Below are 242,749 nucleotides of genomic sequence, written 5' to 3'. Positions count from 1 at the left end.
ACCAAAGATCTGAAAAAGTCACATAGGACCAGACTGGAGTAAACCTCTCATCCGTTAAGACACAGTCTTATAGGTATCTTGGAATATATTTTATTTCCGGACAGATTCTAATAAAAAAAAATCCACTTATAATTCAATGGAAAACATGGTAAGTACTTCATCTGAGCCAGGTAACTAGTAGGCCAGTCATTTAGGTATGTGAAAATTAATCTAGGTAAAAGCAGATTTAAAATATCAAGCACTATGAAAATGCCTATCATTCATTAGAATCAGTCAGTTGCAGGAAAATGGACAGAGAATGGTGTTTGTAGTCCACTATTTCCTGGAATTGAGATTAAAGGAACGATGGATTCTAAACCAAATCCAATAATTGTTTTGCAATTGTTGACGATTTTGAAATGCCCCTAATTGAGCCCACATCCGAGCAGAGCTGGGATGGGGAGGACGCCTCATTTTCATAATAGAATGATGCTACAATCTGTTCATCTGAATAAATAGAGTATGGTGGACTAGTCTGTGTTGAATCTCTGTTCCACTACAAATTACTCATGTAAACTTGGAAAGTTAATTGAACCTTTCACCTCAGTTTTCCCATTTGCAAACTGGGGAGAATAATTGTGCCTATTTTGTGGGATTTTGCTAATATTGTATGAATATATATAAAGTGTTTAGGATAGCTCCCAGCATATAGTCACAGTAATAAATATTAGCTGTAATGATCTGGTTTCAAAGCCTTAAATTTTGTTTTTAATCAGAAGACAGTGACACTGCAAACCCTATATAAAGGCTACATGTGTGTACCTATGTTTCATATGTGAGAGAACACTACCCACGCTTTACGAATGAAGCTCAGAAGTTAAGCTGCTGCTTAAATTGGGTAAAATGTTTATCCTTAAGGGAATAAATGATCTCTACTTCACATCACTTACATAGCATGTGTAAAATATAGTTCTTAGCAGTCTGATTTAACCCTTGGGTAGAACTAAGTGCATCTTGAAGAATGTTTAAGAAAATGTCTTTAAGTGGAATATCTCAGGTTTTTTATATGGGCAAATAAACTCCAATTTAATGTTTAAATGTACAAGCAAAACTAAAACTTTTCGTAGAAAATACAACTGGACTTCCATGACATAGTAATTGGTATTGGGCTTACCCTGCTATCCTAAACAACTATAAAGTATAAAATATATGGGCTGTTTTAATGAATTGGATTAAAGGCAAAGGAGACTGATACTTTCCTTGCAAAGGAAACATGTAAGGTGAACCTCAGGTTTACCATGTCTGTCTGTCTGTCTGGGAGAACTTTCATGATCATGGTACGGGAAAATGGAGCTCAAACAGAGGTGACACTGGTGAGCTGAGGAGGCAGACAATAGAGTTAGGTGCTGCTGAGACAGCTGGAATTTACAGGGGTTACCAGAGGGAAGTGCACTTGAACACCAGGAGACTGGTACAGGAATTTTTATAACACTGCCATTTACAATAGCAAAAACCCCAAGAACAACTTAAATACTCATAATCATTACACTGCAATGAGCATGAAGTACTTATAAACAAGTCAGTCAGGATAATGTTAACAAACAAGTCAGGATAATGTTAAGTGAAGAAAGCAATTCCCAAGATGTCATTAGCAAATATTTTTTGTAAAATCAAAGGCAACTAAAACATACAGGAAGTCACATATATATATGTAATAGATTAAATACCTTGTCCAAGTTCAAATTTAGTGTTAAGAGTCAAGGACATAAAGTTAAGGACATAAACAACTCTATCAGTACCTCCGGAACCATGTGGGAAGAATTTCTATTTGTGTTTTACATGCAGTGTAGTTTTCCTTTCTACCTTGACTGTCAAAAATCTCAGAACTGGGTTCCTCAAAAAATTAAAAATAGAACTACCCTACAATCTAGTAATCAACTACTGGGTATTTACCCAAAAAATACAAAACACTAATTTAGAGGGAAACATGCACCCCTATTTTTATTGCAGCTATTTACAGCTGCAATTTATTGCAGCTATTTATTGCGTTATTTACAATAGCCAAGATATGGAAGCAGCACAAGTGTCCACTGATAGATGAATAAAGATGTGTGTGCACATGCGTGTGTATATAAAATGGAATATTACTCAGCCATAAAAAAGAAAATCTTGCCATTTGCAACAACATGGACGGAGCTAGAGAGTATAATGCTAAGCAAAGTAAGTCAGGGAAAGACAAATACCATATGACCTCACTTGTATGTGTAATTTAAGAACCAAACCAGTGAGCAAAGGAAAAAAGAGAGACAAACCAAGAAACAGACTTAAAAAACTAATGGTTGCCGAGGGGAGGTGCATAGGGGGATGGGTGAAACAGGAGATGATGATTAAACAGTACACTTATCATGATGAAAAAATAAAATGATTTTAAAAATCTCAAGTGAAAAAAAAAATCTCAACTGAATCAGATACTCCTACCACAGCAACTATCTTAACCCATACGTATTGGTATGTATACTTTTAGCTAATATTTATTATTAATTACCTCTTGCCACTCAGGTGTCTTATATTACTGTATTTAATCCTCAAAATTTCTAACTTTATAGATGAGGAAATTGAAAGGTTATAGGACTTGTCTGATGTTACCAAACCAGTAAGAAACAGAGACCTATTCAAACTAATCTGAGTCCCAAGTATAAACTCTTCATCTCATCTCATTCTTAATCTCCTCTATAACCTTGTTTTCCTCTTTGTCTGTTTGTACTTTAAGTAATCTCTATGCCCAATGTGGGGCTCAAATTCATGACCCCAGAATCAAGTGTTGCATGATCTACCAACCGAGTCAGCCAGGTGCCCCCTGTCTGTATTTTAATTTATCCTTTGTATAAGCCATCTCATTTTTATTGGAAAAATGTGAAGAATCAAAGAATAACAAAAGTAAATGAATTAGTGTTTTATTATCTTACCTGATGTCCTAGTTGACTGCCACATCTTCCTGAAGGAAGGACACTTGATCAGTTGACATAAAAGATCAATTCCAGTTCTGAAGTTTGATGCTCCATGTTGCTTAAATGTTTCTTTTCTTCTAATATAACGCTCTGTGTTCCTGAGCCTACTATTCCATAGATATGGTAACTCCTAGAAGAAGCTCACTAAGGGAAAAGTCTGCACTATAAATCCTGAAGAGAGGTTCAGGAGCACAATGAAATTCCATTACGATCTCAGAAACAATGTCTATACATACATTTACTACAGGATAAAAAATTAGAGGAGTTTCCAGTTAGGGTGAAAAAAAGTTTCTTATACAACTATCAAAACAATGCTGCTTAGCTGGAAAGCACACATAAACTTAGCAACAGTCCTAACGGGTAAATATTAATCATCTTACATTTACCTATTTAATTTATATAAGTGGCAAACTGGCATTCCTTGGGTAGAATCTTACCTATAGACGTTTTCTTTGAACCTGACATTTGAATTCATTGCTAATATTTGATTCAGATTTCACTTTAAAAAACAAAAATCTAGATTTTTGGTTCCATTTGAAAATTTGGGGTACTTGGAAATCCTAGACCTACATTTCCATCCAACAAGACTGAATTAAATAGTAGCTGTCCTCTTCATCACAGTATTTTTGTTTATAAGTATTTATAGAGTACCTATGTTTCTGGCACAGGGTATAGAGCATTATACAAAAATAAAAATTCATGGCCCTCATAGATCTTATTTTTGTGTATGCTCATCACTTTACCACTCCCAGTCCTTTTCCCTGTCTACACTCTATGGATCTTTGCGTTTCCTACACTTTTCTCTGAAAATGCCATAGTGTCCAACAAGAATACCATGAGGAGTCTAAAAATGGGTTATTTCTCGTGAAATGTTTTAAAGGGATTGGATCTTATGCAGTGGCCTAACAGCTCCTTTATCTTTCTTCTTGCTATTCTTCAAGAAATAAGATCATTACTGCTTTATAAAACATTTTTAGTGGCGTATTTGTAATAGTCGGGTTTAAGATAATGCTATATTTGTACTAGTCTAAGACAAGCTTATAATCTACTACTTACAATAAATAATGCTGTTAAAAAGCAAAATACTTAAAAAAAAGGCATACTGTCATCTAATGAGCAAGTTTCCACTTGACTGCTTCAATATATAAGAAACCTTAGGATCTTCTAGCCCAGCTTTACCAATAAAAAAACCAAAAGTAGTAGCTGCCATCTGGAAAGAAATTTGAGCCCCTACCTGAGTCCTTGACCAAAATAAATTCCGGAAAGATCAAAGATTTAATTAAATAACATTTTTAAAAGAAAGTGGATAATTTTTATCATCTTTGGGTGGGAAAGGCCTCCCAAAACCACTAAAGAATTAATAAAATTGCCTACATAAAAATAAATTCTCGCATAAAGAAAATATCATAAAGTCAAAAGGCAAATGACAAGGAGAAAAGTATTTACAATGCCTGTCACAGTCACTTCCCTTACTTCTCCACAGATTACTATTACAAAAACCTGAGACAGACCACAGGAAATAAATGGCCCTTAAAAATATGCTCAACTCTTTAATAGGAGGAACCAGTTTTTGTAAATTAAAATAGCAAGATTAAAAAAAGTTTGATAACTATTATGTTGCTGAGATAAGGAAATCGATACTCTAAAACATTCACTGCTGTCGAGTATGTATCAGTACAACTTCTATTGAGAGTAATTTTGGCAGGCTTTAGTTAACAAACCATAAGAGGTTTCCAGCATATACCAAATACGTTTGACCTGTGCACTGTCCATTTAAATGTGGATTTTTTTACGGTACAGTATCTTCTTAGTAACATTTTCTCTTCTCTAACTTACTTTAAAAATACAATATAAAATGTAACGGGCAGCCCAGGTGGCTCAGCAGTTTAGTGCCGCGGCCTTCGGCCCAGGGCCTGATCCTGGAGACCCGGGATCGAGTCCCACGTTGGGCTCCCTGCGTGGAGCCAGCTTCTCCCTCTGCCTATGTATGTCTCTGCCTCTCTGTGTGTCTCTCAGGAGTACATAAATAAAAATCTTTAAAAAATTTAAATAAAAAGGAAAGACTTCCTTTAAAAAAGAATAAAACAGGGATCCCTGGGTGGCGCAGCGGTTTGGCGCCTGCCTTTGGCCCAGGGCGCGATCCTGGAGATCCGGGATCGAATCCCACGTCAGGCTCCCGGTGCATGGAGCCTGCTTCTCCCTCTGCCTGTGTCTCTGCCTCTCTCTCTCACTGTGTTCCTATCATAAATAAATAAAAATTTTAAAAAAATAAAAATAAAAAAGAATAAAACACATATAACATGCAAAGTATGTGTTATAATCAACTATATTACGATACATGTTCTAGTCAACAGGCTATTAATAAAGTTTTGGAGGAGTAGAAATTATATAGACTTTCGACTGTAAGGGCAGGATTTGGTGTCCATTAACGCCCATGTTGTTCCAAGGGTCAACTGTACAGGTTCTAGCAGTTACAATCATCAAATCTTAAAATGTACAAAAAAATTTTGAAGACTTTTTGGAAATCACAAACAAGGATATTCATGGCAATATTATTCATAAAAAAATGACTTTTAGAGCTAATTACGATCCAATGGGATACTATGCAGCTATTGAAATGTATCAGTTTTTTTGTACAGTACTGATCGAACATTCTCTAAAATAGGAATAAGGGGAAGAGCAATCAATACATATAAAATGTATGATCGCGTGTGTATATGTGTATATATATATATATATATATATAATTCTTTAAGCTTAAGTCTCTCTTGAAGGCTAAATTATTGTGGTTGCCTCCTAGGAGAATCAGGCAGTTGGGAATCAAGTATATAGACCATCTACTACATAGCTCTTTTACATTTTGTATTACTAAGATGTGTTATTTCTTAAAATAAGAGTTCTTATAACACCTCCATGTACTAGCTGGTCTGGGGTGGAAACTAATTTTTTTTTTTAAATTTTTATTTATTTATGATAGTCAGAGAGAGAGAGAGAGAGAGAGAGAGGCGGAGAGAGAGAAGCAGGCTCCATGCACCAGGAGCCCGACGTGGGATTCGATCCTGGGTCTCCAGGATCGCACCCTGGGCCAAAGGCAGGCGCCAAACCGCTGCGCCACCCAGGGATCCCTGGAAACTAATTCTTATTCCCATTTCAGTGCTTTCCAACAGAACCCAATCCTTGGAAAGATACCTAGTCTTAAAATTTTACTGATACAATTTTTCAGAAGGATTTGAATTTTGATCCACACTTAGAAAATATTAAATGGGATGATTCACCCTAAATCCTCAACTTATTCTAGAGCAGTTCTTAATTAAAAGAAATGAGTCAAAAAAAAAAAAAAAAAAAAGAAATGAGTCATTCTCACAGCTTAGATGTGTCATGCTTTATATAAAGAACAATTAAAGCAATCACAAAAACTCCCCAAAAGATGACAAGAAATCTGATAGGTCTGCCTCATGGGGTCTAACTTACGAGACTTAGAAATCCTTAAGGAAACAACCCTTTTGCCCTCTTTCAATTTTACTAACTCTTAGTTAACATCCCTTTATGCACCAATTTTGGATAGTTGTAATTCTCCTTTAACACTGAAAAGCTGTGAAGCAGGTACTGACCCTGTATTACAAATGGGAAGCTGTAAGGTCAAAGTTCATAAAGCTAGTATTTATACAGAGCTGGGAAACTGTTATTCAGACCAAGGTTGTTTCTAAAAATATATTACCCTAATTTTTTTGCGCTATTAAGCCACTCAACACTAGAAATTATTTTTTAAAATAAAATTTTCATTTTGATCAGCAACACTCCATATTTAAATGTGCAACTACTGGGATAAGATTAGGAGGGCAATCAGAGGTCTGCAGATTTTGATTCTTTATTCTGGTAATTATGCTAATACCTGACTCACTCCCAGTTAACCATACTTAAGACAGACATAAGACATAAGGCATAAGACAGACAACAAACATAAGACATAAGGCATAAGACAGACAACAAACTGCCATGGTTGTTTAAGACTTTTGACTATTTTAAAATTTGATAGGTAATCAGGATTATCAGATCAAGTATAAAACAATCAACAAATAGGTTTGTTCTGTCATCACTTGGCCAACAGAGGTCGATTTTCACTAGAAGCCTCTGATAACTTCAAAATAGTAATCTTAATTCAAAGAGGAGCAAAATTGCTCCTTCAATGGAGCATTTCTCAAATAATGATTTACCCAGTAAATATAAACCCTAGTGAAATTTAGTCATGGCAGACCATAACTACCTCAAATGCTTTAAGGTTATCCAAAATTCTAAAGTTTAATAGCACACTACATTTTTAAAGATTTAACTCAAAATGCATTCTAGTATTCATCCTGAACTAATTCACAATCAACAGAAAATTAAACCTGTTACTAATGATGTCTTTAAGTTTTTTTAGGTTATGTACTTGTTTTAGCTCCTCTGCCTTTTATTAAAGACAGTTTCCCAAAAAATAGTGTCAGTTTAAAAAAAAACAAAAAACCCAACAGACAAGTTAGTAATAAATCAATAGCAATGTCAAGAAAAAAAGTCACTCACTTTGTAAAACTGCACCAATTGTAGAGGTTCATTAAATTCCAGGTCTATTTTTTAAAGAACACTTTATAAATTAGAATAAGGACATGTTTTACTTTTAACCAAACATTTTACTCAATCAACTCTAAGAACTATTAGGCAGAAATTAACAAGAAAATCTTGACATGGCTCCAGACTCTAAGAATTTTTAGGGTGAAAACTAACCTAGCATATCAAGACAAAGACAAAAGAAATAATATACATAATTTTATTACAAAATTTTTTTAAAAAAACAAAATGCAACATTCTAAAAAACCCAAAATTTACTATTGATACTAATTCCTACAAGTCTGCTGTGCTACAATACACAAGTCAAGAAATTAAGAAAACCATTAAATATTTAGAAACATTCAACATCAGAAGCTTTAAAATCTAACTGTATGTAGTAGCCCCTCAAAAAGCTACAACCTGCATTTTTAAAAAAGTATTTTCTCTACAAAGAATCTTATCAGCTATACAAAAATCTGTACAGTTTTTATACTGAAGCTAATATTGAGCTGCACTTGAATTCACATTCTTAGCAAAACAATTGCCTGAGCACACACGCACACTCCACACATATCATTACAAGATAGCCATTTATTCCTCATCTTCCTCCTCTTCCTCATCATCTTCATCTTCTTCCTCCTCTTCCTCTTCCTCCTCATCCTCTGGTTCATTCTTCTTCTTTGAACCCGTTGGCCTGCCAGGGCCCTTCTTTCCCGCTTCACTTTTGCCCTTGGCGCGATATGCAGCAATATCCTGAAATATTGTCGAAAAATAAAATCAGCATCCGGTGTCATTACTCAACTGTGAAAACCACTAAGTTGTAAACAATCTAAGATCATTGACCAATAACCCTGATGACTGTCTAAAAAGGTATGCAGAATCTAAACTCAGTTTTGAGAGCATTTATTCCCTCCAGCTTTAAAAAGTCAGTGGTATAAAATGATGGGGCTGTAGTAGATGTCAGAACTTTCACTATCAATGTCCAATTATCTCACATTATCTACTCCCCTCCACTTCTTAAATATAGTTACATAAAACAAAATATTTGGCCTTCCCTTTCTGAAAAGTAACAGACCCAGAACTTTAAGAGTCTATGTAGGAATCTACCAATGCTACACACACTGCTTTCAGTCAAAACAAAGGTAAGTTTCAATTAGCTTATAACGTACAATTTTCACTAGACTCTCCAAATACAGCTGACAACCATAAGGACAAGATTAAACTTAACTCCATAGCTGATACCTATTTCTAACAGTCTTTTTCAGAAAATATGTCTCATTTTAACCTTGGCTTTAAAAAGGGAAGACAACGTACCTTTTCATATTTCTCCTTTAGCTTAGCTGCTTTCTGTTCATATGGTTGTTTATCTTTGGCTGACTGTTCAGACCACATTTCACCCAGCTTTTTTGCAGTATCCCCGATGGATAAACCAGGGTGTTCACTTTTGATCTTTGGGCGATGTTCAGAGCAAAACAGGAAGAAAGCAGACCTGAAAAGAAGCGACAGTGTTAACAAACTGAATGGAAAATTAAGGGGCAATCTGACCCATCTGAAGACGAACTTACGGAGGCCTTTTAGGAGCATTGGGATCTTTCTTCTTTCCTTTCTTGTCACCTTTGGGAGGAACATAATTTTTCATCTCCCTGTCATAGCGAGCTTTGTCACTTTTTGCCATATCTTCAAATTTCGACTTTTCCTTTGCAGACATGGTCTGTGGACATGAAAGGCGGTATAAAAGTACATAAGCAATGTGAGCCACAAGCACCCAAACGGGATCAAGGTCTTCCTTTCGGGCCGCATTTTACTTTTTGCAGTCTTGGAAGTAAACGAAAACCTCAGGTAGTCTGCCCCAAACTCAAAATATCTGGGCGAATCACCACCGCAGTAGGTTACAAGTCACCTCCGTGTTTAAGGTCCTGGCCCCAGAAAAACGCATCCGAAAAGCCCTCAGCGCTGCCCGAATTCCGCTCTCACCTTCCATCTCTCCGAACATTTCTTGGAGAATTCAGCGAAATTGACGGAAGAGTCCGGGTGCTTCTTCTTGTGCTCTTCCCGGCAGGTCTGCACGAAGAAGGCGTACGAGGACATCTTGCCCCGCGGCTTGTTGGGGTCTCCTTTACCCATGGTGCCGGGCGGCGTCGGCCTGGTGGGGAGAGGAGCGGTGGGCGGACGCCCGCGGGGCCCCGCTTCCCGCCCAAATACGCGCCCGCCCCCTCTCGCGAGGACGGCGACCGGCGCCGCGGCTCCACCAGCCCGCCCGGCGGCCGCCTGCGCGCACACGCCCTCCTCTCGGCGCCCGCCCGCCCGCCTCACGCGCGGCCACCACGTCTCTCCGGAGGCCCCGGAGCGCCGCCGCCCGCCCAGACCCGGGCTGAGGCAGGGAACGCCGGGGGCGCCGTCGAAGCCCGTTTCCTGACAGAAATGCCTTCCCGGCTTCCACCTCGCCAGCCCAACTCAAAGAGTTGTCGCCTCGCGACCGACATTCAAAAAAACGACTGAAGCCGGGCCCGGACGCCGCTTCCCGCCCTCCACAGCCCCCGGCCCTCCCCGGCCCTCCCCTCAGACTCCGCTCCCCGGCTCGAAGCCCGAGAGCCGCAGTGCCCGGCCCGGCTAAAAGGCCATGGGGAAAGGGAAAGCGGCAGGCCCACGAACACGAAGGGGCTAAACGGGGTTCTTGCCTGGTGGCGGCTTTTCCTCAGAGTCCCGCGGAGAGGCCGGAGCCAGCAGAGACGCTTCCTTCCCAGGGCTCCGGCGTGAACTGGTTTATCGCTAACGCAATCCTCTGCCTCTTGTTTTGCAGAGTTCTCCGCGCCACGGCAACTTGACGAGCCGGGCCACAGGCCACACCCCCGCCCCTCTGATTGGTTCTGGTGATTATTCAAACTCCCGTAGGCCCCACCCTGTCGCCAGGGAGGCCTCCGATTGGTCGGTGTCTCACCAGGCCCGCCCCTCCAGCCCCAGCCTAGCAGGTTCGGTGGGTCGCCCAGGTCGTTAACTCCCAGACCCGTTAGAACCGGTCAGGAGAGGAATGTACTGCTCGATCCTGATTGGCGGCGGGAAAAGGGTTTGAAAAATGGCGGGCCTGACGGTGACTGGCTGGGGCGGTAAACGGGGGGAGTGGCTGGCCTGAAAGGGAAAGCCCCGCCAGATTTAAAAATACCGAGTCGGGGAAACAGGGTGGTTCTCGAGGGGTCGGCGGCGGCACGGTTTCCCGGGACTGAGGTAACGAGCAGCCCGCCGTACCCGTTTCCCGACCACTGTCCAGGTTCTGGCTCTCCTCGGCCCCACAGCGTTGTCTCCTCCTGGGGCCGCAGTCCCTCTGCCGTGCGACCCCACAGAGTCGCCTTGGTCCCGTCCAGAGTCACGAATGGAGAGGGGCTGAGGAGCTTGCCTGGATGGCCGACTGCCCAGCTCCGCCCGTTGTCGCCGAGGCTAGGATAGAACCCCAGTAAGGCCAGAGGTGCGGGGACCTGCGAAGGGGCGCGGGGGGCGCGGGACGGCGGCCGTTCCCGCCTCTCGTGGGGGTTACAAAACGATCTTCCAGTCAGGCGTTTCCCGCCGTGGAGTTTCCCCCAGAAGGCCCCTCCCTCCCTTCCCCCTTTGTCTCGGGTGTCCGATACCCGGAGGTAAACAGGGGCGCCCTGGGGTTCCCGGAGGGGCGGGGCAGGGGGCACGGTCTCCCTGGCCCCGCCCCCTGTGCGGGGCGGGAGGCAGGCCTGGGCCCGCCCGCTGGGCCCCGGCTCGCGCGCACTAGCGCAGCGGAGGATTCGGGGTCCTGGCCACCGTCCACCTCTGGCTCTCGTCTCCCGTCCCTCATTTATGATAATGTAAGAACTTTTAAATTCAAAGATCCTTTTGAGACCCTCATAAAAGCAGTGAATGCTCTCCGCCCCCCCCCGCCCCGCCCACTGCTTGTATTAGCCGGTGCGTGTTGCGGCACTTTACCGGCTCCTCCAGGCCCAGGTTAAGAATCTTGTAAGACAGCACTAGAGCTACCTTAACTGCTTACCAACATCACAGAGCTGCTTTTCCCAAAGTAGCGGGGCTTTCACTGACATCTTAGGATGCTATTTCTGTGTTGTATTTAGTTTTGAGGTCTATTTTTTCCTATTAGCCCACGTGTAGCACTGACAGTTTCAACAGATTTTAAATATTGTTATTTTCTCAGTAAATTCACTGGCATTTGTTAGACTGTGCGTTACCTATTTGGTTTGTATTCAGTAATCATAGTCAATAATAACTCAAAATCTATCTAGATTTACTAATAAAAACTAGGTTTTAAAAATGTATTTTCCTTGGAAATAGATGGTGGTTGCACAACATTGCGCATGTATTAATACCCCTGAATTTAAAAATAAATTTTGTAAGTATAATGTGTATTGCCATTTGAATAATGTAATATGATTTGTCGATCTGGAGTTTTATGTGCTTTTTCTAGCGTAGCTGTAACTGGCCTTATTTGAAAATAGGGTCACTGCAGATGTAATCAGTTAAGATGAAGTCATAGGGGGTTGGGTAGGCCCCTCATACAATGACTGGGCCTTATAAAATTTATAGGGGAATTTGGACAGAGAGAAAGGCAGAGGTTAGACAACGTGAACAGATACAGGGAGAAGTTAGCCATCTACAAGGTAAGGACAAAGTCCTGGAATCTTCCCTCACAGCCCTCAGAAGGAACCAACCCTTTCCACACCAATTTCCATTCTTTATTCCATCAGTGTGGAAAACAGGAAAACATTTCTGTATTTAATCTGCTTTTACCTTGGATGCTAAGACTTCAGTTTAGGCTGTACCTCCTGGCCTAGAAGTAACATCAAAAAACACAGTGAAGTGATAAATAAATTTTAAGTGAGATCTAGACTATTCTGGTTACAGAATCCCCCTTTTTATTTTTTTTTAAATAAAGATTTTTTTATTTATTCATTCATGAGAGAGAAAGAGAGGCAGAGACACAGGCAGAGGGAGAAGCAGGCTCCATGCAGGGAGCCTGACATGGGACTCGATCCAGGCTCTCCAGGATCATGCCCTGGGCTGAAGGCAGCACCAAACCGCTGAGCCACCCAGGCTGCCCGAATCTCCCTTTAAAAAAAAAAAAAATTTTTTTTTAATAAAAAAATTATATACAGAATCAGGTAACAGACAAAAAAGTCTAGTCCCAAATGTGGTTCTGTAAAAATGGGTTAAATACACAAGAGGTTTGGTTCACTATTATGAATTACCTGGCATACTGTTAGGACTTTATCAGAAAACTAAAATGTCCTATAATGATATAATACTAAAGATCTTTTTTTTTTTAAGATTTATTTATTTACTGAGAGAGAGAGAGAGCACAAGCAGGGAGTAGGAGCAGAGGGTAAAGGAGAGAGGAAGAGAGAATCCTCAAGCAGACTCCCTAATGAGCAATGTACCTAACATGGGCTCTATCCCAGGGCAGTGAGATCATGACCTGAGCCAAAATCAAGAGTTGGATGCTCAAGAGTCAGATGCTCAACTGATTGAGCCACCCAAGCACCCCTAAAGGTCTTTCCCTTGTTTCTATTATTATGACTGTAAATGGAAAAATAACACTGTTTCCTAAAATTCAACTTTAAAGCCATTTCTTTTCAGGAACATACTAATTTCATATATCCTAAAAATAATTTTCCAAATTTATTAGTATGATGCATCTTCCTAAAAGATGATGAAAAGGAAAGTATTTATGTTCTTCATAAAGAATGTATAAATTAAGAGGCATCTGCATGGTGCAGATGGTTGAACATCGATTCTTGGTTTTGGCTCAGGTTATTATTTCAGGGTCCTGGGATTGGGCCCTGTGTCTGGCTCTGCCCCGGGGGGGCGGGGGGGTTGTCCACTTGAGAATTCTCTCCCCCTGCCCTTCTTCCTACTCACTTGTGCTTTCTCTCTAAAATAAACAAATCTTTAAAAATAAAATCCAGCAAGGGCCTGTGATTTTGAACAGTACACTTAACATTTCTAAGCTTTTGATTGACAAACTATAAAATGAGGTGTGGGGGATAATTGCTAAGTTACCATTCAGCTTGTAAACTGTATGATTCTATAATTCTGTGGATGTGTTCATAATGTGGGAAATATTTCAACTTTGCTATTGTTAGGTAACAATTTTGTTGAAAAGAACTCAAGTTCTAGGAAGTCCTTTGGTTATAAAAATGCCAATTAATTGTGAGCCTAGTTATTTCAAAACAGTATTTGTTAAAGAGTTTATAGCTGTTCAAATATAATAAATCATATAGACTAAACTAGATTACAAAATATTACTCGGTCATCTTAGTCTTCTAATAAAATGATTTAACCAAAGGATCCTCCTAGGTGATACCATTATAGAATTTTATTTGCCAAACTTTGCCTCAGTTCAGCTTCTCACAAATTGTAGCAATGTAAACATTTAGTAATAAGGTAGTTCTGAGTAAGATTGAAGTTGCTTCCAAAGTAGGTTCCAAATCCTATATGTATAAATAGCTATTCTGTAGATAAACTGGAATTTATCTATGATGTCAATCTAACAGGATTGTGTAAAAATGATCTGGGTTGTGCTAACTATTGAAATTCCAATCATTTTTCTCATTCAGTTATCCTTAAAAGTTTGGATTTTTTTTGTAATGTGATCATCAAACCAGATTGGAAAACCTTAATAAAAGAGAGTATTATTTTTCCTTTTTTCCTTTTTTTTTTTTGTAAATTCCCTCCCCCCACATACAAAGCAATAAATAATAAACTCAATTTTTTCCTACCATTTTGTTATTAATATAGTTAGCCACAATATAAGTATTCTCTAAGGTTAGTCTTGTTCTTTCAAGTTGCCTAGTTAATGTAAAAAACTGAAAACCACTATCCTGCACACATATTAGTTTCTCAAAGATTAGTCTTATATTGAAATTTAATATTTTTAGGTTGTTTTTAAAGGAGTGAGAGGGGAAGGATAAGCATACTAAGAGTATTATCAAACAGGCACATCCACTTCTGGGGACACCAGTGGATCTGAGGCCTAACTGTACATAGACTTCAGAGATTCAATTTAATGATGTAGTTCAACAATATATTTCTGAAGAGATGAAAATGCAGGTTAAGAAAAGACAAAAACCTTTAATTCTACTGCTAGGATTTTCAATGAAAAATGGTAAGACAAAGGTAGTCTGTTTTCTTCAGAATAACCATTTACTATTTTTATGAATCAATTTGAACTAAATGTCTACCAAAAAGTTACTTACTTTCTAAAAGCCTTCACTGCCACAATCAGAAAAAAAAAAAAAAAGTACAAGCTGCAAAAATCATGTTTTAAAAGGATAAACTGCAAAAATCATGTTTTTAAATACATTGTAGATCTATGGAAGCAATCGGAAGACAATCCAAACTAAAATTCCAGACAGGTATGCTGTCTGTCCTAGGTGTGCTGATGATTTTTGAGAAGAATTTATATATTTTAGATGTGGAAGTGAGGCTCAATCAGACCTTGTCCCAGGTAGAAGGACTTTTTACTAAGGGAAAGAGATCAATCCAGCAAGCTTTTGGCAATTGTGTGGGGTTAGCAAAATCAGTTGGAAACTAAAGGACCCATAAATATACATAATAATTTATTTTTCCACCTACATGAGCTGAATTCTGAAATGGTATAGAAGGCTAGAAGATTGTACCAGAAGGTTCTTAAAACAAAGCAAAATGTCCCAAGGTTTCATAGTGCTTAGGGGACAAGAGTCTGTCTGGAGGGAGAAGGTCTATCACAAACATAAGACCGGTCTCTTCCCAGAGATATTTACCACTTTTTTTGAAGCTATGTAGGTGGGAATGTAAAGAGACAAGCTCAAAACCATCAAAAAGCAGAAATGAATTTTCTAGTGTTTTTGGTCTAAGGAGACAGAGACAGACCACCAAGCCCTCAATCAAAAGCCCATGAAACAATGTCTACAGAACAGGAATGAGCCAGAGGTAAACTGGGTCTTACTAAAACTTTACAGCCCAGCCTGAATACATACAACTCATTCCTCCATTGGATTAAGATAATTCCATATCCTTCTACTTATTACAGGGGTTGATTCTGCCTAATAGAGGAAATGCCACATCCTCTCTATTGTAACATATCATCTGGAGCACATCAGAATAAAAAATTTGAAAACTAAAGACTGAGAAAATCTTAAAAGGACCAGAGAAAAAAGACATAGCAAAATTTAAAAAGCAGAAAGTGGGTGCTGACCCTTCAACAGAACTATGAAATCCAAAAGACTAGAGAATGACATCTTTAAATTGCTAAAGAAAAACAAAAACAAAAATGCTAACCTTAGGTTTTATATCCAGGGGAAAAGCTTTCAAGATTAAGGCAAAATAAAGATGTTTTTGGACAAACAAAACTGAAAGAGGTCGTTGCCAGCAGTCCTGATTAAGGAAAATGATCCTAAATCCTCAGGAGGAAAAAAAACCCAAGCAAGAGTAATTATGTAAATTTAAAATGACTATTACCATTACTTGTTTAAAACTGCAATAATAATAATGTCTTATGGTTTTTTGTTTTTTTTTAAGATTTTACTTATTTATTCATGAGAGAGACAGAGAGAGGCAGAGACACAAGCAGAGGGAGATGCAGGCTCCATGCAGGGAGCCCAATGTGGGACTCAATCTTGGGACTCCAGGATCACGCCCTGGGCTGAAGGCAGGCGCTAAACCGCTGAGCCACCCAGACATCCCTATCTTACGGGTTTTTACAACATGTATAAGTAGAATATATAACAACATAAATAGTAAGAAGAATAAGGGTCTTCCGTCATTCAGAAAGTGATAAAAGTTAGTAATTAAATCATATGCCTAGCATGCTGTATTTGGGGGTACTAGTTACATAGATATGTTTATATACATATAACTATATATGAGATATATATATGTGTGTATGTGCAAAAACTCATCCTTTAGGACACAGGTCCTAAATTAGTCTATGCTAAAAAAGACAATGATGAATGGCTACTAAGCATATGAAATATGTTTAACATTATTAATCATTAGGGAAATACAAATTAAAATCACGGTAAGATTACCACTTCATACCCACTAGGATGGCTTTAGTTAGACAAAAAACAGCAAGTGTTAGTGGAGACATAGAGAAATGGAACATTCATTCATTACTGGTGGGAATGTAAAATAAGTACAGTTACTATATAAAATAGTTTGGCAGTTTATAAAAAACTAGAAACAATCCAAATGTCCACTGGCTGATAATTAAGTAAACAAAAATGTGGTATATCCATACACTTGAATACTATCTATTAATAAAAAGGAGTGGAGGAGGAAAAAATAAACACTGATAAAAGCTATAAAATGTATGAACCTTAAAAACATGCTAAGTGAAAGAAGCCAAACACAAAAGACAATATATTACATGATTCCATCTCCATGACATTTCTAGAAAAGGCAAATATATAAACTCAAGGGTAAAGAGTGTTGGCCTAGGGCTTAAGGTGGAAGCAAGCCTTAAGCAGGGCCTTGAGGTAGAAGCAGTGATGGAACTTCTTTAGGAAATGAAAATGTTCTAATGTGGATTGTGGTTGCACAACTATATAAATTAGCCAAAAAATCATTAAACTGCACACTCATAATAGATGAAATAACTGTACATTTTATCTTAATAAGGTTGTATTTTTAAGGCCAGCGATTTATTATTCCATTTACAGAGCTCTGTATCAAAATGTTCAACAATTTAGACTTTAACAATGAGAGCTGCAGAATACAATATGAAAGTATAAGGATCACTTGAAAGGAAATGAATACTCCTTTTCTATTTTAAGAAATGGTAGTTAAGAGTGTCAGCAGCTCTTGAATTGTAATAGCATTGCTAGTTTGGCCCATATTTGGCTAAATATCTATTGCTTTCATACAACAGGAAAATAATTCATTTGTAGATTCTTTTCAAATTATCTACTTTGTATTCAGTTAAAGTAAATTTGTAGTACATTAATACTATATTGATCTTATATATAGCCAACGATAGTTTTGAGTTTGGTAATGACTAAAAATTTCAAATTCTGATGTAAATATTAACATGAATATAAAGATGGCATAACTTTGTCCTCTAATTTTGTTACTATGCTTAGTAGTTTGATTGTATTTAAAAATATGTTCCAGGGGCACCTGGGCAGCTCAGTCAGCTAAGTGTCCATATCCTGATTTCAGCTCAGGTTTTGATCTCAGGGTCGTGAGTTCAAGCCCCCCAGTAGGCCCCAGTCTGGTCATGGAGCCTACTTTAAGATACATAGATAGATAGATAGATAATAGATAGATAGATAGATAGATAGATAGATAGATATCCAAAAGCAATAGGAGATTTTCAGATGTGCTCTTACAAATATCCATCTAAATTTAAAGCCTAGAATTCTAAGTTGACTAAAAAATGCACTTACACATAGTTGACTATTGAACTAATTAATAAAGAAAAAGAAGTACAGGTTTCCCGTATTATCCAAAAGTAAAATATTTCTATGAAACCTTTCATAAGTTGAAAAGGCACACAGGAAAAAATATCCCTACTTTCCAAAAATTCAAGTTATACCACTATACTTTTATGAAAGGCTTATGGTGTAGTAATGGCTTTTTTTGTAAAGCAAAACTCCTCTTTGGGTTTCTTTTGGTCAGTGAAAACAGATACTAACGCCTTTCCTAAAAGTGAAGTGGTGTAACAAACTTAGGGTAAGTGAGAATACCTATATATAATATGTGCCTAGTAGGAGAAGCTGAAAGTTTCTAGGACAGTAAAAATTGAAGTGACCTCAGTTTGTGGAGAACTTCAACGATCATTCCAGGAGTTTCTATAACCAGTTCTCTGGACAATGATCCAACATTTGTATAGACACAGCAATATTCTGTCTATACAGTAGCCTCTAGGTCTATCTGATTCCCACATTTATTTTGTTTTGCTTTCTGGGGGTTTGGTCTCAACGATCTTGGAAATGGAGTAAATGTAATCTTAAAATCTGAGTCTGCTTTTCTTGTTGAGTATGAAATAAAAAACAAGGTTATTCTCAAATCCCTAAATAGTAGCCAATGAAATAACTTCATACACATTTTTTTTATTATTATTATTTATTCATGATAGAGAGAGAGAGATTGAGAGAGAGACAGGCAGAGAGACAGGCAGAGGGAGAAGCAGGCTCCATGCTGGGAGCCCGACATAGGACTAGATCCCTGGACTCCAGGATCACGCCCTGGGCCAAAGGCAGGCGCTAAACCGCTGAGCCACCCAGGGATCCCCCATACACATGTAAAATAGTTTTAATGTGGACAAGATTCAAGCAAAACAATCTGTTTTCTCAAGCATTTCTGGTACAAGGCCTCGGACATCCCACTCAAGATTCAGGATATATCTTCATGTTCTAGTACTAGTCTTCCACTGCCAGTGCTGCTTCCCACCTTGCATACCTCTCTCACCACTTCACTTTCTACAATACAATGACTTCATAAGAACATTTAAACCTATGAGCCTCCAATGTCTCTATTATGTCTAAAGCAAATGAGAAAAAGATACACTGAAAAACATGATTGGTTTAAACTAGCAGTATCAATACCCTATTTGTAATCAAGATACAAGTTAATGTAGCATAGCCACTTATGTATGATCTCCATACCGATTTAATGACAGGAAAGATGAGCAAAGAAGACAGAGCACAGAGATCACAGGTAGGGAAGTGATAATGATAAGCAGTAATGACAAGGGAAGATCATGGGGCTGGTGGCTCAAAGTGATATATGGAGAGGGATTAGATTTCATAAACTCAATGTCTAATACCATATATATTTAACAATAGAATACAATACACAATACCATTTCTTTAGCAAACATAGTGTCTGCTTTGTGCCAGTCACTTTCTAAGTACTCTAAAAACATTAATTCATTTAATCCTAATAATGTCAATAAGATAGATATTCTGTTATTATCTATCTTCATCTCATAGAGGAAGTAACCGAGGCAAAAAGTTACTTGCCCAAGGCCACATTATCAGTCAGTATCCAGTAAGGAAAAATACTTTAGGTATTTCAGAGGTAATAATACCTTTATTGTTGAGGGAATCCTTATAGAATGGCTGGAGGAGCAAAAATGAGGAAGGCATAATCCAAAGGCAACTGCAAACAGAGCCAGTATCCTAACACTAAAGGAACAAAAGAGAAAGTAGTATTACCCCAAACCCACAAGTACTGTGGTTTGGAGGCTTTTGGAACTTAATATTGCATTATTAGAACTATTACTGCTACCTCCTTTGCAAGAAGCCAGCAGCCTTCAAATGGTCCCCGTGCTTCCCACTCCTGGAGCCAGAGTAGAAGAGCTCAGTGTTCCTGAAGCTGCTGGATCCCAAAGAAAGGAAAAATGCCTTCCATCCTCCTCTTGCCTTTTAATCCATTAGCAGAATGGAACTGGAGACCACCTGGCAAGTGAGTCTGGGAAATGATTTTTACCACTCCAGTACCCATATGATACGGAGGAGATGGTAGAGGAGCTGGGAGACAGTGGATATAACCAGCATAGCCCAAAAATTGGCAACTGGCAGAACTTAAATCTCAGGTAGTCCAGCTCCCAAGTCCGTGCTCTCAATTGCTATACCATGCTGTAACATTATGATCTACTACAATAAGGGTATTTCATTTGTCTTAAAAGTAACATCTGATCATAAGTACAGTTGGCAGCAAAGAAATTACAGGAATTGTATGTATTAAATATCCAACAAGTATTTAGCAAGACTCTACTTTATGCCAGGCATAATTCTGAAATTACAATGATGGGGAGGAGAAAAAAAAAAAAAAAGAGGGAAGAGAGCTCCTTTCTCCCTGTTTCAGACTGAACAAAATTGCCTGGGAAGGATTCCAACTGGCTTGGCTTGAATCATGTGCCCACTCATTGAACTAAGCATTTTAGCTAAGGCGTGGGTATTGGGGAAATAACCTGGGGGAAATGCCCACTATAATCCTGAGACAAGGATTTGAGTGCAGGTGGTTTATCTGGAGGATTCAGGAAACACCAGTAGGAGGTGGGAAAATAAGACAAAGAAGGGAAGGCAATAAATAAAGGGTACCTTATCAAGCCAGCAACCACATTGGTAATGACTGGAGCATAATCCCATGGGAAAACTGTGGGAAATGGTATGAAACACACACCTCAAAGTATCCACCTCAGGGGCAAGAGGGCTGGGATACCTATATAATAAATCCCATCAGTCATTTGGTAAGGGCTGCTGAGATGGGAAGTTAATAATTCTCAGGCATTTGTAAATTGCCCTGACCACAAAGGGACAGGGCTGCCTCCCTTGCTTGGGAGAAAAGAGATGCAAGTCCTGGCAGCTAGAAATCTGCCTGAGAAGTGGTAAAAGCCAGGGAGGTATAGGCAGGAGTCTATAAGGCCTACTACTCTTAATTTTTTCATCAAATAAAAACTTTCTTTGCACATTGTTATAATTTCAAAAGAAATAATGCCTGTGAAAGAGCTTTATAATGTAGAAAGTATCATAAAAAGAATTGTTTAGAAGTTTCTTGAAGATGGGGAACAAGTATCAATGTTTTATATCTCTCATAGGACCTAGCACACTGCTATATATATATGGCATAGGTTCAAATATTTACTGAGTGAATTTTTTAATTTAATTAATACCTGAACATATTATTTTGTAGGTTTACAAAGATAGAATTATTTTTAAACTGCCATTATGATCAGTAAGTCAAATCTCCATCCTGTTTCAAGAATTTTAGGTAGCATGATCTTATTCTATTCCTTCTTCTGTCATTTTTCTTAAATCTAGACCATTGTAGATAACCCTGTTAAGTGCCTACCCAATAACCAGTTTCTTCCTCCTTTAAAAAAATCTTGATTACAAATAGGGTATTGATACTGCTAGTTTAAACCAATCATGAGAATGCTACTCTGATTAGCATGAGGAAAAGGTAAGAAAATCATAGATGCCACCCCTGACATTGTTGAACTACTGAAGTGATACCAATAGCAATCTTCCCTCAGCCTTCTTATTACATCAGAAAAATAAATTCCTACTAATACCGTTAAACAGGTATTTTGTTACGCAAAGCCAGTGATTCATAACTTTTTGAATAGTATTGTTTCCATTTTGCATAGCAACCCCAAGACCAGTCATTTTATTTCTGGAGTAAATTATTTAAGATAGTAACTCATCATAAAACCCAGAGGACCAGTAATTGTTTGGCCACACTGGTTTTAATCCTTCTGGATTCCCTTCTAAGGAATGATCATAGTATTCCTCACAGCTCCCTATCTGTGCTCTCCCCTTCACTTTGATATTCACTTTGATATTTTAAAACTTACATCTAAAGAAGCTCAGGAGGGCTATATCACGGAGAAAGTTGTAGTACAATGATGGCCTTTCAGATACAAGTTAATGTAGCATAGCCACTTATGTATGATCTCCTCCTACACAGCCCCTTTGCTTGCTCAGCTATATTAAAACACACACACACAATTCTCTGTTCTCCCTCCAGAATATATTCTGAATCTCTCTACTTATTTCCATCTCTACTATTATCACACAAGTTCACAAATTCAAATTCAAACCATAGTAATTTCTTACCTAGATATACAGCAATACAGCAACCCTCCCAGAACCCCTCCCTCTTCAAATGCTTTGTATTTTCACTTTACTATTGCTCAATAAACCTTGCTTAAAAAAAAAAAAAAAGAATACAGTAATAGACTCTGAACTGATCTCCCCAGTTTCAGGAACCCTTGACCTTAACAATCCCTCCTCCACAGAATAGTAAGAATGATCTTCTCAAAACATAAATCAGATTAGTCACTTCTCAGCATAAAACATTTCAAAGGCCTAAATTTACATAAAACAAAATCTAACACCTTATCATTGAACAGTGTCCTGCATGATTTACTCTCTTCCCATTCCTTTAACTTCGTCCCCTACCACTCTCCCTCTCACTCACTATGCTATATAGCTGTATAGACAATCTTTCAGTTCCCCAAATACATCATAATATTTTTTGCCTCAAGGCCCTGGTACAAGCTATTCCTTCTGTCAAGAATGTCCTTACCTGGGATCCCTGGGTGGCGCAGCGGTTTGGCGCCTGCCTTTGGCCCAGGGCACGATCCTGGAGACCCGGAATCGAATCCCACGTCGGGCTCCCGGTGCATGGAGCCTGCTTCTCCCTCTGTCTGTGTCTCTGCCTCTCTCTCTCTCTCTCTGTGACTATCATAAAAAAAAAAAAAAAAAAAAAAAAAAAAAAAGATTGCTTTGGCTATTCAGGGTCTTTGTAGTTCTATAAAAATTTAAAAAAAAAAAAAAAAAGAATGTCCTTACCTTCTTTAAAAAAAAAAGAAAAAAAAAAAAGAAAAAGAATGTCCTTATCTTCTTGCTCATCATGGCTGGTTTAAGTTTAAATATAAAGTCACTGCCCAACTTTCTCTCATAACACTGATAACATTAATCACTACCTGTAATAATATATATGTATTTGCTTATTAGTTTAGTATATATGCTATCAAGTCGATCTCAAAGGGCAGAGACGTTTTCTCCTCTTTTAAGAAAGCATTTTGGGGGAATCCCTGGGTGGCTCAGCGGTTTAGTGCCTGCGGTTTTGGCCCAGGGTGTGATCCTGGAGTCCTGGGATCAAGTCCCACATCAGGCTCCCTGCATGAGGGAGCCTGCTTCTCCCTCTGCCTGTGCCTCTCTGTGTGTCTCTCATGAATAAATAAATAAAATCTTAAAAAAAAAAAAGAAAGCATTTTATAATTAATGAATCAAGTAATTATTAGCAGTGATTTTATATGAAAGCAATCTCCACATCCCAAACTGGATTATTTACATCTTCCATATAAAAGACGGACATGTGATTGCAGCTTTCAGCATTATGATAAACTAGATATTTGGGTATCTTTACAATCCTTCAAAAATTAGTTCTTAAGTAAATTATTCTTTTTAATCCATTAGGATAGCAAAACTGAGGGAAATATCTAAGATATTCCCTCCTGCCAGCAAAATAAGAGCCAAGGAGAGACACCAACCATGAACTAAACTAAGAATTGCTGGTTTTAAGTGGTATATAAACCTGAGGGCCGGTTTGCCACGAGAACAAATGCCCTTGTTTACAAAACAAGTAAGGGAAAGTGAACTGGGGACAACATTAAATTGGGCCCTTTAAAGACACTGTAATGGTAGATGTTAGTAGCCCACTTCATCCCTTGGCAGAAACATATGGAATTCCTTACTTTGGAAAAATATCCCAAATTAATCTTAACAGAAAAATCACAGACTGATTGATCAAATAAACATAACTACAAAATCAAAGATAATCAAGCAGATGAAGAAGAAAGCCACCACTGAACACCCAAGGAATTCAGATATTAATCTTTAAATTCAAGAATATAAAACTCTTGGGACGCCTGGGTGGCTCAGCGGTTAAGCGGCTGCCTTCCGGCTCAGGGCTGATGCTGGAGTCCTGGGGATCGAGTCCCAGATCGGGCTCCCCGCGTGGAGCCTGCTTCTCCCTCTGCCTATGTCTCTGTTTCTCTCTGTGTGTGTGTCTCTCATGAATAAATAAATAAATAAATAATCTTAAAAAAATATAAAACTCTTTAGGAAGAAAAAAGGTAAAATTATAAAGATGAGGAAGCAACAGCTATCATTGGAATGATAAGAAAGATCTGAAGAATGGAAGGAGGAATGATAAGAAAGATCTGAAAAATAACCAAACTGATTTTCCAGATATAAAGAACACAACTGTTGAAACCTTAATGATGGACTAAACAGATTAGAGCTGAAAACAAAACTGGAAGATATTATTGAAACTACCTAGAATGAAGTACATAAGAATGAGATGAAAAACATAAATTATGAAATTGAGAAAGTTTGAAAATAGAACAGTATTCATCAATATTCCAATATGGGGACTCTAGTAGGGGGGGAGAGAATAGAGAAAAACAAAAAATTGTATTATTTTAATTTAGTGGCTGAATTCTTAATAAATAACATGAGCTGAAAATTAGAAGCATAAGGTAACTCAAGTAGTTTAATAAAAAGATACTGCATGATATCAAAGATAAATGATTTTTTGAAAGAAGCAAGAGAGAAAAGACAGCTAACCTACAAAGCAAAACAGACTTACAGCAGACTTCTCAATAATAACAATGGAAGCCAGAAGACAGTGAAATAATACCTGTCAAGTGCTGAGAGAATGACTGTCATCCTAGAACTGTGTGCAACAAGCAAAACTATTTTTCAAGATAAGGGCAGATAAAAAATATTTTAAGATTAAGGAAAATTGTGAGATCAGCAGACTTGCTCTAAAGGGACTTCTAAAGAATGTACTATAAGGAAGAAGGAAAATAATCCTAAAGATACAAGATTCACAAGAAAGAATAATGAGCATTGCAAAAAGAAAAAAAAGGTAAACAGAGTTGCCAGTATGAGAAAAAGAAGATAAGAAAATAGAAGCACAGAGAGAAAAAAAAGAAAAATGTAAGATACAGAAAACAGCATGAGAGATAAATGTGACACAGTGAAAAAGTCTAACATTCATTTAACTCTAGTCTCAAGAAAATTCCATCAAAATCCTAGAGGAGAACACAGGCAACACCCTTTTTGAACTTGGCCACAGCAACTTCTTGCAAGATACATCCATGAAGGCAAAAGAAACAAAAGCAAAAATGAATTATTAGGACTTCATCAAGATAAGAAGCTTCTGCACAGCAAAAGAAACAGTCAACAAAACTAAAAGACAACCTACAGAATGGGAGAAGATATTTGCAAATGACATATCAGATAAAGGGCTAGTATCCAAGATCCATAAAGAACTTATTAAACTCAACACCAAAGAAACAAACAATCCAATCATGAAATGGGCAAAAGACATGAACAGAAATTTCACAGAGGAAGACATAGATATGGCCAACAAGCACATGAGAAAATGCTCCACGTCACTTGCCATCAGGGAAATACAAATCAAAACCACAATAAGATACCCCCTCACACCAGTGAGAATGGGGAAAATTAACAAGGCAGGAAACAACAAATGTTGGAGAGGATGTGGAGAAAGGGGAACCCTCTTGCACTGTTGGTGGGAATGTGAACTGGTGCAGCCACTCTGGAAAACTGTGTGGAAGTTCCTCAAAGAGTTAGAAATAGATCTGCCCTACAACCCAGCAATTGCACTGCTGAGGATTTACCCAAAGTTACAGATGCAGGGAAACGCCGGAACATTTGCACTCCAATGTTTATAGCAGCAGTGTCACAACAGCCAAACTGTAGAAGGAGCCTCGGTGTCCATCGAAAGATGAATGGATAAAGAAGATGTGGTCTATGTATACAATGGAATATTACTCAGCCATTAGAAATGACAAATACCCACCCACCATTTGCTTCGATGTGGATGGAATTGGAGGGTATTATGCTGAGTGAAATAAGTCAATCAGAGAAGGACAAACATTATATGGTCTCATTCATTTGGGGAATATAAATATTAGTGAAAAGGAATAAAGGGAAAGGAGAGAAAATGAGTGAAAATATCAGTGAGGATGACAGAACATGAGAGACACCTAACTCTGGGAAACGAACAAGGGGTAGTGGAAAGGGAGGTGGGCGGGGGGTTGCAATGACTGGGTGATGGGCACCGAGGGAGGCACTTGGCAGGATGAGCACTGAGTGTTATGCTATATGTTGGCAAATTGAACTCCAATAAAAAAATTTTAAAAAATAACTCTAGTCTCAAAACTAAAAAAATTGCTCAGTGGAGAACATTAAGATAGGATGAAAGGGAAATTACACATTGGGAGAAAATATCTGCAAACCACGTATCGGACAAAGGACTAATACCTATATTACATAAAGAACTCTAAAACCCCAACAATTGAAAAGAATCCAGTTAGAAAATGAACAAAAAAGATGAATAGGAACTTAAGGCAGGTATACAGATGATGAATAAGCACATGAAGAGATGTTCAACATGACAGCCTTTAGGGAACTTCAAATTAAAACAGTAATGACAAATTAAAACAGTAATTAAAAACTACATATCTATCAGAATGGCTAATATAAAAATTGTGACAACACTTAATGCTGATAAGAATGCAGAGAAGCTGGATCACTTATACATTGCTGGTGACAGTGTAAAATGGTACAGCCACTCTGAAATCCATCCAGTTGTAGTTCTTAAAAACCTAAATATGAATCTACATACAGCCTAGTGATTACACACCTGGGAATTTAGCCCAGAAAAATGACCTGTATTCACAAAAAATCTGTACATGAACGTTTTTAGCAGTTTTATTCATAAGAGCCCCAAACATGTATAGCCTGCTTCTCCCTCTGCCTCGTCTCTGCCTCCTTCTCTGTGTCTCTCATGAATGAATGAATGAATGAATGAATGAATAAATAAATAAATAAATAAAATTTTTTAAAAAAGAAAAAAAGAATTTCAAATGTCACATATTGTATACTTCCATGTATTTTTGTATATTTTGTTTTGAAATGTCAAAATTATAGAAATGGAGAACAGCTTAGTGTTGTCAGGGGTCAAGGAGGGACGGCTATAAAGGAGAAGATGGGAGATCTCTGTGGTGATGGAAACATTCTGAATCTGACTATCAATGTCAATTCCCAGGGGCAAGGTTGTACTACAGTTTTGCAAGAGGAAACTGGATAAAGGATAGGTATACAGAACCTCTCTGTGATTTATCTTACAGTTGTATCGCAATCTAAAGTGATCTCAAAATAAAACAAGTTCATTTTAAAAACTATGATAAGCTAATGGAGGGAGAAATGGAATAATAAAAAATATTTAATTGGTTAAAAACAGCAAGAAAGAATGGTAGCATAGAACAGATGGAACAAATGCAAAACAAAGTAAGATGGTAGTTTTAGTAATACATTTAGTAAATATACTAAATGGTTCAGGTAAAACACAAAGATTATCAGACTGATTACAAAAGCAAAACCCAATCACTGCTTAAACAAGATACATCATAAGTATGGCACAGAAAAAGTAAAAGGATGCAAAAAGGTACACCAGAAAAACATTAACCAAAGAAATCTAGTATAGCTATTCAAATGTCAAAAGTCAAATTTGTGTCAGTATTAGTAGAAATAAAAAGAACATTTCATAAGAACATATCAAGAGGACATAAAGATCTTATACATTAAAAGATTAAAAGTATGGGAAATCAACTTGAAATTTATATGAATTGGACAAATTCTTTGAAAACACATCTTAGCAAAACTGACAGTTGAAGAAATAGGTATCTGAATGTTTATCATCTATTAATAACCTTAGTTCATATTTAACCTTCCCCTGAAGAAAACTCTAGATACATATTGTTTCACCACTAAAGTCCATCAAGCATTTAGGAAGTTCACAAATTCTTTCAAAGAATATAAAAAGAGTTTGTGTGTTGTGAAGTAAACAAAACCCTGATAGCTGGGGGTGCCCAGTTAATCTGAAGTTCAGGTAAACAATGAATGGTGTTTAGTGTAAAATATTGCACAGGATATACACATATTAAAAAATTGTTTATTTGAAATTCAAATTTAACTGAGTATCCCATTTTTTTTTAAAAGACTTTATTTATGAGAGATCCAGAGAGAGAGGTAAAGACATAAGCAGAGAGAGAAGCAGGCTCCATGAAGCAAGCCCAATGCGGGACCGGATCCTGGGACTCTAGGATCACACTCTGAGCCAAAGGCAGACGCTCAACTGCTGAGCCACCCAGGCATCCCGAGTGTCCCATATTGTATTTGCTAAATCTGGCAACTGCATTGGTAACAATATCTGATAAGGGTTTTCCAAGAAAAGTAAATTACAGGTCAGTATCTCATGAATATACAGGCAGCAATCCTAAACAAAATATTGATAAATCCAGCAACATGGATAAAGGACATAATCATGATCAATTTCTCATTCTTCACAAATGCAAGATCAGTTTAACATTTAAAAAATAGTAAAAGAACTAGAAACAAGTGTAACATGTATAGTATAATTTTAAATATTGTTTAAAAATCCAAATTGATTTGTAGATTCAATGCAATTGCAATATAATTCCCAGCAGGGTTTCATGGTAAGGAGTCCTACTACTGTTTATTTTGTTCCCTCAAATTTCTAAGAGAATGGTTTCAGAGATAAGATGACGCCAGAGTACAGTTTAAAGGATGGATAGAGTAGAAGTATAAGAGAGGGCTGGCAATTGTCAAAGAAGGAAATAGCAGGTGAACAGCACAGATACTTCAAACAGTATGGTTTGTTCTGGGTGGCTCACTAATACAGAAATGTGGAGTGTAAAGTGAGAAGTGATATTGCAGAGGCTACAGAAACAGGGAAGGGCCACTTTACAATGAGTTCAGAATTCTGTAGGTCATGGGAAATAATGGGGGTGGGGAAAGAAAGGAAGAAGAGTTTTATGCATGGGAAGTAATGGAAGGCAAGGAAGTGGATATAAGTGTACATATGCTACGCTTTTAAGGAGCTTGACTATTAAGGAAATCAGAGCTTAGATAAATATCTAGAGGGTCTCCTAGAGTTAAGGGAGAGTGCTGGTTTATATGAGGTGTTGGTTTTAACATGGGAAAAGTTGCAGCTTGTAGAAAGAGACTGAAGATATAGGAGGGAGGGAAAGATAAATAATGGCACAAAAAACTTTGGGAGACAAGAGGTAATAAAACAAACAAAACAAAATAAAACAAAGAAGTCTTCGTGAGATTTGTGAGAATGCAGATTGTTTTGTTGGTAGACACAGACAACTAGGGAATTTATGACAGCATCAATGTTCTTTGTTAAATAGCAGATTAGTCTTTGGGTTACAACAAGAGGGTAGATGGTGGGATGGGAAGTCAGAGAAAGTACCAACAATTCAATCTTAGCTAGGGATGGGTTGAAGAGGGACCTGCAGTGAAGCACTTTGGAGAAAGGGGCTGTCAAATAAGATTAGACTGAAATAGGGTTGATTTTTGCCAAGCAGGTGAGAATAAGGGAATTGAAAATAATGAAAGTGGGTAAAGTGACAGAACATAAGAACAGGAAAAAAAAACCTGAGGATTCTCATTATGTCCATATCCCGAAGTCACTGTTGCTAGCTATAAGAGGGATACTTTCTCTAGTTGGACTCAATTGTGTATCTTACATACTAATGGAAAAAAACAGACCTAGTTATTTTGTCTTTTTCCTTATCAGAAGACTATCAATTTGCCCCCATTTTTAAAACAGGAAAAGAGGCCTTTTTATGAACCAAACATATTGTGTAAATTAAAGATAACATAAGATTAAAATAAATGTAGCAAGAACTATCAGTATTAAAAGAAGAAATTCACAGAAGCACATGAATAGTCCACTTCATGTGATGAGTCCACATACACTCATCACAGGTCCTTCTGTATAAAAACAAAATATATATATAAAAAAAAAACAACAAAAAAAATATACCTTATAGACTAGGCACGACTTACAAATCCAATTATATGCTTTGTCGCAAAACTTCAAAAATTTCCTACAAAGTTAAGGAAGCAGTCCATATGACACCATCCTCACTCTGACACCAACTTCATAACTCATAGTTTCCCAGGATCACTCTTAGATTTGATAATTTACTCAAAGCGCTCTGAAAACTCACTGAAAGCTTATGGCTATAGCAAGAAGATACAGATAAAATCAGCCAAGGGAATTGGTACAAGGGGCAGAGCCCAGGAAAGTTCCATTCATGGAGCTTCCAGCTGTCCTGTCCTTGTTGAGTTGTAGACAGTGTTACCTTCCCAGAAATTATGCAACAATACATAGGAAATATTGTCAACAAGAAAGCTTCTCTGAAACTTGGATTCCAGAGTTTTTATTGGGGCTCAACTATGTAGGTGTGGTTGACTGCCCTCCTGGCAGATTTTTAGTATCCAGCCCCTCCACTGGTACAGATGATTCTATGTAGCCCAAAGCCCCTATCATAAATCACATCGTTAGACTGTCCAGTGTGGCCCAAAGCATCCAAGTAAATAAAGCCACTCTTCTTGGAGATCACCTCCTAGAACATGAGAACAAAGACCAAACCTCTCTTTGGGTAAGGTTAATTCTTTACTGTGCATTCCTAAAATGTCAAAATAATCAATTCTTTGAGTTCTCATAAAAAGCAGACATTAATAACCTGTTTTCTGGCTCCCTTCTACCTGAATCTTACATTTATTACTTTTTTTTGTGATTTTTACTTCACAGGATGATTGCTTCAGTAAGTTTTTCAAATTCATGTTGTAATGTAGTTATAAATTTCATTTGTGATAATGATTTTCTGGTAAATTTTCATCTACCATAGGAAAATTGTCTACTCTATTTCACAGTTTTCACTGTATTTTTTAGTGGGTGTTGTGCATATGACTCTCATAATCCTCATATTTGAATGAGTTGAATTTTCCTGGACTATACCCAGGAGTGGAAAGAAAGGCCAGGGTAGCTTTACAGAATTCATCTCTCATGGGTTCTCTCCTGTTGCTATAGCAAAAGACTATTTCTTTAAAATAAGGCAACTCTAGGAAGCCACACTCACTCTGCTTCTCATTACCTAACCTAGTTCTGAAAAGATTCTATACACAGTCTTGGACTTCCTGATTTATTCACAGGCCACAGGGAGCCACACTTTGCCTTCAAAGATATTATTGCTTTTAGAAAGTTACTTTACTTGTGTTTCTAAGATCTGCTATCTCTGATTACACACTTTCTATCTTCGCTCTCTTCCTCTTCAGTGTTTGGATTCTATTCAATATCAGTTTTCTCATAATGCTCTCTTGACTTCCTATATGGGCTTCCTGCCCAGTGCTTCTGGTCTCATTCGCCTATTGTACATTCACATGTGATTTTTGTAGTTTAGGGGTTTTCTGAGTCAGCTGTTTGCTGAAAATTCAGTTTCTTTGAATTTATTTCCATTCTCCTTTTTGCTCTGGATTGGTCAAAGGAAAATGAATGAAGAAGTTTAGGAGTAAGCAGATGCCATGTTCTTACAGATGCTAATATACTTAATTTTTCTCCCCTGTTTTCAAAAGATATGAAGAAATCCTCTGAAAGTACTATGATTATTGGGTTCAGATAATAAGCAAAAATGTTATAGTTGCCAGTTCCCAAATCAGAGCCAATTATTTAGATGTTCACATCTGCTATGACATTAAATTATATACAAAAATAATGTAACAGGGATCCCTGGGTGGCGTAGCGGTTTGGCGCCTGCCTTTGGCCCAGGGCGCGATCCTGGAGACCCGGGATCGAATCCCACGTCGGGCTTCCGGTGCATGGAGCCTGCTTCTCCCTCTGCCTATGTCTCTGCCTCTCTTTCTTTCTCTCTCTGTGACTATCATAAATAAATAAAAATTAAAAAAAAATAATGTAACAAAGTAGTTTTAATGAAAAAACATTTGAGGCATACAGTGTAGAAAAAAAATTTAATGGAAGAAGCTTAGAGAGAAGCAGCACTTTATTCTGATATGCTAAAAAAAAAGAGAATTTTTAGTAAACTATTCCTCCTGAACTTACACAACTAAAACATTGTACAGGAATGTTTGAGAGGATTTTACTGGATTATTCTTGAGGGGATGTCCAAGAATTCTTTTTTGATCCTGGAGATTTAAAGCTATGTTCAGTTTCTTTTTGATGATTAATACCATTCCGTCTTGGTAGTCAGCCACAAATAGTAGTCAGATAAAGCTCCAGGGAGCTGGAGAACTACACTGGGAACCTGGGAACTACATTGCTTTTTGTATGCTTCACACTCTGATGAGAAGAAAATTACAGTGGAAGAAGCAGAGATATGCCGACCAAAACGTTACACTCTGGACAATATCAGAACGTGAATGTTATTTTAACACAAACAGTACTAGTTATAACCAGGCAAAGAAGGTGAGAACATTTGGCAGTCACTCGGATCTAGGGTTGGAGTCCAATATGTATTAACCCTAGTGAAACACTCCCACTCTGTGACAGACCCCAAGAAACAGCCCAAAAGTGGGGATATGGACTGGAATCATTTGGTTGGCTCAGAAATCCTCAAGTATTGATTCAGGACTGTTGGTGTCCTTATTAGGGACTTGAGAGAAGGAAATGCAATTCTTCTCTGGAGGAACCTAACGTTATCCAATGCTTCAAATTATTTCTATCATTAATTTTTAAAATGATATCAACAGCAAACAATCAAAGTAAATGGATGCAAGAAGAATCCAGCCGAGCCAACATCAGTAGAAAAAACAGACAAAAGAAACGGACTTAATAATGAACATAATCTAAAAACCACTCTACTTGCTATGGTCATGGAAGAAAAAGTCAAGCTTTTAAATTTTGTCAAGGAACTAGAAATGACAGAAAGTGGCACATCTTAACCAAATATAAATTATAAAATAAAGAGAATAACTAAAAGCATAAATATTATTGATGAATTTTAGAGCAGATTAGGCATACCTAAAGAGAATGAATAACTGAAGGGTAGGCTAAAAGAAATAATCTCCAATGAGGGACAGAAAAATAAACATAAAAAATATTGAAGATGGGACACCTGGGTGGCTCAGCAGTTGAATGTCTGCTTTCAGCTTAGGACGTGATCCCAGAGTCCCATGATAGAATCCTGTACTGGGCTCCTTGTGTGGAGCCTGCTTCTCCTGTCTCTGCCTTTCTCTCTGCCTCTTTCTGTATCTCTCATGAATAAGTAAATAAAATCTTAAAAAAAAATATTGAAGATGGAGACAGAGGATACAGTGGGATGGCTTAATGTATATTGGAGTTCCAGAAATGGAATGAGAGCAGAAATTATATGTGAAGAGATAATAGCTGAGAATCTCTGAGAATTGATTAAAAATATTAATCTATCATTTAAGAAGCCCAAAGAAGTACAACAGGAGTTTTAACAATAAAAAGCATATTATTGAAGTAAAACTGAAGAAAATCAAGGAGAAAGACTTAAAAGAAGATGGGGAAGTTTGGGGTAGGACATGACCCTCAAAAGAACCTTGCACTTTCTGGAAAGAAGATGAAATAAAAATTAATATTGAACTTTAAAAAGAATTTATGCTGTACATTTTAAGATCAGAAGAATAGAAAAAAGACTTTATAACTTCCAAACTAATAGCAAAGAAACTGAACTGTTTTAAAATACTCCAAAAAAAAAATGCAGAAAAGTAAAACGAACATAGACAACAAATAGAAAGCACGAAGGATGATGGATAGTAGGTCTAAACCCAAGTATATTAATAATTCATACCTATAAATAGACTAAATGTCCTAGTTAAGGCACAAAGATTATTAGATGGGATTTTAAAAAAAATGCAAAGCCACATTCTCTAGAAACTCATTTAAGTTAATCAGGATACAGAAAGGCTGAGAGTAAAAAGATGGAAAAATATAGGTGATCCTTGAATAACATGGGTTTGAATGTCACAGGTACAATTATACGAGGATTTTTTACAGTACATTGTTGTAAATGTATTTTTCTTTCTTATAATTTTCTTAATGACATTTTTTCTTTAGCTTATTCTATTGTAAGAATACTGTATATTGTACATATACAAAATATGCATTAATCGGCTGTTTATGTGATTGATAAGGCTTCTCATCAACAGTAGGTTATTGGTAGTTAAGTTTTTGGAGAGTCACAAGTTATATATGGCTTTTTAACTGCAGGAGGAGTTGATGTCCCTAAACCCCACATTGTTTAAGGGTCAGCTGTGTATCATGCAAACAATAAGTAAAAGCCAGGTGGTATAACTATATTAATACCAACCAGACAAAACAGAATTTAAGGCTAAAACTATTGCAGAGATAAATAAAGTCACTTCAGAATGCTGAAATATTCAGTTCCAAGTTCATATAACAATTCTAAATTTGTGTCAACCAAGTAACATGGTCTTAAATATGTAAAGCAAAAACTGACAGAATGAAAAGGAGAAATAAACAAATTTATAGACCAGATATTTTAACTAATTTAGAGAACAAGTAGACAAAAAGGATACATAAAAGTGAATAGCACCATTAATAGGACTCAGTAGACATAGATAAAATACTAACCTAACAGAGAATATGAATTATTTTTAAACACAGAATATTTTCAAAAATCAATCATGTTAGGGGCACCTGCGTGGCTCATTTGGTTAAGTGCCAGATTCTTGATCTCAGCTTAAGTCAGGGTCTCAGGGTTGGGAGGTAAAGCCCCACATTGGGTTCCCTGCTCAGCAGGGAGTCTGCTTGAGGTTCTCTCTCCCTCTGTTCCTTCCCCAGCTTGGGAATGCATTCTCTTTCTCTCAAATAAATAAACCTTTAAAAAACAAACAAACAAACAAACAAACAAACCATGTTATGGTTAAAAAGCCAAACTCAATAAATTTTAAAGGATTTAAATAAAAAAAAAAAGGATTTAAATCATATAAATTTTTATAATGACAATGCAAATGTGTTAGAAATCCATAAGGGTAGGGCAGCCCTGATGGCTCAGCGGTTTAGCGCTGCCTTCAGCCCAGGGCCTGATCCTGGAGCCTGCTTCTCCCTCTGCCTGTGTCTCTGCCTCTCTCTCTCTCTGTGTGTCTCTTATGAATAAATAAATAAAATCTTAAAAAAAAAAACGAAATCCATAAGGGTAGCAAATCATCTGCATGTTTAGAAATTAAGAAATTTGTACATCTAAATAATTATGCATCAAAAATAATCATGAGGGAATATAGAGATTTCCAACTCAATGATAAGAACAATACATATTAAGATTTGTGGAGGACAGGAAAAACAGCATTCATAGGGAAATAGATAGCTTCTAAATTCACATATTTATAAAAAAAAGTTAGTAAAAGAACAGTCTGGAGTCCTAGCCAGGTAGTAGAGTAAGAAAGAAAAGTAAATAAATTAGGAATGAAGGAACAAAACTCAATATTTGCAAATGATGTGACTGGGTGCACGGACAATCCAAATGAATATAGAGATAAATTATTGTGAGTAGAAAACTTGATTAATAGGAAAGTTTACTGAATTTAAGCATTATTTTGGGGGAAAAATTAGCTTGATTTCTACATATTGGCAAAAAATGGAATATTAAAATGATTCCATTTACAATGGTATCAGAAATATCAAGTACACGTGAAATATCAAGTCTCATAAAAGATATGCGAAACTCTTGCAAAATGACAAAATTCTGTTATGAGACATTAAAGATCTGAATGAATTGAAAAATATATCATGTTCATGGATTAGAAAAACATGAATATATCATGTTCATTACGTAAAGATATCTATTCTCTCCTAGGTAATGTGTGGATTCAATACAATGTCAACCAAAAATCCCAAAAGGTTCTAATGTGGTTGTATTGTTTGTTTTGTTTTCTTTTTCCTGGACTTGGGTAGTAGTAATACAGATGTTTGTTTTTCCATAACTACTGACACTGGACATTTATGTTTTATGCACTTTTTGTATATTTGCTTTATTTTAAACTAGGTAAAATTAAGTATGGTATAAACTATAATAAGGGGATCCCTGGGTAGCTCAGTGGTTTAGCCCCTGCCTTTGGCCCAGGGTGTGATCCTGGAGTCCCTGGAGTCCCGGAATCGAGTCCCACATCAGACTCCCTGCATGGAGCCTGCTTCTCCCTCTGCCTGTGTCTCTGCCTCTCTCTCTCTCTCTCTCTCATGAATAAATATTTTTTAAAATAAAACTATAATATAATAGAATTACATAGAGAGATGTATATACTGAAATATGTAATTTTTTTTCTAGCAAGAAACACAAGAAATTGGTAACACTGGTTGCTTTTAGGGACAGGGATTTGAAGAGATAAAAGGAAACAGACTTTTTTCATATTGAACCTTTTGCATTATTCGAATTTCCTAATCATGTTCATGTTAGGATTATGGGCCAATTTGTACATTTTTACAAATTAAATTATTTAATGATTTATTTTAAAGTAAAACCAGGAAAATTCAATCATGTTAAAAGCTCCAGAGGGAAAGAAAGCAGGGAAAACTATTTTTTAAAGAATCAAATACCAAAAAATAAATAAATAAATAATAAAGAATCAATACCTATAAATGACAGGGCAGTCAAAAATGGACATGGTTAAAGACCTGATGAGAGTTCCTTATAATGCAGTCGGTAAGAAACTTTGATTATTTTTTGTAACACACAGCATTTTAACAATTCGAATGTTGAGTGATGGCACTGTACCAGGACATGTTACAACTTTAGGAATTTCATTTCATTTTTGGAGCAGCGACAGCATTCATGCATCCAATATAATCTAAAAAGGCTTATCATTGTTGCTTGACAATGCTTCTCATGTGACTTTACACAGCAGGTAAACTACATTAATTAGTCAAGAGACTCTATTTAGGGTTTGATTTTCTGGGAATCTGTTGAAAATCAATGAACAAATGAACAAACAAGAGAACAGCCAGCCAGCCAGCCAGCCAAACCAACCAACCAACCAGCCAACCAACATACCAACATCTCAGAAGGTTTCAAGGCATATGCCTACAAAGGATCACGGATCATTAAAAAACTGAAAACTTCAGTATCTGTTTCTCCAAGGTGGCCCTGGGAGATTCTACAGGAGGTTATAGAGTCACCAAAATGTAGCTCCTTTAATATTGAGAAGTTTTCACTCTCTTACTTAGGTAAAGACCGGATAAAAATGAATATAAAAACCTTGTTGTAATGGGCAGGTAAAGGGAGAAAAAAAGATAAAGAATCATGTTACAACCATTTCAGAAAGCAAATATTTTAATGATATTAACAACCTCTCTATAACTTAAGTTTCATAAATCTGTATTTCCATATCGTCTACTCTGAGGTAGGATTACCATGAATCGAATGGATTTAAGCTTCAGAGTCCCTCACTTGGACAGGCCCTTTCATTTTTATTTATTTTTTTTTTTTTCAGACAGGCCCTTTTAAATGCTTGTGCCTAATTTTGTATTTAAATTTTAAATACTTTTTCTTAAGGGAGACTCCACAAATTATATGTTTAAAGCTCCCCAAAGTCTGATTCCTACATAGGCTATGAATTACACTTAAAGGAAGGAATTTCTACCTGCCTTGAATATGAAGATGTGTAGAAACAAACGAACTATGGTTGCTAGGAAAATTTCTGTCTGAACAATAGATTCACTGAAGATATACTTTACATCAGGCATTGAAAATTTTCAGTTCACCTGCAACAGAAATGCCTTCTATTTGCCAGAGGTGAATCATTGCCTCTTGTGCACTAAATCTGTACTTTTTCTATAATGTTATTGAGGCATGCATTTTAGTCTGTTTGCTATAATAGAACACCATAGGAATGCCTGGATGGCTCAGCAGTTGAGCATCTGCCTTTGGCTCAGGGCATGATCCTGGGGTCCTGGGATGGAGTTCCCCATTGGGCTCCCTGCAGGTAGCCTGCTTCTCCCTCTGCCTATGTCTCTGCTGCTCTCTGTGTGTCTCTCATGAATGAATAAAATCTTAAAACAAAACACCATAGACTAGGTAGTTTAAAAACAACAGAAATTTATTTCTCACAGTTCTAGATGCTGGGAAGTTCAAGACCAAGGCATTGGCAGGTTTATATCTGGTGAGTCATCCTGCTAGTTCATAAACTGCTGTCTTCTCACTTGGTCCTCACATGGCAAAAGGAGTGAGGGCTCTCAGGAGCCTCTTTTATGAAGGCAGTAATCCTATTCAGGACCTCTCTACCTCATGACCTAATCACCCTCCAAAGACGCTACCTCAGAATACCATCACATTCAACATTTGAATTTTGGGAGGGAGGACATAAACATTCAGTCTTTGGCAGCCTGTATTGTGTGCTTGTGAAGCTACTCTACCAGACAGTGAGCCCCAAAATGGCTAGGACTCTGTTTCAATTATTTTTATATCCCAAGGCCTAGAAAAAATCCTAGTAAGCAATACATGTTTAATTGGATTTTTTAAAATACTGTATTTTGTGTACAGGAAGCCTAGCCACAATTTGTCACTTTAGTAAAATTCATATGAAATGGATACCTTGCTAAACCATTAACATATACATGAAGTAATTTGTTCACATTTTGTAAAAGGTACATTATAAACTTTTAAGAGCAAGGACCAAACAGTATTATGAGTTATTTTAAAAACAAACAAAAGCACAAAAAATATGAAAGTCCAACATCCTAATACATTTGTTTCAGATTTTTCTAATAAATAAAAACTTACAAATACAATGGACTCCACCTTTAAACCATTCCCAGATACAATTCCTTGGCCTCTGTCCTGAGAACGCCCTGAAGTTGGACTGTATCCGTCCTGTCCATATGTTCTCCTTTTTAACCACTTAAGAAAATACATGCACAAACAACAGATACTAGTATTCTATGTTTAATAGATTAAGCCAGCATTATCTAACAAAAATATGTGAACCACATATGTAAACATTTAAACGTTCTTGTAGCCACATTTAAAACAACAGAAACAGGTAAACTTTAATGTTATATTTCATTTAAACCAGTACATTCAAAATATTATCATTTCAACATATAATCAATATAAAAAGTATCAATGAGCCATTCAGTATAGTTTTTAAAAAAACTTCTAGTACTAAGTTTTTGAAATCCTGTCAGCAGTTCTTACTTGCAGCACATCTCAACTTGGGTTCTAAGTTTAGATTTCACAAAATTTAGATAGAAAAAAATGTATTCATGTATCTAAGCTGTTCCAAACACACTTGAAGTCTTTCCAATAACTGAAATCTTTTTTTTTAAATTTAAAGTTAAATTAATAGTTTTTCAGTAGAAATAACCACATTTCAAGCTTTCAATAGGCACATTGGGCTATCAGACACCCTACTGGAGAGTGCAGCTTAAAAAACAAAACACAAGGCGCACCTGGGTGGCTCAGTGGTTAAGCATCTACCTTCTGCTCAGGTCATGATCTCTGCGTCCTAGGATGGAGTCCCGCATGGGGCTCCCTGCAGGGAACCTGCTTCTCCCTCTGCCTGTGTCTTTGCCTCTCTCTCTTTGTTTCTCACGAAGAAATAAAATCTTAAAAAATAAAAAGGGTAACACAACATACTTACCATGCAGCATCTTCCTTTTGCTCATTCAATTTATGTAATAATATCTTAATGTTTCGTTTTGTTTTGTTTTTCCCTTTGCCATAGCCTAGAACTGAAAAGCACAGACGGAATGGGTGGCTTTGAATTTCAGGGCAGATGACATTTACGTTTTTTTTTTTTTAAATCATCTATCACTAAAATCACTCAGCAAGTCTGAAAGAACTTGCAAAAGAACCTGGTTCGTATTTTTATTTAAGCCAAAGGACGGCTAAACAGGACACATCCCACACAGTAACAGTGACGCGCAGCAACCAGCAAAGGCGCACGCGCCCCATCAGCCGCTCCATTCCCCGGCCCCGCCCCCTACAAGCACGCGCCCACGGGCACGCACGCGCACACACGCACTCTACACGCACAGGCGCGGGCGGATACACACACACACAGACACACGCACTCTACACGCACAGGCGCGGGCGGATACACACACACACAGACACGCACTCTACACGCACAGGCGCGGGCGGATACACACACACGGACAGGCGCGGGCGGTTACACACACACACACAGACACACGCACTCTACACGCACAGGCGCGGGCGGATACACACACACACACACACGCACTCTACACGCACAGGCGCGGGCGGATACACACACACGCACAGGCGCGGGCGGATACACACACACAGACACACGCACTCTACACGCACAGGCGCATACCCCAGGAAATGCGGGTTCTTTCTGGCCTTTCACTCCGCAGAGAGAACGCCGGGAAGTTTCTGAGGAGCACTCACGCTAACTATATCGGGGCTCCACATCCCCCTTTACAGGGTCCTGGATCCCACTTTTCTTCAGGTCCTTTGGAAGAGAAATGGTGAAGGTTGGGTGGGGGTGGAGGCGGAAAGAAGCCGCTCCGCCGCAGGAAGCGGCCAACTTTGATCGCCCCAAAATGAAACCTGATCTTCGCAGGAACGTGCAAGGATTTAAAAACGGCCTTCAGCTGAGGCACTTGGGAAGCGGCCCTGTCACGGTCGAGGTCGGAAGGGCGTTTCTGCCTCAGCAGAGGCCCCTAGACAAGCTGGTGTGTCAATGAATGGAACTGTGATCCGGGACCTGCGGCACCTCCCGGACCCGAAGAGCGCCAGCTTCCCCGAGTTCTCCTTGGTTTGGGTTTCCCACAAAAGCATGGCCACACCAAGAATTCTTTTTCCACAGTAAGAAAACGGCCCCGAAACTTTTTCACGCCGCACCTTCCCTCCTAGCTTCCCGCCCAGAACATTTTGCGCCTCGCCTCAGGAGCGGGGTGACCGCTTTGTCTAGAATGCCAACTCTGCAAAATCCCGGTAGCGAAAGACGGACCAACTTCCTGGGAGAGACTAGAAGCGAGAAAACATCACCACCCTTAACCGCACGCCCCTGTTTTCCCACTGACTTAAAATAAATAAATAAATAAATTAGCAGCCGAAGCCCTGCCCGTCGCCGCGCGATGCATGCTAGCATAAGTAGTTCCAAGGCGCCCAGTTCGGGGTGGAACTCGGATTGATTCCCCCTCAAAGAACTACAATTCCCATGGTGCCCTGCCACACACTGGAAGGGGCGGGGCAGGAGAGGGCTCGTCGCGCGTGCGCAGGTCGGGGGGCCGGAGGGAGGCGGAGGCGCTAGGGTCCAACTGCTGAAGCGTCTCCATGTGACAGTGACCGGAGTCCTAACTCCTGGCGCCGCCCGATTCGGGCTTCTGACCCCAAACACTGTCCCCCGTCCCCGCGCCAGCAGACAACAGCAGACCAGGACGCTTGGTGTGTGGCGGTGCCGCTGGAGGAATCGCCCCGGCGGGGTCAGGTGTCTGAGGGACCCCGCGGAGACCCCGGAGTCTCCGGAGAGAGGGGGAGCGGCGAGCCGAGCGGGGATTTCTGTCGGCGCGCGGAGACATGAATGGCTTCACGCCTGAGGAGATGAGCCGCGGCGGGGACGCGGCCGCCGCCGTGGCCGCCGTGGTCGCCGCCGCCGCCGCGGCCGCCTCGGCCGGGAACGGGGCAGGGGCCGGCGCCGGGGCTGAGGTGCCGGGGGCCGGGGCGGTGTCGGCTGCTGGGCCCCCGGGGGCGGCCGGGCCGGGCCCCGGACAGCTGTGCTGCCTGCGGGAGGACGGTGAGCGGTGCGGCCGGGCGGCGGGCAACGCCAGCTTCAGCAAGAGGATCCAGAAGAGCATCTCCCAGAAGAAGGTGAAAATCGAGCTGGAGAAGAGCGTGAGTGACGGCGGGACGGCCATGCCCTGCCCTGCTCTGGGGCTCCCGGAGCGGTGCCGACCGGGGTTTGGGGGTCCCCTAGACCTGGCTGTGGCGCGAGCCCGTCGTGTGGTCTCGGGTAGGACGCGAACCACAAAGTCGCCGCAACTCGGACCGCCTCCCCCGCAGACCCACGCCAGCTGGCCGCGGGTCCGCTGCTCCCCCCCACCCCGCCCCCTCTCCCTCGCTTGCCCACCCCCACCCTTCCTACCCAACCCCCGCGCACCCCCACCCCGTTCCGGGTGTCCGCCCTGCTCGCCGTCCAACCCCTTCCTCCTTCCCTGAGGTCGGGACACGAAACAAAGAGCACCGCGGCTCGGAGGGCCCGGAGTAGTTTTCTTGCAGCCGGTCCGCTCCTCCTTTGTTTTGCTGCCCAAGCTGGCGCGTGGCCCCGGGGAGTAACCCCCGGCTGTAGGCAAAAGTGTAGTCCTGCAAGCGAGGCGCTGGTGCCGCGGTGGAGACCGACTCCTCTGCTCGTCCGCCGGGTTGCGGAGGGAAGAGAGCCGAGCTCACCCCGCGCGGTGCAGACAGCAGGGCTGCTGGACGCCGCCAGCTTCCAGCGCAGCTGCCGGGAATGTGGGGAGCGCTGCCTCTGCGGCGCTGCCACCCCTGCGGCAGCATCCGGATTTCCTTTACCGTCCTTGTCCACGTCCGTTTCTTGTGTTTCTTTGACCATCTGTGAGGTTTTCAGAAACAACCATTGCCACTTTGCGGAGTTTTGGCTGGCGGTGAATGGATAACAAGATGCCAGAACCTAGCATACGCCCTGCATAATTTTAACTTGGACTTCGTTTACAAATTAATTTCAAAGCCTTAGTCTTTAATCGCTTGTTGTTGTTGTTTTTTTTTTTTTAAGGAGTTTAAACTGTTAATAATGCAGCCCAGTATTTCAGATGTTACCATACAGCGCTCAAGACTACATTTAATTGAAGCTTTTGCAAAGTTTGTGATCTATTATGCCTGTTAGAGTTCTTCAGTCATGCTTGGGAGACGCTTCTCAAGTAAACTTGAATAGTTTCACATTGCCTTTGGTTGAAAAAAACGTAATACAGACAAATACATTCATTAAATACTCAGAAGTTTGTAATTCAGATGTAAATATAAGTAGTATATGAGATCGGTAGCTCATTTGTAAAAATGGATAGTTTTGTGTCTGGATTATAATTTGAGTACTGAGAAAGGGTATGAAGCATACATCATGCTACTAAAATGTGCTCTTTAGAGAAAATACTGTCAATAGCAGAATTGTGGGCAACATCATCTTTCCCCTTATTAAAAAACAGCGTGACCTAACAAATCTAATTCACCCTCACTACAGTTTAATTAAAAAATCCAGACAGTTGCAATTTCTCATTCTGCTTGTCTGCTTCCCTTCCTTCCTTTCACTCCTCCCCACCCCACTCTCCAATCCTCTTAACCCTATTGTCAGACACGGTATGTTCTAACTGAATACAGGACTTAAGCATAGAAATATGCTGTTGTCTTAACAATGGCCTATTTTGACTTTTTATTTTTAATAATTCACTGTGCCCTATGTATTTTACTAATACGTAGACACGTTACATAATAATAAGTGGTCTGTGAAACTTTTTTGTTTTAGGCAAGGCATCTTTACATTTGTGATTATCATAAAAACTTAATTCAGAGTGTTCGAAACAGAAGAAAGAGAAAAGGGAGTGATGATGATGGAGGAGATTCACCTGTTCAAGATATCGATACGCCAGAGGTAAAGTTTCTGTATGTTAAATGTAAATCCTAAGTATTCCATTCTGAAACTTCTATTAAAAGATAGGAACAAATTTTAAAAATACTTAATGCGAAAAATCTGAAAATGAAAGCAAAATTAAATATAGCCAATTAACAGGCAGTTGTAGTTTGACTTATGTTTTCAATTCACAATGCTTATACCTCTATTGCCTTCTTTTTTTGCTCCCAGTTCTCAATATTTACCTTCAAAAGATTGAAGTGCTCTATATATTTGTAGTTTTGATTATGTAAAAGAAGTAATGGAATGGAATTAATTAAATAATGTAATTTTTGTTACTTAATAACAGAATTACATTTTTGTTGTACCAAAATTGAAATGCTATTATGCATATCAAAGATAACAATTTAAAAAAGTTGCATGAACTAATTCTTACATGTTTATTTTTTCTAGGTTGATTTATACCAATTACAAGTAAATACACTTCGGAGATACAAAAGACACTTCAAACTATCAACCAGACCAGGACTTAATAAAGCACAACTTGTTGAGGTATTTATGAAGTTTTAAATGAGCCTGTTTATATAAAAAAGAATTATTAAAGGCTAATGAAATTGTTAATGTAGTATGTGTAACAATACAGCTCAGTTAGAAAGATCAGTTAATAAAAAATCTATTGTGGAAGAATCTAGTTTCCTAGAAATGTTTGTCTCTTAAATTGCTTTATGTAACAACCACTCAGTGGATTGTATGTAGCTTTCTAAATATCTTTTAATACTGGCTTTCGGAAATATCAGGTAATAATTTTTAAATTCTCATTCTAGAAATCTGTTGGTTTTAAAATTCCACTCAGGAAGCATTTTTTGAATACCTTATTGAGGCATAATAAAAGAAATTGATAAGCTTTGTTGTCTTTATTATAAATTTTTTGAGTTTTGGATGGATTAGGTCTACAGATTAGCCCATAAATAGTATTCCTATAACTTGTTGATTTAACTATTTCAGAATTTGTCTTTGTTGATGTTAGCTTGTTTTATTAGAGGCATCTATGCCTTCACATCTGGAAGATGCAAAGATTTTTTTTTTTTTTAAGAGTTTATTTATTTACTTGAGAGAGATCTGAAAGAGAGAGCATGAGCAGGGAGAAGAGCAAAGGGAGAAGGAGACACAGACTTCCTGCTGAGCCGGGAGCCTGATGGCAGCTCAAGTGAGAGGGACTCTTATCATGACCTGAGCTGAAGGCATACATTTCATCAGCTGCACCACACAGGCACCCCAGATGCAAAGACTTTTATCCAAGGTTTTATTTAGTTTGCTTTGAAATAAAACTTTTAGTCTTTTTGTAAATTTTGAAATATGTGTGTTTTCAGGAGTTAATAAAGAACCAAGAAATCTGTGAATCAAGGCATTTACAGATTTATGTATTTATACTTTAATCATTTTAAGTAGAAATACTTAATCTACTCAACAGAATAGAAATGTAAATATATAAATCAGTTTTCTCATATTTTTCAGCTTGTTTTTAGTAATGCAGTGTTTTTTAAAATGCGCCTATTGAATAAGGTAAAAGATGAAGGTACAATTCTTTGGCAGAATGCTTTTTTAACATCCTTAAGATATAATATACTGACTTTTTAGCCAGAATTTCCTCTTTCCTTCTTGCCCAAGCAACAAATATTCAGTTTTTCTTTAAATTTGATTTAAAAAATATAGCCCTTTTTAGATTGTATAGTATATTAATAAAAGATAAACATGGGTATTTACTGTGATGAAACTGTATCTATATATACAGATACTAATCAAGTGGAAGATACCTTTGTTTTGGGACAAGTGTGAACTAAAAAACTGATTATTTTAAATGTTACATATGAAGTACAATTGACCCTTGAACAATGCAGGGGTTAGGGGCATAGTCAAAAATATGCATATAACTTTTGACTCCCCAAAAACTTAACTACTTACTCATAGCCTATTATTGATTGGAAGCTTTCTTAAGAACATAGTCTGTTAGCATATTTTATATGTCATATGTGTTATAGTTATTCTTACTGTAATCTCAATAAAGTAGGCTAAAGAAAAGAAAATGTTAAGAAAATCATATGAAAGAGAAAATACATCTACAATACTGTATTTATTGAAAAAAAAGTTTGTAAGTGGACCCTCACAGTTCAAACCTGTGTTGTACAGGGTCAGTAATGTGTATTTTTTAAGTATACTAGTCCACCTGAAATATTTGATAATCTGATATTTAAAAAGTCATATTATTTCTAGAGTTACTTTCTTCTTTAGAAATGAGAAAAAAATCCAAATGGCCATGAATGTTAATAGTTCACTTAGGAATGATTCCAGAGTTAGGTAACTGGCTTCCTTAAAACTCTTAATTATCGTATGAATAACATTTTCATTAAGACTTTTTTTGTCTTTACATTCTAGATATGCATATCAATACCCCTGTTTAGTCCATTGTACTTCTCTTGGTTTTGTAGTGTTAGATTAGCATAAAGAAAAAGCCAGAAAGCAGATAAACATTCTTCAGCAAATGTCTCTCTTTCCTCGCATTTTCTATCCATAATATTTATTCAGACAAACTTTCAAGGAACCTTAACAGAGAGTACTGCCAATGAATGAATGAATATAAATTATAGCAAATATATTTGTAGGATATTCTATGGTTTGTTTCTACAGTACCTACAGTTTTTCAACTTAAATATTTATTTATCCTTTTTCTGTGAGTAGGGTCTAGATTTTGTTTTATTTCATTCATATTTAAAGTTTTAAAATATTTACTTTCTAATATAGATTCTAGTTATAAAATTTAAATAAATAAAAGGAAATTACACATTCTAATGACTTTTTAATTGAGTGGGCTGGAGGGTCCTGTGAAATCACCCTCTCTCTTGTTCATAACATCTTAATTACATGCTTTTCATCTTGTTGGTATTTTGTAAATAGTTTATTATTTAAAGGAAATAGCTCTTATAGCACTTTTTCTTTTGATAAAAGTGTTTTTTACGTAGTATAATAAATGTTAATATCTATAATTTAATTTCAATTTCAATTTTTTGTTTGTTTGTTTTTTTGTTTTTTTAGATAGTTGGTTGCCACTTTAGGTCTATTCCAGTGAATGAAAAAGACACCTTAACATATTTCATCTACTCAGTGAAGAATGACAAGAACAAATCAGATCTCAAGGTTGATAGTGGTGTTCACTAGGAGAGGTGGAATTGAGACTAAGACTTGGATGTTCAGATGTTAAGACTGTTTACTGTTTTTTCACATGTAGAAATGTTCCTTGTGTATTTTTTTACAGAGGATTTTCTCTGGTTTTATTTTCTTTGTTTCTGACTCTAATAATTAGTTGGAAACTCGTGTAAAATGAGCTTTCCTAGATTAAAAAAATATTTTAAATAAAGGTGATTACTATTATAGTTGTTTCAGTGTATTTATTTTGTGAAATTTGATTTTTTTAAAACTAGTTTTAATTAAGAGTTTAATGTAAAGATCACTTTGTTCCAACATTTTATTTTTAATTTTAAATTCCAAGAAATGAAGGTTAAGAGAAGTAGCAAATGCAGCACATTTGCTTTCTCTGGGACAATCTGATTTGGAATTAAAAATTAGCATTATTTTTTAAAGTGCTTTTGGGTTATAATAGGTTTGAAAAATAGACTTCCACTGGAGTGCAGTTTCTTTTTTATTTCCTTTTTTTTTAAAATCATTACTTGATAAAGTTAGGAAGATCAAAGGATTTAATTTATATGCCTACCTTCTTCCAACAAAGACTAATGTGCCAGCAAAGACAAACACGGTGCTGAAAGTTGAAATAATGTAGAATTAGTTTTACTTGTTTCTTTAAATTTTATCTTAGAGAAAAAGTGTTTATACGGCATGAACATAGAAGTTCTGCAGTACCCTTTAATTTTCAGTCATGTCCTGTACTGTTTACATTGCAAATTAAAACTAGTATGTTGAGAGATATAGAAATTTAATAAGATCTTTAAATTTTGGTTCATATATAGCTCTGACTTGGTTTATATTCTACTTTTGTTTACATTTCATCCTCTATCAGTTTTCTATTAAAGTTCTCATAATTGCAAATCAAATTTATAGCTTATGACATCAAAACAACAACAGCTTTAGTTAATATGCTTGATCATGGTGCAGATTTTAGGCTGAAATGGATCAGAACATTAATGTAGCTCAAGATTTCTCTCAAAGGTTGATATTTGGGCCTGATAATTCTTTACCATGGGAGGCTGTCCTGTGTGTTGTAGTTTTAGCAGCATCATTGCAGTCCACAGTAGAGCACTCTGAAGGTGTGACAAACAAAACTATCACTAAATGCTGCCAGACATGCCCTGGGAAGCAAAATCATTCATGGTGAAGAACCACTGACATAGTTACATCTAAAGTAGTGGTTCATTAGAAGGTTAGTCTGTATTTTTAAGGGTTCTGGGTGTATTGACAACTAGAAGATAAGGTGAAAAATAAAACACTAGTCTTTGTTCTTGCTGTAACCATTTGAAGATTTACAGTTGGCCCTTGAATGATGCAGGTGTTGGAATACCAACAACCACATAATTGGAAATCCATATATAGCTTTTGACTCTCCCAAAACTTAACTACAAGTAACCTACACTTGGCAGTAAGCCTCTCCAATAACAAACAATTAATAAACATTTTGTATATTATATGTGTTATATACTGTATTCTTAAAAGTAAGCTAGAGAAAAAATGTTTTTGACATAATAAGGAAAATATATTTGCAGTATTGCATTGCAAAGATTCTGCATGTATGTGGGCCCGCATAGTTCAAACCCATGTTCTTGAAGGGTCAACTGCACTTAATTGATGAACAGAGACTATAATAATTGGTATTATAGAATTCTCTCGTTTTTGGCATTCTAGAAATCTCTGTGAGAAGTTTTTTGTTAGCTGTCTGAAAGGGAACCACATAGCTACAAGATAAAGTTTATTTAAAGAAAGTATTACTTCTACATATTTTTATCTAAATCTATAATCTGTAAAAAGTTAATTTTTTAAATAAAACCATATAGGCTTACTTTTTCCTACAAAAACACTCCATTCTTGTGAAAGAAGCTTGAAACCATTTGCTTACATTAAATTAGCTGATTATGAATATAATCTTTGACTAACAATGTTAATTTCATACAGTTAATTATTTGCATAAAATGTAGTTGGATAGGGCAGCCCCCGTGGCTCAGCGGTTTAGCGCTGCCTTCAGCCCGGGGTGTGATCCTGGAGACCCAGGATGGAGTCCCGTGTCGGGCTCCCTGCATGGAGCCTGCTTCTCCCTCTGCCTGTGTCTTTTTTTTTTTTTTTTAAGACTTTATTTATTTATTCATGAGAGACATGGAGACAGAGAGAGAGAGGCAGAGACACAGACAGAGGGAGAAGCAGGCTCCATGCTGGGAGCCTGACGTTGGACTCTATCCCGGGTGCCCAGGACCACACCCCAGGCTGAAAGCGGTGCTAAACTGCTGAGCCACTGGGGCTGCCCTCTGCCTGTGTCTCTGCCTCTTTCTCTCTGTGTCTCTCATGAATGAATAAAAAAAACTTAAAAAAAAAAAACTATCTAAAATGTAGTTGGATAAAAAGTGAAAATGAGTTCTGGGTGTTATTTATCCATTGAAATTAAATCCTTGTTAGAGCAATTTAAAACATGAAAAGCAAAGAACTTCACCATAGCTCAGGAACTCAAAATGCTGCAATGTAAAAGTCAGGTTTATATAAAAATTTTAATTATTTGCTTTTGGGTATAAAAAATTCACTAAAAATCTTTTTCACACTTATGTCTGAACCAAAAAAAGTAAATGGAAACTCGTATCTCTATAAGGGTACAGGTTACTTTTAACATTAGAGTATTAGAAGAATCCAAAATTAACTGAGGTAGAAGAAAGAAAACAGAATGAGTAGCAGGTACTTAAGAAATAAGTCAATTATTTGGTAGAACTACTTTTTATTGAACATTGAAGAAAAGGCTAAAAATACCTGAAATCTATTTCTTACAAAAACAAGCTCTATATTATTTCTACATAAAGTTTTATTATTAATAATGCTGCTATGAACATTTGTATGCAAATTTCCCTTTTTTAAAAACAATTTTATTTATTTATTCATGAGAAACACAGAGAGAAGAGAGAGGCAGAGAAACAGGCAGAGGGAGAAGCAGGCTCCATGCAGGGAGCTGGACTCGGGACTTGATCCTGGGTCTCCAGGATCAGACCCTGGGTTGAAGGTGGCACTAAACCGCTGAGCCACCTGGGCTGCCCTGTGTGCAAATTTCTATGTGGACATGTTTTCATTTCTTTTGGTATATAACTAGGAGTAGAATTGTCAAATCACATAGTATTCTATATTTAACTTTTTGAGAAACCTCCAGATTTCCATGTGGCTGTGCCATTTCCATTCCCACCAGCAATGTATGAGAGTTTCTATTTCTCCAAATTGCCAATACTTGTATTTCCTTTTCTTTTTTCTTTTTCTCTTCTTTTTTTTTTTTTTAATTAAAGTCTTCCTACTGGGTGTGAAGTGATAGGTCATTATAGTTTTGGTTTTCATTTCCTTAATGACCAGTGATATTGTATATCTTTTCATGTGCTTATTGCCCACTTGTATGTCTTCCTTAGAGAATATTTTTTTTGAGAATATTTTTTAAAATCCTTTATTTTTTAATTGGGTTGCTTGTCTTCTTATTGCAGGAGATTTTTATTCTTGATGTGGATTTTAAAGATTTTATTTATCCATTCATGAGAGACAGAGACAGAGAGAGAGAGAGAGGCAGAGATAGAGGCAGAGGGAGAAGCAGGCTCCATGCAGGGAGCCCGATGCGGGACTCGATCCCGGGACCCCAGGATCATGCCCTGGGCTGAAGGGAGGTGCCCAACCGCTGAGCCACCCAAGCGTCCTTGGATATGGATATTAAGTCCATATTCAATATATGATTTCCAAATATTTTCTCCCATTCTGTGAATTGCCGTTTCATATTCTTCATAATCTTCTTTGGTGCACAAAAGTTTTTAGTTTTTATATAGTCCAATTTATTTTTCTTTTGTTACTCATAGTTTGGTGTTAGATCTAAGAATTCATTGTCAGATCTTCGGTTATGAAGAGTTAATCACCCTTATTTTTTCTAGGTTTTTTTGTTTGTTTTTGTTTTTTTTAAACATAGCTCTTAAATTCAGGTCATTTACTCATTTTGAGTCAATTTTTGTATGTAGAGTGAGGTAGAGGTTCAACTTCATTGTTTTGAATGTGGTTATCCAGTTGTCTCAGCCCTGTTTATTGAATACTGTTCTTTTTTCACTGAGTAGTTTTGGCACCCTTGTCAAATATCAATTTGTCATAGATGTTTGGGTTTATTTCTGTATTCTCAATTCTATTCCATTGGCTTATATTCCTTTCTTATGCCAGTACTATACTCTTTTGAGTCCTATAGCCTTGCAGTAAAGTTTTGAAATCAGGAAGTGTGAGTCCTCCTACCTGTTTCCCTTTTTCAACATCATTTAGGTTATCTGAGGTCCTTTGTAGTTCCATATGAATCTGAGAATTGTTTTTTTCCATGTTTGCCAAAATGGCCATTAGAATTTTGATGAAGGTTGCATTGAATCTGTAGATCACTTTGAGATTGCCATATTAGCAATATTAAGTACTCCAATCCATGAACATGGAATGTCTTTCCATTTATTTTGGTTTTTAAAAATTTCTTTCAGCAATGTTATATAGTTTCCAGTGTGTCTTTTACACCTTGATTAAATTTATTTCTGATACTTTATTCTTTTTGATGCTACTATAAATAGAATTGTTTTCTTAATTTCTTTTTTGAATCGTTCATTACTGATGTATAGAAACACAATTGGCTTTTGTGTGTTGGCCTCTAAACTGTGCTGAATTTTTTTATTCTAGTGGTATTTTTAAATATTCTATGAGATTTTCTTTATATAGAATCATGTTAACTGTAAATAGAGATAATTTTTCTTCTTCCTCCTAATTTGGATATTCTTTCTTTTTCTTGCCAAATTGCTCTATCTAGGATTTCCAGTACAATATTGAATAGCAGTAGTAAAAGCAGGCATCCTTGTCATGTTCTTTTTCTTAGGAGGAGAGATTTCAGTCTTTCACCTTTGGGTATGATGTTAGCTCCGGATTTTTCGTAAATGCTTTTTATCATCTTAAGGACATTCCCTTCTATTCCTAGTTTTCTGGATGTTTTTATTATGAAATGGTGTTGAATCTTGTCAAATACTTTTTCTGTAACTATTGAGATGATCATGTGTTTTTCCAGCCCCTCTACTCTATTAATGTGGTACTTTACATCCAATGGTTTTCTTATGTTGAACCACCCTTGCATTCCTAGGATAAATCTCACTTGGTCATGGTGTACAATTCTCTTAATGTGTTGTTGGGTTTGGTTTGCTGATATTTTGTTGAAGATTTTTGCATGTATATTTGTAAGTATATTGGTGTGGAGTTTTCTCATACTGTCCATGCCTGACTTTGGTATCAGAATAATCCTGATATAAGCTTTTATTTGTAAAATTCTTAAAGTATAGGGGGCACATACATATATGCCACATATTTCTCCAAATAATACCACTCTGCAAAGATGAACCCATTATGGTGATACCATTCTTTTTTTTTTTTTTTTTATTCATAAGAGGCAGAGAGGCAGAGAGGCAGAGACATAGGCAGAGGGAGAAGCAGGCTTCCTGCAGGGAGCCCAATACGGGACAGATCCTGGATCCCAGGATCATGCCCTGAGCCGAAGGCAGATGCTCAACCACTGAGCCACCCAGGTGTCCGATACCATTCTACAGAAGTAAGTTGGAGAAGTTAAATCAGTGCCAATTTACTATAATTTTTAAAAAATATTTTATTTATTTGTTTTAGAGAAAGAGTGGGAATAGGGGGAGGAACAGAGGAGAGGGAGAGGAGCATAGGAGAAGGGAGACGTAAGAAGAAAATAATTTCAAGCAGACTCCATGCTAAGTGTGGAGCCCTATGCAGGGCTTAATCTCATGGCCCTGAGGTCATGACTTGAGCTAAAACCAAGAGTCAGATGCTTAACTGATTGAGCCACCCAGGCACCCCAATTTACTGTGGTTTTCTAATATTAATTTCTCTTCAAATCTTTAAGAGGAAAGTTAGGCTTAGGCTGTTAATGCAAAATGATTTAAAAATACATGAATTTAAGGGGATCCCTGGGTGGCTCAGTGGTTTAGCGCCTGCTGTCAGCCCAGGGCGTGATCCTGGAGTCTGGGGACCGAGTCTTTTAAAAATAAAATAAAATCTTTTAAAAAAATATATGAATTTGATTATTTTTTTCTTTTTGGGAAAATCATTTTAAAGCCTATAATACTTTACTGATGGGATTATTTACATTTTTAAAAGCACCTGTCATAATATTTTGCAAAAATTCTTTCTTTTGGAAAGAACTCATGTGTTATCCATTAACAACTATAAGGACGTTAAAGTTTCAAGACGATCTGTGAATGTTCTTTTAAAAAAAAAAAAAGATTGGATTTATTCATGAGAGACAGAGAGAGAGAGGCAGAGACACCGGCAGAGGTAGGAGCAGGGTCCATGCAGAGACCCCAGTGTGGGACTCCATCCCAGGACTCCAGGATCATGCTCTGGGCCGAAGGCAGGCTCCAAACTGCTGAGCCACCCAGGGATCTCTGATCTGTGAATGTTCTTATCTGTCCTTCCCTTTCTCTAGTAGTTGTTGCTCATTGTTTGGGTTCTCCATATAGCTTCCCATTCTCTAATAATCCTTTATGATTAGTACTTAATCCCAGCAAACAAAAATGTTCAAGGCATCCCTATGGATTATGATGAGAAAAAGAGAAATTTTATCAAGAAGAGATGAGCTATTAGTATTACTGTCAACTTTGTCCTCAGATTCATAAGAAGAAAAAGGTTATAAAGTGCCAATATAAAAATACAGAAATTGTTAAATCAGTAAGCATTTAGCTTATATGAACTAGCTGAAGTGTACAATCATGTGTCCCATATGAGTAAAGGTTTATTTTCTGAAAAGGAGATATATTAGATGGTGCTCATATTTAAGAATAACGTAGTGATTAAGATTCTAGATGCTAGAGTAAGACTGGCCCTATTCAAAACCTGGCACTACTGCTCTGATAATGTAACCTTAAGCTCCTTGATCCCTCTAAACGCTGGTGCTTTGGCTATAGAATTGGGATCATGACAGTACCCAGTTCATTCAGTTGTAAGACAGTGTTAAGAAAAATAATAAATTTTTAGTAAAAGGCTTGTCTTTTCTTGTAGCTAAAAGCTGTTGAAAAAATAAAGATCTCTTTATTAATATGATTCAATGAAATGTTTGTTTTTGAAAATATACTGACCTAGTCAGAAAAAGTTGCATAAAGTATGTGAACATTCATGTTTTTATACTTATTTGGTAATATAAAGAAGAATGTGTGCTTCTGTTATGCATTCATTTCTAAAAGAATGTAACTTAATTTCATGTTATAAAAGTTATTTCCAGAAGAGGGAATATACAATAATATTATCTATTAAATTCCATTAAATATTTAGCTTTTTTTCAACTACTATTTTTTCTTTTTTCTTTTTTTTAAGATTTTATTTATTTAAAAAAAATGATTTTATTTATTTATTTATTTATTTATTTATTTATTTATTTATTTATTTATTTATTTATGAGGGACAGAGAGAGAGAGAGACAGAGACATAGGCAGAGAGAGAAGCAGGCTCTATGCAGGGAGCCCGATGTGGGACTCGATCCCGGGACTCCAGGGTCATGTCCTGGGCTGAAGGCAGGCACTCAACCACTGAGCCACCCAGGTGTCCCCAAATACTATTTTTTCTCATCAGGTTTTGTTTGCAGTAATAAGGGAACACTTCAAAAGCCATTGTTTCTTCACAGATGCTCTCATGCGGATGTGTCATTTATAAATAGAGATACTGAATCCTTAATGCTTTTTTCCTCCCTCAAAGAGAGTCTGTACCAAGTAGAAAATGAAATAGGTTTACTGATTATTTTCTTATTGACCTATGCACTGTTCCAGAAAGGATATAAGGCTTGTATTATTTAGTCTGATTTTAATACCAATTAATTCAGTGAGGAAATAAAGCCCAATCAAATCGCATTAGGTTGACGAAATAATGAATTAGTGTTTTTTTTTAAACAATTCTTCATGTATTTTTGTAGGAGGTCATACTATTTGGAAAACGTATTCTAACTTATTATTGTGTAGATCTTAAGAGGGACTAAATACTGACTACTATAAAATTGTTTAGACCAACCCAGTAACATTTATTATATACTAAATATATAAAATACAAATAGATAGCAGGGACCTCCAAGTATGTATTTCAGTTAAATAATATTACTTTACTAAGAGAGAGTGTGCAACTGGGGAGGGGCAGAAAGAGAGAGAGAATCCCAAGCAGGCTCCATACCCAGCTTGGGCCCACTGCAAGGCTCAATCTCATGACCCTGAGATCATGACCTGAGCCAAAACTGAGAGTGGGAATCTTAACTAACTGAGCCACCCAGGCGTCCCTTAAATAATGTCACTTTTATTGACATCAAATGGTATCTCTTAGGCTCACACAAGGTATGATACTTCTCAACCATTTCCTCATAATAATACATTGTATAGCCCTTCATACTTTTCCTCTTTAGAAGGGTTCATTTCATAAATAAGTATTTGATTGTAACTATTACACTTTTGTTAGAATAGAAGTTCCAAGAGGACAAATCCAACTTATTTATTACTGCATCTACAAATCTAAATAATAGCTGGCACTTAGCAAAAATTTAATTTTTGTAGCATAAAGGACTTTCTGAAATTACTTCTGATGGTCACTAGCCAATGTATACCCCTTAAGACATGGGGCATAGTCCAAAGCTGTCTCTAAATAAAACATCTGTTTTATTTACCTTTAACATTCATGTGATTTTATTTATTTTTTAAAAGATTTTATTTATTCATGAAAGAGAGAGAGAAAAGGAGAGAGAGAGAGACAGAGAGAGAGAGAGGCAGAGACACAGACACAGGGAGAAGCAGGCTCCATGCAAGCAGCCCAGTGTGGGACTTGATCCCGGGTCTCCAGGATCAGGCCCTGAACTGAAGGCGGCGCTAAACCGCTGAGCCACCCGGGCTGCCCCATTGATGTGATTTTAATTCTAATCCATTACCTATATATTTTTAAGATTTTATTTATTTATTCATGAGAGACAGAGAGAGAGAGAGAGAGAGAGAGAGAGAGAGAGAGAAAGGCAGAGACACAGGCAGAGGGAGAAGCAGGCTCCATGCAGGGAGCCTGACGTGGGACTCGATCCCGGAACTCCAGGATCAGGCCCTGGGCAGAAGGCCGGTGCTAAACCACTGAGCAACCCAGGGATCCTCACATATTTCTTTTTAATATATATTTATTTTAAAGAAAAATTGATACATCAAGGATAAACATAATTTTAAGGATACAGGATTACAGCTGTGTTTGAGTGTGTGCAGTATATGGGCTGCGTTTGATTTTTAGCAAATAAGTTAGCATCTAAAAAAATGGTTTTAATACTTACAGTGAAGATTTTTATTGTATTTGAAAGAGTAAAGTGAAATGTACTTAATACTTTATATACATAATATGTACTTAAACATTGACTCCCTTTTATCATCTTTTTTTCTCTGTCTCTTTTTTTTTTGTTGTTGTTGTTGTTGTTGTTGTTACGTAAACTCTATGCCCAACATGGGGCTGGAACTCAGGACCTAAGATTAAGTGTACCAACTGAGCAGGCCAAGTGTCCCATCCTTTTACCCCATTACTAGAAAATTTCTAGATTCTCTTCTAAGAACCTCAATTTGTAACTGGTTCTTTCCGTTAAGTATATATATGGTCAATAACTGTCAAGTAAGAACAAAAGTTCTCAACCTTCGAGGAAAGATTATGGCTAATCATCAATCAAAAATCCTTTTACTGAGCCTACTGAATACAGCATAGATGAAAATTTTCCAGCCAAACTTTTTAGCCAGTGCCAACAATGTCCACAGAGAAAATTTAAATTGAATTAATTTTTATTACTACTTATTTAACACAAGTTTAATGTCTTAGGAAAGAATTTATAGAATCTGTGCTTTATTGCACTGGATACAAAATTGAAATTTAGTTATGTTGATATAGTGCAATTCGTGGGAAATGAGAGACGATGTTCTCTGGAATACATGAAGATTCTCAGTGATTGTTGCAAGGAATCACAAAAGAGATCTTTGGTCCAAAGAAGATATCTCTGAAAGAAAATAGGACATCAGTTAAATTCAGCTGAAAACTAAGGTATCTATCTATTAGTCTTTACTGGATTAAAAATGGGCAATGATTTCCAGGATTTCAGATTACTATTCTTTTTAAGTAATAAAGTACAAGAGAATGAGTGGCAGAACTTGCCACAGGAACAACAAAGACCAAGAAGGTAATCAAGTCTCCTACTTTCCTCCCATTTGCCATTGATATTATACTATCATTTATCCGTAAAGAAAAGGAAAAATTAAATGATTTCAAAACCTTATTATCATACCAAAAATATTATTTCTCTGATATGGGTGGGGGTGGGCCATGGAGTTTAAATCTGCAGATAAGAAACAAAAGGTTAAAAAATTGTTAGAAAGTCAATAAATTTCTAAATTTTATAGGGAAAGGACAAATGTTACGCTATTTAACTCTACTGTTGTTGAAAAGATCACATAAAGTAAAGTATAAAAATGCATGAAAATAATATAAAATTGTATCATGATTATGGCTCATTAGAAATATACTTAGTATGTAAAGTACAACCTATGTGTAGTTTACACTACTATAGCATATATTTGAAAGTTGCTAAGAGAGTAAATACTAAAAGTTCTCATCACAAGGAGAAAAAATTTTTGATAACTATATGAAGTGATGAATGTTAACTAAATTTATTATGGTAATCATTTTGTAATATATGTCTATCAAGTTATGCAGTACACCTTAAACTTATACAGTGCTATATGTCAATTATATTTCAATAAAAATGAAAAGAATATAAGGTGGCAAATTAGAATTTGTGTTTAAAGAGGCAAAAACAGGAAAAATACTTAACAAGGTAAATCTGTTGGTACTAGGGGAAAGGTAACCAAAATCAGATAGAAATTCCTTTTGTGTATCCAGACTTCTATTCTTATCCATTATACAAATGGTAACAAAATTGTATCATAAATACAAATACTTTTCAATAAATTGGTTTCTAGTCTTAGAATTACAAAAAAGCAACATGGTATTTTAATATTAAATAGCATTTCATTTATGTAGTCTGAGAAATATTGTCATTTTAATGAAATCAGTTAACTCAGGGGTTTTGTTTTATTTTGTTTTTTGGGTTTTGTTTTTTAAGATTTTATCCATTTGTCAGAGAGAGCATATGCAAGGGGAGCTGCAGGCAGAGGCAGAGGGAAAGGGAGAAGCAGGCTTCCCACTGAGTGGGGAGCTGATGTGGGGCTCCATCCGAGAACCTGGAATCATGACCCGAGCCAAAGGCAGATGCTTAACCAACTAAGCCACCCAGGTGCCCCACTTAACTCAAGTTCTTAATACCATTTAGTACAAATTATTCTCAAACTTTATCATGAATCAGAATCACCTATAGGACTTGTAAAGCCATAATTGCTATGCCTCACCTCCAGCCTCCTTGATTCAGTAGGTCTTGTAGAGGGCTCAAGGATGGATATGCATTTTTAACAAGAACTAGGTGATATTGAAGCTGCTACTCTGGGAACCATACGTTAAAAACCAACTGCCTTGGTAGAAAAAAATGTCTGGTCCAAACTAGAAGACCTGGATTTTAGTTTCAGTGCTGATATTAACTAGTTGTCTGGAATGGTGCTAGTCATTTTACCTCTCTGCATCTTTCCTTGATAAGATGATTATATCTATCCTTTCTCACAGGTTTCTTAGGAAAATGAAAATATGATGACATATGTTGAAAATAATTTGAAAGAGCAAATTTCAGGATGAAATAGCCAAGATCATAGTATTTGAGGCTTTTCAGTTACCAGAGGAAGATGATTTTAAAAGCAAGAGTCAAAAATTTACTGATTTATCTGCCATTGTATTATACTTAAGATGCATCTATTTTCCAAGACAGTAGATAATTTTTATTTAGTTCATTTCTGGTTAACTCATATGTAGAGCTAGAAAGTTTTTCTTTGACCATTACCAGTTTTCTGTCCAATTAATTAGTTGGTCCCGTTCACTAGTTTCTTTTATCTAAAGCCTCTTATTAGTTTTCAAATTGATTTAAAAACTTTGACGTTAACCTCTCCTATTGGCAGATTTTTTGTGGTAAAACTCAGGGAATTTAGAATTTAATATATTGGAGTGCTATTAATTTTCTGGATTTTTAAAAAGAGATTTTATTTGTTTATTCATGAGAGACACACAGAGAGAGAGAGGCAGAGGCATAGACACAGGGAGAAGCGGACTCCCTGCAGGGAACCTGATGTGGGACTCGATCCCAGGAACCCAGGATCATGTCTGGAGCTGAAGGCAGATGTTCAACCACTGAGCCACCCAGGCATCCCTAATTTTCTGGATTACATTTAGTTTTATTAAAATCTGCCAAACTCTGTTTCTTAAATGAAAACATTCATTTTCATACATAATAGATGAATCTAGAAAATAGCTGGAATTTAAGTAGGATTTTACTTAAAAAGGGTGATTAATTTCAGCAAACACATTATAAAGTTGTCTTTTAAAAGAGTTGTTATGAAAAAAAAGAGTTGTTATGCATACATTTCATAGCCATATACTTCATGATTATATTTCCTTACTTTGGGCAGCAGAGCAATTCACGGAAGTTGCAGTAACAGATCATCTCACATCCCTTCCCATCCCAGAAGTGATCCTGGATGTTTACATCCATCTTCGTCAGATCAGCTACTCCCTCTGGAAGGTTGTGACAGTTGCGATCTTTTAGTGTCTTTCTGTAGCAAGAGAGGCGACTGGCAGGCATGGCTTGGACTCCTAGCAGCAAAGTTAGCCCAATGGTGAAGGCAAATACTATAAATTTCATTTTGGTTTTTGCCCTGAAATAGAAGAAAAAGTAAAATGTATCAGTGTGTTTTTGTTTTAAAGATGGAATTCATTTGAACATAAAGTTCTGTAGCATTCTTATAAATACTTGGATAGAAAGATTGGGAGTTGATCTTTTTCTATTCTCTTCTTTGTATTTCTCAAAGTGTAATTTTATGACTATTGACAATAAAAATCATTAGAATAATGATTTAGAATAATTGTTAAAAACAAAATGTCTGGGTTCCACAATGAAATATTAAATAAGAAATGCTGGAGGTCAGGGGGAGGTTAGAGCCAGAATCTGCATTTTTAAGTACCCAGAGTAATTTTTAATTTTTGGTACATTCAGTAGAGGAGAACTGTGGTTTTTTTTTTTTTTTTAAGATTTTATTTATTTTTTCATGAGAGACAAAAGAGAGGCAGAAACATAAGCAAAGGGAGAAGCAGGCTCCATGCATGGAACCCAACGTGGGAATCTATCCTGGGATCCCAGGATCACACCCTGAGCTGAAGACAGATGTTCAACCACTGAGCCACCCAAGCATCCCAAGAACTGTTTTTTAAGGTGGTAAAACTCAAGTGAACTTCTAGAATCATCATCAAGTTCAGGGGTTCTTGACTTGCATAGCCTAGGAATAATATTGTCAAAGAACTTGAATTCTACCCTGACAGGAACAAAAACCTATCCTGATACTGAGAAATAATATGCATATGTTTATAGTTCAATTAAGTTTTAAAAACCTACCAGAATTACCTGGAGGCTCATTTTTGTTGCAAATTTTTATCCCATGTAGATTACTTCATCTTAGCCTCATTGAAAAGAGAGGCTTGAATTTCCCCTAATAAGCATTTAGCCTGTTCTTAAACACCTACCATGCTGGGGAGCTCATTATTGACTAAGTCAATATATTCCACTGATGCAATTCTAATGTTTCCCTTACTGTAAAATATTTTTCTATAGCTTCTATCAACCAGTCTCAGTTTGAGCTCTTAGGGTCATACCAAGCAAGTGTTTTTCTCTGCCAGGAGAGAATTCTTCAAATATAGTATTTGCATAAAACTGTGGTATATTCATCATCTGTTTTTTTTTTTCTTTTTTTCTTCATCTATTTAATCAGGCTTCTTTGGCTTTCATGTTAGGCATGAAAAGAATGGAGGCTATTGTAGTAAAGGAAAACTAGCAGAATGGTGGAGAAATCAGAATCAGAATCCACAGCCATTCAGATTTCATCTTGTTGACAGATAAGAGGAGCTTTCCTACCAAGGAGTATTAAAGAGAGGGGAAAACATATAAGTATATTGTACTTTGAAAAAAACAATGTTGAAAGGAAATTTTTTTAGTTTTCAGTGACTAGATGCATCTCAAAGGTGAATTAATATAGGTGAGATTATGGATTTATTAAAAGGACAATTATTTTAGAGTAGCTTTTAGTTTACAATAAAATTGGAAGGAAGGTATGGATTTCCCATATACTCTTTGCCCTCACAAATGCATAGTCTCCCAGATATCAACATTGCTCACCAGAACCATACTTTTTTTTTTTTTTTTTACTAAGGATAAACCTACATGGCACATCATAATTTCCCAAAGGCCATAATTTAACTTAGAGTTCATGCTTGGTGTTGTCCATTCTTTAGGTTGGACAAATGTATAATGGTATTTATCTATCATTATAATATCATATAAAGTATGATATTTTCACTTCCCTAAAAATTCTCTGTTATCTACCTATACATCTCTCCCTCCTTAACTTCTGGCAATGTTTTTTATTGTCTACAGTTTTACCTTTTTATTTATTTATTTATTCATTCATTCATTCATTCATTCATTCATTCATGAAAGACACACAGAGAGAGGCAGAGATACAGGCAGAGGGAGAAGCAGGCCCCATGCAGGGAGCCCGACGTGGGTCTCAGGGAACTCCAGGATCACGCCCTGGGCCAAAGGCAGGTGCTAAACCGCTGAGCTACCCAGGGATCCCCCTATGTAGCCTTTTCAGATTGGCTTCTTTCACTTAGTAAAATGCATGTAACTTTCCTCCATGTCTTTTCATGTCTTGACAGCTCATTTCTTTTAGCACTAAATAATAATGTCTGGATGTACCACAGCTTATCCATTTATCTACTCTAGGACATCTTGGTTGCTTCCAATTTTTGGCAATTATGAATAAAGCTGCTGTAAATATCCATGGACCAGTTTTTGTATTGTATGGTCGTAAGTTTTCAACTTCTATGAATAAACACCAGTGAGCACAATTGCTGAATTATATGGTAAGAGTGTGTTTAGTTTTATAAGAAACTGTTAATTGTACTCCAAAGTGACTGTATCATTTCGCATATCCACCAGCAACGTATGAGAGTTCCTATTGTTCCATAACCTCAGCAGTATTTGGTGTTGTCACTGTTTTGAATTTTGGCCATTCTAATAGGTGTGTAGTGATATCTCATTGTTGTTTTAATTTGCATTTCCTTGATGATATATGACGACATGATGGAGTATCTTTTCATATATATATTTGCCATCTGTATATCTTCTTTGGCGAAGTGTCTGTTAAAGTCTTTTGCCTATTTTTAAAATCAGGTTGGTTGTTTTCTTATTGTTAAGTTTTAAGTTTTTTTGTATATTTTGGTTAACAGTCCTGTATCAGATGTGTCTTTGCAAATATTTTCTCCCACTTGTGGCTTATCTTCTAATTGCCTTGACATTTTCTTTCACAGAGAAATTTTAACTATAAATAAAGCTAGAGTTTAGCTTATCAATTATTTCTTTCAGAGATCATATCTTTGGTGTTGTATCTAAAAAAGGCATCATATCCAAGGTCATCTAGGGTTTTTTCCTATGTTATCTTCTAGGAGTTTTATGGGTGCACGATTTACTTTTAGGTCTATGATCCATTTTAAAAAATATATTTTATTTATTTATTCATGAGAGACACAGAGAGAGGGAGAGAAGCAGACTCCATGCAAGGAGCCCGACTTGATCCCAGGACTCCAGGATCATGCCCCGGGCCGAAGGCAGTTACTAAACCGCTGAGCCACCCAGGGATCCCTATGATCCATTTTTAATTAAGTTTTGTGAAGGGTGTAGTGTCTGTGTTTAGATTCATTTTGTTGCACGTGGATGTGCAGTTGTCCCAGCACCATTAGTTGAAGACACTAGTTTTGCCCATTGTATTGCTTTTGTTCCTTTGTCAAAGATCTGTTGATTATATTTTTGGGATTCTTTTTCTGAGCTCTGTTCTGTTCCATTAACCTATTTGCCTATTCTTTTATAGGTATCACACTGTCTTGATTACTGTAGTTTTATGGTAAATCTTGAAATCAAGTAGCATCAGTCTTCTAATTTTATTCTCCTTCATTATTGTGTTGGTTATTCTGGGTCTTTTTCCTTTCCATATAAACTTTAGAATCACTTTGTCAATATCCACAAAATAACTTGCTGTGATTTTGATTAGGATTTCATTCAGTCCGTAGGTCGAGATGGGAAAAATTAACATGTTGACAATGTTGAGTCTCCCTATCCATGAACATGGAATATCTCTTCATTTATTTAGTTCCTTGATTTTATCCAATAGAGTTTTATAGTTTTTCTCATATACATCTTGTATGTATTTTGCCAGATTTATACCTAAATATTTTATTTTGGGGGGTTGCTATTGTGTTTTAAGTTTCAAATTCCACTTATTCATTGTTAGTATGTTGGAAAGCAATTGATGCTTGTGTATTTACCTTGTTTCCTACAACTTTGCTATAATCACTTATTAGTTCCATAAGATTTTTTTGTCGATTTTTTGGAATTTTTCTGCATAGGCAATCATGTTGTCTGCAAAGATAGTATTATATCTTCTTTCTTCCTTTATATACTTTTTATTTCCTTTTCTTGTCTTACTGTATTAGCAACGACTTTCAGAATGATATTGAAAAAGTGTGGGGAAAGGGTACATTCTTGCCTTGTTCCTGATCTCAGTAGGAAAGATTTGAATTTCTCACCATTAAGGATGTTAACCGTAGGTTTTTTGTAAATGGTCTTTATCAAGTTGAGAAAGTTCCCCTCGATTTCTAGTTTATTGAGAGCTTTTATCATGTATGCATGTTAGGTTTTCTCAAATGGTTTTTCTGCATCTGTTGATCTGATCATGTGATTTTTCTTTTTTAGTCTATTGATATGATAGATTACATTAATTAATTTTCTTTTTTTTTTTAAGATTTATTTATTCATGAGAGACATAGAGAGAGAGAGAGAGAGAGAGAGAAGCAGAGACACAGGCAGAGGGAGAAGCAGGCTCCATGCAGGGAGCCTGACGTGGGACTCGATCCCAGGTCTCCAGGGTCCCACCCTGGGCTGAAGGCAGGGCTAAACTGCTGAGCCACCGGGGCTGCCCACATTAATTAATTTTCAAACACTGAACCAGCATTGCATGTCTAAGTCACACTTGACTGTGGTATATCATTCTTTTCATACTTGTTTTGATTCAGTTTGCTAATATTTTATTAAGGATCTTTGTAGCTATGTTCATGAGATATATTGGTTTATAGCTTTCCTTTCCTGTAATGTCATTGTCTGGTTTTGATATTACAGTAATTCTGGCCTCATAGAATGAGTTAGAAAGTATTCTCTTTGCTTCTATCCTCTGAAAGAGATCGACGAGAATTGGTTTAATTTCTTCTTCAAATATTTTACTGGGGAGCCCATTTGAGCCTGGTGCTTTCTTTTTGGGGAGATTATTATTAACTCAATTTCTTTAATAGATATAGATCTATTTAGATTGTGTGAATTTTGGCAAATTGTGTCTTGCAAGGAACTGATTCACTAATGAAGTTTAAAAGATTTATTGGCATAGAGTTGTTCATAGTATTGCTTTACTATCCTTTCTATTTCCATGGGATCTGTAGTGATGTTCCTCTTTCATTTCTGATATAATAATTTGTGTCCTCTTTCTTTTCTTAGTTTACTTGGCTAGAAGTTTATTGATTTTTTAAATCTTTTTAAAGAACTGGCTCTTGGTTTCATTGATTTTTCTCTATCGATTTCCTGATTTTAATTTCATTCATTTCTGCTCTAATTGTTTTTTTTATTAGACATTGATTTTTATTTTCTTTTTGTTGTGAAAAACTTCAAATATATACAAAAATAGAGATAATGGTTTAATGAACCTCAATATACTCATCTGCAAGCTTCAATTATTATCACCCCATGGCCTCCCTTGTTTCACTTATACCTGCACTTTTTTTTCTTCCTCAGTTTTGATTACTCTGAAGCAAATTCTAGTCATCTCAACTTATCCACAAATATTTCAGTATATTTCATTAAAGGTAATGACTTTTAAAAATCATACACACACACACACAAATAAAATAAAAATAAAAATAAATAAAAATCATAACACATGGGACGCCTGGGTGGCTCAGCGGTTGAGCATCTGCCTTCAGCCCAGGGAGTGATCCTAGAGACCTGGGATTGAGTCCCACATTGGGCTCCCTGCATGGAGCCTGTTCCTTCCTCTGCCTATGTCTCTGCCTCTCTCTCTTTGTCTCTCATGAATAAATAAATAAAATATTTTTTAAAAAATTAAAAATAATAAATACAAAAATAAAAATCATAACACAATACTCTTTAGCATAACAAAAAATTTAATAATTTCTTCATATAACTAAAAAGCCCTTCATTGTTTAAGTGTTCCACTTGAATTCCTAATTTTCTCCTTTTATTTTTTGATTGAAGTATAGTTGACATATTATATTAGTTTCAATATAGTGATCAACATAGTGATTCAGCCATTATGTATATTATGAAATGCTAGCCATGATAAATGTAGTTACCATCTGTCATTATACAAAATTACTACAATATTGTTGACTATACTTTCTATGCTGTATTTTTCATCCTAATAACTTATTTACTTTATAACCAGAAACATGTACCTCCAAATCCCTTCCACCTATTTTGCCTATTCCCTAAATAGGCAACCCTTCCCTCTGGCAACCACTAATTCTCTATGTTTATGAATATTGTTCCTCTTTTTTGTTTTTGTTTTGTTTGTGTTTTAGGTTCCAAATAAAAATGAAATTATGTGACATTTATCTTTCTCTGACTTTTTTTCACTTATCTGTTCTAATTTTTTTTAAAGATTTTATTTATTTACTTGAAAGAGAGCACAGAGGGAGAGGGAGAGGCAGGCTCCCCGCTGAGCAGAAAGCCCGATGAGATGTGGGGCTCAATCCCAGGACCCAGGATCACAACCTGAGCCCAAGGGAGATGCTTAATAGACTGAGCCAGCAGGCACTTCTAATTCTTATTATTTTGTTTTTCTGCTTACTTTGAAGCAAATTGAATTTGCTCTAATCCCAAGGTGGAAACTAAGGTGATTGATTTTAGATCTCTCTTCTTTTCTAATATTTACATTTAATGCATTCATAAATTTCCCTCTAAGCACTGCTTTTGCTACATCCCACACATTTTGATAAGTTTTCCTTTTTATTTAGTTCAAAGTATTCTAAAAGTTCTCTTGAAATTTCTTTTTAGCTCCTATGCATTATTTAGAGTTGTGTTAATCTCCACCTATTTGGGGATTTCCCAGTTATCTTTATGTTATTGATTCTTAGCTTAATTTCGTTATGGTCTGAGAGGAGAAATTATATGATTTTTATTCTTTTGAATTTGTTAATTGTGTTTTATGGCCCAGAATATGATCTGTCTTGGTGAATGTTCTGTGTGAATTTGAGAAGAATGTGTATTCTGCTATTATTGGGTTAAGTAGTCCATAGATGTCAATTATATCTAATTCATTGGTGGTGTTTTGAGTTCTACTATGTCCTTACTAATTTTCTGCCTGTAGGATTTGTTCCATTTCAATAGAGAATTCGTCTATTTTCCCTCACAATCCTATTTGTTTTACCTAATGCAGTTTGATGCTCTTTTGTTAGGTACATACCTGTTAAAAATTGTTATGTCTTATTGGAAAATTAACTCCTTTATCATTATGTAATATCCTACTCTATTCTTGATAACTTTCTTTTGATATTGGCTCCAAAATTAGCATAAGAAAAGAAAAATAAGAAATCTATTTCACTTTATATTTTTTCAGATTTGGTGGAGCAAGACAGTGTTGTATTACATCACAATCTAATATATAGACATATGAAAATGTCTTCCAATAAATTTTTACAGATCATAGTTTAAATTTTACATTAAAAAATATAGTTCTCTGAGGTGCTCTCGTTCTCAATTGCTTCAGATTAGGATCTTCTTTATACCCATTAGATAGGTGGTATTTTTTTTTTAAAGTCACATTTCTTGACTTTTTTTTTTCAGATTAATCTTCAAAGAACGTTCATTAGAGCTTCTGTTCACTGAACATTTACTATGTGGCAGAAATCTCCACAACCGTTAAGTTTTAAACAATATATTGACCATTACCACAATCAAGATAATGAACCTATCTGTTATCCCTAAGTTTCCTAATGCCCTTAAGTAATTCATCACTCTTACTCCTCCCTTCCCTTCACTCTTATACAGACAACAAATTATCTACTATCACCGGAGATAAATTTGCATTTTCTACAGTTTTGTATAAGCAGAATCATAAAATATGTGCTCTTTTTATCTGACTTCTTTCACTCAGCATACTTCTTTTGAGATTTATACATGTCATTGCAGGTATCAATAGCTGACTTCTTTTTATTGCTGAGAAGTATTACATTATATAAATGATAGATCATTTATCCATTTGCCTGTTGATGGACATTTGAGTTGTTCTAAGTTTTGGGCTATTATAAAAAGAGCTGTTTTGAATATTTGTGTATGAGTCTTTGTAAGGTTATAGTTTTAGTTACTCTTGAACAAATACCTAGAAGTAGAATAGCTGGGTTGTATGATAGGAGTATGTTTTACTTTACAAGAAATTGCCAAATTGTTTTTCAAAAGTGATTGTATCATTTTACATTCCCACTGACAGTGTATAAAAATGTTCTAGTTTCTCTACATTCTCTCCAACACTTGGTATGGTCAGTCTTTAACTTTTGGCCATTCTAGTGTCTTATTGTGGTTTTGTATTGCATTTCCTTAATAATTAATGGTGTTGAGTCCCTTTTCATGTACTTATTTGTCATCTGTATGTCTTGTTTGGTGAACAACCTGTTCAAATCTTTTGCTCTGTTTTAAAAATTAGGTGGTTTTCCTGAGTTTTGAGAGTCCTTTACATATTCTGGATACAAGTGCTTTATCAGATATATACTTCCTAAATATTTACTCTTTACCTATGGCTTTCCTTATCACCTTCTTAACAATGGTCTTCAAAGGGCAAAAATTCTTAAAATTGATGAAGTCTGATTTATCAATTTTTTTCTTGAATAAAATATGCTTCCATTGTCATATTTAAGAAATCATTGCCTTACCCAAGGTCACAAAGATTTTCTCTTATGTTTTCTTATACTAGTTTATAATTTTAGGTTTCCCATTTAGTTCTGTGATCTATATTAGTTTATTTTTTATTTTAATGAGTGGTGTGGTTGAAATTCTTTCTGTATTTTTATGGTTGTTCAGTAGTTTCAGTACCATATTTGAAAAGATTGTTGTTTCTCCACTGAGTTGCCTTTGCATCTTTGTGAAATATCAGTTTTCAGGGTGCCTGGGTGGCTGAGTTAGTTAAGTGTGTGCCTTTGGCTCAGGTCATGATCCCAGAGTCCTAGGACTGAGCCTTGCATCAGACTCCCTGTTCAACGAGGAGTCTGTTTCTCCCTCTCCTTCTGCTCCTCTGACCTGCTAGTGCTCTCTCTCTCTTTTGTCTCTCAAATTAATAAATAAAATCTTTTAAAAAATATCAGTTTTCAATATAGCTGTGACTGTTTCTTTTGCTGTGCAAAAGCTTCTTATCTCGATGAAGTCTCAATAGTTCGTTTTTGCTTTTGTTTCTCTTGCCTTCATGGATATATCTTGCAAGAAGTTACTGTGGCCAAGTTCAAAAAGGGTGTTGCCTGTGTTCTCCTCTAGGATTTTGATGGAATCTTGTCTCACATTTAGATCTTTCATCCATTTTGAGTTTATCTTTGTGTATGGTGGAAGAGAGTGGTCTAGTTTCATTCTTCTGCATGTGGGTGTCCAATTTTCCCAGCACCATATATTGAAGAGACTGTCTTTTTTCCAGTGGATAGTCTTTCCTCCTTTGTCGAATATTAGTTGACCATAAAGTTGAGGGTCCACTTCTGGATTCACTATTCTGTTCCATTGATCTATGTGTCTGTTTTTGTGCCAGTACCACACTGTCTTGATGACCACAGCTTTGTAGTACAACCTGAAATCTGGCATTCCTTTTTATTGTTTAATTTTAATTTTTATGGATGAATGGAAGATGTGGTTTGTGTATGCAATGGAATATTTCTCAGCCATTGGAAATGACAGATACCCACTATTTGCTTCCACGTGGAGGGACCTGGAGGGTATTGTGCTGAGTGAGATGGGTCAATTGGAGGAGGACGGACATTGTATGGTCTCATTCATTTGGGAAATATGGAGATTAGTGAATGGGAATAAAGGGAAAGGAGAAAAAATGAGTGAAAATATCAGTGAGGGTGACAGAACATGAGACACCTAACTCTGGCAAACAAACAAGGGGTAGTGGAAGGGGAGGTGGGTGTGAGTGTGGGGTTGGGGTGACTGGGTGATGGGCAATGAGGCAGGCACTTGGTGGGATGAGCACTGGGTGTTATGCTATGTGTTGGCAAATTGAACTCCAATAAAAAAAATTTTTAAAAAATTAATAAACAATAAAAAGGATTGAGGAAAATAAATGAAAAGACAATAAAGAAATAAAGAACAAAGTAAAAAAATATATATAGCTGTGAGCCTGTTCTGGACTCTATTCTTTTCCATTGATCTTTTAATTTATCTTTACACCAATACTATAGTTTTGATTACTGTCACTTTATAATAATTCTTAGAATCAGGTAGAATTAGCCCTGAAACTTTCTTCTTTCACAAAATTGTTTTGACAATTATAGGTCTTTTGCATTCCTGTATTAGTTGTATTATCAGCTTCTCAATTTCTACAGAAAAAGCCTTCTGAAATTTTAATTGAGATTGCATTGAACCTATAGATAAATTTGGAGGATACTGGCATTTTAATAATATTGGATCTTCTGACCCTGAATAAATTTTTCCATACTTTTATTTTTATTCATTTGTGGTTTTAGATTTCAAATGTGTTCCTTTAAGTAGTCTATTGTTTGGTCTTGCTTTTTTATCCAAACTGACAATCTCTTCCTTTTAAGTGGAATATTTAGACCATTTACATTTCATGTGATTATTGCCATCATTAAGTTTAAATCTATCAACTTGCATTTTGTGTTCTGTTTGATCTATTCTCTGTTCCTTTTTTCCTCTTTTATATGTGCTCTTTTGGATTAATTGAACATCTTTTTGTGATTTCATTTTAGTTCCTTTGTTGGCGCATAGCTATAATCCTTCATTTTGTTATTTTAGTGGTTGCCTTAAGATTAATAGTGTATATACTTTAACTTATCATTTCCCTTCAAATGACATGTGTCACTTTACCTATAGTATAAAAACTTTAAGGGACGCCTGGTGGCTCAGTGGTTGAATGTCTGCCTTCAGCTTAGGGCATGATCCTGGAGTCCCAGGATCGAGTCCCACATCACGATCCCTGCAGGAAGCCTGCTTCTCTCTCTCCCCTCTGCCTTTCTCTCTCTCTGTCTCTCATGAATAAATAAATAAAATCTTTAAAAAACCTTTAAAATAGTATACTTCCATTTCTCTCCTCCCATGCTTTATACTATCGTTGTTATATACCTAATGTATATGCTAAAAACCCAGAATATGTTATTATTGTTGCATAAACAATTGTATTTTAGAGAATTAAGTAATAAGGAAAAAAATCTTATACTTTATCTATGTAGTTTTCATTTCTAGTGCTGTGTTCATTTTAATGAACGCCACCAGGCGTTTCCATCTGATACCATTTTCCTTATGCCTGAAGGATGTCCTTTAATATTCTTATAGTGTAGGTTTTCTAGTGGTTAATTCTTTAAATTTTTATATGTCTGTAACAGTTTTTACTTTATTTTTTTGAATATTTGTTTTATTTATTTATGATAGACACACACACACACAGAGGCAGAGACACAGGCAGAGGGAGAAGCAGGCTCCATGCAGGGAGCCCGACGTGGGACTCGATCCCGGGTCTCCAGGATCGTGCCCTGGGCCAAAGGCAGGCGCCAAACCACTGAGCCACCCAGGGATCCCCCCAGTTTTTACTTTACATTTGTTTTTGAAAGATATTTCTTCAGGTTATAAAATGGTAGTTTGACAGTTTAGGGTTTTTTTCAGCACCTTAATGACGTATCTGCTTTAATGTCCTTTGCTGCTCTTACTGACATCTGTATCAATTCTGGGTTGGTTTTAATTGATTGATTTTTATAGTTATATGTTATGTTTTCCTGCTTTTTTTGTATACCTGGTAATCCCTGATTAGATTTCAGATAGTTTAAATTTTGCCTTGTTGGGTGCTGGATATTTTTGTATTCTTATAAATATTCTTGTGCTTTGTTCTGGGATGTAATTAAGTTTCTTGGAAACAGTTTGATTCTTTCAGAACTTGCTTTTATGATTTGCTAGATGGTTCTAACTCATTCTAGGACTAATTATTCCTCACTAGTGAGGCCATGCCTTCCTTCCAGTGGCCAATGAATTACAAGTTTTTTCAACTTATCTTTGTAAGTATTTCTGACTTTTTGTGAGTGCCAGATACTGTTTTCTAATCCTTTCCCCCTGACCATAGACAGTTTCCTCATTTGCATGTACAAGTTAGTTTTCTGAATACTTCAGTGGGGCCCTCTGTAGACATCCAGCATTCTCTATGTATCTTTCTTCTGTTTAGTAGTCTTTTCTGCTTTAGTCTCTCTGACTCTCAGCTCCATTTTCTCAATTCAAGGAATCTGCTGGACTCTGTGTGTTCCCTCTCCTTTTATTTTATTTTTTTCAGCCTGGAAATTCCCTCAAGGCAATAGACCAGGGAAATTATACTTCATATGTTTCCCATCTTTCATAGGAAGATGTCCTTCCTTGCTTGAAATCCAGTGTTTTGACAGAGGTTGTTTCATGTTTTGTTTAGGTGGGTTTTTTTGTTGTTTCAGAGGAGTGAGTAAACCTAGTTCTTTTTACTCCATCTTAGGTGAAGCAAAGCATTCTATACTACTATTACTATTTGCATCTATTTTTGGAGGAATATGAAGGCAGATATACAAATTTTAGAGATTCTAAAAGTGAGCTCTGTGGTACTTTGATAATTTTAATACTAAAGCCAACTTCTCAGAACTATGTTTTTCCCTTCCACATCCTTTCCCAAATTGAATTAGGGTTGCTTTGACTACCACCTCTTGGATAGGGTAAGAGCTATTGGGTCCCAAAGTACAACAAATAAGACCTATTATGGTTTGCTCAAGGAGCCATTTAGTCTGCCATTCCTACTTCTGGAATGAGGCTTTAGTATTTTGATCTAGTTAGGCTGCTGAAAAATAACCTGAAATCATTCTTTAATCCTCAGGCCCAAATTTTCAAATGCTACTTCTGGTGACTTAGAATTCCTCTGCCCATACCACGACCAAGCTGGCAAGAGTAGGCAAGAGTATTCGGGAGAAGAGTGGTCAGTATTGGGGAAGTGACGGAGTCAAAGAATAGTACTGATGTAGGACTCGCTGATTAAGTAAGTAATTAGAGAGAGAGAAACAGGAGCAAGCTGATTTAATTTGGTTCAATGTAAGAGACATTTTTAAGTATTTCCTTTATGCGAGGCACTGTCCTAATTACCCGTAGTACAAAGGAATTAAGAAAAATACTAATAACTAAACTTATCCTCTTCCAATCACTCCAATTACTTCAATTAAAGCTAAAGTCATTGCAATGGCCTTCATATGCAACCTGGCTTCCTGTTATCTCTCTGAAAATATCTACCTTTCCGCTTTTTCATTCTGTTCTAGCTAATCCTCAAAAATATTAGACACATTTTTACCTTAGGGCCTTTGCCATAGTTAATTCCCCTGCTTGGAAAGCTCTTCCAACAGATTAACTATGTGTCTACCTCCTTTACCTTCTTCAAGTTTTTGTTCACCTTGCTCCTCACTAAGATCTATTCTATTTAAAACTGTATCCCAGGGTGGCTCAGTCAGTTAAGCATCTGCCTTCAGCTCAGGTCATGATCTCCAGGTCCTGAAATCCATCCCTGCATCAAGGTCCCTGCTCACCAGCAGGGAATCTGCCTCTTCCTCTGCCCTTCATCCTTGCTTGTTGCTTGTGCTCTCACTCTCTCTCTCTCTCCCCTCTCTTTCATAAATAAATAAATAAATAAATAAATAAATAAATAAATAAATAAAATCTTTAAGAAAAACTATTTCCCCTCACATATTCTCAATCTGCCTTAGTTGCTCTACTTTTCCATGGCATTTATGAACCTCTAAACTGTTAAAAAATATTTTTATTATGTCTCCCAGGACTTGAATGTAAGTTCAAGGAAGGCAGGGTTTTGTCTGATGTGCATCCCAAGCTCCTGAAACAATGCCCAGCATGTAATTGAAAGAATAAATAGTATACCCTAATCTAGATGCTTATATATAGGCAAGAAAGGAGGAATTTCTCAGCTTGTTAAACTCAATATTTAATGGCACAGAACTATTATGGATAGTGAACTGTCAAATTTTAAAATTTGGGTGTCATCAAGTACTATTGTTTTGATTAAATTGATTTTTTCTGGATAGTCTGACTTTAAAATGTACTTCCTAATTTGTTTTATTTTCCTTTTTTATCAAGACTATCATATCCAGTCAGCTCATACCTGACTTAAAAATATATATATTTATAGAGATTCCTAGGTGGCTCAGTCAGTTAAGCATCTGACTTGATTTCAGCTCAGGTCATGATCTCAGGGTCCTGAAATCAAGCCCTGGGTTAGGCTCTGCACTCAGTAAAGCATCTGCTTGAGATTCTCTCTCTTGCTCTCTCTCACTCTCTAAAATGAATAAATAAATTTTACATTTAATATAATAAATATATATATTTATATGTGTATACCTTTATCAGAAGATTCAACAACAACAAAAAACCCTCCCCTTTTCTCTAAGCTCCCTTACCAGATTACTCTCCATCAAAAAACTGGGTGGAAGGAGAGGGGTGAGAGAGGGTTGTAAATTCTTTGTAAGCTTTTTACCAATTGTGTTTGAAGAATTTTTCTATATTAGTCATTAGCATTTTTCATATATGTTAAGTTTTGGTCTCCCTAGTTTTTTTGTTTTTTACTATGCTATCATGTTGTTCTTATTTTTAGTAATCTAGCTTAATTTTGTCTAATTCTTGTGGCTTTTGAAAAAAGTCATCCATTTACTAAACTTGGGATCTTACTGCCCTTTACATATTTCCTGCATATAAGCATAATTTGTTCCTGAGTTCATTTCATGACTGTTAACCGCTTAAGCTTTCTTTCCATTAGATTATTCTAATTATAGCAAGAAAACTGATTGGATTTTTTTAAATAGTTAAAAAAAAAAAAAGGAATAATAGTGTAAAACATAGAAAATGCAGAGAAGAATAGATAGAATAAAATACAATTAGTTTCCATGTAGAGATAAGGGTTGTTAGCATTTTGGTGTGTTTCTTTCGGTATGCATAGGGGAGAGCATTAAGGAGAAATTGAGATGGCAAGGGACAGAACACTGGGAAACTAACATTTGTGGACTGCGCAGAAGAAAAGTCAGAGAAATATACCAGTGAAGGGAATTGAGAAGGAAGTAGAGGGTCATAAGATAATGAGAATAGGGGAAAAGGGTAAGTGAGTGGAGAGCTGAGGACAAACTCATGACAAAGATTGGTATTTACTAAGGTATAGTCCTCAGAGTGTCTCTACACCCTGCTATATAAAAGCAGATAAATTCAAAATCCATATACCATCATTTCCTGATCTCTTTTATAGTCCTGTGTCTCTACGTACATGATATTGATACTCAGATGATATTTAACATTGTTAAAATATAAAATTGTCAGATAAAATACAGGATACTGAGCTGAATTTGTATTTCAGATAAATAATAGATAATTTATAATATAAACATGTCCTAAATATAACATAATTTCTATCTCTTGGCTTTAATTTTGATAATTTATATTTTGTTAAAAATAGCTCATCTGACTCATTTAAAAATATATTACAATAAAGATATATAGAGTATTTTCTTATAATTAAATAGAAATCTTCCTTCCCTCATTAGGATTTTTATAGGTACTGCCTCTTTGGAAGGAATGCTCTTTACTTGCCTAGCTTATTCTTGACTTTCAGTTATCAATTTAAATTCATTTTTTTAAAGCCTTTCTCTGACCATCCAATCTAATATCTCTTCAACTAGATTCTTTCATAGTGACCTTTTTTTCCCCTAATGCTATTTATCACATTTTAAATTATATGAGTTTACTCATTTTATGTCTATCATTCCCTTAAGACAGAAAGCTCCATGGAGGCAGTCTATTTTGTTCACTACCACATACCCACTGGCTAATACAATGCATGGCCCACATACATAGTATAGTATAGTATAGTATAGTATAGTATAGTATAGTATAGTAATCATAGTATGAATGATTCTCTGAAAACCCTTTTTTTTAATCCTGAGGAAGAGCCTACAGTGGTTTCATGGTATCTAAAAGATGGCAAACTTCCAAGGGCTAATCCTAAGGCCTTCTTCCTTCCACTTCCCCTCCACATCTATCACTCGTTATTCTTAGCTAGTAAAAAGACCAGTCGGGCAGCCCAGGTGGCTTAGCGGTTTAGCGCTGCCTTCAGCCCCGGGTGTGATCCTGGAGACCCAGGATGGAGTCCCATGTCAGGCTCCCTGCATGGAGCCTGCTTCTCCCTCTGCCTGTGTCTCTGCCTCCCTCTCTCTCTCTGTGTCTCTCATGAATAAATAAATAAAATCTTAAATAATAAAAAGGCCAGTCATCTCTTCAATCCTATGTGTATCTTTTGCTTGTTGTCACCTTTATGTTAATTTCTGACCAAACCATGTACTGAGGACAAACCTCAAACTCATCTCTTCTAAGAAGCCTTCCCAGATCCACCCATACCACTCTAATACCTCATTTGTTCTATGTACCTATAGCACTCATGTACAATCCATTCATTAAGAACTGTGAATTTCCTATCTTTTTAATTTTAGCCATTCTAACTGATGTAAAATTGTATCTCATTAGGGCTTTGATTTGTATTTCCCTGATGACAAGTGATGTTGAGCATGTTTATTCATGTGTCTGTTGGCCATTTGTATGTCTTCTTTGGGGAAATGTCTCTTCATGTCTTCTACCCATTTCTTGACCAGATTATTCATTTATTGGGTTTGACGTAGATATAGATTTTGATACTAGTCATTTATCTCATATGTCATTTGGCGAGGATGTAGAGAAAGGGAAACCCTCTTACAATGTTGGTGGGAATGCAAGCTGGTACAGCTACTCTGGAAAACAGTGTGGAGGTTCCTCAAGAAGTTAAAAATAGGTGATCCCTGGGTGGCTCAGTAGTTTAGCACCTGCCTTCAGCCCAGGGCGTGATTCTGGAATCCTGGGATCGAGTCCCACATCAGGCTTCCTGCATGGAGACTGCTTCTCCCTCTGCCTGTGTCTCTGCCTCTCTCTCTCTCTCTGCATCTCTCATGAATAAATAAATAAAATCTTTTTTTAAAATAAAAAAGAAGTTAAAAATAGAGCTATCCTATGACCCAGCAATGGCACTACTGGATATTTACTGCAAAGATACAAATATAGTCATCCAAATGGGCTCCTGAACCCCAATGTTCATAGCAGAAATGTCCACAATAGCCAAACTGTGGAAGGAGCCACAATATCCTTCTACAGATAAATGGATAAAGAAGATGTGGGGTGTGTGTGTGTGTGTGTGTGTGTGTGTGTGTATAATGGAATATTATTCAACCATCAGAAAAGATGAATACCTACCATTTACATCAACATGGATGGAACTGGAGGGTATTATGCTAAGTTAAATAAGTCAATTGGAGAAAGACAATTATCATATGGTTTCACTCATATGCAGAATGTAAGAGATAGTACAGAGGACCATAAGGGAAGGGAGGGAAAACTGAATGGGAAAAAATCAGAGAGGGGGACAAACCATGAGAGAATCTTACCTCTGGGAAACAAACTGAGGGTTGCTGAAGGGGAGATGGGTGGGAGGATGGGTAACTGGGTGGTGGACATTAAAGAGGGCATGTGATGTGATGAGCACTGGGTGTTATACACAACTGATGAATTATTGAAAATTACACCTGGATAACTAATGATTTGACTAAATAATACCTTGTCATTGTCAGCTTTTTTCATAAGCCAGTTAGTGAGAGAGAATATGGCTATAGTTGGGAGCGGGAGATTCATTGAAAGGCATTTGACCATTGAGTAAATTGGTTGTTCTGTGTATTTACCTAGAACCAGGAAGGAATATATGGAATCATCATAAAGGGCCTTCCAGAACTTGATTAAAAGCTTTGATTTTATTGAATATGTTAGAAAACCATTTGCATATTTTGATAGAACACTCACGTGTTTGATTTATGTCTTAAAAATAATCCCTGATTGCTTTACAAAGATGTGTTGTGGTGGGACAAAATTGGAAGAAAAAGACTTTTGGTGAAAGTTGATGGAAGATATGAGGCAAAAGGGAAAGAATCAAGGATGACCCTTAGGCTTTTGATCTAAGTGATGCCAACGTTTGTTGAGCTGAGGAATAATTAGATGGAATCAATGTGGGGAAATTTTAAGAGTAAATTTTCAGACAAGTTAAGTTTGAAATGCCTATTGGATGTCTAAGTGAAGATATTGAGTAGGCAGTGTGTCTGAAGGTTAGGGCTAGAAATAAAAAATTGAGAGTCATCAGGATGTTTATGGATCATATTTATAGCTATGAGACTGGCAGGGTAGTGAGTATAGAGTAAGAAAAGAGGTAAAAGACTGAGACCTGGGGCAAGTCAATATTCAGAGGACTGGAAGAGGAGATGCCAGCATCATGAAGGCAAGGACTACAACTTCTACTTCTTTTGCGTCTCTCAGAGTACCTACTTCAATACTGGGCTCACAGTAAATGTTCCAAAAATATTCACTGAAAGAATGAACAAATAAATTGCTGGAAAAGAAAGTGGGTATGTTGCCATACCATGTACCTCTTCTGAATATGTCCACACCAGAGCACAAAATAGTGCTTCTGTCACAGTCTCAGTCACATACTAGGATGGAAAGTTCCACACCTGGCAAGCATTTACTGGCAGTTTTTTTTTTTTTTTAACACTTTATAAATTACATGTTTGAAGTTTTCTCTTCTTTTACTTGAGTGCAGATAAATAGCTCTAATTTTTATTTAGCAAGTGGAAAAATGTCTCAAGCAGTATGTTCCTATGTTACATGATTATTTTTTTTCACTAGAGGACACCAACCTTAATCCTTGGCAATCCATTAAGACTGTATATTTTCAAGTGCCAACAAGAGTGAAATGACTTTGGCAAATATGAAACAAACTGCTCTATTTTTTTTCTATTTCAGTTGAAGTACATGCACTTAAAATTCCTCCTGGAGTACATCCAAATTACAAAAGAAAACAAAACTAAAAACTGAATATAAAAAAAAATAAAAACTGAATATCTAAAGAAATAAGCAAGAGATCCTTATAGATAGTTATGTATTGGTTTTTAAATTCAAATTTATGTAATTAATTTTGTTCCTAGCACTATATGGTACCATTCATATCCCAGTAGGGGAATAATTTTTAAAAGATCAATGCAGAGGATATAGAGTCATGAGCAAAATATTCCAATTAAGCAGCAAATCACTTCCACCGTCATAAAATAGGGAATTGCAAATTTTGATTGTATGAGAATATTTGCCATGAGAAAGCTTTTGAATGGGTGAGTTAAATGAAGACTTAAAAAGAAAAATCATCCCGCTTAATGGCCAAAACTAACAGGGCTATGCAGTTTCAGTGTTCAGAGATTTATGGTGCAATGCTCATACAGGCAACTGATGTCAATTCTGGGAACTGATATTAAAAGCAGTGGAATGAAATAGAGTTGATGAATTAGAAAGGGCAGTCCATTTTCAGATTTTTTTCAAAACACAGCAAAAGAGAAGCAAAGGCTTCAAAAACAAATGAAAATTCCAACCCAGAACTTGACATTTAAAATATCAAAAATTATAGTTGAAAGAGATTAACATTGCTGTCTAGCTTGTGATGTTTCCCATTTATCTTTCTTGGATGATAAAAAAGAAAAAAACCTGTTATTTAAAAAAATCTCTCTTATCAATTGTGTTAGAAGAGGTTCGTGGTAGAATGAGCCCTGAAGTGGAATTCTTAAAGTGCATGTTAAAGAAGAGATGGTATGAGAAAATGGGTACGTCTTTCAAACATCATTAAACGAGACATGATCAGTCCAGGTACCCAAGAGACTTTCATCAATGGAAAAATGAAGTTTACATCCTTCCTGAAAGTAATCTTTCTTCAGATAATGCATTCAGAAAATGCTATAAGATGATATTATTCAGTCTTGGATTTTTCTACTTGTTTTCCTGGCTACAATAGATCATCATCACTGGAGAAAAGGACCAGCATTTGGGAGAGCTTTTCCCAGCCTGCATAACCAAGTTAAGGAATCTTAAAGAGGAATTTTTGTAAGCCTGAAAGGGAAAAAGTGTTCCCTTTATCTTAGCAGTACAGACACCATAGTGTGTTCTATGGTGGGGACACCAAAGACGAATTCTGTACAATTCCTTCTTTGTATCACACATTTATACCAATTTTTTTTTTAGGAGTCAGGATTTTAAAAGCAAAAAAACAAAACAAAACAAACAAACAAACAAAAAACCCACAAAAAAATGTCCTGCTTAGACATTGCAGTTAACTTCACATAGAGTAGGTAATATAGAGATATAGCTACTGCATTAAAAGACTAAACTTATATACTGCATTATTCTTACATGGTTCCGAGAGGTGGAATAATAAGGTCCTGTTATGTGGGATCAGATTCAGAGTGGACATGGGCATTAATTAGGAGTAACAGTGAGAGAGCTGTCTCTTTTTAAACCTATGATTAAATTACTCTCCCAGTTAAGGAATATACATTTTCTAGTCCCTTTTAATCTGATTATTTTCTTTTATCTTTGGAAGCATCATCTTTTTTCAAAGTATATCCATCTCCTTAGAGAAGCTCTCTCTCTGACTTTCTCTTCTGACTCAACACATAAATACATTTTTGCTCTAATCTGTAGCAATAATTTGGAGTAGAATAAGTGACACAAAATGATATTTAAGAAAAAAAAATACATACCCTTTCTTCTCCGTTCCTTTTGGTCTTCTTGGCAGAGGAATTTTCTTAAATGCTCCAATTCACTGGGTGAGTTTGGGCAAAAGGAGAAAAAAGGAGGTGCTAAAAGGAGGTTCCTTACAAATAAACCTTTGTCTGCCTTGTCTCTTGCCTGGAATTGACAGACTCACTGCTCCAGCCAGAACTGGGGGAGGAGGAGAGTAAAAGAGAGACAGGGCTGCAAGAACTGACTCCCTTTGAGTCTTCCAAACCAGGCAAGGATGAACTGAACAGCTTCTTTACAGAGGGAAATAACTAGTCTATACAAGAACCTCAGGGAGGCAGACTCTGAGAGCAATAAAATGTAAAACCCGAGGAATTTAAAAAGAACACAGAGTAATTTTAACCTTAGAAGTGTGTGTGTGTGTGTGTGTGTGTGTGTGTGTGTGTGTGTGACAGACACAGAGCAGGGAAAGAGGGAGAGAGGAAGGAGAGAAGGAGGAAGAGAAATGGCTAATGTGATTTAAGCAAACAGCTGAGCACCTTTTCCTTTTTTCAGTTTCTTTGTGTTTTTTTTTTTTTCACTAAGTTTCCTCACCATCTAGATCTCTCATTATAACATTTTGGTTGAATATATGTTCAAACTCTCCAAATCCTCACCTAAAGAGTCATTACCAGTCAATGGAAAGTAAAAAAATAAAATAACTAAAAAAGAAATTTATGCCTCAAATAAAGGCACAAATGGAATTTCAACTCTGTTTTGAGCAAACTGCACTGGAATTCTAGGATCTGTTAACTATACTTTAACTGTTGGCTAATTTTTAAAATTCAATTTGGAGTAATGTTGCAGGAGTTGGAAAATTAGACTAGGTATTATCTAGACAAAGAATGGAAGGAAAAGCATTCTAGGTTGTATAAAGAAAGGCATGAAAGTGAATGAGAGGGTAACAACTTTGAAGATTACAGGTAGTTAGTTTAGTGTATCTGGATTTAGGGTTCCAGAGGATAAAATTAGAGGACTAGAAAGAAGCAAGTTGATGAAGTACCTCCTATGCTACACTGAAAATTTTGGATTTTATCCTGAAAGTGAATGGAAAGATGATGAAAAATATTAAAAAGGATGAAGCATTTGACTTCAGTGTGAAAGAAGGAGGATGTGGGAGGAAGGAAGCTAGAGACAGAAGAGGAGCTCTTGTAGTAACTCAGAAGAGAAGATAGGAAAAAAAGCTGAAATGATTTGGTGACCAAATAAGTTTTTATATTTAGGGTAGAGGCAGTTGAAAGAAGGGGAAGAGACTTTATTAACTTTCAGAGACTTGGAGCATTGAATGGATAATGCATTATTCTTCTAGAGAAAAGAATACAAAAGGAAGAATAGTTTTGGCAGAACAGGAGAGGGAGAGAGAAATGAGTTAGTTTTTTTCCCCATTGAGTTAGAAGTGTTTTTATTTTTTGTTTTAACTCCACTATAGTTAGCATGCAGTGTTATATTTGTTTCAGGTATACAATATAGTAATTCAACACTTCTATACACCTCCCAGTATTCATCATGACAAATGCACTCCTAAATCCCCATCCCCTATTTCCCCCATCTCCTTACCCACCACCCCTCTGGAAACCATCACTTTGTTTTCTATAGTTGACAGTCTGTTTCTTGGTTTGTCTCTCCCTCTCTCTCTTTTTTTCCTTTGGTCATTTGTTTTGTTTTTTAAATTCTACAAATGAGTGAAATAATATGGTAGTTGTCTTTTTCTGACCAACTTATTTCACTTAGCATTATATTCTCTAGCTCCATCCATGTCTTTGCAAATGGCAAGATATCATTCTTTTTATGGCTGAATAATATTCCATTGCGTGTGTGTATATCACGTCTAATTTATCCATTTAAACACTTGGGCTGCTTCCATATCTTGGCTATTGTAAATAATGCTGCTGTAAAGTTAGGGTTGCATATATCCCTTTGAATTAGCGTTTTTGCATTTTGGGGGTAAATACCTAATAATGCAATTACTGGATCATAGGGTAGTTCTATTTTTAACTTTTTGAGGAAACTCCCTACTGTTTTCCACAATGACTGTACCAATTTGCATTCCCACCAACAGTGTAAGAGGTTCCTTTTTCTTTGCATCCTTATTAGCACTCGTTTCTTCTTTTTTGATTTTGACCATTCTGTCAGGTGTAAGATGATGTCTCACTGTAGTTTTGATTTGCATTTCCCTGATAATGAGTGATGTTGAGCATCTTTTCATGTGTCTGTTGGCCATCTAGATGTCTTCTTCAAGAAACTTGTGTTCATGTCTTCCGCCCATTTTTAAATTGGATTATTTGGCTTTTGGGTGCTGAGTTGTAAGTGTTCTTTATATATTTTGAATACTGACCCTTTATTGGATATGTCATTTACAAATATCTTCTCCCACTCAGTAGGTTGCCATTTAGTTTTGTTGATTATTTCCTTCACTGTGCAGAGGCTTTTTATTTTGTTGTAGTCCCAATAGTTTATTTTTGCATTTATTTCCCTTGCCTCGATAGACATACCTAGAAAAATGTTGCAATGGCCAATGTCAGAGTAATTACTGTCTGTGCTCTCTTCTAGGATTTTTTTTTTTTCTTCTAGGATTTTTATGGTTTCAAGTCTCACATTTAGGTCTTTAATCCATTTTGAATTTGTTTTCGTGTATTGTTTTTGTGAATGGTTTTGTGAATGAATTTATTTTCTGTATTATGTTTGGTATAGTTGTAAATGGTATTGTTTTCTTAATCTCTCTTTCTGATACTTCAAGAAATGAGTTTGTTTATGAATGTTGAATTTAAGGAACCATAGATGCAGTCAGAAATGGTTAGTACACAGTTCGTTAAATGGACTTCGAGTGAAGAAAAAAAAGTATGCTCTAGAGAATTAGTGTTTTTCAATTAATCAGCTAAATATCAACTAAATAACTTATCAAGTTATGCAACTAAATGATAGTTGAAGCCATGACTTTACCACTTAAAAGTTACCAAGTGTGCCAAGCACTTTGCATGTCTGAACTCATTTACTCTTCTTTATGAGCCTATAAAGTAGATGCTATTATTAGTCCCATCTTATAAATGAGACATCAGAGATGTTAAGTAACCTATCACAAAACTCACACACATCTAGAAAGTGGCAAGACTCTTGTGGTGTGCTTCTAGTGTCCATGCTCCTTACCATTGTTCTTCTCAAAATGGATTATAGAGTAAGTAGAGAATAGGACTCTTTAGAATCAGAATCTTAGGGACCACTGGCATTTAAGGGATGACTAGAGAACACGAAGTAGTGGAAATATCATGGAGGACAAAGAAAGAGCATTTCAAGAAGAACGGAGGTGAGAGGAAGGTCCTTGGTGACAGCTGTCTTAGGGAAGCCATACATGCACACCCTGATATGGAAGTATGTAGAGCAAAGGGAAGACCAGCGAGACCAGAAGCAAGAGAGATCAGATCTCTAGTGTCCATTTTATTGAAGCTGGAGCAAATGGCATGGAATTCAAGAAAAGAGATGAGAGGCATATGGGCAATTGACTGCACATTTTCTTTGCATATTTATAAGTTACTTTCCTTTGATACTTACTAAAAAAGGCCTATGCCACAGATAGGGTTAATTTATGTGTATGACTTAACAGTGTAGAAATATGTGAATTTGAAGAGGAAAATGGAAACTATTAAGCCTTCACTCCATCTTAAGAGCTATCCATTTTGTTTACCCCCATGTCAATCATTCTAGACCAGAAGTATGGTGCCAACACAAATTGATTTTCCTGTAGATAGATTCTCTTTTCCTCTTTCATTTACTGTTATTTCCCTGTGTTTCTAATTTTTTTTTACTTCATTTATTGTGCTGCTCATTTTATTTCCTTTCATTTATTCCATAGCTGGTCAGAATTGTTGATTCATTTTTATATTCAACATTATTAATATCCTAATATGCCTGCCACCATATTTCTTGCATGCCTGCTTCAAGTAGTGCACAGGAGCTCCAGATAGCAAAGTAACTATCTAATGCCTCTGGATCATGTTCCTAGCCACTATGAAAGATTTCTTTTAAAAGGCACATTTTGACCTTGGCTTCCCACTCCCTTTGTTGTGTCTCAAACATTTACTTATTACTATCTAGACTTCCCACCATTTATAGGGAGAATTACTGAGTGTTGTTAAATTTAAAAAACTTCTGCTGTTATTTATCCTGACATCCTTTCCATAGATTTGCCCATTTAAAAACCAGTAGAATTGCAAACCATGGCCTGCAATTGGAAAGGCTACCCTTGTGATTTTCAATTTGGGGCTCAAATGTGAAACCACTATTTGTTTCCTTATATATGGAGACTTAAGGCATCTTGTTTGTTTTTGTTTTCTCTCCTGATGGCCAGTTAGTTACTCAAATCTCGTCAAACCCTGGTTTATGTTGTGCTGGAGACCATCTCTCTGGGACAGTCTCTGGGGCCTCCTGTGGTCTCTGTAAACCTCTTTTGTGTGGTAGGTAAGAACATTTAAATATATTTTCTGGATTTCTAGAAAACATATTCTGCTATATTTTCATGTGATTCTATATGTGTGTATGTGTGTGTGATTTATATAGGTATCACCCTTATGTCCAATCCAGTTTGTTACAAATTGAAAATTCCCACAAATTGGTGACAGTCAATTCATGAGCAGAGAAATATTTGATATAGAACTTAAGCAATGTGTTAAAAGTGTTGCTATTAAATTTGAAAAGTGAGCTGATTAGTATTTTATAAACAAACAATAGCAACAACAAAATCCTTCTAATCAGTTGAAGTCTCAGGAGATGTCTTAGATAAAAATAATTTTAGGTATTAGATAGCTAAAGCATATGAAGAAAATGAACACACATAAGCTCTTCCTCTGATTTCTACCTGGGAGATCATGCATGAGCCGTGATTTAGAATCTGCTACTCTTCTGTTCTATAATTGACCTCGTTCTCTCATCTCCCTCAGGCTTAAATCCTTCTGGAGTCACTAAGGTTGTCAGTGTGGGGAGAAGCAGCAGCTGGTTTCAAGCTTCACACGTTCCTCCTATGAGAGAAGTAGGACCTGTTTTATGTGACTATCCATGACAAAACTAATTCTTAGTTTGTTGCAGTAATAATGAGTCACAGATAAAATTATCTTTTAAAATTCCTTTGAAATCAGTTAAAAAGAAAACAATTAACCTGTTTTGTTAAATTAATTATTTTTGAACTCTATGAAAGAGTATTGTTTTTGATTAAAACTATTTAAAGTTTTCCTTAAAATCTCCTCTGAGGTTGGAACATTTGTGCTTGGCATGGTTTTTGCAACTGGGCTGAACAAGATAACCTCTATTACTCAAACTTAGCTTTCTGCCACTGAAGTAAAACTTATGAAAACAGACTCCACTGAGTAGTCTCAAGTGAGGCCCTTGAGGAGGCAGAAGAAGTACCAAGGAGCTGTTGTGTAAGCTGTTGAGCTGGTGCCACTACAACTACAGGAAGAGTGCTGCTTCTAAGAGGCATTCATAAGGGCATGCAATATCAAAAGGCTGATGTCCCTGGGAACGGCTGAGATTCCCACACAGGCAGCTGTGGCTATAATGGGGATTGGAGAGGGAGACTTCTTGCTCAGAAACTTTTAGTCAGAAAGCAAACTCAATACCCCTTTTCCCTGGGCATGGAGAGGGAGGCACCCTCTGGGAGTGCTGAACTTTTTCTCAGCATTTATACAGTAGAGCTTGTGAGTACCCTGAGTGATGTGATCTTTAAATATGATTGAAATAATGTTCAAAAGATGAACATCAGGAGAGAAGTGTATCAAGAACAACCATACACTTTTAGGAAGCCCAGGGAATATTTAGAATGAATGATAATGTTAACATGAAAACAAACTTGGGCAAGAAAAGAGGCCAAGAAGGAAAGGAACTTGAAAATAACCCCTTTCGTTTCCTAGCAGTCTAAAAGAGGCACTGAACTGACAGTAAATAGAATCATAGCCCAGATCCCAACAATAATTCTGTGGTTTGTTGGAAACAACCACCTTATTAAACCTAGAAAAATCAAAAGATTGAGTGTGCCAACGTGTGTTCTTTTGTAGAGTTATTGCCCTACACTTCCAACAGTTATCTCAGAGGTACAAGCATTTGGTTGGCTGGTAATGCTAACAATAATAGTAATGCTACTAGTAGTACTAATGTCATTGCCAAGTGTGCTAAACACTTTTTTATTTAATCTAAGCAACATTCTTTTATGAGGTAATTTTCCAGATGGGGAAAGTGAACCTCAAAAAGGATTAGGTAACTTGGCCAAGATCACACTGCTGAAAGTGAAAAGCAAGACAAAACTGTGCTCTTACTTTATTGCCCCAATAAGCAGCAAAAGGAGTAGAATGAGAGATTAGAGATTCTAATACTATTCTAAAAGATTTGATGTAATTTGATTGTGAATGAACCACACATAATCTCTGTGACTCCTAAGAGCCAGCATTCTCTTAACGTGTCTTCTCAATCTATTTTCTGTTAATACTTGCCTTAAAACAATTCTTCTTTGGACATTTATAGTCTTGAGTCAGCTAAATAGAGTTTCCTACAAAGTCAGATATGGAAAATTGCCAAAATGTCATTTCTTTGGATAGAATTTCTAAGTAATTATAGTAGTAGAAGTAAAATTATAATACCAGACATTCAGTAAATATTTGTTGAATGAATGAGTTAATAAATAAATTGAATGTACAAAATACTTGGGTAGAAGATAGATTTTTAAAAAAAATATTTTATTTATTTATTATGAGAGACACAAAGAGAGAGAGAGAGGCAGAGACACAGGCAGAGGGAGAAGCAATGCTCCATGCAGGGAGCCCCATGTGGGACTTGATCCAGGGACTCCAAGATCACGCCCTGGGCCAGAAGGCAGACGCTTAACCACTGAGCCACCCAGGGATCCCAGAAGGTAGATTTTTATACATTATTCACCATTCAGTAATTATTTGAGTGTCTATTATGTACTATGATTAATATTAGTGTCACTGAGGGCAAAGTTCAGCAGCTAGCCACCACTATTTATTCAAAGTCTTCTCCAAAGTGCAGGCTATTAAGTTCTACTATGCATCCTCTTTTCTCCCTATAAAACAGAGGGTTTAACTGGTGATTTTATTGTCCCTTCCATTTTTTTTTATGAATCTCAGTATCATTTTAATAAACTTTTAAATTTTATAATAGTTCTAGATATAGAGAATGCTAACAGTACAGAAATTTCCCATATACCCTACACCCTGTATTTTCTATTATTTAATAGTGTGGTGCATTTGTTACACTTAGTCAATATTGAAACATTATTATTAACTAAAATCCATACTTTCTTCATTTTCTCTTAGTTTTTACCTGATAATCCTGTTCTAGGATCCCCTCCAGGACACCACATTACATTTACTTGTCTTGTCTCCTTAGGCTTCTCTTGGTGTGACTTTCCTTGTTTTTGATGATCTTGACAAGGTGTGTGTGTGTATGTTTTCCCAAATAATCTCTACACCCAACTTGGGCTCAAATTCACAACCCAGATATTAAAAGTTGCATGCTCTACCAACAGCCAGCCAGGTCCCCCTGATCTTGACAAGTTTGAGGAGTACTGATTATGTACGTTATAGAATGTGCCTCAATTGAGATTTGTCTAGTATTATTGTATGATTAAACTTGGGTTATATGTTTTTGTAAAGAAGACCACACAGTTAAAGTATCATTATCATTACACCACATGAAGGGTGCATACTGTGAATGTAACTTATCACTCAATAGTAACTTTGGTCACCTGGCTGAGGTAGTGTTTGCCAGGTTTCCCCACTGTAAAGTTATTCTTTTTCTCTCCCTCTCCATACTGTATTCTTTAGAAGGAAGTCCCTGTGCAGTCTACACTTGAGGAGTGGAGAGTTATGTTCTACCTCCTTGAGGAAAGAGTATCTAAATAATTTTTTTGGAATTCTTCTGTACATGAGATATTTATTTATTTTATTATTTATTTATTTATTTATATCAGCATGAACTCATGGATATTTATTTTATATTTTGGATTATAACCCAATATTACTTTTTAAAAGTTTTTTGTTGCTATAATTGTTCCAGCTTTGGCCATTGGTACCTCTGTCAGTTATATCCTGTGTCCTTTTGATATATATCCTCAACAGGTGTTTGGGTTTTGTTATTTTTCTTTTTTTCCTCCCAACACTTACATTCTGCTACTACAGGATGCTTCAGGCTCATATTGTATACTTCCTCTCCTAGTCCTATATCAACCATTTCTCCAAAGAGCCCCGGTTACTTTTATTGGAGAATGTATTAGAAACCAAGGTCTAGTTCCAGATGGGCTCAGTGGTACCCATGCGTCAGCTCACAGAGCAAGGAAATATATATGTGTAGGGGGATCCCTGGGTGGCTCGGTGGTTTGGCGCCTGCCTTTGGCCCAGGGTGCGATCCTGGAGTCCCGGGATCGAGTCCCACGTCAGGCTCCCGGCATGGAGCCTGCTTCTCCCTCCTCCTGTGTCTCTGCCTCTCTCTCTCTGTGTGTGTCTATCATACCTAATAAATAAATAAATCTTTTAAAAAAAGAAATACATATGTATATAGTTATCTATCTATCCACACATATATATGTATTTTTCTATGTAACCATTTGAATCTGTATCAGGCTAAACATGAGTTTATACTGATGTCTCCAACTTGAATCCATTACTACATGAAATGTTCTAGCCTTCCCTTGCTTATCTATAAGCTCCCACTCAAACAGTGAGAAGCCTGTCCTTCACCATCTGCCATTTGTTCAGTTGTTAAGTTCCAGTGTACATGTATAGCAGTTTCAGAATTGTTAACCTGTATCCTGTGATAAATAATTATCACCTAGAGTACAGTGCTTATGTGTAGTATCTCATCTCCAGTTTCACTCTACTTCCAAAGTGACTTAGGTCAGCACATTTCCCTCCACCATACCCTTCAATGAGGATGTTTTTTACGATTTAAATGTAGTTAGATTGTTTTGTCACATTCTGCATTCCATCATGGAATATCCTGACCTCTTAATTTTTTTTTAAATTTGCATGCATTTAGATTCAGTCTTTGTGCAAATAGGTCTATGAGGCTATACGCATAGCATCATATATCCGTCATTACTACATTATAGTACAGAATAGTCTCACTGCCCCAAAAAATCTCCTGTGCCTCATCTACTCAGCTTTCTCCCTGCCAGGAACTCCTGCTGGCATTTTTTTTTTTTTTACCATTTCTATAGTTTTACCTTTTCCAGACTGTTATATCATTGGAACCATATAGTAGATAGACTTCATAGACTGGTTTATTTCACTTAGCAATATGTAGTTAAGAGTCTGTTGGCAAATTGAATTTAAATTTAAAAAAAAAGAATGGAATCAGGCAATTAAAAATAATAAAAATTTAAAAATTAAAAATATTTTTCTACCACAAAAAAAATGTCATTCTCATATTTTTATAGTTTGATAGGTTATCTCTTTTTATCACTGAATAATATTCCATTATATAGATATGCCACAGTTTATCCTTTTTAACTATTAAAGGACATCTTAGCTACTTACAGTTTTTGCAATTATGAATAACAATGCTATATATATTTATGTTCAGGTTTTGTTTGGACATAAATTTTGAAATAAGTTTATCAATACCTTTTTAATATTTATTTTTCAGTTTGTAATTGTTGGTTTGTAATCATCTACCTTTATATGGTTTCTTCTCAAATATAGTTATTTAAAAAATAATCAACAGTTTCACATAAAAAGTCTGTTCAGGTTCAGGTACCATCTTTTATAAAAATATAAACAATAAGCCCATAAATATTTTATGGAATAAGAGCACTTTAAATATTGGGCAATTTAGAAAGGTTTACAATTAATGTTTTTTGAAATATGAGCAGACCTGTGGTCTGCCGATGCCATTTCTTTCATATCACAAACAGGGAAATTTATAGGTGTTGAAATAGCTGCAAAATTGTTCCCTTTATTGCTCCCTCACTAATAAATTATGTCAAAAATTATGTGTTTGGAAATCCAAATACAAGCATTTGCAACTTGAAGTAATAAATACAGCACCATATTAGATAAATAAACCCAGCTTCCTTTATGTGTATGCATGTCAGATAGGACACATGCAGTGGCAAGAAATAACAAGCAATGGAAATATCTTCCCTGGACATTTAATCTCTAAACACGTGATATGTTTTACATACAGTATAATCCTATTAAAATATGACTTGTTATTCCATAGGACATGGGTGTACATTAGAGTGGAGACAAGTATGTTCACTAAAAGTCCAAAACATGGTAGCAATTCTATCAGAAAAAAAGGAAAAGAGTCTTTCTATAACACTGTCTTCAACCAAATTATGAGGTTAGTCTTTGCCTTTAATACTAATATTCAAAGAGGGTTCCTTCTTTGGGGATGACTGAACAAAAATCCCCAAAGAAGAAACATTGTGGCCACCTTACGGAATTTTCACTGTATTTTCCCACAGTATCCAAGTGACTTAATGCTGATTAGTTCAACAAAACTCAAATATAAGATATCCAGGCATCAAGAAAGCTTTCACATTGAATGTTATGTTTTATTTTGTGTCTTAAGTTACCTGATGTAAAATATTTGAAAAACTGGAGAAGGCCAAGTGCCAGTGAGAATGAGGGGCTTAAGAATATACTGACTGGTTCACTATATGACTTTTTTTAGTATCAGAAAATTAATGAGTCAAAAGACATGTTGGCAAATGCTGGCATTCCCTGACCTAAAAGGTTCTGAGATTTCTCTCTTAGGAACTTGACTCACTGAGAGATGAGGACTGGTTTACCAAGGAGCCTGGAGGATTTTAGGGCTTTAGTTCAGTGGAAGGAATTTAGGAGAGAATTGCTGGGAGTCTGATTCTCTTTGAAGCAGAACGTATTTTATTATTCATTACATGGGGTCTTCTGTAGATAGAATTTGCCCCTTTTAATGTACAAAAAAATAAAATGAGGGGACACCTGGATGGCTCAGTGGTTGAGTGTCTGCCTTCAGCTCAGGTTGTGATCCCTGGGGTCCTAGGATTGAGTCCTGCATCAGGCTCTCTGCAGGGAGCCTGCTTTTCCCTTTGCCTATGTCTCTGTGTCTCTCATGAATAAATGGATAAAATCTTCAAAAAATTAACATAACTTAAAAATAAGTAAATAAATAGGAGGAAATCTTTTTCTTTTGTTTTCTCTTTCCCATGTAACAGGGGGCCCTTCAGATGCTTAGTTGACTCCAATGTCCTAGAATCTCTTTCTATCCTTTGTTCCCATCAAAATTTATAAGTGATATGCTCCACATACTCCCATGTTTTAGCTACCTTTCAAATAGGGCTAAACTCTTTACAACCAATAATGTGAAGTGTTCCAACTCCCAGAAACATTCACAGTGATTTGAAACTTTGTTTTTTTGTTCCTTTGTTTGTTTAGCTGGAGAAACAGCAAGACAGAATAAGACGTTTATTCCCTGGATCTTCTTTAATAGTTCCCTGAATACTCTTAATTATGCCAATATGAGGTAAGTCGATACATGTCTTTGAGGAAAGGAAATTTACAAAGATCATTCTTCCTGGTAGCCCCCAATATGCCAAACTAAACTTATCGAGGCCAAAGATCCTCCAGGAAGAAAGAGATTAAGAAAACCCTATTCCCTTTCCTTTGGAAATTAGAGATTTCTAAAGGGCTGAGAAAACCCCGACAGAGATCCCTGGTAGCAAAACTCAGGAAGAAAGAGGGAGTCTGGCATAGTGACTTATGCTCAATACCAGAGCCTAGAGGTTTGTGGGGATAGTGTGTTCTAGATACAATGTGTAGCTGTGGTTGGAAACCCAATTATACCTGGCTACTTTGGCAAAGCTGTCACTTTTGGGGAATAGTGCCTGATTCTGTGAGTGTAAATCCAGTAAGCCATCACCTGGGGAATCCACATCTTCAGTGCCACCCTGCTGCCTGCACAGGGTTCTACAGCTGAAAGGACAGCTTTTTTTTTTTTTTTTTTTTGAAGATTTTATTTATTTATTCATGAGAGATACACACAGAGAGAGACAGAGACACAGGCAGAGGGAGAAGCAGACTCCAAGCAGTGAGCCCGATCTAGGACTCAATCCCCGTCTCCAGGATCACACCCCAGGCTGATGGTGGTGCTAAACCACTAAGCCACCAGGGCTGCTCGAAAGGCCAGCCTTATAGAAGTCAAGGACAAGTTGGAGGCTTCAGAACCAGTTTTAAACAATGACTCCATGTATAAGTTATTAAAATCAGAACTTAAATGGACTGATTAGTTCTTCCCACGTGGAACTTTGAAACGGTACTGCTCCCTTTGGACTGAGTAACTTCTCAGGGATCCTGGACAGTTTGAGGAACAGTGAATCCCTGAGAGAGGGAGATACTGAATTACTTACAATATGGAGGAATGGAAGCTTAAACAAGTAATTAGAAAAATAAAAAAGATGCCCAAATTTGGAATCCAAACTGATGGAGGTCATACAGATTATATTCAATGTTAATTTATTATGAATTTCCAAGAGATGAAGTGTTTGTCAAATTTATTTAACCACCAAACATTTTTTTTCCCCCTAAACTAAGCATCGTAAGGGACTAGATTCCAAGGAACACTTGGAAAATGCTTCTCAAATGGTAGAATTTTAGATACTAAATCATGACAAAGGAGCAGCAAACTTGGGACATTTTCCTGGCATTTACTCATATAATTGCTTAACTGTGACCACAAACTCCACATCACTCCGTGGTGTTAATGACAATACTCTAGTAACTCTACAGGGCAGAGTGCACAGGGAGAGAGTGCTAAAATGATAACACAGCTCTCCCCTTGACTCCTTCTATCCTTTGCCTTTGTATAATGACCAAAACCCTCAATCTTTTTTTGGCTCAAGTAAGGATTTTTGTTTTAATATGTTAAATATCCTCAGTACCTAGAAATCTGCTTGGCACTGTGAAGGTGTTTAATAGCTATTTGTTGAGCAAATAAACTTCTGGCCTTTACTGTCCTCACAAAGTTACTAAAAACGTAGCATACCCCCCCTTTTTTTTTTGCATAATTTATACCTTGCAGCTGTAGAGCGGATCCTTCTAAAAATTCAAGAAGTATGAGAATAGTAATGACTGGGAAATCTTGACTAGGTTTGGTAGGCCCAATTCTCTGAAACAAATGGAAAATGACGTTTCATTTATAAATCAAATGAAACCCATATTTCCCCAAGTCAAACAATCCTGGTACTGGGGGCAGGGTATGATGAAGCCATTTCAAACCCCACCAGCTGAATCACTATCCCCAGGTCCACATTGTGCCCCATCTAAGGACGATATGTCACATATTTAACAATTGTCAGTTTTATAAATAAAGTTAGTAAAGTATATAGGTAAAAATTAAAAATATTTCCTTTCTATTCTCTGAACTATCACAAAACTACTTACCATGTGGTATAAGGCAAAATGGTCATCAAATCATTCTAATGATTTGTAAGTCATTATTGATTTTTCGGAGTTACTTATGTGGTCTAATGTTTGATAAGCTCTCACAAAACTAAATGTTACCTGTCTCTAAGCTACAATTTTACAGAAGAAACCGCACCAAACTCTTTCAATGACTTCCTCATGAAACTGATGGTTGTTAGATATGGCTCCAAGTACTTGCTATAATGTGAGAGTGACTGGGTGGGCTGTCCCTCATGTTCTAGATACTAGTACTTCTCACAAAGCCTATAACAAGGGAGACTTTGCTTATGCTCCCACCCAAAAACACTGCTCCTAGCAGGCCTGTCCCACACTCCTGCCAAACCTGGGCCCCTCCTGAGCAAAAGGTAGGGATTAATTCCTCTCAGCTACCACCTTGTTCTGTTCAACTCATGCCCCAATTAGTCTAGATGCACTAATCCCACTACCACTTACTTAGTGGCCATTGGATGATGTCATTCAGTGACATGTGGTATAATTTAAGCTATAACCAACCATTAGGGCAGTATTTCTATATATATTTTAACTTCTAATAACTCTATGCCAGTGTGTATTAGCAGAATATCAACCATGACCCAGTTTCTTTTGAGTAGTTCAGAAAATCTCAGTCGTCTCCCATATATGTTAGAACAAGACTGTGAATTACTTTTCTTCTATCTCAAGATATCTGCCATTTCTTATTCTGTCTCTCACTTCCATAAAATGACTCCCGTATTTATGTATTGATTCCTGGAAGCAGCTATTGATTTTGCTTCATCTCTTAAAGTCACTCAAGTAGTGTTGCTCATTCTAATGCTCTATCTTTGAGTTAATGCTGGAGAAAATCTCCTTCATTTTACTGAATTGCCCAAGATTACCAAACTAAGGCTGCCTGATTCTTTTTGTGACATACTTCTTATTACAACCCTGAGTCTCTGGATAACTATATCAGAAAATAACCTGAGCATCATACCACCCTCAGTTTGCTGTTGCCTCCCATAGCTCACCATCTTCTGGATTAACCTTATACATTTCTTTTCCAGTTTTGTTGTGATATAATTGACATATATCACCGTATAAGTTTAAGATGTACAGTATAATGACTTGACGTATATTTATGGTAAACTGTTTACTACAATAAGGTTAGTTAACATACATTATCTCATAGATTAAAAAAAAAGAAAAAATGTTTTATGGTGATGAGAACTCTTAGGATCTACTCTCTTAATGACCTTCAAATATATCATGTAGCAGTGTTAGCTATAGTCATCACGTATATTACATTCACAGTACTTATTTATCTTATAACTGAGAGTTTGTACCTTTTGACCACCTTTATCCAGTTCTTTCACCCCAGAGCTCCCACCTCTGGTAACCACAAGTCTGATTTATTTTTCCTATGAGTCTGGTGTTTTATTTCTTTTTAAGATTCAAGATGTAAGTGAAATCATATGGTATTCACCTCTTTCTGTCCAACTCATTTCATTTAGTATCATGCCTTCAAGTTCCATCTATATAGTCAGATGGCAGGATTTCCTCCTTTTTTTATGGATGAATATATATATACATACATACACACACAACACAGCTTCTTTAGACCTTCATCTGCCTATAGACATGTTGTTTCTATGTCTCGGCTATTGTAAATATTGTTGCTATGAATATGGAGGTGCAGATATCTCTTTGCCAAACTGTTTTCATTTCCTTCCCATATATTCTTAGAAGTGGAATTGTGGGATCATATGGTAGTCCTATTTTTATGGAATTAAGAATAGAACTTTGCCCATTTTTAAATTAGATTGTTTTTGTTTTTTGCTATTGAGTTGTAGGAGTTCTTTATATATTTTAGATATTAACCCTATGAACCCCTTATCAAATATATGATTTAAAAATATTTTCCCATTCTGTAGGTTATTAGTCATTTCTTTTATTGTGGAGTCCATAGGTTTTGACATTCTTTTCGCCTTAGATAATTTTTTCCTCAATAGCTTGAGAGCTTAGGAAGAAATATTTGATCCCCAGTGGTTTAGGAGAATTGTTCTCAACATGGCTGGGCTTCAGAATCAGCCAGTTAGTTGTGGAGGGACCAAGGCATGAAGACTGAAAACTCCATAGTCCAGTTAGATCTGCATCCAGTGGTGGGAACCCTTAGCTCAGGGGGTCTGTTTTGGCTCCAAAGCAAGTACTCACTTTCCCCCTCCATTTATTAGGTCCACTGCCAGATGTACCCTCATGTCTCAACAGGATTAATTCTTAGGAAATTCATAAACAGTTTGGTTGTTACTTTGGGATTCCTGCCACTCTGTGAACCACTCCTATGAACAGTGATGCACAATTTCCTTTAGGTTAATTCCATAAGTTGCATTTAGAAAAAAAAAAAAGAGCCCTGACATCACAAGGAAACCACTTTTAGTTGCTCCATTTCCTGGAGCCTACAGCTGGCAAAATGCCTGGGACAAGATGTATTCAATTCAAGTCAAAGCAGAGCTGTGTTAGGAGAAACAGATGGCCCACCTAAGGTGAAAAAATTACTTTCTTGGGGGAAAAGGCAGGGTGGTTTATTCATCTCTTCCTCTAGGAAGGCAGGAATGTGTGGAGGCAAAATAAACAAAACACATTACAAACGCATTCCACAGATGAACAGAATAAATGGTGCTGAACAAGCCTATGGGAGGCATCTTCCTGCCTCCAGGCAGGCTGTAGGAGCTTGTCACATGTATATTAAAGTGCCCCCAATACTTGAAAATCATTCTGTCAAAGGAAGTAATAAGAACCAACATATAATTGAAGAGACAAATGGTCAATAACCCTCACTGAGAGCTGCTAATGAGGGACTGAGGAGACTGGGGATAGTCAAGATGAGCCAGGTACAGGTTCAGGAAAATGACTGGATATAAAACAAAGCAGTGAGAATTGGACTGCTCCACTTGAGGTTAATGTGGCCAGAGAGGTGGTAGATAGGTCATCTGCATTTATTTAGAAAAGGGGATACTAGGCAGTGAAAATTTGTTGCTGATCATCTCCAATTTTCCAAAGGATATACTTTTCCTGGTGGTTATCGGTGTTCAGGTCACCTGGAAAGCACATTCCCCTCAGAAGACTTTTCTAATACCCAGATGAAACACTCCTTCAGTTTATCCAACTCTTATGTTCTAAATGTTCATTCAAAAGTAACATTCTGATTATGGTCTCTCAGCTAGCTACCTTAATAATGGGCAGGATTGAGGCAACAAGTTTGGAGGTCATTGGAGAGATTTATTAATACCTGTTACAAATAAATAAATTTGTGTTTTATTTGATATGTCGATCTTTTGAGGGTTTTGGTTAGCATAAGTTAGTTCTGCAACCTAATTTCCTAGCAATACAAGCAAAATCCACCACTCTTTGGACCTACACAACTGAATGTCAGACCCCACAACACTGTGACCACTGCCCCATACTGCCATCCTGTGGGCTCCACCCAAGCAGTCCTGGGCCTTCTTCTGTAATATCTGTGCCTCTCTTTAAATTCAACACAAACCATCCCCAAAAGTCATCTCCTTACTTGCTTCTGTAAAATCAGCAAAAGATCATTCTAAATTATGTTCTCTATAACACATTCTAGTGTCTCATAGTTCTGAACCTTAGGAAACAAGTCACATTATCTGTGACCACATAGTTTCACTGAGTACACTGTAACCATATAGTTTTACCAAGTAGCAAACTTACAGCTTCTTGTGGTGCTTGCTGTTCTCTTAATCTTGAGAGGGTGGGTCATGGTGAGGCCACATGATGATGTACTGAACGTCCTTCAACTAAGGGTTGGGAAAGGAAGGATTATACTACCAAACACAGTTCCTACCCAGACCCCCTCATATGATTGAATAAAAGGGACAAGCAATTTGAAAGGGAAAGTAATTGGGTTCTCATCCAAAAAAGCAAAACTTGAAGCGTACTTCTTTCTGTGAGCAGTGCTCACAGTAGATGTTGGACAGTGTGGAGCTTTGCCCATGTCTTTCCATCAGAGAGAATGTATGCTTGTATGACTTGTCTGGCATTCTCATCCCTGACTCCTGTAAAGGTAGAACACCATCACTTCAAGTACTCTTGCTTAGTTGTCTCTCTCTGAGAGAGTAAATGGTTGACACTGTGCACCCCCTTGGTGGATACTGCACACTTGTTTGCTCTAGGGCATTTGTCCTTTGGTCTTTTGGTGATAAACAATTTTTGCCCATCTCTAAAGTGAGATGGAAGCAGCAACAATCCAACTCTGGAAATTATCTATTAATCTTACATCCCAGAAATTTTCCTGTATTCCTTGAAAAGAGCAAACTATCTTCCCTTTAAATGCAAAATAAAAATATGAATTTTGCACATTGATTTCTTCTTCTTCCATATTGGAAAGTTGGCTGAAGGACTAATGATGATAACTATTGTAAAAATTCTCTAAAAATATTCATTTCATAAATAATATAAGAGACACATTCACTGCAACTGAGATTTATAAGGGTTCTGTGAAGTGACCAAATGGAGTTTGCAATTCAGGATGTTTTGTTGCTCTCAGGGGCTATGGCTAATCTCTTATGAAGCAAAGTTTCAGTTGGATAGAGATTGAGTAATTGGAACACAGATGCATTGTGTAACTCTTTCTTCCTCTTTATTTACTGTGAACCAGTGAATATCTTAAGTCTCAAGCTATAGGTCAGCTTAGTAGATTAATTTTCGAGTAACTTGTATGACGAGAACTTAGCATTTCTTATAAAAAGAGGCTACAGGTAATCAAAGCTAGGATATGTCTCTGTGCTCATATTGAATTTGTCTGACAGAAGTCACATAAGAACATCCTAATAGTTTTTTTCTTTAAAGGAAAAACGAATTGGCATTTATTGCTTGCTTACTCTCTAGCCACACTACCTTTATTGACAAATCTCTGAGATTGATACTATTTCTTCTATGTTATGAATGGGTTTGAGATTCAGAGAGATTAAGCAATTTATTGAAGATAAGACAGTACCTTAATTGCCTAAATGAACGTGTTCTCTTTTGGTCAATTTTATACAGAAGTGAAGTGATAATACTAGAGAGCTGGACTTTAGGATTTAAACCCAGTCTCTCTGACCCCCAAGCCACCATTCTTTTCACTGTTACAATGTTGCCGCATTAACATACAAGAAGCTGGAGAATTGCCACAGAGTTCATTTGTTCTTTCTTTCTTGCATTTTACTGCTCTTTTTTTCCAAAAAAATTTTTTGTGTTAAAATACACATAACATACAATTTACCACCTTAACCATTTTTAAGGGTACAGTTCAATGATATTAAGTACATTCATAATGTGTGATCATCACCACCATCCATCTTCATAACTTTTTTCTTCTTGTAAAACTGAAACTTTATTTCCTTTGTACAATAACAGCCTATTCCCTCCCCCCCTCCCCCTGCCACCACTCCTTGGCAACCATGCTTGTACTTTCTGTTTCTATGAATTTGACTAATCTAAGAACTTCATATAAGTAGAATTATACAATATTTGTCTTTTTGTGACTGCCTTATTTTAACATAATGTCTTCAAAGCTCATACATGTTGTAATATATTGTAGAATTTCCTTCATTTTTAAAGCTGAATAATATTCCATATATATGTACCATATTTTGCTTATCCATTCATTTGTTGATGGACTCTTGGATTTTATATATTGTGAATACTGCTGCTATGAAATGGGTATACAAATATTTCTTTGAGACCCTGCTTTCAATTCTCTTAGGTAGGTACCTGGAAGTAGAATCATTGGATCGTATGATAATTCTATTTTTAATTTTGAGGAACCTCCATACTGTTTTCCACAATAGAGCACATCTCCTCCTCTTCCCACCAACAGAGCACAAAGGTTCCAATTTTTCTACATCCTTGCTAATAGCAGTAGCCTCCTTAATGGATATAAGGTGGTATCTCATTGTAGTTTTGATTTGCATTTCCCTAATGATTAATGATGTTGAGCATCTTTTATGTACTTATTGGCCATTTATACATCTTAGAAGAAATGCCTATTCAAGTTATTTGCCAATTCAGTTTTTGATTGGATTGTTTTTTCTGTTATTGAGTTTTAGGAGTTAAGTTCGGGATATTAATCCAATTACTAATCAGATATATGATTTACAAATATTTTCTTTCATTCTGTGGATTTTTACTCTGTTGATGTGTCTTTTGATGCACAAAGTTGTTTAGTTTTCTTGAGTTTCAATATGGTATCACATTTAAGAAAGCATTACCAAATCCAATGTTGTGAAGCTTTTGACTGTTTTCTTCACAGCATTTTATTGTTTTAGGTGTTTCGTTTATTTTTTTTATATTTTTAAGATTTTATTTATTTATTCATGAGAGACACACAGAGAGAGAGAGAAGCAGAGACACAGGCAGAGGGAGAAGCAGGCTCCATGCAGGGAGACTGACATGGAACTTGATCCTGGGCCAAAGGCAGGTGCTAAACAGCTGAGCCACCCAGGGATCCGTAGGTGTTTCATTTAAATCTTTAATCCATTTTGAGTTTATTTTTATATATAATTTGAGTAAGGATTCAATTCCCTTCTTTTGCTTGTGGATAATCAGTTTTTTCAGCACCATTTGAAATGTCTGTCCTTTCTCCACTGAATAGTCTTGGCACCCTTGTCAAAAATGAGTTGACCATATATGCAAGGGTTTATTTATGGGCTCTTTATTCTATCCCATTGGCATGTATGTTTGTCTTTCTGATAGTACCACACTGTTTTGGTTACTATGGTTTTGTAGTAAGTTTTGAAATCAGGAAATGTGAGTCCTCCAGTTTTGTTCTTTTTTAAGGTTGTTTTGGCTATTCATGGTCTCTTGAGAGTGTGTGAATTTAATTTTATTTTATTTTTTAATTTTTATTTATTTATGATAGTCACACACACAGAGAGAGAGAGGCAGAGACACAGGCAGAGGGAGAAGCAGGCTCCATGCACCGGGAGCCCAACGTGGGGTTCGATCCTGGGTCCCCAGGATTGCGCCCCGGGCCAAAGGCAGGCGCTAAACCACTGCGCCACCCAGGGATCCCAAGTGTGTGAATTTTAGAATGGGTTTTTCTATTTCTGAAAAAAAAAAAAAAAAGTCATTGGGATTTTGACAGGAATCACATTTAATCTGTAGATTGCTTTGGATGGTAATGACATTTTAACAGTATTAGGTCTTCCAATCCATGAACATGGGATGTGTTTTCACTTATTTGTCTTCTTTCATTTCCTTCAACTATGTTTTATGTTTTTCATTGTATGAGTCTTTTCCTTCCTTGGTTAAGTTAATTATGAGTATTTTATTCCTTTTCATGCTATTATAAATGTAATTGTTTTGTAATTTTCTGTTCAGGTTGTTGGTTGTTACTGTATAGAAATGTAACTAATTTTTATGTGTTGACTTTATATCCTGCTGTTTTGCTGAGTTAATTTATTCTAATATCTTTTTTTTCTCTATGTGTATGTAATCTTTAGGGTTTCTATATATAAGATCATGTCATCTACAGATACAATTTTCCTTCTTATTTTCCAATTTAGATGCCTTTTACTTGTTTTTTTCTTGCCTACTTGCTCTGGCTAGAACTTTCAGTACTATGTAGAGTAGAGGTAGTGAAAGCTGGTATCCTTGCCTTTTTCCTGATCTTAGAGGAAAAGCTTTTAGTCTTTCACCATTGAGCATGATGTTAGTAGTGTGTTTTTCATATATGGTTTTTATTGTGTTGAGGTAGTTTCTCTCTATTTCTAGGTTTTTGGGGGGTTTGTTTTTGTTTTTTACCATAAAAGGGTGTTGAATTTTTCTTAGGTACTTTTATTTTTGCATCAATCAAGATGATCCTATTCACACACACACACACACACACACACACACACCCTTTATTCTGTTAACATGATATATTACACTGACTGTTTTTTGTATAGTGAACCATTCTTGCATTCCAGGAATAAATCCCTCTTGGTCATGGTGCATGATCCTATTAATATGGTGTCAAATTTGATTTGCTAGTATTGGTTGAGGATTTTTGCATCAATGTTTACAGGGATATTAGTCTATAGTTTTCTTTTAGTGTCTTTGTCTGATTTGAGTATGTCCATAATTCTACTTCATAGAATGAATTTAAAAGTTTTTGGAAAAGTTGAAGAAGGGTTGGTATTAGTTCTTTAAATGTTTGGTAGAATTCAGGGGCACCTGGGTAACTCAGGCAGGTCTTGATCTCAGGGTCCTGGGACCAAGCTCTGTATTGGGTTCTCTGCTCCATAGGAAGTCTGCTTTTCTCTCTGGCCACTTTCTCTCTCTCTCTCTCTCTCTCTCTCTCTCTCTCTCTCTCTCCCAGATAAATAAATAAGATCTTTTTATAAAATGCCTGGTAGAATTCACCAGTAAAGCAACTGAGTACAGGGCTTCTTTGGTCAAGTGGTTTTTTATTGTTATTTCAATCTTTTTACTAGTTATAGGTTTATTCAGATTTTTATTTCTTTGCAATTTAGTCTTGGTTGGTTTTACATTGAGAGGAATTTGCCCATTTCATCTAGGTTATCCAATATGTTGACATACAGTTGGTCATAGTACTGTCTCATATCCTTTTTATTTCTGTGGAATCAGTAGTAATGTGTCCATTTCCACTTCTAATTTCAGTCATTTGATTCTTCTCTCTCTCTTTTTTTTTAGTCCATGTAACTAAAAGTTCATCAATTTTGTTGATCTTTTTGAAGAGCCAACTTCTGGATTTTTTTAATTTCCTCTATCATTTTACTATCATTTATCTAGTTTATCCCTGTCTAATCTTTATTATTTCTTGCTTCTATTAGCTTTTGATTTAATTTATTCTTTTTTTCTAGTTCCTTAAGTTATAAAGTTAGATTGTTGATCTGAGGTCTTTTTTTTTTTTTTTTAACGTAAGTCTTTATAGCTACAATTTTCCCTTTCAGCACCACTTTCTCTGCATCCCATGAGTTTTGGCATGTTGTGTTTTTGTTTTCATTAGTCTCTAAGGATTTTCAAATTTTCCTTGTAATTTTTCTGACCCATTGCTTGTTTAAAAGTGTATTTAGGGGGGATCCCTGGGTGGCGCAGCGGTTTGACGCCTTCCTTTGGCCCAGGGCGCGATCCTGGAGACCCGGGATCGAATCCCATGTCGGGCTCCCGGTGCATGGAGCCTGCTTCTCCTCCCTCTGCCTGTGTCTCTGCCTCTCTCTCTCTCTCTGTGACTATCATAAATAAAATAAAATTCTTTAAAAAAAAAAGTGTATTTAGGGACGCCTGGGTGGGTCAGTGGTTGACATCTGCCTTTGGCACAGGGTGCGATCCTGGAGTCCCGGGATCGAGTCTCACATCGGGCTCTCCCCCTGGAGCCTGCTTATCCTCCCTCTGCCTATGTCTCTGCCTCTCTCACATCGTGTCTCTTGTGAATAAATAAATAAAATCTTTTAAAAAAATAGGTGCATTTAATTTTCACAATTTTACGAGTTTTCCAGTTTTCCTTCTGTTACAGATTTCTAACTTTTACCTTTTGTGGTTAGAGAGGATACTTTGTATGATATCTATTTTTAAAAATCTATTGAGACTTAATGTGTGGCCTAACATGTGGTCAATCCTGTAAAATATCCCATGCACACTTGAGAACAATGTGGTATGCTATTGTTGGGTCAAAGTATACTGTATGGGGGATCCCGGGATGGCTCGGTGGTTTGGCGCCTGGCTTTGGCCCAGGGCGTGATCCTGGGGACCTGAGATCCCACATCGGGCTCCTGGTGTGGAGCCTGCTTCTCCCTCTGCCTGTGTCTCTGCCTGTGTTTCTGCCTGTGCCTCTGCCTGTCTCTCTCTCTCTCTGTCTTTCATAAATGAATAATAATAATAAAAAAGTGTACTGTATGTCTGTTAGAATGAATTTGTCTACTGTGTGAAGTGTTATTTCCTTACTTATCTTCTGTCTAGTTGCTCTGTTTGTTATTATTACAACAGATATTAAAATCTCCAACTATTTCTGGAGAACTGTTATATTTTTCCCTGCAATTCTATTAGTTTTTACTTTATATATTTTGATGGTCTGTCATTAGGTACACAAATGTTTATAATTGCTATATTTTCTTGCTAATATTGTAGCTTTTATTAATATATAATGTGCTTCTATGACTTCTTGTGAACTTCAATTTAAATTCTATTTTGTCTAATAGTTTATGACCCGTGCTGCTATTTGCATGGCATAGATTTTTCCATCCTTTCCCTTTAATCTGTTTGCATCTTTAGATCTAAAGTGAGTCGTGTAGATAACATATAGTGGATTGTTGGACTGGATTCTGCCAATGTCTATCTTTTGTTTGGAGAGTTTAATCCATTTATATTTAAAGGAATTAAAGGATTAGGAGGTTTTTTTTTTTTATCATTTTTGCTATTTGTTTTCTTAATACCTTATAGATTTTTTATCCCTCATTTCTAATATTACTGTCTTCTTTTGTGTTTAGTTGAACTTTTGTAGTAAAATGTTTAAATTATTTTCTTATTTCCTTTTTAAAATATACTTTAGCTATTTTCTTTATGGTAACAAAGGATGTTGTTAATGTCCTAAAGTTATAACAGTATAATTTGAATTTATATCAGTCTAACTTTTTAAAAAGATTTTATTTAGTTAGTTTAGAGAGAGAAAGAGAGAGAGAGAGATTGAGCATGAGTGGGGGGAGGAAGAGAGGGAAGGAGAGAGAGAATCTTAAGCAGTCTTCATGCCCAGTGTAGAGCCCTTTGTGGGGCTTGATCCCAGAACTATGAGAGCATGACCTAAGCTGAACCCCAAAATTGGACACAATGAACTGAGCCATCCAGGTGCTCCTATGGCAGTCTAACTTTAATAATATACAAAAACTCTGCTCCTCTACAGCTTCATCCCACCCCTTTCAGCTATTGAAGTCTTAAAAACTACATTTTTGTACATTGTATGCCCCAAAACATAAACTAATAATGTTTTAAATACATTAATCTCTTTAAAAATGTAAAAAACAAGATTTGGAGTTACAAACCAAAGTTACAGTAATACTAGCATTTAGTCTTAGAATTTTTCTGTTTTAACTTAGTTTCTTAAATCACGTAGAAAACAAAAAACACAATTAAAAACCATTGTTACAACAATACTAGCTTTTCTAATTATTCATGCAGTTACCTCTATTTCTCTGTGAAGCTTTGAGTTTTTGTTATGGCGTCAAGCATCCTTCCATTTTACTTTGCAGGACTCCCTTAAGCATTTCTTCCAGGGCAGATTCAGTGGTAACAAATTACTTCAGTTTTTGTTTATTTTGGAATATCTTAATTTCTCCCTTACTTTTGAAGGATATAGAATTTTCTGGATATAGGATTTTTGGTTGACAGTTTTTTTCTCATAGTATTTTGATTATATCAGCCCATTGCCTTCTGGCTTCCAAAGTTTCTGATAAGAAATCTGCCCTTAATCTTCTTGAAGATCCTTTTTTATGTGATTATTTGCTTCTCTCTTGCTATTTTCTAGATTGTCCTTTTGTTTTTGGCTTTTGAAAGTTTGAATATAATGTGTTTTTGTGTGAGTCTTTGAGTTCATCTTACTTGGAGTTCATTGAGACTCTTTGATATTTATATTCATGTCTTTTATAAAGTTTAGGAAGTTTCAGCTGTTATTTTCTTCAAATATTCTTTCTACCCCTCTCTCTCTTCTCCTTCTGGGACTCCCACAATGCGTATGTTGGTCTACTTAATAGTGTACCAAAGGCCCCTTAAGTTCTGTTCATTTTTCTTCAACCTTCTTTCTTTCTGTTCCTCAGACTCAATAATTTCCATGTTCTTTCTCCAAATTTATTGATTTTCTTCTGCCTGTTCAAATCTGCCTTTGAATTCCTCTAGGGAATTTTTAAATTTCATTTGTTGAACTTTTCAGTTCCAGAATTACTTTTTGTTTTGTTTTGTTTTAGATTTCCAATTCCTTTATTGATATTTCCAATGTGTTCATATATTGTTTTCTCAACTTTCTCATATCTTCCTTTAGTTCTTTGAGCATCTTTAAGATAACTGTTTTAAATTTTTGTCTAATATTTCTGCTATCAGATCTTTTTCAGGGTCAGTTTCTACAGATCTATTTTTTTTTCTGTGAATAGCCAAACGTGTCTGTTTCTTTGTATGCCTTGTGATTTTTTATTGTTGTTGTTGAAACCTGAACATCTGGCTCTAATAGTGTGGTAATTCTGGAAATCAGATTCTCCTCCTTTCCCTGGGTTTACTGTTTTTGTTCCTGTTGTTGTTATTGTATTTGTTATATTTTTGTTTTTGATTGTGTAGGCAGTCTCTGTGTCAAGGTGTAAACTTAAAGTCTTCTTAGATCTTTTCTAAGCCTTTCCCTGGGTGCCTGATTACTTTCTGATTTTCCCTATATATACAGTTGCTTTTGAATGTTCTGGTCTTTAATGTTTGACTACTAAGAAGAGGAAAGAAAAGAAAAGGAGTATAGAAAGAGTGCTAACCTTTTAAATCTCCTGGATGTCATTTTACCCAGATGGGGAGAGGTTTGCTTAATGGAGGGGAGGTGCAACAACAATGGATGCCTGCCTCTTTGTCTGCACCTCTGTGATCAGAAGCAGCAATCATTGATTAGAGCACAGATCCCTGATACTTGGAGGATAGGGTCCTTTTTGCCTACCCTAGCTCCTGCAAGCTGTACGCAAGCTGCTTCAGGAGCATGTGCACAGCTGCCTGCCTCATGGCTGGGGGTGGGGAATGGGTAGCTGCTACTGTGCTAAGACCCACAACTGAGACCAAAATGAACTGTCCAAGTCTCCCCCTAGACATTAAAAGCCTTCAGTAAACTGTCCAGAGTTCCTAAATAGTTAGATAAGACTAATTCCATAAGTGCAATCATTCTCTAGCAGAGGAGACAGATTCTTAGTGCTTCATACTCCACCATCTTTCTAGAATCCTTTAGGATTTTTAAAAATAGATTTCATTTTTTAGAGCAGTTGTAAGTTCACAGCAAAATTGAGTGAAAGGCACAGAAATTTTTCATATACCCTCTGGCTTAAGTGCATAGCCTTCCCCATTATCAATAGAGAAATGCCTCAAGATTTTAAATAACCACCAATAAAATGTATAAAACATTTTTTTTGGAGAAAAGGTCAATTGATATACTGGAGCATTTCAGTACTCTCTACAGCAGGCAAGTGTGGCCCTTTTAATACTAGTGTTTATGCACCAAGGGGTGGCCTCAGTATCTAAGAGGGCAGAAACACTCATGGTTTCTTCTCTGTTTATGAGAAGTACAGGAATAACAGCAATACTGGCCACTCAAAGCCATCCTATCACTTTCTGTCAGTGACCCAAACATTTACCTAGTTTTCTAATAGTCATCTTTTAAAATGACTTATCCTACTTGAAGCTTTTTTATTTAAATAATTGCCAAGTTCGAAAGTTTCTGTCATCGCAGCACTTTACCATGTCTATACTCACTTCTACTACTCTATTTCAGATCCTTGCACGTGGGTTCTGGTCTGTTGTAAAAGTTTCCTAAACAGTTCTCCCCCTTGACAGATACTCCTTGCTCCCATGACATGACTACTAGATGTATCATCCTAAATCACAGCTCTTAGTAACTCACCCTTCTACTAAAAAGGGAAGAAGTTACCAAATTTCAAGTTGAACCCTAGAAATTGCCTGGGGCAGTCACTAGATTCCTCAGGTCCTCTCCCAAAGTACAAGGCCCTACAATGGGAGTGTTCATTTTGTTTTTGGATATCATTTCCTCAAAACGATGCTTTCTGAGGAACTATCAGATACAAGAGTTCTGTTTTATAACAATCTATTAGAAAAAAATAATAGTAGTCTGAAACTCCAGCCTTCACCACACACACACACACACACACACACACACACACAAGCCTTTGTCTTCTTTCATTAAGTTGTTGTCTAGCGCCACCTTGTGTTAAAACTAAACAGTGGCTCTAGAGGAAAACCACCTGCTGTACATGTTTTATACTGCAGATCTTTAGCACTGGAAAGGAAACGTAGAGATCATTTAGATAGCTGCCTAACTTTATAGATGATAATTCATTCAGGATTTAGAGGAAGAACTGAACCCAGATTTCTTGAATACCATGCTCCTCAATTTTTTAACACATCCTCATAGCCACTTCAGCCTCCATAGTAATTGGGCCACAGTGATGATGCCACCTTTGGAAGAAGACAAAAAAATGACAACCGATCCCTTATTGTAATCCAGTTCTTATGATAAATATACTTACAAATATCTCATTTATTCTTAATACGTAGTCTGTTCTTATTTCTGTTTCATGGATGGACAAGGTATGATTCAGAGATGTTGAGGGACTCATTAAAGTTACATTGTATTATTCATTCACAATTATTCATTCCCTTTTTGCGCTTGCCATACTTCTTTCTATGTACAGGCCAGATATATACTCATTGCCTGCATTGACTTTGGGCTTGGCCAGTTCGAATTTCTTTGGTCAATGGAATGTGAATGGACTTGATATGTGCCACATGTGAGCAGAAACTTAAAATTTTGTAGTTTGATTAGGTGTACGTCACCCTGATTTCCTCCATGAGAACAATATGCATTAGAGGGTGTCTGTTTCTTCAGCTGTGGTTCCTGGAATGAGATGACACATGTAGCTGAACTGAAGCCAGATGAACTGACTCATCAGAGTCAAAGCTGACCCACAGTTAACCTACAGCCTCATAAAATGTGAGCAAAAAATAAATATTTGTTTTGTAAGCCACTGAGAATTTGGTTGCTGCAGCAAAAGCTGACCAATACAGGGTTTGAACACAAGTGTGACTGACTTCAAAAATCTCTCTGGAAACTCTGTGAAAAAGAGCCCTGCTAATGGAATGATATTTAATTTAACTAATTTGAGAACCCATGGGTTAGCTCTTAAGTTGCTGAGGTTCTTACTTCCTTCAAGTCTGTTTAATTCTACTTTCTAGCTGACTCTTATTCTGAACATCTGATTTAAATCTACAACCTGCTTCTTTGGCTCTGCCTTCTCAGTACTTTTGATTCCTTTTATCCGGACTTATTTTTTTCTTTTTAAAAGCACTCATAAAAGTGCTTTTATTTATCTTCCGAAATACTCTACAATTAATTTATTTGTAACAAGGAAAGTTTAAATGTCTCCCCAGCTGAATTTTAAGGGAGAAGGCTTTTTAAAAATCTGTTTCGTTTATTGTCATTCCTTAAAGAGTGCCTGGCACATAATAGGTGCTAAAACGTATTTGTTAAATGAGTGCATGAAACTGCTCAAGTGCTTCTGAAGAGTGGTAGATGTATTTTAATAAGATGACCAGAAGAGGTCAGAGATGAGTTCTTTAAATATCTGGTTGGACCTGAAACCACCTTTAAATCTGTTTGCTCTGGATGTCTCAAGAATTGATGTGGATTGCTACATAATATAGTGGTGGCAAACGGCATATATCATGAAAACCACTGAAAGGTAAAAATTAATGATGCCTCAGATTGGTTTCTCCTCCATATATGACCTAGTCTTGGAAGCCAAGTATGGGGATGGGGGTAGGGGTGGGAGCAAATAGAAATAGAAAATAGGATGCAAGGGGCACCTGGGTGACTCACTTGGTTGAATGTTGGATTCTTGTTTTGGGCTTAGGTCATGATCTCGTAGGTCTGTGGGATCAAAGCCCCGTGATGGGCTCCCCAGTTGGCAGCAGGGAGTCCACTTGAATATTCCTTTGCTCTGCACCCCCCCACACACACGTGCACTTGCTCCCTCATTCTCTCTCTCTCTCTCTCTCTCAACAAATCTTTAAAAAAGAGAGAGAGAAAAAAATAGGATGCAAGATGGGGCAGAAAGTGTTGTCTTCAAGGTTATGTTTATGTATATAAATTGCTTGTAAATAATATTACATTCAGTCAAACAACCAAAGAAAATAGTAAATGCTTATTTTTAATTACAAAGCTATTGCCTAGACTAAGAACACAGCCTCTTAAGAGTGTTTATGTGTGTGTGTTTATAGATATTAATACCAGAACACTTGATTGACTTTCCCTCTCCTTTTTTACAACACAAAATGGCAAGGCAAGAATCACAAGCTATGATTCTGCCTGAGTGTGTTTTAGTCTCCCTGACTTAAAAGCTCATGCCTAAGGGCGGCTCAGTGGCTGAGCATCTACCTTTGGCTCAAGTTGTGACCTGAGGTCCTGGGATCAAGTCCTGGGGGAGCCTGCTTCTCCCTCTGCCTATGTCTCTGCCTTTCTCTCTGTATCTCTCATGAATAAATAAATAAAATCTTTTTTTTTTAAAAAGCTCATGCCTAAATATCATAATATATAACTACAAAGAGAGTTTAAAGAAATGACACTGAATTGGAAGCAAATCATTTTCTATAGACTGCATATTGGTTTTGATTGATTGATTAGTTCAAGGAGAAAAATTTGAGAATAAAGGAAATTTAATGTTACTGGTTACCTCCTACACATCAGGCCTTGTGATAAGTGCTTTTACATGTTATCTTACTCTCTGAAGTAAACAATGTCAAAGATAACACCTAGAATTTAATAGAAACTCAATACTGAATATATGAATGAGTAAGTGACTTTTAAGAAAAAGGATCTGTTTCTTTGTTTTGTTTTGGTTTGTTTGAGAGGGTTGATTTGTTTTGTTACCTTGATAAAACTAAATCCAACTTAAACCTGGGATGTGGGTACATTTATATTCAGTGTTACCAATGTGTCCATTTACTAGGCACTGAAAAATATGCATACAATGTGGTTCACTGAGATACTGAAAGGGAGGCATGGATAGAAAGCTAAATTAAGTGGATGTTAATTCTGATCTTTTTGTGAAATATTTCCTTTCGTTTAGATTCTGCATAATGAAAATAATAAATATGTAATTCTCTCCTTTCCTACTTAAAAAAAAGATTTTATTTATTTATTTGACAGAGAGAGAGAGAGAGAGAGCATGAGCAGTGAAGAGGACCAAGGAGAGAGGGAGAAGTAGGCTCTGAGCTTAACGGGGAGCCCAATACATAGGACTCCATCCCAGGACTTGGGATCATGACCTGAGCCAAAGTTAGACACTTAACCAACTGAGCCACCCAAGAGCCCCTCACCTTCCCTACTCTATAACATGTTATGAGATAAATATGAGATGCCATATTTGAAAGGCTTTGAGGTGATTCAAATTTGGGGAATGTAAATAGATAGGAGTTTAATGAAAAATTTTCTGTGATGTCCTTTGGGAAGGGAATATGATGTTGCTCTGGCTATCTTTGTTTAAATGAGTAGACAAACAAACAGAACAATAATCCCAAGATTATATACCACCTACACCTATTCTGCTTCTGTGGGTAGTGTGGGTTTCCAGACTGAAAGAGTCCAATGTGTTGGAATATTAGAGAGGACAATTTTATTGAGCTTTGTGTTAGTTAATAGCCAGATAACATGGTTTTATTCTAAGGCTTGTGGCCAGATACATGCAAAGGTAGATTCTCTTATATGATGCTATGAAAGAGAATACACAGACTACTCAAAAATATTTTTAGTGTGGGGCAGGTCGGCTTGGAGAATGGACAAGAGTGGCCATTGGAAGAGCTTTCTCTAAGCTTTTATGGACATTCATTCTCACTCCAACAGAAGTGAAATAGGACTTCTTCCTCTTCTCTCTCCTCATCTACTGCACTTAGAGCTTTAGCTGACTATTAGACATGCAGTATATTCATTGCAAGCATAATCACCACAAAGAATGTAAAGATGCCAAGTACACATGAACAAATTAAAGGTTCTTATTCAAATCCAAACAAATATATACCTGATAATGGCTTTGGCTGAGATATATTTTTATATTTTATAGCATGTTCACATTTGCCAGTGGTTAGCAAAGATTAAGCTTGCCAAACTTTAATGTGGTACAAATGCCATGTTCAAGGCAAAATAAGTGGACTGTTACAGGATCTGGCAAATCAAAAGCATTATCAACAGCTGTGGTTTTCATATGCTTTGTGAAACTAGAATAATAAAGCACATGTGCATTTAGAGTGGGTATTAATTCTCACATTAATTTTTTTAAATATGATTTATGCTCACTGGTAGTTTCATATGGTATTAGAGTTACGATCAACTTCTGGTTAGATGTGATAATAGCCAGAAGGCAAAATTGATTACGTCTCAATTAGTTAATAGTTAATAGTTCATTAAGGATTTATTGAGAGGCTACTATGTTCAGGATCAATCCAAGAACTTTATATGTAGAGCAAAAATACTTCCTTAGGTCTAGCTATCAACACTCCTGCTACTACTTCTATGCCATCACTTCCATACCATTGGGGGCTGGGCCCCAAGCTAATAGTCCTCCCCAGGTAGCATTGCTAGAGTTATCAAATAAAAATACAGAAGGCCTTGTTAAATTTGAATTTCAGATAAACAATGGGGAAAAATTAGTAGAAGAATGTCCCAAATATTACTGAAGTGGGAGATACTTACATTAAGATTACTCATCGTTTATTTGACATTCAAATTTAATTGGACTTTCTATGGTTTATCTGGCAACCCCATTTGGGAGCCTTCCTGTGCTGCATCTGTGGAAGTGAGCCACAAACCCTCATGTCCTCCAGCTTCTCCTCACCCATCCAGGTGTTTGAGGTTCTGCCCAAAGAAATGAGGGCAGAGAACAAAAACAGTGGCTTCTGACTCCTCTTCTCCTCCCTTTTTTCCTTTGGACTTTCAGCTTCCTCCATCTCATATCCTCCTTCTCATTTCTCCAGGTATACTTAAAACTCCATAATCTGTCAGTCAGTCTTCCTGATTTGTTTTGCTCAAAAAAAACCTGGGTGTTACAGACTATTCTGCTGTGGATTTAGAGATCCTACTTGGATGTCAGCAACTAAATACTCTTTAAATAATTTTGCATTCCTCCTACATTACTCTATCCCCTGCCCCACTCCTTGGTAGATAAATGATTCTGCCTGATAGGATACCAAGAAATGCAAAGGAGAAATGTTTATTAATTTATTTGTGAGGAGAGGGCTTTTGTCTATTAAATTATATGTATATTTTAGCTTCTTATCCTTTTCCTTTCCCCCACCCCAATCTACAATTTAATCTCCATGAGAATGTGGACCTTGCCCTGGGAATATGAAAACAATACCAGGCACATAGTAGCCACCTAGAAAGTATACGTTGGATAAATGAACAAACTCGCATTTTCCAGTGAAGAAAATTATATATAATTTTATTTATTCATGAGAGACACAGAGAGAGAGAGGCAGAGACACAGGCAGAGGAAGAAGCAGGCCTCATGTAGGAACCCCGAAATGCGTCTCAATCCCGGATCTCCAGGATCACAACCTGGACCAAAGGTGGTGCTAAACCGCTGAGCTACCCGGGCTGCCCTAGACATCGGAAGTTAATTGGCCCAATTTGTGCAGCAGAACTGGGCTTCATATGATCTATCTAACCAACGTGTGAGCCCTAGCATCTCACTCCTATATATTTCTACTATTTGCTCTCTAGCAACTCACACAGCCCTCCTGGTGTGTTTTTTTCTTCAAACTTTGGTCCCAATTTGAAAAAAGCGTAAATGGGAATCCCTGGATGGCTCGGTGGTTTGGCACCTGCCTTCGGCCGGGGGGCATGATCCTAGGGTCCTGGGGTCAGGACCCTGCATGGAGCTTGCTTCTCCCTCTGCCTGTGTCTCTGCTTCTCTCTCTCTCTCTGTATCTCTCATGAATAAATAGATAAAATCTTTAAAAAAGAAAAAAAAAAGCATAAGTAATAGTTGCATGTCTTTACTTCTTTAGCTGAAAAAAAGAGAACTTTCCAACAATAACAACAACAAAAACTGTAAGGGAGGGGCGTCTGGGTGGCTCAATGGTTGAGCGTCTGCCTTTGGCTCAGGCATGATCCTGGAGTCCTGGGATTGAGTCCCGCTTGGGGCCTCCGGTAGGGAACCTGCCTGCCTATGTCCCTCTCTGCCTATGTCTCTGACTCTCTATGTCTCTCATGAATAAATAAAAGCTAAATAAATAAATAAATAAATAAATAAATAAATAAAATTTTAACTTTAAGGGAAATAAAGAAATTCTCAAATGTATAAAACTATTACATTTATGAAGTACTACTTTTTGGTTCTACAATAACCAACAAGCTCTGTTCTATTCCCCAGAGCAGAAGAATGATCAGAGGGTCTGATGCAAATGCCCAGATCTTGAGGTAATGGTTTCTGGGACCACAGATAACCTTTGCAATGCCTTTATGTGAATTAGAAAAAGATGCTCCTTTTGCTGAAGAGGCACAGCAGAACTCTATGCCACACAGCCTCATAGGGGGAATGCAGGCTGAATTTCAGACCCCATTTGCCACATTGGCCAGACACCTTCATAGAGTGAACAGTGCACTCCTCTGTAGATAATAGCTCCTTTCTTGGCATAGCTGGCCATGGGTCCAGAGTTTGGCTGAAGGAGCTGTTAAAAGTTGGGAAATTCTTCTTTCCTCTCAGATCTTTGTTTTTTGACCACCTGCTCTCTGGGTATCTTACTGCCTGTCTCCCAACTTGAACTGGGATTGTCTCCCAGGAAAATTAATCAGATTTGCTTCCATTTCCCATATCCAACTTCAATCAGTCAGGAAAGGACAAAGTCTCTCACTATCCTAATGCCTTCCCACTCATGTCTTTTCAATTGCCCATTGATGTCCAGTACAATGTAACTGATACCCATGGCACCAGTGAATATCCTTGCCTTTCCCAGACCAGGTCAATGATTCTACTACCTCTTGAGCTTTCTGTGGTAACTTCCAAAACATGGAGAAGTGGTCTTCAACAAGTTCTCCTCAGAATAAACAATATAGAAATACATTGACTATATAATTTTAGATATAGCCTGTAAGCCCATGTACAATGTGTGTATTTGTGTGTGCTTTCTTAGATATATAGATGGAAAAAATAGCTAATAACTTAAGTTTGGAGATGTAGTGAGGTAGTAGAAAGCACCTAGACTTTCGAGCAAAGTAGATCTGTGCTAAATGACAGCCCAGCACCTACCACCAGTGTGACCCTGGGGAAGGTCTTTAATCTTCCTATTCCTCAGTCTTCTTGTTTACAAAAAGAGACTAAGACTTAGGGATGCCTGGGTGGCTCAGTGGTTGGGTATCTGCCTTTGGCTCAGATTGTGATCCCAGTCCAGGGATCGGATCCTGCATTGGGCTCCCTGCATGGAGCCTGCTTTTTCCTCTGCCTATGTCTCTGCCTCTCTCTCTGTGTCTCTCATGAATAAATAAATAAAATCTTTAAAAAAGAGAGAAAGACTAAGACTTAAATTGTAGGGTTGTGCTTTAGTTTTCTAGAGCTTTGTAACAAAGTACTGCAAACTAGGCAGCTTAAACAGCTGAATTTATTCTCTCATAGTTCTAGAGATTGGCAGTTTGAAATTAAGGTGTTGGCAATGTTGGTACCTTCTGAGGGCTCTGAAGGAAGGATCTGCCCCAGGCCTTGCTCCTTAGATTGTAGATGGCTATCTTTATATTCATGTGGTATTCTCCCCATACATGTGTCTCTGTGTCCAAATTTCCCCCTTTTATGAGAATACTAGTCATAATGGATTAGGACCCATCCCCATGACCTCACTTTAACCCAGTTACCCCTATAAAGACCCTATGTTCAAATCAGGTCACACTTTGAGGTCCTAGGAGTTAGGATTCCAAAATATCTTTTTGGAAGGGACACAGTTTGACTCATAATAGGTTGTTAAAGGAATGAAATATGGCAACTAATATAAAGCACTTAACAGAAATCTGGGGTTATAGAAGTACTTAAATAGCAATTGTATAGTTACTATTAATGGCTTTGCCTTCTGTTCTTTGTAATGATCTTGTAAATACATGGTTACTCTATAGGATTAATAGACCTATAGAGAGAGGGTCTATATGGAGAAAATGTATAAATATATAGAAAATGTCAGACATAAAAATCAGTTATTGAGAATAAAAGGCTTTGTGTTTATGTATGTATTTGGGGTAGAGGTGGGAAAGAGCAGGGATATAGGATAGACGGTGAATGAAGGGCATAGAATTTAATTATCCAGACTAACTGACTTTGAATTCATTAACACTGGGTTCTACTTCACTTTGAAAATGAAGTTAGAGAGATACAGAATCAAAGTTTACCCTTGAACAATATAATTTGTGCCAGAAACAGTCATTAGAGCATCAGCCACTTGATTCTGATGACAGAAAAACTCAGACTGTAGTTATTCTACAAACAGCATTATTTGGAAAATGTTTACTAGAGTAACATTTTCAAGCCTCTATGGGATTTAAAAGTGATATATTTTCTGTGGCACATTTGGTTTCAGAGCATTATTTGAAGAGAATTTCTCACTGTTAATAAAACTAAAAAGGAGAAAATTGTATTTGCTATTTCATGAAGAGAGACATCTCGTTTGATCTTGAACTTTTCCCTTCAGGATATCCTCCATGGCGGCTGAGTAACTAAGACAATGCAGTGGAATGCATGGCTGAGAGGGTGAGTCTTCAAGAAGATGAAGGGTTATTATGTAAGAATCTGGTCTCCATTAAGAATAGAACCAGAGGAAATATGTTTGATTTGCAGAAGGAAGAATTTAGGCTAGATCCAAATACTCTCTGTATTGGTAATCAGTAAAATAGATGCCCAAGAAAGGCTAAGTAATACCATTCCAAGAAGATCTGTAACATTATGAGAGAACTTGCTTGCTAATAGTTTTCAAAAATCATGAAGACTTGTGACTATTCTATCTAGCATATGAGATTTGCATTACCCTAGGCAAGTTTTCAAAATAACTCTTTTCTAAGTAATCTTTCTGATTGCTATTACTTAGTGTATATATATATATATATATATATATATATATATATATTTTTTTTTTTTTTGCGTATATATATATATATTAATGGATGGTTGAATTTGAGTAAATTGATCAAATTGAAAGTTAATTTTAGTGTTATAAAAGCATGGTCTTATAATTTTCCCCCTCAAAGATTTCCATTTAAATCAAACCAAAGAAAAATTGAAAATGGGGAGAGTTTTAAATATTAGATTTAAGGTCTAAATCCTGATTTTCCTGAGAAGAGCCTAGATTTCTTTGAGGATAGGAACCAACCTTTCTTCCTTCTTTTCTCAAAGCTGATTCTAAAGAACCTTTCTCATAAGGAAGCATTCATTCTATCTTTTTGTTTTGGGGAGTAGTAGAAAACTTTTGAACAATGTTTATGAGAGGTATACTGAAAGGGGTGCTGCACTCTCCATATTAATTGTTTCTGTTGATGGAGGCCAGCAGATGATTGCACAATTTTTTTCACTTTGCCTGAAGAAGATATTTTCAGTGTAAGTCTATAAGGGATCAAAAGTGGTTACCAAGCAAGTCTGTTTTCAGAAGTGACTTTTTTTTTTTTACTGCTCTGGATTTATTTATTTATTTATTTATTTATTTATTTATTTATTTATTTATTTATTTTTGCCAGACTAGTTAATAATGGGTTGGGTTTGAGTGGCTATGAAAGTACAGGAGACACATTTTTGGGTTTATGAAGGGCAGTAATTTGGATGGAAGAGGCCTAAAGTAAAGAACCCTTGAATGACTATACATCTGTGAAAGAGAACTGAAAACATTTAGCCCCTCTTAGAGAGAGGTTTAAAGGAAACTTTTGTTTAGCCTGCTCTATTGGGGAAGGGGGAAGGGAAGGAAAATCCTGAGAGTCTGAAAAACACCTGAAAACCTCAGGCTCCCTTCACTCAAATTTGAGATTTAAATTTACACTCTCCAAAAGGTCTACATTCTCCAAGAAAATAGTATAAAAAGCAATCTCAGGCTGATAGCAATATTAATGCCCTCAATAAAAGTAATTAAAAGTCTTTTCTAGAAAGACATATTTTCAACCCTGCACAGAAGATTTCTCTAGATAAAATGCCACCAAATATGAACTCACAGTTCTAAATTTCAAGAAACATGAAAAAACAATCCAGAATCATTAGCAATAACAAACTTCTTAGACCCTAGAACTTCAGAAATAGCTTATAAAATATTTAAAACTGTTAAAGAGAAGAAACAAACACTACTTAATTATTTACTAAGAGTAATTTTTCTGGCCTATATAGGGGTTAATTTTTCATAGGTTGTTTTACTTATGAAATAACCCAGGACCAGAGTTCTGGTTATGGGCAAGAGGATACTCCATGTTATTTTCAGAACATTCCTTCTTGCATATGCTGGGGCTCTCTATGAGCAAACCTAAATGAGAATAAGCACAGCTGTTAGCCTTCAACTGCAGGCCATTGAGCAAAGGGAAGTTTAAATCTGTATTTCAGCTAAAGTCAAGTTTGGAAAGTAGACTAATTCCAAAAGGGTGGAAAGAGTAAGAACCAAGTAAAAAAGAGACCAGACAAAGCCAGTGATTTTAGGAAGAGGAGGAAGTGGTACTTCTTAAGGCAAGAGAATGCAAGTGGAAGCAACTCTATGTAGGTCACCTTCAAAGGGAGCTGTGGTTTGGGGCAATATTCCGAAGTGCTGTTTTAACTATGAAGTGAAGTCAGGTCCAGTGAACAAAACCTAACTTCAAACGGAAACTGTGTCTGCTAGGATGTGAATAGGAGATTTTATTTTATTTATTCTATTTTTTTAAAAAAGAGTTTATTTTTAAGTAATCTCTACATCCAACATGGGGCTTAAATTTACAACCCTGAGGTCAAGAGAGTCACCTGTTGATTTGGCTGAGCCAGCCAGTTACCCCTCCTAGATTTTAATCCCTAGAACTATACATATTTAACTAGGCTTGGTTTCTCCTGCCTCTGGCTCAGGAAGTTCTGTCCTTTGTCATGTTGCTCTTGGAGACAAAACTATTAGAGACTTCTGTTTCAACTAATCAGCTTCCAAATGAATGGTACAGAAAAGTTTCTTAGAACTAGAACTGAGGGATCCCTGGGTGGCTCAGCGGTTTGGTGCCTGCCTTCGGCCCAGGGCATGATCCAGAAGTCCCGGGATCGAGTTCGAGTCCCACGTTGGGCTCCCTGAATGGAGCCTGCTTCTCCCTCTGCCTGTCTCTCTCTCTCATAAAAAAAAAAAAAAAAAAGACCTAGAACTGGGTCTTAACATCTTATCTTAATATGATTTAATATCATGTATCATGTCAGGTCCGTAGGTAGCATATCATGATGGAAGGACGTGTGCTCAAGTCATGTGATGGCTACTTACATCCACAATCAGTTGTTTGGAACTTTTTGGGACCTGCTTTTAGAATAAAGAATGGAATAGATATAATTAATTCAAACTGCTTTTGCTTAAGGAATTGCAGACTTCCAGACAGGAATCAGCCGTCTTCATGAACAAAATCCAACTCAAAGGTAAAAGCCAAATTAGCATAACTTGATAGACACTCATATTAGTTGGACATTGTGGTGTTATAAAATGAAACATTCTAGTTAAATGGGGATAATTTAGAGCCAATCCCCAAGGAATCTGGAAAATCATCAGGCAGTTATTTTTAATTCCTTCCTTCCTTTCTCCTGCCCTCTCTCCCTCCCCCCACAGCCTTCCTTTCTTCTTCCTTTCCCCTCCTCCTCATCTCCCTCCTCCCTCTCTTCTCCTCCTCCCTTCCCTCTCTCTTTTTCTCTTCTCCTCCCTCTCTCTCCATCCTGGTTATTCCTTTTCTCTCAGCATCTCCCTTTGCAGACAGATTTTTCTCCCCACTCATCTGCATCTGCCACTTGGTGGCCTCAGACCCACTCCCAAAGTTTACTGTGCTGAATTGTGTGTTTCAGGCTCACTCTGTGTCAGGGGTTATGGTCAGATGCCTCTTCCAGCCAGAGGCAGGCATGGGAGGGATAGAAATAACCATAATCCTGAAAGTAATAAAGCTTCTTTTTATCTCCTTGAATATAGTCATTCCATCTCCATGGAATAATTTTCAAGCTACCCTGTATATTTAAGGGCAGTACCAGTATCCCAGGGCTCTTGAGATGATTCAGCTTCATGCAACACTTCCCCTGTTTCTTTCAGATTTTGTTGAAGATGGTGGTTTGTGTTACAGTTAACGATTCTTCTGGAGGTTGAATGAGGATTTCTTTTCCTAACAGTATGCTTAAGGGCAGAGGAGGATGTTCCTTTTACAGATATCAGGAAACATGAAGGAGAAGTAGATCTAATTCTTTACAGATAGAATTCTATTTTTCTTCCCATTTCACTTGGATGTATTCTTTTTTCTCAAACTTGGAAACAGATTAAAAAACAGTTTAGACTTAAGTACTTAAGTAGCCTTTTTTTTTAGAGTAGCATTTGCAATACAGTTTGAATGTTCTGAGGAATATTATATCTGAAAAATAAGGGATTCACACTAAATACACTTTAGAAATAGTAATTAAACAAAATAAAGCAGATTTCTTTACTGCAGGACTTCTCAGTTCTTTTTTTCCTTCCCTCCCCCACCTCTTTCTTTTTCCCCCAGTTCTTTTAATATGCTAGTGGACATCATGACACTTCAAGAGTGATTTATGCTTTTCTGAAAATTATCTAACCATCAAAAAGGCATAGTTCTTAAAACAAAACCTTTTAAGTATGTTCCTGCCAATGCAAGTTTCACTGCTCTCTTGACTCAAAGTATTATCTAATGCTGTACTTGATTAAGATACTATCCTCCAGCTCCAAAACTTCCCTAACTCTACTCTACTTTCTGATGCAAGGGCCAAGACTCTGGAAACCACATTTCTCTTTAGTCATCTGGGTTCCTTTTGGGATGCCCTTGAGAGAAACTGGACAGCAGGAGGAAGAGAGAGGGCTTTCCTTCTTCCTTTCTGTTTACTGTTTCTGGATATCACCCTATCAGTGGCCTTTCACTTGGCAGCAATAATTAGTTGCTGCCGTCAGCTTCTCTCCACACTTCCAGAGCCTCCCTGCAGTCTGAGGGTATATGCAGTGGCCCCCTTGGGAGTCAGAGCTCTCCTCAAAGCACCTGAATACCAACAGTGGCTTGGCAGTGCCCTACCCTGAGACCTAGGTCCTACCTCTATGCGGTCTTCCCCTAACTTCCAATTCTGGCAATTCTAACCTCTTCCCTAAGAGTAGAATCTGCTTGCTACCTAACTCTGTTATCTTAGTGTTCCTTTTTGCTATTTTTGAGCCCTCCAACATCTGCAAAAAGTTTCCCATATCAAATTTTGTCTGTTAAAATACCTAGTATAGTATCTGTTTTTCTACTAGACCTCACTGGAAAAAGAATGCACGTGAGTTCTCTTCCACATCTCTTTGGAGATGGAGGAAGGCTAGGAGAATGGGTAGAAGAGGGCTTGGAGGAAAAGCCTTGAATTCTTGCCTTGAATCTGAAGCAATGTTTTTCAGACTTTAGAAATTCAAGTGAAGGTAAAGAAGTTTCATTTTGAAAATTTTACACCCCCCCCCCGAAATAATAGGATACTTGCTGGGGTGTTATTAAAATAGAATTATGAATTCCTTTTTCATCTGTTAAGTTGCTCAATGATTTTAGTAAAAATGTAATGAAATGTAACCTTTCTGCAGGGCTATATTTGCCATAATTATAAACAAAGATTAACCATTCCAAGACCGTGGAAAGAGATAGTGTGAGTTGGTAGGATATTGGAATTGGAATAATGAAAATGCAAGCATATATTCTCATGGAATCTCTAGGGATACATTTAAAAATGTAATTCAATCTCTGGGTCTCCAGTCTGGCTAATCATTAGAATTATCTGGGAGATCATTACAATTATAGATTACTAAATTTGACCTCAGGACCAGGGGTTCAGACTCTACTGGGCTGGGCCCCTGGAACTGTTATTTTTGGAAAACCCCATGTGATCAAGGGATTCTGATAATCGGCAGGTTTAGGATCCACTATTATATGAATAAAAACTTTTACATTTTTTTTAGAACTTGGATTCAAAATTCAGTATTTGGGTTCCTCTTCTTCTTCTTCTTCTTTTTTTTTTTTTCCTCCATTAAAAGACTGAGTGAGGAGCCCTGGTGCTGACAGTCTCTATCCTAGCAGGGGGCAGTGGGGAAACACTGGATTGGAAGAGATAAAAGGAGATGGAGCTTCCCTCCAAAGCTGATTTTTTGAAGGGCTTTTGATCATCTCCACCCACTATCAAAGCCAATCATGGAACCTCAGAGCCAAGGCAGTTCTGGCAGGTTGTTGCCACACCACGACACCATTTCTGTCTGCTTACTGGGGTTCTAGGGGGGTACTTGCTGTCAGGATGCTGAGATTCTAAGTTATAAGTGGGCCTTTTGTAATCAGTGCAGAGTTTTTTTCCAAGTTGTTACCTTCATGGGTTTCTAAGATATAGTGGCCAGGCATCTGACTTCTTAAATAACCAGCCATATATGTCCACAGATACTGCCAGGAACTTATCAAACAAATGGAAAATGAAATAAATAAAAGAACACAGCCAAGGCCAGTAGCAAGAAAAGGTCTCATTTAACTTGAGCTAGGGTCAGTTTTCTTGCTTGGAAAGCCTCAGTGTTTTGTAAAACCTTTTATGAAAAAGGTGAAAAGGGGGTATCTATCTGGCAGTGTAGATCCTTTTTCTCTTCCTGTGTCTCCTAGTCACAACTGGCAAAATTGAGGAAATCAAGAACTTCCTTCTCAAAGCCAAGTGGGGGAAAGGATGCAAAAACTGTTAAGATCAAGAAAAATAAGGATAATGTGAAGTTTGCAGTTTAGTAGAGCAGATATCTTTATACCTTGGACAAAGGGAAGGCAGAGAAACCACAGCAGTCCCTGACCCTGGGTTTCACAGTGAAGGAGATGAAATGAACCAGACATGCTGATTTAACTGTATTAATTTTTTAAAAAATTCAAACAAATAAATACTTTTTTTAAGGGGTGGAAAAGATACTTGTTGTCCAATTGCTCCAGTTGGCCAATTTCAGTGGCATCAAGTTTGGATAATATTGTTGGGTTACTTGGAATAGTGGGTCCTGGATTTGATCAGGGAACTCACCAGGTTTGTGGTTTTTCAATAGTGGAATCTGTTGACATAAAAAAATCCTTGGCACACTGGGTGATTCAAATGCACTTTCATAATTTGCTCTCATTTTACCCTCTTTTTATTTCCACATTCCACAAGAATCCATCACTCCCCTCTGAATTATATGCTGCTTAGGACTGATGCTCATACCACCCACTCAGGGAGGGCAACCTCAGCTTCTTGAACTCACAGAACCTATTGTTCTGTCCCTTTCTTACCCAGCGCTGTCACTGCAGCCCTATACTCCAGCTGGGAGGGCATGGAAATGACTCCCCTGAGAGCCATTCATCACAGTAATAAATGTTCTGTGTTTTACTAAGTTCCATCAAAGTTCACCTCCACACTGAAACAAAACAATTGTTCTCTATGCATTCTTTTTTTGTGTGTCAATACATACTGTTCACAAAAACCCATAAGCTCGTTGTATATGTGTGAAAGGTAAACTTAAAGCTGCATAAGCATCTGTGCACAGAGCATGTATGGATGTGTTTGTTTTTCAGTATTTGTGAGCACTGGTGAGATATTAGGGCTTACAAGACACCTTGATGCCTGGCTGAACCACCACCTTCACAGGCTTCATGCAGATACTACAACTTCTTACTTGTGTGCATTTCATTAATTATTATTCTACAAATTTCTTTCAAGCCTCCCAGGTGTGTTGATTTTAATTGTTTCACTCATTTAAACATCTCTAAAGACCGTAATAGGTTAGTTAGCAGGGCAAGCCTGTTGCTGGCTTTCTCTTCTCCCCCTTTTTTGTCCACATACCCAAATTAACCAGAAACATTCATCGCTCAGTTAATGAGTTGGGATTCTTCTCTGTAGAGTGCAGGAAGACATAAAAGGCAACCTGTCTTTATGTTAACATCAACTACTTTCATGGTCTTCTTCCTACTATATGCTCTCTGCTGACTTACTTTAGAAAAGAAGTAAGCATTTCCCTAGCTTCTCAGAGTATACAGTCCTGTTATTGAGCAATCTTAGAACAATTTACTATGTAAGCCACCCAAAACAAAATAAAACAACACACATACACCATGTCAAAACAAAACAGTTTAGGCATCCTTTCCTTCTTTTTAAACCCCATTTGCTCAATAGCATATTTAATAAAATATATACCAACTTATTTTGTCCAGCACTACTTAATGCAATATAACTTATATCAACAAAAAAAGCCTAAACAGTTAGCCACACGTGTCATCAAATGAGAACATTTTGTAATGATGTTCTATAATTTAACATTTAGATTTAAGATATGCCTTGTTAAGAAAAACAAAAGGGCTTATTAACTCATTTGCTTTTCTTATTAACTCTATTTTTTAATTGACTGAGCAAACATCTAATTAAAGGAGTAATTTGTTAGAATCATCATCATACATTAACTGAAAAGAAAAGAGAAAAAAAACAACTAGAGCAGAAGCTAGGAATTTCCAAAGGCTTATTTGTTTGAGTTAGGATATGATATCTTTATTATTTTTATTTTTTTATTTATTTGTAACTGTTTCTTTGAGAGAGAGAGAGAGAGAGCACAAGCAGGGAGGGGGCAGAGAAAGAAGGAGAAGACTCCCTGCTTAGCAGTAAATCTGACTCAGGTCTCAATGGACAACTGCCCTCTTTGGGATCATGACCTGAACCCTAAATTGAAGGCAAATACTTAACCAGCTGAGCCACTCGGACACCCCAAGGATATATCTTTTAAATAGGCTGATGACAATATGTCCCTTTACATATTAAAGATAAACAATTTAGACATAATCCCTTTAGACATAATCCCTTTCTGGCTACCTGAATCTTATTTGCAGGAAAAGGCAAAGTGAAACACAGATTAAACAAACAAACAAACAAACAAACAAACAAACAAAAAACAGACTGCTGACAAGCATAAGAAAATAATAGTTCCAAATTTGAGCTGAACTTAACTTTCCTTCAGTTGATCCATATGGACTGCTTACCATATGATTCCAAGAAACACTAAAACTTGGGTTTTGGTATGAATGCTATCAGAAGTTCAATTGGTTTGATCAAAATTATGGTTGTGCAGACCCACCCATTCTTAGAGCACAAATAGGTAACCAGGTTACAGATTGTAAGCTGATAATTAAGCTTTTTGTAAGGGAATCTGTGGTTTATAACCAAATTCCACAATAAAATGCCATGTGTTATATTTGCATTACTTTAAATTCTAATTTTTTTTACTAGTTTTATTGAGAAATAATTGACATATAGTACATCATTGTGTAAGTTTAAGACATACAATATGATGGTTTGATTATCTATTATCTATCTATCTATCTATCTATCTATCTATCTATCTATCTACTATGAAGTGATTATCACAATAGATCTATCTTTTACATAGCTACAGTAAAAAGAAAAGGAAAAAGGAAAAAATTTTCTCCTTGTGTTGAAACTCATAGGAGTCATTCTTTTAACAACTCTCAACTATATATTATACGGCAGTGTTAGCTCTGGTCATCATGTAATACATTATCCCTAGTACTCATTTGTTTTACAACTGAGTACAACTCAGTTGTTTTGACCACCTTCCTCCAAATCCACCTCCCCCACCTTCTACCTCTGGTAACTACAAATCTGGCCTCTTTCTCTGTGAGACTGGTGTTTTGAGTTTTTTTTTTTTTCTTTTTTTAGATTCCACATATAAGTGAGGTCATATAGTATTTGTCTCTTTCTGTCTGACTTATTTCACTTAGCATAATGCCCTTAAGGTCCAGTCACACTATTTTAAATAGGATTTCCATCTTTTTTTAAATGGCTGAATAATTTGCCAATGATGCCAATGTGTGTGTGTGTGTGTGTGTGTGTGTGTGATATATATAAATATGGGGGTGCAGATGTACTTTTGAGTTAGTAATTTCATTTTCTCTGGGTCTATTCCCAGCAGTGAAATTACTAGATCATATAGTATTTCCATTTTTATTTTTTGAGGATCCTCCATACTGTTTTCCATATGGTTGCACTAATCTGTGATCCCATAAACAGTGCACCAGGGTTCCCTTTTCTCAACGTCTTCACCAGAATTTGTTCTCTCTTGTCTCTTTCACAATGGCCATTCTAACAGGCATGAGGTGATATCTCATTGTGGTTTTAATTGGCATTTCCCTAATGACTAGTGGACTAGTGATATTGAACACCTTTTAATGTACCTGTTGGTCTTTCATATATATTCTTTGGAGAAATATCTATTCAGATTCTTTGTCTATTTTTTAATTGGTTTTTTTTTTTTGGTTTTTTTTTTCTCTATAGTATGAGCTCTTTACATATTTTGGATATTATCCCCTTATTAGATGTTTGCAGATATTTTTTCCCATTCCATAGGTTATATTTTTACTTTGTTCATTCGTGATTTCCTTTTCTGTGCAGAGCTTTTTTTAGTTTGATGTGGTCCTACTTGTTTTTGGTTTTGCTGTTTGTGCTATAAGTGTCATTCAAAAAATCATTACCATAACCTGTGTCAAGGAGCTTTCTTCCTATGTTTTTTTGTAGAAGATTTGTGATTTCACATTTAACATTTAAGTCTATAATCCATTTGGAGTTAATATTTTGTGAGTGGTATAAGATATAGGTCCAGTTTTATTCTTTTACATGTGAATATCCAATTATCTCAGCACCATTTATTGTAGAGACTGTCTTTTCTCCATTGAGTATTCTTGACTCCATTGTCAAATATTGGTTGACCACATATGATTGAGTTAATTTTGGGGGCTCTCAATTCTGTTGCATTGGTCTATTTGTCTGTTTTTATGCCAGTGCCATACTGTTTCTATGACTATAGCTTTATAATGTAGCTTTAAGCCAGGAAAGGTGATGACCCTACTGTGTTATTTCTCAGGATTTCTTGGGCTCTTCAGGTTTTTTTGTGGTTCCATATAAAATTTAGGAGGTTTTTCTATGTCTGTAAAAAATACCATTGGAATCTTGATAGGGTTTGAATTGAATCTGTGGATGGCTTTTAGTAGTATTTGCATTTTAACAATATTAATTCTTCCAATCTAGGAACATGGGATATATTTCCATTATTTTATATCTTCTTTCATCAATATCTTTGCCTTCCTTAATTAAATTTATCCCTAAGTATTTTATTTTCTTTTATATAATTGTGAATAGGATCAATGTTTTTCTTTCTTTTTTGGAAAATTTATTGTTAGTGTAATAGAAATGCTACTGATTTTTGTATGCTAATTTCATATCCTGCCATTTTACTGAATTTATTGATTATATCTAACAGTTTTTTGGTTGAGTCTTTAGGATTTTCTAAATATAAAATGATGTCATCTGCAAATAGTGACAGTTTTACATCTTCTTTTCCAATGCTGACACATTTTATTTCTTTTTTGTTTGTTTGTTTGATAAGCCTGACTAGAACTTCTAGTATCATGTTGAATATGAATGATAAGAGTGAGTACCCTTGTCTTTGTTCCTGATTTTAGAGGAAAAGCTTTCAGTCTTTCACCATTGAGTATGATGTTAGTATGGGCTGCTTGAATTTTGTCAAATGCTTTTTCTGTGTTTTGCATCCCAGGGAAAAATCCCATTTGATTATGGTGTATGATCCTTTTAATGTACTGCTGAATTCAATTTGCTAGAATTTTATAGAGAATTTTTAAATCTTTTTATATTTATCAGAGATGTTGACCTATAGTTTTCTATTCTAGTAGTGTCCTTTTCTGATTTTGGTTTCAGGATAATGCTGGCTCATAAAATGTGTTTGGAGTGTCCCCTCTTTGATTTTTGGAAGAGTCTGTGGAGGATTGGTGTTGATTCTTCTTTAAATGTTTGGTAAATTTTATCACTGAAGCCATGTGTCTGGGCTTTTCTTTGATGAGAAAATTTTGATTACTGATGCAATCTCCACTAGTATATAGGTCTAGTCAGATTTTCAGATTTTTCTTTTTTTTTTCTTTTTAAAAAAGATTTATTTATTTATTTATTTATGATGGACATAGAGAGAGAGAGAGGCAGAGACACAGAAGGAGGCAGAAGCAGGCTCCATGGAGGGAGCCCAACATGGGACTTGATCCCGGGACTCCAGGATCACGCCCTGGGCCAAAGGCAGGTGCTAAACTGCTGAGCCACCCAGGGATCCCCAGATTTTTTTTCAATAATTTCTCCTGATTCAATCTTAGTAAGTTTTACATTTCTTTCTAAGAATTTTTCTATTTCTTCTAGGTTGTTCAGTTTTTTGGCTTATAGTTGTTCATAAAAGCCTATTATGATCCTTTGGATTTCTGTAGTATCAGTTGTAATATTTCCTTTTCATTTATAATTCTTGTTGTTTGGGTCCTTTGTCCTTTTCCCTAGTTTAGTATAGCTAAGAGTTTGTCAATTTGTTCATCTCTTCAAGGAACCAACTGTTAGTTTACTTAATCTTTTCTATTATTTTTCTGTTTTCTATTTCATTTATTTCTGCTCTAATTTTTATTATTTCCTTCCTTCTTCTAACTTTCAGCTTAGTTTGTTCTTTTTCTAGTTCCTTAAGGCATAGTTAGGTCATTTATTTGGAATCTGTTTTGCTTCTTAATATGGGCATTTATTACTATGAACTTCCCTCTTAGAACTGGTTTTGCTGCATCTTACAAGTTCTGGTATATTGTGCTTCCATTTTCATTTGTCTTAAGAAACTTTTTATTTATCCTTTCATTTCTTTGAAGAAATTGGCTGATCCATTGGTTGATCCATTGGTTGTTTAATTTCCATGTGTTTGTCAATTTTCCAGTTTTCCTCTTGCTATTGATTTCTAGTTTCATGCCATAATGGTCAGAGAAGATACTTGGTATAATTTCGATCTTGAATTTGTTAAGATTTGTTCTATGGTCTAACATATGATCTGTCCTAGAAAATATTTCATGTGTGCTTAAGGGGAATGTGTATTATGCTGTTTTGGATAGAATGTTCTGGATATGCCTTTTAGGCTTATTGGGCAATAGCGCTGTTCAAATTCACCATTTCCTTATTGATTCTCTGCCTGGATGCTTTATCTATTGTTGAGAGTAGAATATTAAAGTCTCCAACTATTATCATGTTACTGTTTATTTCTCCTTTTAGCTCAGTGAGTTTTTGCTTTATATAGTTAGTTGCTCCAATGTTGAGTGCATAAATATTTATAATTGTTATTACCTTCTTGATGTGGTAACACTTTGTCATTATATAAAGGCTTTCTTTGTCTCTTTGTACTACTTTTGGTTTAAAGTATATTTTGTTTGCTCTAGTACAGCAACCCCTGGTTTTGCTATTGCTGTCGTTATTGTTACCATTTGCTTGCAATATTTTTTTTCATCCTTTTCATCCCTTAACTTTATCTGTGTGTGTCTTTAAAGTGAATGCAAATCTCTTGTATGCAGCATGTTTCTGGATCTTTTTTTTTTAAATCCATTCAGCCACTCTAGGTCTTTTAATTAGAAAATTTAGTCCATTTACATTTAAAGTAATTATTGATAGATAAGAACAGTGATTGTCATTTTGGTATTTTCTGGTTGTTTTGTAGATCCAGTGTTCTTTGTTTCTTATCCTGCTGTCTTTTTGTTTGGTTTGGGTTTTTTTGTTTTGTTTTGTTTTTTAAATTTTATTTCACATGATTTTATTTTTTCCAATTTTTTAAATTTAAATGCAATTAATTGACATATAATATATTATTAGTTTCAGAGGTAGAGTTCAATGATTCATCCGTCTTATATAATATCCAGTGTTCATTTCAATGTGTGACTTCATTAATGTCCATCATCCAGTTACCCCATCCCCACACCCTCCTACCTTCCAGCAACATTCAGTTTGTTTCCTATGATTAAGGGTCCCTTATGGTTTGTCTCTCTCTCTCTCTCTCTCTGATTTCATCTTGCTGTTTGTTTTGTTTTGATGTCTCTTGGTATCAGTATGATTTGACTTCTTTATTGTGGTCTTTTGCATAATTACTACAGCATTTTCCATTGTGGTTACCATGAAACTTACATAAAATATCTTAAATCTATAGCACCCTATTTTAAATTGATAACAATTTAACTTCAGTAGAAATTGTAAACTTTACACTTTTATTTCTCCTCTCCCTCACATTTTAGATTATCACTGTTATAACTCACATTTTTTATCATATGAAACTAATAACATTATTGTAGTTATGGTTCTTTTGTTATATTTTTAAACTTTTAAACTATGATTGTAAATGAATTATGCACCACTATTACCATATTGCAGAATCTAACTATGACTATATATTTACCATTACCAGTGAGATTTGCAGTACCTTCTTATGTATTTATGATATTAACTAACATCCTTTTACTTCTACTTTCCATCCTTTTCTGTTACTCTTCTCCTACAGGAATTCTTATGATGCAAATATTCTTTCTTTTCTTTGTGTCCTGTAATTCCCAGAGGCTTTCTTCACTCTTTGTAATCATATTTATTTAGTTCCTCCTATGGGTAATTTCCAATGTCCTATCCTCCAGGAGTATCTTTTTAATATATATAGAATAATGGAATCTGAGAAATATATGTTGATTAGTCAGCAACTAGCATATTAATCACAAGCTTCTTTTTTTAAAGTTTATTTATTTAAGTAATCATTACACCCAACGTGAGGTTCAAACTCACAACCCCAAGATCAAGAGCCATATATTCCTCCAACTGAGCCAAACAGATGCCCTAATCACAAGCTTCTTAAAAAAACACCTAGAAGAAAAGTTACAAAACTTTAATCAAGATGTTTTACTGATGGATTCTAAAGATCTACATATCTTGTTTTTGTCAGAATTCATGTTTTTCAATAAATCTTTCATTTTTAATCTAATTTTTCTTATGATATTTCATTATATTTTGATTCTTCTGATTTAAGACCTAAACTTTTTTGAAATGCTATAGTGGATAATAATTATAAGTAGTAAGACATACACTGTTGGTTATTTACTAAATCAGATTCCTCTTCTTCCTGAGCCCACACATGGTTTCCAAAGCCCTTGTTACTATTAGAGTGGCCCTGATCCTAAGTCCTGAGCCAATGAGATGTGTGCAGAAGTGATGTGGACACTTCTGGGCTTCTCCCCCTGAAAGCCTCCCATAAGTACTTCTCTAAGCTCTTTCTTTCCTCTTGAGCCAGATTAAGTGCAGGGTCCTTGGAAACCATATACTGAAAATGGCACAGTCATAGGATGGAAGGAACTTGGGTACCAAAAATTACCACTTAAAAGAACACTTCCCGTTGGATAAATATACCGTTTTATATGATCAAGGAGTAAAACTTTTTGTGCATTAAAAGATTTTTGAGGGCAGCCTCAGTGGTGCAGTGGTTTAGCGCTGCCTGCAGCCCAGGGTGTGATCGCGGAGATGGGAGATCGAGTCCCGCGTCAGGCTCCCGGCATGGAGCCTGCTTCTCCCTCTGCCTGTGCCTCTGTCTCTGTCTCTCATAAATAAATAAAATCTTAAAAAAAAGATTTTTGGATATATACATATCACTACAAACACAGGAAGTTCTCCAGCACGTGAAAGCCTTCTTATTTGGGGCAAATATGTAGTGACAGGTCCTTACCTCCTACCACTATAGCTAAATTTAGATAGCTATTCCTTGTTTCTTCTCCCTGGCAGGAAGAACATGTATGTGGCCTTCACCCCATCAATTAGATGCTCTTGCCAGGGCTTTGACAGAGAATGATACGTTTATTTATTATTTCTTTGTTTTGAATAAGGACATATGACACTGTCTCCATAGATCTGATTTTCCTTTTAGGTTTGATATGGATAGCTAACCTCTTTTATATTTCTTAATTCAACTAATCAACCAGTAAACATCTCTAGGTTAAGTTTCAGAGAAATTCTTCTGAGATGTTAGAGGTATTTCTACAAAAAATATTGTGCTTTTTCTGTCAAAATCTCCTAATTTTAGGATTTAGGATTTAGGTTTAGGATGTGCTTACATGAACTTCTTATTCTCTCCCTATTTTTTGCTGTCTGGCAACTGGTAAACTCTACAGGTTTTGTATTTGTTTGTTTGTCCTCTATGGCTTGGGCCAGTGATTTTTGTGTTTACTATAAAGAATTTCTTTTTTAACTTTTCCCCTCTACAGAATCTGTGTAGATTGAAGAATTCTAAATAACTAAAGACTTTTATTAAGTGGTAATAAATTTACCTTTTTGTGTCTTGTTACTTCTCTCCTAATTCTCACTCTGGAATAAGTGGTAGGGTAAGATGGCAACTTTCTAAGGAGTGGGCACAGGTTTGACATGGACTTTCGAATTTTGGTAGACATCAGAAATTAGAATTTTGGTGGATGTTTAGAATTGCCAATCATATGCTATTCAGTTTACTTTAATAACATTTATTTTTCCAAATATTATGTGAATGCTAAGGACACAGAAATGAGTAAGACATGCTCTATGTTCAAGAAATCATAACCTCGAAGAGGACACATATACACAAAAAGACACGTCCAAAATGTTGTGGCAGCCTTGTATGTAGGTGGATGTAAAAGGAAGAGGGTTCTATGTTAATTTTCTAGGGCTGCTGTAACAAATTACCACAAACTAAGTGGCTTAAAACAACAAAAACTTACTCTCTCACAGTTCTGGAGACTAGAAGTCCAAAATCAAGGTGTTGGCAGGGCCATATTCCCTCTGAAGTCTCTCAGATAGAATCCTTCCCAGATTCTTCCAGCTTCTGGTAGCTCCTGTTAATACTTGTCACCCAGTGGCTTACAGATACATCACTGCAGTCTCTGGCTCCATCTTCACATGGTCTTCTCCCCCCATGTCTGGGTCCAAATTTCCTTCTCCTTATAATGACACCAGTCATACTGGATTCAAAGCCTACCCTAATTCAGTATGATCTCATCTTAACTTGATTGTCTCTGAAAGAGCTTATGTCCAAATAGGTTCATTTTCACAGATTACAAGTGGACATGAATTTTGAGGGGACACTGTTTAATACAGTACAAGCTTCCAATGCAAGTCAGAAAGATGATCAAAAGATGTTTTCCAGAGGAAGAAAGAGATGATAGCTGAGCTGTACTTCGAGGGGTAAATGGAAGTTAAAATAGAAATAAGATGGTTTATCACCTAAACATGTGTGTTACCACATAAAGCAGGTTTTTTAATGTTTTCTACACAGAAAATTTTATTATATTTCTTATTTTAATTAAGACAAGGTTCAGTCTCAAGCACTTACTTTCTTTCTTTATAGCAATGTCTCCTTCACTGCTTTAATCCAGGCAATCCTACTTCATTCTCAGCTGTGAAATATTTAGAGTCCATGTGCTAAATACATATCACATTAACACTTCCTAGTGCAAGAATCTCTCTGTAATCCCAGCCTCCTGGCCTTATTCCAACTGTAAACATGAAACACCTGTAGCTCTCTCATTTTCCTCTGATTTGGAGTCTGAAAGTATTCTCACTCCTAAGGAAGTATGAAAGATGCCTGCATTAGGATCAGACCTGACTTCGTTCATTCATTCAATCATTCACTCCACAAATTATTTTGAGTACTGTGTGCAAACCACCATGCTAGGTGTGGAGAAGATTAAAAAGATAAATATAATATAGTTCTTGTCCTCAAAAAACCTGTAGTCTAATGAGGAGCAAGAAAACATATGTAATATATACCATTTCTGGCACACAATAATTGCTTAGATTTTTTTAATTGCTTAGATATTTGCTGAAGTGAATAAAAAGATTTAAACATTATGGGGCAGAAGGAATTCCTGACCTTAAACTTCTTGAGAGCTGGGTTCTGGGCCCTTGCCTGGTTAGATCTTTTAATTCCTCAAGGCTTTGTGTCATTATCAGCTTTGGAATTTATTATTTAACCCTGCTGGGATCCCTGCCATCTTATTTTATTTCCATTGTGACTCATATCCTGTTTTACGCTTAAAAAGGTATGCAACTTTCTTGGAGCAACCATTTCTCATATGTGTCTCTTAGAGCTTCCTGCTAATGGCTTGAGAGGCACTGCTGGAGCAGACACATCATGGACTACTTGGTGGACCAGATGATGCAGATCTTTCTTTTTCCTTCAAACTGCTATGACTACTTCCCCTCTGGTTTTCACCTCATGAAACTTATGAGAAATCTGAAGTCATCACCTTGATTTCAAATTTAGTGTTCTATAAGGTCTTATGGACAGTTGGGATAGGAATTTGAAGAATATTTCTCCATATTTTTTTAAAGATTTTATTTATTTATTCATGAGAGACACAGAGAAAGAGAGAGAAGCAGAGACACAGGCAGAGGGAGAAGCAGGCTTCATGCAGGGAGCCTGATGTGGGACTTGATCCCAGGACTCCGGGGTCACATCCTGAGCCGAAGGCAGGAGCTAAACCGCTGAGCCACCAAGGGATTCCCTATTTCTCCATATTCTTAGGAAATTGCTGGATCATATGATAGTTCTATTTTTAAATTTTTTAGAAGCCTCCATACTGTTTTTCATAGTGGCTGCACCAATTTACATTCCCACCAACAGTGTATATCCTTACCAACCCTTGTTACAATTTCTTGATAATAGCCATTCTAACAATGGGAGGTGATATCTTGTGGTTTTGATTTACATTTCCTTGATGATTAGTGATGTTGAGCACCTTTTCATGTACCTCTTGGCCATCTGGACATCTTCTTTGAAAAAATAACTATTTAGATCCGCTGCCTATTTTTTAATCAAATCGGGGTTTTTTTGGTTTTTTTGTTTTGTTTTCTGCTGTTGAGTCATATGGGTTCTTTATATATTTTGGATATTAAATTCTTATCAAATATATGATTTGCAAATATTTTTTCCCCTTCAATAGGTAGCCTTTTCATTTTGTTGATGATTTCCTTGGCTGTGCAGAAGCTTTTAGATTGATGTAGTCCTATTTGTTTATTTTTGCTTTTGTTGCCCTCCAAAAGGTGTCAGGTCCAAAAAAATCTTCACCAAGACCAATGTCAAGGAGCTTATTATCTATGTGGTTTTCTAGCAGTTTTGTGGTTTCAGATCTCACATTCAAGTCTTTAATCCATTTTGAGATAATTTTTATATATGGTGTAAGATACTGGTCTAGTTTCATTCTTTTGCATGTGGCTGTCAGTTTTCCCAACACCTTTTATTAAAGAAACAGTCCTTTCCCCATTGTGTATTCTTGCCTGTTTTTTCATAAATTAATTGACAATAAAGTCTGTGGGTTTATTTCTAGGCTCTCTTCAGTTGATCGGTGTTTCTGCTTTTATGCTAATACCATACTGTTTCTACTACAGTAGCTTTGTAATAAAGTTTCAAATCAGAAAGTGTGGTATCTCTGGCTTTGTTCTTCTTTCTTAAGATTACTTTGGCTGTTCAGGGTCTTTTGTGGTTCCATATAAATTTTAGGATTTTTTTTTCTGTGAAAAGTTCCATCAGATTTTAATAGGGATTGCATTGAATCTGTAGATTGCTTTGAGTGGTATGGACATTTTAACAATATTAATTCTTTCAGTCCATGGGCATGGAATATCATTCCATTTATCTGTGTCTTCTTCAATTGGTTTCATCATTGTCTTATAGTTTTCAGTATACAGGTCTTTTACCTCCCTGGGTAAGTTTTATTCCTAGAGGTGCCTGGGTGGCTCAGTGGGTTAAGCATTGGACTCTTGTTTTGGCTTAGATCATGTTCTCAGGGTCGTGGGATGGAGTCCAGAGTCAGGCTCCATGCTCAGCCGGGAGTCTTCTCAAGATTCTCTCTCCCTCTCCCTCTGCCCCTCCACCCATGTGCATGCACACACTCTTCTCTTTTTCTCTCTCTCTAGAATAAAAAAATAAATCTTAGAAAATTATTCGTAGATATTTTACTTTTTTGGTGCAATTGTAAATTGTTTGGGATTGTTTTCTTAATTTCTCTCTTTTTTTAAGAGATTTTATTTATTTATTTATTTGAGAGAAAGAGAGAGAACACAAGCAGGGGAAGGGGCAATGGTAGAGGGAGAAGCAGATGCCTCACTGAACAGGGAGCCTGAAGTGGGGCTCAATCTCAGGATCCAGGGATCATGACTTGAACTGAAAGTAGACACTTAACTGACTGAGCCACTCAGGCACCCCCTTAATTTCTCCTTTTGGTAGTTCATTGTAGGGTACAGAAATGCAACAGATTTTTGTATACCAACTTCATATCCTACAACTTTACTGGATTTGTTTATTAGTTCTAACACTTTTTGTGTGTATGTGATCTTTAGGATTTTCTATATATAATATTAGGTCATCTGCAAATAAGGACAGTTTTATTTCTTCCTTTCCAATTGGAATGCCTTTTATTTCTCTTTCTTGTCTTACTGCCTGGCTAGGACTTTCAATACTATGGTAAATAAAAGTAGTGAAAGTGGGCATCCTTGTCTTTTTCCTGATTGTAGAGGAAAAGTTTTCAGCTTTTTATCATTGAGTATGATGTTAGCCATGGACTTGTCATATATGGACCTTATGCTAAGATATGTCCTCTTTATACTCACTTTGTTGAGATTTTTTTGTCTTAAGTGGATGTCAAATTTATAATGAATTTTACTATAAATGGATGTTGAATTTTGCCAAATGTTCTTTCTGCATGAATTGAGATAATCATATGATTTTTATCCTTTATTTTGTTAATGTGATCATCACATTGATTGATTTGCAAATGTTGAACCATCCTTGTATCCCTGGAATAAATTCTACTTGATCATGGTATGTGATCTTTCTAATATATTGTTGAATTCAGTTTGCTGATATTTTGTTGAGGATCAATGGAGGATTTAACAGAGAGACTTAAAGGCCCATTAATTTTTCTATTTTATTTTATTAAATATTTTATTTTATTTATTTGACAGAGAGAGAGAGAGCAAGCACAAGCAAGGGGAACAATAGGAGAGGAAGAGTGAAAAGCACAGAGCTTCCCTCCCCCACAGAGCAGGGAGCCCGACATGGGGCTCAATCCCATGACCCTGGGATCATGATCTGAGCCAAAGGCAGATGCTTAACCAACTGAGTCACCCAGGCACCCCTAAGTTTTCTATTTTATTAACTACAAAAGTCATATATGATTTTTTTAATTCAGATAATACAGAATTTAAAATTAATGGCTTCCCTTTCATGCATCTAAGGATACTAATATATATTCTCTTCTTTATGACTACTATGTAGCCAATATAAACATTTTATTTTAGGAAGTTTGTGAGATCAAGGCCATTTTGACAATATTGAGGCATTATTTGCTTTTTCACTGGATTGACATTTGCACTTATGGTGTAAAAGCAATGGTAGATAAAACTGCTGGTATCTTAGCATGAAACAAGGCTATGGCTTCTAATTGTTCTAGGAGTCACTGTATTCTTTAATGCCACGCACTCACAGGAACAACAATAAAAAAGGCCTCTTTTAATTAAGAATGTTCTTGACAAATCAGTTAAAACTATTACTTTTATTAAATTTCAACACTGAGTATACATGTTTTTAATATTCTGTGAAACAAAATGGGGTACACAGATAAAGCACTTCTGCTGATACTGAAGTATGAAGGTTGTCTGGAAGATATGCACTTGTGACATTATTTGTGTTACTAGCTTAACTAGTCTCCTTTTTCATTTTTACTTGAAAGAATGACAGACTATGGTTATTCAGATTGAGTTTTGGTCAATATTTATTTTTATTTTTATTTTTTTTAAGATTCTATTTATTTATTCATGACAGACACAGAGAGAGAGAGAGAGAGGCAGAGTCACAGGCAGAGGGAGAAGCAGGCTCCCTGCAGGGAGCCTGATGTGGGACACTATCTGGGGACTCCAGGATCACGCCCTGGGCCAAAGGCAGGCACTAAACCGCTGAGCCACCCAGGGATTCCCCCCCAATATTTATTTTTAAATGAACCAAGTGAGCCAGTCACTTAAATAATGTTGCCAATGATAAAATTTAAGCTTTAAAGTGAAATTTGAATTTTGAAAATTTTGTGTTTGCTACTATGAGCTTGATAGCTTCTCAATACTTAAAAACATTTCTGATGAAATTGTTATCATTTTTTAAAAGATTTATTTGTTTATTTATTCATGAAAGACACAGAGAGAGATCGGCAGAGACACAGGCAGAGGGCGAAGCAGGCTCCATGCAGGAAGCCCGACATGGGACTCAATCCCGGGTCTCCAGAATCACACCTTGGGCTGAAGGTGGTGGTAAACCCGGAGCCACCTGGGCTGCCCAATTAATGTTATTTTTAAAAATACAGCTCAATTAACTATGATTTTCCAAATAATCTATGCCTTATGTTATGATATCATTCATGGGTAAGAGATCCATTCAAAATGTAAAGTGGACCAATGGGTTTTAATGAAATCAGAAATACATAATTCATTGATATGGCTTCAGATATCATATTGTAAATAACCTTTAAGAAATTACCCCTTGTCCGGTTGTGGTGTAGTGTCAAGGAACAGCTACAGCTATCTTAAAAGAGTATATAAATGCTCCTCCCTTCTCTGACTACATTATCTCTTTGAAGATGGATTTTCTTCTTATATTTCAACCAAAACAATATATAATGGATTGAGTGCAGAAGAAGGTATGAGAATCCAGCTGTCTTCTATTAAATCAGACATTAAGGAAATTTGTCAAAGTGTTAACACTTCTCAATTTTTTGGAAAATAGTTATTTTTCATAAAGAATATTAGCATGAAGTAAATAATATATTTTTAATTGCTCTATTTTAATTCCTAATATGGTTAATATCAATAGATGCAACTAACATGAACAAAACCTCTTTGGACGACTCAATAATTTTTAAGACTGTAAAGGGGTGCAGAACCAAAGAGCGATTTAGTAGAATACTTACTGAAGCATGAGAATAGTGGAAAAACTATGTCAAGGGGTAAAAACAGAATATAGAAATGTCACCTATTTAGGTGACAGCTAAGTAAAAAAAATATGTACACAGAAAAGGAATGGGATGACATACCACAAAAAGAATAATAATTTAGGCAATTCAGGTTTTCTTTTATTTTCATAAACTGCTCAAGTTTGCCACAGCAAAAAAAGTTTTGACTGTATAATCAGGAAAAATAAAATTTTATAATTTTATAATAAATATAATAAATAAATAAATAAATAAAATTTTAATTCCAGCCACAAAACACACATTTGCATTATAATGACAGCCACAAAACAACATTATGTTTTCCTGTATTAGTTATGTATGAGGAGTTAATATGTCTGACTGTAAGAGAATGAGGTTTTTAAATAAACTTCACGAAATCAAATGAGTGTATTTCTTCTGAGTAGTTCTCCTAGAAGGCTCTATAGCCCATTCAAATGAGCTTTTTGGAACCCTTCTTAAAGAATATTTGTAGAGAGAGTCAGCCACAGGAGGAATTAACCTTATATCTTCATAGAGACATGGCATTCTCTCTCCCTCCCTCCTTAGGCAACTTAAGCTAACAGTGTGTGTGGCAGTTGATGTTGACCTGGAGAGGTGTTGAGAGCAATGAGGCAGGGCTACAGGGCCACATGCAGAGAAGGATCACAGGAAAGCCCCTCAGTCTCCATGTAAAAGTAAGTCTATCTGTGTAATGTGAGATCCTGTAGTGGCTAGCATAGGTTTATTTGGCTGTACTCACTAAAGGTGAATTAAAAGAAAGTGAGGAATTCATTGCACTTTCCTTTTTTTTATCCCTATCCTATACATAGTACAATATTAATCACAGAACAAAGGCTCAATTAACTGACATTAATTGAGGCATCTATGACATTCTACACTATTCCAGCTGGGATCTTGATTGTTAATATCAGCTTGTTATTGGGATTATTTAGACTAATAGATAATTGAGGTGTTCTAAGTAGCCAGTAACTTGCTGTCCTACCAGGGTGACTAGTAGGGTGACAGCTACTAGGTTTGCTTAGGATTCTTCTAGTTTTAGCACTAAAACCCATGTGTCCCAGGAACCCCCCACAGACCCATGCAACACAGAATGGCTGGTCATTTTATTCTCCAGTGACCCAACTTTAAATTATGCAACTCTTCATTTGACTTGGCTTCTCTAGCCAAGTGTATATATATGCCCAAGGCTGACCGAAGCCAGATGGAGAATCTGTAGGCCCAGCCTTTTGACCTGCTGCTGTACGTCTTTCTCCCGCAGATGAATAAACACGAACAAAGGAGCTAACTGCACAGAGACAGGGCACCAAACATATAACACAGTTTTAATTTTCCCAATAAAGCCTTGGGTCCTGGCTTACCCATCCGTTCCTTTTAAAGAATGACTGCTTTTCAGGTTGAGTTATCACTTTTATTTTGCCTCACTACTTATGGAAAGACAAACTAAAGAGGCTGAAATGAACCTCCTAAGACAAGGTTTTCTGCCAGGATTTGACATGCCAGAGAACTTGCGTCCTTGAAAAGGAACCCTAGCCATAATGCAGCAAAAATGAAGACTTGTTTTTATTTTTATTTATTTTTTGCATACAGAGAGGAATGACAATGTCATCCACATCTTAGACACATCTTAATTTGTGGATTTTTTTTTCTTATTTAACTCTCTTAATTGGATGAAAGTATGCTGCTGCTGATTTATGGATTGCCAGTTGTGCCAGGCATCATTTTAAATGTGCACAGCTGCTCTGCAATAGTTTAACTTGGCAGATAGTATTAAACCATTGAATTGTGTCATTTATTTGTATATGCATACAATAGCCTCCTTGTGCAGGTTCTTCAAAAATCCTTGCAGGCATGGTTTGGACTGGGCATTTAAGGAGTCTTATAGAGTGATTTATTCCTTTGGAAGGTTTTCAAAGTTTCCAGAATGAAGAATGAGATATCGTTTTATGCCATTGATAAGTTCCCAAGGGAATCACGGAGACAGCCTAAAGTGGAGAGGTTACAGAGTGAGAGGTCTTAAGCTTACATTTGGGAACTCCAATTTCAGTGGTCATTCATGCAATGTAGGACATGTTACTGCTGACAACAGTCTCACTTTCATTATGACATGTCACAGGGAAGCAGCTAAAAGAGGGGGCTGATCTAATACAAGTCAGTGCAGCATAAATAACTTGAAAAGCTCTGTTGACAATAGAAAATCTGGCATTCATAGTAGTTAACAATGCTATCTTCAAATTCAAAGAGCCCTGAGATTTGTCACTGTTGTCTTTTGTAGTCAAGGATGACACTGTTGACACTGTGGTTATCCCTGTATGCAAGTGTGTCTGAAAATACCCGAGTGTGACAAATGATAAGGCCTTTCTGCAGAGTGTATATGGAGAACCTTTTTTTGGTTTGTGTCTGTTGGCCTCACAAGCACATAAGCTCTTCTTGTCACGGAGTCATCGTGTCTCTGTCTATAGCAGGCCTTGGTGCTATGGCCACAGTCTCTTGGCTCTGGCCTTCCACAAATGTCTCCTTTGCTTGAACATCTTTCCCTTTGGGTCTTGTGGTGATTATACCTCCTTTCTGATCTGCTTACCATCTCCAATGCCAAAGCTAGCCAGGCAGGCTAGTGCCAGGCCTCCTTCCTATACTGAGGCTTATGAGAAAATCATGGAGAGGTGGGCGGTGGTCCTCACTAGCTTTTATTGGTGATTTTATTTTTCCACTTGAAAATTGAATGTTTTCAACTGGAAAAATCTTAGAAGCTGAAATAACTTGTTTCCCCTTTCTCAGTGTTGCCTGTCTTACATGGGAAAAAGCAGAGGAAATGCTTTTGGCTAGATAGGCCTCTAGCATAGGTAGACTAAGTGAACACGTATGCAGTTTTTTTGCCTTAAAAATGGCTCTACACTAGCCTATGCTCAAAATCCCTTTTTTAAGGCTACAGGTTCCCAAAAGGTCATCCCTGAAGCCTAATGACAGTTGTCCACAAGCCCCTGGAAAGAACTCAAAAAGCCCCCCTTGCTGACTGCTCAGGCAACTTGGTTTTGGGCAGCAGTTGTAATTAGATGGGGTTAGGGTACAACACTGGTGATCTCATGCTGATAGCAAGAAAGTTGACTGCTCATTACTTTATCTCTTTAACAAATAAAAAGATTTTTACATATGGTTTCAGGATGGGGGTTAAGCAGGATAGTAAAAAGTTTTCTGTATGGTGTTTGAACCTTAAAATCCCCTACAGAAGGAACTGCAAATTGTCTTGGATAGGGAAACAAAAAAATCTTAGTCATTTAGCCTCGGAGTGAATTGCTTTATCAGATCTCTGAGAAGAGTCTTAACTGAGAGTAGCTTCATGCATAAGAACATTGTCATGAGGATGGTTGATAAGAGGGATGAGAGCTGAGACCCAGTGGGGGTCACTGAGCTTCTCCAGAAGAGAGAGACTTGATCCAGAGAACCCATGAGCAGCAAAGGAATACTGAGTGTCCAAGAAAAAAACATCTCATCAGGAGAGAAAAGGGATCTGAAATTAGGAGTGGGAGAGGAACTGAAAACATATTTTGCCTACCTCATAATTTGACCTTTCTTTGGTATGAGGTTATCCAATATAGTGCCATATTTTTTTGAAGTTGTTGCTCCAAGAAATGTTTCTGACAGCTTTAACCTCTTCTTAGTCTCTTATGGATTTAGAAGTGAGGTGCAGATTCCCCAGTACTCCAGTACATGTAGCCAGTCTCTGATCTTCCAGTTATCCTTTTTTTGGGAGTAACTAAGAGGAATGGGATTGAGAATAAACAAGCATCTAGTATAAAGAAAGTTTTGTTATTCTCATTTTATAGATGAAGAAACTAAAGTTCAGTTATTGGACGAGGATCATACAAGAGCTAAGGAGCAAAGCTGGGATCTAAACTGAGACCTATTTATCAGAGATGAGCAGATCTAGAAGTGATCTCAATTCACAGAGCTCCCCAAATTTAACTTCTCCAATACTGTCTCATAACTAGGGTTCTTCACTAAAATTCTCACCAAGAACTTCATTAAGAGTCAGCAAGCTCTCATGATGCCTATGAAACCACTGATTGAAGAATGAGCCTCATACTGTATCTCTGATGGCCCATTAAAATAGTAAATAAATAGTAGCAATGCTACAACGATGAACATTTAAAATGCCACCAATCTGTCCCTTGGTCATTTTGAAGGTATTATGCAAAATCTGCTGTTTAAAGATTGACACTAAATTATTTTATTAACAAACCTTATTTGGTTTGGTGAGTTAAAGTAATGTCCTTCACTTCCACTATGCATTTTGGACAAGAGATCAGAAGAAAATATAATTGATCCTTGAACAACACAAGTTTGAATTGCACAGGTCTGTTTATATGGAATTTTTTTCAATAAATATATTGGAAAATTTTTGGAGATTTGTGACAATTCAGAAAAACAGACAGATATATAGATTAGAAATACCAAAATAATTAAGAAAAAAAGTGAGATATGAATGACTAAAATATATGTAGATACTAGTTTATTTTATCATTTACTACCATAAAATACATACAAATCAATTACAAAGAGTCAAAATTTATCAGCATGTATGCACACATACATAGAGACCTTTCATGGTGCCATTTGCAGTCTAGAGAAATGTAAACAAACATAAAGATGCAGTATCAAATCATTACTGCCTAAAATTACAGTACATACTGTATGTACTATTGTAAAAATTTTGTAGCCACCTGATATTGTTTTTGTGGTGAGCTCAAGTGTTGCAAGTATCCACTTAAAACACGGTGTGAGGGACCCCTGGGTAGCTCAGTGGTTGAGCACCTGCCCCTGGCTCAGGGCGTGATCCGTGGTCTCAGGATCAAGTCCCACATCAGGCTCCCTGCCTGGAGCCTGCTTCTCCCCTGCCTATATCTCTGCCTTTCTCTCTCTGTGTCTTTCATGAATAAAAAAATAAAATCTTAAAAAAAAACATTGTGTGATGCTATTCATCTTCATGTGAGCATCTCTTTTCTCCAGTAAATTGCATATTGTAGTAAAAAGATATTTCATAAGATTCCTGAGTATTTTTCATTGTGTTTAGTGCAATTGAATAACACCATGAGACTCATACAAAGTGCCACTAGTGATGCTGGAAGTGCTCCCAAGAAGCAGAGAAAAGTCATTACATCACAAGGAAAAGTTGAATTGCTTGATATGTACCACAGACTGAGGTCTGCAGCTGTGGTTGCCTTCCATTTCAAGATAAATGAATCTGGTGTAGGGACCATTGTAAAAATAAGAAAAAGAAATTAATGAAGCCATCACTGCAGCTATGCCAGCAGGTGCAAAACCTTTGCACTTTTAGCAAAGTACCTTTTTATCTCATATAGAAAGTGCAGCTTTTATTTTTTTTTTATGTGGGTATAAGATTGCAGTAAGTAAGGTGTACTGCTAGGCTAGAATATGACTGAAGAAAAAGTCAAGTCGTTATATGACAACTTAAAGCAAAAGGAGAGCAAAGGATCTAAACCTAAGAATCTAATGCCAGAAAAGGATGGTTTGATAATTTTAGAAGAGGTTTGGCTTAAAATTTTTCAAGATAACAGGAGAAGCAACTTGTGCTGACGGAAAAGCAGCAGATGAGTTCCCAGACTCCATTAAGAAAATCATTGAGGGGCAGCACAGGTGGCTCAGCAGTTTAGCGACGCCTTCAGCGATCCTGGAGACCAGGGATCAAGTCCCGCGTTAGGCTCCCTGCATGGAGCCTGCTTCTCCCTCTGCCTGTCTCTCTCTCTCTATCTGTGTCTCTCATGAATAAATAAATAAAAATCTTAAAAAAAAAAGAAAATCATGGAGGAGAAAGTATATCTGCCTGAACAGGTTTTTAACACAGAAAAATTGCCATATCCTGGGGAAAAAATGCCACTGAGATGTTTATAGACATTTATTAAGAAAGAGACACAAGCACCAGGATTTAAGGCAGGAAGAGATAGGCTAATTCTACTGTTTTATGCCAATGTTGGGTTTATAATCAGGACTTCCCTTGTCTATAAAGCAGCTAACACTTAAGTCTTGAAGAGAAAGATAAACCCCCGCTGCCAGTCTTTTTGTTGTACAACAAGAAGGCCTAGACAACAAAAACCCTTTTTCTGGATTAGTTCCACCAATACTTTGTCACTAAAGTCAAGAAGTACCTTGCCAGTAAGGAACTGCTATTTATTTATTTATTTATTTATTTATTTATTTATTTATTTATTTATGAGAATGAGCATGAGCTGGGAAGTTGGTGGAGGAAGCAGAGGGAGAAGAAGAACCAGATTCCCCACTGAGCAGGGAGCCCAACATGGGGCTTGATCCCAGGACCTCGGTATCACGACCTGAGCCAAAGGCAGATGCTCAACTGACTGAGCCACCCAGGTGCCTAAGGGACTGCCTTTTAAAGCTCTTTGATACAGGAAATGCTCCTGGCCTTTCAGAGCCCCATGAGTTCAACACTTAAGGTATGGAAGTGGTCTACTTCCCCCAAACACAATGTTTCTAATCCAGCCTCTAGATCAAGGGGGTTATATGGACCTTTAAGGTTCATTACACATCCTGTGTAAAGGATTGCTAATGCAGTGGAAGAGAACCCTGAGAGAGAGAACATCATGAAAGTCTGGGAGGATTACACCATTGAAGATGCCATCATTGTTACAGGAAAAGTCATGAAAGCCATCAAGCCTGAAACATTAAATTCCTGCTGAAGGAAACCATGTCCACATGTTGTGCATGACTTCATAGGATTTATGACAGAGTCAGTCAAAGAAATCATGAAAAAGTGTGAATATATCAAAAAAGGTGAGGTGTGAAGGAATTCAACATATGGATCCTAGAGAAATTCAAGAATTAATAGGTACCGTACCAGAGGAATTAACAGAAGATGATCTAAGGGAGATGAGTGCTTCTGAACCAATGCCGGATGATGAGGAAGATGTAAAAGAAGTAACGCTAGAAAATGAACTGATATTAGACAGTCTGACAGGAGGGTTCCGATTATTCAAGACTGTTTTGACTTCTTTTATCATATGGACTTTTCTAGAATATGGGCACTGAAAACTAGGGTAAATGGTGGAAGAAGGATTGTTACCATATAAAAATAATTTTAGAGAAATGGAAAAGCCAAAAAGTCAGACAGAAATTATGATGTATTTTGTTAAATTCACCCTGAGTGTACTTGCCTCTCTTGCCTCCTTGTCCACATCCTCCATCTCTGCCCCTGGGCCAGGAAGACCAATCTCTCCACCTCTTCCTCAGGCTACTCAATGTGAAAACAATGAGGATAAAAATCTTTATGATGATCCACTTCTACTTAATGAACAGCAAATAATCATCACACTACAGTTAATAAGCTCATCTGTGGTGTACGTGTATGCGTGAATTTGTGTGAAAATCTAGTAACCGTACAGCAAAAACTGTATGAGACATTTTTCCTCATTAACATCACCTAAGTATTCATCATGTGGAACACTGTGTGCAAGACTTGTATGGAAGTGGATAGCCTCTTCTTTCATAAGTATAGGAGGAGTGATATTTAATATGAAATTAACAATGTGTTAGTTTTCTTACTTTTAATAACTGTGCTTTCAAAGAATTATATTACCATACAGTATGCTCCTCTCTCTCATTAGTAGAGAAACTGCTTGATTAGCCTATGAGCACAGGTAAGTAGTTTTTTTACAAAGTGTAACAAAGTTTCCAAAACCATATTATGAATATGATTATAATGCTATATGTCATAACAATTTTATAATGATTCATTCATTAGCATATCAGTGAGGCTACAGAGAAGTAATCATATCGATTACACTAGGATACCATAAAGCAATCATATTGCTGCTTCTTCATTATCAATGCGTGAATTGTTATACCTGTAAATAAAATGCATTTTTTTCATGTTTTCTTTTCATTTTTGATGTCTAGTGTTAATAGTATATATAACATCTACAATATTTTGTATCATATAGACAATTTTCATGTAGGTCCTGATAGATAGTTCAACCTGTAAACAAATAACATAAACTTAAAGTATCAATAAATACAATAGAGTACTGTAAATGTATTTTCTCTTATTTATGATTTTCTTAACATTTTCTTTTTTCTAGCTTATTTATTGTAAGAATATAATATATACATTTAACATACAAAATATGTGTTATCCCTCTGTTTATGTAAAGCTTCTTCTGGTCAACAATAAGCTATTAGAGTAGTTAAATTTGGGGGGAGTCAAAAAGTTTTATGTATTTTTTTAAGATTTTATTCATTTATTCATGAAAGACACAGAGAGAAGCAGAGACACAGGCAGAGGGAGGAGAAGCAGGCTCCATGCAGAAGCCCAATGCGGGACTCAATTCCAGAACTCCGGGATCACATCTCCAACCGAAGGCAGACGCTCAACCACTGAGCCACCCAGGCATCCCTTATGTGGATTTTTGACTGTGCATGAGGTCAGTGCCCCAACCCCCATGTTGTTCAAGGGGCAACTGTAGTTACTCTGAGCTAACTCTTGCAAGATCCTAATAGGTTTGGATTGATAAGCATCAAAGAAGTTACTGATTATAAAGACTAACATCCTTCTAAATCTAATGTTTGTCCAATAAGGTTATCCCATATGGTTTCCTTCCTTTTTCATTGGTGTTTTAAATGTTGGGAATTCCTATCTTCATGACTTGAGACATGATGAGTTTACAAAGCTTTCTTTCTCACAAATTGTTTCATGAAACCTCAGGGAAATGCAGGGAGTCAAGCCCTAGTTATCATTCCTTTTCTGTCAGGTGAGGACACTGAGACCAAAACACCCATACAATTCCTGAAGGTATCAGAACTAGTAAACAAGAGAGCTGGAACCAGAACCTAGAACTCTAATGTTGCTAGTATTGCTCTATTATGCTCCCTTCTCCACCTTACACTGTTAAGAATCACACATTTACATAAGGAAGACTGATGAACAGCAATGGTCATTTGAAGCTGAGGTCTCAGAGTTGGAGAGGATAGGGCTGTAACAATTCTTACCTTATCCTGAGATTGATCCTAAGGATTTAAATCATGGCTGAGCATATGACTGGAGTACAAGAAGAAGGATGTCAAGGATGGAAGCAAGGCCCAGCCTGACTTTAGGCTGTGCTAGTGGCACTTGGTGTTATGAAGCATTTACAAAGTAACTCAAATATTTTTAAGATGGTAATATCTTTCCATTCAATTGTCAGACAATATTTGAGACAAGTCATTCCTGATTATGTTTATGCAAATATTCCAAAGACACACTATAAACACATATAAGTTAGACTAAATTCGTCATAAAATAGAATTGGTTCAATTGTTTATAATGGGTTTTCTTTTGGACTGCTTGGTCACATGTATGTGGTTTAATCACAGCTATCATTTTTCAATTATTTTGAGTGTCAAAAAGATAAAGGATTGCACCTTTCTAAGGTTTATATTATAAGCCACACTCAATAAAAATTGGATTTCTGTATCAGGATTAAGTTTTCAGAAAATCCAAAATAACAGTGGTTAAAGAAAATTAACGTTTATTTTTTCTCACACAAAGAGGCCAGGAGAATGTTAGTTCAAAAATGATAAAGTGATTTCATAGTGTCAGGGGCTCATACTCCTATCCTGTTATTACACTATGCATGGATTCTATTTCCAAATTCATTTCATGGTCCAACATGGCTATTAGAGCTCCAACAATTCTATCTGCTCTCCAGGCAGTAGGCGGGAAAGGGGGACACAAAGAAGGGGATATTCTCCTTTCTACTTCTGCTTATATCTCATTGGCTAGAGCCCAATAATACAGTTACATCTGGCTGGAAGGAAGGCTGAGAAATGTATTATTTTAGTTAGCCATAGTGTTTCTCAGCTGAAAAAATTAGATTATTTTCACAAAGGAAAAAAGATATAGGTAATATTTGGAGGCAATTAAGAGTCTCTGCTACAATTTGCTTCTTGAACATATTCCCACATCTTATTCCCTATGCATCCCCCTCTCCTCACCCTCTTTTGCACACATACACTTAAAAAAGACCTTACTGCTAGAAAGCCAGGGCCTTACAGAGCAGAAAAGATGACTGTGATTGAATCTGAGTCAAACTAGGGATTTTGTTCCTATGATTATTTTACCTTATTATCTATATCACTTATGTCATCATTGATAAAATGTATTGGGTACTTAGAATGTATAGGGGGAAATACCAAAGGTGTTAGAAAATATAGGATTCCCACTTTCTAATCTTGACTTTATCATTTTGGGGAGATAAGATTTCCATAGAAAGATGCTGTGTCAAGGACTGTGAAGAGTCTGAGATTTTACCCTACTTGTAAGGTAACAAGCTAGACTGCCTCAGTGTCATGGCATAAGACTCCTGAGTAAGAGCTAAAGGACTTTATTATAGCAATAATCAGAGTACTACTAACCTTTACTTATGTAAGTTCTCCAGGCCCCACTTGCCATAGGAAGACACAAATGGCCACATGACAACTACACTTGCAGTGGGTTGCATTACAGGAGAGGAACCCTGAGCTTAAGGAATCGGAGTCTTTTATAATGGGCAGTAAGCATGCCTGCCCTTTTCTCCAGAGGAAGCACTGCCTCTATATTTCAAGGCTATTTGCTCTACAAACATCCTGTAAACACAGTCCATCCAGAACAAAATTGGTGTCTGTGTTCACAAGATATTCAGAAATACAAGAGACCTGTGGAGAATCATGTCTTAACAGATATGAGGGAGAGCATGCCAAGTGCCACCCAACTACCAGAAATGCTAAATATTATTGGTGTGCCCCTTATGCATGAGAAGCGAGTAGTAGGGGCTGAGAAATCTGTGGTAGCAGCTGAACTTTGAAAGGAAGTGAGACCCTGGACCAAGAGAGAAGAGAGAGCTTCTACATATGCATTCAGTTGTGGAGACAGCAATGTGATGATGTGTTTGCAACCTACAAAAGACCAGCTTGGTTGAAGGGAAAGTTTATTTAGGAAACCTGTGGGAGGTTGGAACTTGTCTCTGGAGGGCCTGGAATGCCCAAAAACCTTCTCTACAGTAATGAGGAAGGACAGTAACACTGCTAACCAGCCACATAGCATAGGATGGGCCAGAGTGGAGGCAATGAGAAACAAGGCAAAGAGACTACTAGGAGATTATTATAATGGCTTAGGCATGAAATACTGAACACTTGAATGTTTGCCACCTGGTAGGAGAACACGGTAAAACAGGTTATACAGCTTGGCACATGGGTTTTGGGATCAGACCATTCCCTGGTGTCAGGTGTCAGGCCTAAAGGAGTTCAGGGGATCCTTCCTGGCCAGCATAAGGGAGAGCTCCAGTGTGGGGACAGACTGATAGAAGTGACATCTGTTGTACATGGGTGACTAGTTATAATATCAGCCCTCTAAGTGAGAAAACTAGTGTAAAGGACATGTTCTCCCAAAATTGAGGGCACCTACAAGTAAATGTCTTGAACTACAGGGCCCCTTGATAAAATAAGTGCTAAACATCCAAATCATTAATGCTTGGGTTGGAGATTGAACTTCTATATGTACTGTACTGGTTTCTTATTATTCTTATGTAATAGTCTTGGCTTCTTGAACATGTTGCAAGAAACATGAGCAAGTCTCACACCTGCCTCGCTGCAGATGAATGAAGTGCCACCTTAAATGTTCCCTGGGCTCACATCATCCTCTGGGGGCCTCCCACAACCCTGGGTCCTCAGCTGTTCTGTAGTAGGCCACTAGAACATCAGTAAAGTCTTTGGCAGACCACCCTGCAAGCAAACTCCTAAATATTTTTAACAGAGCCCAAGGCTGACTGGAGTCAAACTTTATATATTAAAAGCATATTAAAAACACAGCATTTCCAATAATTTATTATGCACATGCTCATAAACATATTACACTTGTCACAGAACATATACTTGTTGTAGGCCTTCCAAAGGGGAATAAATAACACTTACCTAATGAGAAGGCAGATGTCAAGTGCACCAAGGTTCCAACCATGAAGTAGTATCATGATTGGCAATCTTTTAATAGGAAATCCCCTGACCATTGGCCACCTGTGGTGTGTGGGCCACCAGTTGGGAACCACTGAACTTGGCAAAGGAGCAATGATCCCTATGGCCTTACTCAGACCCATCATTAAACTGTTCCCTGAAAGTGAGCCTGGAAGTTTTCACAGCCAGTGACCAATGTAAGCCTTCGAAGTGAACTGGAGTGCATGTGTTGAGGGCTCATGTGAACAAAAGCAATCTGTCATAAGAGAAAAAAGCCATCATAGTGCCAAATTATTGATGGAAAATTATCAAACCCATTGCACTGTGTCTGACTGTGGATACTACACTTGGGGAGGAATATGAGCCAAAAAGTGTGATAAATAACAGGAACTACACAAGACCATGCCACATTATGAATAATCAAAGAAACAGGATACATGTGGATAGAAGAAGACTTGAGAGGACATACTAACTCAAATACTCAAATAGTCCTCAAATACTCTGAAGGTTGTCAAGAAGAAGGTTCTCCCAGGGGCACAGGAGGTAGACACCAGTGATTAAGGGGGAAGACCATGAAAACAGATTTAAGCTTAAAAAAAATGGGAGATAGGGAACCCTGGCTGGCTCAGCGGTTTAGCACCTGCTTTTGGCCCAGGGTGTGATCCTGGAGTCACAGGATCGAGTCCCACATCAGGCTCCCTGCATGGAGCTGCTTCTCCCTCTGTCTGTGTCTCTGCCTCTCTCTCTCTCTCTCTCTCTCTCTGTCTCATGAATAAATAAATAAAACCTTTTTTAAAAATGGGAGATAAGAGGGGAGTACTTTCTGATAGAGCTCTTCAAAAATAGACTGGATGGTTTGGGAGATATTGAGTCCTCTATCATTTGAAACATTTAAGTTTTGACTGAGCAATCATACTGGAAGAATGTTGCAGAGACTCAAGTCTCTGATCATTGGACGAAGTGACTTTAGGTCATTTTCACCCCCCAGGACTTTGTGACTCTATGTAGAGGGAACTTGAATCTGAAGTATTCTTGTGAAAACTTCACAACTTTGGCTCACAATATATGCTGAATTTAAATCTGTATGGTAATGAAATTCACATGAATAAATAGGAAACATCTGAAAGTATATGTTTACATTCAGTTGTAGATAATTATGTGAGCTGATTTGATTTTGATGAATCTGACGGTCTGATTTGGTCTCAAAAAATTATACCACATTTTCAGTTTTCTCCTGGGAAGCTTTTCCAGTTGCAGGGTTTTATTTGGTTGTCTGCCATTACCTAGAACACATATGTGTGCACACATATACATAAAAATAGTTGTTCTGATTAACACTTTGTGTAATTTCATTATATTAAAAAACAAGCTTCTGTGTTTGTTAATGTCTACCCATTTGTAAATTCTTATTGAAAACTACAGAGATCACGGGTGGAAACACTATTTCCAGCATTCAGACCTCAATAGGTTGTGTATTGAATAGCTATGAATATGTACAAAGTTAGGTAGAAGTTAGAGAAATTAATTATAAAGGTTAAGGGAAAAGTCACAAGAATAGGAAAGATTGCACTGCCCCAAAGACAAGTGAAAGATTTGTGTTTAGGGTCCTGGAGATCAGTTCCCTTCCATGCGCTTCCTCAGTGTGGAGGCAAGGGGCGGAGCAGGTATCAGAGTCCCTGTCTCCCAGAGACTCTCAGCCTCAAGATTCTTAGCCCAGATGTTGGTCCTGCTTGCTTTCCAGTGAACAGTTAACCCTGCATCTCAGACGAGCTGTAAAGGGGGCTCAGGGAGTCTCTTTTCTCCATCTCTGCAACAGAGGCCAGGGAGGCAGAAAGGAGAACTAGGAGCATTTATTTCTGTCTTACCAAAATGAGCATTAATGATGCTCATTAATGAATAAATGTGGTGAAGGTCAGGATAGCCTGAGCTCTGCTATTACATGTGTTTCTTAGAAAAGCCTCTTGCAAAGGTAGGGGTAGAGGGCAGAGAGGGCTCGCCAGTAAGCCCAGGTCATGGGTGGTATACCAGCAGAGGAATAAAGACGAGAACTCTTATAGAAAAATGGAACAAATTCTGAAGACAGACATGCAAGTGCTGTTTTTTTTTAGGATGCTGATAATGACACTTAAAAAGGGTCCTAGTTTTTCAGAAGACTCAGGGGAGTGAGGCAATTCCTCTTGTTTCTTGGTTGTTATAAGAAGAAACACACACACACACATATGTATATTAGAGTTGAGTTTGTCTCTGTTTTTCACAGAGAGACAAAAGACTGGGTAACCATCCTTACTCATTAAAGCCATAATGATCCTTGGGGCCTGTCCTGTAGACAATCTCCCCACCCACCTCCCAGTGCGGTGTCTGTTCTCCCAGTGGGGGCCAGCATGCCTTTCACATGGGACTCTGACATCACCTTGACACCTGTTACTCAATATTCTTTCATTACTCCACTTTTAACCCAGGTTTTATCTGTGAGACCTTGCCATTTGTAGTATTACAGGCATATGTGCATGCTCAAAAAGTAACCATCATCTTATAGTAACTAAGGAGTGTATGATAGTTGTCCCTCCACTACCTGGAGTGTTTGATTCACAGGTTCTGCTCATGCTGTACTTGTGTCCCATTGGCCATCAACAGAGGAATGGTTTGGCAAAATGTATACACGTACTTTGGGATATTATTCAGTCTTAAAAAGGAATAAAATTCAGATTCATGCTACAACATAGGTGAACCTTGACAACATGCTAAGTGAAATATGCCAGAGACAAAAGAAAAGTATTGTACAAGTCCATTTATATGACACACCTAAATAGTGAAATTCATAGAGACAGAAAGTACAATAGTGGTTACCAGGGGTTGAAGGGAGAAGAGAATGGGCAATTATTGTTTAATGGATATAGGTCTTCAGTTTGGGAAGGAGAAAATGTTCTGGAGATAGATGGTGATTATGATTGTACAACAATGTGGATAAACTTAATATCACTGAACAGTACACTCAAGAACATGGAAATGGTAAATGTTATGCAATGTATGTTTTGCCATAGTTCACATGTGGTGTGTGTGTGTGTGTGTGTGTGTGTGTGTGTGTGCATTATCAATGTACACAATGAATGTCCTGACCTTACCTTTTTGTGTGGGAGGCAAATGGTCTGTTTTCCCATATGTGAAAGAAGTGTCATTTTTTCCCCTGAAGTTTGCTTTTGAACAGGGAAGAAAATTAGCCATGGGGGAAACTTGTCACTAGCTTAGGGCCAGGCTCACTTCTTATTGGTTTAAACAACATTTATGGATGAAATGACCAATTGGAAGATAAAAAATAAGAAGTGGGAGAGACAGGCTAAAAAAAGAAGAGGAAGGAAAAGAAGGAGGAGAAAAATCTTGTGAGAATTCAGAGTGCTTATACTTGCGGTCGAATGGAACAACTTTCTTTTTTATTTGGTATATAAACTTGTCCTAAGCAATGTACTCAAAGGAAAAATTCCCAAGCAGCAGTGTGGGTTTGGAGTCATTTGTCAACTTAATCATGATATATTTTCTTGCCATGAATAGCGTCAGCTGGAATATGTTACATTCCATCCTAGTATAGGAATCCAAGTGAATAATTCCCAACAAACAATTGCTCAGTCTACAGAGAATGAAAACCTCCAAGTCCTTTCATTAACGTTGACCACATTTTCCATGATCTTCCAGGTGGGGAAATACAGTGAAATGGGAAAATGAGAACTGGAACCTTATACAGAGTTTTGGAACCAACACAGTTTGGTGTTAGAAGAGACCAAGATTCCAATCAGAAGGCAGTCCTGGGTTTGGTACAAGATATTCACTTAGGAAGAATGGAAAACATAGTAATTGAGGCCTGATAAATATTTGACACAAAATTTAAGAGTCCAAATGTTTAATTCAGTCTCTTTTTCAAGTACTTAAAACAAGTAGATGGTCTTATAATGAAATTTTAGCCCACAGCCATGTAATATTTGACAAAGTAATGGAATTAATACCCCAAACTGCCAAAATATATAGTTAATTATTCAGCTGAAAATCAATTTGAAGACTCCAATAGATTTAAAATGTAAGACTTTATAATTCTGAAATGCTACGTTCATTTACTTTATTTGAAGAAAAATATGCCAATATTCCATTTGACTCACAAAACTTGATACAGCCACCTTACCCGTGAATATCCACAGGAAAAGAAAATAAACTTGGCTATAAATTAGTTTCCCTAGTTTCTGAATGTTCAATTATGAGTTCTTCTCCCCCTCTTCCAAATTTGGGCCTAACATTACTATAACAGGGGACATGGTCTCTATATATGAAAAGTAGGAAGCTGGAAGTTTTCCAAATCATTTGGACTAACAAAACATTTCTCATGGAATATACAATGAATTAAAGCAATATTTTTAAAGGAAACGTATTTTTCTTAATTATAATTTATCAAGTTAATTTCCTCTATTCTCCCTTGTTTGAATGTTAGTAAATACTGACAAAAATATTTTCCTATGGTACTAAAAATCTTTTTTAAAAATCTAGGGGTTTTTTTTGGCATTGATCTAGAATCTAGACATCTTCTATAGTATGTAAAGAGAGTCACCAGAATTTAACCTAAGCTACTATTTGATGCACTATATTAAAAGTGAACAAACCCACCCACAAGAAAGTAAGCACATGTACAGAGCAGTTGATTCTTGACATGCTGTTGCCATTTGGGTTCAGGTAAATGTGGGAAGAGTGGAAAAGACTGCATTTGTTGGCAAAAATTGCTGATCACCCACAGCCAGAGTTTTTGCCTTGGATTGTTTTGGAAGAACTTTCCCAATAATTTAGGAAATCGGACATTTGTCTGTGATTCTTATAGCCTCCCATCTGGGGCTGATGGCATTAAAACACTAATGTCGAAATGGTCCTCTGAGGTTTAGTATCTCGAGGCTGAGTTAATCTGCTCTGAGTTCCATTTCACCTGAACTCTAAAAGCTACATGGTTCTTATATTCCACTGATGTTGAGCTGCTCTGAGTGAGCCAAATCAGCAGGCTTTAGGAGTTGGTAGAGGAAAACATTTTGAAAGAACTTAACAAAACATGCTTTTTAATTATAAGAGAGTGGGAAGTGAGGAGATTTTTTTCCTAAGTAATTGAACCGAAATGGAAACAAGGCTTTGAAAAAATGGAATTATTGAAAAATATCAGTTACAGTGATGTCTAGGTATTAAGTCAAACAGTGGCTTCCTACATGTTTTAGTCCACATAGGTCTACAAAATTCATCCATTTATCCATCCACTGATGAAAACCTATATTGGATGTTTACTGTGTGCCAAGAGCATGGCTGAGTATCAGACCACACTTGATGTGTAAGGGAAATGAACAAAAAGTGCCCCCTGGCTCTGCTAGGAGTGCCATTCTCAGAGTCAGTTCCAACCAGACAGACAACTGCCTGTATGCCATCTAGTCTCTACCACAGACATATTTTCTCCCAATCCAGGGGAAGGAGACTGTGATTCAGAAGTTCTTTGAAGTTTAATCTCTCCTTTTGCAATTGACAGGCATCAGAAAGAAAGCTTGACAATGGACACTAATACACAATAAGGCACACTAATAACCAAAGAATGGCTTGTAAGTGAACTCATCCATATTTTGAAAGCCCATGAGAAAAAGAAACGTTTTGGGGCACCTGGGTGGCTCAATCTGTTGAGCTTCTACCTTCAGCTCAGGTTGTGATCTCGGGGTCCTGGGATCTAGTCCCACATCCGGCTCTCTGCTCAGTGGGGAGTCTGCTTCTTATCTCCCTCTGCCTCTCCTGGCTTATTCTCTCTCATTCTCTCTCTCTCTCTCTCTCTTTCTCTTCCTCTCAAATAAAACAAAAAGAAAATCTTAAGAAAAAGAAATGTTTTGCCACTATAAACTCAGTGCACAGTGACATCACAGTTCAAGAACCAATTCCAACAGATTATCCACTCAGGGACTAAACCTGATCCATGTTTGTATTTTTAGCACTGTGTTTTGCTCAGAGTAGGTGCTCAAAAAATCTTGTTTCATCTAAAGTGAAGGTAGTAGAAGAACAAGTAGAGGCTCAGAAGCATCCCCAGTACAATGATCCATGTAACTTAATGTTGCCACTGTGTAAAAACAAAGACTGCCCTGAGGTATTTTCATTTCATTTATTTTGGAAGTCACTCAAGGCAGAGTTCAGAATTAAGAAATTGGATATTATCTTGGATACTGGTGATGGGCCATGAAAAACAAATTAGATCCTTTAAATAGTAAGTATAGCAAAACTCAGGAGTAGGGACGCCTGGGTGGCTCAGTGGTTGAGCAACTGCCTCAGCTCAAGGCGTGAGTGGGTCGGGGGATCAAATCCCACATCGGGCTCCCTGCGAAGAGCCTGCTTCTCTCTTTGTCTCTGCCTCTCTCTCTGTGTCTTTCATTAATAAATAAATACAATCTTAAAAAAAGAAACCTCAGGAATAATCCAGACAAAAAATGGCAAAGCAAATTTTTAAATCAATTTTTCTGTAATCTATTGAATCTTTTTAGAACTCAGACAATATAATAGACTCAGAACTTTGTCATAAAAATAAAACTGCCAAAATAATGATATGAAATAATGTAGGATACTTTATTTTTATGAATTTGTTTTTCAAAAGAAAATAGAGACTCAGCCAATTTATCCCTCAGCGACCTTCCAACTGTGTGAAGCATTAAAATAATATATGCTATTTAAAAATTATTAGGGATCCATTAAATTGGCAAGATCTCAGATTTCATGTGTTGAGGGTTTTGCTTTGGTGGGAAGCAAATGCTATAAACTCCCTATTGGAATCAGATATTTTTGGATGTGAGTAGTAGTTTTCTTCTCGCTGGAGGGAAAATGCTGAATAAATAAGAGTGAATAGTTGATTTTCATCTGTTGAATTCTTCTCCCAGCATTAGATAGCAGCGAAGCAACCTGCAGGAAGGAAGAAGAAACCATCCACCCATTGTGGATTCTCTCTTTAAAAGGATTTATATCCACGAAGGGGAAGAATTGTTCTCCAGCCCCTTCCAAGTTGATAGCTGCATCAGTGGAGCCTTGTTACTGCTGGTTTTAGTGTCTACACAGGCTACTGATTCTATTAGAGGCATATAATGTCACATATTGCTGTTCTGTTGCCAGCTAGGCTCTGTTCATGTGTACACATCTCTTCAGTAAATGAATGATAACCTTTCTGGGGTCTTACCCTCTGTTGGGAGGCTGAGCATCTGACCTAGCCCAGGTGGAGAACTCAGAGTTAGGAACAAGGAATAGTTCGTATTAGTGATTTGCCCCTCCCTATTTCTTCCCCCCCCCCTCTTTTTTTCACTTATCATTGGTAAGCACCACAATATATGTCTATCAGGTGGTATAAGCTATTATAGAAACAGAAGATAAGATTTTAAATTGGCATGGAAACTTACATTGGGCATCTCATAAGCATTCCACCATGCAAGTCATAAAGGACACGCAAGATGAACAAGGCATGATCCTTTCCTCTTGGAGTTTATAGTTGAAATGACTGAGATCAGGTCACAAGTGACTTGGTGTTTTCATCATATTGATTTGTCCAATAGTCTCTGGTGGCTGAGAAGCGATCATAAAGATTATAGGGGAAAAAACACCCTTCTGCCAAAGCAAATTAAATAATGAAGCCTTAATTGGATCCCTTACCATCTTCTGGTTTAAATGCACCTCATATGAACGTCTGCCTACTTAGGTGAGCTTTTGTTTTATGCAATACTAAAGAATCCATATGATTTTTTTCTTTATTTCTTTTTATTTTTCTTCTTTATGTCTTTTTACACAGTTCAGTGAAACTATCTGTATTGAGTGCCTTGATTTGTTATTTTTTAGCACTGTGAGAACTTTCAGAAACAGTCATGCTAGTTAAAGCAGTGGAATATAAGTTTTACTTAATAGTTTTTAAAAGTTAGATATGTTCATAGTTTAGCACCCAAAGGCAAATAAAATGAACAACTATTATGAAATATCAGTGGACTCTAGGAAATAAGATATTTTTTAAAACCCTCTGTGAGTAATAGCCTTTAAATACATTTTCCCCCAAACATCAAAGGATAAGAATTAAGAAGAAATAAGGAAAATCTTATTCTTTTTAACCTTTGAAGGTTAAGCATTTATGAAGAAATAAAAGCTGAAAACATTATCTATTTTTTGAACATTAAAAGAAGCATAGCAACTGGGCCTGTGTGATGAAATGATATTGGCTATGCACAAAGAGTTTTTGAAGTCCATTATTCCTGGATACTGAGCTTAGAGATGCAGTATAGACTGAGTCAGAAAGAAGAAATCACCTGATAGATTTATGAGAATAAATGTCAAGTCTATTTGAAGGCAAAGAATTAAAGTTACCCTGTATAATGGCAAACGCAAAGTAGGTTCTTAATAAATATGGAGTGCATTTGGAAGAAAACAATGCATTTTTGGCTTAGAGTACTAACAAAGTCTTCTAGAATCTTCATAGCTTCTTCATTGTGGTTAAACCTATGCAGGGCTTCACACCTGAACTGCACTCTGGGTAAGAACCCCCCCATCTCTAGGGCAGCTCAGTACAGAAATTGGAACAGTCTCCTTCTTAAGCTTCTATCAACACTGCCCCCAACACACACACACACACACACACACACACACACACACACACACACACACACTTTTATACTCAAATGAGTATTTAATTCTATTTTTAAAAAAAATCAAAATTCTAAAATTACCATTTCAGAGTAAAAACCAAAACAACCAACCAAGTAAACCAGTTTTTTGCAGTGAGTTGCCTCATCAAAATAGTGAAGCCTTAAACCACCAGAGAACACTAACTCCTGAAGAAGGGAGAGAAGATGGGAAATGAGTTCTGAAAGTAGAATCACACTGACCTCTTACCACCTCTGCTTCTTCCTTTTCTGACCCTGTTGCTCCCTTGACTGGGGCACAAAGCTTTCAGCTGTTATTTGGTTATTTATCACAGAAGCCATCATTTCTCATGGGAGAATCTTTCTTTTCAAAAGGAAAATAAAGAAGAATAAAATTCAGTGTCTAACACATGGCTATGGAGTAATTAATAATATGCAAGATGTATTCACATATATTTTACCTTTCTCATGTATGATTTCCTTCACTGGTTGCATCTCTGGCACATTAACTTTAGAAGTTTTTTCTTAAGATTGTATTTATTTCTTCATGAGAGACACAGAAAGAGAGGCAGAAACACAGGCAGAGGGAGAAGTAGGCTCCTCGCAGGGAGCCAGAAGTAGACCTGATCCCAGAACCCCAGGATCATGCCCTGGGCTAAAGGCAGACGCTCAATCACTGAGCCACCCAGGGACACCTAGAAGTATTATTTTTATGGGAACCTTTGTGATACTTGGTGGCTGAACTTCAGAAAATTAGATTACCTTTAGCTGTTTTATTTTATATAAATATGTATCTTATATACATACAAAGAGATTTAGTATAAGGAACTGGCCCACATGATTATGGAGGCTGAGAAGTCTCAAGATCTGTATTCGGCAAGCTGAGGATCCAGGAGAACTGATGGTGTAGTTCTAGTGGGGCTCAGGGGTGGAAAACCAGGAAAGCTGATAGTATATAGTTCTAGAATGAAAACTGCAAGCTTGAGGGATGACTGGATGGCTCAGCTCAGTAGTTGAGCATCTGCCTTTGGCTCAGGGCATGATTCTGGGATCCAGGATCGAGTCCCACATCGGGCTCTCTTGCAAGGAGCCTGCTTTTCCCTCTGCCTATGTGTCTGCCTCTCTCTCTGTCTCTCATAAAAAGAAAAGAAAAAGAAAGAAAGAAAAAGAAAGAAGAAAGAAAGAAAGAAAGAAAGAAAGAAAGAAAGAAAGAAAGAAAGAAAGAAAGAAAGAAAACTTTAGGCTTAAGATCCAAGAAGAGCTGATGTTTCCATCTGAGTCCAAAGGCAGGAGAAAATTGGCTTCCCAGCTCAAAGGTGATCAGGCAAGGAAGACTTGCCTCTCACTCCTGGGATTGGGCTTTTTATTCTATTGTTCATTGGTTGATAAGATGAGGCCACATGCATTAGGGGGGCAATTTGCTTTACTCAGTCTATTGAATAAAATGTGAATCTCACCCACAAACACCCTCATAGACACACCAGAATAACATTGGACCGAGTGTCCGGGCTCCTTGTGGCCCATTCAGGTTGACACAGAACATTAACCACCACACCAGGAGAGATTCAATTATCTGATTAAATGATGACTGACCAATTTACATGTATAGAATTATGCTTTTATCATAAGTTCAAGTATTTGATTATAGAACGTTTGGAGACTTGAGGGCGCTTGGTGGCTCAGTCGATTAAGTGTCTGCCTTCAGGTTGGGTCCTGATCCCAGGCACTTGGGATGGGTCCTGGGTCGGGCAACCTGCTCAGTGGGGAGCCTGCTTCTCCCTCCCACCCATTTGTGCTCTCTCTCTCTCTCTCTCTCTCTCTCTCTCAAATAAATAATAAAAACAAAATCTTAAAAAAAATTTGGGCACCTGGGTGGCTCAGTGGTTGAGCACCTGCCTTTGGCTCAAGTCATGATCCCAAGGTCCTGGGGTTGAGTCCTGCACTGGGCTCCCTGCAGGGAGCCTGCTTCTCCCTCTGCCTATGTTTCTGCCTCTCTCTCTGTGTCTCTCATGAATAAATATATAAAATCTTAAAAATACACACACACATTTGTAGACTTGAGTAGCCATTTTAAGGAAAAATTAGCCTTTGTAGGATTATCTGCAAAATTATTGTTTGAACAAAAACTCTTCTAAAAATATTATCCACTATTAAATTAGTTCATTTATTCATCTATCAATCATGAATATGTTCAACAAATTTCCTTTGAGTATCTACTATGTGCCCCACATGGTGTCAGGCAAGGCATTCAGATGCCAAAGGAGAGAAACCTGGTTCCTATTAGCCAGGAACTAAATAAATTAGGGAGTAAAGTAGGTGATTCATTTATTTTCTAAATCAAGATTTAACTGACATATACCATTGGGTTTCAGGTACACAGTATGATAATGTGATATATATGTGTGTGTGTGTGTGTGTGTGTGTGTGTGTGTGTGAAATGAAGTATTAATGGTGGGATGACCACACAGTCCACTACCGCAGAGCAGTCCCCTTTACATCTGTTGTTGTGTATACTAATTAATAGCTCCCTGTTATTTGCAAAAGTGTCCTAATTTGGGCGATAAATTATGCAGCCACCCAGCTATAGGAGATGTGAAAGAAGTTCCTATGAAATGCAGTAGGGATTCCTGTGAGGGAGAGGCTGAGCTACCTGTTGGAGATCCTGAGACTGATCCTGACAAATGAGGATGGGTGTTTATTGGACAGTGGGAGAAATGGAAAGAAAGCTCTGTGTGTAAGGGGCAAGAGTCAGGGATCAGCAGCGGGTGCAGGGCCGCTGTAAATATTTTGACATATCTGGGGCAGTAGGAGCTGGGGGTTGGGACGAGGTAGTAAGGCTGCAGAAGTTCACAGTAGCTCAATCCTGAAGGCCCCTCTGGGTTGCACTGAGGAGTTTGAACACATCCTGTCAGTGAGGATGACACACTGGCAGGGTCGTGGCAGATAATGGTTTAGGTTACATTTGTGATTTTGAAAAATAAACATGTCTGTTGAAAGTTGACTTTCTGGGGGAAAAAAAAAAGTTGACAAAGTATTTGCCAGAGTGAACCAACTTTTGAAAACTGAGGTATTAGAATTAATGGCATCATTAACTTCACCCTCACAATTTTAGAGCTTTTTATCAGATGATTTTATCAGACATCACGTTCTAGGCATTAGGCTAAACAGGTTACATGCATTGCCTCAGTTAATCCTCACGGCCTTACCTTTTAAGGCAAGTGTTTGATCCCATTCCTCATACATGTAAACCTTCCCCAGGGGGCTTCGTGAAGAAATGCTCACCCCTTCAGAATATATAAGCGGTCATTTCTGGTTAGTGCATTTGATAACGTTGAGGAAAATATTTTCATCTTCCCACTGATCTTTCAGAAGCACTAGCAGAATCCAGAGGAATTGGAGCAAACTCTTTTAGTTTCATGGCAGTCTTTCTCAGACAGTTGCCACCTGTCTGTCGTCACCAAGGTCATGATATTCTGAGTATCCTCCATGAATTCATGTGCTTCTTCAGGGGCTATTTATTTTTAAATGTTAGTTGAAGCCATGGGTAGGGAATGTCGTTTAATAATTCAAGATCCCAGAGGAAAGAGAAGATGGGAAGGAAACTTTCCTGTTTCTGGTGCACTGAATGTTTTCCTGAATTTTTTTTTCTGAGAAAGCTCTAAGTCATACCTTTACAAAGACCTCGACTTCCAGACCACACATATGATTTAGGCAATAATTTACTCAGCAGCTCACGGCACCAGGGTCTCCTCACCCTGGAAGCTGCAACAGGTATGGACTTGGAACCAGAACATGGACCCAACACCTGGCTCCGGCAGCCCCACACAGCCCATGTTTGGCCACTGCCATTGACAAAATCCAAAGTCAGAGAGTGGAGTGGTGGTGAAACAACAAAGGAATTTATTTCCATGAGACCAACACTACTAGGAAGATAGTGTACTAGCGCCCCAAGGACTGTCTCCAAAGTGATGAAAATACTTCTAGATTTCTGTGGGATGAAGGTTGGCGAGTCCATGCAGGTGGGCACTAAAGGTCAAATTGCGGTCAATCACGTGGGGTTGGGCTGCATCAGGGCAGTTCCGACTGCTGAGGGGATAGTTTTGGTTCACATCACAGGATACTTTGCCCTCAGGGTCTTTTGCCAGAGTTAAGAGATTAGTGGGACAGAAGAACTTTGGGAGCCTGGGTTGGCTCAGTGGTTGAGTGTCTGCCATTGGCTCCAGTCATGATCCCGGTGTCCTGGGATCAGGCCTCACACCGGGCTCTCTGTGAGGAGCCTGCTTCTCCCTCTGCCTATGTCTCTGCTTCTGTGTGTCTCTCATGAATAAATAAGTACAATTTAAAAAAGGGGGGGGGGGATACCTAGGTGGCTCAGCAGTTTGGCACCTGCCTTCGGCCCAGGGCCCGGATCCAGTCCCACATCGGGCTCCCTGCATGGAGCCTGCTTCTCCCTCTGCCTGTGTCTCTGCCCCCGCCTCCATGTCTCTCATGAATAAATAAATAAAATCTTTAACAAAAAAAAAAAAAAAAGGAAGTACACACTAAGGTGGAAATGAAGGTAGTCAGAGTCCTCAGACATAAGAGAGTAACAGGCATTGGACTACAATTGTTATTGTTCTTGCTGAAGGAGACCTTGGCTGGAAGAGCCAAAGGAGGCAGTGTCCCAAGCCTGCACCTTGTACCTACTATTCATTTCAGTAAACTTATTTATGTGCAGTGCTGCCATCTTCAACTTCAAATTCTGAGAGATTGGACAGCCAATTGCTTCCTTCTAGTCCAGGTAAAATAAAGAAGCAACAGGCAAGGCATCACCCAAATATGCAAATTGAAGTCACTGATGATGGAAATTCTCACACAAGTGAACATGTAGCTTGGAATGTTATTACGAAGCCGCGAGAGACTGGATAGCCTTTAGAGAGCTGGAAGCAATGTGAGGATGGCTTTTTCTATCAGGCTGGAGATTCAGTGTACAAGAAACATAACTTCATGATGCCACTACAATTCTATTTCAAGCCATTGTTCAGCCAACTCAGGAATTTTCTTTGTCACTAGTATCCCATTTGAATTCTGGGGTGCTTTACACAGAGCCAAGGTATTCAAGAGGCTCATCTAGTTACTGGGTTATATGGCAATTCTGTCTAAATTTTGAGGAATTTTTATATTGTTTCCACAGTGGTTGCATCATTTTACCTTCCCACCAGCAATACACAAGGGTTCCAGTTCCTCAGTATTCTTGCCCACCAGTGAGTTTTATAACAGGGGTGCTCTTGGCACTTGGGGTCAGTCCTCCCTTCTTATGCAAGATTGTCCCACTCTTTGTAGAATGTTTAGTGTCCCTGGCTCCATCCACCATTTGCACATAATGGGATAATGTTTCTCAGTTGTGACAAACACCTACCCCCACCCCTCACTACACTTTCAAATGTCCCCTAAGGGGTGGGAAGAAGCTACCCCCTTGAAACCCCTGGTATATGCCTTGAATGTTTTCTGACGCCATAAGGCCTTGTCTTTGAAAACTCAAAGTCCTGGAAGAGGCCCTTTTTCTTCTTTGTCTTATTGTCACATCACTTCCTTGATTCAATAAGCAAAGAAAGGCCTAGTTTAATTAGATGGAGGGGACAGGAAGGGGGGTGGGGAGGGATGAGAGATTAATATTTCAAAATATGAACCCACCACAGAAGGATTTCTCATCTTGTTGACTTTTTTCTCTTGAGTAACTATGAGTTACTCTGTCATTTTTATTTTCTTGTCAGACAAATTTAGATTTTCTAAAAAGGCCTAGACTTGCATACAACGTGTCCTTCAAAAAAAGCATATGAACTATATTAACAGAATGAATGCAGTGACGAATATCACTCCTATCCTTAAAGGAAAAACACCCCTCTGTGTCTCTTTGACTCTCACACTCCTCTACTCTTCCAATTCACTCCCAACCCCAGCTGGGTGGGCTTTCCACACATCGAGTAATGCTGTGATACCAGTAGGGTGTCTTGCAAGGGAGCTCAACTCTGACACGAGCTACCCAGAGGTAGCATCAGATGCCACAGGTTAAGGGCTCAGTCCCACAAGATTGCCCCCACCCCCCACCAGCACACTTCAGATGCCAGTTGCAAGTCCAGGTTGTCACCTGTGTTCCTGACTGACTGGCTATAAACTGGTGGTGCCCATTACCATCCCCTCCTTGGGTTTGATTAATTTGCTAGAGTGGCTCACAGAGCTCAGAGAAAGTCTATTTTCTAGTTTACCAGTTCATCACAAAAGAATATAACTGAGGGACTGCCAGATGAAAGAGATGAGGGACAAAGAAAGTTCCTGAATTACAATAGCTAAATGTTCACTTGTGTGAGAATTTCCATCATCAGTGACTTCAATTTGCATATTTGGGTGACGCCTTGCCTGTTGCTTCTTTATTTTACCTGGACCAGAAGGAAGCAATTGGCTGTCCAATCTCTCAGAATTTGAAGTTGAAGATGGCAGCACTGCACATAAGTAAGTTTACTGAAATGAACATTTAGGTACAAGGTGCAGGCTTGGGACACTGCCTCCTTTGCTCTTCCAGCCAAGGTCTCTTTCAGCAAGAACAATGACAATTGTTTTTTTTTTTTTAAGATTTTATTTATTTATTCATGAGAGACACACACAGAGAGGCAGAGACATAGACAGAGGGAGAAGCAGGCTCCTCGCAGGGAACCTGATGTGGAACTGGATCCCGGGACCGGAATCATGCCCTGAGCCAAAGGCAGATGCTCAACCACTGAGCCATCCAGGCATCCCATGAACAATGACAATTGTAGTCCAATGCCTGTTACTTTCCTAGCTTATGTCTACACCTATTGCAGCTTCCAGGGTGAGAAGACCCTGCTGCAGTCAGCCACTGAGTAAATAATTACCCGAAATATGTGTGTGGTCTGGAAGTTGAGCTCTTTGTAAAGGTGTGACTGAGAGCTTTCTCAGAAAAAGGGTAATAAATACTACACCAGAAACAGGAAAGTTTCCTTGCCATCTGCTTTTCCCTCTTGGGTAAGTGCTCTTCTCCTGTCATTCCAAATAGATTTCCCCAAGGTGTTCGGGTGCAGGTGGATCAATAGAGCACATACCTACGGACAGCTGCAACGCTCTCCCCTTCCAGTCAGCGCAGCCAGAAGCAGCCTTCCACGGGAGGTGCCTACATTCTATTCTTCCTCTATGGAGGAAGGGAGGTGAGTTGAATGAGTATGATGGAGCTTCTGGCCTGAGATAGCCAGCACCCAGTCTTGCTTTTGTTTTTCTGTAAAGGAATGATGCTAAACCCTAGTGACTGGGTGTGGCTCCCCCAAACACCTGGATTCTAGTACCTGAAAATTTAAGCTAATTAGAAAAATAGAAATCCTACTTACCATATAGCTTTTATCTGCTGATATCAATTCAATATGGTTATTCCCAGTGTTAATTTCAAGTTCTAAATACAGTCTCACATAATGGGAGGCTCACATAGCATCTCATCTCTCCATTTTACTAATTCTACTGCAGATAAGTGGTCCCTGGGCTACTCAGACAAATCCTTCTAATCCTGGGCATGTGGTCCTTAAGTAACTAACCTCTTGTTGGAAAAAATACTACTCCTGGTCTTCATCACATTTCTATACTCTACTGAGCCCAGATTTGGGCAATCTCCAGTTTTCTTGTGTCTAGAGACTTCTGCTGGCTGCAAGACTTCTCAATTTTCTCATTTTCCTCTCATGTCTGCTGTAGAGCTTCTCACAGTTTTAACTCTCCCTCTGGCTCACTCTTGCTCTCTCTTCCCCCTTTCATCCTGGGAATTGAAGGTATGTGCTCTGCAGTCTCAGTAACATTGGCTTTTAGTCAGACCACAGTACAAAATAATAAATGAGATTTTAAACAATGTTTGAAGTGGGTGCGAGCCATGTCATATGTTTCAAGACTGATATTCTTGCAGAAGCCATTGTGGAAGATGACGAAAGGCAAATGAATCACAGATGGGGGTGAAACGAAACCAATGAAATAAAGAAAATGAACAGACACAGATTTTAGAAATGGTTTTTTATTCCTAATTAGGCTTGATACCACCGTGTTTGGTTTTGAGTATGTTTTCACTCCCATCTTCTGACCTTCTGAAAACAGGAAACAAAGAAGTTACTCCAAGGGACCCCCATTTCAATTTCAATGTGTGGCACAGTTAGTTCATTATATCACTTAATATGGTTATTAAAGAGTTGAGTAGACCCCATATCTTCCGTCAGTTCACGACTTCTTAGTACAATGGGTGCTGCCGGGAACACATTTTGTTACTCATGGCAATATGACATTCACTTCCATAATACTCTATAGTTCTACTTCTAACCTGGCATGTAGTAATCAGAAAATAAGATGAGTGAATAAGAGAACTACAACACATAACTCTGGTAACCCACTAATGCCCAGTTTAGTAAGCCAGTTATGCATGACTACTATACACAAAAATGGCACCCCAAATGACAAAGATATGAGTAGAGAATTTCATAATTTTAGGTTGAATATAACCAGCTAGGTGAAAACTCTGAATAACAGTATAATCCTTTATAAAACTAAAAGCACAAGGGGTTGTGTTTAAATAAAAACAAAACCTAACGTTAGGGAGCTGAATTTTTCATGGTGCCAAATTCATGCCACTGATTGACTTGCTTACTGACAAAGGGAAAAATGCAACTTACTAGTGAAAAGAACTGTGTTTGCAATCCCATTAACTCAAGGATCAAACTTGTCATCAACAGTGGGGCAACCAGACTTAAAGCACTGCTGATGTCATGCACTGTGAAGTAGATACTCTCTTTTATGGAATATTCTTCAAGATGTATAACTTGGGGGCACCTGGGTGGCTCAGTCGTTTAAGCGTCTATCTTCGGCTCAGGTAATGATCCCAGGGTCCTGGGATTGAGCCCCACATCAGGCTCTTAGGGAGTCTGCTTCTCCCTCTCTTTCCTGCTCATGCTCTCTCTCACTATCTCTGTCTCTCTCCCAAATAAATAAATAAAATCTTTAAAAAAATGTATGACCTGAATCTCATCAAGACTTAAGATCTAAGGGAGAGACAGAAGATAGATGGAGCAAGTTAAAGCACCATGAAAAATGAACCAAAAGTCCAGAATTGGGAGACAGTTGGCCTCGCCTCTTCAAAAAGTCAAAATAGCATGTGAAAAGGGTAAGTATGTGCTATTCTAGATTTTAAAAGACTGAAGACATAATTGTTGAATAAACTATGCCACTGGATTCTAAACTGGAAAAAAAATCTATAAAACTGAGGTTACCATTTAAATATACACTGGGTATTACACAATACTAGGGAATTAATATTAATTTGTTAAGTGAAGTATGTTAGAATTTGGTTATGCAAAAGGGTATGCGGGGCACCTGGGTGGCTCAGTGGTTGAGCAGAGTCTGCCTTTGGCTCAGGTCATCATTCCAGGGTCCTGGGATGGAGTCCCACATCAGGCTTCCAGCAGGAAGCCTGCTTTTCCCTCTGCCTATGTCTCTGCCTCTCTATCTGTGTCTCTCATAGATAGATAGATAGATAGATAGATATGCTCATTTTTTGTAGATGTATGTTAAGTACTTGAGGGTGACTAACTTAAAAATAATCCAACAACAACAAAACAGATGAAGCCAGGATGGAAAATGATAATAATTATTGATAAAGGTCATGGGTATTTATTGTACTATTTTTTCCATTTCTCTGCATGTTTGAACATTTCTGTGATAAAAAGGAAAAATGGCAACAGTGCCATTATAGGTTTTCATATAAGTTACAATGAATATAATTGATTATTTGCTGTTCTTATTAATGAATGACTTTTAAGTAGACTTTTAAAAGTGAAAACAATCTTGCTCATCACAAAGTATCTGTTGTAATCAATTTTTAAGAGTTAGTTGAAGCATAAAGAGTACCTGTCAGTAAAAAGAGAGCCAAACTTTGGAAAATGCCCATAATTTTTTAAAAATTTTATTCATTTATGCATGAGAGACATAGAGAGAGAGAGGCAAAGACATAGATAGAGGGAGAAGCAGGCTCCCCACAGGGAATCCAATGCGGGACTCGATTCCAGGATCATGACCTGAGCCAAAGGCAGACACTCAACCGCTGAGCCACCCAGGGGCCCCAATGCCCATAATTTATAAATAAATGATCTTGTTTGCACATTAACAAAATAATTTAGTCCTCATATTTCTTTTAACCAGCCTACCTTCCTATCTGGATGTTTGTATAAATATGTTTTTTTTTTTTTTTAATTTTTATTTATTTATGATAGGCACACAGTGAGAGAGAGAGAGAGGCAGAGACACAGGCAGAGGGAGAAGCAGGCTCCATGCACCGGGAGCCCGTGTATAAATATGTTAATTAAATACTTATATTTTGCTGCATATATTTGACTTGAATTATCCTGATTTGGTAGTCAAATGTGATTTACAAAACTGCTGAAATCCATTGCCCGTAATAATCAGGTGATTATCTATTGGGCATAACGCAAATGGCACTGGACTGGTAGTTGTAAGACATACATGACAGGCACACTTAACGTGCTTCTATACTACATACATATCTGACTTTGGGCAAGTCTCCAATCACTTTGGGTTTTAATTTCCTTATTTAAATATGCAATGGTTAGAATAGATGAAAGGCTCTTAGCTTCCCCCACTATGTAAATTAGTGCCTGCCCTTCTGCTGGAGACATGTGGCTCAGCTGACAGCCAGCAACAACCACCGGGTATGTGACTAAGGCAATCTTGGACCATCTAGCCTAAATTAAGCTATACATGACCAAAGCTGCCTGAGTGATTCCAGACAAGACCAGCAGGAGAACCACCCAGATGGACACAGGAAAATAGCCAAATTGCCAACAAGTTAATAATAGCTGTTTCAAGCCACTAAGTGTTGGGATAGTTTGTTACACTGTAATATCCAACTATTTCAAAAATGTATTTAACTTTTATTTAATTCTCAAAGGTTGTAAACTTCTGAGTTTGAATAATTTAAAATTTTAGGATTCCTCATCTCTAGCCTCTTCATGAACTATGTCATAAGTAGGATTAAACCTGGCAAATGTTACAAACTATGCTTAAAGGTAAATTCTAGGATTTTTGAACTGAAAAATCAACAGGTCTTTGAGTCTATAATTCAAATACATTTTCTACTCTCCTTTTGAAAAAAAATGTGGAACTGGTCAGGTACTTCTTTCATTTGCTATACTTTCTTCCTTAAAAAAAAAAACTCCATATTTTTTAAAGATTAAAGCAATTTCATTTGAAAATTCTAATAATATTCTAGTCTGATTTCCAGTGTTTGAACTTATTTAAGACAGTTAGCATTTGCTCTTAAGTGCTCTTATTTTTCAATTCCTTCTTCCCAAACTTTGTCCTGCCTTTCTCATTTAAAGAGATGATGGAGTCTGAGGGGGTGGCCACCTTGTATTTTCACCGTTGACATAACCTCAACCTAACACCATCACAGCCCCACACGGATTCCACACTTCTTTGTTTTTGTTTCAAACAGACCCTCTTCATCATCTATAATGTTAGTCTCCTTCTAGATTTAATCTTTCCTACTCTCTTCTCACATATTCTTGATAGAGTTTTCATATCTATGCTTGTTTTTTGAGATCATCTTTCACATTTTACATATACCATTTAAAAATGTATCTGCTCTCAGCAGACAGCTTCCTGCATGAAGACACTAAATCTTTTTGGCCACCTCCTTCTTTTTTCTTTTCTTCTTTTTTTCTCCTCTGTCTAGGACAATTTACCATAGTGGCATCTGAATTTTATTTTGAGGACTCTCCCCGGCTCCTTTTTGGAATCTCAGACTGAGGGGTCAAAGTCAGGCTTTTATAATTTCCTGAGATATTTTAAAACTCCAACTAACCAAATGTGTGTCTGGCAGTGACCACATCCCTCTGGAATTTTCTGATGGCCAGGTGGCCCTCTTCCAGGATTCCTGTCACTTCTGATTTTCCATGCAGGGCCTCCGAGTTGGCCAGAATTAGAAGCAGGGTGTTAATCCTCTTCATCACTTCCTCTCCCTTCTGAAAGATGAAATTATCATGTGGGTTAGTGAGTCTCAACCTGGCCGCACATTCAAATCACTTGGGAGCACTTCAAAAAGAAATCTGGGGCCCTACCCTGAGAGATTCTACTTTAATTGGAATGGGTGGAGCCTACCTATTGATATATATGTATATATATTTTTTAATTTTGGGATTATTCTAATGTGCTGCCAGGACCAAGAATACTAAGTGAGGCAAATCGTGGATTTATCAGATGTTCTGAGTTTAGAAATTGAACATCTGGCAGATGCCTGGATAGTGGAAGCCCCCATCATTAAGATCCTGGATGCTTCTCTTCTCTAGCCCATTAAGTTTTAACACAGGCAATCTAGTTCTAGCGTGTCTAAACAGGATAATGACAACCAGAACCATGATATTACTTTCTGATTGTTGATATTAACCTCAACACAGCTCTGACATCTTTAAACAAGATGAAGCTAGACAGCAAACGGTCCTTTGAAAAGTTCAGAAGACAACTAGGGACATTGGCTTTTCTGAAATTCCAAATGAAGATGAACTAACTATGTTGTCCTTGATGGTTTCCCTTATTTGTTAAGGGAGTCATTTGACAAAGGAAGTATATTTCAAGTGACAAAATGAAACACAATTTTTTTCTACTTCTTTGGTCAGTTTTCAAGATGCCAATGCTCTGTTAGTCAAAAGGCGATTGAGACGTCAAATACATTAGATTTTTGAAAAATTTCCTCTTACCGCACATCACACATGCCACACATTTGGGCTTTCTTAAATCTTAAGTTCTAATTGTTAATTATTATCACCAAGTATGCAAATGCAATTTTCCATCAGGCGATTGTCCTTTCACCATAGACATAGCCTTGTTTCTGGTTAGTGGCAGAGCTGATTTTAGTGTCATTCTCAGAGGTAGGCTAGATGTCAGCCCAACTGGGACACTTAAGAGTGAGCAATAAATCAACACAGAAGCTGCATGATTTGAATGAGCATCTCCTCAAAGGACCCACCAAGGGGCATGGCTGCATCTTGGCCACCATGGCACACACTGGGAGTTGACAAGCATGACTGTGTAACTTGGTAGGCTGTGCTGGGCACTCTGGGCACGTGCAGTTCAGCCTCCTAGGAGTTAGAGGTGACCATGGGAGGACATGAGAATGCGATTTTCCTGTATGCTTGATCAAGAAATAAAAGGCATAGAGTGTCCTAAAACTCTAATCTGTTCTGAGTTAGCTGTGTAGAAATGGCTATCGGGGGACAGTGGAGGTGCAGAGGTATGTTCTATAGCAATCTAAAAACAGATCGACGAAGGAAAGGATAAGCCACATTCTCATGTTGAAACACTGCAACTGCTTTCAATTAAGCAGGCCCTTTTGGAATCACATGCATTTTGTCAATAATTCAGTTCTGCAAATGTTTGGCAATATGGTTTCATCTGACAAACTCTCAATAATGTCTTTTTCCACTTTCTAAAGAAAGCACATGTAGGAGAGGGTGTCAAGTAACGTTAAAGAGGATGTTTCGGAACCGTGGACACTATGAAAACTAGTATTGGTTCTCTCTCCAACTCTAACTCATGCCATCTTAAGCCAGGATTATAGGAGTCTAAAAACAATGAATGAGAAGATGGTAGAATGAAACAGGATGCCTGCCAAAACGAGACAGAGCTAATAGCAGAGTGAACACAACTGGTAGAGGATTTCCTAAAATGGGGTGCTTTTAAAGTACGAAGACTTACTTTAATGTCTCTTTCATCTTACTTAGACAACACCTACATGCACACAAATATTTCATCATCTGCACTCAAACATCGATGTTAAAAACAATGTATACTGCAAAAATTGCAGATTCATGCATGAGTGTTTACAGAAGTTTGAAAAATAATCCGGTTACATTTCTGCTCCTACCAAAATTGTGCAATCTTTCTAAACAACTCTGTTGACTTTCCTGGAGAAAAGAGAAGATTCCCACTGCTTCAAATTAAAGTCCACATATTAGCAGAGAAATTATTGGTTATGACTGATGCAAAACAGATTGGGTATTCTTTCAACTAGAAATAAGTACATTCGTTTTATAAATGGTTTGCCACAGGAAAGCAGGCACGTTCAGACCTCAGGTGTACATTGCGATTGCTTCTCCCACCTCTTTCCTTAGAAATGCAGTGAAAAACTACACCTAATACTTTGAATGTTTTGGTTTGGCAAGCAATACAATCTCTTAATTTCATCCTCAACCAGTAGGCTGTTTGGTACAGATCAACCAGGACTGCACAAAGGGCCAGGATCAAAAGAAGACAGTCTATCTCTTCACTTGAGCTGAGTCAGTGTAAATTAAATTAAAATGTCAAACTTGATTTCTATAAAACAGGCTTGAAAAACAATACTGTTTGGTTAAGAAAGAGGTTAATGAGGAAAATGTAATCCCCACTCAAATGCCATTGGAATGCAAAGCCACATTTATTTGCATGTGTGGTATCTGTAAAAGGTCCAAGGAATTTTGTTTTTGGTGTTTTGAATTGTTTATAATGTATTCTCTTTTTATTCCATCTACTAACAATTCCCAGAAATGATGGAAATCAAAAGACGGAAAAATATAAATGCATTTGGCTTCTAAGAAAATTACCAGTTGCAACATCAGCTCTAGCCACAGTTCATAAAGCAGGTGATTATGGGGACAATAAAGAAAAATGTTATTAAATCAGTAAAAAAAAAAATCCCTCAAAACTTGCCAATTCTGTGATAGCGTCTTAAAGTCTGACACTCCAAAACAGTCAGTGCCAAAATTTGCAACAAAATTTCACTAATAATGATGCTCATTTGCAAGCATATAGTTTAGATATTCCAGGCTGCAGGACACAAAACACTCTGGATAATTTCTCTGGCCTTGTTATGTTTTATTATAGCATTTACCAAAGTGTCAAATAAAACAAATCCATTATTTTAAAATCAACACTGGAAAGGTCACTGACTTTCAATAGATGAGTTTTTCATCACACTTTCAGATGATTTTCTTACACATTTCAGGGTCAGAAGCTGCTTCATTAAGAACACTGGGTTTCAAAACAAGCCCTCTTCCCTCAGGCCCTGCAGCCGGAACAGAGCACTGTGCTGGGAGCCACAGGCTGTCAATTAACAACAAGCCAAGCCCTTGGAGGAAGGGATGTCTTGGCAGAAAGTCCGTCGTATTAACCTTCAGGCCTTGGTTCTCGTTTACCACGGAGCTGCTTTCCTATCGCAGCTATGCGCTAATAAATTACCTCTATTTAATGTAGGTTAGGATTACCATTATCTAAATTTATTTCAATGCCTTGATCTGTCACTTGAATGCTTCCCCCAGGCTTTCAAATATGCAAGAGTAAAAATGAGACAAAAATTAATGTTTTTATCGCCTCTCCTAATATTTCTATTTCTGGCAAATTCTTTTTGCTACATGGAGTGATAAAGTTCTACAGTAACAAAATCCCTTCAGAAACCTCTATTTCCCTTGCCTAAAGTTTTCCGGGGATTGGATCCAGGACCAAACCCTTTGGAGTAACCGCTCTGGCCCCTGAGAGGGAGGAGGGGTGATTTGATTGGTGCCTTTGGAAGAAAGACCTGAGCATGCCCAGTCCAGTCCTTTGGGACCAAACTCTGGCCAGGACAAGAGGTGTGATATATTGAGCCTCGAGAATGCCAATTACTTCACAGAAGTAAATTACCTAGTACAGAATTAATATAAAAACATAAGTGTTAGCAACATGTCCACTCTGCGTTCCCATTCAGCCCTGCTCCACAGACTTTATTCTGGAGCCCCAGCCTCTATCTGGAGCCACCTGTATGTGTCTGCTTCATTGCTTCCATGTGCTTAGAAGGACTAGGGACCAAAGACAGTCATTTCCACTCATCCTTCATTGGCCAGGGCCAGTCTCACGTGACCACAACTGCCAGTCACAGAGTGGGGACATGTGTGCCTCCTGCAGAGAGTGGTACCATGCATTTGTGAACAATGACACAGTTACCAGAGCGATCAGTTCCTTCTGCACAAAATTAAATGATCATCTTGTCTCTGCTCAGGAAGAATTGACGAGTCAAAGAACCAGCTCCTGAATAATATCTGCAGATTGAGGGCCCCAAGGTGGGCTTTAGGCTGCAAGGCCGGGCAGAGGGCACGGCCATACTGTCTGTGCTGCCACAGAAACTTGCAGGGTCCACTCGGCTCCCAGATGACACTTGAGTGAAGCAGACTCGCCCAAGAAAATCATCATTCATTCTCAGGCTGGAAACTGAAAACTCGTTATCCTCCCTTAATCACTTACAACCTCACCACAGAGTGAGTGCCCAGATATTGGAGCACAGCACAGGACAACACACAATCAAGTATCAAAATGAGCAGAACAGATAATCACTGAGCCCTAGGACAAATTTTTGCCTGAACTCTCCAAAAATTACTGTTTTTCCTGTTTTGCCATGAAGAATCAGAAGGGGGAAGCAGCAGAAGTAAGCTTTTGTTGGGAGAGAGAACAAGATGACAGCGATTCAGCAGGCTCATCTCTTCAGTTTTCTGATTTCCGGATAGCATGCAGGCTCCCTGGGATCAGGCTCAGTGTCCCCAGACTGCCCCGCCATCTCACCACCTGCAGGGTCTCCACTATGCTGTGCCACTGTGCCCACGCTAATCCTGGCCTCAAGTACGAAGCGCCCAAACAGCCTCTTCCCTGGATCCGTCAGGGTTTAGCATAGGAAACAGAAGACAATCTAGATCTTTCGAGCTCAAACAGATTTAATACAAGTTCTCAAGTGGAAGGATTGGAGGAGTAGAGTCCGGGGGAAGCCATCAGAACCCCCATAACCATGGAATGCAGCCACCGCCATATTCATGCCTTCCAGAGCCTTCTTGGGCACTCACAAGCTAAAGGAAGACAGGGTGCTCCTCTTTCTGGCCTTCCCATCCTATATGAGTGCTTTTCATTATCAGAACCTAAAGTGCACCCTGAATTCTAGACGCAAGGGCGACTGGGAAATAGTTTTTACACTCCAGGCCCTGTGATACAAGGTGGTAGAGAAACCCAGGAATGCTGAGCATATAGATAGTAACTAGCAATCCTACAGGGCTTCTACAACCAATCACTTAATGGTCTGTCCAAGAATAAGGTGCCCCGAACCCATACTCTCCTGAGTCCCCCTCCAAGATGGAAAGTCCCCCAACTAACCACTGGGAGTTGGCATTGTTGCTGGAGTCACCGTCCTACATATTGGATCCCCTGGCAGCCTTGAGTGTTGGGGGATTGGCCTGGGGCAGGGTTCCTGGGATTAAGTTGGCATTAGGGCCCAAAACTCAGGAGTGTTTTCATTTTGCCCTGCAGGTCACCTTCCTACTCCTGAACCCTTCTCAGAATTGTTTTTAAGATTTTATTTATTCATGAGAGACACAGAGAGAGAGAGAGGCAGAGACACAGGCAGAGGGAGAAGCAAGCTCCATGCAGGAAGCCTGACGTGGGACTCGATCCCTGGTCTCCAGGATCAGGCCCTGGGCTGAGGCAGGCACTAAACCACTGAGCCACCTGGGCTGCTGCCTTCTCAGAATTTTATGGAGAAATCATTCTCAAGGTTTGGTCCTGGGTCAGCAGCAACAGCATCACTTAGGAACTTGGTAGGAAGGCAAATTCTCAAGCCCCACCCAGACCTGGTGAATCAAAACAATCAGTGGTTTAACAAGAGCCCCCCCGGTGACTCTGATGCATGCTAAAGTCTGAGAACAACTGCTATAGGGAATTATTAGACTTTTCTGGAACAAGAGAAAATGGACAATGCCCACTGGATTACTAGAGGCAAAAACAGCATACACCTCAGCACAGAGCTCTAAGTCAAGCTAAATGGAGCCTGTGGTAGGTCCATCTCCGAAGTCCAATTCAACATCTCCTTTCCCTCTGGCTCACCAGGGGAGGCAGGAACCCAAAGCCATGATCAGCATGTTTCCAAGTAAAGAAGGCCACACCCAAGCTGGGTCTTGGCTCAGCTACCTAGTATTTGGAGTAGGAAAGGGATGTCAACTCTTAGGTGTCCCCCTTTAGGGCAGACTGTACCCAGCAGGCCCACTTACCAGGAAATAGGAGAGAGCCAAAGGGAGCCATTGCCTTTATTCCTTTTTTTTAAAAATTTTTTTAAATTTTTATTTATTTATGATAGTCACAGAGAAAGAAAGAGAGAGAGGCAGAGACATAGGCAGAGGGAGAAGCAGGCTCCATGCACCGGGAGCCCGATGTGGGATTCGATCCCAGGTCTCCAGGATCGCGTCCTGGGCCAAAGGCAGGCACCAAACTGCTGCGCCACCCAGGGACCCCGAGCCATTGCCTTTAAACACAAAATGACCTGGCTTCTAGTAAATATGGTGTAATGAGTGCCCTAAAACAGTAACAGGAGTACCTGCTCCTCTTCGCCACAGAGACTGGAAAGAAGTGGAGGAACAAAAGCATTCCTTACCCCCCAGCATCCATCACTGAGCTCCTAACCTGCTTCTCATGGGTCAACACTACCCCACCTGGTACTGTTAAGATAGTGAGTCCCCAAGCAGAAGTGTGTGACTCCAGCCAGCCCTCCTCCCACAGCCAGTTTGAATAAGCAGTACTACGCTTTGCTCTTTGCTCCAGGGCCCCTATGGTAATCTTCCAACTGCCACTCATCCTCTCTTAAAGCCTTGGCTCCTCCTCCGTTCTTTCTTGCCAGTTTTCTCACTGTGGCCCTAAGCCTGACATGATCTCTTATCCAGTGTAACCTTCATAATCAAGAAAGAACCTACCATGCTGAGGTTTTAAAATTGAATACCTTGGGGTGGTTGGCTGGCTCAGTCAAGTAGAGTATGTGACTCTTGATCTCGGGGTTGTGAGTTCCACCCCACTTTGAGCTTAGAGATTATTTTAAAAATAAAATAAAATTTTAAATTAGAAACCACAACCTTCAAACTCCTTTTAAAATGTAAACTATGATAAGAAATACATTTTACATTGTGACCCAGGTCATAGGCACGAAATGGGAGGAAAAAAATGATTTGTGAAAGGATATTTATTCTTACATCTTTCTGATATTTTTAATTCTTTTCTATTTCGTTAAAAGAAAAAAAAATACTGCTCAAATCCCACAGTGTCGATTTCATGAGTTCCTAATGGTTGGCAACCTGCAGTATGAAAAACACTGCTCCGGAGTGCACACTGTAATAAACACACCACCAGCACCATATAAAAAGCAGCATTAATAGCACACTGTCATCATTACTAATGTTGCTGAGTGCTCTATGTGTTTGTATGTATGTTACTGTCATTTCAATTAAAATCTTAAAATTGCTATAGGCCATAATACCAACTCTACTCTTAAGTGTTCCAGTGAATTAAAAAAAAAACAAAAAAACCTTACTTTTATTGAATTCATCTTAACTTCAAATTTGGTGATGATTTGCAACAGCAGCACATGTGTATGGCTCCATTTTCGTTACCAGACAGTAGTTATTTTGTAAGTTTCAACAAACATTTTTATTCAGGGATGTTTGGTTTAGATCACGTAAATCGATATGCTCATATAATGGAGTTTCTCCCTTCTTCCTGTTAAGTAACAGTAGTTCAAAGACTGGAAACATTTCAAGGATAAAAAATGGGGTTTGAAAACTGAACCATGCGCCTTCCATAATAGATTCAGACTCTCAGCTGTCCTAGGACGGAACCTCAAAGCCCTCCTCTTGCAGCTGGGAGGATTTCTACCCGATTTTCGTTTTGTTTTGTTTTGTTTTTGTTTTTGTTTTTAAAATGAACATGCACCTATTCTGTTCCTTAGAGGCAGGTAGGCCACCACACACGACACCCAGAGACGGGATCCTGCACCCACAGCCCCGCGCACCAGAGCGCCCCACGCGTCATCTGCTGCACAGACAGATGCAGCTGCCGGCAGATTGGAACCGGCCTTAACCTTTCCTCGCTCTCCTTCCCCAAATCAAAACCCACCGTAAACACCGCGAAGAGCCAGGAAACCTCATGGCTTTAATGATTTCCGTTCCCCAAGCTCCATGTGGCACACAGGACACCCCATTTCCCTTTGGGCTTGCCGGGATCGTGCGAGGGGCGCGGAAGAAGAGCAAAGCACGTGTCCCTCCCCGCAGACGCGAGAGCGCAGAGCGGAGGGGAGGGCGCGGGGCCGAGGGCGCGGGGCCGAGGGCGCGGGGCGCGGGGCGCAGCTCCCCCCTGAGGCTGAGCTCGCGCTCCCCCTCTCCTCCCGACCCCGCCGCGGGCGGGAAGGCCCCCCAGCTCCAGCAGGGGCTGGGAGTTGGCGCCACCTGGCTTGTTAAAGAAGAACGGGACCCGGAGGTGGACGCAGTGGAAGAAGCCCCCGCGCGCTCCTCTCCAGCGCGGCCTCGGGCGGCGCCTAGAGAGCCCCGCTGCGCCTTCCACTTCAAAGCCCCCAGGGCGCCCGGGCAGCTGGCAACTGCGCGGGACGGAAGGAGAAGCAATTACCCTGCCGGGAATTGAAAAAATCGGGAACTGATGTGAGAATAGCGGATTCCACATTTAGGGCAGGTCCAATGTGCAGAGATAACTGGCAACTGAGAGCATCGTCGTACATAAGCACTGGACGGTTTACACACTGGTCAGCTCTGGCTCGGTCGTATCATCACTTATTCTGCGCAAACTTCTACACCAACTCGTGGAAAAAGAAAGAAGACAGGAGAAACGGCATCCTAGGGTTCTGACCTCCACTCTGTTGCAACACTGGAAAGCAAGCATGCTATTTAATGAATCATCTGTGCCTCCGTTTGTTCACGTGCAGAATGAGGAAAACAATACCATCAATGACTGCTCGGAGTGACCCACGTAAAAATAAAGTGAAAACCTAGCGGGAAAGTGCTTCAGTGTTACCGTTTTAGTAGGAAGGTACAGAATAGTCATAGTAAAAAGAGGAAGGGGCTATAATTACCCATTTGGTGTTCTATAAATTTGCACTGTTTGTAGTTGTGTGTTTGGATATAATGAATCCACAGAATGGCTGCTAATTGGGGGGTTCATGATATCCAAACACATAAATAGGGAAGGTATGTTTGGAAATTGCTTTTCCATGTAACCACACAAGTGCACAAACGCAGAAATGTAGATCCGTACAGTAGGTACGCATTAAGTGCCTGTATGAAAATGTATACATGCATGGGAAATGTAGGTCAGTCCTTATTATAACAATGACCTTCGTACGGTGCTAACACACTTTTTACAGAAGACTTGCATTCATTTTTCATTTACTTCTCACAATATTAGGGGTATTGTTAGTTCTCATCTTAACAAATGAGAAACAGAGGCGCAGAAAAATAACTTTCCCCAAATTTTGATGATACAAATCTATAGAACCAGTCATTTGTTCTAATTTGGGGTCATTCTCATATTCAGCAAACATGTGATAAACACCTACTGTGTGCCAGGCATGAAAGCCTTGTGGCCACAAAGATCGAAGATTTACTCACACTGCCCTCAAGGAACTCACACCTAGTAGAGAAGAACAAGAAATTGCAATCCTATAAAACTCTGTAAAACTGGGATCCCTGGGTGGCGCAGCGGTTTGGCACCTGCCTTTGGCCCAGGGCGCGATCCTGGAGACCCGGGATCGAATCCCATGTCAGGCTCCCGGTGCATGGAGCCTGCTTCTCCCACTGCCTGTGTCTCTGCCTCTCTCTCTCTCTCTCTCTGTGACTATCATAAATAATAAATAAAAAAATTAAAAAAAAAAAACTCTGTAAAACTCAGGATAAAAACTCTGTAATCAGCCTGGGGCTTGGTGAAGGCTTCCAAGAAGCAAACACCCAGGCTGAATCTTGAAGGACAAGCATCAGGAATCTGATGAAGGAGAGAGTGGTGTATGCTGGGCAGAAAGACAACACGTGCAAAGACATGAAGGCAAAAAAGGAAATAAGAAAGAAAAAAAAAGAAAACCTCAGTGCCAGCACTTAGCAGGTATGAAGGGAAAGTGGTGAGAAAGGAGACTCTAAAGAGCATTGTACATTCAGCATTTGGGTTTTTCTGATGTCTATGGGGAATGCACAAAAGATTTAAAGCAGGGCAATGACATGATCAAATTGCAATACATAAAGATCCCTCCAGCTGCTGTGAGGACAGACTGGCAGTAGGAAAAATGATGGAATGATACAGGCAAAATTCAGTATCTGTCATTACTAAGGCAGGAGGTTGTGGGTTCACTTATTTGAAATATTTAGGAGGACTTGGTGACAGTTACCAGGTAGCTGGCCTGAGCTCCTGATTAGTGGTGGTGTCGCTCATAGAGACTAGGAGAACAGTCTAGGAAATTCAGTCTGTTTTGAACATAGGGGGCCTCACAAGTCTAAGTTCATCTATATGTAAATAACCTGCAGGAGGTGGTTGGATATTCAGATCTAGGGTTTCAAGAAAAGGTCTGAATTGTTGACAATTATGTCATTGGCATCAAATGAAATCACAGAATGGTTCAAAATACTAACTGCTAACATGCATTGAATACTTGCTATGTGTTGGGCACTGTGGAAAGCACTTTTAGTAGATTTTCTCATATAATCCCCATAAGGACCTCAGGAAGTTAAGTATTATGATTATATATTGCCCAGAGAGAGATTTTCATATAAGAAAAGGCCCAAAACAGAATCCTGAGGATGATGTTTAAGAGAAGTGGCAGGAGACCTCTTTCTACTATATTGCACAGCTATAGCCACAAAGAACAATTTACATATCATCTGGATTTAAACACAAGGGGTGACATGTCTACCTTCAGTTGGCTGAATTTTCAGCTCCATCCTTTCTCTGCATGCCTAGGGCATGGAGAGCAGATGTTTGGGCTGGGCAGCCCATTCTCACAGGCCTAGGTCCCTGCTGAAGGAGATTCTCTCAAACCTGGTGCTTTGTGAGATTCTTTTAGCCCCCACGTCATCAAGGTTCCCAGTAGGAAGGTGACAGAGGAAAAGACAGTCTCAGTGAAGAGAAACTGCCGGTCCCACTCCATATCGAGGGAAAACATATCACAACTGTTCCTTGATACACACTGGATGCCAACCAGGCTGCATCAGGCTAGTCAAGGTCAACCAGGGCCAGGCAGGCAGAAGGGAAAAAGTGCCCTAGACTTAAATTTTCAACACGGCAGACAGTTCCCCAAGTAATTTTCTCACATCAAGAAAGTTCTTCCCCAAAGCAAGCAAGAACAACTTTATTGTCTTATTCTTAATGGTGGATAATTTGCTAGCTTCTCCACTTACCCCCAACATTGATAATTTGGGAGTTTGTTGTGTGAGGGGAAAGGATCAGTTGAATATAATTGTGAACATTAGCTTTATTAATTTTATCTCATTATTAAATTTGACTAGAGTTTATGTTGGATTTGAGACTCCAAAAACAAATTAAGACTAGCTGCTATACTCCTCATTAGAGGAACCATAACTCTTGTCACAGTGCACCTTGAGGGCTCAAAGTCTAAGGCAACAGGGAGGATATGTTTTAAGAAGCACCACCCAAGTAAAATGGTACTGACTTCCATTTCTGCTTTAAATTCACCCTCCTGAACCCAAGACAATTATATTCTGCCTAGGTTATTCCTGGCTTGAATGAGAAAATGGAGCAAGGAATGTGGATGAATGGGTAGTAGAAGTAAGTATCCTAAAGAATTGATCTGTGCTGGGAGAGGAGGGGCAGTGATGCTAGCTAGCTCAGTCAGTGGAGCATTCAACTCTTTTTTTATTTTTAAGATTTTATTTATCTATTCGAGAGAGTGGTCAAGAGTGAGAAAGAACACAAGCAAGGGGAGGAGCAGAGGAAAAGGGATAAGCAGGAAGCCATACTGGGACTCCAGGGCTCCCAGTATGCAGGGCTCCATACTGGGACTCCAGGACCATGACCTGAGCCCAACACATGTTTAACAAGACTGAGCCACCCAGATGCCTAAGGGCATGCAACTTTTGATCTTAGGGTTGTGAGTTCAAGCCCTATATTGGTGTAGAGATTGTTTAAAAGTAAAAAAAAAAACAAAACTTTACGATTTTTTTTTTAAAACCTTATTGATCTATGCTCATCTAACCCATCACAGAGGCTGGTGGATGCCCATATTTGCAGTAACTCTCTTCAGGGAGTAGGAACTGTCTTCCTGAGCAGGGCTCTCCAGCTGTGCAGTGTAGGCATGGGGAAATCAGCTCTCTGGGCTCCAAATGCCCCTGCTCTTCTGGGGCAGGAGCAGCTAGAAACCCTTTTGCAAGTTTAATATTGACTCAATACTAATACAAGAAGCAGCAGGGTTCTAGTGTTGACTCTTGTTTTTCCATCTATATGGGTAAGGGGATCACTGTATGTTGATACATCAGAGAACAGAAGAACAGAAATTGGATTTATGGGGATCCCTGGGTGGCGCAGCGGTTTAGCACCTGCATTTGGCCCAGGGCTTGATCCTGGAGACCCGGGATGGAATCCCACGTCGCGCTCCCGGTGCATGGAGCCTGCTTCTCCCTCTGCCTGTGTCTCTGCCTCTCTCTCTCTCTCTGACTATCATAAATAAATAAAAAAATAAAAGAAAAGAAAAGAAAAAGAAATTGGATTTATGAACAGATCACATAGATTACAAATTAAAATATATTATTATCTATGCATAATACATACACATACACATGTTTGTATATATATATACATATATGTATATATATGAGAGAGAGAAAGAGAAATAGATGCAGCAAAATTGGTCAAGATATGCAACAGGCTGATGGCAAAGCCAGGTCTAAAGCCCAGGTTTTCAAACTACTTGTCAGGTAATTTGCCCACTGGTCTCTGTGTATAAGTCATGTAAGGCCTCCGAACACTGGAAGATGTGATAAAGATTCATATTTAATCAGCTCCATGTGTGATATATTTCCTTCCCCCACCATCATTAATATTGCATTAGAAAAAGCTGCAAGTTCTGGCAACAGCATGCTTCTTCTTTTAAATGGGAGCCCCAAGAATTTACCCCTGCTTTTAATACTAACCCTACATGTAAATTTACTGAAGGAGAATATCATTTTTCAGAGGTGATGATAGGAATCCATTTAATGGGAGAAGCTAAAAGAGAGGAAATTATCCAGCTTGTCCTTCCCTTGAGGATAATGTGAGGTAGTGAGCCCTGTGGGTACTAGGCCTGGGAAAGAGGGCCCTTCCCCAGCTCCATCCCAGCTGTGTGCCCTGAACACCTTTCTGGGTCTCTGTTCATCTTCAGAGAAATTCAGAAGTTGGAACTAGATCACGTTAATGACTCCTGACATTCTGAGATTTCTTCTTGAGAAATTCCTGAAGGAAAGTGCCTGAACTTTTAGCCAACTTTCCCCTGCCTCTCTCTCTGCTAAATATTTGAAAAACTGAGCCGGTGGTCTACACAATAATAGTAAATAATAACAATAATAGCACTTAATGAAGAAGAGGAACTGTGCAACTAACTCTTGTTTGGAGCAAAGTAAAAAGGTGGTTTGCCAGCTATTGCCTTTACTGCCTTCATTCAATATTCATTCAATAAACATTTACGTGCCCCCCATTCTGAGCAATATACTAAGGCCTGGGGATTCAGCCAGTGTAACTTGACCGCATTAAGGAAGCACTAACAGGAAAACGTGCTTTTGCTGATAGAATGCTAAAAGCGACCTGCAGCCTCGGCATCTGATGATGCCTGGACTGTGCCCTGGGCAGGCTCTGGGTCCTGGGGAGTCCGGGCCTCCCCAGCCTGGCTCTGCAGCCCATCTCCCAGGTTCCCAACCCGGGCTGGAGGCAGTTCCTGAAAGGCCTCATCGATAGCCTCCAAACAGCCACGAACCGGCCTCCAGTGAACCCCGCACGTCCTAGGGTAACTCGAGCCTGGGCTCCCTCCCATTTGGGGAGAAAAAAAGAGAGAGAGAGAGAGAGAGAGGGAGAGAGAGAGAGAGAGAGATTGGGGAGGGGGGGAGGAGTGTGATCGAAAAAGGAAAGGAGAAAAATACTGAGAAACATGTTTTGGCAGGCGAGGCCTTCCGAGACGACCATATGTGCTCCATATTGAGCAGCCCCTAGGTCTTTGATGTTTTTTCTGAAAGTAAAGACATTATTCTTTCTCAAACTGTGCCTAAGTACTACAGACATTAAAACAATGAGGCCAGGGGCACCTGGGTGGCTCAGTGGTTGAGCCTCTGCCTTCGGCTCGGCTCCGGGCGTGATCCCCCGGGGCTGGGATCGAGTCCCACGTCGGGCTCCCCGCACCGAGCCTGCTTCTCCCGCTGCCTGTGTCTGCCTCTCCCTCTGTCTCTCATGAATGAATACGTAAAATCTTTTAAAAATAAATAAATAAAAGTATGTGGCCAGAAGGAGCGGACTACTGGGTCCTTCACCCCAGTGCTCACCGCCCCCTCCAGGCCCGGGTGTCCCTGGGTCAGGCCTCGGGCCGTCCGCCCCCCCCCCCCAACACCTTGGCGCCAGGTTGGGGTTGGGCAGTGAGCACTTTCCCGGAAGCCCTGCGCGTACTCCCCAGGTGTTCCCAGCGCCACGGCACGGAGCCCTGGTGGGATCTGAAGCATCCACACGGGGGGATCCCTGGGTGGCTCAGCGGTTTAGCGCCGCCTTCCGCCCGGGCCGTGATCCTGGAGACCCGGGTCGAGTCCCGCATCCAGCTCCCCGCATGGAGCCTGCTTCTCCCTCTGCCTGTGTCTCTCATGAATAAAAAAGTAAAATTAAAAAAAAAATGAAGCATCCACACGACGACGGCGGGTCACGGGGAGAGGCCCACGCGGCGGGAAATCCAACCGGAGCGGCGGGCACTTGATTACGTGCGAACACGACTGAAGGTCCCTAATACACGTACAGCCTGGTCCCTGGGGAGTTTGCTAGTCACTGACGCGCCGACTGTAAAGTCCTCCTCCGTGCCTCCCCTCACCCACGGCCAGTCACAACGGCGACCTTACACGAGGGGCCTAAACCCACTCGTGGCTCCCCGGGGAACAGGGAGCCCGGGCCGCCGCCGCCGCCGCCAGCGAGAGAGCCCCGGGCGGGAGGTGCCCCCCGTGGGGCGGGAGGGCGGCGCGAACCCGGGACCCGCTCTCGCGCGACGCGTGGCTTCGCAGCCCGGCACCTCAAGGAGGGGCGGGGAGGGCCGCGCGCGCGGGAGCGGCGTCCGCGCACCGCTGCTTCCGGGTCTCGGTAAGCGCTTCCGGGGTGCGAGCCACGCGGCTGCTCTCCACGCCGCCGATGGGTGATGACCGGCCGCTGAGGGGAGAGTGAGCGCCGGAAGAGAAGAGCGACGACGGCGGCGGGTCACAGCCCCGGGGTGGGGGCCCCAGGGCCCCCTGAGGGGTCGGAGTCCAGCCCCAGTGCCCGAGCACATCCACATCTGCGCTCCGCCGACCAGAGAAAGGGATTCCAGAAGCGGGGCCCAGAGCGCGCGCCTCAGCATCCCCGGCCCACCCGTGGCCGCTGGGGCTCCGCGTGCCTGAGGAATGGCCTCTCTGTGTCCTGGTCATCTGGATTGAGTCTGACTCCGTCGGGTGGGCTCAGCTCACCTTGACCCTCGAGGGTGAGGAAAAGAGCCCTGGACGCAGAGGCCACTGATGCCACGTCTGCAAATGGGTCAGCTGGAGGGGGCTCCCTCGATATCCCGGAGGAGCCGGCTTGTGTTGGGGCGCCCGGCCGAGAAGTGGGAGCACATCCTTGAGGTAATCTCGTATGTGAGCCTGAGACTAATTGACAAGCCACAGGAAGCACACGCGCCCGCGCCTTTACTTACACTTGCTCTCAAATAATTGCCCCCTTTTCTTCGAAGCATACGTTTCGTCAACCAGGATCTACTGTCTCAGCTCCTACTGTGAGCTCAATATCTTTTTTTTTTTTTTTTTTAAGATTTTACTTATTTATTCATGAGAGACACAGGCAGAGGGAGAAGCAGGTTCCTCACACGGAGCTCCGTGGGCGACTCGATCCCCGGACTGGGATCACACCCTGAGCCGAAGGCAGATGCTCAACTGCTGAGCCACCCAGGCGCCCCTGTGCTCAATATCCTTACTAGACCCTTCAGGGGTTCCAAGGCCCAAGATTCTGGCTCATGAGCCTGACTCAGGACTGGGAATTAGTGGAATAAAAGGAGGTTGCCCATTAAAGCTACTTCTGCTGCTGCACTTTATTTTCTGGAATGAATCAAAGGCACCGGAGAAGAATATAATAATGTATGCTTGGACTTCAGGCAAGGCTTCCTTTTTCTGACCCTTGCTCAACCTGGCTTTCCCCCCCTCAAGAGATTTGGAATTCCCTTTAAGGAGGGTGGGTGGAGAAACTGCCAGCCCAGGTAAGTATGGGAGCCACATGGTCTCCTGAATGGAAAAAAGGAAATCATCTCCAAATGCAGCCAGGCAGGTGGGGGTAGATCCAATCTGAAAGGGAAGGGGAAATCTGAATAACCCCCAAGGCAGCAGAATGAGTACCCAATGGTGAGGTGTGAGAAACAGTCACCATTTGGAGCACTGGAGTCAGAAGAGTTTTGGCAGCTGTTAGATAACTTCCTGATCTACAATAAAGTTTGTATGACTGAGAGGATGTTTTCTGCAATTCCGTTGCCTGGCTACCTTCCTCTTTCTCTCTCCAAATCTGCAAGTTTAAGAGATATTTTTTGGGTCCCAATTGAATGGTGGTGCTGGCTGACAGCAACTGGGTTGGACAGGTGCCACCCAGCTGTCAACTGCAGGGTGACATCGACGCCCCCCTTTTTGAATGAGAAATCCAGGTGCCCCTCCCCACTACCAGCCACCAATCTGTTTGTTCCAGACCCCACCCAGATGGTGCAAACTAAACAGCATTTTTTCTATGTAAAGTCCCAAGCACCTTACTGGGCCCCAGGGTCCTCAGGCCAAAACAGCCAAGTTTCTTCAAGGCCATCTTCCATAATTAGTGCCTGGCTCCTATGGAAATATAAGGAAAAAAAAAAAAAGGAAAGGAAGCCCACAAGTTCTTCAAGACTCCCTGGGAGGCACTGAGTATTGAGAAAGGCCCAGACACACTAACCTTGAACCTTCCTAAGCCTGGGCAAAAGGCTGGGAGGAGGGGTGGTGGGGCCCACAAGAGGTTTTTCATAGCTCAAATCCCTGGGTACATCCTAGCAAAGGATCCTGCATGGCCAGCTAGTCCTCAAATTGTTCCCACTCCTGGAACTCCTAGTCAGGCACATGTGGACTGGCCGCCAGGTAGGTGCATAGGAGGCTGTGCTCCCTGGCATCACGGGTCCGAATTTTTGCATGAGTTGTGGCCTGCTTTGAGGGACCATCCTTGGGGTCAGTGGAATATGGGCTTCCCAGAAGTGCAGCTTGGAGGGTAACAACTAACCGAAATAGTAAGAATGCAAAAATCAAACCTTGCCACGGGGGGTCAGAGGAGAACATAAAAAGGGGCAAGTTGGAGAATGCACTGGTGAGATGCAAAGGGAAGGATTTGGAATTTGCAGAGTTGGTAGTAGCTATGGGGGAGGGAGATGATCAGCCTAGCAAGCCATAGCCTAGCAAGCCATACCTCCCGGTGGGAGAGGAAGCTGGACGTTTTGTTACATTTCTGGAGTTTCTATAAAGAAAAGGAGTCTTTTCCCCCCAAAGATGACTAAACAAATGCACAATGATGAGGATCATCAGGGCTAGGAACAGCACTTTCCAAATCTTTATTGGGCAAATGTCCCGGTTTTGCAAAGGCAGAAACAAACTTGGTGAGGCCAAGGTGCTAGCTTGAGATCACAAAACCAGTAAAGCCAGAAGCCAGGACCCAACCCTGGTGTACCTGGCCATGAAATGCACTAAGCACTTGCCTCTGACAGGGAGGTCAAGCGGGATCTTGGAGACCTAATTCTCCAAGAGTCCCTGATCTGACCAAACTCCTGATGGATTCTGGGGCCAGGGTTGGTCATTCCTAGCAAATGAGAGACTTACCTTAAACCTGTTGCTGGGGAGGAAGTAGGGGTAGTAAGTCTTCTTAAGTACTCCAGGAGTGCCTCCCATTTTCTGCCAACCAGAAGTGCAAATATTCTAGTTTTTTTCCTATAACCCTTCCAGCACTATACAACTACACACTCTGGAGCTCAGAGCCCACCCGCATGCACCTCTTTGCCTGGCATGGAGTGGATGCTGAAGCAGCAGCTATGGACTTGGTCACTGGTGCAATCCCCTGCTTGCAGCCAGCGTGCAGAATCCGAGCTGCCCTAGTTTCTTCATTTGGATCCATTTCTTTTTGGTCTTGGCTTAAAATCAGTCTGATCATTAATAACTGTAAGTAGAGCACTCTGGCTTAAGTCACTGGGATGGACTGGAGCCCTGAGGCTCCCCTGGGGTGGTGGATGCTGGTGTCCCTCCATATGGATGGGGGAAGACCTCCGCCTGACTTAAGCCACACCTGCCAGGGCTTTTCTTACCTCATTCCTCCCTGCTACCTCCAGCTGTCCCTACCCACTGCCGTTGGGTAGAGCCCTGCCTGAGACCAAACCCACGTGAATGTGCCCTTCCCAGGCAATCCCCCCACCCCCAGAGATACTGAACAAGGGAATTGGGTTTGAGAAACCCACGGGAGACAAACAAGCTTTAGCTTCAGTCGTCAGAAATTCAGGGAGAATTTCCAAATGCCTTTACAGTTTTGTGTACAGGTATTTTCCTTTTTCTTCCTCTCTCTTCCTACAGTTTTTTGTTCTTTTCTCTCTTGAATTTACTGGTTTTTTTTTTTTTTTTTTGAGTTTTCAGACAGCCAGTGTCTCTGAGAAGAGAGGAGATTTTATACCTGAGTCATGCCATTCTAAAACCAAGTTCAATTCAAATTGGCAACCTAATCCTAGTCTTGTGATCAGGCTCTTCTACTTGGTGTTCCTAAAGTCCAGTGGGGTGCCACCAGCCATAGGCAGCAGCAGAAACTATGGCAGAGTATGATAGAGGAGAAAGACATGAATGCAGTACAGCTTTCTTAACTTGATTTTTACTTGTCCGTTGTCTACCTTGTTGTCACCTCTGAGTAAGATAATCAATAATTGTGAAATAGGGCACCTGAGTGGCTCAGTCAGTTAAGTGGCTGCCCTCAGCTCAGGTCATGATCCCAGGGCCCTTGGATCCGAGCTCCACATCAGGAGGGAGTCTTTTTGTCTCTCTGTCCCCCTCCCCCCCCCCCATCATGTTGGATTCTCTCTCTCCCTCAAATAAATAAACCTTTAAAAAAATAGTTGTAAAATAAAACTAGGGTGGGGGGCGTAGGCAGAGAGACTTAGCTAGTTGGCATTTAGGAAATCACCATAGTCTCTTCCTCTCCCTCCACGATGACTATAAACTGAATTAATATATGGGGATAGGTTTTTTTCTTAATCCTATTAAATGACCACTCATTTAGCTGCCTCCAAGTTTGGAACACTGCTCTAGGGACAATTAGGTCCAGAGGTCTTAGATTAACCAGAAATTCCCTTCCATGCCCAAAGGGAACAGAGGGCTCAACAGGAATGTAGCTTTAAGGACTCTTTAAAACAATTGGTCCTAAATACCCACCTGGAGTCTGTGCCCTGTGCAGCAACTGACCAAAAGAGAAGAATGTGGGCATCTGGCTCCCTAATTTTCCTTAGGCCCAGCATCAGTAAAGAAGAAGGAAAATTGTGAAGTAAATAGACAATGGAGAGGATCTAGACTAGGATCCCGCATCTGTGTTGAGAAAACAGAGAAAGTTTCCCTAAGCAACTCCCAAACCACAACTGCCCCTCTGCCCCTTCCCCCACCCCACGCGCACACGCACTTTCCTTCCTTGCTTCCAGGCTTTGCCTGTTTTGTCTCACCCCTCCTGCCTTCTGCAAATGCCTCAAATCCAAAATCGAAGGCACTTTCTCAAGAGTGTGAGCAAGTAGTGGCCAGTTTCTCGGTAGATGAAAAGTCCAATTATACCAAGAAGGAACTACTGAACAAGTGCTGGAAGGTAGATATGCCAATAAGAACATTCAAGTAGTGGAGCTCCTGGGGTTTTCACTGCCAGAAGTTGAACCCTGTATTTCCAGAGCCCACACTCAGTCCTCCCCCGGCTTAAGGGTAGGTGTTCTCTGGCTTAAGGGTAGGTGTTCTTTTTTGCTCAGTCGACAAACTCTGGTCCTGACAAGTGGAGGAAGGTCTGAAGTGGCATTTGGAAGTTAGGAACCAAGTTAATTCCTTCCTTGGGTTCCCCAGGCTTCAAAGCCCCAGGCTGAAGTTTAGATGTTAGTGGTATGAACATACACTGAGGCCCAGTGAGTTTAAATCTTCTCAACCCTGGAGTGATGGGACAAGAAAAGTGACAGTAAGGGACATGTGTGTGGCAGACTCTGGGCTTCTCTGGTTGAGTAAGAGATTCCTGGTAACTTTGATTTTCTCGTGAATACTTTGGAGGAATAGGTACAAAGGTGCTGCAGCTTAAAATGGTGTTCAAAGCTTCAAGTCCTTAGAACCAGATTTTCTACCAGTTAAATCACTCTCTAGGAATATATGTTAGAGGCTCATGGAAGGCAGAGCATCTCTCTCTTAAAGGTCAACAAGAGACCTCACCCAGGCTGCAGGATCTTTTGGTGTGTCATCAACTCTCAGGACATTGCTAGAAGTAAGAGCATGGTCGTAAGGAAGCCTGGAGTTCAGTCTGGATGCACAGACCTATGGCTCTGCTCAGGTCTCCCCTCTCTGCACCTCAGTTTCCTTGCAGACACACAAGGTTTGGAAAAACTTCCCTTATGGTTTGTGAAGATTAAACATTATAGAGCCTGTAAAATGCTTGACACTTAATAGGCTCTCATTAAAAGTAGTTCTTTCTCCTTTGTTCTGGAAGTAGGGGCAGGCAGATTTTACTTCTCTTTATTTAAAAAAAAATTATTAAGTAGGCTCTAGACCCAAGGTGGGACTTGAACTTACTACTTGGAGATCAAGAATCACATGCTCTATGAACTGAGCCAGCCAGGTGCCCCTATTCCTCTTTTCTTGATGGAAGAACTGAGGAGAAGTCTTGGAAGAGCAGCAGAGGACCACCCTTAACTTCCCTGACTTCTCAGGTTAAGCCCCATGGCCACCAGGCCCAGTATTGTTGTGGTGGGGAGCTCTCAGCCCCTCCTCACCTTCACAGCATCTTCAAGGAGCCTAGGCCCAAGCTTAGGCAAGTGCCAGGACTGCAGTGCCTAGTACACCAAATTGGGCCCAGTCTGTTTTAACTGGACTCTTAAAATATCTTGCTGTTTAGGTCCACGTGTGAGTGACTCAAGTTCATTTGATAGCCAAAGGGCAAGTAATTCTTGATACAGAGAAGGGTGGCTTTCCCACAGCAGCCTTGCTACTTTGTCCTCTCCTCCCCAGAGATCATTAAACCTGACTGGGCACAGGGGTCTAATTTAATTGCCCCCACTCCACCCCCACCCGAGGCCCAGATGTATGGAGCAGCCCCCAGATTCTCAGAGCTGCTCCATGGCTGCCAGAGGGGGTGGGGGAAGCATGGTGATTTGCTGTCTCAGAATCCATTAATGCCCAAGTGCTACCATTGGGATTGGCGCTCCAGAACCCAAAGCCAAGAGCTGGTGCTTATAATGTAGGCCAGGCTTTACTCCTTGCTTAAGGCCGACAGGCAGGCCTTGTTCTTTAAAAATTGCCAATCTAGCCTCATAAAATGACCAAAAGCCAAAAGAGTCCCCAAATCTCCACCACCTGCTCCAACCACCCCCGCCACACCTGAGGACCCTCAAGCAGTGGCCACCACCAGCACCACCTTACTACAGTGTGGATGTAGATTCCAGAGAGAAGAGAAGCCAACTACCCCTACAGGACTAGAGAGCAATGTTCATTCCCATCACCAGGAGGTGGATGAATGATCTGGAGCTGTAGTGGGAGAGCTGGCTTGGTGCATGGAAGTATTCAGTAGGTTCAGTGCTATTACTGCCTAACAGGGTGTGAAAAGTAATATGAATGTGAAATAGTGTGGGAAAATGGAAAGTTTCCAAAGCAGGCAGCGAGGCCCCCTCCACCGCCTGGCCTGGGAAGCTCAGAGTCCCTGCTGCCTCCCGTCTGGCACTAGGAGGCGCTGCTACTGGCCTGGGACCACTGATGGAATTAAGGACCCAACGAGGGGGCGGTGAACACAAAGACTACTTACTACGGAAGAGGTGGGGGTACTGGGGGCTAAGCTGGCAGCACTGGGGAGAAACTCCAGTAAAGCCTTGTAGGCTCTCCGGTCTTGGCCAAGGAGGTCGACGCTAGGCAGCCTCTTGGAACTTCACTACCTCCCTACTAAAGGTACCTCCCTACTAAAGGAACGTCGGATTAGATATTGAGGCTGAAGTTCCTGCTGTAAAGGACATGTTGGAAGCTGGTATTCTAGACACTTACTTGGGAAAATACTGGGCTATCAAGCTGGCTACGAATGCTGCCATCACTGTCCTTAGAGTGGATCAGATCATCATGGCAAAACCAGCTGGTGGCCCCAAACCTCCAAGTGGGAAGAAAGACTGGGATGAAGACCAAAATGATTGACTGGCTTAGTTTTTTACTGTAGGTGAAGACTACATTTGTAGTAGTAGTCTAGGAATTGCCTGATGTTTTCATATTTTACTTAAGTTAAGAAGTGTTTTGTGTTTATATCCTCAGCTGGATGATAAAATAAACATGTTGTTGCTGTCAAAAAAAAAAAAAAAAGACGATAAAGACTGACTTTTTACCTTTTTTTAATTAAAAAAAATTTTTTTTTACTGATTTTATGAAACAACCTATTAACTCACTGCATAAAGATGACAAGAGGTATGCGAGTGCTTTCTGCAGGGGGTATGAGCGGATGTGAAATGGAAAGGTCCTAGTTGATGGAAATTTCTCCAATGGATCGGTCACAGATCGAGGAGGCACAAGCCTGGCAAGCGTCTCCCAACTGGGTCCAGAAGACAAGGACCCCTCCTCGGAGTCTGACAACACTCCTCGACCCCGGCACACAGAGGGGTTCAGACTCTCCTACCTCCCAGGCCTCAGCGATCCCTAATTGCAGGACGCCCAAACCACAGACCGGCAACAGGGGGAGACAGACCACCGGCCGTGCCCCGCTGTAGGTTGGTGCCCAAGCGACTTGTCCTGGGGCGATGGCAGGGCCCCCCAGGAAGGCACCAAAGAAGGCCTGGGACCAGGGTCTCCCCAGGACAGCGTAAAACGACCTCTCAGCTCCCACTCCGCCCGGAGTCGGGCTCTGGCCGGTCGCCAGGTGTCTTCAGATCAGAACCCTCTCCACTACCACCAAGTAACGACTCGGCTGGCAGGGCGGGCCCGGCTGGAGCAGCGGAGGCCGAGGAGCCTATGCCTCCCCTGGGAACAGGTGCCACCGCTTTTGTTGGGCGCACCGTCAGTTTGGAAACGCGGGTAGCTGCAGGCTCCTATTTTCTGCATTCAGGGCCTGCTGCCAGGAGACGTGGCCCGGCTCCCCTTGGGAACGTTTCCCCAGACCAGGCTGCCTCGGAGCAGTTGGGTGACCGTGTAGTTGGCTGCCGACGGTACCCCATTTGGAACAGACCCCCGGAATATTATTCTAATTCCCCAGTACAGCCGCGTAGTCAAGGATGGGTGGCCGAGGTCACCCTGGTTTTCTCATGAAATCAGGCGACGTTCGAATCGTAAATCAGAGTTCCAGGACGTGATTTTGAGAGGGGCGCTGATGAAAGAAGAGGTTAGGTGGGGAGGGGGGGGGGATGTGGAAGAGCGCAGGGCAGACGGAGGCAGAGGCTCCCGCCGCGGGAGGGACTGGGGGGGGCGGGGGGCTCGTCCGCCTGCAAAGAGCCCTAAATCTCCAGCCTCAGGTTTCTGTCCAGGAGGCCTGAACCTCCTCCTCCAGGGAGCGGGAAGGGCAGGAGGCGTGGCTCCACGCGGAGTGGTGGCCCGCGGCCCCGGAGCTTGGAAGAGCCAGCCTTGGCCCCCGGCCTGCTCCGCGGGCGCCGGCGGTCGGACCCGACTCGCGGGGACTCCTCCTCCCGCCCCGGCTCCGCGCGCCGCAGCGCTGTGCCTGGGGCCTGGCGGCGGCCGGCCCCAGCCTCTCTTTCCTGCTTTCCCCCGTGAGCTCACTTCCTCCCCGCGCCGCTCCCCGGGGTCGGCCGGAACCCGCTCCTGGGCCGTGCGAGGCCGCGGGGCGCACAGGGCTGGGGGTGGGGCGCGCACGGGCCGCGGGGGGCGCACGGGGCCCGGGGCGCACGGGGCGGGGGGGGGCGCACGGGACTCGGGGGGCGCACGGGCCACGGGGGGCGCACGGGGCGGGGGGCCTCCTCTGCGCTCCGGGGCTTTCCTTGGGGCGACGGCCATGAGCCGAGAGAAATCCTACTCCGGGACAGTGGAGGTCGAAACCTCTGCGAAGACAGGAAATGGCTTCGTTCGTGGCTAAACGCAGAGCGCGGGCCGGGCGGGTGGAGAGTCCTCGTGGTACCCGGTTGCTGCGGCCCAGCCGCCTGCTCTCTCCGCCTGCTTCCTTTCTGTCTCCCCCGCCCCTTACCCCCATGCTTCTCCTTCAGTTTTCACGTGTGTTAAGAAATTCATACGCAGGCACGTTTAAAAAGCAATTTCGCATTTTAAAGTCGGCAGCAGCGGAGGGAGAATTACAAATAGGATTGGATTTAATTAGCTGGTAATTCTCCTCTCATGCCCCCATAATTAAACAGAGACTCTAGAGCTGCTTCAGGGCTCGCAAGTGATTATTACAAGCATATTTTACATTTACATTAAAGTGCTGTCCCCGGGGTGTAATCCAAGAGCTGGCTCCTTTTATTCGGATTTCGAACCTGAGCGCTGAAGCCAGAATATTGCTCCCCCAGCTATGTTGTGGGATGGCCTGTGGGGGCTGTTGTTTAGTTTCCTTGGCTGACTTTTAATTTTGTTCAGTTCTGTTTCCGGGGAGTAAGAAAAGACAGCCGAAGGCTGGGGGAGCCTTCGACTTCAGATCCCACCGAGACTCGCGCCAAAATAATTATATTTAAAGGAAGCACCCTTTTTTGAAAGCGTGAGGTTGTGCAAAACTCAGAGCCACCTTGGTGGATCCCCACCGGGCGTCCAGGGGCGCGTCCTGCCCAAGCGCGAGCTTCAGCCCCGACAACGGACTGGATCCGGCCACACTACGAGTGGACCCTGTTTCCCTGCAGAGATCCAGAAGCCCCGTTTCCTGAGCATCCAATCTCTCTGCCCCCGCCCCCCCATCTCTTCTCCCGCATTTCATCCTTCTCAGTCGCGGGGATGTACCAACCTTCCTCCCTCAGAGATTCCCTGTGAACCGCCGCCAGTTCCGCAGCCGAGCCTCAGCCTTTCTCCAGGGACGCAGCCCGCCCGGAGCTCCAGAAAGGTACCGGAGACGGCGTGGGGCCGCGCCCCCCCAGCCCCCCACCCCTACCCCTGGTCCGGCGTAGGCCCCCTCCCCCAGCCCCACCCCACCCGAGCGCTCACCTTGGGACTCCGCAGTGCTGGCGTCCCCCACCCCGCCTCCACCGCCTGACAGTTTCCAGGCTCCAAGCGAAGCGCGTGTCGGTGTTGTCACCAGATCCACGAGGCCTTTTGATGAGAGCTGCTTCCCTTTTAAAAAACACCATTCCCTTTCCCCAAGAGAAAAAAATCTATTCTCCTGGACTGGTTTAAACACACACAGACGAAAAGTATCTGTGTTGTGAAAACATCAGCCTTTAATAATTGTCTTGGAGTCGAGTAAAGACTTTCAGGAAATGATGGAGATAGGCCTGCTCAAGTAACCCATCCCCAGACTGTCATTTCTCTGGCTACCTCTCCTCTTGCCTGATCCTCTACATCATTTTTTCTTTTCTTAAAAATGGTTCTTACCGCGACCTCCTTCTTTACGCCTTTATCTTAAACAAGAGATCCCTGGAAATAACTATCTAACCAGAGGAGAGGAACTCACCACTCCCAGTTTCACTAATTAGTGGCACATGCTGGCTGCGTAGCAGGAGCATCTTTGGGCCTGAGTCTTCTCATCTGGAAAGAAATGGTTAGAACAGATGAACTCTAAAGGCCTATTTCCAGTCTTAAATTCAATACTTTCAAGAAAAAACGTTCCTTCTTACTTCTGAATGATGTGTGTGCGTGTGTGTATAACTAGTAAATCTTCTGTGACAAGATGCAGATGAAAAGGACATTTTAAACTTCTAACAGTGTCCTCCTTGCCTAGTTCCTCCCAAACCAGTCTTTCTCTCCTGGTGAAGAAAGAGAGCACCAGGGATAGGTCTCCTGAACCTAGGTCTCCTAGGTCTCCTATCCTAGGTCTCCTGACCTAGGTCTCCTGAACACAGCCACCATCCAAGTACACTTATGATTCATTAGGAACCCTAATCCTCATCTGACCCGGACAATTCATGCACCACCAGAGAAACCCCATAAAACCAGCCAAGAGGCTGGCCAACATATGCACGCACTAATTAGAGTTATGGGGGCCTTTGGCTTCCAGTCTGATGAACAGTTCCAGGGCTTCAGGGGGCAGAGGGTTTGGGGTACTTTTTACCAAACCTAGTGCCCTCTGGTCTGACAAGGGCATCAGCTGAACACAGTGGGCGATCTGAAAGCCACTAAGACTAAAACCTGGCAGTAGGTCCTTAAGAGGGACTGGCAAGAATCTGCTCAAAGGAGATAAAGGGAATTAGCAGTGAGCTTTTCTTATTATTACTGCATCTAGTTTTATTATGAGAGAGAGGCAGGGAAGCCTGAAGTAAAAGAAACTTTTAGCATTTATATGCTTAAAGAGAACTTCTCTCCCTGAACGCACACACACACAGTAATGATTGTAGTTTATAAGAAAGCTGAAGATGCTTCCAACCCCATTTACAAGGACAGGGGAAGGCGTGGTGAGGAGGAGCATGTGGGCTTGAGCCAATTTAGTGACTACAGTTCTAGCCAGGTACCGGGAAGTCACAGAACACCCTAGATAGCAGAACTGACTCCATCCCTGACAGGGGGCTCTGTGCATGGTACTTTTCCTACGAGAGGTGGAGAGGTGTCCTCTTCTCCATCCACATCTGACTCCTAGATAGAAGATGGTCAAGGTCAGTCAGTGCCAGCCAGCAAGACCTCTTTGAGACTCTCTGAGAACTGCAACAATATAACTGAAGGTACCCCCTGCTCTGTATAGGGAGCAATCAACTCCGGCTTTTATCTTTATCTTTCATTGCCTTGTAAAGGGCAAAATATTCAAGGTCTCTAGAGTCTACATACGCTTACTTACGATATTGCCAAGTTTATCTGTCGTTTTATAATACATAGGTATGTCCCAATCCCCTTCTCCTTTATGTATAACCCATTCAAAATATCTACAGGCTAGAATGGGGCAAAACCTCCCTTATAGGAGGAGGAAATTTATGACTTATTTGCTGCATAACAATTTAGTCCTTTCCAATTTGTGTTTCAAAGAGTTTGCCTCAAAAAATGAGCCACATTCCCACAACTCTAGAATGTTATAACCTCACTTTTTCTGCTTGCTTTTCTTTCTTCTTTTCTTCCCTGCTTCCTTATTCTTTGGACTCGACCACAGAGAAAAAAAAAAAAAAACAACCCAGTTTGGAGCTTTTAGAAATTGTTTGTTCTGCATGTGCCCTCTCTTTTCCCAGATACTTTTAATTACAATCAGGAGGCATCTTACACCCTGGCCAGATTGTATTTGGTGCGAGTCTCTTTTAAAGTTCTTCAAAGCTTCCAGGGATCTCCCCCCACTGTCAAGCCCTCCAGACCAGCAAAATGGATACAAATGGAGTAACTTTTCTCATTTTAGATCCATAGAGATTATATTCCTATTTGCTTTTCTATGCATTCAGAAGCTCAGGATGGATGTTCAAGAAATGAACAATGGGAGAAGCACCTGGACAGATGTATTCCCATGTACATGTTGTAGGTTTCTGACACATGAGAATTACTGCCTATTCATTAGAAATTAATCTGATCAGGGTATATATGAGAGATGCTAGATGTAAATATATTTAGACATAATATCTCAGGGAGGAGGATCTAGAGGAGATCTAGAACATACCATAGACTTTCTATTTTGCTTAATTGGTCATAAGCTAGAAATATGACTAGAAAATAATACTTTATGCAGATTTATGCAGAAATATAAAACTTTAGGTGAGACAAAATGCACACTCCTCTTCTCCTCCTCAAATATTCCTTTCTTATCCCTAGATGTGAATATTTGTCAGTTTAAAGCTATCGATTCCTCCAGTTAAATCAGGTTTTACTGGGAACACAGACTTGCAGGACTGGCGGAGCTCAGTCCTAAGTACAAAGGTTAAACTAGAACACATCTGAAAAAGGACTGACGTTTCCTAATAGACACTTGAAAATGGACAATTTTCCTCCTTTGTATGAGGAGGACAAGATCCTTCCCTAGAAACAGCCGCCCCTCGGTGGCTCCCCCTCCACACACATCCTTCCAGTCCTCTGAGGGTGGGCTAAACACTTTGCCCTAGGACTTCTGCTCCTTTCCCTCAAGCTTTAACCAGGTGCAAAAGTTTTTATTAGGCAAATTCTACTCAGGAAACAATGTTTTAAGCCTAAGTCAAAAAAAGAGGATAGTATAAATTCCTTTAGTGATGTTAACACAACCAATCCAATTCTGCCCCCCCCCCCCCCCCCGCCCCGGGTCATTAGATGGCCCTTGAATGCCAAAAAAACTTAGAAGTTCAAACTCCTGCGCCCTTTAAAAAATATGCAAACCAACAACTCCACCTTACTGAGGGATGCAGCTCTTCAGCTGACACTAGTGTTTACATCTCCTGCAGTTTTTCCTGTTGCATAGTCCCTGCTAGTAAACAACCTAAACTGGTCTCAGGGCGAAGGTCAAATTGCAATATGAAAGGGACTTTTAAAAACTCTTATTTAAAGGTATGGTATATAGAAAACCACAAGGGGAATAATTTTGTGTTAATAAACAAATCCTCCCCAAACGCAATGTCAGTCACCTTTTCCCACAAAAACAGATGGTTAACTATGTGATTTCCAAGGAGATACTCTTAAATTGGAAACCAGGAGAGATTTCAGGAAACAGACCAGGAGAAAGAACTGGTCAAGGTTTGTAAAACTCCAAAAGGTGGCATTTAGGGAAAAGTGGGGGGGGGGGCAGGAAGGAAAAGGAAGTGACTTGAAAGAGCCCTTGGTTTCCCCAGCTGTTTGCAGAACTTGGAACATATGGTGCCAGGGTTTTCCAAAGATGACAATGAATAGAAAATGAAATCATTTTTCCCTAAGGCATGACTTTCCCCCAAATAAAGATGCCTCTTCAGGCGGGAGACATTTTTTTTCCTTCTATAGGGACTTAGAATCCATTCTCATCATTTAGTGAAAATAACAGAGTGATTATGGAAGTACAAGAAGGAGTCAAGGTGTTCATGCTAAAAAAACCCTTTAAGATCAGGCCTGGCCTGGAGTGGGAATATTCAAACAGGTTCTTCATATTTCACATTTTATAGACAGAAATTTTCCCTAAAGGATACACTTTCATTAGGTCATAAATGCACCAACAGAGGAGAGAGAGAGAAGGTAAGAGGGGTGTGTGTGTGTGCGTGTGCGCGCATGCACATGGGGACTCCGGCCACGGTGAGAGGTATGGTCAGGGGCGGAGGTGCTTGCCACCCCAGGGCAGAATTCAGGGACGGTGACTTGAGACCAACCTCTGTGCAGCTTCCTAGGGCTTCTGCTTTGACTTTTTAGTTCTTCTATTTCCTTCGGGTTCCACTGGAGTGCCTAATTGCCTCAAGTCCAAGTACTTAACTTGCCTAAAGGCCATTAAGAAGAGGGGTGGAGAGAGACGAGTTTTTTTCCCCAAAGGTTTGTTAAAAAATTTAACTGGAGGAAGATTTTTAGTTGGGGCCTCAGTGCCTGAGCCTAGATGGCAGGGAAAGGGGTTGTCTGAAGACTTTTACTCTCCGCTGGACTGGAGAAGTTTACCTCCCCCAACACCCAAGAGATGCGACTTAATGCTCTCAAAGGCTAGTGCTCACCACGTCTGGGGTCCCTGGGCAGGCAGGAGAGAACGCTGCGGACAGGGAACCGCCCTGCCTCAGCACAGAGCCACGCCGGCTCCTTCTCATTTCTTAAAAAGTGAGTCGGAGTTATGCAACCAGCATAATTAGCGTCTATCGAGTCCCGGAGAATCTTTACATCCACAGCACTGATTTCACACCTAGAAGTCGTAGCAGTTTCGAAATTACTGTAACACACCGCCCGGATGATATATTGTCTGTCTAAGGCCAGATTAGCAGGACACGCGCGCATAACCTACGTTTAAATCACACCCTGAAATGCGGAGAAGATGGTTAGCCCCGTAGGGATTTACAGGCGACAGAGGAAAACTGGGACAATTCATTGTTTCTCTTTTTTGATTTCCTGTTTCTAGAGAAAGCATTGGTGTCAAGGACGAGGTGGGCAATGCGATCTAAAAGGCACGCCGGATGCCCCATCCTAATCCGTAGTTCCAGGAAAACTGCCTTCAGTCGACACCGCGTACGTTCCTCTCGCCTCTCCAGCTGCCCGGGCAGGGACGCCCCCAAGGGTCTGTATTCCTAGGGCTGGAAACAAAACAGCTAACCGGGTCTGCTGCTAAGAGAGCGCTCCAAGATGGACTGCCGGGGAAAGGCATTTTGACCCCGATGGAAATTAGTCATATTGACAGACGCCCAGGGAAGGTAAATTACCCAGCGCGCTGACGTTGCGCAGAAGCGCGCCCCGGTGCGGCTCCGCCGCGGCGCCCAGGGGCCCGGGGCTCCCGGTTCGTTCCCCCAGATGCCGACCAAGCCCCGCTTTGCTTCTCTGGGCCTGGGATTTCAACGTGAAGGCGCGGAGAGAGCGGTAAAAAGGTGCTCGAGAGTCGTAGGGCAAGAGAAAAACCAAAAAAGGAAAAAGAAAAAAAAAATAATGGGAAAGAGAAGTGCTGCGCCATAGTGCAGGCGAGCTGTGGAACCCAGCAGAAAACGAGCAAAATGCGCAGGGGAGGGAGGGAGGGGGGGCAGGGAGGGAGAGGACCGCGCGGCCCGGGGCTCCCAGGCCCGCCACTTGGGAGGTCCCGGCCCCAGCGCGGGCCCGGCCAGGCGTCCCCCCGGGGGGCTCGCCGCTCGGGCGGGGTCACGATTCCACCGCGGCTGCGGGCGAGGACTTGAAAACCGAGCGGCGGGGGCTTCAGTCTGGAAGCCAGGCCCTGCGGTCATCAGAGGGAGGCCGGGCCGGGGCGCAGGAACTTTTTACAAGGCGTGTGGGTACAAGGGGGGGGGGAAAAATCAAAATAAACCACTTTCATCCAGCGTGGGCCGTGAAAATAAAAGCTGCCTTATAAAGGGGGCGAGCGGGAGTTTTGAAATTCAGTGTGTGTTTTGCTTTTACATAAAGAGTTTTGTGGTTTTACCTGATAACCTAGGGGGAACTGTGGGGGATTAAATAACTGCTAGATCTTTTCTTTTCTTTTCTTTTCTTTTCTTTTCTTTCTTTTCTTTTCTTTTCTTTTCTTTTCTTTTCTTTTCTTTTCTTTTCTTTCTTCTTTTTTCTTTTTCTTTTTTTCGGAAGAGGGCTATAATAGGAGTTCACAGGTTTCTCCCAAATCAGCCTGTATCCCAGAACCGCAAACAGCTGTATACATCCATCCATATAGGTCATTACAAACTGGGAGACGGTACTTGCGTGACCAGAATATTGTGGCCATACAGTGGGATCCTGTAGCCCCACCTTCTTTTTCAAAGTAAGTCTTTAAAACCGAGTCTCCAGAGGAGGCGGAATGGAAAGCGTGAAATAGTGTAACATCTCATTTTACCAGAGACTGGACCGGTGACTCCCGCGTGGCTACAAAATACGCGGCCCAGGACGCAAAGACCAGGAGGATTTGGCCCGGCGGCTGCAGGGAGGGCGCCCAGCCAAGCCCGGGCTTCGGCCCGCGGCTCCACGGAGGGGACTCGACAGCCGGCCCCCCTCCGGGGCAGGGCAGGGCATGGCTGGGGGAGGCGGCTACCTCCTCCTGGACTTGGGCCTCCTGTCTGCGGTATTTTTAGCTTTTTCTCTCGGGTCCCTGGAGGCTCTTTTGTAAGCCGAATGAAGGCTCTCCAAACTGCCCTCACTGGGAGGGGGTGTGGGAGTAGGTGGAGGCGACTGCACGAGTATTTTGAAAGAAAAAAAAAATTACGTACGTTTAAATGAAAACAAAACTCTAGGTTTTTGTCCTTGCTGCCTTGTCTCTCTTTCGTGCCCCCTCTCCCCGGCCCAGGGCCGTGGGAACGCTCCAAGTTCCATAATTAAGAGGACCAAGGGGGGTCAGGATGGGTAGGATCTAGACGTTGGAGCAGAATCCGAGCGTCCTGCGTTCCTCCCTGCTCTCCTGGCCCCTGCTGCTCCCCCGGAGCCCGCCTAGGAACCCTCCAGAAGGGAAGGGAGGAGGGTAGGGATCTCCGTTGCCTTCGAGGAAGCAGGGGCACGCGGCATTTGTTTATTTTTTAAATAAAGGTTTAAAATAAGTCCAAATGTTTTTGCAACGGAGTTTCCAACCCGTGTGTGCCCAGGGATGCGAAACTCGGGACCCAGACTGGCAACTCGCGAAGGGACGGATGTTTATCACGGAGAAAGCCGGGTCTCGCTGCGCCGCATCACACCTTGGAGATGCCCTGGTCCAGCCTCCCGGCTGAGGCCTCAGCCAGGACTTTCCCCATCCCGCGTCCGCCCATCCAGGACCAGGCTGGGCCCCTGCTGGCCCCGGGGCTCGCCCTCAGCCCCTTCCTGATCCCTGCAGACCTCCCCTGCCCACATACCCCCCCTTCACGGGCTCAGCGCTGCCCCTCGAAGGTGCTCAGGCTCGCGGGACGGCGCTCCGCTGCGGAAAACTGGGGAGGGGAAAGCGGAGCGGAGCGCGGGGGCTCTGTGCTTCCGCCTTGGCTTCCATCCACTCCACCCCCCCCCCCCGTCCCCACAGCTGCGCGAGGTGCTCCACGTTGCCCCACATACCCGAAGCCGTGCTTCTACCCACCGGATTGCCTTCGGGGGCCCCTCGGAGTCGTGTCGACGCCGCGGCGCTGTGGGTCCGCGCGAGCAGGAACCAGCAGGCCCGTCAGGTCTGCGCTCTCGGCAGCCGGGTCGCCCAGCGTGGTCGAAGATGCTCAGAGGAGGAGGAAGCGCCGAGAAAAAAAAGAGGAAGGAGGCGGCGGGGTGTGTGTGTGTGTGTGGGGTGGGGGGAGGACCTGACATACACACAAGCGCGCAAAACCGACTTTGGTGATGGGCTTTTTCAGTTTCACACGAAGCGACCTGTAGTATCTGGAGAAGGTTTTTGAAGACGTTTAGGAGGGAGGGTGAGTTTTCTGCTGAGAAACTCAATCTGCCATACAGTAGCGGCCCCATCTGGGATCTGTCACTGCTGACAGCACCACAGGGCACAGACGTGATCTTCTGCACAGCCTGCACTCCCCGAAATACCCTCCTTAATCAAAGGATGTCTGCGCGCCGGAGCTCAGCTGACCGCACCGGGAGCAGAGGGGCCAGCGAATTCCACCCCCGCCTCCCCCGGCCGCCCCCTCCCCACCGACGCAGCCGGGCCCCTCTCCTCTGACCAGCGCATTAATTAAAAGCGGAAAAGAGACAGAGGCTGATGTCATTGCTCTCAGAAGATCATAAACGTAAAAGAGTCATCCTGTGAGAATCCCTGAAAATGACTTTAATGAATAATTTCAGAGACAGTTATGGCTTTGGGTAATTACTGAGCGAGAATATGAAAACCAGATTTGGAAAGCGAAGGCGATGGTCAGGCGGCCTGGCGGCCACTTTCTCCCATTAAAACCGCACCAGCTTTTCTTCACCGCCAAATTCTAGTTACAGACTTTAGATGCATTTTCTTCTTTAGGAATAAAAGCAACAAGCACGCATTTTTTCTTTCCTGCGTTTCTGCCTTATCCGAAAGACAAAACTGTCAGCTCAAGGCAACAGCAACCCACTTTAAATAGAAGCCAACCACGTACTGGCTTTAGTAGTCATTGGCTTCCATCTTTTCTGGAAGGGGATATTAACAGCGACTTTGATTTAGAATGGTGTCTTTTTTGGCCTCTTCTCTAGGCAATTTACTTAAGAAAGGTTGAAAACTTCTGTCCCTAAGTAAGAAACTGTTTCAAATCCTTTCACCTGGTGAAGCAGCAAACAAGTGAACAGCGAATGACCCCACTTCTTACAGAAGAATTTGCAGGTCTCCCTGACTCTAGCACTTGTTCGCCAGGATGATTTGGTTCTACAGTAAAGAAAGATATTTTGAAACACTCCATCTGGCCACAGGGAAGCATTAGATTGGGTCTGGCTGTTCATGGTTAGTTGTGCATTAAATATACTATTTGAGAAAATTGGCTTATTAGCTGGGGAGGAGGTTGGTGAGTACCCTGTAATCTTTTATATGAACGATTTAGCTGCTTGCAAGCCTATCTCCTTTGCTTAGAAATAAAAACTGCGATTTTCCGGGCATGTGGCCCATGTGGAGTCTTTCTACCTAATTCAAGTAAAAAAATCATTTATGCTATGTGCAAGAAAGTATTAATAAAAAGTAATGTAGGCAAAAGCAGTGTAGGTTTTTGTTGTTGTTAGTTTTGTTTGTTTTTGAGTCTGTGTTATCTGGACAACTGCTTATCTGCCTGAGTAGACTACATCATTAAGGAAGATCATGGGGAAGCCACTTCCCAGCACTGTGGGAAATTACATTGTGCGGCTATTACCTGCTCCTCCCCACTCTAAAAGCACAGCTAGGCCCCTCCTTTCTAGTCCCAAGCCCCCGCCCCCAAACTTTCCTTCCCCTTCTGCTGGGTAAAAGAGGGAGTCAAGCTCTCTCAAATGTGACATTTTCACTGACTTAGGAGGAAATGGTCCTCATCCGTTCTAGATTACATGAAGACACTTTGGAATCTGGTGTACTGAGTTGCCTCAAGGAATTGAAAAGGGGTGAACATTTGGGAAATTTTCTCCACTGGATTTCCTGTTTATATTTGATATCCTGCCCTGCCCCCCCTCCCCCAAATAGATCTTCTTGTCACTACTTTCAAATCATGGGCCATGGATTCTTTTCCCTTTTAGCTAAATTCACTGTAAACACCAGCTTGGGCTTTGCAACCTGTGTGAAAATAAATAGCATTTTCTGGGTTTGTTTTGAGTCCTTGACTTGCCCAATTAAATGGAGGTGTAGGACTGATTCGTGGGATGGTCAATTCTCTCTCTGTAGAGACTTAAAATAATACAGGCCTTGCCCTACCTCTCCACCATCCTTGATAAAGCCATCCTCACCCCCAGGGTCCAGTATTTCACAGTGGTGGTTGACTGAGTGCCAAGAATGTAGAATCAGCTACAGTAGGTGTGTGTGGCCTCATGCAGTGGTTCCTAAATCCCGGGAAAAGGGGGCGAGGGAGGGGAGCTTTTGAAAATTGAGGACTTCGTTTCTCCTACCTACCTGACCTGCTGAATCAGGATTTCTGGTAAAGTTGGGGCGAAATGAGGGCTGAATTTATAATTTTATCAAGTTCCAGAAATTTTGGATAACTAGGGTGGTAAGTTCCAGCATAAAGTGTTCTGGAGTTGGATTCATCCCAGAGACCAGGACAGTGCCCCAGGGCCTCAAAGTCGGAGGTCTGGGACGTTCTCCTCAGGTCCCAGAATTATACAATATACCTAGCCTGTGCTCTGGGCGTTGAGACATAGTGTGGGACAAGCTGCTGCTGCCGCCAGTCATCCTCCTTTCAGCCAAGGGGCACTCCCACTGGGGAAAGGGGGGCGGTAGGCAGAAGAGGGTCTAGAACCTCTTAGATCCTTAGATCCATTGGGCTTTAATAGCAGGTGCAAAGACAGAGGCTCGGAGAGACGGCCCGTTCTGTAATTAGCTTCTGCCCAGCCTCCTCACTGGGCAGAAACGGCCAACCTTGTGGCCGTAGGGCTGTGGGGCCCAAGCGGCGGCTGGCGCGGGAAGGGCCGCGCGAAGAGCCGCCTCCCTTGCCTCTCGCCTGCGCGGGCACCGCCGCCAGGGCCGCAGCTGTTGGTGTAGGAGAGCAGCCTCCTGGCGCCCGGCTAGTGGAGCGCTCGCAGGTCAGTCAGGGCCGGCTGGGGAGGCTTTTTCGGCTGAATGCACCAGGCGCAGCGAGTTGGAAAATTTAAAGTGAGGAAGGGGCCAATAGGAACTTTAACTGGCCCCGCCTTACCTCAAACAAGAAAAACAAAAACGTCTTCTGGGCTAAAAATACATATTGAGAAAGTCCCCGTGCGCAAGCAGGCGGCGCGTTCCAGCTGCCGGCCTGGCCCAGGGAGGACTTGGCCGCGCGGCCGCCGATTACACCCAGCTCGGCTGGGATGGCTCCGAGCCGTCTGCCCTGACGTCAGCGAGGCCCCGGGCCCGCCGCGGCGAGATAGGCAGCGCGGCCGGGCGCGGGCGCGGCGCTAATCACTGCCAGATGTCCCTAATAGCGGAGATAAAGACGGACGGAGCGGCCGGGAATAAATTTGTAATCAGGGCTCTACCATCTGATCATCAAAGCGGCCCAAATGCCGGGAGAATTTGAAGGGAACGTGCGTGTAGGGGGGTGACGTCTCGGGGAGAGGCGGGGGACGCGGTCCTCGAAGGGATCGGACTCGGGCGGGGTGGAGCGACGGCCGGGAGAGGAGTCTCACGGGTGTGCGCGGGGAAGCCAGACGCCGGTGCTCTTTACCTTCCCTAGCCTGGCGGGCCGCAGCCGCGGGCGGGGACAGGCCCCTTAGAGCCCGGCAGACAGTCGCCTGCGGAGCGTGCTCGTGGGGCAGAGCTCGAGGGGCAGAGCTCGAGGGGCAGGGCGCGTGGGGCAGAGCTCGAGGGGCAGAGCTCGAGGGGCAGGGCGCGTGGGGCAGAGCTCGAGGGGCAGAGCGCGTGGGGCAGAGCTCATGGGACAGAGCTCCAGAGGCAGAGAGCGTGGGGCCGAGCTCGTGGGAGGGGCAGAGCTCGAGGGGCAGAGCTCATGGGACAGAGCTCGTGGGGCCGAGCGCGTGGGGCCGAGCTCATGAGGGCCGAGCGCGTGGGGCCGAGCTCATGGGAGGGGCAGAGCTCGAGGGGCAGAGCTCATGGGACAGAGCTCCAGGGGCAGAGAGCAGTGGGGCAGAGCTCGAGGGGGCCGAGCTCGTGGCTCATGGGACAGAGCTCCAGAGGCAGAGAGCGTGGGGCCGAGCTCGTGGGAGGGGCAGAGCTCTTGGGGCCGAGCGCGTGGGGCCGAGCTCATGAGGCCGAGCGCGTGGGGCCGAGCTCATGGGAGGGGCAGAGCTCGAGGGGCAGAGCTCATGGGACAGAGCTCCAGGGGCAGAGAGCAGTGGGGCAGAGCTCGAGGGGCCGAGCTCGTGGGGCAGAGGCTGGCCGTAAGTCCTCCGGAAACATGCCAACCGCTTTCTCTCCTGCAGTTACCCCCTCTCCCGTCCTCCCCTTCCAAGAAACAGTTAAAAAATACCGCGTTCTCCCACCTCCCCACCCCCTCCCCACCGTCCCGTAGACGGGAACCCTCCAGCGGGGCTGAGCTTCTTCAGGAAGGGAGGTACTGGGGCCTCGAGCAGGGACGGTCTTTCTCTCCGAGGCATCCGCGGGCTGCGACAGGCTAAGAGTCCTGTGCATTGTAGAGACTCGGTAGTGCCTCTTCCTCATGAGGGGTGCAGGGTCCGGGCGGAGGAGTGGGGCTGGGTGGAGGGAAGGGGCTCCCTTGGGTCAACAGATCCTGGAAAGGCAAGCGGAGCCCGGGGTACGGATTCGGCCCTCTACCAGGCGTACGCCACGAGCCTCCTCCTCTGCAGATCATCTCCGCCTGGCACCTACCACCAGCTCCTCTTCCAAATCCAGGCACGTGGGTGGGACTCGCGCGCAGACGGAACGCAAAGCGGCTGTGGAAGAGAAAATTGCGAGCCGCGTGCGCGGCGTTAGACACAGCATTTCTGGAAAGCTGCAGGAATAGCTGAGACGTTTCCCGCGCTTTGGAGACCCGCAGTGCAAGGCAGTTCCGGCTACTGTGGCATCCTGGGACCAGTTTATTGTCCCCTGCAAGCACACCTCATGCAACTGGCTCGGGTTCTCTGGGCAAAGCCAAAGACTCAGAAGTAGCTCACAAGCCTGCCTCCTTCTGCTCCCCGTGGCTTTGATTTCGAGCTCACTCTCACCCTAGGCATCCCTTCCTGCGAAATCGGCGTGCACGCAACTCACCCTCCTGCTTCCTTCACAACCGGTGGGATACCAGCTCTGTGATCCTCACCAGCAGCAGGCGAGGCAGCAGCCCACAGAGGCAGAGACGAGGGGCAAAGGATTGAGCCACCCTCCAGGCCCAACTCATGCATACTTGCTGCCCCTTCTGGAGACACCAATGCCCCCACCTCCTCAAGGGGAGGACCAGGCCACCTGGTCCTAAGGAAGGCAGCCTAGGCCCAGAAGCCTACTCTTCCTACCCAGAGCTATTGGCTAACCCGCTGGGATGCTGGAGCTTCCCAGCAAGCCTCCAGAGAGTGGGTCCGGGATTTAGAAGGCAGGAAGAACCCCAAGTGATCTTGCGGTCTTCTTCCCATAGTTTTGACCTGAAAAAGGCTCTTAAAGCTGCAGTTAATGTTCCAGCTGGGGGCGGAAATCCTGAAAAACAGAATGGGAGCAAGGAGTATGCTCAGGTCCCACTCTGTTGAATTTTTCAGGTTACTTCCCAAGGAGTAGAGAATGGGTAAGAATGAACACACACACACACACACACACACACACACACACACACACAGCAGCCGAGCCCTCTCCCCACTGGTGCTCCAGGGTTATCAGGCTCTCGGCCTGCCCGGCGGTCTGGGGCCGGGCCCTGACAGCCAGATCTACCATCAATTTACCTTCCGCCGCCCCAGCTTCCCATTTAGCTTTTAACGTCAAATCCTGCATTTTTGTCGGCTCCGGCCTGTCTAGAGAGCTTGTGATTTCGCTGCAGGAGTGATTGCTTTTAACAAAATGGCAGCAACCACATTATCCGAGCAATTAAAACAGAGGCCCTTTTAGCAGATCCCGCAAGGCAAGAGGTTGGAAATCTTTTTTTTTTTTTTTTTTTTTTAAAGCAAAGGAGAAAGGGAGTTAAAAGAGAAATAAATGTGTAGAAGAGAAAAGCATGGACGCTCAGAAGAATCGCCTGCCTAGCACACCACTCACTTCCCGGGACTTGACAACGTGGAGCAGGGATGTTGGGTGGCTGGGAACGTTGGGTAGGTTGGGATGTCCCAATCGACTGTAGAGATGTATAATCTGGGGTGTCTTGCCACTTAGGGTGTGCGTTCAGTTAGGGGTTCGGCCCCCTGGGGTGTCAGGTCTGCTGGATGTCTGGCCAGCTGGGATTTCACACAGGTTGGAATGTCGAGATGCTTGAGGTGTTGGGGCCTGGTGCGGCTGGGCCAGAGGAAGCGTCGTGGCAGGCAGGAGAGCAGGCGGGCAGTGCCTGGCCCCGGCCAGACAAAGAGGATGAATTTCTGCAGCGCGGGTTTTAAAGCATGTGTAGCAGCAGCAAGCTGCCCCATAGCGATGCTGCTGCCAGGCTCTTCTGGATCTCCTCGGCTGGTGTTTAATAAACCAGAAAAAATGTTAGACCAGCAAAGTACAGTAAGGCCCAGACGGTAAAGACGACCAGCTACCCAAGGCAAGTACAGGCACACATGCATGATGGACATAACTCCTCTTCAGTTCCTGTTTTAAAATCTTACCACCTCCACCACCACTCTCTCCACTATTTCAGTAAACCCTTTTCTTCTGCCCCTGGGATATGATGTCTTGAAAGGATTAAAGACGCAAAAGGCCGTTGGAGGCAGGGAAGGGAGAACGCCACTCGGTCAAACTGACAAGAATCCCAAGAGTAATAGAAAATCAGGGCGCGCCTCCCTACGCCCCCCCCCCCCCCAGTGCTATAAACAAAGGCAAGTGTCTGTAAACACAGCCCTCGCCCACCGCGGCGGCCCAGCGCAGCCTGACCCGAGGGGAGAAAGTTCAGATCGCTTTGGCCGAGTTGTTCTAACCCCTCGCCCTCGCGTTGTCAGCTGCCCACAGAAGAAACCCGCAGAGCCACTCGCTGGTCTGTCCTTCAGCACTTGCGAATTTGCCTGCTGTAGGCGACAGGCTCAGAGTGGGCACCGCGAGCCGCGGGAACCCCTGGGACATCGGGGCAGCGTGTGTGCCTGGAGCCGAGGTGCGAACATCACCCCGAGGATGGGTTCCAAGATGGAAACCCTCTGGCAAGCCTCCCTAACACCAGATTTATATACGTGGCGTTTCATGAAACAAACCGCTTTTTAATACGTTTCACCTTTCTTCCCCCCACCCCCATCTCTCCCCCTCCTCCCTCCCCTCCCTGGCCTGCCAGTCCTTTATGGCACTTCAGGTTCTCTGGTTCCTAGGGCAGAGATTCCGGCTGTAGCCAAGACTACGGGCAAAGGAGGCCTCAGGGACTTCCATTCGGGATGTTCCGGGGTTCGAGGAGACCGAACCTCAAACGGGGTGACGTCCCTGGCGGCTGGTAGCCCGGGGAGGGAGCCGGTTGCTCGGCTGGCCTGGGGCCGGGAAGACTTCAGACACTGCAGTTAATATTGAGTTCCCTGTAGCTCCTTGTAAATCTAGTCCCCCCTTCACCCCCCTTTAAATCCTTGGTCGTGTTCGCGATTTCTTACTTGACGTAGAATTCCTTGTTACCTAATCATGGACTTTTTTTTCCCCCAAAAGCTCGCCCCTTCCCAAGGCCGGCTCAGATGAGAATCACCCTGATGGAGACTACAAATAAAAACCTCCCCTTTCCCTCTTTTTTCTTTTCCCGGATGAAAGCCCTACATTTTGAATTAAAAACTGTAGACTATTTCCTGCCGCTGCAATAACTCCTGGGATCCTCCTCAAATCTCCTCCACCTAAAACATGCTCCCCAAACAAAAACCGAAGTCCCCACAGAATGGCATTTGGTTGATTTTGTGAAAACAAGGACACCTTTTCACCTTCCAGTGAACTGCCAAGGCCTTTCTTGGCCCCAGACCCTCCGAATACAGACCACGCAGCCTCCTCTGGGGCTGGGGGTAAGGAGGGGAGCCAGAAGGAGACAGGACTAGGGTAGAGCCCAAGTCCCAGGATTTTCACCAAGGACACTTCCCAATGAGGGCTGCGGCTCCCGCTGAGGATTGATCGGAACTACTGACTCTTTCAAATAAAGTTAGAGGCAATCACGATAATTTAGTTTACTTCTGAATATTTTAAATATTATGAAAACAAGTATAACAGTTTTGTTTTCAAAACTCTTTTGAGGTATCAACCATTAAAAGATTGGGGTTTTTGTAAAAAAAAAACACACAGTGGTTTATTGAATACTTACAACGTTTACACCTTCAATATTAATTAAATTCCACTTAGTTTTAGAGGACGGAAGTGCACAAAACAAGTAGCTGTTGGAAACATCTTCGAATAGGGAACGACCACAGATGAAAAGACAGCACTAGATACCGACCTCAACAGAACTGTTAGCGGCCCCGTTTTCTGCTTTGAAATAAAACTTTATAATCCCCAGGAATATTTATATCCAAAGGCCAAGTAGTAAAGATACACTTCACATACACACTATTGTCTGCTGTCTTTATCTGGAAGGGGTTGGGTAAGTGGGGAGGGGGCAACACCGGTGTCTACACAGCCAGGAGGGAACATTCACACATAGAGAATCTAGGAGACGACGGGATCCCTTACCACGCGGGAGTGTCCTCTTCATATTAAAATATGGAATGCTTTTCTTCAAATATCCACTTTTTTTTGAGGGGGAAGTGGGGAGCGGATGCCTCAAAGGGGGCCAAAGAGAGGGCAGGCAAATTGCACATAAATAAACCGGATGATTCCAAATGCATGAAGTCCTCGGAGCGGAGCCTGGAGAGCTTGCCCGGAGTCCTGGGTCTGCTTCCGGCTCCTGGGCCCCGGCTCCTTCGCGCTCTCCTCCTCCTCCTCCTCCTCCTCCTCCTCCTCCTCCTCCTCCTCCTCCTCCTCCTCATTGCTTGAGCTCCAGGGCCCAGACATGCTGCGGCCAGCCCGTCCGGCCTTTGGTTTTCTTGTCGTTGCTGCTTACTGTGCTTTTCAAGATTTCGTTCTGGGCAGAGGACAGACGAAGGGGAGAAAGGTGGAATGAGAAATTCAGAAAGGAGGCCTGGTTCCGCGACACCCCCCGCACTTACTGGGGAAAAAAGGAGATGGTGAGAGATCGAGTTGGGGATGAGAGATACGGGATGGTTTCGAGTCCTCGCCTCTGCAGAAACAGCTACAAAGGTTTGCGCAGCCCTAGCTACCGCCCAGGCCTCCACGCGCCTGCGACGCTCAACTACCGGATAGGCAGGCTTATAAACAACCAGCCGTTTCCAAGTCTTTTATGGAGGAGCTGGGGCCTTTTCTCTAACTCCAGATGTAGGGGCTCCCTGTTTTCATTCGTAATCCCAGCTTCGCGCTCTAGGGAAGGTGGGGATAAATTCCTGGTGCCTTGGACCAGGCCGGTAGGCGAGGGGCTCCCCGGCCCCCAGCACGGCAGTGCCTCTCCAACGAGGCCTTTAAAATCCCTCGTTATTCGGGAGGTCACTCGACTATGCACCAGCTAAAGCGCCACAGGCCCCAAAGAAGAAAAACTAAACAGCAGCCCTGCTGCGAACACCACTGACCTACGGAGGACTTGGTAGGAACTTGAGAAAACTAATTTTCAGTTATAGGTCCGTGTTACTGTTAACAACAATAACAACGACCGTATTGGTATTTACTGTTTGGCTTAAAATGCTCAAGCAAATAAAACAAGAAATAGCCATGACGCACCCTCATCTGGGAGGTTACAGTTTAGTCTCATGGCCAAAGAGAAATTGGAGTTGCATTTTAATATTAAAAGTACTTATTTTTATGTTTATCTTTACGTCTTGGAGCATTGTAATGAGAACCACCACAAAATTCTCCTACAATCAGTGGTGGCCTGGTTCTCCTGAAGGGGATAAGGGATCGATAGTGCAATAATTGCAACCTAGCGCTTCTGGGCGATTTATTTTAGAAATACCTGAAAGCAAGATAGGATAGGAGGCCAAATGAAGGCTCTAAGGGACATAGAACGATTGCACCAGTGCAGTCAGAAGATCAGCGGGGGCCCTGGGTCCGAGAAGCACGCCCGAGGTGCTGGAGCAACAGCGATAACCCAGAGGGAAGATCCCCAGCGCGAAGCATCCCCCCTAACCTCCTCCTCCTCCTCCTGCTTGCAACCTCACCCATCTCTTCAGCTTCTCGGGAAACCATCCTTTCCACAACCCGGTTTAAACAACCGTGGTGAGGATGCAGCCCAAGACCGAGGGACGGCACTGCTCAGCCCACTTGGAAAGATCCCCGTAGCTCCGGTCCCCCGAACCCGCACCCCCTCTCCCCCCTGCCCCTCGGTACTGACCAGCTCCTTCTTCCTCTTCTCCTCTTTCACATCTGTCTTCTTGATCTCCGCCTTGAAGGCCTCCGCCTCGCCATTCTGGTCGTCCTTGGCCAGCAGGTCCATGAGGTAGGCGATGTAGCTGGTGGCCAGGCGCAGCGTCTTGATCTTGGAGAGTTTGGTGTCGGCGGGCACGTTGGGGATACACTCGCGCAGTTCGGCGAAGGCGCTGTTGATGCTCTGAGTCCTGCGCCTCTCCTTGCGGTTAGCGGTGCCCCGGCGCTTCACCGGGCGCGGCCCCCCTAGGCCCGGGGGCCCGGCGCCCGGCGGCACCCCCCCGTAATGGGAGTGGTCCAGGCCGGCGGCGCCGCTGGCGTACTCGGGGCTGTAGGACAGGGCCATGCTGTAGTCGGGGGGCGACATCTCGGGGTGGCCGATGAGCCAGCCATGGAAGTAGGGGTTCTCCTCGTGGCTGCAGCGGCTGGCGGCGGCGGCGGCGGCGGCGGCGGCGGCGGCGGCGAACGGGTAGCCCTCATGGTGCACCACCGGGTGGTGGGGGAAGCCCCCCACCAGACTCATATCGCCCTCCGCGCCCCTCCACGCGCCCCAGCGTGCGCGCAGCCCCGCCGCGCCCTCGGCCGGGGCCCCCGCTTCGGCGCCGGGCGGCCTCCCCCACCCCCCGCCCCCCAGCCCTCGGGCGCCCGGGCCGGCCCGGCAGCCGCAGAGGGGGCTGCTGCAGCCCGGGCCCCGACCCCGCGCCTGGCCCGCCGGGCCCGCCTCAGCAGCCCCGCGGCCTCCGGCTCCCCATAGGGCGCGGCGAGCTGGTCCCGGCACCGTGCGCCCCCGGCCGCCGCCGACTCCCGCCGGGCTCCCCGGCCCGCGCGCCGGCTCCTGCTCCCCGGGCCGCTGCGCGGAGGCACAAGCCGCTCGTGCTCATGCAAAGGTGCCCGGGCTCCCGCGGGGCTGCTTGGCGGAGGCGCCGGGCTGCGCCGCGGCCGCGATCCTGGCACCGAGGCTGGCTCGGGAGTCCCGGGGCGAGTCCGAGCCACGGTCGGAGGAGCCGGCCCGGCTCTGCAGGGAGGCGGCGGGGTCGGCTGCTCACTGCGAAGCTGCTACCTCCATGCGACCCTCCCCTTCCCGCCCCTTCCCCTCCCCCCACCAGCCCGGTCTGGGTTCTTGGGCGCTTATTGTTTTAATGAAATTTTTGGTTGTTGTTGTTTTGGTCCTTGAACGTGATTTTAGCAGCGGGTAACGTGTCCTCACTCCTCTCGGGCTCCCTCGGAGGGTTTTCAGAGAGGTCTCATTGCATCCATTTTCTCAGATCCTCTCCTTCTTTCAGGGGAAGGACCTGGGGCCCTGCAGGCGCCCCGGGGCGCGGAGGCGGCGGCGCGGGTTCTCGGGGGTCTGCGCGGTGGCCGCGGGGGCTCCCGGGCGGCGGCGGCGGCGGTCCTCCGGGCCTGGACGCCGTGAGGGGAGCAAGCGGATTTCCCCAGCAAGATCTCCATGTACAGCTACATCTTTAGGGCTGCTCGGGTTAATATATGTCGTCAGAGGCTCCTCACGCCAATCCCGGGGCGGCAGGGGCGGTGCCTCTCGCTCTCCGCAATAAAACTTTTTGATGTTCTCGTTGCTAATTGTCGAAGTCCTCTTCCAGGATTGGCTGCCCCTTCACAACCATGAGATAATTAAAACTGGTGTGGGGGGGGGGGCGGGTTAAAAAAACTTTTTTATCAGTCAGAGGTTAATGCAAGTGTTTAGCAGATGCTTTACTATTAAATTATCCGCCCCCCTCCCCCCCAAGTCTCAAATCTTGAAGAATCTCAAACCAGGTATGGTATCACTTCTGCTTTCTTTTCTGGTTTAAGAAAAAGGAACAAAAAAAAAAAAAAAAAAAAAAAAAGAGGTGGAGGGGACTTAGATATGTCTTTTGTAAGTGTTTGTGTAGGTGACCGAGGCAAGAACCTAAGCAGGCGGCGCGGTGCCTTTTCTGTGCGGGGTGGGGCGGGGGCGAGAGCAGAGGGGCGGCGGGCGGGGGAGGGCTGCGCTGCGACCTGGGCACCGCGACACTCGCGCGTCTCCCTGCTTACCCACCGCCTTACCCCGGCCCGGGCCTCTGAGGTCGCTCCGGTGACCCACGTTGCTTTTGAGGATCGCGGTTGAGGCCGCCGGACGAACGTTCAAGCCCCCTGTAAATACCCTTATTTCCATATTCTTCAGGGACACCAGCCCCGGCGACGACGACCCTGGGCGATTGCAGAGCGCAGGCAACCTCGATTCCCCGAATTGGTGGCGTGGCCGGCATCGGTGTCCCCCTGGTTTCACTGGCCTGTTTGGTAAGTAACTGAATATTTTTTACAGCGTGTTCAGAGCTTATTTTCCAGTTTTTATGAACAAACATATAAATATATCCGTGCATTCCTGCGTCTCCCATAAAAGCGGGCATCTGTGGAAGGCAGGTTTAGTTATCGGAGGGGAACCATTAAACAGCAGTTTAAGAGGCGGACCGGGAGGACGGCTCGTGGATGTTTAGACTGCTGGCCCCGGTGATCTTGAACGCATTATAACGGAAAGTGGATCTCCGCTTGTGAGTCAGCGGGCCGAGGCGCCCTCGTGGCGTGAGCATTTTGGGAAAGCCGGAAAGAGGCCGGGGCAGGGATGGACCGAGGCAGCAGCTGGAACATCCCCGGGCTTGGCAGCGAGTGGAAGGGAGACCCCTTGTTTCGAGGAGTTCGGGGCCTGATGGAATTGGGTGCGGGTGAGGGTGTCAAGCAGGACCCTGCGGGCCCTAAATTAGAGGTAGCCCAGGGCAGAGTGGAGAGGAGACCACGCGGGCCCTGGCGGCCTGGGACTCTTGGCTGGGCCTGGCTGGGGTCACCCGGAGGAGACCCTTGACTCCACCTTGGGGACTGTCCTTTGGAAGCAGGCAGAGACAGGCCCCAGGCCTCACAAGGAGCCCCACCTCACAAAGGGAGCCCCAACCCAAGACTCCGCGGGGACAGTCCTTTCCCAGGGCGCGGGGCGCTTTCCACAGGCCGGTGGTTGGGGATGGAAGGCAAGGTCAGAGCTAGCGGACAGAAGGAGGGTGGGGGCCCCCAACTCCTCTGCTGCAGGGGATTCAGGGTGGGCTTCACCAGCCTCTACAGCCCAAGGCATCAGCGTCGAGAAATGCATTTTAGGTTTGCGGTGGCTAGGTGGTAGGAGAGGGGAACTCAGAGACCGGCATAGGCTAGCAAGCCCAGTCCTGGAGTCCATTCAGGGTCCCTTCTGTCCCCTGGGCATGGGGTCAGTTCTCTTGGATGCCCCCAGCATTGCGTCTTAAGGCAGAGCATGGGATGTGGGGAGAAGCTGAAATCAGATTTGTGGGTAAAGTGCAATTCGGGCATGGAATAAAATAGCGACCTAGAGCTTGCAACCCCCCCCCCCCCACTTGGATGGGTCTGCAATTTTAGCATGAACGGGAGTGTTTTAAAGACCTTGTTCTTCAAGGAAAGAATATAGGTAGTGTAGTGGGGTTCTGTTTACATTTTCACCAGGGAGGCAAACTCTGAATGTGTAAATACTGGTAGTTCAATCCTCTGACATTTGATACTTAAAAAAAAAAAAAAAGTCTGTTTATAAGAACACATCTAGGCCTTGGAAGCAGGTAGACAAATTTAAAATGGTTGCACTACATATGGCTGGGAACAGATAGCAATATAAGGGAGCAGTTGGTAGGCTGCTTTCAGACCCAGAGGGAGTTTTGGAAATTGAAAGGAAGAAGAGGCTAGGCGGAAGGCTGAACTGGGGACTGAGATGCTGTGTCCACCAGAAGCAAGTAGCCTCAGTGTTGAAGCTATCAGAATTTACCACTTTCAGCCTTTCTCATGCTCTTTTAATTGAAACCAAAAATAGGCAGATCTCTTCATGGTCCCAGATATCATGGCAAGTGATAAAAGAGATGGAGAACATGGGACAGAAAAAAGTCGTAAAAGATGCTAATCTGAGCATCAGTCCTTACTGACAGTGTCATTATCAGTTAATTAATGCTGTGTGAGGGTCTAGGGCTTCATGTAGCTCAGAAAGCCAAGCCCAGGGACTACAGCCTTAGAAAGGCAGCTTGGAGGCAGGGCACAAAGGGATGAACCCTAGTTAGTTATTGTCACAGAGACCAGACTGGCTGAATGCACAACCAAATGAGTCCACTTTTTTTTTTCTCTTGGTATCCTCTTTTGTATATTCCGCTGCAGGTCTGGTGGCATGCTGGGTTAGGCTCTGCTTTGGAAAGCTGTGAGGCAGATGCCGCCATCTCAAGTCTCAAGCGTGCCCCCAGTTTAGATGGCCCATGCCTTTTGGGGGTGGGGTGGGGTGGATAGTGATGGAGGGGAAAAGTGGGAAAGGAAAGGTGGGGGGGGGGGAGGATAAGTTTCCCAGCTTAGATGTCAACCCAGGGATTGTAGGAGTGTGCACTCCGGCGCGTGGTGCGCTGCCCCCCTAAGGGCACATGTTCTGAGTATTCAAAGGGCCCAAACAGCTGAGATGATGCAGGCTCTAGGCCACCCTGGGTGCCCGCACGCAGGAGGAAACCTAGTGAGGATATGCTAACTTGACTCCCCTTTTCTGAAGCCATGGGCAACCAATCTTACCCAGGTGGGCAACCCCAGGCTGAAAAAATGCTGTGATTCTATGTCACAGTCTTCACTGCAGTTGCTGATATACCCACTGTACTGCGCATTACCTCTGCCCAGAGAGAAACAGACTGAACAGGGTTCAACAATTTATTTTGCGCCCATGTCTCTTGGCTCCTTCCTTTAACTCCCACCCCTTCTCTGGAAAAGACTCAAAGAGCATGGGAGAGGCTGAGCACTCCCTTGCAAACATTTTGGTCTTGTGAGATATTCCTTTTAAAATCAATCTGGTTTAAACTAAATATTTTTTTAAAAAAACTTCAGTCTGTTTTTAGGGAAAATACAGATCTTTTTGAGGTATTTATTATTACAAAGGCAAGGGCAGTTTGTATCTCGTGTTTTGCTCAATGAGAACTCAAAATAAACTGGACCTGAAAAGAACCAGGCCGGAGGGCCATAAACACACATTTTATGTTTACGGGAATTATGGCTCAATTCCCTCCATCGTTTTTCAAATCTCGTTTTACCTTATTTTCCTAACCAACATAGTAGAAGTGACTGAGCATTCTTTTAAATACCTATGACGCTCTTATCTAAGCCCCAGAATGTGTTAAGAACTCTCCAGAAAGAACATCAAACCCAGGAGGTGGCAGAGAAAGTAATGTGTTCTTGAAGATGTGACCACAGCCCTACCTGCTCCAAGGAAGGTGCTTCTTATGACACCTTAGCTTTGCATTTTGTCTGGCCTAAAGTGGGATTGAGTCATTTTATATGCTAGCCCCTTGGTCTCAGAACCTTTAGGACACATGGAACATGGCACGTTGTCGTCAGAGTGGAGTGGCAGCAAGACATCTCCTTCTAACTCAGGTTCCCTTGTCCCTCCCTTCCTGGGTTGCCTTTTGAGAAACAATTGTCTACCGACGTGGCGAGTGACAGTGGCCCCAGAAATGTAGTGGTGCTCAAAGTACACTCTTACAAACAGAATCAAGTTTGATTGACCTCTGATGGCTGCTTCAAAAAGGAAGGACAGGAAAAGTTGTCTTTGGCTCTTAGGAGGTTTTATTTCTGAGCATTTTGTTTTTGCATTTTAGAGTGGGGGTAGGGTATTTGAAGAGTGATCCCTCTTCCCTCCTCTTTCCCATCCAGAGCAGAGCGGTGGAGATGGGGGTGGGGTGGGGCTGAACTAGCTGCAAGGACTAGGGAGGGTTTGATTGCTTAGGACTCCGTCAGTCCAGCTTTTTTTTTTTTTTTTTTAAGTCCAGTTTTGATTAGGAAAGATTTAAATTGGTGGAGAAAATTGGGACTTGCTTGGTGCCTCCACCCCACCCCATTTAGCCTCTTTCTCTTTCCCCTTCCTTCTGTCCCTGTCCTTCCCTCTTTCCCACCTTCCCTCCTTTTTTCCTTCCCTCCCTTGTAATTTACCTTTAAGCAATGCTTGGATTTCTGAGTTTTTTTTTTTTTGATGTCACTGAATCTGAAACTGGTGAAGAATAAGAAACTGGTTTATCTTTTAGTCCTTTAAGAAAAAAATTGAGATATGATCGACATACAACACCGTGCAAGTTTAAGATGTATAACGTGTAAGAAAAATCTTAATATCCACTACCATGGATATTAAGGTAGGAATTTGCATTTCCTTCAAATAATCAATGACCAGATCTTCATATTAAGTGGCAGATGTGCTGTTTTGGAAGGTTTTCACTGGTCAGGGAGAATGAGATACCTGGCCAGGTATCCAAGCCTGTCCGTAAAGCTAAAATACTTACTCAGACTAAAGAGAACAAAAGTTAATGTATGCAAAAGGGCCACTCTAGAAGCAGCACGGTGTGTACATGGGAGGTATTATTAATGTTGTTATACTTGTCTTTAGAAGTAAGGTAGATCTGGTCATTGCTAGTTTCTAATAAAATAGAGCAAAAGTGGCATGAGAAAATGCATCCCATGGGATTTATGTGAACTACTTTGTTTCAAGCAAATTACATACACACTGGCAACATTTTCTTCCAAGCCAGAGAGAAAGCATTCAACAGTCAGATGAGGAAGTAATTGTAATTTTGCAAACCCCGTCTATGGAAAAATAAGTAGTAGTTAACTTTGACCAGTCTACAGTACAGTCTGGGATTCAGAATAAAATACAAAAGCAAATGGCAACTTAAAATGTGGAACTTTAGACAAGCCATTGAAGTGACGGGAAGTTTTGTTTGTGACTTGAGCCCCCTGTGCATTCCTGGTTCTAACTGCAGGGTTGCTCACATTCCCAGGATGTCTTGCTCTGAAGCCTCCTTTGCAAATTCATGTAGGGCTTTTTTTTTTTTTTTTTTTTTTTTTTTTTTTTTTTTAGCCCTGGCAGTTTCTTCCAATCTTTCTACTTTATTCTAGGGCCTTTGCTCCTAGACAGCGGACTTGAGCCAGGATGGTTGGGTTTCAGGTTAACAAAAAGAAACCCTTTTATTGTCAATATTAATGGCAAACCTCGATTTTTACAAGGCTTAGGTTTAGCAGCATGAGCAGATCAAAAGCAGCTTGGCTTGATTTCTCAATATTCTCTGGAGCTTAGACAATTAACTGCAATTTTGCTTCTAATGAAACAACACAAAAATGTTAGTTACAAGAATGTTAAAGTTAGTCTTTCAGCAAGAATTTTACCTGTGTACAACATGTCACAATCTAATAAATTTGTCCACTGATCCTGAGTTGGGTTTTGAGGGAAACCTCTTTAAGAAAACGTGTGAGCGGAGTGTCTTCGTTTGCAATGCCACGAGCCTGTTTCAGTGTGTGCATTCCACACTTGCCTTTCTGGCTGGGTAAGGATCCGGCGACTGAGGTCCCCCTGGTAATTTGGGTACACCGAGTCTCCAGTTAATGATAGATAATCAGCCTTTGGGTCATTCGGTCATTCTCTTATTACAAACCCCTCCTGCTCTCTCTGATCTCCTTTCAAACTAAATTTCACACAAACAAATAAAGCAAGACAGGGACAAGTTCTTGAAAAAAAAGAGAGAGGGAGAAATATTAGAAACTCCTGATACAGAACTCTAAACAAGGAAAGGCAAGCTAAAAGAGGATAGGAAAGAACATCTTATCAAAATGAACATGTTGTGTACAAAACATTAGAAGAAAAGGCTCTGGTTTCTGTTAAAGTGACAGAAAATTAAAATAAAAATAATTGCAGGCAGAGAAGTTATAATATAAACAGAGAAGGCAGGATGCTTGTTGGAAATGCGCAGCACCAGGAGGCTAATTTGTTGTTACAGATTATATATCTGCACCAGGATAGGAGAGGCGCTACTTTGTTCTATTTTCCAGAAAAGAATGGCTTTCTTTTGAGTACTTGTATGAGTGCCCACTTAAGTTAACACAGGCCAAACCCTCGAGGAACAAAAAATGGGAATCGCATTCTGCTTGCGAAGCATCCAACTTCAAAAGAAGGAATCGGTTGCATACAAAAAAGGAAAAGCAAAATTCCATTCAGAGCGCATTTAGATGGTTCACTAAATCGGTATGACTGATGCTTTTTTGTTTTGCTGACAGAAGGTGCAGATCATTCTCCGGGAAGTACAGCTGAAACCAGTCCTCCTCTGCCCTCTGGGGGCCTTCATTTTCCCAGCCTACATCTGCTTGTGACTCCAGAAAGACAGACTTCAGATTGGCCAAGGTACATCTCTGACCAGGTCCCTCTAAGAAAAACTCAGGAATGTGTGACTCTAATTGTGCAGAACTCTGGTGAGAGCATCCTTGGTGCTATTTTCCTGCCCTGTCTTTGCCCAGTCCTTTTGGCCCAAGTCCAGGGTTCCGGAAGGGTCAAGATTTAGCTACTGGTGTCATCTCCAAGCCCTGGGTTTTCAATCCTAAAAGAGACTGGAACTGGATTAAGCTCAGGGCTTAATCAACTCCTAGTTCTCCAAGTTAGAGGGGCAGCCGGGAGATGGCAGCAGGTTGTGACAGTGTGACTACCAGATTGTCCTCAACCATCTGTCTGGCATTCCTTGACTTGCCAGCATAGCTGGCAAACAATCCATCTTTCTCTCTTTTTAAATGTTTCTTCTAGGCCCAGTTTAAATGCCGCCTCCTCCAGGAAGCCTGTGCAGGTATTGCTTTCCTTCTCTCTGCTCCTCCAAATCAACTCCCCCCTTTCTGAGGCACCTCCTCATATTCTCTCTGCTAGATCGCTGGGCACATACCTTTAACTTCTGGCGGCTGTGGGTTCCTTGAGCCCCCAGTCAATGCATTGTACCCAGTAGGGGACTAAACAGCTTGTGTAAAAGGGATGACTTAGAACTGGGTGCATTCCCATACCTCAATTGCAACCGGATTTATTTTCTTTATTTTGAAAGTGACTCGAGTTAGTAGGGGAGGTGGACGTCTCAACAGGGAACAGACCTTCACTTCCAAGCCCACGGGAGAACCGGGGAGGGAAGGCTTCCTTGGGATGGATCCCGGGGGCAGTGGGTCTGCTGAGCGCATATGGACTCTGAGGGGGGGAAACCCGGGCGGGGCCTCCCTGCGTGGCCCCTGCCCACGACCTGAGCTCCGGAGTCAGAGCTGGGCAGGGCGGACTAGGGGCATCCAGGCCCCGGCTGCGGGATCTCAGGCAAGGCCGCCCGGCTCTCTCAGCCTTGGTGCCTTCATCTGAACAATGGGTTAATGATCCCGAACTGGAGGGTGCGTGCGGGGGGATTAAATGAGATCAAGATGAGCCCGAGAGCGGGGCGCCTGATGCGCTCAATAAATATTCATGTATTTTCTCTTCCTGCCTCTTCCCCTCCCTGACAGCCTCCTGGAGCCCCGGCCCGACGGCGAGGGGCCGCGCGGCGGCGGACCGCACCACTGGCCTCGGTGCCCCGAGCCGAGCCGCCCGCTGCTCCGCGGAGGTGGGGGGGCCCTCAGGCCTCCCGGGACCTGGGCGCCGGGGGTGATGCGGGCTGCGGCGGCCGCCGGGAAAGCTGGGGTGGGGGTGGCAGGGGGTGCGGCCGCCCCCTGCATCCCGGTTGAGTTATCCTTTTGATCCCCACCCACCTGTCGGTGCCCGGCACCGGTGAGGCCGCTGCCCCGCAGCTCGGACCGGGGGAGGTCGCCGCTCCCGGGCGGGATGGACCCCCCCAGCTCCCCCTAGCTGGTCTCCGAGGACTTTCCGCCCGAGGCGGGCAGGAAGGGGTTAACCGCGCCCTTTTCCCTCCCCCCCCCAAGCCTCCCCCCTTCGCCCCCCGCCCCAATCCGGAGCCCTCGGCCGCGGGGCGAAGGCCGCCGCTCCCTCCCGAGGTCTCATTAGGGAAACCCTCACCGCTATTTGCAACATTTCCTCAATCAAGTGCCTTTAAATAGAGCTGCACAAACAAATTGGCGGCAAAAGCGTAGATCTTGTCACGATTGAGACCGATCCAATATTTCAGCCTTGTTTGCTTTGCAATTACGGGTTGGCTTGTGGCTGCGGTGCCATCGGGGCAGATCTGCAGCCGCGCGCCCGCTCCGCTGCGCCCTGGGCGGTGGAGGAGGCGCCCCGCGGAGCCGCGCGGGGAGGAGGTGGCGGCGGGAGCGGCGGGAGAGCGGCGGGGCGCCCTGCACCCGCGCGCAGAGGGCGCGAGGGCGCGGGGCGGACGGACGACCCGGCTCCTGGCGGAACCACTGCGATGTACGCGGCAATGATCAAATGTGCGAGGCTCTCGCATCCTCTCTCCTCTCTTCCTTGTCCCCTCACTTCCATCTCCATTACATCTTTCTGCAGTATTTGTTAGCGGTTCCTGCTTCCCCCTTCTTTCCCGCTGTTAAACTGCTGGCATGATTCGTTACGTTTCCCATGGCTGCTTATTCTTGTTTGACTTTTTGTACGGAGTCACTTTAAATCTGCTGCAGGGAGCATGAAGCTCCCAGCCCTGTGGATGGGCTCCCGCCGGCCCGAGGCTGCCCCCACTGCTCTCCCTCAATTCTTGCGCGATGGCTCTTTTGTGTAAATCTGCTCCGGGTGGTTCGGTCACCGCGCAGGCCAGCCTAGTTTCTATCAGCAGAACAGTAGTTAACTCACATCAGGTCCTAAGCCTTGTATTTCACAGACAATTAAATCTTGGCTGCTGTTTAACAAAATTGTAATATTTACTCTGCTCAGTACTGAGGAGCACTTCTAAAGTCAAAAACAAATACATTTCAAAAAGAAAATATGATAATAAATCTCTTTTTATGGATTTTCTCTGCAGAAGTGGAAACAACGTGATTTAAATCCTCACGCCCGCACCCCCCTCTCAGGCATAGCTGAGGTTACACAGATACTGTCTTTTAACGCACCGTCTTCGTGTCTGGGGCGGGGGTGGGGGGTGGGGGGTGGGAGGCACCTGCATTTGTTATATTCAATTTGGTTTTTAAGATTTCACACTGCACCCTAACCCGTATCTGCAAAAGCAACAAGGATTTTGGAATTTGGATATGAACCTTATTTTTCACACTGATTCAGGAAAGGTGGGCATGGCTTGGGTCATTATTTTATGATTTCATATTACCTTATAAATGACTACCCATTTTCCTCTCATGTTGACTTCTGATGGAGGTGAGAAAGTTGAGGCAGAGAAATATTTTTATGAGACTCTGGGGTACATATTAAAATATGATTCTTTATTATTTAAAAATGTGGAGGTGTGGATGGCCCTACATTTGTTTGCTGGCGGTCATAAAATAAATTCATAGCTGTTCTAGTCAATTAACAATCTCTTTTAAGTTTTACATTTTTTTTGGGGGGGGGGTGTTTATAATCCCACCTGGATTGTAGCTTCATTCTTCTGGATTACACTCCTATTGTAACATTTTGGCTCTCAATTTTATTTAAAGCAAACCTCTGAAATAATGGTTTCATAAAATTGTGCAATGTCAAAGCCACAGAATAATATTTCACGTTCATATGTCATGTACACCCATGAATATCTTTCAAGAAATAGGAAGCAGTAGCTAGGAAAGGTACCATTTCATGAGAATTCTCTCTTCACCAAAAAAATTGGTCTGGCATATTATTCAATGCACAAATTATAATATTACTTTCATGTGTGTTAATCTGTTTAGTATTAAAACTGCTAGTGTCTTAATCATTAACATGTTTTACCACACTACTTTCAAATGGGTGATCTCAGATAATTATGAAGATTTTGATGTTAATCTCATGTTAAGTGAACAACTATGAAAATAACCTTAGAGCATTATTATTCTTATATAAACGCCAACAAACACAATTGTAAAGGGAACACGATTACTTTTTATCTGGCATTATCCTATAAGGATATGGCTACATTCATTTCTCTTAAAATCAGAGCAGTTTTCAATTACTTTTTAACAATTTTTTTTCAAGACAGCATTTTGCAGTATCTGTAAACCACAACTTTGTACTGACAGATACATATTTTTTCAACATTTATCCATTAGCTTCTCTGCAAACTCACTGAAATAGAATAATATACAAAAATATCAAAATATAGAGAACAATTATTAGGTTCTACATATTTATTTAGGTAAGCCAATGTTATTAAAATTAAAAACATGTGCCTGGCATATAAATGTTTCTTTAAGAATTCTTTTTTGGATGCACAGTTATTATTTTTTAAACCAACTCAGATTTTCAAGTACTGATTTTTCTCTCTAAACAGGCATTGCATTGTTTTAAACAGTAGCTCCTGGAACAGTACCACTCTTAGTATTTTAGACTTCCAAACAACAATTGGAATTGGATAAATGCTTTCAGCTGGGAGCACTTTCTTAATACCTTTGTAGGTAATAGGATTCCCTATTTGTGTGGAGTGACAAATGGACAGTGTGGTGGACAGACTGCTTACCCTTTACAGAATCTATCAGAAAATGGCGTTTTTTTCTATGAGATTGTTTGTGGTCCATCTAAAAGAAATTCTGTTCAAATGTGAAATCAGGGAAAATGAGCGAGTGCTTTTTCTAACTACAGTTATGAAGTGACGACTGAAAGAAGAGGATGAAAAATATAAGACAGAAGGAATGCAGAAACATAAAATCTGAAAAAGACAATTTCCTTAGGCAGGATCTGGCTCTTTGTCTATAAACAGGAGAGTGATGAATTGGATCCATATAGTCAGAGTTGTTTTTGTTTTCTTCAATCCAGTGATTTTTAAAATAGATTTTTCACTAGATGAAGAAGCCCAAACAAGGAAATATATGTAAATTCTTGAATATGGGAAAATGGTAGCTTCCATGATTTTTACGTATTAGTTTAAAATATAATGAATTTTAGGGGTGCCTGGGTGGCTCATTTGGTTGAGTGCCTTCAGCTCAGGACATGATCTCCAGGTCCTGGGATCCAGTCCCAAGTCTGGCTTCCTGCTGAGTGGGGAGTCTGCTTCTCCCTCTCTCTCTCTGTGCTCTTCCTCCTTCTGTCATACACTCTTTCACATAAATAAATAAAATCTTAAAAAATATATAATGACTTTTAATCCGTTGTACCATTGTCCTTTCTAAATGAGTACATGTCAAAAAAAGAACCTCATGATAAATGAATACATGGCAACAAGCAATGAATTTTCAAACCAGTGAAGTATATCCATGAGATAATTTACGTAAACTCTGACTTGCTGAGAAAAAAATTAAAAAATAAAACAACTTTTTTCAGGAACACACCAGGGAACTTTGTTATTATTCTGGGATAAATAAAGCAAGAAACTGCCTCCTTCCATTCCTAGTAATTCTTTTGGTTTTTCCAAACATTGTTAAGTTCTATGCGTCTTTTGCTATTCAAGTAAAGATGATGTCAGCAATAAAATTACAGAATCTAATCAAGTGACTATTTTTGCTTTATTACAAATATACATTATATATGGGCTGTTGAAGTGCCTAGTTGTTTGAATGCTGAACTTCTCTTTTTTCTGACACACTGATATTTAATGAAGTGTTTGTAAAGATAAATATGATGGCTCATCAAAGGTAAAACAGTCATGGTAACAAAGCAGTATTTGAGTCTGTGAGGTATGGGCTGCACTTTGTAAATTATAGTGTTTTTAAATCATGACCTAGGTATTTGTAATGAGGATATGTGAGAAGAGAACCCCTAGGGTCCTCGGCATACAGAGGCAAAGGAACACAATCCTATAGGGGAACTTGCTTTCAGAAGAACATTGCCTTTTCCACCCCACTGCCCCAGCCCCTATCCCTGCCACATTTCCACTTGCTATATTTTACTAAAAGTTACAGAGGGACATGTGGGTGGCTCAGTTGGTTAAGCATCCACCTTTGGCTCAGGTCACTATCTCAGGGTCCTGGGACCCAGCCCCGCATTGAACTCCCTGCTCATCTGGGAGTCTGCTTCTTCCTCTTCTTCTGCCCCTCTCCCCTGCTCATGCTTTCTCTCTCTCCACCCCCCACCCCAAAAAAGGCCACAGAATTAAGAGTGGCTGCAACCGGATGGGCTTTTCTCTCCTTAAATACTTTAATATCACATGGCATTAGTATAGCTGCATTAATGATTGAAAAGTTCATTCAGCTGTTCCTGTGTTTTGTTCTCATTGCTAGCTATATGAATATGTGAAAATGACTGGATCAGGCACTGAATTTTTCTCATTGCCTTAAATACTAGTTTTAGTTTATAATCTCAGATAGATTTAAGTTGTAATCCATATACATTTTATTGTGTTATTGTGTATGCTCTGCTTCATGTCAGAAAGACTCTAAAGTCGTTTTATCAATAGTTGTAAGATACATTTTTAAAAATCTGTAAAAGTAATCCCTGTAAATCTAATTGTAATTTATTTTGACGCTTATTATAAGATCAGTGATGTGTTCTGGCAAATATTTGATCCCAAGATGAAACAAAGTCACATTTGACATATGCCAAATTTTAAAAATTAATTTTGAGGATATTGTATTATTAAGAAATCATCATCGTAATACATGGAAATAAAGCGGTACTATGCATGTAGTATAGTATGCATAATAGCAGCATAATGTAGTGATTAAAAGCAAGTCTCTGGAGTGAGAGGCACAGTTTTGAATACTGACTACAACACATATCTGCATGTGATCTTGGGAAAAATCACTATTCTCTGCTTCAGTTACCATGTCTACAGGTGAATAATAATTGTAGACTGTTACAATGTCGTGAACATTTTTTTGAGATGATTCCCACAAGGCTCTCAGTTGAGGGTCTGGCATAGAGTAAATGCTTGATAAACAGTAGCTCTTCTCTTCAGCACAGCTCTGTAGCATTAAAAAGTGGCAAGCCACAGTTCCCTTCCTGAGAGCCAGTAGGCGTGGGGATGTTCATTGCCCACAGATTTCATGGAGATTTGTAGGAGAAGCCTACATTGGCTTCCAGACCTTGATGTTGACAGGGTAAAGGCAATGGCTGCTGTCTGTCTTTAGAGATTCTAGAAAGGTATGGGGAGATGGTTCTGGTGATAGCAACCTGGCAGATTGGCAGCAGAAGTCTAGTTTCATGCCATCTTGGCTATGTGTAGAGTGGTCTGTTGGTGCCTGACACAAAGGTCTAGACTGAAGAAAATGACACATTAAAGAAATGAAATCCACTAGGACAATGGTCTCCTCATTGTTTTAATTGTGCACTCCAACAGTAAGACATTTTAAGTATATATTTATTTGCAAATTATAAATCTGCACCACTTTACTGATGTAGTATATACTTGCAAAAAATAAGCTAAAAAAGGGCAAGATGAAGGCTTAAACAATAGGTTTAAATATTTGCAGGTGAGATAAACTAGTTATCAGCAGCAATGGATGCAAATCCACGTTTTAATTGGTCTTGGTCACTTAAAAACGCTTTGGTTGACTTACTCTCTGATTTGTGTTATCAATGTTTCTGTCTGGTTTTGTGGCTGACTAAAGTCTCTAGTAGGAAAAACAGAGTCAGTCTGCCATTTTCTTGACGGTTTATGCCTGCATTTGATTGATCTTTTACTCTAAGGTTCGTTGTAGGGCTATTTGTAAAGACCCGTGTCCATTTGGTGAGGGTTAGTTTAAGTAAAACTGGATTACAGGGCAGCCCGGGTGGCTCAGTGGTTTAGCACCTCCTTCAGTCCAGGGCCTGATTCTGGAGACCTGGGATCGAGTCCCACATCGGGCTCCCTGCATGGAGCCTGCTTCTCCCTCTGCCTGTGTCTCTGCCTCTCTCTCTCTGTCTTTCATGAATAAGTGAATAAAATCTTTAAAAAAAACCTGGATTACATCATCTACTTCCACCTAACTGAGCCAGATAAGCCATAACACGTCTTGATCTACCCATACTCCTGCAGGGCCCATCGTCAACCCTTCCGCAGCTGCGATCTCCTTCTTCCCTGAGGATCCCATATGTGCCTCAGACAACTTGACTAGGACCAAGTTGGGGTGTTGGTGAACTCATTTCTGAGTGTTTACGTGAAAACAAATATGAAGAGAATTTCTAATGTGGTCTTCTTGTACTTGATTCTTCGGGCACCATAGTCCCAGACTCAGGTATCATTATGGTACCTGGCATTTCTCTCCCTTGAGGGTCTATAGCAGAATGAATGGGACCCTTGGGTGCACTTGACTTTGTCTTATTTATTTATTTATTTATTTATTTATTTATTTATTTATTTATGACACACTCAGAGATGCAGAGACACAGGCAGTATGAGAAGCACAGGAAGTAGGAGCCTGATGTGGGATTTGATCCCAGGACCCCGGGATCATGCCCTGAGCTGAAGGCATACATTCAACCACTGAGCTACCCAGGTGTCCCTGGACTTTGTTTTCTATAATTTGCCTTATTCTGTGTAGCTTTCCACTGTTTACAAATCACTATCAACTGTTTCTGTCATTTGAACTTAGCAGCTTTGTAGGGGTGGTAAAGCAGGTCTGATTCTGTCCATTCTGAAGATAGAAGAGATGAACCATCAGAGGCATTGACTGGAGAAGTGAAATAATTGCCCAAGTTTACACAGGTGGTAGGAGGCAGAGCTGTGTTTGAGCTTGTTTTCTTTTCTTTCTTTCTTTCTTTCTTTTTTTTTTTAAAGATTTTATTTATTATTCATGATAGACAGAGAGAGTGAGCGAACCAGAGACATAGGCAGAGAGAGAAGCAGGCTCCCCACAGGGAGCCCACACTCAACCACTGAGCCACCCAGGCGTCCCTTAACTGAATTTTTAAACTGTATCCATATTTGTCTGAACTGAGAGAGGGAATGACAGGACTGAAGAGAAGCAATGGTTCTAAGTTGTGCTGGGGAAGAGGGGATTAAGAGGAAGCACCTGCACTAGAATATACAAAGATCAAATGGAGTAATGCAGAGGAAAGGAATTAGCATTTGTTGAGGACTGATTTTGCCCAGTGCTCTCTACACACATTGTTTCTTTAATATAGTTCTTTACTTCAAGGGGTAGGTTTTTACATACATGGAAGTTGAAGTTCAGAGGTGTTAAAGCAATTTGTCTAAAGCATACAGATTTTAGGTTGTGGGGTTTAAACCAAAGAGAGCTGACATTAAAAATATATACATTTTCGGTATCCAGGTAATGTTAAAATAACAACATATGTTAAGTTTGAAAATCTGGGGATGCCTGGGTGGCTCAGCAGTTGAGCGTTTACCTTCAGCTCAGGGCGTGATCCTGGGGGTCCTGGGATCAAGTCCTGCATTGGGGTCCCCGCAGGGAGCCTGCTTCTCCCTCTGCCTATGTCTGTGCCTCTCTCTCTGTGTCTCTCATGAATAAATAAATAAAATCTTTAAGAAAATATTTGAAAGTCTGGTGAGCAACTTTTGTCCCTAATCGGATCTTTGGCTTTGGCTAAAAATCAACAATGACAACACCAAATGCTAGCAAGGTTGCAGAGAAACTGGATCACTAAGGCACTGCTGGTGGGAACGTAAAGTGGTCCAGCCAGCCTGGAAGACAGTCTGGAAGTTTCCTAAAAAGTAAATGTGTAACTACCATGTGACTTAGCAACTGCACTCCTGAGCATTTTTCTCAGATAAATGAAGACCTAAGCTTGCATGGAAACCTGTACATGAATGCTTATTGCAGCTTATTCATAATAGCCCTAACTGAAGACAACTCACAGGTCCTTCACTAGAGACAAACTGTTAATCATTGTGTTAACAGTTAAGCATGTATTGGTAAGTATAGTACATCATTCTGGTGGAATACTGTTCAGCAATAAAAAAGGAATAGCTTATTGATAAGAGCAACAACCTGAATGAATCTCCAGAGAATTAACGCTGGGTTAAAAAAAAAAAAACTAACAAAGACAAATTATAGACTATATATTTCCATTTATATAACATTCTTGAAATGACAAAATCATAGAAATGAAGGAAAGGTTAGTGGTTACTAGAGGTTAAGGAGCAGTGGGCGTGAAAGAGAAGTGTGTATAGCTATAGAAAGGCAGCAGGAAGGATCCTCGTGGTTATGGAAACGCATCTTAACTGTATTAATGTCAATATCCTGGTTGTGATGTTTAACTACAGTTTTTCAGGATGTTACCACAGGAAGAAACTGGGTAAAGGGTGCAAGGGATATCAATTATTTGTTAAAACTGCATGAGAATTTATAATTCCTTCAAAATAAGAAGCTTAATAAGAAAGTCAATAGACCTTTAGTGACTTCCAATTTTAGTATATGTGCTGCCGAAGTGAGCACTCTTTAGTGATTTCCAGAATGGACCTGAAAATAAGGAAACATTGGGATTGAGAATAGGAGTTGTGAACTATAAAAATTATTTTGGGACGTCTGGGTGTCTCAGTGGTTGAGTGTCTGCTTTTGACTCAGGCCGTGATCCTGCTTCTGGGATCGAGTTCCACATTGATCTCCCTCTGTCTATGTCTCTCATGAATAGATAAATAAAATCTTTTAAAAAATTTAAAAAATTATTTTCAGTACACCACTCAAACTGGGTCTGAATTTTTTCCTTCTGGTTTTTATTATGGATTATAATGCATTCTTTTTTTTTTTTAAATAATGCATTCTTACTGCTATTTTGGGGAAAAAAATATCACCTCTTCATCATAGGACTTCTGTTTTACACACTACAGTAAATTTTTAGTTCATTGGGTGACAGGTTCACACACTAAAAGATGAAACTCAGTGAGAAGAGCATGTGACTTGATCTTAGGGTTGTGAGTTCGAGCCCCATGTTGGGTGTAGAAATTGCTAAAAAAAAAAAAGAAAAAGAAAAACTTTAAAAAAAGGTGAAACTAGATTATTTTGGATCTGATTGCCACATCTATTTTTTTTTAAGATTTTATTTTTTTATTTTTTTTTCTTTTTGTCTTTTTAAAGACTTTATTTATTTATTAGAGACACAGAGAATGACAGAGAGAGAGAGAGAGACAAAGACACAGGCAGAGGGAGAAGCAGGCTCCATGCAGGGAGCCCGACGTGGGACTCGATCCCAGGTCTCCAGGATCACACCCTGGGCTGAAGGCGGCGCTAAACCGCTAAGCCAACGGGGCTGCCCAATTAAGATTTTATTTTTAAGTAATCTGTGTCCATATCCAACATGGGTTCAAACTCACAACGCAAGATCAAGAGTTGTATGCTCTACCGACTAAGCCAGCCAGAGGTCCCTGTCACATTTATTCTTAAAGTCAGAGAAGAAGTATCTTTTGTTTTCTGTTTTTTATTTTTTAAAAATTTACTTATTTATTTGAGAGAGAGAGAGAGAGAATGCCCATGAGCATGTGTATACCCCCTTGTGGAAGGAGGGGCAGAGGGAAGGAGTAAGCAGACTCCATGGGGCTGGATCTCCCAACCCATGAGATTGTGACCTGAGCCAAAACCAAGAGTAGGTTGCTTAACCAACTAAGCCACTCTGGTGCCCCGAGAGAAGAGTTATTATCCTTTTCTCTTCGTCCGTTTAAACTTATTTTTCTTTTTTTCCTCTTTATCCTAGTTGATCCCATTTCCTTATACTGTACTATTTAATCTAAAAGCCAGTAAGTGTATACATTGTCGATGAAGTTAGTGATGTCATTCTTAAAATGCAGACTAGAAAGATATATTGATTATGCACACAGTACTGTATTTGTACAGAATTCTTAGATGTTCTTATTTTTGGAGAGGTGTAGTGGAGATTATAAGTGTAATTAAAAAAAATCTACTGATGGCTTGTTGAGAAGGTAAAGAAGCAGCAGGATTATAGACGGTTGGTCTCGCTCTTGCAAGCCTCAGACACAGTCACAAGCTCCCCTGCAAGCACCTGACAATGCCAGAGAATGATTTAGTCATTGCCGGGGAGCTGCCGTCATGACAAATAGGGGTTAAATTGTGAGAATTTCAGGACATATTTTGGGGAAGGATTAAATAAATCAGGGGACTTGCTGACAGCAAATAGTATCTTTGAGTGGCTGATTTGAAACACAGCATCAGAGAATTGAGATGAATCCCAGGTGGTCTTTAGGAGCTGGAAAAAATCCCAATGAGATGGCCGACTTCAGCCTCGGCTTCATTTTAGCATCATTAAACGGTCTCTAAGCGATGGCCTATCAATTATCACCTTACGAAAACATTGTGCTAAATACAATAGTGGAATTAATATATGTTAATCCAGCGAACATTATTTATAGTTAATTTATTTCCCTTATTGCAGGGTTAGAAGGCCCTAGAACTGCTCCTTTTTGTTTTTAAGGTTTTATTTATTTATTCATGAGAGACACAGAGAGAGGCAGAAACACAGGCAGAGGGAGAAGCAGGCTCCATGCAGGGAGCCTGATGTGGGACTCGATCCCAGGACCCCGGGATCACGCCCTGAGCCAAAGGCAGGTGCTCAACCACTAAGCCACCCAGGCGTCCCTAGAACTGCTGCTTTATATTTTCAGTTCTATCACTGTGCTACTATAACACGCCTCTTTCAAGGAACTTAGAGTGCAGTAAATTCTTAACTGTCAGACTGCAGAAGAATTTTTTATTCTAACAGTACATGGAAGCTCTTATACTCTTATGATAGTGAATAACGAACTTTATTCAAGGATGCCCTAATTGGATGTTAAAATGAAGTCTTTCTAACTCAGCTAGCTCGCAGGGGAATGAGAGATGTCAAAAACGGTGATTGCGGCACACGTGGGCATTTCCAGCTGCTTGCCAGAAGGAAGTGCCATCGGGGACAGGGGCAGTGAAACAGGTGAATGCCAGGAAACAAAAAGTTCTTGTTGCATGTCTCTATAAGAGAATTTAGCATGGCTGGTCCACCTCAATTTATAGTTATGTCAGACCAAATCGACAAAGAAAATATAAACAACAGAAACTGTGAAAATCCCAAGACCAACAATCACACAACAAAAACTTTAGTATGAACCAAAACAAAAATTGGGCTTTTATGAGGTTGATTCGAGGTCAGGAAAAGAATGGTACACTTTTGAGAGGAAGAAAGAAATCATCAAAGCCAGGGGAAGCTCGAAGTGGGGTTTAATAGCAGCTATCATATTGCTTCCAAGCCTTGGCCATTTCTGATGCAGCTGTTTTGTTTTAAGATGTTCCCATTCCTGTTTCACTAACACAGCCTTCCACAGTGACCCGAGTGCACACACCCAGGCACTCGGGCCATTCTAGATAACCGTAAACCCCTCAGAGAATTACTGCAGGGGCCGTGTAAATGGAAATGATGAAATCCAATATAGCATTTAGCTGAATCATTGTCTGAGGTTAAACCCAGTGAACAGTTAGCAATATTGGGAGTTCTCCATATACCTGTCAAAATTGCACTGATGGCATTTTGTGCAAATTATGTACATGAGGGGAAGTGACTTTTTATCTTTAATATCAGTGGACTTTGGGTAGTAACTTGGATACAACTTTTTAAAAAAATTATTAAGGACAAGAGTGGTGATAGGCTTCTCACTCTGGAGAATATTTTTAAAAATTGCAAGGTATTAGGCCTTTTGGCGAATTAATTTTATTGAGTGGTGAATTTTGTCTTCTCATTTGCAAAAGGAGGATGATTTATTATGGGGTGAACATTCTCATGGGGCAGTGAGCACCTCTAGGACAGTGTGAAGTTCTGGAAATTGGTCAAGACCTTGTTTCAACCTATGGCAGGAATTAGAGGTTGAAGGACACCTGGCTGGATCAGTTGGTAGAACATGCAACTCTTGATCTCAGGGTTGTGAGTTTGAGCCCCATGTTGGGCGTGGAGATTACTTAAAAAAAATAAAACTGGAGGTTGGAATAGTAATAATAATAATAATGGCACTTGCTGTGTGTTAGACCCTTTTCTAAGTGCATTTCCCATATTATCTCATTTATTTTTCACAATTATTAAGATACCATTATTCCTCTTTTACAGATGAGAAACTAAGGCACACCGAAGTCACCAGGGTGACAGAGCTACTGAGTAACAGGAAGGAATGAAACCCATGCAGACTGGCTCTTGATTGTGTTCTATTATCCACTTTCATTCATTCATTTGTCACTTATTAATTGAACATCCATTACAGTATGGGCATTGGGCTTAATGCAGCCAATACTTTAGTGAATCCAGATGGATGTTTGTCTTCTTTGAGCTTACAGTCTATTGGGCATGAAGCTAATGACTTACTGTGTAAAGTACTTGTTGTTACGAGAAGGTATTAGTCAATATTTGTATGGCACATTGATTTTGATATAAGCCTCTTAATAAAAAGAAGTAGCCCAACTCCTTCCCATACAACTTTGGTTGTCTTCTTCCTTCTGCTCTCCATCTAAGTGGATAGGAGGGTCAGCTCACTTAAATGTGAACCCCGAAAGTCAGGCACCTTCACTATATGCTGGTGTGTGTCTTAGGTCACAGGCTAGGTGGGCGGGTGGATATGGCTGTACCAGTAATAGTGGCAGTAGACATGGGCTTTGGGGGTGGGGGTGACCTTAGAATGCATTGATGTTAACCCATTTTTGGTTTGTATTGACGTATATTCATACAACTCTGGAATATGACTCTGGGTTCACCAATTCTGGGATGGCCTCCAGAGAGGATTTAGGAGAAAACTTCAAAGGTTATCTTCTTTTATACACAGGAAGGTCCAAGCTAGCTCTTCTAAAGAGATAGTCACATCTATTATCTCTGACCTCTGACTAATTTTGTCTTGACCTTTTGGAAACCTTAAAATTATTTCTTCCTGGGATTCAAATTCAGAATTATGTGGAATGAATGACTCAAAGTGGATTTGAGCCCTGTTTTTGAGACTTCTATCTTGAATTCCATCTGGGATTTCCGCTAGGGTGTACCCCTTTGTGACTCTGGTTTGGGTTCCCAAGTTCAGGTGATTGGGATTCCTTAATTCCTCCATGAATGTTAATTGAATGTCTACTATATGCAAGACCTAAAATAGATCCAACTGGAGATTCTAGAGTTCATTGATTTCCTTACAAATTCTAAAGACAAAAATGCTAACTTTAGATTTATATAAGGATTTAGGATTAAAAGGAAATAAGAAAGTAACATTATTGAGGAAACAATTATTTGTTTTGCTCAGGAGGAGAATATTCAATTCTAAGACATGCTGATAATGTATAAACACATTTGGTAATAAAACAATGTAATTTTTATGAGAAGGTATCTATCTAAGCATGAACACTGAGATCTAGCTTCTTCCAAATGTGTAAAATAAGTTAGAGTTTTATTCATACTAATGATAATGGGAGTGACATATGTGCTTACAGTGGGTTGAAGGCCCAGCTGATTAGGATCTGTGTCCTGTGGTTTTTGTCACTTGTGTGTGATTAAACCCTATAGAGTAGAGTCTGTCCCCATATATTTGGTTTATGAAGAAACTGGTAATATGATATTGAATTAATGATCCAGTTTCTTAAAAAGGGAGACTATTGGCCTAACACCTTTCTAAATTGTAGCTGTCAACATGTTTAGTTTGGTTCTAATGGGAGCTGGGCTGGAGAAAGGAAAAGTTTTATAAGAAAGGTTATGTGATATTAATAAGAACCACATTCTGTTTGATGTTCTCTCAAATTATATGTCTTTATCTTACTAAAAATCAAACCATTCAAAAATAATAAACCTTCCTTTTCTCAGGCTCAATGAATGATCAACATTTTGGTTGATCAAAAAATTTTGTCCTAAAGATATACCCACTTTTAGCTCAGCTTTATTTTCTGGTGCTGATTTATAGCTAAGAGCACTACTTCATATTTTTTTCAACTATCAAAGTCATAATGTATTTTACAAATACTCAAAAGTGCTGAAAATCCATGAACCTCTGTATTCCTATTTTGAAAAATTCTTATATAAGAATGTATCCAAATTGGTTAAACAGATGGCTTCCTATTTTTGAAGGAAAAAAAACAACTGCTAAGAATATTCACCTTAAGATGGAGAACTCATAGGTTAAATTTCATTCTGGAGTGCACTTTTACAACCAAGTAATTAACCTTTGAAAATGAGAATATTTCAAGAAAGCAAGGGAAATCTTAACAAGAGGATCTCACTGGCTTGGTGGACATCTCAGAAGCAGAGATGCTCTAGAGATTAATAATGAAAGACCTCAAAATGTCTTACATTTTAAGTAAATGTAAAACATTTAATGAAAGACTTTAAATGTTTTATAAACGTAGCTATTTTAATTTCCCAAACTTTCTTGTTGTCTGTCTTTATTACAATAGCCTTAAGAAATAAATACTTCGAGAAGTATTTCTTCATATCTATAGGAATTGGGATAAAAATTCTTGGTGGGAGAATGGAGATTGTGACATTACTCACTTTCAATCAGTCATATTTGTTTGGGTGCTTACCACTCAACAAAGGTGGTAAGAGTATTTCCATGCTTGTGGAAGGATACAGCAAATTATAAATCTGGAAAATTTAAAAATTTAAAAAATGGAAAATATGCCCTTTAAGCTTATAATTTAGTGAGGCTGAGAGGGACTGGATTCATGAAAAGTGAAGAGGAGAAGTAGAAGGAATTGTAGATGGAGTGTTGAAGTAATCTATGGTTGTTAGCTGAGAAGCTATGTTCATAACACGAAGTTAAACCAATATGGGATGGAGTGAACAGGTAAGAAATCTTCTTACCACTTTCACTAAGCCTTGAGAGAAGGACCAAGTTTGGAAAGACAGAATTTGGGTATGTGAAGGCAAAATAATACCCTAGATGGGAGAAGGGTTTCTTTTTGGAGCCAGACAGGGTCCAAATCTGAGTTCAAATTTTAGTTCCATTGTTCTATAGATGTATGTAATCTTGGGAAGTTATTCAGGTTTTCTAAGCATCTTGTGGAAAATGGGTATTTTTCTTTTAGGGTTAAGTGAGATAAAACATATAAAATGATACATAATAAGCACTCAATAAATGCTAATGCCCTTAGAGAGAACATCCTTAACGAGAATAGGAGAAGGAGAGGGCCAGCGATGTCTGTGGAACACTGGGGAGGCAATTATGAGTCTCGGAGGGAAGGATTAAGTAGGAGAAGTGAAGTGAGAGAATGTGGAGAAAATCAGGCTCAAATTTAGTCATTCACTAGTTTCCTCATTCAGTAATTTATTGAGTTCATTTTATATGGGAAGTCTTCCACTAGGCATTGGGATGCAAAGACAAAGAAGACTTAGACTTGAATTTCTGCTGGATGTCAGGGTAAGGAATTGGAACTTTATGCTGAGGGGAATTTTATCTGTCAAAAGGGGAGGAGCTTTAAAATAGTATTTTGGGATGGCATTTTTGAAATATGCTTCTTGTGGCCCAAGACATGAGTTCGGCTATTGTCTCTGGTGGTTGGAGTTTAATGTTTTGTGCTTGAGATCTTGCTGACCAGGATCCTGATGGAAGAGTCCGTTTAAATGAATGAACAGGAAGAACTTATGAGTGGAACTTTATTTCATCCCTTGATGGAAAACCTTGACAATGAAATTGCTCATATTGTACTTGTGGTTAGATTTCTCACTAATCTGGAATTTTCCACACTCAGTGAGTATTGCATTAGGTCTACAGTCATGGTGACCCATAGAACTTGGCACCAGAGTAACTGTTTATTCAGGGCTAAGGAGAAATAAGATAATCCATGCTTAGTGACTTTCTCCATGATTGTATGTCTTATGAGTGGAAGCCCCCTCCCCGTTAGTAGATCTCTATAATCAGAGGCCCTATGCACACAAACACATGGATATTGAAGCAAAAGTTGTAGATTGGCTGAGCACAGATTTTTTTTCACAAAACTTTGCCTTGGTACACAGCTTCTGTGTCTGCTAGTCACAAATTATTGACTCATATTCTCACCTCTACCTTTGCCAACAGTCTACTATTCTTATCTCTACTTCCCTTCTTAGTCCAAGGCTCAGTAGACTACAAGTCAGATGAGATGTGAAATGTATTGCTTTCTGGGATCTTCTGATACATTCTAGTTAACTACTATTTCAATGGCCACTTTTTAAATTTCAGAGTTGGTACCATATTGAATTAAGATACAGAATTGAGATAAAATTCCTTTTAAGGTGATTGGTTCTCAGTTTGGAAAATGCTACTGGGGCATTGGATACAATATATACAACTTATGAGAGAACATAATACCCTCCTTTAATATCTAAGCATCGCTTTATTTCCATTGTCATATATTATTCTATACCTGGCTTTGACACCCACACATAGACATCTATGTACACAGTGTTCAGGTTTCACTTTTTTTTTTTTTCTGGGGCTGTTTAGCTCAGGTGGCTAGGGCATTGAGCTAATGAGAACAAGGTCACAGGTTCAATCTTTGTGTGGGCCAGTAAGGTTTGCTTTGTTCAGTGTCCACAGACCTGGTCCAGCCAGCTGTCTAGCATATGTCTGCCCCAGGTCATAAGAGGACACGGCAGGAGTGTGTGGATGGACAAGAGCAAATCCATCACCACCATTAGAGAAAGCCAAACCAAGCACGTGTCCTACTAATGGGGGGTCATTAATGTCTCATTTAAATGAGGTTGACATTTTAATACCTCTTGCTGAGAGGGCTTTTTGAACACCAAATTTAAGCATTGTTACTTTTTTTTTTAAGATTTTATTTATTTATTCATGACAGACACACACACACACACACACACACACACACACACACAGAGGCAGAGACACAGGCAGAGGGAGAAGCAGGCTCCATGCAGGGAGCTTGATGTGGGACTAGGTCCCGGGACTCCAGGATCATACCCCGGGCCGAAGGCAGGAGCCAAACCACTGAGCCACCTAAGGATCCCCCTAAGCATTGTTACTTTTTAATAAACAGAAGTCTGTATAAGACCTCAGATGATTACGGATTGCCAACTATAGATTAATGACTTGAATCTCTAAATAGTTGGTCTAGTAATAAAAAGATTTAGTATGGCTATTCAGTTACCCCTTTTTCTTAAAACCTGTTTAAGTTAGTGAAATAAAAAATTAACTAGCTTTTCAGAGAGTGGTTGAAATCATTATCTTTGTTTAAGAATGAAAACATTTATATCAAACTTTGTGATAATTAGACTATCAAAATGTTAGCAAGAAACCAGTACAATTCTGTATTTTTCAACATTTTGGCCATTACCCAGACCACACATTCCTTTTTTCATTTCTAGGCAAACAGGTTCCCCAAATTACTTCATTAGTTAGCATCGTATCTTGGATCAAAATCTACTCCATTCCAAAGTGCTCTGCCTCAGCTGTTTCCTCCAGCCAGATCTTTATGAGCACTGAATAGTCATTTGATATGGAAGAGGACAGGGCAGAGTACAGGGGGAGATTTTGCAAGAGAATAATGGAGAATCATACATTGAAGATTCTCTTAAAATCTGTTTGTTAGGGATGCCTGGGTGGCTGAGTGGTTGAGCGTCTGCCTTTGGCTTGGGTTCTGATCCTGGGTCTGGGGATTGAGTACCGCATTGGTTTCCCTGCGAGGAGCCCGCTTATCCTTCTGCCTATGTCTCTGCTTCTCTCTCTGTGTCTCTCATTAATAAATAAATAAAATCTTTAAAAAAATAAACTTTAACCTCTAGTTCTTATTTAAAAAATCCATTTATTATTAGACAAACACTAGAAGAATGATAACGGAAATATATATTTGCAATTTTTTTGAATAGGTAATAGATTCACAAGGTTAAAAATAAAAAAATATAAAATGGTATGTTGTGAGAAGTTTTGTGCCTTCCTCTGCCCCACACATAGCCAGTTCTATTTCCCTCGTATAGTAATTTTTACTAGTTTCTAGTGTACTCTTCTTGAGTTTTTTTATGCAACAATATCTTGAACACTCCCTTCTTTTGATGCAAAAGTTAACACACTATAAACATTATTCTTAATCTTGCCTTTTTCACTTAATATATCTTGGAGATCATTCTATATGCAGAATAGCCTCATTTTTCACAGTTGTATACCATTCTACTGAATGGATGTACTATAACGTATTTATCTAGCTACCTGTTGATAGACTTTGATATAGTTTCCAATATTTTCTATTACCGACAACAATGGAATAAATTATTTTGGATTGCATCCCTTAAAAGCATTCTTATTCTTTTTTGACATTTGCATATTATCTATTGAATGGATATGTCATAACATATCTATCCAGTCCCCTATTGGTGGACAGTTAGTTTCCTATCTTTTATTTTTTATAGACAATGTTGTAATAAATAACTTTATACATGAATTGTTCCATATCTGTGCAAGTACCCATGTTGAATGAAACCCTAGAAATCAGATCTTAAGGTAAAAATGGAAATTTTAATGAAGTCAAAGTCATAAAAAAACTTACCACATTTTACAATTCAGTATTTTCATTTTCCAAGTTACCTCTATGCCTAAGTCATTTTTTCCTGGTTGTAGATATAAATTATTTTTTTTTACACTTTACATTATAATATAGACATTTGAAAAATATAGATTTTAGGTCTATAATAAGAATTAAAGAATTGTGGGAAATCCA

At 40.1% G+C, this 242,749-nt stretch overlaps 4 protein-coding genes, 4 long non-coding RNA genes and 1 pseudogene across 15 annotated transcripts; 4 read left to right on the top strand and 5 right to left on the bottom strand.

Annotated features, from left to right (window-relative positions):
- Positions 1-7,779: 7,779 nt before the first annotated feature.
- Positions 7,780-10,391, bottom strand: HMGB2 (high mobility group box 2). Its single transcript, XM_041768283.1, has 5 exons — positions 10,250-10,391; positions 9,546-9,714; positions 9,137-9,282; positions 8,886-9,060; positions 7,780-8,324 (listed from the first exon to the last, which is right to left on the bottom strand). The coding sequence occupies exons 2-5, from the start codon at positions 9,693-9,695 to the stop codon at positions 8,163-8,165; spliced, it is 633 nt and encodes a 210-aa protein (XP_041624217.1). The 5' UTR covers positions 9,696-9,714; positions 10,250-10,391; the 3' UTR covers positions 7,780-8,162.
- Positions 10,392-22,727: 12,336 nt separating this feature from the next.
- On the bottom strand, positions 22,728-40,986 carry LOC121498188. Of its 2 annotated transcripts, none has more exons than XR_005989633.1 (3): positions 40,289-40,986; positions 39,587-39,677; positions 22,728-22,774 (listed from the first exon to the last, which is right to left on the bottom strand). It is a non-coding gene; the product is annotated as an uncharacterized LOC121498188 (long non-coding RNA). The 2 variants fall into 2 exon arrangements; XR_005989632.1 differs by lacking the exon at positions 22,728-22,774 and adding an exon at positions 38,075-38,844.
- Positions 40,987-41,206: 220 nt separating this feature from the next.
- On the top strand, positions 41,207-179,034 carry SAP30 (Sin3A associated protein 30). Of its 7 annotated transcripts, XR_005989421.1 has the most exons (8): positions 41,207-41,811; positions 43,451-43,576; positions 44,009-44,107; positions 84,382-84,487; positions 91,460-91,547; positions 115,925-115,983; positions 166,002-166,149; positions 178,794-179,034. XR_005989421.1 is itself a non-coding variant. In XM_041766394.1 (7 exons), exons 1-6 carry the CDS (start codon positions 41,497-41,499, stop codon positions 115,947-115,949), a joined length of 735 nt encoding a protein of 244 aa, XP_041622328.1. In that variant the 5' UTR covers positions 41,207-41,496; the 3' UTR covers positions 115,950-115,983; positions 166,002-166,081. The 7 variants fall into 7 exon arrangements, 4 of the variants coding, with proteins under 4 accessions (XP_041622328.1, XP_041622327.1, XP_041622331.1 ...); XM_041766394.1 differs by lacking the exon at positions 178,794-179,034 and having other exon boundaries at positions 41,207-41,787; positions 166,002-166,081; XR_005989423.1 differs by lacking the exons at positions 84,382-84,487; positions 178,794-179,034 and having other exon boundaries at positions 166,002-166,057.
- On the bottom strand, positions 56,059-80,150 carry SCRG1 (stimulator of chondrogenesis 1). The gene is made up of 3 exons (XM_041766398.1): positions 80,021-80,150; positions 59,407-59,661; positions 56,059-56,849 (listed from the first exon to the last, which is right to left on the bottom strand). The coding sequence occupies exons 2-3, from the start codon at positions 59,646-59,648 to the stop codon at positions 56,795-56,797; spliced, it is 297 nt and encodes a 98-aa protein (XP_041622332.1). The 5' UTR covers positions 59,649-59,661; positions 80,021-80,150; the 3' UTR covers positions 56,059-56,794.
- LOC121497676 lies at positions 115,972-122,659 on the top strand (annotated as a pseudogene).
- On the bottom strand, positions 156,273-205,626 carry LOC121497166. Its single transcript, XR_005989424.1, has 6 exons — positions 203,945-205,626; positions 170,844-171,003; positions 166,048-167,061; positions 159,194-159,314; positions 157,727-157,889; positions 156,273-157,238 (listed from the first exon to the last, which is right to left on the bottom strand). It is a non-coding gene; the product is annotated as an uncharacterized LOC121497166 (long non-coding RNA).
- A 6,631-nt stretch (positions 205,627-212,257) lies between these two features.
- HAND2 (heart and neural crest derivatives expressed 2) lies at positions 212,258-215,846 on the bottom strand. Its single transcript, XM_041767283.1, has 2 exons — positions 214,368-215,846; positions 212,258-213,050 (listed from the first exon to the last, which is right to left on the bottom strand). The coding sequence occupies exons 1-2, from the start codon at positions 214,920-214,922 to the stop codon at positions 212,952-212,954; spliced, it is 654 nt and encodes a 217-aa protein (XP_041623217.1). The 5' UTR covers positions 214,923-215,846; the 3' UTR covers positions 212,258-212,951.
- Positions 215,847-216,014: 168 nt separating this feature from the next.
- LOC121497554 lies at positions 216,015-227,715 on the top strand. Its single transcript, XR_005989503.1, has 5 exons — positions 216,015-216,172; positions 216,561-216,676; positions 222,479-222,602; positions 222,996-223,035; positions 223,721-227,715. It is a non-coding gene; the product is annotated as an uncharacterized LOC121497554 (long non-coding RNA).
- A 5,667-nt stretch (positions 227,716-233,382) lies between these two features.
- On the top strand, positions 233,383-236,534 carry LOC121497582. The gene is made up of 2 exons (XR_005989512.1): positions 233,383-235,025; positions 236,187-236,534. It is a non-coding gene; the product is annotated as an uncharacterized LOC121497582 (long non-coding RNA).
- The last annotated feature ends 6,215 nt before the right edge of the window (positions 236,535-242,749 follow it).

The sequence above is a fragment of the Vulpes lagopus genome, chromosome 8 (assembly GCF_018345385.1).
Source record: "Vulpes lagopus strain Blue_001 chromosome 8, ASM1834538v1, whole genome shotgun sequence".
NCBI lineage: Eukaryota > Metazoa > Chordata > Mammalia > Carnivora > Canidae > Vulpes > Vulpes lagopus.
The sequence above is the reverse complement of the archived record's forward strand: the minus strand, read 5'-3'. Positions and strand labels throughout refer to the sequence as shown.

What these genes read in the sequence shown, in the direction of transcription:
- HMGB2 (XM_041768283.1), bottom strand. Translation starts at nt 9,695, where the DNA reads ATGGGTAAAGGAGACCCCAACAAGCCGCGGGGCAAGATGTCCTCGTAC. An exon ending in AATGCTCCTAAAAGGCCTCC is followed by an intron (nt 9,061 to 9,136) that starts GTAAGTTCGTCT and finishes GCTTCTTTTCAG; the next exon opens with GTCTGCTTTCTTCCTGTTTT. An exon ending in TAAAGGAGAAATATGAAAAG is followed by an intron (nt 8,325 to 8,885) that starts GTACGTTGTCTT and finishes ACAATATTTCAG; the next exon opens with GATATTGCTGCATATCGCGC.
- SAP30 (XM_041766393.1), top strand. Translation starts at nt 41,497, where the DNA reads ATGAATGGCTTCACGCCTGAGGAGATGAGCCGCGGCGGGGACGCGGCC. An exon ending in AAATCGAGCTGGAGAAGAGC is followed by an intron (nt 41,812 to 43,450) that starts GTGAGTGACGGC and finishes TTTTTGTTTTAG; the next exon opens with GCAAGGCATCTTTACATTTG. An exon ending in CTGTAAACCTCTTTTGTGTG is followed by an intron (nt 84,488 to 91,459) that starts GTAGGTAAGAAC and finishes TTGTTTGTTTAG; the next exon opens with CTGGAGAAACAGCAAGACAG.
- SCRG1 (XM_041766398.1), bottom strand. Translation starts at nt 59,648, where the DNA reads ATGAAATTTATAGTATTTGCCTTCACCATTGGGCTAACTTTGCTGCTA. An exon ending in GAATTGCTCTGCTGCCCAAA is followed by an intron (nt 56,850 to 59,406) that starts GTAAGGAAATAT and finishes ATTTTCTTTCAG; the next exon opens with AGATATCTTCTTTGGACCAA.
- HAND2 (XM_041767283.1), bottom strand. Translation starts at nt 214,922, where the DNA reads ATGAGTCTGGTGGGGGGCTTCCCCCACCACCCGGTGGTGCACCATGAG. An exon ending in AGAAGAGGAAGAAGGAGCTG is followed by an intron (nt 213,051 to 214,367) that starts GTCAGTACCGAG and finishes TCCTCTGCCCAG; the next exon opens with AACGAAATCTTGAAAAGCAC.